Source organism: Uloborus diversus, unplaced genomic scaffold, assembly GCF_026930045.1.
Source record: "Uloborus diversus isolate 005 unplaced genomic scaffold, Udiv.v.3.1 scaffold_11, whole genome shotgun sequence".
Lineage (NCBI taxonomy): Eukaryota > Metazoa > Arthropoda > Arachnida > Araneae > Uloboridae > Uloborus > Uloborus diversus.
The window spans coordinates 4,103,126-4,362,984 of record NW_026557765.1 but is presented as its reverse complement, the minus strand read 5'-3'; the positions used below and the strand labels follow the sequence as shown (position 1 = coordinate 4,362,984).

The 259,859-nt window shown below is 34.1% G+C and overlaps 1 protein-coding gene across 1 annotated transcript; it reads right to left on the bottom strand.

The window, feature by feature from the left end:
• Window positions 1-28,049: 28,049 nt before the first annotated feature.
• Window positions 28,050-190,823, bottom strand: LOC129232162 (cyclin-dependent kinase 14-like). The gene is made up of 17 exons (XM_054866403.1): window positions 190,790-190,823; window positions 151,944-152,021; window positions 129,511-129,557; window positions 116,825-117,029; window positions 115,812-115,990; window positions 77,779-77,870; window positions 61,749-61,828; window positions 56,049-56,143; window positions 49,987-50,049; window positions 48,716-48,777; window positions 45,381-45,442; window positions 40,442-40,562; window positions 37,941-38,034; window positions 35,123-35,186; window positions 32,571-32,668; window positions 30,251-30,341; window positions 28,050-28,132 (listed from the first exon to the last, which is right to left on the bottom strand). Exons 1-17 carry the CDS (start codon window positions 190,821-190,823, stop codon window positions 28,050-28,052), a joined length of 1,548 nt encoding a protein of 515 aa, XP_054722378.1.
• Between the last annotated feature and the right edge of the window lie 69,036 nt (window positions 190,824-259,859).

Sequence of the window (259,859 nt, the reverse complement as noted above, 5' to 3'; positions counted from 1 at the left end):
TTTTACTTTTGTTTTTTAACTGATAAAATGGAGAGAATTTTTAAAAATCAATTTATATTTTAATTTTATTTAAATTTTATTTTATTAATAAAAATACAAGTATACAAAATGTTTTAAAATCCTATTACACAAAATGGAATGAAAGTTTGAAAAGTGGATGCTGTATGAGTTAATCTTTAGCAAAGGTTTATCTAAAAGGAGCATAGCAATCACTAGGAACTTATAACATCGAAAAATGGCAATGACATTAGATTCTGCTATCATTATTTAGGAGAAAATGTTTTATATAGCATATATATAAACAAAAAGCTTTACAAATTTGTGTAAATTTTCATTTCAAATGGATGGAAGTCATAAATGGTATTATGGTCTAAGTTATGACTTAGATTTACCCACCCTCATTGAGCTTTCTCATAAGTTTTGTATAAATATGTTGATAAAAATATTACAAACTTGATGGTATAGGGTTGCCGAAGCAAAAGTGGTCCAATCGTACACTTGTCGCGATTTGAAGTTTCAATTATTGAGTAACACTGCAGAATTCTATTAATTTTGTAGGAATCTGCAAATTTTCTGTGCATTTAAAAATTAGATGTTGATATGAATTTCCTGAAAATGATGCTAATTTGGCTCACAACTCGACATTTTTGCTGGAAAAACATTATGTGATGCCTTCACAAAATTCTTCAATAAATCTGCCGAGAATTTCGACATTTTTGCAAAATGACATTTTGAAGTTGAAGATACCTGCAGAAAGTCTGCAGAATTGTTCAAATCTTAAAACTTCACATCTTGACGACCCTAAGCCATTGGACAATTTTTGCTAAGACAACCCTATGCCATTGTGTTTGTGATGTATAACTTATTACGAGACTCGATGAGGGTAGGTCTATCTAAGTCGGATCTTAAACCATTTGGTCATCGATTGTCTCTCCATATAATAGCCTGTAACAAAATATTTAGTATTTATACATCATTTCTTTTAAAACTATAATTCTATTTGTCTTTTTATACATATTGAATCGGTTTTCTTTTACCACAAAGCTATGCAATAGAAATTGTTGGAATGTTACTTCTTTGAGACGTGTAACCAAATACAGTCGAACCTCGATAACTCGAAGCTTATAACTGGAATACTCCTTTATCTCGAAGTTTTCATCTGGTCCCAAACTCTTGAGACTGTTGTGGAAACTTCCTATAACTCGAACTACCAATAACTTGAAGGTTTTAGCCAGTCCCTTGGGACTTCGAGTTATTGAGAGTTGACTGTATTTAGTATTTATTCATCATTTTTTTTAAAACTATAATTTTATTTGTCTTTTTATACATATAAATCAGTTTTCTTTTGCCATAAAGCTATGCAATAGAAATTGTTGAAATAATACTTTTTTGAGACTTATAATCAAATACAGTCGAACCTCGATAACTCGAAGTTTATAACTCGAATCTTCCTTTATCTCGAAGTTTTCATCTAATCCCAAACTCTTGAGACTGTTGTGGAAAATTCCTATACTTCAAACTACCAATAACTTGAAGGTTTTAGCCATTCCCTTGGGACTTTGAGTTATCAAGAGTTGACTACATTTAGTTCTTATTCATCATTTCTTTTAAAACTATAATTTTAATTGTCTTTTTATACATATAAAGCAGTTTCCTATTACCACAAAGCTATGCAATAGAAAATGTTAAAATGTTCCTTTTTGATAAGTCTGCAATCTCCTAATGGCGTCTGAAATCAAAATTTCTTGCTTATGCAAACAAATTGAGCAGAATGGTTTTTTTTTATCAGTTTCAAAAGTGCATTTAAAATTCTAGTCTTCTTTAAACATGAAGCTCTCATAATTCATAAGTGGCCAGTAAAACTGCTTTAATAGCAAAAATGAGAAGAAATTGTTTAGGATAAAATTTGTGTATTTGATTCTCTTGATTTAAAAAAGAAAGTTCCGGGGGGTGGGGGAGGGCATTGAACAAAGAAGAGCATTTGTTTTAGAAAGAAATGTATTTTCATATTTATTCATTTAGATCAAAATCTTATTTTAGAAGTTCTTAATTTTTTTTTTTTTTTTTTGATTCTGAAACAGTTTTTATAGTTTATTGGAAGATATTTCAATTGTTTAAGATAAGAATATTATATGCGTTATCCATACGAGTATCGCTTTTAAAATTTTTAATGTTTAAAAAAGATAATTTTTTAAAAACATTGGTCCTGTTCAAATAGGACTACCGGTTAACCTGAGTAGTTTGACCACATGACCGTTACTAACATTAGTTGTTGTTCTCATCAGGGCTGCTCTGTCGAACGTTTTTGTTAAATTGCGGTTACTTGAGCGAATGAATAAGTCCAAACACTCCTGTAGAGCTTCACTTTAAGCTGCTGACTTTAAATTGGCTTAAAAGGCTAATGCTCATTCGTCTTATCAACTGTCCTGGTAATGTGGTTACACTGGAGATAACCGGTCAATCAAATGATGAAATAGCGGGAACAACTTATATGACCCTTTAACCGTGGTTCTATTAAAACGCTTGTTTAGTGGCCGATGAACCTGAGTCCACCACTTGGTTTATTCTTTCATGACCTTGATAACGTGTTTTAAAAAGTCATCTACTTTGAGCCTTTAGTTTTTATAGGGAATATAAAATGTCAAATTTATGAAAGTATAAAACATGCTGTCTATGCAAGTAAAGTTGTTGGTGGGTTTTTGCGTTTGGATGATCAGTTTCTGCTCGATTTGGAACAAAAGGCCAAAGAAGTTTTACTATGCAATTTTAAGATAATTATTCCACAAACTACAGAAATATAAATTGCATGTCAGTATTGTTAGTTGTTGAGGAACAGTATTTTTCATTATGTTAAGTGCTATTGATTATTAAATTTTACTTATTCAAAAGCCCTCTCAATTCCTTTCTTTATTTTTTGAACCTCCTTGTGTTATAATGCTTTACTGAAACAAAATCTTCAGTTTCGCAAAAAATAATTTTTTTCGTTGACAAATTTTTGACCGTGAGAGTCCTGGTTTTTATATTTGTCTAGGGAAAAAATTATTTCAAATAAAATATGTTTAATGAATGTTTTTGTATCTTTTCAATGTATGAATACTCTTATCCCATTACAACAAACCATAAGAGACCCAAATTATGTTTGCTGTAATGAAATTCAAACAATGTAATGAAAATTAAATAAGGACTAAAAATGTATTTTGTTGAAATGAATAATTTGTTGTATTAGTATTTGTTGTAATAGGATTTGACTATATTTTATTGTCAAAAATTAAACTATTGAATTTTTGTGAAACTGATAATTTTATTTAAAAAAAATTACAATATCATTAACATCTTATACTTAATGTTTGTATAAAATAGTTTCAAAAGCAAGCTCCGATTTTCAAGCTTTAAGGGGGTATTCTTGTCTAGAAATTCTTCTCCTTCATATTCTCAGAGTTTAGACCTTTAAGAATAAATTTCCAAGAGGATTTATGGAAATTCAAATTATTTTTGGAGTTACAGTTAATTTTGTTGAAATAAACACTTTTGCTGAAATGAGACTGCAGACTTTAAAAGCGTTTTTCTCAAAACTAGTTTTTTCGGTACGGTTGATAACAAATCTCAAGTTCTAACTCACCGATTTACTTGAAATTTGCTACAGACTTTCTAAGTACGATCAAAATTGTCCCCATGTAGCGGTTTTTGAAATTTGATTTTTATTATATTTAAAAAGTACTCAAAGTTCAAAAAAAGAGCCAAAAAGTGAACTTTTTTTTTTCAAAAAAATGCCATTTTGTGAAAATTTTGTTTTTGACTTAATGTTTTAGATCACCTGGAGGATTGGAATGATGTCAACCAGGAGACCCTCTTTTTTTTAGAGTCCCCACTTTGCCAGCCTCCTCCAACTACAATTTTGATTTTTTTTTTCAACTATTAGGCATTTTTATACTTTTAAAGTATTAATAAAAAACTGCTGAAAATGGATAGTGAAATTAGCTGCCTTTTTTTTTCTATTACTCCTGTAAAATCATCTTAAAATTAAGCTTCTAGGCTAGAATACCCCCTTAACTAAATAAATACCTCAATTCATTTAGATTTTTGCTTTTTAAAATGAAATTATAGTAATTACACGGAAGAGAATAGCAATTTGTCACTTTCCTTATTTTATCCTCATAATTTTAGATTCATAGTTATTTTTTTTTTTTTTTTTTGCAACATATTATTAAGACATTTTTCCCGTTTTTTGATGTTTTAATTTTCCGTTTTTTGATGTTTTAATTTTTCTTTTTTAAAATATTTTTAGTCGCCAAATTAACACGAAAATAAGAAAAACATTTCTATCATTTAATGCACGGAAAATGTTAATGTAAATCATATACAGAAGAAAAAAAAATGTTTGGCCAGAATCTATCCTTCCTTTTTTTTAAACATACTTTACATGAGGTCTAATGTATTTTTAAACTTTTTAAACATCAAATTTGCCTAAAACTAATTTAAAAGCATATGCATAATGTGCAAGCTTTCTTACCAAAAAAAAAGAGAAAAAAAAAAAAAACACCATCTATTAATTAGTTGATTTTCCTTCTTGGACAAATTGCATTCAAAAGCTAGAAAATAAATAAATAATGGTGTCCTTAGAGCAATCGAAAAAAAATTCTTGTACTCATTACATGAATATACGGTTTCAACTGCTTAACAAAATTAATACAGCTAAACAAAATTATACAAATTTGCAGATATACTAAAACTGAATCATAGCTATCTGAAGTGAGAGCCTCATATGGTGTGCAAAATAAAGAAAAGGTTAAATATTGCTCTTTCAAACAAACCAATAATGTTTTAAATCATTCTATTGCTAAATATTTTTATGTTTACATTTTTTGTTGCAAATTTAACGTGTTGCATATTGAAAACAATTAGCTTTGTTCAGAATGTCATTGTTTTAAGTAATGATAAAATATTTTACATATTATCTCTATTTAGTACATTTATATTTTATGTCATGTACATATTAAAAATTATTATGAATACTTCTATAGTTGAAAACTTTATCTGTGATTTTAAAATATTTTACTTTTATGATTTATAAATGAAGAAGATGCTATTATAAATTTGTACTTGTGTACTTTCAAATGAAGTTACTATAAAATTAAATTTATTTTTAATTTTTTGTAAATATTTATTTCTTGTAAAAAGAAGATCAATAAGAGAACCATATCATATTTAATGTAATTTACTTTTTAATATATTAGGAATACAGTAACATTTTATTAATATTATTTAAGCTCTCGAATTGGAAAATAGTTTGAATTTTTTGTCCGCAGAAGGAGTTATAAATGAAGTTTTTCCTTTCTTAAAAAAATAAATAAATAAATGAATAAAAAAAAATAAATGAATTTAAAAAAAAAGGAATAATAAATAAATAGAAATGAAATAAACAGACAAATAGTTTATCAAGTCTTAATGTACTGATATCATCTTAAAACTAATGCTGACTTTACAAAATTTTAATTCATATGCACTCATGATTGCTTATCGGCGATAACTGATTCCAAGATAAAGCTAAAAGACCTAGAATAATGAAGATGTCAATGTTGAAACATAGCAGTAGAAATGACCAAAAAAAGTTTGTTTAGATCAGTGTAATACCAGCATAAGGAAGACATTGTTATACAATGTAATTGTTTTGATTGAACTTCCGTTGGTTCAACCAGGATAGAGCAATGGCAGAACATCAAATTGGCGAGCCTTAGAAATCTAGATTTTATGAAAACATTATGAAGATTATTATCAAAAGAGTTAGTATCAAATTATAATATAAAGTGTGTCAAAATATCATTATCTATTTGCCCCCCCCCCCCCACCAAAAAAAAACCCCTTTTAAAGTCACATTCCAAAAATTTAGAAGGACATTTTGCTAAAAGACCTAAAGTGCTGTTTTTACTTTTTTACAATTCCAAATGTTGATTAATATATTTCCACACAAATTGTTTAAAAATTGAAACATCAGAGATTGTTGACTGCACAACTCACATTGACTGAGTTGAAAACTTTTAACATTTTAGAAGATTCTTGAATTTTTAACGAATTGAACTTGGTGCGATTATAGGTCTTTTTTAATCAAATATTTCAAATATCAAGCAACTGTTCTTAAAAGGTTCTTAGTTTTGTCTCTTCAGAAATATTTCTCATTGTTTTAAGTGGGAAAAGCATAATTCCTGAAGTGTATTTTGCTGCAGTTCTACTGTATTCTTGCTATTATTATTTTTTTTTTCTTCAAAGTTACATATTAGTATAGGCAGCAGGCAGCTTGATAATTGCCTTTTTCAAATTTTTATTTTAAAGTGAAAATTCTGGCAACTTTTTTTTTTTTTTGAAAAAAGAATGATATCATTGAATTGTAAAAGAAATGATCTCATTTTTTTTAGTTCTCTTTTTTGGGGTTCCTGAATTTTTATCGACAATAAAATTGTAAATACATTTCACGTTTTCTAGAAAGTGCCTAATGGCTTAATGCAATTTTTACATGCATTAAAATTAGTAGTGTAACAGAATGAAATGCCTGCCCCTTTTTCCTTTGTTCAAATATTAAATGTTTTAGTGTATATTTTTCAAAGTTTAAATTATTCCCATCAAATTATTGATTTTATCTTTACAAAATATTTTTATTACTGCGGTTTGAAACTGTTACACTACTCATATAAGTTGATTATCAAATTCACATTTCCAAGGGACTGTAAAATTTTATGTGTTTTTGTTTTTTTCTTGTTTTTTTTTGTATATGTTGAAGAGAACTGTTTGTACTTAAGAAACTTTGTATTTGTTGTTAGATCTACAGCTATATTCTCTGTGAGGAATGTATTTTCCTTGCTTATCGAATGTGGTTCATTCAGGATTTTGCAGCCTAATGTTTTGACTGATGTAGATGAAACTTTTAGATCATCAATGAATTGAAGGTTTGGTTTAGCAGTTGTCCATTGAGTTTGATCTTACTGCTCATTGGATGAAGCACTAGTCTCCACTTTGGCCATAGTGCTTGTGATTGGATTATACTCTTTGGTGTTGAGCATTCACTTATTTGTTTCATTCGGAAGCACAAAACCCGTAATTTATTAACTTAATTTTTTTTTTTCTTCTTTGAAGCTATTTGTATAATTTTTCATTTCTCTGGATAACACGTTTGTGCATAGCCTGGATTCCAGTTAGGGAGAGGCAAGCATAGGCGCAACAAGATAGTGGTTTTTAGTTGCACCCCCCCCCCTTAGTACCGACCTCGGAAATTCCTTGAAATTATAGCCCTCCTTTTCTCCCTAAAAAACATTTTATGCTATTTCTGGTCAAATGAGGGCAGAAAAAGCAGAAATGTAGCTCTCCCTTAGAAATATTTCAAAATTGAAGTCCTAATGTTGCAATTTAAATCATTTTTGGCAACATTTGCAAAGAGCGTGGAAGTCTGAGGCTCTCTTCTAGGGAGGGGCAGTTGCCCCACTCCCTGCCCCCTCTGGCTACTCCCATGCATGTGTGTAATGTAGGATTAAGGGCAAAACTGTGGAAATCTTGGTAGTAATAACTTCATTTGTAGATTTGTAGCCATTTTTTTTTAAACTCCAAGTACTAAACCACATAGGGGAAAAGGGGCGCATGTGAACATTTTTTTTTTATTTCTCAAAAAATATGATCAATTTCTCCGAGCAAAAGTATTTCCGTAATTTAGTCGTTTTTTCTTTGCCCTGGAATTTTTTCAGATTTTTTGAAAAAGTATTTCTTTACTTCACGGAATTTAAAAAATGTATCTTCAATTGTTCACATGTGCCCTTATAGGGGGGTATACATAGAACATAATTGAAAAATGCAGGACAAGCATTATATTTCAACAAAAAGACAATTTTATCAAAAACACATAATGTATACATCAATTACAGTGAATGTTTTGTAACTTATACCTTGTCAGCTTAAATTTTGTAATTTTTTTTTATAGAAATTTTGTCATCTATTGTAGGTTATATTTACTGTGCAAGTTTGCTTATTTGGTTTCCACTGAAAAAAAAGGCGCAAAAAAAACTTCTAATTCCTACAATTTCCCTGTTAGTATTGAATTCAAAACACTTCAAATATCTCAAAAACTCATTTCTGTAAATACTGCCATTTACACGTGTATGGCAGTATATATATATATATATATATATATATATATATATATATTTGATAGCAATATAAGGAGTGAACAAGAAAGAAAAAAAAATTTTTAAAGAACGAAAAAATGAAAAATCCCAAAATATCCTGGGGCCTCATGAGAGGGTGTTCCCTAAGAGCCATAGTAAAGTTCATTTTGGTTGATTTGTCCAGATTTTAAATACGGTATATTATAGTGTTTCTTATAATATATATATATATATATATATATATATATATATATATATATATATATATATATATATATATATATATATATATATAATTTATTATAAGCAATAAGGTCAGAGTTGATATTACTGTTCCCTTTAATGAAAATTAAGATTAATTCACAGAAAACTATTAAACTTAACCTTATAAATCATTTGTGCTCTGAAAAACCTTGCGACATGCCTGCTGAAACATTAGCATCAAAACCCTGTACGAACCGCATCCCACGCTGAAAAAAACATTTCTTGCTATATGTAATAAATTTTATCCAAATTATGAACTCGGAAACGATTCATTGTGATAGTTTTCTGTTTGCAGAAAAGTCCTGAATTCCTATTGCTCCAGCTTTATTTGGAAACAAACATTTTACAGTCTCTTGTCCACACATATTGTATATCTATATATATAAATAAATCTATATATATAGAAAATAAATGTATATTTTACTCTGTGGTAAAGCACATTCTGACTGTGATGTAGTTGAACTGAGGTGAAATTGGAGATTAAGTCACCTGCGTTAAATCATTTGTGGTGCCAGTGAAATAATACGTCTTTCAGTTCGAGCGACAGGTGGTGATGTCACCCTGCGCTTCTAATATGGTTCCATTGAAATAATAATTCAAAAAACTATTGAAAAAAGATAAAAACAAAGGCATCACTTGTATGTATATGTATATGTTTGTGATAAAGCTCAAAAAAAATGTAAGAAAATTCGATTTGTATGTCATTTCAAATTAATTGTAGCATCTCAGGGTTAGAAGTCATTTACCTGAAGAGGCTGTACAGAATAAATGTATCTTTGACATGCATTTTTCTACAAAATGGTTGTAAATATTTTATTAAACGTCCTGAGCTGTCAGCAAAAGAATGCTGTGTCTCAAGTGGTCATTATTTCATTTTCTCTGATTCGTATATGAGAGTGTATTAGAATGGTAGTTATCCAAATACACAGACATAATGTTATTACATAGCCACTCATACCTACACATTTATATATTAAGTATACAGTACACACTAGGGTTGTGTGATGTAGGAATTTCTATATCATGATGTTTTTTTATTAATTTTTCAAAAGTAAACTTAAATAAATACAAGGCATAAAAATTATTTATCATGACAAATACGAGTTCACAGATTTCAGCACCAAAAAAGAAATTCATTGTATTACTAGAAAGGGGAAGAACTTACGCGTTAAAATTGTTCTTTCTGAAAATTATATAAATTTCATATTTACATAAAACATTTATAAAGTTCTTCTTTTTTCCGGGGGGGGGGGGGGTCGGTGATACTACTAGTTACAGACCCGTGAGACATCTGTGCTAGGAACTCCACTTCTTGTAACATCAAAACACATGTTGAATTTTTTGTTGCTATTTTACTCTTCAAACTTTGCTTTTTTTTCAGGCAAGTGACTATATGATAAATTTATTAGTTCATCAACATATCTTTCGTCTATAACTAAGAATACATGTGCAATTCTTACATGTTTTGGGAGAAATGAACGTCTAACTCATCGTACCTTCATTGTTAAACCAGATTGGATTCACACACATCAAATTAACATTTACATGAAAAAATTAGAGATTAAAACTGCAGCAACCCTGGTCCGAAGTGTGTACATCGGAGCAGTATCGATTCATCGGTTTAGAGAAAAATTCTGAACTAGTTTAACGATGTAGGATGCACTCCGGTTTTTGGCATCGCCCAGCTCTAGTACACACATATTTAGACACATGGAAGCGAGTCAGCCAATTTCAGAAATCAGGAAATACACGGGCAACTCATCTGCCAGTATTTTACACAAACCATTTAAAGCTACTTTTAACCCTCTCATTTCTCAAAAACTATTAGGTCTACTTGCTAGAAATTTTGTTTGTCTAATAGAGCTCAGTAGAACACCTAGAATCCATAACTTCTTAAATATACATCTTACAGTAATGGAATTTTTTGGATCTGAAAAGCCATTTTTTACACTGACTGACTCAGTCATCAGAATGTTTATACACTTCCAAATGACTTATATACTTGATACAGTGAAACCTCCGAATAGCGGACAGTCAAGGGACTAGAAGTTTTGTCCGTTATTGGGAGGTGTCCGCTATTAGGAGGAACTATTTAATTTACCTTTTTCAAAATGGGCTGTTGTTCACTTTGTAGAGCACAATCGAAACAATTGCGAAAGGTTTACTACATTTTACATCAAGTATAATTAATCTGTTTTTTTTCTTAATAAAGGTATACTGACAGCACACACTTGTCTTAAAAAGCATTTAATCAATTAAAGTAATGAGTTAAAACAGTTTGACGTCTCTTTTTTGCATTACCAACGGCGGCTATTCGACGGAGCAACCCCACTCCCCCCCCCCCCCACACACACTTTTTATGGTTAATTTATTTATTTTATCTCGAGTATCACTATTGCATGATTGACAGTTGGCAATATGACCTTGAATATGAGCAAATCTTTTTCATGTCTAAAAATTAAACAACCCAACGAAACCACGACGCCATAAAGCCGACTACTACCGGCGCCGGTCTGCTCAATTGCATCTCCTGAGAGCCCCAGTTAGAAAAAGCGCCCAGTTTTCTCTTTTTTATCTTAACTTTTGAATAGTTATTGTGCATAAAATTCATTAAAATCTTAAGAAAAACGTACGTTAATTGTTAGACTGACATCAGTTTTCACTTATCTGCTTCAATACTCTCAAAACTAGCCGTTACAAAATGGACTTTTATTTTCTTTTTCATTTTTTGCTGCCCGCAAAATGCCTTTTAGTTTTTTTTTCCTGACCCCAACTTTTAAGCCCCAATCGCTGCCTCTGCCCATTACCACCCTTTTAATTCCAAGAAACAGTGATAAGGAAATGACGGGGGGGGGGGGGGGGGGGAATATCAGTTGTGGAGGATGAAAAGCTTTGTAAGGCAAGCAGTTACTAAGATATTCTGTGAAAAGAAAAAAAAACGGATGTGCTACGATCGCAAGGGAAATTTTTTGTGAAATAACTGTCCGTTATTCGGAGTGTCCGTTATTCAGAGTGAATTACATGGAATGGCCTATATTGAGGGACTGGGACTTGCAAAAATGTCCGTTAATTAGAGGTGTCCGTTATTCGGGAGTGTCCGTTAAGGGAGGTTTCACTGTATTTGTCATAAAGATAGCTTTTCATGAAAATAGTTCTCCAAACAAACCTAAACAAAACTGCTTGTTCCCATATTACAACGATTTAAGAAATTAGCCAAGGAGTTAACATTCAATTTCTTGGAACTTCTGCTGCGGAACTTACTAATCTACAAGTTCATGCCAGCTCATTTCAAGCATAGTCATGTTTACTTACTACTTACTAGACTATCACCAGTCGAGAACCCCATATTTAACTAAATAGAATCTGAACAATATTATTCCTTATGTTAAATTTTATTAAAAAGTTTAGAAAAATATGATCCCATTGAGATCCCAACCTGATAGTTTGCGTAAATAAAGACATACAATGCAAAAAAAATTTTGAGACTTGAAAAATCATTATGTTTTTTGAGAAATTTAAATTTAATTTTTAAGAAATGAAAATTTTTATAAAATTAGTCATGTTGCATATCATATTAAACAGCTACTAATGTACTTAAAAATGTTTTTACCAAAATTTTCTATTTCTTCTTTTCTCGAGTTTAATGCCCATAACATATATTGATGAGGGCTGCGTACGTAGCGCTTTGCCTCCATTACATACATTCGTAAAATTTTATGAAAAATATCGAGATTAGGAAACATTTAGTTATATTTATGTATATTTTTTTTTCTTTGAAGTGATATAAAACTCTATATAAGTTCACTTTGATTCAAGTAATGTAAAAACTCAAAAATGAAGGAATGGAAAATATCCAAAGTAGGAGACTCTCTTCTGTCGTGGATATAAGGAGCTCCCAAACAACATCAGATCAAATGCAGGATGCCCCTCTCCCAAGATTTGGGATTAAATCTTTCTATTTATATTTGGTGATTTCATACAGTTATCGTCCATTTTATGTTCAAGGATCCATGAAAAAACGAGAGGTTTTCTAAAAATCAAAGTCTCATAAATAAAAAAACGAAAGAGATAAAAATCTAAAAATTTGAACTTTTGATAACCTTGAAGGGTACAATCGATGAGCCAAATTTCGAAGAAATACAAAAATGTAATGAAAAAAACTTTGGATCACTTGACCCTATGTTTATCTCCATCTTGCTGATTTTGTTTGTCTTTCCTTGACAAAACTCACTAAAAGTGTGCAACACCCCACCTCTCGCTGTTTTCACTATTTACAAAGTTTATTTTCAAATAATAATTTAATTAAATAGTTTCACTATTTACAAAGTTTATTTTCAAATAATAATTTAATTAAATAGTTTCACTATTTACAAGTTTTCTGAAAGAAGGCATAAAGAGAGTGAGAGAAAAGAAGACTGCGTTGATGGCGCTGCATATTAGTGGGAAATGGTTAGTCATTGGCGCTTGATTCATTAAGGCGGCGTGTTTAACTCAATAATCCGGCAGATTTTTCATGTTAAAGCTGAATTTTGCTCTTTTTGAGGACTTGATTCATTAATGCGACTGATTCAATTACCCTACGCTCGATGTATAGTGATACTTAAAAAAAAAAAAAAAAAGAAAAAGAAATGAATCATTGGCAGAAACATCATGCGAAATGCAAACACTGCCCAAAAATTGTTTGAAAAAAGGCATGAATGACGAAATTAAATAATAACGTTTTAGAACACCTTTATGTGATTTTTAAAATTATACATAAGATAAAGGTTTACAGCGCCTTTATCGCATGCATAACAGCTATAAAAATAATGATAATAATTTCGCAATGTAATATTGCGAAATGTGTTAACAATTCAACAACCTTAAATCTGCAACATTCTAAAAGCCACTAATTGCTTGGTCCGAGGCTGAGAGTTGAGCGTTTATAGCGTATATGAACTCTGTAAAAGTTGTTTCTTTGCAAGCGTAGTGTCAGTGATGGGAAAACAGCCCTGTCATCGCTAGCGTTTCGTTCGGTGTGAGTGAAAGTGAAACATTTAACTTTGGAGGAAACTATTTGATTTTCCTCCAAATAGAGCAGATATTTGTATTTAGACTTTTGCCAGGATATAATGCTCTCGTCGTTTCGTATGAAAAGTTAATTGATTCGTTGTATTGTTCCGCATAATAGAGAAATAAATAAATCATTGACTTTTTTTTTCTAACAAGTTTTCGCAACCAAGGACTACAGCTAGGTTTTTAAAGATCATTTTGTATCTTTTTTAAACGTTTCTTTTTTGTAATTTCTGTGCTCTATTGTTAGTTATTCCATGTTGATAAAAGTTATAATTTTGTGCATACACTTCAGTCTTATCTTTTCAGAATTTTTTTTAATTCATGATAAATATTAGACAAAAGGAGCTCTAATAAATCGTTACATTTTAAGTGTTATACCTTAAGACATGAAGCAATTATCAAGAGATAAATGACCTATGCTATAAGAAATATGCGCGACCACTGTATTAAACGAAAAAATAAATAAAATAAACCTTTTTATTTTTAAAATGACGAAGTGAAAGTTTTCGTCAGTCATTCATTAAAAAACCTTTGGTTATGAGAGATTCTTAAATCAAATGTGAAAGAACTATAATTATAACTGCCGTAGTGTTTAAAGTTAAATATCATTCTAAAAATATATAGAGTTAAAATAACAGGTACAATGATAATCTAATCCAAAGTAAACTCTCAAATTTTTAAAATCATATAATAAATTAATAATATTTTTATAACGAAAAGGGCAGACGATAAATATTTAATACTAAAAACACAATTTCTGAAAAACGTAACTCCAATGCGAATAAAAAGTCACGGCAAAGTGAAATCAATAAATAATCTTGATTGCGTAAAAGAAAAAAAATCTTGGTAATGTTTGCAAAGTTCGAATGGAAATCAGGCGTTATAAAGAAGAATCGGGCCTTTCTTTATAACGCTTGATCATATGACTTGATTAGATAAATGCGTTTACAAAACACGCATGATGCATAAGCAATGAAGATGAGTTTTTTACGTATGATGAGAATCATTTTAACCAGCGAAAGACGTTATGCATGAAATCTAATATGCAAGAACATAAAGTTTTTGTCCAAAGAGAAATTCAGAGATGTTATGCAGGGGTGTCCCCCTCCCAAGAGCAAGAGCGCACCCCCTAAATATCGCGAAGACCCCCCCTCAACAGTGAAAATTATCCCTTAAAACACCCCCCCTAAAATGTTCAATGGCGCAGATTGCGCCATGACCCCCTCCCCCCCTAGGCTGGCACCCCTGTGTTATGAAAGAGAATTGCTTGAAAAAATATGCAACCAGTACTCATGACTGCCATTATAGGTAGAAAATAAGGGATACTTTTCCGTTATGTACATGTCACTTGGCTTAGCGTACTTGAACAGGGTAACTTGAATTATAACCACCCTTTATCACATATTATGCAGCAAAAAATGATAGTTGAGCTCTATTCCATTTTGTTTAAGTATTTGAACTACTTGAGTACATCAGAGGACTGCGAATACCTTGCTTCTGAAATTTAATTATAAAGAGAAGGAAATAACATTTATGGCACCTGTGGAAATCGAACCCAAGACTTTCATTTCTGCACTCAGGCAGCTGTCAGAGCAAACGCTTTACGCCGCTTGACCAGGAATCCCCATCGTTGCGAACCAAAAATTACAATTCATTACCGAACATTTAATGCTTCCATATTTTGATAATCGTTGGAGAATTTAATCGTAAAATCGTTCATGATTTCTAACTATTAGAATGCTTCCAAGTTTGAAGTTGAACACCTGTCAGGTTGTTAAACGATTAATTCTGTGGAAATATCGTTAACCAGTCTCGTATTTAATCATGTTTTAACTTCACAATTCTATCCCGCTGTTGTTTTCTAATATTTCCTATTCCTATTCCGAGTCACAACTGACTACAACTGTATTTATGTCGAGGACTGCATACTAAGTGCCTTGCCTCCATTATTTTATATACCGATAGATGGCAGCACCATCACCGGATCGAACAGTTAATGAGAATTTAGAACTAGTCCAGGAGCTAATAGCTACCTGGTGCTAGCACCCCCAGAGGTATCGTTTCACTTGGAGGACATTGAGACCACGAGCATATTTAACGTCGCCCAGTCCCCTTTAATGACGACGGTGGGTCTTCGACCAGCGAGGATCGAACCCGAGACCCTCCGGCCCCGAGTCCAATGCCTTACCGATCAGGCTACCACGGCCCCTTGTTTTCTAATATCCAACTCTCTTTTACAGCAACGAGTCGATGCCACTAATTAGTTCACCAATAACAACACGCGCATTGTTTACGACGTGGCGCGCGCAGCTCAACTCGGGGGCAAAATTGCAACAATTACAACCAGAATAATCCCGAAAACTACTTCCGTCTGTTGCCACGCGAATTAAAATTAATTTCCCGTCTTCTGAAAATGTTTTGGATTAGTGCAGATTTCGCAGCAACTCAGCGATAATTTGATTTGTCGAAACATTTCCGTCAGCGAGCTCAACAAAGGGAGGGAAAACTTAATGACAACTTTGTTTGGCTGCGGCAGCTGTTGACCACAAATTTAATCAACATGCGTTTCATCTGTTTTATTTGTGAGAGGTAAGTTGTGTTTGTTGAAATTCCATTCTGTTGGTTCAGTTGCTTGATAAAAAGGTGGTGTTTAAGTCTTTGAAGTTTTGCATAAAATTATTTGTGATGCTTTTATTGATGATATTTTGTTAATGTTTCTAACAAGGTTTTGTGAGATCTATAATCGTGATGCACTATGATTTTGGCATGGGCAACGTCGTTGTTTTTAATGATCCGTTTATATATATTTTTTTAACCCGTACATTGACCTTGTTTATTTGAACGACTTTGTTCATATAGAAACTTTGCAGGTGATTTCTCTGCGAGAGTCACTCACGTACATTGAAAACAGGGGTGTTTGTGGTCCGAAATTTTCGAAAATTTTGGGTTGCCGTTTCCGAAAATTTTGGGCAAACATCACAATCTAAAACAAAAAAATTGTTGAAAAAAAAATAAAAATAAAAATAAATAAAGTATATAAATAAAAAACCTTTTAAAATGTTCTTTTTTTCTTCAATGATTTTGCATGTATATTTTTAGAGTTTTTACGAAAGGGGGGGGTGAGGAGTTTCGTCATAGTTTCCGAAAATTTCACATTGTTTTCAGAAACTTTACTTAAGTCCACTATCACCCCCCTAATTGAAAATCTTTCACTGGATCAGTAATGTCCTTTCAAGCAAAAGCGATTAAAATTACTTAAAAGTAAGAAAATATGTCAATAAAAATTGAGATACAAAAAAATATTTCATTTAAATTTATGAAATATCAATACAATGTTTCGAATTCTAAACCATTCGCCGTTAAAAACAACGACCGTTCATTTTTTAGATCGTGCTGCAACGTTCATGGTAAGGACTCTGTCTTTTAGAGTCGTTCATTCATGAACAATGCACCTTTTTCATGATCAATATGACTGAGATGCGGTCTGATTAATTTCGAAAAGTGATTGTACTGTTATTTTCTGAAGAGAGCAATTTGCTATAAAATCAAGTAGTAGTAAATGAGACTGATGATATTATGATATTTCTTAGTTTACGACAATTTGATTAATAGCTGTTACTATTGGTTTAGTAGATTTGATACACATGATTTTATTTAGTGACCAAACAATAACCCAATCCTAGTACTTATTTTATCTCTCGAAAAATCTCACTTTACTACTTTGGGGTAATTACCCCTAACTAATTATCCCTAGGTTGGGAACCGCTGTTCTAAATAGTAGATTCCCACTGCTTTCATCAAATGATAATTTAGTGCAATGTTTTTTATTCAACTCTTAAGTTAAAATTAATAACTTTGCTCAACACTTTAGCTTTTTATCCAACCTTTAGCTTATTGAACACACATCCATTCATTATAATTATCACAAATGTTTATCATACAGTAGATATGATGTTACATTTTATCATTGTGATTTTACTTTCCACAAAGTTTTAGTTCAATGCTACTACTTTCATGTAAATAACAAGTTGAAGTTCATAAGCGAGGTATTTAAATTTGATTCGTGTAACTAAGAACGCTGATGTAAAATATTCACTGCAACCAATGATGATATGATAAAGATGTAACATTGAGTGGTATTCATAAGATAATTATTAGAATAAAAAGAACACTGATAAACAACCCTATTTTTCGTTGCATTAATGTTAAGGATTTTTCATTTTATTGTGTCAAAATATATTAATTTTGCTTGTCTGTTTAAGTAAATTAATCAATTTTTCAGCATCAGTTTTCTTCGTTATGCTAGGGAGCTTCCTTTACTGATGTCTTGCCCCAGTCCCCTCTGGTCGAGAACTGCTGCTTTTCTCAGTAATACTACTGTAGGATTTAAAATGAAATTTTTTTGAGCAATCACGATTGCTTATTGTTCTCACTTGACTATTTTTGACGTTCCTTTGATTTTTCCCACCGCCACCCTCCGCACCATCACCGTCGACGGGCTCCTCACGATGCTGCACCTCTAGCGAAAGCCGTCTCCAGGTTGCATCCATGTCCTACACACACACGCATACATTACACACACATACACCTACACACACATACACCTACACACGCATACAAACACATACACACATGCATACATACAGACACCCACACATACACACACAAAAACATACACACATACACACAACTACCCACACATTCATGCCTGCACACAGACACAAACACACATGCCTACACACATACACATAACCCGTACACACAAACACACACGCCTACATACTACAGATGCATGTCAATTTTTTTGTGTCAGTAATAGTTTTCAATGGATATTATTTGCCAAATATAAGTTAGAGGACGTAGGGCCCGTATAAAAAATTAAATTATATATTTTTTGACTCATTTTTATTTTCGGTTAAAACTTTTAATATCGTAACTCCGCATCTGATTTTGAACATTTTTTGGAATTGGAAGTGCGCATCTAAGACTAACGGTTGCGAAAATAAAGATCTTGCAGGTTAAAACGGAATACCCTGTATATTTTCACTGTTTGAAGAAAGTATTATGCATCAATACAGCTGAGTTTTTGAGGAAGGACAATTGCAATTTTCTTGACTTATTTGTCCCTCCTTTTAGCCTTTTTGAGCAATCACGATTGACTCATACCTGCAGACAGACACAAACACATATGCCTACATACATACACACACGAACGCCTACACACACACGCGCGTACACACACAGCACTGCATACACAACACACACACACATGCATACACACACACGCACCCACACACTTGTGCCTACACAAACATACACGCGCATTCACACACACACACACGCACATTCATATACATTCTCGTGATTGCGAAAAACATAATTTGAATTCAAGATGTCAAAATTCAAATTTATTATTATTATTTTTTTTTGTGCTGAGTGAAAAACAATTAACTATGACGTAAAACTACAGGCAGAGACTTGAAACATCTTCCTTGAACAAAGTCGATATTCTAAACCAGTGGTGCCCAGCTTTGTTTTTACCCGCATACCACACCTCATATTACGATGAATCTCGCGGGCTAGAAAAAATACAAAATTTGATTACATAATTTAAGTTTTTTCTAGGTAGCATGGAAAAACAAGATAAATTAAAGACAGTTTCAAACCGAAAATTGTTGTCATCATTACAACATGCTTACTTTATTGGTACGAACTGTGCATTTGTTTTTTAGAACTCAATTATTTACGAATACTACGTGGCTTCAAATTTGCAACAATCATTCGTAACACCGAATGATGATAATCAGTAGTTTTGGAACGTTTCAGAATTTTTTTTTTCGTAACATTGAACACGACGATGTCAGCTTCGTGGGCCACATATATTCGTGGATCGTACGTTGGGCACCACTGTTCTGAACCGTCGAGTTAGAAGAGTTAATGGCAAAATGACTTTCCTGATCAAATGTTCATCTTATTTGATATCTAGTACAGTCCGTAACGTGACCTTTTTTTGCCATAACTTTTTAATTTACCATTTGATTTGCAAATTATTTTAATTTGAGCTGGTGTGTTGGTAGGAAAAGATCAAAATAAAATAATATGCTAATCAAACAGTAAACTAAAAAGTTATGGCAAAAAAGGTCACGTTACGGACTCTACATAAATGTCAAAAATACCTTTGAATGCCCCTAATGCAACAATAGGAAAGATAAATCGTAATAGATTGTCGTCTGCGTATTTCTCGTGATTTTAATTGTATGGAAATGATCGGAAATATTATCTCAATGATTTAAAATTTTTTGTCATCTTATGTTTGTTAACAAATAAAATATTTGTAATTAATTCAAGCAAGGCTTTTAAAATAACTTTCAATTTTCGCTCTTTGCTTTGCTTTTGTAATAATTCAGACATTGGGATGGTCGTCAAGTTTTTGCATGTGTAATTTTGTTTTTGTTGGGAATATTGCTTCCTCGTTAAGCATGGGGAGGGATCAGAATTATAAGAAAGATATAGAAGAAAGTTTCGTGATGGCCACAACATACTATTTTTTTTGGGAAATCTAAAGGTAATCAGTAAACAGAGAATTTAAATACTTTTCTAATTTAGTAGTACCAGTTGCAACAATTTTGTCTTATTACATTAGAAACCTATCAAAGCATATTTGTTGCAAAATAAAAAAAAAACCATAATTTCTTTTATTTCTTAAATTTTTTAAGCTTGTTTACGAGGTTTAAAGATATCTGATTTCAATACCTTTTAAAATTTTTTTATTTGATTGCCCGATTAATATCAATAGTTTTAAATTGATGGTACTTATCAATATTAATAAATAATCAAAATGTATATCCATAAAACTACGATCTATTAACACAAAGTTGTTCCCAAACTTTTCCCTTTCGCAGCACTCTTTGAAGAATTAACATTTTCTTACGGCATTCTAGCCTATCTCTGTTACACCATATACAAGTATATTGATACCGGTAACCCTCGCCTCTACCTGCGGCTGCTAAAATTGCCGCTCCACCCACTTTGAGAACCCCTGTGTAATATATTAATAATTAGTTTCTATCGAAAATTTCAACCTCAAGCAGTTGATATTTTCAAAAATATTGAAACGATATTTTAAAAAAGAACAACAGTCTGATCTGTTTATTGATGTTTATTGCAAACAAATGAAAATTTTGTTCAAAACAAAAAATTCAAATCGTTTCAAAAGTGCAAAGTCCATACAGTGATTGATATACATATTGCATAATAATCGTTATTTCGTACAATTTTTCGTTTTAATTTTATATAAAATCTACAAATTCCAAAGTTCTTTTTCGAATGTTTACGAAATCGTTTACCCGAAGAGCTTGGTGGAAAAATACTGTTTGCGGCGTAGGAGTGGAATATTTTCGAATGTGACTCTTACTTCAAATCTTTCGTCTTTTCTTTTTAACTTTTGCTGAGTCTTTTGAGAAGGCTACAGAATGGTAGACCATAGATATTTTCTGAAATAAATATTTGTTTAGACAAAAATGGATTTTTGAAATATATTTTTAGAATTTTTGAGACTAACCTATATTTATACAAATATAGATTTTTAGAGACAATTAATGGTTTCAAGACATAATAAAGCAACTGCACGCAAATTACTGATTGCCCCGTTATGATATCCAGAGACTGCAGTTTCGCCAATGGTATGGACTCATCAGTCTGGAGTAGCCAATAACCGAGCTGGTCTGTCTTAGCACTAGTCTAAGGACAGTAACTTACTGCTTCTAATAAAGCAAGTTTTTCAAGCGATCGATGAAATTTCGTCTGACACCAGGGGTGGATACAGAAAAACCTTTCGGAGGGGTCTGGGATATTGAATAGCACTCCCCCCCCCCGCCACATACGATGTATCATAACAAAGTTTTCATTATTTTATTTTAAAACGTTTTTTAATTTTTAAAATTTTTTTTAGGATCTCTTCAGGCTAATGATCTATTTCTAAGGACATAAATATTGTGCACTAATATACTTTGAAAGTGAACGTAAAACAGCTTTAACGTTTCAAACCAATTAAATACTAAACCAAATCTGTCACCGAAATTGCTATAAAATGAGCGGTTTTGATTATTAACAATCATAATGATTATAACACGAGGGCAAGGTGATTCAATAAACCCATATACCTATATCTCATTTGAGTTTTTATAAATCATTTTATAGTATTTTAAATACAAAATATTATTTAATTAAGAAAATCAGGGCTATCAAACATATAAGTTTTATTGAAAAATTAAGGACAATTTCTGTGTGAATTTCAAAGCAGTTGCTGATTTGTTTTTGAAGCCATGACACGGTTGAGATAACATATTGAGATTACATGGTTTTCCCAAGAAACTACGATATGATTTCTTTCATTTTGCATTTTATAAAATGCTATGGGGAAGTTAATTAAAAAATAGTGATTAAAATAGTTAAATAAATTCCTCCTTTTTTTGGGGGGGGGGGGGCACGGGCCCCTGGGCCCTCCTTAAATCGGCTACTGTCTGACACTGATGCCTGTCCGCACTTGTTGAATCTTTACATTTGCTTTGAGAAACTGAGAAATTCAGACGTTTGTGGTTGGTTGTTATGCTCATCAGCACAATATGGGTTATGACCTTGAGTCAACAATGAAAAGTTAAGCTTTTGTAAACGAATGCAGTTCTGATACTTGCACATTCTATGGTAGTAGACCATTTCTTACGGGAGGAAAATATATCACTCTAGATGCCTTACATGTACAATGATTCGAATTCTGACTGCATTGACTTTTTCACCCAGTAATTCGTACTGTATATTGCTGTACATTAATCAGTAATTCCGAACAGGTGGTTAGTGGAACCTTAAAGTTAATGGGTGTGTGTCGAGAGAACTTTGATATGTGTTGACAAAATGTTCCTCGACTTTACCTAATCGTTGCACAAGCGACAATCTCACCGCTTTTCATTTAAAATGAGGTGAAAATGGAGAGACGCTTCTAAGATTTTGTAATTTGATTAATCTAAAGTTTAATTTAGATTACTTTAATTCATCATTAAATTAATCTTAAGAAGTCCCAAGCTTTCGTTATTAATTGAAATTATTAGAAGGCCTTATCTTTTATTTTTCATTCTATGAAACTCATTTTTTCAAATCAATCTCCATTCAAGGAAAGTGGATGTCTGATGGAAGGAAGGGGGGGGGGGATGGCCCCTGTTAGTATCCATTTTTTTTCATGAGGTCTGCCGGTGAATTATATTAAGAATTTCTGTTCTACATTACTTAATTTCCGGCGTATCGTACTAAAATAGCTTTCAACGTGCGTGATTTTTTTTAATATCAAAAGGATTATTTAAGAAGCTCATATACAAACTCTTTACTTTTGAAAATATAAAAATATTCCTAAAATGTGTGATATTTTTTGAATATCTAATTTAGGCGACAGTTATTCACCTCGTAATGGATATGTGCGGCTTTCGAACAGGCGAGGCGTAGGGCTGGACTCGTAAACAAAGGAATCGCTTCAATAGATAAGAAATTTTACAGCTCGTTCAATATTGGCATCATTAACAACGTTGAGTATATCAACCAATCACAAACGCTTGAATTGTCTTGCTGTTCTTAGCATTGCCAAGGATTGAAAAAGTATTTTGTGGCGTCAATTTCTCCACCAAGTTCCACGGGTGACAGATTTCTAGAACCTATTGAAGACATGTTTTGTTCGTCAAGCACATGCTGATGAAATAAATAAGACATGAATCGGACCCAAAGTCTGATGAAAAAATAAAGCTTTAGACGCGGCTCGTTTCAGAGTCCAATACCGCGATGTTTTCTATAAGACAGTCCTGTGTCTTAGAAAATGGAATGCTTTCTGATATGATGAGCTTTCCTTTCGCTCCATCTGAAGAACCGCTGCGTGGTACTTCCCGATCTCTGTGGAAGAACAGCTGCTTGGTCCTTCACGATCTCTAAGGAAGAAGCGCTGCTTGGTCCTTCACGATCTCCAGGGAAGAACCGCTGTTTGATCCTTCACAATAAAGAACCACTCCGTGTCCTTCACGATCGCTGTGGAAGAACCGCTGCTTGGTCCTTCACGATCTGTATAGAAGAACCGCCGCCTGGTCCTTCACAATGAAGAACCACTCAGTGTCCTTCACGATCGCTGTGGAAGAACTGCTGATTGGTCCTTCACGATCTCTATGGAAGAACCGCTGCTTGGTCCTTCACGATCTCTATGGAAGAACCGCTGATTGGTCCTTCACGATCTCTATGGAAGAACCGCTGATTGGTTCTTCACGATCTCTATGGAAGAACCGCTGATTGGTTCTTCACGATCTCTATGGAAGAACCGCTGACTGATCCTTCACGATCTCTGTAGAAGAACCGCTGCTTAGCCCTTCACGATCTCTATGAAAGAACCGTTGCTTGGTCCTTCCCAATGAAGAACCACTCCGTGTCCTTCATGATCGCTGTGGAAGAACCGCTGCGTGGTCCTTCACAATGATGGCATCCGGAAAACATGAAGAGGGGCAACTGAAATGAGATCGATAGTTGATGTTATTGGTATTATGGCAATCTATTTTATAATTATACGAAGTTCAGTCATTTTCTAACATCGCACAAAGGGGTATTTGAGCCAAAAAGTTGGCCAAAAGTCGAAAAGTCAACTTTACTGATTGGTGTCGGCTTTAAGTCTCAAAATAGGTGGATAAATATGCCATTATTAGGAAGTGTTCTTTTTTCATTGAAACTATCCATAAAAATTTGCCAGCAATCGGAACTTAGCACTTTGATGATTCAGTTGTCTTTGTTTACGACATTCGAGATTTTCAATAAGCCTTCAACGTCTTATTTTTCGCGTTAAAATTATATTAGTAGAAAAATTTATGATGAATCGGCTTGGGGAAGGTTTGTATTCTATTATTTATCAATTTTTACTTTTTAAGACGGTTAGTACGGTTTTTTAATGCAATTCTTGAAGACTCATAAAAATATCATCCATTTTTTTGAAAATTTTTATGTAAATGAATGTTTTTAAGCACTTTGTACTGATTTGTACTACTTCTAAGCTATACCCTATGTTACTTTAGAATGTCTACTTTGATAATCTGCAGCAAAAGTTTGCCCGAATTTGCCCGAAAAAAAATAAAGCTATAAATAAAGTACATTATTATTTTCATAATTTTGAGCTTTTTCGATTACTTTTAGGTTCTATGGCTTCAATCATGAGTACAACTCAAAAGCAGCTACACAATATATTGCAAGATAATACATAAAGGCTTTTTGATACTAAGTCCAATCAAATAGAAATGAAACTAGCTGAAATTATGTATTTCTCTTATAAGAAAATATCGAAATTGAAAAATATTACCCTGTTTTATTTCTGGGTCTGACTTTGAAGTCAGTCAGCAGCATCAAATTGTCTTTCTATAGTCTAATTTATAATATAGTTCTGACTGCTGGTAAATTTTTATGGTTAGTTTCAATGAAAAATTAACGCTTTCACATACTGCCATGTTTATTTACCAGTTTTGATATTCAAGATCGACAATAACCAGTCAAGTTGACAATTTCGATTTTTGGCCAGCTTTTTGTCTCAAATACCCGTCTTTGCATCGTCTGCAGATATTTTACTAGACTCTCTTAGTGGTTCTACTGATTTAGATATCGCAAAATGATGAATATATTTGGAGATGTGATGCAGAGGAAAAAACAAAAGAATCTGAGTTGCAAAAGAACACTTTTGGGTAAAAACGAAGGCAAAGCTTCAGTTACATGAAAGTTTAGAATGAAACTGCATTGGTTAAGAAGCACGTAATCGAGCATTAAACATTTCTTGCCGCATAATAGATTGATACTTCTCCTGTCATTTTCACTAGTTATCTTCAAGTTTTCGTTTTAGTCACTTAAACCGTTCTTCATTTAGGTGCTTCATATCTAATTCTGTTCTCGATAACGTAAATGTACCCGAAATTATTAACTATGGGTTTCTGCACAGATATATATTTTTTTAATACGATGCAAGCAAATATTTACTTTATCTTGTAAACAGCAATGTCTACAGAAAAAAAAAATCGATTGTATTTCCGATAAATGATAGTTGGATTTTTGTACTTTTCCGTATTAGCTAGCATATGTGAAAAGTATATTTTCCAAATACTTGAGTGATGGAAAGGTAAGGAATGTATTAGTGTGTCATTTTTTTTAGTATAACGAAATTAGAAAACTTTTCATGGTTCATAAATTGAATTTTGACAACTTCTTTATCTTCTTTACTAATAATAAAGCAGAAAGTCTCTCTGTCCGGAGGATGTCTAGATGTCTGTAGGATATCTGTAGGATGTCTGTGACGCGCATAGCGCCTAAACCGTTCGGCCGATTTTCATGAAATTTGGCACAAAGTTAGTATGTAGCATGGGGGTGTGCACCTCGAAGCGATTTTTCGAAAATTCGATGTGGTTCTTTTTCTATTCCAATTTTAAGAACAAAACTATCATAAGATGGACGAGTAGCCAATTGGCGAGATACGAAATTATCATAACGTGGAACCGTAACATGGGTACAAGCCAATTGGTGAGAAGATTCACCATACATTAATTATTTGTAAATATACAGGCGAACCAAAAGACCTTTTAATTTTTCTATTATGGGCAAAGCCGCGCGGGTACCACTAGTATTTCATAAAAGCAATCGCCGCATGCGAGGACATAGGATTAATCAGTCCTGAATGATCTGCATTTTTATATAGATATTATTGAACTAGTTTATATATATATATATATATAGATATTCTCACTAAAGGGGAATAAAAGTATAAATATCTTGTGAAAGTTTCGCATTCTTCAGCTGCGAAATAAATTATGAGACATTTGCATTTAAAGTTATTGATTAAATTCTAATCCTTCCTTGAAGAGAAATTGTTCAACTTTCCAGTCATAATTTTGCATATTTCTCTATTTTTCGTCAAATTACTTTTGTGATTTTTTAAAAAAAAAATAAAGTTTATTAAATGATAAGTTGAAGAATAGTTTGATTGTACAACGAGCACAAACATCGTAGGAAAATATTGTTATTATTAAAATTAACTTCAGATTTATTTTTCAATATCAAGGTTTAAAAAAAAAAATAATAAAATAAATAATAGTCAAATTATAATTGTTAGGTTTATTCAAATTATGTAAACATCATAAATATCCATATTAACAAGTTATTTTCACTAAAGCAGTTTAAGAAAATTTATTTAGTTCCCTCAATATCAAGAAAATATTCATTATACCGTTAGAAGGTTATGCCATAATTACTATGTAAGATACTTTTATTATTTTTTGAAACTTTTAAAATAACTTTCAGTCAAATGTACGTTTTTGAAATACAGCACTTCTAATTATATTTCTGTAAGAAGTTACAATGGGGTTGTTTCCGAAATTTTAGAAATATTTTTTTTCTGAAAGAGCATGCTTAAAAACATAGGATTTAACCATTTTTTCAAAGAATTCGACAGTTTTGTATTTTCTAAAAATTATTTTAAACGATGCTATTTCATTGTTTACACTTCTGCACAAGACATCACAAGTGATGAAATGCCATTCACTGATGCCATTAGCGCAAAGCACAATATTTAATTCGCTTCTTCACTCACATGCATTGGCAACATTATGGTTGATAGTAAGCGTAGAGCGCAATATTTACTTCCCTACTGAATTATCATAAGCTGAAAACGCGGTAGACAGCAAGCGTTTAGCATTCAGCACTTCAGTGGAGATGTGGCAAAGTACATCACTTGTGACGTCATAAAGACCACCCCTTATTTTCAAAATCGGACATTTAAAAAAAATTAATTAAAAATTAAGCGTTAGGAAAATAAAAGTTTTCCTCGCTCCATTTTTTTTTTTTTGCTTATTCTATCCATTTCAATGACTAAAAATAGTACTTTTGATTGAAAGAAATAACCCCAGTCTTCTATTTAAGTAATTTTTCAAAGTTAATACAAACTCAAAGCCCCCGTAATACTAAATGCCTGTCGCATTCATAGACTAATAAACAAGACTGTTATTATTTGTCTGTGGTTGCATTTACCTCAAAAAGTCAACTTCCATCAATGCCTGACTTCCAGGACGAAGTACAGCGCTGCCTAGTGGCAATCCAACTATGGCGTTGCTATGGCCTTGGATTCAAACATTTACCCCCTGATTATCCACTACGGTGATAATTCTTAAACTGCACTACCCAGTAACCATCCAACGAAGGCGTTACTATGGTGATATATCCAAACAATTTAAATCACATTGTTAATTTCTAAGTTCAAATTTAGAAATTAACCAATTGGTAATTTCTCCGCTATTAGTTCCTAATACCTTCGATAGATGGCAGAAGTCTCCGTACCAACAGCGACTGGTCCTCGTTCTCTCGTTTTGGGTTCATTTTTGCTCTATGTTAAAAGCGAGAAAGCGATAGGCATTTAGTATTACGGGGGCGTCGTATTAAATAACAGTTTTAAATACAAGCGAGACAATGAATAAATTTGATGATAGAAACAGATATAAATGACATTCAAGATTTCAATTAGAGACTTTACTCACAAGAACTTGCTCATTGCTTGATTTTAATCACAGTCTGAATATTATTGATTTCGGGATGTAATTTGCATCCGGATACTGTATAAATAGATACTTCTGTAAATGCAAAGAAAGAATATTAGCATTTTAAATCGTGTGATGTTGTTAAAACAAACAGCTAAAAACGAAACAAACTGTAATTATTTCTTATATACTGTTATATACTGTCTAAAATATGAAGAATTTTTTCCAGTCTGTCCAGTAGCAGCTTTAGACTCTTACTCCTAGATCTACCGAGAAAGGCAGAAATTACTCTTCACCTTATATGTTAGCATGCAACGCTGAGTTTCATTCCTCACAACTCTCCCCATATTTTAGCGGAGACTTCTTTTATGAGTAGGGGAGACTGTTGTACCTTGACCATGGTGTACCTTGCGCCATGCACTCTAATCAGCTAGCGCTTTTATCAAGTGAGGAATCACGGTACTATGTCAGCCATGACAGTCTCTCCACCTGCCAGAGTGAGTTGTAGATGGAAACTCCAGCTTTTATGTGGACAGTGATTGTTTTGTGATTTGTGCAAACAAAAGTAAATAATTTCAGTGTTACTTAAATGAAATTGGACTTTTAAAGACTAGTGTTACCCAACTGATTGACGATTATATCTCTCGGTAAGTGTATTCAACATTTAGTCTTTACTTTTTACGTAGCTGTTAGGCTAGGGTAGCCACTTTTGTGTAAACATGCACCCTCGTGTACCTTGAAACCAAGCTCCATCTTGTACCTTGAACCACTGGATCAAGGTACAATAGGTACAATAGGTTGTAGTGATTTTTTTTTTTTTTAGGTAGGATTTCATCATGCCTCGAAGTAAAACTGGAATCAACAGGGATCCAGTAGGTGTTGAGGCATTGCAAAAAAATGCTATTGAAGCAGTAAGAAGTAATGATCCTGACAAAAAAAAAAAAAAAAAAGACTGTTAGAGAGGTCGAAAAAGTATTCAAAGTGAGCAGGTCAACCATTACTAGGCATTTAAGAAAGTTGAATGAAAGTGGGTTTAATAAACTTGAATACATCGTAAGTTATGCAGTTAAGCAAGTACAAGAGGTCTGTCTCAAGGTACACGAGCATCATGTACCATGGGCCAAATTACGTAAAATTTGTGAAAAATATACAAAAATAAAAAAATATTTTTTTATAATCCGAAATATTTTTTTTACTTATGCAAAAAGGCTTGAAGTTAAGTTTTAATAACTAAAAACCATAAAAATCACACATTCTTTTTTTGAAAACCAAAAGGTTTTAGAAGTGGTCCAAGGTTCAACAGTTTCCCCTAAATTATATTCTTGATTATGTTTTCGCCGTAGAGGACATTTTTAAAGAAGTAGTGCCTTTATACCCCGACGGAAATACCTTCCGTGACAAATTTTGTACTTGAACCGGAATTGAACTGAGTAAAAAATTTGAGATTCGTATAGCATTCGCAGATCCAGATACTAATGATCCGTATCCACGGATCCACATTTTTAAGGATTTGGCCCATCACTGGTACTAATGAAATTTTTTTTTTTGTGTTTGAAATGTTTTTCATGCTTTTGATTTCCCGAAATGCAATGTAGTGCCTTGGGGATCATATAAAAAGTTAGTTTTCGTATTTCTTCACCTTTTCATCGCCTGAAACTTTTAATGTCTTAACTCTGCATCCCATTCCGACCATTTTACAATTTTTGCAATTGGAAGTATATATGCGAACTAACGGTTTCGAAAATAGAGATCTGTAGATGAAATGCAACGTAATATAATGTTTAAGAAATAGTTTTGCTTTACTTTATAACTTACATAAACATTGTTTGATATGACGTGCAGTATGCTATTATAGAAAGGTACTTTTTAGGGACTTAATATTCAACTGAATTAACTTCAAAACTAAGAAACTCTGCTTTCTTGAAGTGGAAAATGAGGCGGGCTTGAGTCAAAGGCATGAAATTACGATGTTGCAAACTGTTCAAATAAAAAATGTATCGAAGTTGCGAAAAAAAAAAAAAAAAAAACCCTGTTTATTAAAGATTCATATTGACTTTGATTCGTATTTTCCAATTTCTGCGCACAAAATCACGGTTATGATTTTTCCGTTAACGTTCTGTATGAACAAATAAAGTTATGCACTGGAAAAAAAAATCACAGGATGAAGTTTTAAAACTAAAATGGCAGTTCGGAGAAAAATAGTATTCTTACGTTCTGGCAGGTCATAAATTTTGGGCGGTAGTTCCTTGAAGTAAGCGTGTCGAATAGCCTCGCTCGCTGATATCCTTAACCGGGGTTGTAACTGAAACAAACAGGAAATGCAGTCAATTAAAGAAAAAACTGCGATTAAAACCTATATAAAGAACGACTTTGAAAGAAATTTAAATGTAAAGACTTTACATTACAGTAAAGTTCTTTACAGTAACTCTACAGTAAAGTTCTTAATGCTGGTAACAAGAGTTATCCTATTTCAAAACAATGTTTTTAAATTTAACGAATAGGTTAGGCATGAATTTAAGGTAAAAGTCCTTCTTTTGATACATTTAAATATTCTTATACTCGCATTTACTTAATACCACTCATTAGCAGTACCCGCACGGCGATGCCCGTGCTAATAAGTCAAAGGAAATCCGTCAAGCAAAAAAACTCCGCCCCCCCCCCCCCGCCTGATGTGGTATGATCATTTTTCTTCAACTAAAATACGTACACATCTTTTCAAAAGACCTATTACAGTTTCTTTGGAATTTAAAACTATTCGCGAAAACCCAAAAACATTAACAGTAGCTTTAAAACACAAAATAATCCTTCAACTACATAGTTTATTGCTTAACGCGCCAAGCAACCACGCTACCGTAACCCATTCCTTTAGCGAGTGAAGCTGTTTTTTTTATCCCTGTAATTTAAAGTGTTTCGCCAAGTAAATAATGCTATGATAAAAACATCATAAAGAACAACCACAATTGAATAATAAGACAAATCAAATTATTTACTTAGATAAGTAACTATCTTCAATTATAAGAACAAAAACAAACGTTAAAGAAATAAAAACAAAACCCAATAGAAAAATCCTATAAAATCAAGTTATGTACCTGAACATGGAAAAAAAAAATCGCGTTCAAAAATCTGTTCGCTGATCACAACAGCGTAGCATGGGCATGGTTCCTCGCAGCTATTGACACTATCGGCCAGCGCCTTCTCGAAGAGCTAACTTACCCCGCCATTTATTAGGAATTCTTAGAACTAAACTTACCCCGCCATCTATTATAAATTAATAGAACGAAACAATTAATTAAATATTTAATTTGCAATAACAAATATTTCGATCTATCTGATTTAAGAAAAAATAGCCTGTAGCCTTCTTCAATAAATGTAGTATTCAACACAAAAAGATTTTTTCAATTTGAACCAGTAGTTCCTGAGATTAGCGCGTTCAAATAAACTCTTCAGCTTTATATATATTAGTAGTTAATTATTAAGAAAAATAAGACAATGATACGTATATATATATATATTGAAAAATCAGTTTTAGCATCGTTTAGGATTTTCTCTGAAAAGTTCCCTCGAGATTTGCCGCATGGCTGACTCGAACCTACGCCTATTCGATCGTGAAGCCCACATCTTCAGGTTGAGCCACCGTGGCTACGCATATTCAGCGTTCCAAGCATTTTATATTATGAAATAAAATTTCCCGTTTTCGTAGCATTTTTTATTGCTGTTCCACTCCTATTAGTCATAGGGTGATGTTATATGACTATATCCTTCTATATATATATATATATATATATATATATATATATATATATATATATATATAGCCTACATCCTTCCTCAATGAATGGACTATTCAACACAAAGAATTTTTCAATTCGAACCAGTAGTTTCTGAGATTAGCGCGTTCAAACAAGCAAACTCTACTGCTTTATATTATTAGTATAGATTGACTACAATAGTGGCATATCAGAAAAGGAGAAAAAAAGTTGAAGCAAGTTAAGTTTCTACGTTATGGCAATTTTAGCCGATTCAGTCTGAAATTCTTGAACAGACGAAAAACATTTATGATTTGTTTCACTGGATGGTTTTTGTAGCATTCAGAGGGTTTTGTAGTCAATTTCAGAGTTTTCGCTATAGTTCGGGCAAACCTAACCTGGCAGCATTGTGAAAGCTGCGCGGATTCTACTCACAGTATTACGACACTGCCAGGTTATGGTTGTCACAACTATAGGCTGTTCTTTTGCCTAGTTCAATATAAAACACCTTGTAAATAATTTAAAATATTTCATATCAAAATACAATTACCACAAGTCGCACAGCGCCCTCACCAAATACGGCAGGTAAATATGCCGAACCCTGTAATTACGCTTATCGTCGTTCAAAGCAATATCACTTTAAGTTTTTTTTTTTCAATATTGTAAAAATATTAATCTTCAGAGGGTTTTTTAAATTCATTGAAACAGTGTCATTATTAGATCACAGAGTAGTAAAATTTTTGAAAAAGATGCCTTATTTCAAACCTTGAAGATGACCATCCTACCTGTAGAAAACTTTGAGCTAATTTTTCTCCTAGAGTTATTTCTGTTAGCCTTGGAAAAGCTGCGGACAAAACCTGTGGCTTGTGATGACCGAATTTTTCTGAAAATAGAAAGACTATTTTTAAAATTCAATCGAGAAGAGAGAGAAAGAGACCCCCACCGCTCAAGTATTAGGCCTAGGTGAAAAAAACCCAGATATTTAAAAATATTTTAAAAAGCAATTCACTCTACGCAGTAAAAATTGAAAATACAGCGAATGGCATCAAACTTGATAGCATTATCAGGTTTTGAACCAGAAAAATGAATTTTCTAAACGTTGATCCAATTTTAATCACTGCATCATAAGATATTAAACATTTATTATTCTACATTGCAATACAGCACGAGACGACAGGACAGGACGACAACTTCAAAGTCAATATTCAAGAATAGCTTCCGAACAGTCACTTCTGAATTATTGGATAATTGCGTAATCCATTTGTACGTGTTTTGTACGTGTTGTGGATGTGACCGTAAGGTCATGCCCGCATACAAATCATTAATTTTTAATTACCAGAACACTATTATATATATATATATATATATATATATATATATATATATATATATATATATATATATATATATATATATATATATATATACATATATATATATATATATATATATATATATATAATATATATATACATATATATATATATACTTCAGATTATAATACAGTCGAACGCGCTTGTAATGAGCGCAAAGGGGTCGCAATGTTTGCTCGTTGCAACCGAGTACTCGTAAAAAACGAGCTCGTGAAAAAAGTCATAAAAATTCATCATAATTGTTTTTTTTTTCTTTTCAAGCTTTATGCAGTTCCAAAGCACAGTTTGTTAATTTACTCTGAACTGTCTAAATGTCTCTTTCCTGTGCCATTGTTTTTGAGGAATACACGTATACACACATATGTAAGTTTTAAATGCTTCTTTATACTCCACAAATTAAAAAAAAAAAAGTGCTATCATCGCTTGTTCTTTGAGTTTATGATTTATCGCTAACTTTCTGTTGACTTTGGAATGCTGAAGAATATTCACCAAAAATGGATAAGCTGAGAAGGAAGCCAATAGAAATTCTAAGAATCACAAAAATATTGCTCGCTTTAAGCGGGGTTCACTCGTTAAAAGCGAGTTATGCGTCCATATATTTGACATTTTACTAATCAAGTATTTCTGATTTTCTCGCTAAATCCGGGGTCTCGTTAAATCAGATCTCGTTATGAAAGAGTTTGACTGGGCATAATGGCTCCTCATATTATAATATATCAAAATGAAAAATTCAAATTTAAAACTCTGCGAATAAAGTGCAATATAATGTCTCCTTTTAAAAACGAAAGGCAAAAAAATTAAAAACAAAATGAAAATGAGTTTATCAAAATCTTAGTGCTTTGTACCCCGGAAGAGAGATCATAAGTTGAGTAAGTTGATGCTTAAATCTTTATTTTGAAAAAGAAGAGGAAAAAAATACGCAATGCTCTTTTCATCCCAGGTACAGTTTTCAACCACTTAAAGGTTAAAGGAATAGATGAATCTTCTTTTTAACTCATCGAGGACCATAAAGTCCAAAGTAAAATAAAAACGAATTCAAAAAAAAAAAAAAAAAAAAAACTTTGAATTTTGTCATCTTGAATTCAACTTATGTTTTTCGCAATCACGAGTGTGTGTGTGTATGGTGGTGTGTGTGTTTGTGTGTGGGGGGGTTATGTGTGTTTATGTGTAAGGGAGTATGTGTGTAGGCATGTGTGTTTGTGTCTGTGTGCAGGCATGAGTGTGTGGGTAGTTATGTGTATGTGAGTGTGTAGGTGTGTGTGTGTTAGTGTATGTGTGTAGGTGTATGTGTGTGTATGTAGGTGTGTGTGTTTGTGTGTGTGGGGGTTATGTGTGTTTATGTGTAAGGGGGCATGTGTGTAGGCATGCGTGTTTGTGTCTGTGTGCAGGCATGAGTGTGTGGGTAGTTATGTGTATGTGAGTGTGTAGGTGTGTGTGTGTTAGTGTATGTGTGTAGGTGTATGCATGTGTGTGTATGTGTTTGTGTGTGTGTGTAGGTGTATATATGTATATGTGTGTGTCTGTGTAGGTGCGTGTATGTATGCGTGTAAGTGGTAGGATATTGACGTAACCTCGAGACGGTTTTCGCTAGAGGAGCAGCATCGTGAGGAGCCGGTCGACGGTGATGCTGCAGAGGGTGGCGGGGGGAAAATAAAATCATAGCACATCAAAACAGTCAAATGAAAGCAATAAGCAATCATGATTGCTCAAAAAAAGGCGCACATAATCTCTCGTTATGGTCTTTAAAGGGCTAGCAAATCTCAATCTACAATAGAATTTTATGCACTAACACATAAAAAATGGACTTGTAAAGCACTATCATTCCGTAATATTAAAGAAATGTTGCGGAGATTTTCGAGTCTTTTAATTTATCTCTGATAAATTACACAAGAAAATTTCTCAACTTACTTCATTATTACAATTAATCAAATACACTCAAACAAAATGGATAAAAGTATGCTTACGAGGTTTGTAGTTAGGAAATTCTGTGACACCGTCCCACGTCTCTTCTGTAGGCGTTCCCAGTACCTAAATACATAAATTAACAAGTTAATTAATCAATCATAAAAAAATTCAAGCATTCGAGGAGGAACACGAGGGCAGGGAGTCCTATAGTGCGGCTCTGGTAACTTGATGCCTAACTTTATAGTGCATTCAGCAAAAGGAGATAGTGGAAGTAAACAAAGCAACGTGACGCGTGGCGATACCGTGGTCTGCTTGGCCGTGATATTTTGATAACATCGCCAATCAAATAAGTGAAATGTTCACGAACGGAATCAACAATCCAAGGATTTATTCATGAAAGTGGCAAATATTAGCGCCAAATAGTTTCTCTCCTTGTTTACTTCCGTTATCACTTTTTCCTGAATGCACTATAGACGAGTTCTATTATGTTTAGGTTGAAAGAAGAATGGTTTTCCAGAATGGCAAAGTAATTTTATGGCAAGTCAAACAAGCTTTTCCCACCGATATTTAAACAAAAGCAATTGTTTAAGCCTCAGCAGATTGATAATAAACTTATCAGAACCAAAACATAATGTGTACACGCTTTAATTTTCTGAAAATTTCTGTTGAGAGGTATGTATTAAAATTAGATGAATGGTAAATATTTTTAAAGTTCATTTCTTAGTGAAACAGACTTAGGACATACGCGTGCTAACCAAATCGACGGATTTGGCTAGCGCCATGTCCCGAGCGTGGCGCAACGCTGGAGATCGGCGATTTCCCTCCTAGGAAACTAGGCCTTAAATCGTTTCATTTTTAAGTGTCATTCGCGCGCTGTTCACTCCTCAGTGCATAGTAAACGAGCTGATGTGTGCATCACATGACTTCCTTTTACGCCAATTTATTGATACTAGTAGTGCCTTGGAGTAAGCAAAGAAACTCTTTAAAAAATTTTACCCCAAGTTTGTTGTGAACAGAGGCAAAAAAAAAAGTTTTATACAGATTATTTTTCCCAGTATTGGACATTTTAATGTGAGTCAATGGTTAACTCTCTAAATATCGCCAATAGTGGACAAAATAAAAACCGAATAATTAAAAAAAAAAGAAAAATCCACCAAATTTGTCGCCAATTTGGCGAAAAAACTTGGCGACTAAAAGCTTGACGATATAACGCCAAGTGTTTGCCTAATTATAACACCACTTGAGTTTGCATTGAAATTAGCAATGATTTTCCCCAAAAATTTGTAAAGGACCACCTTTACAAATGAATGCAACCAAAAGGGGAGATGCACAGTTAGACCCCACTAGGAGTCTACGTACCAAATTTCAATTTTCTAGGACAGACCGTTGTTGAGTTATGCGAGATACATACGCACATATACCTACGTACATACAGACGTCACGAGAAAACTCGTTGCAATTAACTCGGGTATCGTCAAAATGGATATTTCGGGTGTCTATACGTTTTTAGGCATATATCCACGTGTTGTCGGGTTGAAAAAAAAAAAAAAACTCAATATTCATTCGGAGGTGAGCAAAATGGAAACTAAGGCCTATTATTGGGTGAAATTTTTTTCGCGAATACAATGTTTCCTTTTCTTCGTAAAAGAAAGTAAAAATACTGTGTGTACTGTCTGTCGCAAATTTTTTTTCGTGAAAAATAAATGGTCATGTTAAAATAAGTCACCGATAAGTTCGCAACATGCTTATGCGTTACTGGAGATCAACTGGTATTACTTGGGAAACTAACGGATTCCGATTAAAAATCATTTAAAAATACTTTTAAAATTAACAGAAAAGTCTGATGAAAGGCAACGGGTTAAATCTGGCGAAAGATCTCACATCAAGAATTTAATCACTATGTTTTACACTGGATTTACAACGCTGCCATAGGGTGCTCTAAACAAGGTATCGTATACAAATGTGGTGACAGAAAAATCAGAATGGTTTGTTTGGCAACCTTCGCAGTTTAGTTCTCCACACTTTCCTGCGAACATTAATCCTCCATCCGCAGAAATTCTAACTACAGTGGAACCTCGATAACTCGACACCCTACTGAGGCTCCATAAGTTTAATTCTTTTTCTATATTACTTAGTTACTAATGCTTGACATTCGCATTATGAAAATTAATTCTAGTAAATGAATTTTCACCTCTTTTCGTTTCCTTTTTTGAAAAGAACATAATAAAATTACTAATGTTATTTGAATACTTTGTGAGAAATAAATCCACAATTTTTGAAAAGAGATAAAAGCTTCTTGTCAGTCAGGTCTGTTAAAGATAAAAAAACCTTGCTCCCACTTGTTTGAAAAACATGTCATGGTGCCTTTTTTCTCTAGAAGACACTCCTGGATACATTTATCCCACCCATTTATTGCCTTTTAGAATTGCACTAACAGCACAGAGTGTGGTTGCCTACTCCCCTGGATAAAAGATGGAATTCTCTAAAAGAGCTTTCCAGAAAAGTATTGATTGATCAAGAAACCGCAGGGTAAAATTCTGAGGAGAAGTCAATATGAAAGAATGTTGCTATAGCAAAAATTGGACTAGAATAGCCAATGGATGTCGACTTAAAGGGATTCTTTAAAATTTTTGTCAAGTTATAGAGGTTTTCATCCATTGAAATTACCATTGGGCCAACCATAAGAAAAATTAATGACGAGTTATCGGGGTAGTCGAGTTATCCGTGTGTCGAGTTACCGAAATTTTACTGTACTTTTGAAATGGTATGCTTCTTGTCTCTAGCCTTAATGAGGAAAAAACTATCGGTATTTAACTCGAAATTGGGATTTTTGAGCCAATTCTAAGACTGCGTATTGGATATAGACTTATTACTTACTCTCCATATTTTATCCAGCTGGTCCATCGTGTCTTTCATGCCTTGGAAAGCTGCTTTTCCGATTACCATCTCGACAAAGATACAACCAACACCCCTACGATTAAAGAAAGAAAAGCAATGTATCAGTCCACATGTCCAGTACTGCCATTCAATTAAAACTTTTTATGCAACTACTGTCTGACCACGGATTGTATGGAAAGGCAAACATCCGGTTTACAGGCGGAAATGGACGCATCTATTAGTTTTCAGGGATGACAGCTTTTGCAGATGTATGTTAGTCTCTAAATTAAGCAGAGCCTCAGTCAAATAAACAGAACACGCCCATCGAATTTTTACTTTTCCCCCTCATTCAGATTGACTCGTCTTAACTGGAAAGTTTGCCAATTCTATACAATCCGTGGTTGGACTGTATGTCCAACGCCCCCTTTATATTAAATGCCTGTCGCTTTCTCGCTTTTAACATAGAGCAAAAGCGATCTCAAATCGATGGAACGAGTAAATTTTGGTACAATTGCTATTGCCATCTGTCGACGGTATTAGAAATTAATTACGGGGAACACAATTGGTTAATTTCTGAATTTAAATTTGAAATGAACCAATTATCAATTTGATTTGAGTTGTTGGAAGCATCGCCATAGCAACGCCTTTGGTCGGATTGCCGCCTCGTTGCGTTGTCAGTTGTACCGGAAGTCAGAGACTTTGGCGGAAGTACACTTTTTGAGGCAATTGCGATAGGCATTTAATTTTAAGAGGGCGTTGCTATGTCTCGCTCTTTGGAAAATTGTTATTAAGGTGTTATGTAAGAATTTCATTTAATTAAAAATACTTAGAAAATGATGTCGTGTTAAACAATCAACAACGTCTTGGTAGAATTATTATTATTATTATTATTTTTTTTTTTTGGTGGCTAAATTTCATGGGTGGTTAAAATAGTTTGATTCAGTAAAAAAAAATTTTTTTTTTGACGCCTGTGTGTGAGAAAGGGTGGATGTTTTTGCAGAGAAAATCTTGTAAAAATTCTTTCACGATGCTCTTGATGCAGTGAAACTCCGATGAATTTTTGCAGCAGTCATTCAAGCATGAGCGTAATACTATGTTCTACTAATTGCCAACCAGCATTCTATGAATAAGGAATAGTGGTGTCAAACTATCGATTCCAATATCGAACTTATCGCTATTTATTATTGCTATCAATTGTATAATACTTACGACAGTTAACGACTTTTCGAACCTTATACATCATTGTAGATCTTTCCAGAAATTTCTTGTACTTTTTTATGCAAGATTATAAATAGGTTGTGCTTTTCATGGAGAGTTGTTGTCAGTTGACTGTGAATCAGTGAAGGGCTCTGTTCTCTAGCTCTGTTGAAAAGCTGTTAGTGCTGTGATTTTTGCCGTTGTATTTTGATCGTATTGAGAAGTAAATACGTGATTAACTTTGTGTTTACGCTGTTGAATGATATTTGAAAGTTGGTAAAGGAACTGTACTTGTAAATGTTTTTAAATACATTTGCTGCTTTTATAAGATGAAGCAGGGGTGGATCCAGAAATTTTTGTAAGGGGGGTCAAGTTTCAATGAATATCGTTATTATTCCTACGTAAAAAAGTAGCAGTTAAGCAGGGTTGCCCATCATTCCATGCAGGAGAGCGTACCGCCTCATATGCTACGGAGTACTCCCCCCCTCCCCAAGTCAAAACCCATTCAAATTACCTCCCCTCCCCTTTCCTTGAATTTTCAATGCCGCAGCCTGAGCCATGGATCATATTCCTTCAAATTTTCATCTAAAGTCACATTTCTTTCGGCAGATATGCTGGTCATGTTACCGTAAGCTTAGGTTATATGAGATTACATCTATAAATAGTAGGAAAAAGCACATATGACACGCACAACGTATGGTTTGAGGGGGAGGAGAATTGGGAAAAAAGTTAAGCTCAATAGAGAAATTTGTGCTTTTGAAAATGAACAAAGAAATCAAAATAGCAACACCTCAGTCAACAAATTCAGTCAATTCTTTGAATTATGACGCGCTCTTTTTAAGAACTACCTTACAGAACCGAGCAAAAAAAAAAAAAAAAAAATGTTGACATTGATTCCATGTACTATTTTTTCGGATGTGAAGAATAGAAGTTTAATAATAATCATAATGAAATTCTTCTCACAGGGGGGTCAGCTGACTCTTTGACCCTCTCCTGAATCCCGCCCTTGAGATGAAGTCACATTTTCTCAAGATTACCTGAAGTTGATCTGAACTCATAGCAATATTATACAGCTGAATTTAAAGTTTTTCCTTTCTAATATTACCGTCCAGTGACCCTATTTAGGGAGTGGGGTTCAGTTGGGGATTTCTCCCGAAAAGCAGAAACCACAAGAAAGACCTTTTTTGTCCTAAAAAAACCATGTCTCGCCCCGAAATTTAACCACAGCCCCAAAACAAATTTAATCCTTCCTTTGCCACTGGTCGGCAAGGTTTAGGTATTATGACGAGGAAAGAGAACTTTACCACATGTCGAGTGACGTGGAGTAATTGGTGGATCCCAGCAGCACGTCAGGAGGTCTGTACCATAACGTCACCACTTCGTGTGAGAACGTATGACTGGGGACGGATTTGGCCCTCGCCAGACCTGTAAAGGGAACATTATGTAAGTTACAGCGTAAAAACCGTTTCATTTCCGAAACATTCTAGTTCTGATTCAAATAAGAACCTTAGAGCAGGAATTGGTTAAGGCCCCTATACATACGAGCCGGCGCATCAGCTTAAGATCAGCCTTTTTGGATCGGAGCGCGTGTTTGAGTGGTTGTCTTTTCTGGCGGGTTATCACGTTTATTGATTGTTCACTGTGAGCAATTATCATAGCAGCACGTAAATTGTTTATTGAATAAAATATTATTTTCGGCAAATTTGGCGAAATCCGAAATTTTGCTGTGGTAACCCTAGCAGTGCAACAATGAAAAATCCGATCCAAAATGGCTAAACTTAAGCTGATGCGTCGGCCTATCTATATAGCGGCTCTAGAATTGGTTAATGGAGGGAGCTTAGTAAAAGCTGACTCAAAGACCCCCAAGTCACGTGACTCAACAACGACGAATGGTCGGCACGTTTTGCGTGAAACAAGCAAAGGAAACCTGATTTCTTCCCATGCTTTGCTTCAAAATCTATCATGTGACTTGGGGTGTTGGCTTCACGATTAACTGTCTTCACTCCCTCCAGTTTATTTCTTCTCAATGACAAGAACCCCATTCTCAGAATTCAGTGATTAAAATAAAACCAGATTCATAAAAGAGTTTTGTTTTGTGAAGAAAATCGGGCTAATTTTGGAGCAGACATCCGATTAAGGTAGCACAGGGTGTTTCACAAGCTTAAAAAGGATTATGTTTGTTTTGTCATGAAGCCACTCTGTCCGGCTGTCGCTTTTTAATAGAATGAGAATAGAAATTGTAGCTTTTTTTGGCGAGAAATGTTTTGTGTGTAACTGAGTTTAATATAATCGAGCCAATAACCACGTTTGAGTTACAATGAATTATGGAGCCTTTTCGCAGGTGTCATATCTATTTATTGAAATCTGTTACAGTAAATAAATCGTGACAGAAAATAAATGAAGAGTTTGAGGAAAATTTTAAGCTTGTTCAAAATTTGCTCTTATTAATAACTGCTTCGAGATTGAAGCACTCTTATGCACTGTCTTGTCATTCATTAAAGTTTGACACATTTAAAGATATACTGATGCTCAAATAATGTAATTTTGAAGTTGAATCTCAAAACTATGGTTTGAGTTCTTTCTATAAAATACTAGATCGAGGAAGAAATCAAGTTTCATTCCCTCATTTGGATTCAATGAATCATGTATCGGATAAAATTCCGGTCGAATTATCATCCCTTTTAAATCGTTAAAGTTCGTCGCTTCTCAAGTCGTCGATCATCAAGACCTTATTTTGAGTTGCATCTAAAAAAATATCAGACCAAGAAAAGAAAACGGTTTTAGGCCATTGTGATGTGAATTTAATTAAACTTGCAGCATTAAAAAGTGCGTTCAAGCTAGTATTACTTCAAAATTGTCGCAATAATATTTCCTCTTACTAATAAATTAAATATTTTATAAGGACATTAAAAGAAGAGAAATAAAAACCTGTTTTGCAATTGGATACAAAGTACAGTCACTCAAACACCATGCAATGGTATTTTTGTTCGGCTATTATTTTGAGTGACTGTAACACGGCATGTCTTTCAGTGGCGGATTTACTAGGGGGGGGGGGGCGGTGGGGGCGACCACCCCCTCCGTGACCTTAATTTCCTAAAACCAATGATATAAAGTTGGAGGAATTACTAACAATTGCTACTAATTTCAACCAAGTACATTCCAGAAATTTACTTTAAATTAAGTTTAGACAGTTAGTGTAGTCAAGGATGGACAGCGTTACCCACTTTTTAATTTGAACCTAAGCTTGCCCCTCCCCCCTTTTTTGAACTGTAATAATTTTTGTATTTTTATATTTGTCTTACAACCTTTTTCTTTCATGGACTACACTATACTGGTATGATAATACATTACTATGACTTAGAACAGTGGTTTCCAACCCTGGGGGTGATAACCCCAAAGGGAAGATTTGACACTTTAAGGGGTGATAAGTTCGTGAGGGGCGATAAGTATTTAAAATACAGGATAAAGGGGGTAACAATTGACTCCCTGCTCCCCTACATGACGGGTTTGGGGGGAGGAATGGTTTGTACGGTTTTCAACCGCCATCCCCTTGAATAGACTATAAATCCGCCCCTGATGTCTTTGCTTTAATAACTATCATAAAAATGATAAATTCAATGATTTTTTTTGCTTCGATAATTTTTTTAATTCTTTTTCTCTTGAAAAATCATAGTTAGACATAGTACAACAGTAGCTGGCTATCAAACTCCGAATTCCTAAGAAATATCCTCAACAATGACTAGATTCATATATTGGCAAAACGTTTAGTAAAGTAGACATAGGTCAAGCATTCACGTATATACTCTTATAAATATCGAGTCTTTAATAACAGTAATTCGTCATTAAAATGATGAATTATACTAGTTTGGGTACAGGAAGGAAAAACGGGATCCGCACTGAAAAGAAAAATATTTCCGTGCCCATCATAGCATTATGTAGACTGATAATAAATTGCCTACCCTCCCCTCCGAATACTCAATAATAAATTCCCTCATACGCAAGATCGTTTCTTTGTTTCGTATGAAAAGGATACCTTGGATATTCCGTAGTGCAATACATCAATCCACGTAGAAGATTGAATTCCTTTTTCATCATTTTACGTACATTTCATCCTAATGACCATGAGGATGAAAAAAGTATCTTTACCACAAAGCACTACGGACAACCATGAATTTTTCAGTGATGGATTTGAGATGATATTATTGAATGATGCATATTTTGTCTTTCTTTTTGTTGTACTGTTGTTATTTGATTGCATTTAGGTGAAGTAATGTCATCTTAGTCAGAAAAAGCTGATGATTGTAAAGAGTGTTGTGTTTCAGCAAGTTTGCTTAGTATCTGAATTGATAAGTGGATGAGATTGTAAAACTGTAAAGCTTTCAAAAAGCGATGGCCCACTTTTGCTACAAAGCAACTATGGATGTCTGGGAATTTTGCAGGCATGGCTTTGGATTGATATCATCGAACGAAGCATATATTGTCCTTCTTTTTGTTTTAATGTTATTTGATTGCATTTAGGGTCATTGTTGAAGTAATGCCTTCATAGTCAGAACAAGTTGATGATTGTAAAGAGTTTCGTGTTTCAGCAAATTTGCTAAGTATCTGAGTAAATAAGTAGATGACATTGCGAAATTCTAAAGTTTTCAGAAAGAGATAGCGCATATTTGCTACAAAAGCAAGCTGCGGATATCTGAATTTTGAAGGCATGGTTATGGATTGATATCATTGAATGATGTATAATTTATTCACAATAAATTCAAATATACAATGACAATAACTGATGAGTTATTGTCATTTGATTGCATTTGTTGAAGTAATCCAATCAGAGTCCCAGCAACGCGAGAGCTGCAAATAATTTGCTAAATATCTGAGACGAAAAGTAAATGCAACAGTAACAGAACAGAATTTCAAGAAGATTTTGATGAAATACACCTTTTCTCTTATGAGAGTTCTTAACGCTTTGAGCTCTTTTTAATTTATTTGACATTATTTATCAAACATTTGCATACATTTTCCTTGCAAATATTCAGCAAGTAGGAAAAAGATCAAAGTAATTTATAATTACGCATGTATTTATTATTGATTGCACTTAATTCCAATTTCACCCTGCTTTTTAGGGCATTTTTAAATTTAGGTTAAAGTGGCTTTTGATGCTGTATCATATTTGGTAGTAGTAATTTTAGCAACGACAAAACAATCCTCGGGGCTGAGATTAGAGGAAAGATGAATTCATATCTTGCAGAAATTATATTAGGCAGCTGGAAGTAAAGGGATGTAAGTAACAAAATAAAAGTTTTGCGTAAAACGCTTGCAATGTTCAAACTCCAAATAGGCTTTCATTGAAAAGTTTCTAAAATCATGCTGTATAGTAGCACCTGCCTGTGATAGTATTCCTATCATATTTTGCCAAAAAATAGATGATAGTTTCTACTGCTATTTCTGTTACTTATCTCTAATTTTTCATTTTCAACACGTGCATCTCTTTTTTTTGCCGGGCTCTTCATATTTTTACAGAAAAAGAAATAGATAACGAGCTTATGTGTGCATCACATGACTTCCTTTTACTCCAATTTAATGTCATTTTCCCAGTATTGGCAATTTTAATGTGATTCGATTGTTTACTCTCTAAATATCACCAACAATGGCCGAATCGAAACCAGATTTTAAAAAAAAAAAAAATCGCCAAATTTGTCGCCATGTTGGCGACAAAACTTAGCGACCAATAGACTGGCGATATATCGCCAAGTGTCCGCCAAATTATAACACCACTTGAGTTTACATCGAAATTAACAATGATTTCCCCCAAAAAGGGGCAAAAGACACCCTTAGGAACATCCGAATGCAACCAAAAGGGAAGGTGCACAACTAGACCTCACTAGGAGTCCACGTACCAAATTTAAACTTTCTAGGACGTACCGTTTTTGAGTTATGCGAGATACATACACACATACGCACATACATACGTACATACAGACGTCACGAGAAAACTCGTTGTAATTAACTCGGGGATCGTCAAAATGGATATTACGGGTGTCTGTACGTTCCTAGGCATATATCCACGTGTGGTCGAGTCGAAAAAAAAAAACCCAACATTCATTCGAGGGTGAGCAAAATAGAAATTAAGGCCGAGTTTTGAGTGAAAATTTTTTCGCGAATACAATACTTCCTTTTTTGTAAAAGGAAGTAAAAAAACCCAAAAATCGCTTCACAGTTTAAGAAAATTCAAAGCATCAGAAAATTTACCAAAATCTGCGAGTTTAAGTTCTCCTGTTTCACTAATCAGTAGGTTCTGTGGTTTCAAGTCCCTGAAAAGTAAGACAATTGTTTAAGAATGCTTCAAAATAAAGGCTCATGAAATTAAAACAGAATGATTTAAGGGGAATAAAATTCTTCGAATAAAGAAAGAAAGACAAAAATGCAGCGTTGGATGTTGCTTTTGTAAATTTACTTTTGCTGTGTTTTACTTTTAATTTTGATATTTAATGTCATCTGCAATGTATAAAATTCTTCGCATTATTTTATTTATTTATCGTCTGCGCTTTCTATTGTTTTTTTGTAACGGCAACAGCAAAAGAAATTATACAGAACGGTGTAGTTATTATGATAGAAGGTGATGAAATTGCAATGTTTTTTTTTTTTCTCGCCTTATGTTGGCGAAAAACGTAATTTATACTGTTTACATGACTATGCAATTGAAAGTCTTCTTTTATAAAAAGTAAGAATTTGATTTATTTATTGAAGTGTAGAAATACATTTATTTCAAAAATACGTTGGATATTATCTCCGGCTTTGTTGATATTGTAACAAAACTTTGCAATTAGAAGGAAATAGATAACGTAAGAAATTAGTTAGTTGACTTTGGGACCTTGTAAAACTTATTCAATTAGAAAACTTTATGATGAGTTGTATTTTTTACTATAGATATTACTAGTTCATATGTGATCTGTAATTTATTTCATAAATGATTAGTTACAAAGTTTCAAACAAAATTATTAGTATTACCTCAATGTAGTACTATTTAGTGAGCTTAAATCTATTGATACTAGTGCTAATACATAATCATTTTATCAGAAGTAGAACTAAATTATCAGTACTATTCGAGTGTTGGTAACATGAATTTTAATGCGTTACAAGTGCCAGTATGTAATTATTTTATCGGCAGCAAATAAAATTGATAAAAATAAAAGCATTTAAATCATGGTTTTTATTAATATTATAGCTGTTATTATTATTTTGTTATTATTATTATTATTAGTGTTAAAACTATTTCTATTATTATTTGTAAAATGAAGTCAGTGGAAAGAATCATTTTGTAAGTTATTGGAATGGTTTTTTTAAAGGAAGGAATCACTGATAATATAAACAAAATACTTGGCATTATTATGTCTAAAATTTTTCAACGGAGGGTAAACGGTTTTTTTTTCTCCTTTTCAGTACTGTTTTATTTTTGGTTTGAGTTTCTTAACCAAGGAAGCAGGGGCGGATCCAGACACAATTCTCGGAGGGGGCCATTTGGAAAAATACGATGCTTTTGAAAAATTTTGAATTTTACAAATATCAATTTATCACACCTTTAACTAGAACATTTTTTAAGGAATTTTCTCTATACTGCGCAAGTTTAACATAAAGGGCCTTCCCAATAATTTTCCTCTTTTCTTAACAATCTTGTGCATATATCGTCGCCTCAAAGTTGTGTATTCCTATAATCAGTACTGTGTTCTGAGGTGACAATATATTACTTCTAATCTAAAGGGAAGCCGATAAGAACCAACCGTAAGTATATTTACTCCGAAGTAAAGGGGGCCCGGGGGTTTATCCCCCGGAAAATTTTCAAATTTGTAGTCTTAAAAACACATTTTAGACGATCTTCGGTAATGTTAGGAGCGAAGAGGTTCGGTGGCGCTCCCCTGTCTATTTTTAGAAATAGTAGCTCTAAGAATGCAGTTTTAGACGGTCTTTGATGATGTTAGAGAGGGAGGAGAGATGAGGGCCCATCTAAGGAAATGTTTCTAATTTTTAATCTTAGAAATGTATTTTAACTGTCTTTCGAAATATGTAGGTCTCGGGTAAGACTCCCCCCCCGCCCATTTTTCGAAATTGAAACCTTAAGAACGCATCATTATCTCCAATAATGTTAAGAAGAGGGAGGTTCGGGGATTCTCCGGTGGATTTTTTTTTTTGTCATTGTAAAGTCAAAAACGCAGTTTAATACGATCTTTTCGTGATGATACGTGGAGGAGAAATTCGAGGGTCCACACACCAAGAAATTTTTCTAATTTGCAGTCTTAAAAAATGCATTCTAATTACCTTTGGTAATTGTAGGGGAGAAGAAGTTTGGAGTGCTCCCCCAGAAATTGTAGCTCTAAAAAGGCTGTTTTAGACTTTTTTTGGTGATGTTAAGGAGAAGAGATATCAAAGACCATCGAAAGAAGTTTTACTAATTTATAGACTTAAAAACGCATTATAGACTATCTTTGGTAAGGTTAGGGGTTGAAGAGATTCTGAGGTTTGCTCCCAAAATTTTTTCAAAATTGAACTCTTTAAATTGCAAATGTAGGCAATCCCTGATTCATGAGTAACTTTTAGAGGACCAGCAATTTTTCGAAATTGAAGCTCCAAAATCGTAATTCTTAAAGACTTTTATTGATGTTAGGGAGAGATGAGTTCTCCCCCGGAAACATTTTAAAAATCCAACGCTTCCTAGCTAAAAAAACATCTGCAGAAAATCTTTTTTAAAAATTCTGCAGAAAATTTAAGCATATTTAGCACATATTTCCCCTTTAAACTTTTACAAGTTATTTTTTAAAACGCGGTTTAAAGACGATCTTTGGTAATATTAATAAGAGGAAGAGGAGTGGGGTTTGGAGGGTCCCATTTTAAAATAACAAAGTGTTATATAATAATGATATAACACTGCATAAAGCCAGGTTATAAATCTTACTTTAACTTCATGCACAATCATTAAATGTATAACTTTTTATCGGACACTTACTAACACATATCCCTTTTCTTTCCTCCATGGGGGCAGTAAGCACATTTAACAAGACAAGCTTATTATGCTAAATGAAGCTAAATATTTGGTATACACTTGATATTCTTTAAATTTTCGTGGAGTGCCCATGCCCTCCCTCTCTGGCATTGTTTCCATTCTTGTTAGACTTTACATGAGTTACAATGAAGGATTTTTTTTCATATTTAGTTCTAAAAAAGGTTTTTAACTATTTTTGAAACTTTTTAAGGGTGGCCACGATCCCCCTCTCATTGTTTTTCTTATTGTTAGACTTTGTATGTATTATATGGGAATTTTTTTTTTTTCATTTTTGCTAAAAAAGGGGGATTTTAACTATTCTTGAAATTTCCTCGGAGGGGGCCCTGGCCCCCATGGCCCCTCCCTGGATCCGCCCATGCAACGAAGTATGGATCAAAATGAATATTACAGTCTACGAGTGCCAAGTTTATTATTTTTCTCCAACTTCAAACTATGAGTAATTTTGTTATGGGTTTAGTCTATCATGAGTATTAGTTTGTTCAGATATAAATTTCAGGCATAAGATGCTTAGGAAAATATTATTTATTACCTGTGGAGAACTCTTCTTTGATGACAGAAGGCAAGACCCCTTAGTAATTGGAATAAGAAAAGCTGAAACAAATGCCATAAATTTAAATTCTGAAACAAAATTTCTATCAACAGATTATGTTTTAAGCAACCAGGTGAGGTCATGAAGCCACTGAAGAAACGCGAGATGTTCTTCTCTTCGCGCAATGCGTTTTACATTATGTGTAACGAGAATCGGCGTGTCAAGGACAAATAACTTCCCTGCCCTCCGCCCTTTCCCCATTCTGGTTGTCATGGTTACGGTACTATGAACGGGACATGGTTACTGTACCATATACGGCACTCCCGCACGTTACTTCTGCAGATTTTATATGTTACAGAAGCAACGTGGGGAAAACGTTTGTAGTGCCATAATTATGATAACCAGAAGGAGAAAAGGGTGGAGAGTGGGACAGTTGGTTGGCCTTGACATGCCAATTCTCGTTACATAGACTGTAAATAGCCGTCCGTTGTGAAACATCAGGAGAGAAGCAGTTCAAAAGAGTCACATGTATAGTTGGGACAGACATAAACTAGCAGCGCCGCAATGCTGTGATTAGGATCTTCGCAATGTTGCCAGGTTAGGTTTGCGCCAACTATGGAGAGTTACAGATGCGATTTTACGTTGTAATAGTTCCTTTTACTTTTCTGCACTTCCTATTTGTCACAAAAGGAGTTTCTATTAAACCAAATGTGGCCATCCGGCGGGAAGCATTATGAGAAATAACATCAAATATCATGGTTAAAATGTTACCTTGGTACAACTTGGTTTTAAACCCCCCCCCCCCCGATTATTTTGTGCTTAAGCACCCAACTTACATTTTCCATAACAGTTGCATGTAAAATGATCTGAACTTTTTAATGGTTTATTTTATGAAGTTTGTTTTACGGGGGGGGGGGGGATTTCTATTTAAAACTTCACTTTCACATGACCTTTTGTTCTACTTCTATATCTCCATAAATGAATCTCTATTTAGATATTTAAAATGCAAATACTTTTAAAAAAAGAGTTAAAAATGTAACGGTAGATACAGGTTTTAATCAGTAGTATTAAATTATAGTGACAAGGCTTTTGAATATGATTACCGATGCGATACTTATAAGGCTTCTCGTCATTAGTTAAATTGTTAGATGGTTTTGTATTCCAATATTTGTAAATATACAAAAATTTAATCAGGTAGAATTCAGAAAAAACATCAGTGCAATATCCCTATTTTGTTTTAGGTCACAAATTTACATTACAAGAAGTCTTACTTTAATATTTTTGGGATGAAGGCCTCCTGGGTGTCTTTCCAGATATTGACTGAGATCTGTATGCTAAAGAAAGAGAGACAAAATCAAAGATTAGTTTCAGAATGAAAAAATTTTGTCTGACATTTTGCATAAATTATTTGATTTTACGTTTTAAGGCAGTCTAGCCCAAGGTTTTGTAATCAGAGGACTAGGGCTCGACCGATGGTACTTTTTGGCCGATGGGCCGATGCCGATTGTTGGCCGATGGTTCAAAGACGACCGGTGGCCGATTATTTTCTGTTTCAGCATTTGAAAATCACCTATGAACCTTTGAAACTCACCTATACAAATTTGCAGCTTCCAAGACCTAAATCCTGAGGAACTAGATCTAGGATCGATAAAACAAGGGCTCCCAAATTAACAGTGAAACCAATTGTCGTGTTTAGCAGGGTTCCCGCATTGGAGGCCATTTTGGGGCCCGCTTTTTTTTTCTTTTTTGAGGTATCCTTGATCCTCATGATTTGTGTCTTGCAAGCTGCAAATCTGCAACGGTTAGTTTCAAAGGCATGTTCTCACTAAAACGTCCTCCCAATCGTAGATGGTTGGATGGGGAACACCAGATCACTGGCCATGGAATGAATCTATGATGTTTAACCTTTTCAGCAATTTTACGCAACTTTTTCCACCTGTTTCCTGCCAAAGCCAGCATCTACTCAGCTTAAATAATAGCGAATCTTTCTTACCTACTGTGATGTGCTTACGCAGAAAAATTTCGGGCCTTTATACTATGACGTAGGTCTGGCACTCATGGGCTCTTAGACTATAACTCTAAGATTTGAAAAATTGAAGTTGTTGAATGTCGCCGATTACGACATTTTTAGTTTTCAAAAGCGAAGAAAAAAAGCCCCAAAAATAAAAAATGCTCCAAGTGACGTACTTTCAACGGAAAAGTACCAGTTGTCTTTATTATCTTTTGATGAATATTTTTTCAATGCAAAGTTATCATGTGCTGCATCTGTTTTAAGCCTACTTTCCCAGTAAAAGTCAGAAAAAGAAGAAAAAAGCATGAAAGAAGGCTTAATGCATCTTAAAAATATCGTGAAAAAACAAAAAAAAAGTCAAAAATAAATAAAATAATTAAATAAATATTGAAAAATTAAAAATTGGAAAGTAGGGTATTGAGATGGGGAAAAATGTCTGTCGGTCTGTCTGTCTGTCTGTCTGTCCCCCCTAATAACTTTTGAATGAATAGTCCGATTCGAACAAACTTTTTTTTGTTCGAAAGATCTCGGCGAGGACACCTCATTCCCATATTTCACTTTTTGATTTGAACTATTTTTTGTTCAATTTTGAACAGTTCAAAAAAACTTAACATTAGCGCCTACGGGGAAATTCAAAGCAATTCCGAACTGTGAGGCGAATTTGCTTCAAACAAACTTTGTAGGAAAAAGCTTTTGATAAAAAACTTGTATATAAGATATCTTTTTGATTTGAACAATTTTCCGTTCAATTTTGAACAGTTCAAATCCCTTAACATTAGCGCCTACGGGGAAACTGAAAGTCAATGTAGATTCCGTACTTGAAGGCGGATTTACTTCAAACAAACTTTGTTGGAAATAGCTCTTGACGACCTACTCCCGACTCCGACTCCGAGAATTTAGGGGGACCTGACACCGACTCTGACTCCTGTTCCCGACAATTAATCGGACTCCGACTCCCCGACTTCGACTCTGACTTCGTAGCTTTGGCAAACATTTATACACGGAGGACAAATGACTGACCGATTCTTGGATATTCGACTCCGACTCTTTTATCCCAAAATGAGATTGACTCCGACTCCGACTCGCTGCTGTGGTTTTAACTGTGAAATAATTATTGTTGATATGATTTGTTTTTATTTTCACGCTAAAGTTTTAATTTAGGTATTTGGTTTTCGGTGAATAAACTCGAAAAATATGCGCAGACGATTTTTTTTTTTTTTGACAATGAAAATTATTTCTTTAAGTTGACATTTTATTGTTTTTTTTTATTTTGGTAAGTGCATTAATTCGTTTAAAAAATTATTTTCGGCAACAGGGGAAAAAGAAACGATTTTTTTTTATATGATGTATTTATTTTAATGAACTTATTATTATTTTTTCGTTTTAAAAGCTGTTAAAAAATTTTTTTAATGGAAAGAAGTGTATTAGCTGCTTTGTTTAAAAGGTGCTGCTATTTTATTTGTTCGTTTTTTGAAGAAAAGTAAGGAATATTTTATTCCTAGAAATCAGCTTAAAATATTAAAAAAAATATGTTTGAAAAAATTTGCGATTTTAGCTATTTTTGAGAATATTGATCAGGTACTAGAAAGTAGTATGGGTATACGGGAAAGTAGGCTCGTCTAGTTCTAGACGGAACTTCTTGTTCAGAAACCAATTTGCATTAATTCCAAATTTGAAGTATTAATTCTTGATACCGAATGAAGGTTAATCTGTTGTTTTGGAAAACTCCGTGTTTTTCTCGTAACATCTAACATAAACATTGAGGCACGTGGGTCAGTTTTGTGGGCTTCTTGTGCCCCGTGGGCTAAATAAAAAATTGAAAACTAAAGTATGAAAATTTATTTCTTGCTGAAAACTGTTTTTTTACAGTTCGTAAAGTAAAGTATGGATGTAGCGTCAGAACTACGAGTTATCTTGTCTACGAGTGTGTGCGTTGTTTTAAGTAAATGATGTTTGTTACATTTTTGTTAGAACAAATTAACAATATTTTTAAACAGATGGCTCATCAATAATTGGATTATCTATCAAATTAAATGTTCGATTTTGAGAATTTGATGGCTAGTCCAATCATTTCTCAAGCAGTAGGGTTAGTCAGGCAGCAACGGGCATGGAAACCTGACTAATTTTACTGTTTGTCCAAACTACTTTAAAATTATTGCATTTTATCATTCAGTTCTTCCATAAATATAGCTTAAACAATTTAACTCATACGTCTAATTAAAGTAAAGCTGTATTTTCTTTGAATGATGCAACTTCACAATTTCGATAATTTACTAATCTACTATCTGGAAGAATTGCATAATCAAGTCAATAGCAGTTGAAAAAAAAAGCAGTTAATTCTTAGATGCACAAAAAAGAAGAAGAAAAAAATGAATTATATATATATATATATATATATATATATATATATATATATATATATATATAAACTAAGCTCTTTTTCGCTCTGTGACGGGTACTTTTTAGATTATATCTTGCATACAGGTATATTTGATTTATAATGCTACTGACGTGCTTTGAAATTGTAATTTGATGGTTAAAAATATACGCTGATGTAGCCACATATTCTGAAAATTGAAAACCCCTTACGACGCCTCAAAAAATGTAACGAACCCTCTTAACAACATTTAGTAATAAAAACTGCATTGTGCGACTTCATCTTTCAGATAGTTTTAACTGTCGACATTTATGTAGCTAAAGTGATTGCTTCTAACAAAAACCATTTTTTTTCAAACATCACTAATGAAAAATCTCCCGGCAAACACGGGAAACTTCAACGATCATGTCACGTGACTACCCTGGTGTGGCCACCTGATCTATCCCGACTTATTTCTGCACGTTCTAGAAAATATTGTGCTTCTCTCGGGACCCGGAGAGAACTTCAGATCGATTTTTTCAGTCATTTTCTTCTCCTTCCTTCGTCCTCGCATGGGACGAATCAACAGTGGCTGCTCTTTGTCATTTTCTGCAGCAGTTTCACTTGTCGGAGTTTTGGGCTCAAATATTTTCCAAAATACTTAAAATGCACCAAATGTTGTCAAAAAACGAGAACAGTGAAACCCTAATTTTAAGTTTCTGAAAGGACTGGGTTAAAAAACGTAAAATACGAGAAACACTTAGAAAGCAAAAATTAAACAGGTAGTAACGATGACTCTTTCAAAAGTTACAGTATCTATATTTTACGAAAAGAACATTCTTAAACATACCATTTTGATCATTTTAACAAATTTAGTTTCGAATTCGAGCGTTTAGGTTGAAAATAACCCTTTATAGTGGATTGTTGTTTAGTCATTGAGTTCAAAATGTAGTATCTTCCAGGATTGGAACATTTTGCAAGTTCTTTTCATGGTCTTTATGAGAAAGAAAAGTCTTTCACTATTTGTAACAATACAATATTGAAAGAAGGGACAGGCTGTGCGTTCGGTTCTTCTTGTTCGTTTTCATTGGTAGACGAAAAGGTCATGAGGACGTCTACGGATGGAGCAGTAACATTTCTGTTTTCATAGATTAACTTCCAACAATATGGATTAACTTTAAAAAAGCACAAATGAAACATATTCGCAATTCCAGAGCTCGAATACGCTACCTTGCGGTGATTAACAATACTAAAGAAAAGGTAAAACATTCCATTCTACGTGTTTTCTTTGGAATAAAATACAGGCTTCAGACAGTTTGTGGTGTAATGTAATTTCAGAAGAATAGAAAAGAAAGCTTCCTACAAACACGATGAAAAATTTCTGCCATTCACTAAGCGTCAAAGCAAGTTATAAGCTACGGCATTTGTTTGTTTTACCTTTTTCATCCGCCATTAGACAATCGCTGCAGCGCTCCCTATAGTTTATTGGAGTTGCGAATTGCTTAGTATAGAACCCTTTTTATTTCTTCCCAGAAAAAAAGTAAAATGCAAAATGTGGGAAATTCAAATAGCAAACTTACAATCCGGGTTAAATTAACGTAATTAGAATACAGAGAAAATGGGACGTCATGAAAAAAAAAGTGAAATGCGGAAAAAAGGTGGCTTCGAGAAACGTAAAATCGGGTTTCACATCTTTAAAGGGATTGTGGTTTTCCTGAAATAGCGCGCGCGCACACACCCACACATTTTGTTGTAGTGCGGCTCTGGTTACTTGAACGATAAGCTTGACAATATTTACCTCTTTTAGGGGAGTTCAGAGAAAATTTGACGCGGATTTGATACTACCTTTGCGGAACTTCTGCAAAAGTTGCCCAACTAAGCTCCAATTGCCCTTCCCGAAAAAGAGGTAGACATCATCAAGGCTCGAGCCACTATGAATAACCCAAACCTGATAAATGTTGACATTTGCCAGTGCATTTTAACAATCACAGTGCCAACATATTGGCGAATGACCGAATGTTAAGTTATACAGGGTGTCCCAGAATGCCGTGTACTAACTTGGAGGGAAAGTAGAAAATATGGTGGCAAGCAAGAGTTATATGGTAACATATGACCATTTTAGTTTTTAAGACAGGTCGTTAAACGATTGTGTCAATTAACACAATCGTTAAAATTTGCGACCTGTAGCTATAATACACGCGTCGCAACGTCAACGCAACAATCGGTGAAAGCTTGTGAATATAGCTCGTCATTGCGACGGCTGCTACTTTGAGACGCATGTAATATTGCTTCAGGCCGCAAATTTTCTCATTCTGGGATACATTTTAATTAGTAAATGTTGATATTCGCTTAGTTCGGTCCTTCAGTGTAACATATACACTATTCAGCCAAAAATATTCGGACCCAACATGTAGTGTTATAGTATACGGAAGTACAAAGTATTTTATTAAAATCGCAGTACTATTTAGTGTGAGCCAGTTTATGTTAACGCGTTTTCGTGTCAAACCAAGTCTGCCTGTGATAGTTGACTACTTAAAACCCGCTGAGACTTAGACCTTCAGCGTAACATATACACTATTCAGTCAAAAATATTCGGACCCAACATGTAGTGTTATAGTATAGGGAAGTACATAGTATTTTGTTAAAATCGCAGTACTATTTAGTGTAAGCCAGTTTATGTTAACGCGTTTTCGTGTCAAACCAAGTCTGCCTGTGATAGTTGACTACTTAAAACCCGCTGAGACTTAGACGATTCCATTTTTTAAAATAGGTGTGAAGAAAGTAGGTTTGCATTGCTATAACAATGAATGGTGCTGTGCCAATATATGTAAGAATTTTTTCATTTTCAACCCAAACTTAAATGAGCTCGTCTAAAATCAAGCATTTAGTTACCAGAGCCACACTATTCTTCACTCGAGCATATTACCGTTAGATGAACTTAGATTAGCTGTCAAGGTGATACTTACAACATATTCAAAGACGAATGTGAGTGTTTCTCTTGTGTGGATGATGTCATGAAGGGTGACGATATTCGCGTGTTTCAGGCCACGCAGCAGGGAAGCTGTACGTAAAGGAGAAAAAACAATGACGATAAAGATGAACAGATTGATATGATGCAGTAAACAAATAGCAGATTGAATGTAATAGCAATAAAAATGCTGACGTATCTCTTTATTTATAACAACGTTGAAGTAGCATCAAAAAGTAAGTTACCGTTTTAAGGAAAGTATTGTATTTTAGGCTAATATTGGTTATGGAGCTATGTAGAGTCAACGCCTCCTTAATACTAAATGCCTATCACATTTACTTCTAAAAGTGGTCCTCCGCCGGTACACTAACAACGCTACCTAGCGGCAATACATGGATGACGTTGCTATGACGATGAATCCAAACAATTAAAATCAAATTGTTAATTGGTCAACTTCAAAATTTAAATTTAGACGTTAACCAATTGTGTTCTCCCCTATTAATTTCCAATACTTTCGACCTTCGATAAACGGCAGTAGCGAAAGTACCGAAATTGTGCTTACTGGGATCATTTTGCTCTATGCTAAAAGCGAGAAAGCGATAGGCATTAAGTATTTAGGAGGCGTTGGTTGAGTACTCTGCTCTGTAAATGAGCACTTATGGACGGTTGAGACCCCAAGAAGAAAAAGAGTTCAAAAGCCAAAATTAAAAATTTGGACATAACTAGCATAAATGGTCTGAGAAATACTCTTCTGTTAAAATGGCAATAGATTGTAATGGTAAGTCTGGTAGGAGCTGCTATACAGCATGATTTAAAAAAATTTTATGTGAAAGTTTGCCCGAATTTTGAACTTAGCATGCGTTTTACTCAAAACTTTAAAAATTCTCTCACATCCCTTTGTTCCTCATTGCCTCAGTTTAAATTTCAGACTTTCATAACAACATTAAAAACTACATTTGGCTCATGACATAAAAGGCATTTTTATTGGTAAAGGCAATCACAAAAAAAAAAAAAAAAACCGAGCTGATGTGTGCATCACATGACTTCCTTTTACTCCAATTTAATGTCATTTTCCCATTATTGGCAATTTTAATGTGATTCAATAGTTTACTCTCTAAATATAACCAACAGTGGCCAGATCGAAACCAGATTTAAAAAAAAAAAAATCGCCAAATTTGTCGCCATGTTGGTGACAAAACTTGGTGACCAAAAGACTGGTGATATATCGCCAAGTGTCCGCCAAATTATAACACCACTTGAGTTTACATCGAAATTAATAATGATTTCCATCCAAAAAGGGGCAAAAGACCCCCTTAGGAACATCCGAATGCAACCAAAAGAGGAGGTGCACAACTAGACCCTACTAGGAGTCTACGTACCACATTTCAACTTTCTAGGGCATACCGTTCTTGAGTTATGCGACATACATACGCACATACGTACATACAGACGCCACGAGAAAAGTCGTTGTAATTAACTCGGGAATCGTCAAAATGGGTATTTCGCGTGTCTGTCCGTTTTTAGGCACTTATCCCCGTGTGGTCGAGTCGGAAAAAAAAAACCCCAACATTCATTCGGGGGTAAGCAAAATGGAAATTAAGGCCGATTTTTGAGTGAAATTTTTTTTTTTTTTGCGAATACTATACTTCCTTTTTTGTAAAAGGAAGTAAAAAAGGAACATCAATATTTTTGGAGATTAATGAAAAGTGCAGCAGCATCCCTGTAAAATACATGTCTAGCAAGTGGATAAAAGCAAAATGTTCTTGTTGATTTCTTACTGAAATTTTATCACAAGAGTTTACTGCTGCAAGTTCCGATTAAAAAACAAAATTTAAGACCTAATTAAGAAAAATAGGGACTGAGGAAGTGAGGAACAAAGTGAGGTAAGTGAACGTTTTAAAATTTTGAGTAAAACGCGTGCTAAAGTTCAAATTCTGGGTCGGCTTTCATTGAAAAGTTTTCCTAAATCAAGCTGTATAGTATCACCTACCAGAGTTACCATTACCACCTCTTGTCACAAAACCAGAAGAGGATTTCTCCTACCATTTCTACTAGTTATGCGCAAATTTTTAATGTTGACTCTAACACCTCCTTTCTAGGTGCTCCAACTGTTCTTTCACTGAATTTGTGTTTATTCACTCGTCGGATTAACCTATAACTAGATTAAGTAGGGGAATGTGAGGCAAAGCGAAATAGTTAAGATAACTTACTTTTTTTCGAATGAACAAAATGGAATTTTTTTTCTGAAAATTACGGCATATAAAGAAATAACAATGTATTTTACAATGTAACTTGCATTCAAACATTTTTATTTATTTTTGGCAGTAATTTTACCGCTATAAAAATGTAGGAATTTTTCACTTTTTTTTTTCATGGGGCAATGTGAAAAATGAAATATTATTATAAGGAAATATTTTCTATTGGATTATTAAAGATATTTTTGATCAGATAAATGAATAAACAAACAAATTATAAATCAATAAACTAATAAATAAATAAGTTTATCTATGAGAAAAGATAAATGTGTGAGTAAAATAGTGAATGAATAAGAAAATAAGGAAATTAATAAATGAGTATGTAAGTGATTTGATAAAAGATTGAATTAGTAAATGAAATGAACTATTTCACTTTGCCCCACATTCCCCAACAGTTTTCACAAATATTAAACATTAAGTCTACTTAATCCTGTTATATACATCCGAATTTTCCTGACTTGAGCACTATTTATCGATTTCACCGTCTTTCATGCAAAATTACATTTTCTTAAATATACTTTAGATGACCCAGAGTCTCATATGCAGACAACAGGCCAATCGAGTCTATTACATGTCGATTTTGGAATTGTACATGTAATTCGTGAACATATTATTCTGTTCTTGTCGATAAATTTTGGAGACTTATTCATACCATACGAAGAGACCTCATTCGGAGCCATCGTAAATTTTGAAAATGATCGTCGAATGTAATTTAATGTATGGGAAAGACAAATGGTATCATTTCTTTCAAATCATTTCTTTTTTAAGATGAAATTGAGTTACATATGAGTAGAGTTGGCTGTAGTGGTCTACCTGTAATAGATACTGGGAAGCTAAATGGTACTTTCGATTCGTGTTTCTCCTTTAAATTCGAGTTTCATGAAGTGAAATGAAGTACATTAGCCATGATATCAATCAACTTTAGGGGACATATGTGCCCCATAGGTTTAAAATTATTATCGAAAACGAATAATTTATAAATTATTATTGTTTTTTACATTACATTAAATCAGAGATTTTCAAACTTTTGCGCTCTGAACCCCCCGCTTTGAAGACTGGTGTGAGGTCTCGCCCACTTCCACCAGTACCACTAATATAGGTGGTTAGTACCAGCAGTACAATCAGATAATCGGAATTTGAAACTGGACCTGGTTAGGATAGTTGAAGCTGATAATTAAAGAAAATTAAAGTTCATGTACGAAGTTTAGTATAACTGCGCATAATTTTACTTTGAACATATTATTAAAGCTCGTGAAATCAAAGAATCCTAAGACTAAAATGCAAATAGGTGATATAAGATCTAGCTGAGGTTGGCATGTAATACCAGTCACTTTCTCAACATCAATAGGAGGGCTGCCGTCGTTTTCCTTAACACGATTTTCAATATTAAGTTGTAGTTTTGAGACAGCACACCTCAGGCTACTTGCAATGCCATGCAAGAGGTTGTGAATTTATGTATGCTAATGTTGAAAATCTAGATTCACAGAAATATGTAGATGAAAGCTGCACTTAAAACCAAAAAAAAGTGATAAAATTTAAAAACCGCAACCACAATACTGGGCAAATTATACTTAGTTTTACTTTATAATTTTATTTTTTAAGCATTCAAGCCTCCCCTGAAATTCTACTGCACCCCCTAAAGAGGGCTGAAACCCCTCCCCCTGATTGAGAACAGCTGCATTAAGGCCTCCCCTTTACACGATGCAACTTACTTGAATCAACTTTTTAACGGGCTGTTATTTTGATGAAATAACCAGGTAGAAAAGTGAAGGAATCACCCGGCATCTTTCACACACCAGTCAACTCTTCAGGCACGCCTGGTACAGGCGCCGCTATCATTCTCATCCCAACGATTTGAATCCACTTTTTAGAAGATTCAACACATTGGGACATTGCTAAGTTTTGCTCCACACACGATTAAACTATTTGAGTCAACCTGGTTCAGTTTTAACAGTGTTGTAGAGCAGCTGCTCGAATAACTTCGGCTTATTAGAAGGAAAGTTGATTCAACTAGGCTGCCTCGGGTGAAGATAACGAAAAACGCTAGTTCGCAAGCAACTTTTTAGAAAAGTTGATTCAACTAACTGCCTCTTGTGCAGTAGGTCTACAGCATCAGGACCTTAACATCAGCAAAAAGAAAACTTATTGTCTAAAGTGTATAATATAATTTACTTTTGTACAAACCGCAAAAAAGGCATGTTTATCCGCCCCAAAATCTCGGTTCTCAGAAAATGCTCCTTAGCATATTTTTCTCTAAGATCTTCCTAATTAATTCTGGAACCATGATCTCCCATTAAAGAATGGCTACGGCCAAGGGCGCCCATATGCAAAATTTTAAGGGGGGGGGGCTCAGATATTTCCCCCATGTTTTAGCAGGATATTTCCCCCATAGAAACCGATTTCAGTACTGATTAGTTATTAAACTTTGACATTTTTAATAACTTATTCATTAATTACTGGAGAAGAAATATTTTTACATTTTTGCAAATTACTAAAAGAAAGGAAGTTCTAATTTCAAAGGGGGGGGGGCTTGAACCCCCACTTGCCCCCCATATGAGCGCCCTTGGCTACGGCTGATTGTAAATTTATCGTTTTCTGTGTTTTGCTCTTAATTTTGATACTTACTATCGTCTGAAATGCATAAAATTCTTATTAACATCTGTTTTTATTCATCGTTTACGTTTTCCATTCTTTTTTTTTTTTTTGTAATGACAACAGCAAAGAAATGATACGGAACAGTTTAGTCATTATGATGGAGTTGTGAATGTGAGTTTTTGTAGCCCTATGTTGGCGGAGAACATACTTTATACAGTTTACATAATTATGCCATTAAAAATCTTCTTTTATAGAAAGTAAGAATTTGATTTGTGTATTTAATGAAGTGCAGAAATACAGTAAAACTTGTGAAGTTGACCACCCTTGTAAGTTGACCACCTGTCTAAGTTGACCACTTTTTTCAGGCACGGAAATAGCCCTTATCATATAAATCAACCTCTGTAAGTTGACCACCTGTTTAAATTGACCACTAAAGTAGTGCTCCGCTAGTGGTCAACTTACACAGGTTTCACTGTATATTTATTTTTTGAATTTCCCGAAGTGAAAAGGAAGAAACAAAAAATTCGCATTTAAATTCGTGTTTTAGGAAAACCAAATTCATATGCTAGATGACGTATTGGGGTAATGCGGTTGAATTAGGTATCACGTCATTATCTGAAGATTTTTGTGTGCAAAACGTTAGTGGCTACTGCAGGTGGAAAAAAGTGGCATGATTGATTAAAACAGAAATCGTATGATATCATTTTTCTTTCTGGCGCAGCAGCTAAACCGTCATCCGGAGATTCTAAATGACCTGTCGACGCAATCCCTTCACTTCGGGAAACTTTCTATAGGTGCACCCCTCCCCCAGAGGAGATAGGGGTGGAAAAGAGAAATCCATCGATTACCTTCTCGGATGGCAGTGAAGGGAGCGCCCTCTTCTGGCTGAAGTCGGATTTCCTTCAGAGCTACCACTTTATTATTCAACCTGAAAAGAAGAAATAAATGTCAACCGGTTGCAGTGATTGAGTGGACGATTGGATTGGTTAGATTGGCTGAAAGACAGCTGTAGATGTGGAGATGAAAAAAGGTGGAGAAAGAAAAAAAAATGGGAAGAGGGAAGGGACATTTCCAAAGTCTTTACATAAATCGTTCTACATTCTGAAGTAGAAAAAACTTCTTTTTGAAAAATTCTAGATTTGTTTGAGAAAATGAATACATTATGAATAATAGGAAAAATGTGGAATAATAATCAATTCTATAAATCAGTATAGATTCATTTTAAGTACGTTTACGGACCTGTAACGAAATTTTGTCTATAAACTCTATAGATCAAGTTTACACGACATTCTTCTTATATACAAATAACTTATTTTAGAAATTGTCAACTACAACTACGTAAGCACAAATGTTTTGCCCTACAATTCGATTCAAGTCAAACCCGCTTAATGAAATGGCCAATTGGGAAAGAAAAAGTATTTTAATAAGCATGATATTCCATTATCCGGGATAAAAATGACAAATTATCGCGGTATCATACATCGAAAGTTTATTACATTAAACGGGATATTCTTTCACGTGATATCCTAATAAGCGAGCTCGATTGTATTTTGTTCCATGAATGCTTGAACAAAAATCCATCGTCATAAAAGAATATCTTCGAAGAAAAAAAAGGTTTTGTCTTATCTCTGTGCTGTTACTTCTTACCACCCTCATTTGCATCTTTCATACGAGTCCCTTTATATCTAGCGATCTCTTTTTTTTTACGGGGGGGGGGAGCTTCGTCTGACTATTTACATCGTTCTCAACTCTTCTATAGTTTACCACAGCCGAATTTTATCCATAGCTACCAACGGTATTTGTAATCAAGTTCAATCGTATAAAAAAAATTGCAGTTTTGTATTTACAAGTTTATTTCTTCACTAGTGGTACCCGCACGGCTTTTCCCGTAGTAGAAAAATGAAAAGGCCATTTGGTTCGCCTGTATATTTACAAATAATGGATGATGAATTTCTCGCCAATTTGCTGTGTTAATTTGCTCTCCCATGTTACGCTTCCACGTTATGATAATTTTGGTAATTTACTCGTCCACGGTATGATAATTTGCTCTGTAAAATGTTCTTAAAAGTGGAATAGAAAAAGAACAAAATGGAATTTTCAAAAAATCTCTTCGAGGTGCTCACCCCTATGCTACGAACGAATTCTGTGCCAAATTTCATGAAAATCGGCCGAACGGACTAGATGCTATGGGCGTAACATACATACATAGATCCAGACATCCGGAGACACAGACTTTCAGCTTTATTATTAGTAAAGATTGTAGAATATATCTCAATGTAGTATTTACTACATTTAGACCCTGTTTGCTGGTTTACTTTACATAACTTCGTTTAGAGTTTTCTAATCTTCAAAAACCAAGACACGTAACTGATACAAAAGTGTAAAGTAAATCCTAACTTAATATCATATAAGCACCGACTTCGTGTATTTTTATCGTAAGAGCACGATATTAGGATCACAACAAACAGCAAAAAGATACCCCCTTTTTGATGCAAAAGATGTGGCGTTAGTTTTGGATGTAAAGACGTTCGACAAAAGCTTTTGCCGGTTTTTTTTACCCCTAAACCTCTTTTGATGCGTCCCTGATTACCACTTTATCACCTTACATTGAACATAATTAACACAACTCGTAAAGAGTTTTAGTTTCATACTTTTTGATATTATATTTTAGAGGCATTTTGCATTATTATTGTACTGCTCATGAAACAAATTGTACCTTTGAAATGTTTCGTTGTAGAGTATTAAAAGCACTGCAATGTCACGCAATCGGTTTTTCCACCTGCTACTGAATAGAACTTCGAAAACATTTTTATTTGTAACGATCTTAATGAACGACTTTTGTTTCTGCCTTCAGGTCTAAAAACTAAAAGGTATTTGAATCAAGTGGTTTTCAGATCAATCGATTTATGCTTGAATCGAAAACATTAATTTTGCATTTCTCATTTCCACTGACGATGTTTCTATGAAATGTCATAACAAACTTAACTGTTACATGCTAGAACTCGGGATTTTCATTCAAGAAATGCATGTTTTTTTTAATTGGTTTTTGATGATAGTGACATTCTAGAAGTCAGTTGACAGGAAGAACGCGATTGTTAACCTTAAACTAGTTCTTTATGGAAACTATTAAGGTGAGTCATAGTCAATTCCAATTTTTTTAGCAATGTTTTGTTAACTTTAGAAACTCGACTTTTGAAGTACCAGCTGGGTTTAATTTGCGTGGAAGCTCAGGACAGCTCTGCTCAAAAGCGTGTCTGTAATTATGTGTTATAAACTTTTACAGATTTGACGGAATTAAGGTTATTTGTGGATGGAAAGAAGTTCGTAAGACTGTAAGGCTCCCGCACTTTTTTTGTTGGAAACTAATCCCTGAGCTACCAAGCCATCATGTTCTAATGTCTTAGGTCAATTTTCACTCAGTTTTTCGATACCTCGACGATAATATTTTATTATGATTATTATGATGATAATAGTAACTATAATAATAATGATTAAGATAAATGCTATAAATAACCATCTTGTTACAGGGATGTAGCCTTCACCTCTAGCACAGCATTTGTTTCGCTTAGCTTCGGCTTCATTATGGCCTAGCTTGAACTCACAAAGCAAAAGTTCTCTAACTTAGTTTTGCTGCTTATTTTTCATAAGGCCACTACACATTCACTGTATCAGAACTCAATGACATTCTGCGATAAGCAACCCTAATTACCGGTTTTTTTATTGGTCATCTTCCGCACTTCGTGCACAAGTGTGCGCGTTAATAGTACGTAGCGAAAATTCACATTTTTGGAGCAATGAAAAAGTTTTGTCTCCCTCTAGTAATTTCATTTACGTCGTTATCGGCGCAAAATGTAGATCCAAAGTAAAATAAAGTAATTTTGATTTAATTTTATCGCTATTTCTGATTTATCGACTTTTTTTTTGACTTGCAGTGGACACTAAAAGCCATTTCATGCTGTGTCATGAAAAACTAAACGTGCAAATATTCATCAAAAAGTATTCGCATTTATAATTTCAGAACAAGTTTTTGCAGAATGTTGGTTATGATAGTTCAGTCAACTAAGAGTGCTGAAAAGTTGTTTTGCAGAGTCATAATCAAAAGATAATCAATAAAGAATTTTCAAGAAAAATGTGAAAAATAGAAACAAAATCGTCACCGAAAAAGTTACAGCATATATTCAGTATTTTCTTTTCACTATAACTCTAAACTTATCTGAAAGATCATATATCTCAGAATTGAATGGGATGTTAAACCCGAAAATTCTCTCATATTTCAAACTTATTAATGCGGCAAACAGTTCCGGTTTCCATTCTACAAAGGAATAAAAAAGAAACAATTTTTTTGCAACACCTCCAGATAACATTGGTGCATTTCTCACTGAGCACAACTACCTGTCGCTTTCGTTTTCGTCCTTGACATTCGTTAAAGTTGCAAACTTTTCTTCGCCATGATTTATCACACGTAGTAAACTGGGAGTAAATAAATATGAATTTCCCAGACCTAGCTGTCAAGGGAGCGTTCCATTTCGGCAAACGACTGGATCGTCTGCATTCATTATCCGGACGAAAAGTCGGATCGTTACGTACACCCGCTACGCAAAATGTAGATGGTTGACTTCCCTGCAGAGTTCTTCATCCGCCATTTTGAACCACAGGAAAGTTTGAATTCGAAGTGGTCGAGGTATCTATTTCGAAACAACAACATGTGCCATTCTCTAACTGTTTTGCAAAAAGTTTCACCTCAAATAAATTTAACAGAGAAAAAACTTTAGCGTTAAAATATGTTTTTATATTTTTAGACCACTTCTCTATGCTTGGTTCGCACTAAAAAGTATGAAATAAAATCTTATATAATTAAAAACTGAGCGTATGTATCTATGTTTGTACCTATGTATCTATGTAGTCATCTATGTATCTATGTCCGAGTTACTTCTCCCGAACGACAGTGAACTGACCATCAAACCAGGTATCGATGGATTCGTAATCTTCCCGTCTTCATGTCTGGCTATTTAACATAATCCTCCGATAATAATTAGCGGAGATATCAATTAAAAACTATTAATTACGACACTTAGATTTCGACACAAAGTCCCTATTTTTCGAAGGCTTTCCTCCATTCAAATTATTATTCAGTGCTTCAACTCAACTTTCCGTAACAACGCTTTTATTAAAATCTGTTGCGGTGAAGAAAATCATTGAGAAGAACGATCTGTTGCCATTGTGTTTTCTGGTATTTGAACAAATAAAATTCTGTATTTTGTTTTGGGGCCTGTAATCGGGGGATTTCAAATGTTTCCTTTTTGGTTTTTTTCCACAATCTACCACAAAATTTTACTGATTTTTTTTTGTTCAAGCCTAGTTGTTGAACACGCGTCACTTGACATAACTTTTATTTTAGAGGTAGACCGTGCAAAGCCGAGCGACGTAGCTAGTAAGTATATGATTTCTTGATTACAATACTCGTAAATTGTAGTTAATCTTAATATCTTTTTTTTCGGTTAGTTCTAAGGCAGCCAATAAAATTTAAATTAAAAATTGAGAGAGAAAAAAAAAACGGTATAGCAAAAGCTGCTCACACAAAACTGTAGACCGCATATTTCTTCCATCAAAATTTGAATTTAAAGTTTATTGGCTACTTAAAAATTAACCTAAATAAAATTAACATATAATAATATTACGACTACTTGCCAATTTTTGAGTATTGTTTTCAAGAAATCATGTACTTATTTTATTGCATACTTTATTGCGAGTCAAGCTTATAAAAATAGTTTTTAGAATATTTTTTTAAAAATATTTTATCATCAAACATAATATTTCCTTTTACTAATATAAGACAATAAAGAAATAATTTTTTTTTTTAAGAATCTGGATATTCAGATGTAGTGAAAACGGAAAAAAAATCTACTTTAAAATGAGTCTTTAGCTGTCATTAGAAAAACTTTTAAGCGATATATTTGCAATTTAAATCTTATCTCTGTCGTTTTTGAACCTCAGGGCTTTGTATATTTAATGACGAAAATGGTAAAAAGTGATATTTTTTAAATTATGATTAGCTGATTATGCGCAAAAGAAAAGGCTGCCTGAGGCATGAAAAGATCGTTTTTACTTAATTAATTAAGAATACCGTAATTAGTCATGGCATAATAAATAAATTTTTCACACATTTTTTTCCATCTTACGACGTTCGCTTTTGTTACACCTTAGCTTAATTAGTTTAAAGGTTTCTCAGAAATTATTAAAAAGTGCAAATTTTCTACAAAGCTAGCAATTTATTTTTAAATTTCTGGAGAATTTGATATGAAGTGTCTGTGTAAAAAACAACCTAGAAATAACCTTAGAAAATCATGGAAACTTTTTTTTCCTGTTAATAATGCGTCATGTTTATTTTAGGTATTTATATTTTATATTATGTTCACTTCGGTATTTTGACGATAACATTCTTCTTCTAATTATTGTTAATATTATCAGCACTATTATTATTTTTGTTTGTGTTATTATTATCAATATATATATATATATATATATATATATATCATTTTTGTTATTTTTATTGTATTAATATTTATTATTATTATATATTTTTTTCACTATTGTTATTTATTACTATGTTATTAGTTTTATCTTTTTTTAAATCCTTATATTGCTATTTTATTACAATACTATAATTATCACTTTTTTGAAATGCATTCATCATCGCATTCACTCAAACCATTTCAATTTTCTCTTCAGCCAGTTGCATAGCTTTTCTGCTATTATGGTGTCCGTGTAAGAAAGCAAGTTTTACAGAGATTGCTACTGATCTCTTCCGGTAGAATTATTTCACGAGTTAAGCTAACGAAATAATTTGGAGGCAAAAACGTTGATGAGAAAATGACCAGAGAAAGCTGAACATCGCTAAATATTTCTCTCTCTAAGTTAGGCCTGACACTAATTTGGGTCAAATTTGAGAATAAAAAATTAGATATTATTCGTCAAGAAAACATTGCTATGCGAAATAACAGGCAAATGCACGCATGAATATTTTTCATTATCATTATTTTTAAAGTAACAATTGATAAAACTGCTATAAATTTATTAACCACTAGTGGTACTCGCACGGCTTTGCCCGTAATAGAAAAGTTAAAAGGTCTTTTGGTTCGTCTGTATATTTACAAATACTGTATGGTGAATTTTCTCGCCAATTGGCTTGTACCTATGTTGCGGTTCCACGTTATGATAATTTCGTACCTCGCCAATTGGCTTGTGCCCATGTTACGGTTCCACGTTATGATAATTTCGTAGTTTATTCGTCCATCTTATGATAACTTTGTTCTTAAAATTGGAATAGAAAAAGAACCACATCGAATTTTTCGAAAAATCGCTTCGAGGTGCACACCCCCATGCTACAAACTAACTTTGTGCCAAATTTCATAAAAATCGGCAGAACGGTCTAGGCGCTATGCGCGTCACAGAGATCCTGACAGACAGAGATCCGGACAGAGCGACTTTCAGCTTTATTATTAGTAATAAAGAAAGTAGAATCTTCAAACACTGTATCAAAAATATTTCGTTTTGAATTTTTTTATGAACTAGACAGTTTGATTTAGCGTGCGTAGTTCGTGGTATTTCAATCGTTATATTTTCTCCAACTAATCGCATCTGATTTACACACAAAAAATATTATTAGTAATAATCGGAAATTAAAAATATCGGGCTTGGTCCCGTCGTAGTTGCTCCGTATTATAAAGTTTTGTCATGTAATCAAACCGAAACTATTCATAACAATTTACATTTATAACTTTTTAATAGAAATTGTTGTCTTTTGAGAAGTTTAAAAAATATGACACGAGAAAAGTGAAATATTTGCTTTTATGTGCAAACTACGTATTTATATACCCATATAATAAGAAATATGTTAGTATTCACAATTCCTGAAGATAATAACTCTTTCTAACTAAATTTTTCTCAGCAAAAATATTTGCAAAAGCTGATCAATATTATTCGATTATCCGGGGAATTTATTCTGTTAGGCGAGGAACTTAAAAAATGCGTTTGGGGAAATATCCGGTTCCAGGAGGTTTTATTCGTATAAGCGGGGTATTCGTTTATCCGTTACCCGATTAAGCGGGGCTGACAGTACGTCAGATTCACAATATTAAGTGTCAAAATAGAAAACAAATTTCCTTGTTGTTTTATATTTTCTTCTCTATAAATGGGGTTTGACTATTGTTTTTGTTTGCTACTATTTATTCGCTTTTTATTCTGCCATATATAAATTATTAACTAAATTTAATTAATGAGTTAGTGTTTGATAGAACTGTATTAGCATCAAAGTTTAAAAAAATGTATTTGAACTTGAGTGGAGTAAAAAAAAGTTTTTTAACGATGAAAAATTTGAACAGGATGTATAAATATAAATATAAATATATATATATATATATATATATATATATATATATATATATATATATATATATATATATATATATATATATATATATATATACACAAAGAGAGAGAGAGAGAGAGAGAGAACTAATTGCTGGAATTGAACCATAGTATCAGAGCTGTTTTTAGGTAAATCTTAATTAGTTTGTGTTTTTGTTGGCTTCTTGTTCTTTGAAATCTCGCATAGGGTACAAAGTCTTGATATTTGAAAAAGAAAAAAAAATCTGTGAAAGCTTTTAATATTTTGTTTTGCTTTTGTGTTTCGTTACTTACTTTTTGCGTTTTTTAGGGCAATTCCACCGTTTCTTGCGGGACAATCCGACTCGATAATTTCACCAACATTTTGTAATAGATTTTAACATTTTGATCAAATTGGAATAAGCACATTTTTTAATCTTTACATTTGGTACAAAAGATACTCCTGACCCAGTATTAGTTTTATTAAATAAAATTGTTACTTTATATTTAATTTATTTGCCTGCTTCACGTGCGGGACATCCAAAGTCAACCTCTTGTAGTTTCCTGAATGCATTACTTAATATTTTTCCTCCATTAATATAATAATAAGGATACAAATTGTAGATTTTGAAAAGGTTCCAGTGTAAATTAAACATATCTCATTTGTTGAGAAATAAGAATTTAAACAGTTGAAAAAAAATATGTATGGCCATTCCACGGAAAACGGTCGTTTTGTCCAGTACGTGACGGTTCCCATATTTCATAAAAAAGAAGTACTTTTAAAAGGTAGTGACGAACTTTTTTGCTTAAGAAGTCACACATACGTTTGTGATTTCTTATACATCAAAACTTCGTTCATTACCCTTTTAAATAATTGTTTTGAATGAAATGTCTGAAGTGTCACGTGCAGGTCAAAAGGACCGTTTTCCGTGGTATGGCACTTTAATGTTTTGCATGCTTATTGTGTTTATTTTGCTTCTGCAAGGGTGCCCATATGGAAGGGGGCAGGGGGGCCCAAAAATTCTTGAAATCAGAATTTTCTTGCTTTTGGTATTTTTTTCTTTGCAAAAAAGTAAAACATTTCTTCTCCAGCAATTAATGATTAAGTAATTAAAATTGTCAAATTTTAATAACTCTAATCTGCACTGAAATCGGTTTCTATAGGGAAAAGATCCCGTTAAACCACGGGGAAAATATCTGAGCTCAAGGCCCCCCCCCCCTTAAAATTTTGCATATGGACGCTCTTGTGCTTCTGTAAGCTTCGCGTTAAGCTGTATGATGCATAAGCAGATTTTAAGCCTCTAAACAAAACAAAACGTTCTTCCTTCAGATGGAAATCTATTTTCGTGGTCACAAATGGCGTGCTGGCAGTCTGCGTAAGCGTGTGTTTCACAATCGTTTGCAAGGGAAACGCTGCGATGAACATTCGCTCACGTTTCGCGCCTTTACGACTCCTCTTTTGAGTTCTAACGACACCACGACCAAGCTGTTCCCGCCATCTCCTCACTCGTAAATAGATGGCAGATGCCGTAAAGGGAAAATGCCATGATGGACGCGGAGATGCTTGCCCTGTCCACCAGGGAATTGGGGTGACCTCTGCACATCGTTCCGCCGCAATGGTCTCAAAAGATGAGTTTTTCTCCTCTCTTATTAGGAGAAATGTGTGTTCTACACAATATATCAAAAAAAGTATATATATATATATATATATATATATATATATATATCATATCGTCGCTAAAAAGTCGAATGGGCGTATCCCCACTTTTAAGAATTTTGCAGAAAACCGATTTAAAGATTTCCAGTTTACTGTATCGCTTGAGAACCGCCACCAGTGTGAGGGACTGTAACTTTTTCGCTATTTATTGTAGAGATACGCCCATTCATCTTTTTAAGTAACGATATATATATATATATATATATATATATATATATATATATATATATATATATATATATATATATATATATATGTATATATATTATACACACACACACACACATGGTGGTACTCCGGTTACTCGACACTCTGATGACACGGCTGTCGACATATATTCTTCCAATTGTTTGCCCAATGCCCATTTCAATGGATGAAAACCTTTCTAACTTGACATAAATTTACAAGAACTCCTGTAAGTTGACTTTCATTTGCTGTTCTAGTTCAATTTTTGCTACCAATGTTCTTTGACTAGTGCTGATAATTTTAAGTTGTGGTTTCTTGATCTCTTAATCAATTCGTTTCTGGAAATGACTCTTTTGGAGAATTCTGCTTATACCCAAATGAGTCAGCCATCCTATTCTGTGCTATTGGTGCACTGTTAGTGATAGGAATGAATTAGAGAATGGTGCAGAGGGGCGTGCCCGAAAAAAGAAAGCACCATAACTCATGTTTTCCAGAAACATTTGAGCTAGACCTTAACTCTTAATGAACGGCTGACAAGTAACTCCCATCTCTTTTCAAAAAATATGGAATATTCCTAGTATGGTACTCAAATTGGTATTGTTTATTTTTTATTAAGACATTTTGGACACAACTGCTTTTTTACATGACGTGGAAAAGACTTACTTGAATGAGGATTTAAATTTTCTTTTCTCTTTCTGGAAAATAAATAGCTTCATGGATTCTGCATCATGTATGCTTTCCAAATTCGTACACTTCAGAATCTGACAGAGAATCAGGGAGCGTATTATTCCCCCCCCCCCCGGCCTCTAGCCAAAGGGGAGAGCGGAATTTCCCTTAAATTCAAAGTTCGCAGCTGTGATGGAAAACTGCCAGACATTTCACAGGAAGTGAATGTGGCTTATAATCCCTTCAAATAAAGATTTCGAGGGGTCGGCTCAAGTTGAAGGATTGAATTTCTAAAAAGGTTAAAACGAACGGCCATCTGGATTCTCCATGATTCAGAATCTTTTAGTATTTCAGTAGTTTGTGAAACTTTTGTATAATATTTTACATTGTGAGATTATTAAGAGATTTTTTATTAAATTTTCGGTTTTTCGAAAAATTTATTTGAACTCTAAAATTTATGCTGCGATATGGGATACCAAAGAAGCTGGACATTTTGACCTTAAAATACGGGGGTCATTTCCTTGGCCGTATACGTGTTACTGTTTTCATTATGTAGTTTACTAACTTCGCTTTATTTGTTGATAATATCTAAAGTATTTTAAATGTTTTATTTATGCTAAATTATTGAAAGTTAATATTTTCTTTGAATAAAAATTTTCTCAAAAATGTAGCATGGACAAAATTTTGTGACTGACATTTATTTGAAGTAACGTATTTTTTTTAAATGTAAATTTAAGTTTGCTTAGAATTTTTAAGTTTTGCTAAGAAAATTTGTCTAGGGCCATACAATACCTCCCAGCGCTGAGCCGCTGACCCAAAATGAGTGCCTACAAAGGAAAAGCACTGATACGAGTTGTTCTTGGCAAGCATTTTAGAACGTTTTTTTTTTCATGATTCCATGACGGACAACAACACCTTCCACCAGTTCATTTTCACATAAAAACGGAATATTGAATTTCATTACATTTAATATTTCTTAACTGTGTAAAGTTCTTGTGTAGTTTTATCTATGAACTCCTTTGAATAAAATGATTCTCTATAGGTGGTAAATACATGGAGGTTGAGAGGGATTAATGGTAGGAAATATGTGCATTCATTAGATATGTTTCTCAATAGAGATACTACACTGTTAAAAATTCAGAGAGATTTTCTGGTAATTGTTCCTGTAAAATGGCGGACTTAACGCATTGCTGATTTTTACGGTAATTTATACCGGAAAAATAAGCGATCCCAGCTCCAATTGGTTGCTGTGGCCTACCGAGGAAACTGTAAAATTTTACAGTAACATTTGATTTTATGGTAATAGTTACTGGCAACATGGATGCCAGTAACAATTACCGTAAATTTTCCGGAAATTTTTTAACAGTGTTCCGTACTTTCGAAAAAATTGGTCAAGTTTTCCGCTGGTGTTGAATATTTTTTTTTACCACGGGAAAAAATCCTATTAGTTGAAAACTCATCGTGTTTCTGCGATTAAAATTTAATAAAATTCAGAAGGACTTACTACAAAGATTCGCATGGTAAAAATGTGATGGTCCGTGATTCGCCTTCAGGTTCTTTAAAAGAAGGTAGTTAAAATATAAATGCCGTAAAAATGAGTAGTATTTTCTTAACTCCTGTAACAACTCATAATCTTTTAAGTAAATGTTTTAGGTTCTCAGCTGATGCATAAAATGTTTTTTCCATGCTATTAAAAACTCCCCCTATAGCATTTAACTTGATTGTGGTTCAGAAAGCTTTGAAGCGATTTTATATTGAGAAAACGTGAACATAATTTCTCCCGGACTTATTACTTGGGAGAAATATTTTATATTAGGAGAATTTTTTTTATAAAATTATGCTCCTTTCAAATAAAGTTTTCGACTTTACTTAGCAGAAGCAATTCATGCTAAAGAATTTGAATCTTTAAAAGCAGAACTTGTGGTTATGGGGTTTCCATCTCCGACCTTTTGATTTCTCAGAATAAATAATTAAAAATGTTTCAGGAAACTTTGCAATGATGTTTTATATCATTACATTTAGTTTTTGCAACCTGTTTCTAGATTTTCTAGGTTGTCAGAAGTAATACTTTTATTGTTGGAAAATATCGGACACCTCTTCTTAAATTTCCTTCTTCCTCTGTGCAAAATTGATTCAAATTCTGTTAGATCTTATTTGGCGCTAGCTGCTTTAACGCACGTAAAGCAACGTACTAGTCCAGAAAGATTACATTACAGTTTTTGGAAGCACAATAGATTTTAATCACTGTTTCCAATATCTGCGAGAATCATATATGATTCCTTGTGGTTAAAGGAGAGTAATGCTGTTACATTTTGCAACATACTAACCAAACTTGCCATCCTATTTCCTGACGATACTTGCGTTCTTTATTGACATTGTATTATTGCAAGTTGTGCTTTCTCATCCCGTTATACATTTGATTTTTTTTAGATCAATTTAGCGATTCACTGTAAGTCAGAAAAAATCGATTTGTGTTCCTTAAATTTTTCTAGTGCACACAACCTTTTAACCTAATGCGATATCTAACCAAATGCAAAAAATTAAGTTTGGTCTTTAAAGTATTTAAAAGTTCTTTAGGTTATATGTATTAAGTTTTTCACTCTTTACACTTCTTAAGTTAATTTTTTTCATTGACTCTTCTATTTATTTAACTAAACAAATGAAAAAAATAGAGACTATGTTTAAAATATGATATTGTTTTGTATTTTTTCATTTACTTTTTTTGGAATTGGTAAAAACAGTTCTAAGTCTAAAATATTTAGTTTCTTACATTTTTTAAAATAATTTTTGTGTCAGTATATTGTTTTTATTTTTCATTTCTTAGTTTCTAAACATTTTAAGAGACGCAAGATTTTAATGCTTATTTTTACAAATTCTTATGAGCGTTTAGGAGTTTTTAACCTTCCTAGAACATAATACTACCGTGAGCAGGTAAATGGCAGTATTCGCAGAAATGAGTTTTCGAGATACTCGAAAAAACGCGTTTTAAGTTCAATACTAGCAATAGCGAAAAGTTGAAATTAGATGTTTTTTTCAAGCTTTTATTCATCGGAAATCAAAGAAGCTAGCTTGTACAATAAAGCTAACGTACAATAGATGAAAAAATGCAAAAAATATTGAAAAAATGAAAAATATTTCAGTTTCTGCCCTTTACCTGCCCACGGCAGAGAGAACACTTTTTGAAAATTTTTTTTCCTACTAAATAATGCAGAAAAATTTTACGACAAAAAATGCATTGATAAACTTGCTAAAGCACAAGTTTTTTTAAACATAATTGGGTATATTTAATTCTTCTGTTCATTAAAAAACCGCAGACAAATTACTTGAAACTTTCGCTGTTAGATTGTATTTCACTCTTTACTGAAATCGAAACAAATCTACTTTGCTGAAATGAAAAGTTCTTAATAAATGATGTATTCAAATGCAGACGGACGCAATGTGCTTCTTTTTACATTTTCCCATGGCTACTCCATCTTTCATTCCGAATCTTCTATGCGACCCCTCGGATGAAAAATAATATGGCTACTGACCAACAAGGCGTAAGCAAAGATCTCCGCCAGAAGAATTGATTATGCATGCAGCGTTTCCTGAGTCGGCCAGTTCCTTTCTTTATTTTTTCTTTTCATTTCGGTCATTGCTGGACCGGATGAACCCCGAGCACACTCCCCATACCTTACGTGAAAGGGGAAAGAAAAAATTCGCACTTTTCCCCGTGTCTCTCCTTAGAAAAAAACTTTCGAGTGTTTCTTGATTTTCCGTCAAATTGTGGAGCTGTGTGTGGGATGTCTTTGATTCTTCTCGGCTTTTGTCCGGAGATGTTTTGTCGGAAATTGATTTTTTCCCCCTTTGGAGGCGACTCTCGTTTTGAGAAAAGTGTCACGTTTGGTGTCACGTGTGGACGAAGAAGCCGGACTGTGGTTTTCGAAATAGCCACCGACCATCCTTAGTGCGATTGAGAATGAAAAATCGTGACCTACTGAACGAATTTCTGTAGAGTAAAACCTTGCTGCAGCCACGCCAGCGGGGTTGGAGTCGAACTGATTTTGGGGTAAATGAGTCAGGAATGGAAAGCTTTAAAATTTCAAAAGTTGGAGACGGAGTCGGTAGATTTCCCTTCGAGTCCTTACTTCTGCTAGAATTGCAGAGTAAAAGTCAGAGTCGTAGAGTCGGAGTCGTGGAGTTGAGTCGGAGTCAGAAAGTTGGAGTTTGACTGATTTTGGGGAAAATGAGTTGGGAGTCTGAACTTTAAAATTCCAAAAGTGGAGAAGGAGTCGGTCAATTTCCCTTCGAATCCTTAACTCGGACAGGAGTGCGGAGTCAAAGTTGGAGTCGGACTGATATTGGGTTAAAGTGGTCGGAAATCGAAAGCTTTAAAATTTCAAATGTTGGAGACGGAGTCTGTTAATTTCAATTCGAGTCCTTAACTCTGCCAGGATTGCGGAGTCGGAGTCATGGAGTTCTAGTCGAGCTGATTTTGAGGTAAATGATTCGGGAATTGAAAGCTTTAAAATTCCAAAAGTTGGAGATGGAGTCAGTCAATTTCCTTTCGAGTCCTTAACTCTGCCAGGTCAAAGTCGAAGGTTCCAAAATTTCAGGAGTCGGAGTCTGTCAATTTCCTTCCGACTCCACAGCTCCGGCTGCAGCATTATCAATACAACGATTAAGGATAAACTCTCAATAACGATACTACTTTTAGGTCCTAATGATTTTGTTAAACGATATTCATTGCACTTTCGTATCTCAGTAAAACGAAGCTTTTCTTAAGAACAATTGTTATTTCCTAACCCTTTCAATAATAACTCAGTTTCAAGTATAGTTCGGAGGTGGTGGGGGGTGCGGGACGAAGAAAAACGGAATGCTTTTCAGAGAAGTTAATCATCATCACGTGATTTTTCTGCCTTTGTATCTACTTCAGTTTACATTTTCAGATTTTGTATTCACGTTCATACTAAATGAGACAGAAAAGAACATTGATGAATAGCAATGCAGTAGCGCCCGTTTGAAGAGGTTTATAGTAAATTTATGGCTATAGCGTAATAACTCCAATTCCCCTTTACGTTTCAATATGTACAGTCGAACCCACTTATAACGAGAGCGAAGGGACCACGATATTCGCTCGTTATAAACGAGTTCTCGTATAAACCGGGTTCATGAAAAAATCATAATCATTTTTATATTTATGTACAGTACCAAAAAAGTTGGTTAATTGCTTTGAAATTTCTTATGGTCTTTTTTTTTGTTGCTTTCGAGGAACGTGTAACCCAAGTAACATCGTCATTTTCGTCCGTATCGCTTCAAAATAGTTTGAAGTTTTTCCGCATTTTAGAAGCCATTGAATATGTCGAGGGCTGCTGTTCTCAGGATTTATGTCTTATTTATAACTTTCGGCGGAATTCAAAATGTTTATGATTTTTTTCCAAAAATAGGATAATATTTTCTGAGGTGAAAAATCAGCAGAAATTTTATGAAATGCAAAAATATTACTCGCTCGGGTTTGCTCGTTAAAAGCGTGTTATGTTCCCAAAAACTTAACATTGTACCACCCAAATCTATTTGATTTCCTTGTTGAATCAGAGTTCTCGTTAAATCAGGGCTCGTTATAAGCGAGTTTGACTGTATTATTTTTTTTATAGAAATTACTGCTATAGTGAATTTTTTTTTTTGGTCTTTTCCACTTCTCTATAAGGGAGCACCACTGCATTTTAAAAGTTAAATCATACTACATAAAGACTCATTATAAAAATAAAATAAAATAAAAAATAAATGAATAAGCAAAAAAAAAAAACTTTTTTTTTGCAGTAAAAAATGGTGATGGATACCTTAACTTCTTGAGTGCTTGTACTCATTTTTTATTTCGTTTTGCACTTAAGGGAGCAACCTAAAGTTACATATATGCAAGAAATATAAACAAATATGAAGCTTACTCGCTGAATCCTTTGTACACTGTGGCGTAGGATCCTTCACCAAGCTGTTCCAACTTTATATACGACTCGGATCGGCCGAAACCAAGGGAAGGCTGAAACGAAAGATGTTAAATTATTCTTAACAACTATTAATAACAAGTATAATAACAATAATTAATAGCAGATATAAATTTAAATGAACCCGGAGGTTTCAACAATTCTTTCTTCAATTTCAAAATATTCGCGCACAGTACATTGTTAAAAACATATTAAAGTAACAAAATTATACTTAATTCATAATTTTGACCCGAGATTTTGTTTAATAGTAGTGTCAATGCTGTTTAAGGCATTTACTTATTCTTTTAGTGCAATTAACAATAACATGAATGGTAGTTGAAATTCTCTCTTAAATGCAGTTTTGTTTTAAATGCTGTTCCTTTTTCATTAGCAAAAAAAAAAAAAAAAAAAAAAGCACAATGTATCCATCTGTCTGTATTCACTAAAATGTCAAAAGCTAGAGCTCAACTTTTTTCAGCTTTAAAAAACGTTCTTGCAAACTGAGTTGCGAAATAAATAAATTAATTAAAATGAAAGTAAAAGCTTTAAAAAAAGATCAATAATAGATCAGAAAGAAAAGTACTGTTAAACCAGCATAGGCTTAAAATAAAGAATAACGAAAGTGTCTATTGAAAAAAAAAAGAATCTAAACATTTCTCTCAATAAAATTTTGATTCGGTTAGGCATTGCTTGTAAAATTGCAGTTTGGCATTAACGTGTCAATTCTAATGCGTTTCAGAACGCCTCGTAACTGGAACACTGTCGTGGGCAGGTAAAGAGCAGTAACTGCAAAATTTTTTTCTTTTCATTTTTTTTGCATTTTTGTCATCTATTGCACGTATATAGCTTTTTGTAAAAGCTTGCTTATTTGGTTTCCGCTGAAAAAAAAAGCGCGAAAAAAACGCATAATTCCAACATTTCCCAATTGTTAGTATTGAATCCACCACGCATTTCTTCAAACATCGCGAAAACTCATTTCTGCAGATACCGCTGTTTACCTGCCCACGGCAGAACAGATATCAAGCTTTCCGACGAATTTCCTTCTATAGAGTAAGCTGGAGTATCACGCCCCGCCAGATAAAACGCTCCAGTAACTGTGTTTCACGATTTCAGAAGCAAAGTGCGACTGTGTCGACTTTTGAAAGAGTATTTGTGTATGAAAATTTTTACTCATACACTATAGCAGTGGTGCTCAACCTTTTCTTACGTGAGGGCCGCCACACAGGTTAAAATGCATCTCGCGGGCAAGAGCACATTTTTTTTAATAAATATTTTGCTTTGTTCTAAGATGGTAAAATGTGGAAAAGGAAAGAAAATTTACAAACCAATAGTTGTTATCATTACTAGAGACTCTTGTTTTATCCTTGACTCTTGTTTTATCAAATACATGTTTTCAGAAACCAATTTCTGAATATTTTTTTTCCTTTTAATGGGAGCTGCGTTTTTAGGCTATTTACCCGATCTAGTGCGATCCCTGATACGGCATCCAGTCTTTCATGTGCCACCATTAAGGCGCGGATGTCAATGGCACGGATAATTTGGACGCAAAGTTTCCACGAGATGGCGGCACCTGGGCTCTCTTTGATCCGAAATTTGCACACGAAATTTCAATTTTGCCGAGGGAATTCTAAGCCAAACGAATACCCAAGGGATCTTTTACATGGCGCATTATCATAGGACATGAGCGCTGATGATTTTCTGCATCTCGAAAATCCACCGACTGGCCACCCCAGGTCAGAACCTGGGTCCACAGGCATAGAAGGTCTAACGATCACCCCACGAGTCGGGCAATTTCTGAATATTAGACTCCAAATTTGTAGCATTGTCACTATTCGAGCTTTTCGATTAGCAGCATTTAAACAAAACAACGAACCACACGTTTCAGCTTCGCGGGCCGTAGGTTGGGCACCACTGTACTACAGTCACTTACAGATTTAATGAAAAATGAAGATAAAAGTGACTTTTTTTAACACAGTTTAAAACTTTTTGCATTCCCCCCCCCCTCCCCCACATTTTCATTTTACTGCAGTAAAATTGATTTTAATTTTTCATTTCGATTCTGTTATTCTGACCTGCATTAACTCAGTTAATTTTAAATACTTTTTGGCTTATTATAACAAATTTGATGTTACTTCAAGTGGGGCCTTTAACCTGATGGAGTGATGCGAATTGTCTGACTGTCCAAGTAATATGATCCAAAGCAGCAATGGTTTTTTTTTTTTTGCAATAAAAAATGTAGTTCGTATTTTGTAGGTCATGCTTGATTTTCCACATCTTTTGGACCATCATAAAGAGAGGCAGGATATATTATCTTTTGGTTTTCGTTAACAAAAAAAAAAGTTTCTTCTTTGGTGAGGCGTGATAACCCGACTTAAGAACTAAAACTGTTTTTTATTTCAGAACTTGGTGAAATAAGTCTGCCGCAGCTAATCAGTGTAATAGGTTGACGACTGTGCAACAACAGTTAAATAGTACTTCGAGAAAAAGTTTAGAACTGGGTGCACAGGACTGAAATGAGGTCATTCTAACTTATCCACGTTCCAAAATGACCCAAGACTCCGGAAATCTCTCTCTCTCTCTCTCTCTCACTCACAAATGTGCTCTCACGCGTATGATTTATTTTATTCGGTAACTTGATCACGTGATATCTGTTTTATAAGAGCGGCAAGATTCTGCTGAAACAAGACGTTGAATGTTTTACGATTAGCATCACAGATGTTATGTGATTTCAGATTATTTTTTTCCATTCATAACTTATTTATGATGTTATGTATCTTTGAGTTTTTTAAAGATATTTTTCTTGCCTTGAAAATCCTTTTAGTTTATTTAACACTAGTGGTACCCGCACGGCTTTGCTCGTAGTAGAAAATTAAACGGTCATTTGGTTCGCCTGTATATTTACAAATAATGGATGATGAATTTCTCGCCAATTTTCTATGGCTACTTGCTCGCCCATGTTGCGGTTCCACGTTATGATAATTTGGTAATTTACTCTTCCACGGTATGATAATTTTCTGGGTAAAATGTTCTTAAAATTAGAATAGAAAAGGACAAAATTGAATTTTTGAAAAATCGCTTCGAGGTGCACACCCCATGCTACAAACTAATTTTGTGTCAAATTTCATGAAAATCGACCGAACGGTTTAGGCGCTGTGCGCGTCACAGAGATCCAGACATTCAGACAGAGATCCCGATATCCAGACAGAGAGACTTTGAGCTTTATCATTATTAAAGAAATTCCATTAGTACACGAGTTTTCTGTACTGCTCAACAACACAACAAAAATCACGCCAAAATGTTTAGCTGTCATGGGTTGACCAGAACCACAAAAAAAAAAAAAAGTTTAAGCAAAAATAAAAAGCTTTCTTAAAAATCTTTGAGAAAATAACAGAACGATTTAATTTTTAATAATTTTTGCTTCTGTACAGCAATTGAATGTGCTTGAGGTTCTAAAAACCAATCTTTGGAATATTAGGTTATCTTTGTAAACGCACAAAGATAACCTAATATTCCAATCAATTTTCATTAATTTTGATCAGTGCAATCTCACGAAAGTACATTCTATTGCCCAAATGTTTTAAAACTGGTTATATAACATAATTTTTTTGAACTCTCTAAAACTGTTGGTTGATTTAAAAAAAAAACAAACTATGTTCTATTTAGCGTAAGAAGTTCAATTTAATCAAAGTTTTAACTAATGATTAAATGTTCGTTGAAAAACTCAGCGAAACAATAAATAACTAATACTATTTTACGATTTTGAAATAATACATATTGAGTAAAGTGGATAGACAATACAAAAGATTACTTAGTCATATCCTTCAAATCTATTAAGGAAAATCGAATACAGACTAAGATCAGTAACAAATACTAAACAGCTTACCGGCGGAAAATATAAGATAATAATAAGTACTCCATAACTTTTGAAACCTTCCATTAAGTATCTCGTGACAGGAAAGTTAGCGAACACCGACACGCAAGAAATATGTTTTAAAGTTTTGTTTCTTTCTTTGGTTGAATTGTCTCATTTATTCTGGGATTTCTCTATAAAAACCTCCTCGACTTACATAGTTGTTTTCGCAAGAAACTTTCATTTTGACAAAAATAGAATGGATGAGCTTAATGGTTTGTTTCGTCTATTAATTTTGTTCGGAGTTCTTTTGTTACTTAGTCTTAATTGCACTTTATAATCAAAACCCAAGAACTCCTTATGCATCCCATCCGTTTGCTTGCACTGAAAAATTTCCCAACATTGAAATCCCAATTTACTGGTCAGGGAAATTACGTCAATATTTTTCAAGAGGAACATTAATTCATTAATGTTTTCTTCAGAATATTTTGTTCTGGTGAGATAAAAAATAATGCAATTATTCTAGTGAAGCCTTACCAGTGATTCCCAAAGTAGGACCACTTAAAACGTCAATTAATTTCAATTTGAGAATTTTTCTCGAAAAAAAAACAAACTGCTTTTGTATCGTATAAATGCAACCAAACCATTAATACTGCCACGTCCTTCAAGATAAGAATCCAAAAGATTTTTCATCTATCCACATCTTTTGGATCTATCTGTGTTTGCATCCCATATTCAGGATGTTGATAAATAACAATACATTGTGTCAGTATCAATTATTTTGTTTCAAAACAAAGTGATTCTTACAAGGTGGCAAAGAAATATTCAGAAAGATACTCATAACCGAAAGTTAACTTTTTGAGCTATGCCTTTCCTTCTTAAGAGGGCATTGCGGGGACTACAGACTGAGTTTTATTTCTCTGCCTTCGTTTTCCGAAGCAACTTCCATAGCATTGGATAGCTTCACCCCTTGAGGAACACTAGCTCAAAGAGAAACTACTGCTGCAACGTCTCTCATTGTCTAGAGAAATCTAATTTAGCGAGATTATAACTGTCGAGTCTGACGGTTCTATGACTCCCAATAAAGCAATATTACTTGGTACAGGCGACGGACATGATGTCCAGTGCACAGCATTGTCACAAAACTACCACTTTAATTGCAAACGACAGCGTCTAAGCCCACTATACCGAATTTCTACCGAAATAAAATATCGGCGATAACCACAAAACCCGCTGCAGAAAACGGGTCCTGTCACTTCGCATTGTACCAGCAATAACGCAGAGAGGCTTTCCAATTTTCGCACTGCTTAGACCTAAAGGCTCTGTAGGAGGAAGTCCGACATATCCGACATTTTGGTTCTAAGAGGTCTTTGTCTTGTTTGAAGCAGGGTTGCGGACTCGGAGGGACAATAAACGACTCCGGCTCCAGCTCTCGGAATTTTAGAGCTGTCGAATCCGACTCTTCGATTCCAAAGACAATCCAACTCTGACTCTTAGTCGGTAGACCTGGCAAACTGGCAGACAAAATGACCTAATTTCGACTCTGACTCTTGGAATTTAAACCCTTCGACAACCGACTACGACTTTTCCGACTCATTTATCACAAAACCAGTCAGACTCAGACTCCACAGCCCGGGTTTGAAGTATTTGAGAATCTGTCGTAAGGTCAAAAATTATCACCTATAAGTAGTTTGAACAAAAGACATTTGGAGAAAGTACACTTTCAATTGCAAAATGAGTTCATCGGAGAAAAAAATCTGTTGAAATGAATACATTTTTATTTTTATCTTTCGTTCAAATCTGAATTGATGCAATCTTCTCTTATGGACAAACACAGAGGTAGTGTTTCACCCTAATAGTCCATTTTACCTTTGCGGGGACCATGTTACAACGAATTTTTAAGTTGTTCTTTACTGAAGATCGCTCTATGGAGCTTCTTTGATAGAAAGGAATTGGAAAGCTAGAAGTCGAATGAGACACTGAATATGTCAAGTTCGCTACCATTGGAAAAAAGTAGTCAAGCCTTTACAAAGCAACATCTTGTAGGCTAAAATAGTTGAACCTTGATCACGCATTATTTTATGTCTAAAATGGATAAACACTGATCAAAGAAGATCTTGTAGACTAAACGTTGAAAATTGATCAAGCAGTATCTTGTACTTGTAGACTAGACCAGTTGGACATAAATCAAGAAACATCTACTAGACTAAAGCAGTTGAACATTTATAAAGGAGCAAACAAATCTGAAGCGCAGATCTTTTTTCAAGGATTTCTGGGCAAGCCAAAGAGTGGCTCCACGTGGTTCTCGAGTCCAAAATGTCGGATGTTGTCTGCTCGTTTTCCTGCTTAGACCCCGAGGTCGGTCTCTCTGCCACAGAAATGTTTTTGTCTTCCAGCGCGCAGAAACGACGGAACGAATTCATCCGGAAAACGGGGTGAGATAATCTCTTGAGACATACGAGCCTCCTCCCTCCCCTCTTTCTCTTTGTTCTCGCGGAAGATTTTCCTTGCTTTTGTGTTTCTACCCCTTATGCAACTTCCTTTGGCGCCTGAATGGGGGGAAAATTGCTCCATCTCTTGACATTAGGTGTAAACTTGATTTCCATTCTGATTAAGGTACGGGTAGGGTGTAAGGAGAAGAAATACCATGTGGAATATATGGCATGAGAGATTAAAGGAAAGGGTATGGCGATGAAACTTGTTTGAGTGCATGTTCACTCATAATTCGTGGAGAAAGACTTGTTAAAGTGTTCAAGTGAATGTCTCTAGCTAAAATTGCGATAATAATTAAATGCGAAAACAGTTACAATTAAAATTTTTATCTTAATGATCACCATTATCGTTTCATTCTGAAATTTCGTGTTCAAGCAATTATTATAACAAGTCAAATTCATATAAATGGCAGCGAATGGAGTTTTAAATCTTAATTCACAAACATGTTTTTGACATTTTCGAAAAATTAATTTTCGGCTAAAATATTCTCCAAATTAGTCATTGTTTCGTATAAATGTTTTTAGCAGTAATAACGTTAAAAATATAAAGATTCTTCAGTAAGACACATACAGATTACTTATAAATAATATATAAAGCTTGTCAATTTCGAATGGGATGGAGAAACAAAATAAACTAGGGGTTAAAAGATTTGATGTTTCTGAATTGTGTTGAAGTTGACGAGTTTTCCTGAAGTTTTATAACTACTGTTAAGTTATAAGTAAAAAACAAATATTGAAACAATTTTTTAACGACAACAGTCAACCTGAAATTCGTAATTCCGTTTCCTTTTTCTTCTCCTGACTGATGAATTTAATTGAAGATATAAACCTAAACGTTTAACTTTTTTTTTCTTTTTGATATGTTAATTATTTTATGTCGATGGTCTCAAAGCTTCTCGAAAATACACCTCCTTAGCAAATACCTTCTTTGTTTATATAATTATTTTTATTCTCATCTGTATTCACCAATCTTGTGAAAGCCTCAACGGATACCCAATTCTAAATCGTTTTATCTGCATTGGAGTACGTCCAATATAAATCAGCTTCAAAAAAGTAAAGTTTAGAGCCGCTTGAATCTAAGATTGTGTACACAAAGGTATTTTATTTATTTTGTTTTCTTTTGTAGCAACAGACCTAAAATTTTCCCCTAAGTACGAAGTACCTTGTTACAATTGTACTTATAGTCTAGTCTATTCATTTATTTGCACATCTAAGAGTTAACAATTTTTAACTTGGTTTGCAAGCTGATCAAAAAAGCAAATTTCATGAAAAAGAAAAAAGATGTCGGGACACACATATTTTATGCTTGTTGAGTCGCGCGATGATTACAATGTATTTAACAATGACTTTCCATATCCTTTGCACTATCGCTCCGAATTAGTTGTCTTCGAAAAATATATCCGCATTTGACGAGGATGGTGCTACTTAAAAGAGATTCGACGAATAAATTGACACTGCGGGAAAATACAATCTACAAAACGTTTTCATCTCTTTTTGAAGGGGTTTTAAATTTCAATAACGTTTAAAAATAAATTTTTGAAGTAGATACTTCTTATCTACATTTTTCATTGGAACATCTCAGTTTTTGAGCAGCATCAGAAAAATAAACTACAGTAGACCCTCGTTTTACGCGGGTTTATTCTACGCGGTATCGATTATACACGGTTTACGATTTGACACCTTTATTTTATTTTACTTGGATGAGTTTCGGTTTTACGTGGATGCGGCAATGCAACGTAGCTATAATTTTTGATATTAGATCCGTTTACTGGATAAATTCCACCGCAATACCAAAATCTAGCTGAAAATATCTGCTTAATTGTATTTTCAGGAATTTTCATTACTGTTCGTTGATGCATTTGTAAAGTGTCGTATGCATGTGTGTTTTTCACAATATGAAATCCATTAATGGAAGATGTTAACCAGGAGCAATATTTAACCCAAAACTTGTTCTATGAATTTCTTTCGATTTTGGATTTCCTCAAAATTATTTTATCCTCATAAGTAACTTTTATATTGCCGACCGCCTTATCTGGTGGTCAGAGAAGTCTTACTGCTGATGGGGAGGTTCTGGGTTCGAATCCCCAGTCGGGCATGGATGTGCTTTCTATCTCATGTCCTTCTCTTTTCTTGTGTTGCTATGCTATGAATGGTTGCCTACCCTATAAACGGGTCCTTATGGCATGTACTGTGGAAGTCGGACTTCGCACCAAATTACGATGCAGTTGGAAAAGTGAAGCAGAACACCCCAAATTGCCAGCCTAGCTGGTACAAGACAAGACAAAAACCTTTTATATTGCATTCAAATAGAGCGAAGTAAATCACTCCATCCCTCCCAAGTTAATCGCAACATTTGAACTTCGTACTGAATAATAAAACAGATGAGTTGATTATTTTACTTCAACATTTCCCAAAGATTTCAGAGTGCTATGCAGTAAATCAACAACATTTACTTACCAAGCATCTCCTCCTTAAATCAGTTCTAAACTAGTTTCAAAAATCCAAGCTTCACACAGTCCCACTTTCTAAGGGCTCTTCCAGCAGTAATTGCACTAAACTATCCCCTTGCTAACGAACCGCGAATGCGTGAGAAATCACACTGATCTGTTTGGTGTACTGGTGGTCGAGTCCATTGAAAATTGGGCGGGGCTTAAGCGTGAACTCTGGGACCATTCCACGGAAAACGGTAATTTTGTCCCGCACTTGACGCTTCATATATTTCATAAAAAATAATAATTTAATAGGATGATGAACAAAATTTTGTTGCTTAAGAACTCACAAACGCATGTGTGACTTCTTAAGCAAAAACTTTCTTCAAAGATTATTTCTTTTTTATGAAATATAGGAACCGTCACGTGTGGGACAAAATGACCATTTTCAATGGAATGAGCATATGCATATTTTTTTTTCAATGGTTTAAATAATTATTTCTAAACTAATGAGATATGTTTCCTTTACGTTGGAACCATAGTTTTCAAAATCTACATTTCGTCATTGCTGTATTAATAGAGCAAACATATTAGCTTATTCATTAGCAAGTTACCAGAGGTTGACTTTGGATGTCCCGCACGTGACGCATGTAAATAAATTTTATTTTAAATAACAAAATTGATTAATAAAAATATAATTCTGTCAGGAGTATCTTTGTATCAAATGTAAAGATTAAAAAAATTGCTTACCCCTGTTTCATTAAAACATTAAGAGATACCAAAGAAATGCTAATGAAATTGAAGCGTATTTTTGTCCCGCACGTGACGGTGGAATGGCCCTCTGGATTTTTGAAACTACTTTGGTACTGATTCAAGGAGGGGATTCTTGGTACATAAATGTTATTGAATAATAGCATAACACATTGAAAACTGGAAAAAATGTTCAAATAAAATCATAAAATCATCAAAATAAATATTTAGTCCAATATTATTTAAATGCAATTACTAATGTTTGACGGAGTTAATATTAGAAACAGCAAGATCAATGAAGGCTAAATACGAGTTTTAAAATATTTTGCCATTCATCATGAATTGTTCCCAAAAAAAATATCCGCAGTACATGTTTGAACGAGTATAATTAAGGACACAGACCCCCACTACTATCAAGAAAACAATTCCATATCTTTATCGGTACCCTAATGATGACATTTCTCAGAATAATTCCGGGGATATGCAGAAATGAAACGTTTATGACGTCAGAAGTCGTTCTAAAAGGTGGGCGGGAGATAAGTAACCCCCACCGATTGCGGTTATTTTACCTTTAAATAAGGGGTTGCGCTCAGGCCTCGCCCAAAATGCACCAATTACAGACTTCCTTGATTAAAAGGCAACCTTGGAAAAGCCCCTATCGTTTGGAAACCAGGGCACTAATGGGTTTTAAAACTACGGCTGCCCCTGAAGACTCATGAAAATTTTATTGCTGATGTTTATGGGTATTGACCAGGGAGAGAGGTTACTTTGGGGAAGCCTTTCTCTCTTACTGCTCAGTTTAATCAAATCATACCGGTGGTTGAAAAGGCTTTTAGTGTGATGTGGAATGACAACGTTATTTTTTGTTTTTTAACTAAAAAACTAAACAAAAAATATCATTTTTTTTTCAATTACTGGCTTGCTAAACTCATTTGATCCTTCACTATTTATAACTTGGGCCTACAGAAACACCACGCACACATACAGATTAAACACACACTCACACACAAATATATATATGCAGTGCATCTAAAGTGCTTCAATAAACTTTGAGGGTGCTAATACTCACCAAGACGAACAAAAAATGCAATGAAACATGGGGTCGTAAATGACACTTAAAATGGTTAAAATCGAGACAAAGCGTCTGGAGATGAACAAACTGAGACAAGAAAAGAAACACCCCGAAAAATATTTATTGATCAGTATAGGTGTAACACAGCTAGTGATGTCCAAATAATACAAATGCTTTACAACAATTGTTCAAAGTGTCGATCACGGACATGCTTACACGGTTTAACCCCCGTTTCGCCGACAATTAAAATTTCATCCCCTTTCTTAATGCAAAAGGTAAGATTGAAACTGAAAAACAACGGAAAAGGATCTTCGTCTATGGAATCTTCGAGCATGTCGAGTATATATATATATATATATATATATATATATATATATATATATATATATATATATATATATATATATATATATATATATATGCATACTTTTCTTCAAAAACTTTTTCCTACAAAGTTTGTTTGAAGCAAATTCGCCTCTAAGTTCGGGATCGCCCTGAATTTACCCGTAGGCGCTACGTTAAGTTTTTTGAACTGTTCAAAATTGAACAAAAATTTGTTCAAATCAAAAAGTGAAATATGGGAATGAAGTGTCCTCGCCGAGATCTTTCGAGCAAAAAAAAAAAAAAAAATGTTGTTCGAATTGCTCTGTTCACTCAAAATTTATTGGGGGGGGGGGGGGGAGGTGGCAGACAGGCAGACCGAACGACAGACATTTTTCCCCATCTAAATACCCTACTTTCCAATTTTTCATTTTTCGAAATTTATTTTATTTATTTTTGACTCTTTTTTGTTTTTCGCGATATTTTTTACGATGCTTTAAGCCTTCTTTCTCTGATTTTTACTGGGAAAGAAGGCTAAAAAAGGACCAAACCATAGTAATTGAAAATTAGTTTCCAATATAGATGCACTGATAAATTCTTGATTAGATAGGAGTTCACTATTTTTGACTTATAAGCAAAGAGAATTTTTTGTGACTAGAAGGGGGATAAATGAAAGAATTTTCTTTCTTTTACCGAATGATTCTTAAAACTTAATTACTGTTGCAAACGAAAAAGAAATAACAACCGCTCTTCAGGAAAAAAGTCGTCTTACAGAGTTTCAAAATTGCAAAGAATATCGTTTGATAGAAAAGCAATTTGTGTATTTGAGAAAATTTCATGTTAATCTCAAAATATTTGCATTATACAAGGATTTATAACTGTGTTTTTTTTTTTTTGCTGCAGGGATGTTTTACTGCATAACCACTTTATATACGCAAACGCTTTTAAAACGCATAGCGCTGGGGTTCCCAAACGTTTCCCATTCGCGGCATCCTTTGAAGGACTATCATTTTCTCATGGCACCTTAGCCTATCTTTGTCGCAATATCTACATTGATACCGTGGACATTTCGCGCACCCTCGCCTTTACCTGCGGCAACCACTTTACGAACACCTGGTACAGCGAAAAAGGATGGGCTGTTTTTCCTGCATCGACACTACGCTTGCGGGAATACTACTTCTACAGAACTAATTTATTTTTATAATAGCTGGATGGTCTCGGTAGTATTTTGAGTGATTTTCCTTTGTGTTTGGTACTGTGGGTTTGAGCAATTTCATGAATAGTTTAGCTTGATCATTCGTTTTTAAAGGGTTTTAACCCTTAAATGCATGATGTTTTAAAAGTACTTTAAAAGGCATAATTTAATTTAGGTAATGTTTATTATTAAGCAACCGTTTGGCAACGTATAGGCTTCAACTAAAGAAAACAACAAATAATTTACCATCAAATGTTTCAAAACATTGATAGCAATTGCGAAAATTCCATACTTCTTAAGCATTAGTGAAATGGAAATAAAAGAAGTAGACATTTTCAGACGCACTAAAGTAAAAAAAAAAAAGCATATCTTTGCGATTGTCGAAATAATAAATCCATTTTTATTTTTCATGAGATGATTGATGCATTTAAAAGTAAAAACTGCCTTAATAGCATCTTAAGTGAGTATATTATTGGTTATTGGAAACTATACAGTTTCAATTTGTTCTTACAGTTTTAAAAGACTAATTTGGGTATGTTGTCAAATGGCAAAGTTTGGGTTTTGATATTTAATAATGCTTCTGCGCAACTCTATTTGCGCATAAAAGCAAACACACAGAACGTAAGATATCAGTCAGTCTAATTAGACATGCTGCCCGGTGAATATTAGTTGGATAGAACAGCTGTCATCATTTTAATAATTTCAATTCATGCAAAAATCAAAATTAATACTTAAAAGAATCCGCATAATTTTAAGAAAAATGCTTTTTAAACGCAAACCCCGTTCAAAATTTTCTTGGTAGAGTTTTTGTATAAGCAGTGGTCGCTTTGCGTTTGGAAACGCGACGTAAAGTTTTTGGACGGAGTTGTATTGTGTAATGCTTTTTTTTTTTTTTAGTGGTATTATCACCATGTCGATGTATTTTACGAAATAGTCTAGTCCTTGAGCAATAGAAAGGAATGGTTGCTGTGTTTTTCTGTGTCCATATTTTGCCATTTGCTCATCTCAGTACACTGGAAGCAATTTAATGGTATGTTGTACCAAAGCAAAAAGGTTAAACTATGCAAGTGAACAACTGCATATAATACATTAAAGTTGAACACCGACCTTTATAAGTGGGAAGGTAAGCGGCAGTATCTTCAAAAGTGAGTTTTCGAGATATTTGAAGAGATGCGTTTGGGCTTCATACTAACAATAGGAAAATGTTGGAATTAGATACTTTGTACGCGGAAACCAAATAATCAAGCTCGTAGAATAAAGCTAACATAAAATAGATATCAAAAACGATAAAAAATAAAAAAATAAAATAAATTTGTTGTTACTGCTCTTTAAATGCCCACTGCAGTATAATCAGAGATAGTTTGAATAGTGTAAAGCTAAACACAGTCATTTACGGCGAGAGATAGGAGAAATATACTAAAACTAAACGCTGCTATTTATACCCAGAGATAAGAAGTATTAAGCACCATTCTTTATACAAGGAGAACAGATAGCAAAATTAAACAGTATTCTTTATAGTGAGAGAAATTCTAAAAATAGTAAAGTTAATCTTCATCCTTAGTAGCCGACAGTTGTGCGCAATTTTTCTGGTACAATACTCCCATTGTTAAAAGTATCTATTGGAAATAAATGAAATTAAGGGAATGTGGGGCAAAATAAAATGGTTAAGATGACTGAGTTTTTTTCAAAATGAACAAATCGGAAATTTGCTTAGAAAATTACATTACACAAAGAAAGAACATTGTATTTTATAATAAAACTTGCGTTGAAACCATTGAGAAGGAATACTAATGGAGGGAGCGACAGCAAATGTCTCAATCAGATAAGCTTCAAAAACATTTCTCCCAGGTCAGGTGACTAGTTTGGCTGGGAAGTTGTCGCGTTTTGGCACGCAATCGCTCTTTTGGCACTAAATATTTTTCAGACGACGGCACTAATTATGAAGTCGGGGCTACAAATCAGAGCTGCAGAGTTGTAGCGAAAATGACAGACTCTGGCTCCAACTCCTTTATCTAAAACATAGTCCGACTCCGATTTCAACTCGGAGTTTAAAAACCGTCGGACTTGGACTCTTAGCATCAAAATCAGTCCGGATCCGAGTCCGACTCCGCAGCCCTGCTACAAATTAGAGTTGCGGAGTCGGAAGTAAAATGACCGACTCCGAGAATTTTTGAGCATTCGACTCCGACTTTTTTTCTTCAAAATCAGTTCGACTCTGACTCCGCAGCCCTGCTACAAATTAGGGTTGCACAGTCAGATGAAAAATGACCGACTCTAACTTCGAAAATTTTAGATCCTTTGACTCCAACTCCTTTACCCGGAAACGCAGTCCGCTTCCGACTCTTGCAGTTTATAAGGACTTAGACTCCTGATGCCGACTCTTTTACGCCAAAATCAGTCCAACTTCAACTCCGCAAGCCTGCTAAAAACTAGGTTTGTGAAGTCGGAAGAAAAATGACCGACTCTAAAACAGGGAATTTTAGAGCCTTCGAGTCCGACCAATTTTGGGTAAATGACTCATTTACCCCAAAATTAGTCGGACTCCGATTTCGTCTCAGAGTTTCAAAACCTACGACCTCCGAAGAAACTGGCCGACTCCGACCCAGGGAATTTTAGAGCCTTCGACTCCGACTCCTTTATCCCTAAAGCAGTCCGAGTCGGATTTTGACTTGGAATTTCAAAAACTTTGAACTTTGACTCCAGCTCTTGAACTTCAAAATCAGTTCGGCTCCGACTCCCCAGCACTGCAACAAATTTGGGTTGCGGAGTCGGAAGAAAAAGAACTGACTCGAACTCACAGGGAATTTTAGAGCCTTTGACTCCTACTCCGACTTTTTTTTACCCCAAAAGCAGTCAGACTCCGATTTTGACTCGGAGTTTCAAAACCTTCGAACTGCAACAATTTAGGGTTGCAAAGTCGGGAGAAAAAAGCAGACTCCGACTCCGGGAATTTTAGAGCCTAAGACTGATTCCGAACTCGCAAGACTAGCAATCAGTAATTATACACCAAGCTTACAAAAGTAGCAGATAACATACAGTACAAATCTTTTAATAAGGATTGATTTCGGATGAATTAGATTTTGAATTGTTTCAGCACATAATGTAAATATTTGATTTGTTGATATTATTATTTTGAATTTCAACTCTTAAACATTGATTGTTTACCAGAAGGTTTTTAAAATGAAGGTCTTTCTTCCTGTTTCAACTATCTACGTAAATAACTATTCGACAGTTATTAACATTACTAATTTATGTATAATTTTTGCACACATTTCTGGTAGATCGAGACAATTCGTGAAAATTAAAAGCATCCCTTTTTTTTTGGTAAAGTCTGCCCATCTCTGTTCAATTCAAATGAATATGTATTCTGAAAAAATATCGTCTGCTTTCGAAAAACAATATTATTAAAACAGAAGATTAAAGCCAGGCCAAGTAAGAGGAAAACAAAGTAGAATAATTCAACCGCCCTATTTTTTAATTTATCGTCTGCGTAAATTTATTTTTATGATATTTTGGAAACAATTAAGAGTTGTTATTTTTTCTGAGAATATTAGATCGACCAAGTGTGTTGTGAGTAAGCGAAAGTTTTCAGCCTGAATTATTGTGATAAGTTTTTATGTTGTGCATCGGTGTAGTTAAATTGAGTGCGTGTGTGTGTGTGCTTTTTGAAAAATAGTATTGAAACTTTCTCTATGATTGTTATTAGAAGATTAACAGAGTTTTGAGCAATATTGAAAGATCAGTTCTAAAAGGTATCGTTACTGATTATTGTTACTAGCAAAGGCAACGCTGCTAACCTTTTGCCAGTTTTAAATAAATAACGGATACTAGTCCTGTCATTCAAACTCCCCCTCCCCACTTCTTCCCGGATTTTAAAATATGATGTAACTGCATTTTTCATGTATTTTGATTTTTATTCCTTGTAATGACGGTCATGTACAAATATATGTTTAAAGAGTTCGCTCATTGACTGAAAATTTATGGATTCTTGTGTCTTGTAATCAATGTTTTGAAATTATATTTCATACGCAGGCACACTAGCATTTAAATTAAGGCATAAAAGTAACAAATATTTATTTTCAAACCTAAAACTTGTTCTAAACGCTTCTGCTGTTCACAGGAGCTTGGCGAGAAGCTAAAATGTTATTTGCACTCATGATATACAATGTTTTATTACATTTATAGGTAAAATCAGTACAAAAATTTAAAAATTATAGGCAACTGTGGGAAATGTACTCGTTGAATGCACATATATGTTATTTTTTTCTTTATTTAGAAGTAAAAAATATTTGTACATACCTAAGAAAAGTTACTGGATTTCCTGGTATGGCTTTTTCTTCACAGTTTATAAAGTTACAATACTGCACTATTGCTATAAATCTAATTTTTCCCTTCTACAGTTAAATGTTTTTATCATTCATGGCTTCAGCTAATGAAAACTTCTTCAGCGGTTACGGTCAACTAGAAATTGCTCCCCAGGTCACATGGTATGGTTGCCGTTTCGCGATAGTAGGGTTGCACTCTCTCCATCTATTCCTTCTCAATGGTTGAAACAGTATTTTTTTATTTTTGGCAATAAATTTGAGTCTTAAAAAATAGTGGAAATTTTTCACTTTTTTTTTTCATGGGGCAAAGTGGAATATAAAATATTTTTCTAATGAAATATTTTCTATTCGATTTTAAAACATATTTTTGATCAAAAGAATCAGTAAATAAAAGTTTGATTGAATAAATGAAAAGATAATGAAACAATAAACGAATAATTAAATGAATAAATCAATTAATATGTGAAGAAAAACAATTGAGCGAGTAAAAGAATGAATGAATATGAAAATGGGTGATCAATGAATAAATAAGTGAATAACTAAATGAACTAATGTAAAAGAATTAATTAATAAATGAAACGTAAGTGATTTATATTAAATGATTGAGTGGAGTAAATGAAACAAACTATTTCACTTTGCTCCGCATGTACTTGCTAATTGTACATTTTACTTAAAATACAAACAAGCTTAACATAAACTAAACTAATACTGCAATGAATATTAGGAGATTTCAATCAATATTTAAATGTTAGTAACAATAACTTAATCATTTTATAGTAACAAAAATAGTTTTTGACTTACAACAAAATATTAAATATGAGTACCATTTTTTAAAAAATTGTCTATATAGTACCAAATGCTTCAATCTTCGGCGTATTTTTTTCCTGACTCGAATAGACTACATATGGTACTATATAGTTAAAATAATACCAGATAGGTGGAGCTAAAAGCAGAATAAATATTTCACCATTTCACTTTGCCCCATGTCCCCCTACATGTATTATTTTTTCTTCCAGTGTTTTATGTGTAAATATTAGCGCAAATTTGTTTATGCGTTTAGTCTATTTTTTCTCTATAAAATTAGTTCATTCATTTTTTTACGCCAACTGCACTAACAATATGAAACCTCATCCCATTAAAAACCATCTTCAAGGTATAAACTTAATCTTTTCCTTTCTTCTCTTTTATTATCTAATTTCTGTGTTCTTATTTACCACTAACGAATTTGCTTCCTTCTCGTAAAACTCTTCAGAAGAAGGCCCAAGTTTCAGTAAGAACATTAAAATTTATCTCTTTGCTCGTCGGTTCAAACCTTTGGCGGAAATGAACCCCAGTTGGACCTTCGCCAGTTCTTAAAATGGACATCTTCCCAAACAAAGAAACTCACTTTCGGCCTTTTACCCTCCTTGTGCAGTATCAACAGTTAAAGATAGTTTCCACACGCTGTCCCCAGAGATACATTATGGCGCCATTTTATAAAACCGTATCTTTTATTCTCGTAGCGTCATTTGAAAAGGTAAAGTTTTAAAATGGTTTTTATGCCTTTCTGAGGAAATTTCTCGAAAGGAATGTGTTTCGTTTGGAGAAATGATGCAATATATGCTTCCGGCCATGAATTTATGCATTTGAAGAGAGTAAGCATGTTCTTGGAGAGAGAAAAAAAATAGGAACTCTCCAGAGTTTCTAAAAATGTGGTTCTGATGGATGTCTAATGATTTAATTCCGGTGTTTTGTTACTTGTTATCCCACAATTGATAACCCTTCAATTTAATTGCGTTACTTATTAGTCAGCACTTGAAAACCATTTGAGGCAGTGAGAAGCAAAGGGATGTAAGTGGACGTTTTCAAGTTTTGAGTAAAACGCATTTAAAGATAAGGTTCTAGGTGGCTTTCATTGATTCTTTTTTCTAAATCACGCTGTGTAGCAGCAACTACCAGGGCTGCTAGTACCATCTCTTGCCCCAAGACAAAGGAGAGGTTTACCTACTATTTGTACTGGCTATCTCCAAATTTTTGATTTGCCACTTACATCCCTTTGCTTCTCACTGCCTCATTTAAATTAATTACGGCATGTTGTTAGTTATTATTCCACAAATGAAAATATTTTGATTTAATTGCAGAACTCTAGTACTTATTTTTACTCTGCTGTTGAAAATATTTCGATTTAACTGCGGCATTTTGATACTTATTATTCCGCTATCAAAAAATATTTTGATTTAATTGCGGCATTTTGTTTCTTATTATTCTGCTGTTGAAAATATTTCGATTTGACTGCAGCATTTTGTTACTTATTCCGCTATTGAAATATTTTGATTTAATTGCGGCACTTGGTTTATTATTCCGCTATTGCAAATATTTTGATTTGATCATTTTGTTACTCCTTTATTTAAAACATTTTAATAATGCACTCAAAGATTTTACTATAAAAATAACTTTTGGTTAAAAAATATCCTTAGACATGTTTTATTGCAAAAGAAAGGCTATTTTCTTATTTCATTTAAGGATTGCATACAAAAAAAAAATATTAATGGAATAGAAAACTTTCCTGAATAATTAAAAAAATTACAGGTTTTCAGCACTTCTAAAATTGAGAATATGATAAATCTCACATTGATTTAATTCCAAAATTTTGCCACTCATAATTCTACAATTGAATTTTTTGCAAATTCAGAGGTATCTTGGATGATACTTGAGATTGTATAAAAAAAAATTATGTGGTTACTAGTAGAATTGTTCAAAAGCTATCGTATTTTAATGGTTAGTGGAACCGTAGCACATGGTTGCGCTTTATTTTGTTGTTGAAAATTGTTAGAGCATGGCACTGAATGAAAGATTCTTAATACTGCGCCGCTAATTTTAGAATATCCCTCTATAAGCTAAATGCATGGCTAAACCAGGGCAAATTGAATTTCACTTTATTTCAGAAGCTAAACAAATAAAGCATGGCCCAAATGGCAGGCAATTTTCTTGGTTCATGTAATGATATTTTACTCCACAAAATGAATGACAAATATTTGCTTGCATTTTCCTTTAATGGCTCATTTTCACAAGATAACTAACTATATCAGTTGCTGATGTTTTCGTTTACTTATTTGGATTGCAAATTGATGTTGATGATTTAGCATTCAGCAAGAAAGGAAGAGGTAAAAGCGTGTAGTTGCTCAATTCGGAAAAACCTCCCTACTAGAGCAATAAACCTTGTGCATCCATTACTGGAAATTCAGGTGAGAAAAACCCTCTGACAGCTGCGAAATTCCCGAAACATTCCGAAACCGTTGTAGAAATAGATCTTCGGCAAAGCTCGGGGATTTTCGGATCCCTGTTTATCGCCCCCGCGGACATTTACGAGGCTCGTAAAAACGTCGCTCGGATTTCGGCAGCCGTGATTTAATTGGGGGGCGATAAAACGATCCTAATGGCCGATCGTATTTCATAAAATCTCCATTACAACCGCCTGCTGTTGGTTCCCGCTGTTTGTTGTGATGCTGTGGTCGTGTTGCCTCCCCTGTAGAAAGGGAGGTATGTAAAGGTAGGGTCGGCAAATTGTGTCTCCATGTGAAACGATAATCGTCATTGTATCGTCTTCCACGGGGGACCCCTCCTCCTATGACTTAGTGGATTGTAGGATATTAAGGAGGAGCAATGTCTTCTGCTTAATATCTTGAAAAATGTGGTGTGCGCTTTGCAATATTTTCCCCTAAGGGCAGGTCCGACTCCTGGTATAGGCGACCTGTGCCACCGTCTAAGGCGGCAGATTTCAGGGGCGGAAAATTTCATGATGGCAAAATATAAGGAGGCAAAAGAAGAAAAAATAAATTTGTTCTTTAGTTTTTTTCCTTTGCAGTTCAAATTGCAACAACACGTAAGCGTGTGCTCCATGATTAAAAAAATATATACGTTATTAAAACGAGAGGACGGCACTTGTCTACATCGCCTAGGGTGGCAAAACTACTGGAGCCGGCCCTACAGAAGATTTTAACAAAAGCTTTTCCAATCTTAAATTCATCCACTCCCAATTTTCAATACATGCCATTTATCCAATTAGACCGTGTAAGAGTTATATGAGGCAGTGCAGTGAGAAGCAAAGGGATGTAAGTGGTAAAATTACAAATTTGGAGATAACCAGTACAAATGGGAGGTGGACCCCTTCTCTGGGTTGGGGCAAGATATAGTACTAGTAGCCCTGGTAGGTGCTGCTGTACAGCATGATTTCAAAAAAAAAAAAAAGAAAGTCTACCTATAGAACGTTATCTTTATAGTTGTTTTACTCAAAACTTGAAAATATCCACTTACATCTCTTTGCTTCTCACTGCCTCATATGCGGTATGCATCGTTACCTCAATTATGTTTCTTTATTTAAGTATTTTTCTTGCAGAAATTTATTGAAACTTTCTGAATTTTAAATACATCTCTTTTGTTTATTGTGTAGCTTTAATTCAACGAGATAGTGCAAAAAATAAATATTCTTTTCATAATGATTTCATTTAGTTCGTCTACATTTAAATTATCAAAACGTCTAGTTCTGCTAACCAAAAGGCTTACTAATTGAAATCCATATGTACAGAGAGCATCGGAAATATCATACATGTTTTGGACTGTAATAAATTCCAATACTAGGAAGTAAAAAAAAAATCTTTCCTGTTCTCCAAGATACAACAATTTACTGCTCGCGAAATGCTTAAGTACCTAGCACCTAACGATGTGTTTATTTTTGCATAATTCAGGAAAACTTGCTCATTTACGTGTATTATTTCTGGTTATTTACTGTGTATAGCTGCGTCTGTTTTATTTAAATGCAATTCTGCTTATATTGCTATCCCTTAACATATTCCTTTTCCTTCTTTTTTTTTTTATCGATTCAGGAATAAACGCTTCTTATTGCAGTTAAAACTTTTAAAGTCGTAAATAGGGAAATTAGACTTTTCGAACCTACTAAAGTACTATTAAATAGAAGGTAGTTGACATTTAGGGGATATCTATACTGCCGTGCTAAGCGCAAAAGTCGTATCTGCATTTGAGTTCAAAATGAGAAATTGCCGTTAAAAGTTGTGAGCCTCTATGCGTTTGATACATATGTATGCTACTTTTTCAGAATTTTTTTAAAACTATTTCCTATTCACAAATGACTATAAAACATTGTATTTAGGTAAAATATGTGACAAAGAATCACTTGGTGACCGTAATTCAATTTTCACGAAAATGCAGAACGACTTTTGTGCTTAAAACGGCACTATAATTATCTTTTTTTATATTTTGCTATTGAGAGAAAAGATACTGGAAAATCAATAAAAATGAGAAAAAAAAAGTGATTACTCGCACCCCGTTAGAGCAAATCACAAGTGTACCGAAAAGAGCTCCTGTACAGTGTGCAGGAAAAATGGGGAAGAGATTAAAACATTTGAAATTCTTAAGGGCGGTTGAATCTTATTCATAAAACGCTTCTTCTTATTCATAAAAGGTTCTTAAGCTTAGGTAGCACACTTATTTTCATAAACGTTATAAAATGGTTGCTAACGTTTTCAAAACCTTTTTTAAACGTTTATAAAACGTTTAAACTTTGCGTATGCTATCTGGGCGTCAGATTTCCTTTTTCCGCCAAGCTTGCAAGTTAAAAAAAACTGATCAGTAGCTCAATGTCAGTAAATGTTTACTGTAAAAAATCCGTTGTCACTCGCAGTTAGTAGGAAATGAATCATAATATATATTGTCTATTAGAATCCTACTATTGAATTTAATCCACTCAGTCAGCACGACTTTTTATTAATAATAATAACAATAATAATAATAATAATAAAAGATTACGTACATGGCAGTGGAGCTGAAGAGTTAAAATACTAAAAAACTCTCTTGAATAAATTTATTTACTTCATCAGTATTTATTGTGTGTGGGGGGGGGGGAGAAATATGTAAATTGTTGAAAACTAACTTGAATAATTAAAAGAAAAAAAAAAACAATAATTTCCCCCTTTATTTCAGAAACAGAATAAGTAAACCATAAAAAAATCCTTTTGAAATATACATCCGAAGTAAACCTCAAAATAAACGTCCACAGAGAGGGGATGGACCGAGGAAAAGTCGTTTATCAAGTCCCCAAATTCGCACTCCGTTTTTATTGCTGCGGGGGGTGCGCGGCAATGTGGCCATTCGTTGATGGCCATTCCGTGTTTTCTGTCAAGAAGTCTTTTTTCAAGCGTCTTTCTTGAATTGTTTTGCCGTGGTTTTTGTGGTTAGTCTCATAGATCCCAATATGTCACGTATCAACCTGTCACTTAAACTCGGAGCTGCCCGGTTGACCGCGCCGCTTCACACCCTGCTTCACACCCTGGAGAAGCGGTAGGTCTTCTGTCCGTGAAGAAGAGGGGTTTTTAAACTTGTGACTTCGACAGATCTGGTATTTGAATTGAAAGGATCATAAATATAGATCTTTTTAAAAAAGCTCCAGAATTGATTTCTATACCTTGTGATGTTTAGCTGTGTGGCGAGAAAGAGGAATTGAAATGATTTTAAGAAAATGCTTTTAGATTGTGCCTTCAGCTTTCATTACATAGGGAAGGGGATGTCGTGTTTTCCCAACTCGATTACAAAATTTCTCAAATGACAGCTCTTGTTGCTAGGTTTCTTATGGCTTTTTGCCTTCTACGCTTAGCTACGCCAATAAGGATCAATTGAAGGTCTATATGAGAAATGAACAACCGGTGGTCCGGCGGACCGGCACCAGTTCACGAAAAAAAAATTGACCGGTCTTCAGAGATTTTTTGCTTGTCCATATGGGAAAGTTTTCCTTGTCAAAAGGAAGAAGAAAAGGAAAAAAATAGAAGGAAAAAGAAAAACCGTAATAACAATAATAATAGTATCTTTTATGACATTTTTACGCTAATTTTGTAATCAATTTTCTCTAAGCTTCTTTAACAATATTTATTACTAATGTACAATTATTACAATAATTTCTCATCTTAACGTTTAAACATTTTTTATGACACCTCTTTAATGCAAGTAAAGTTTGATTATGTATTTCTGCATTCATTAATTATTATTATAAAAAAAATATTTAAAAAAAAAAAAACGCGTAGATGACCGCATTTTTTTTTCCCACAAGTTTTTAACGAACACAAAGTCTTTTTTGATTCAAGGAAGGACTCACAAGAAAGGAAAAAAACTCTCTGGTCCGGAATTCTTTTCACTAGCTTTTGCCGGTCCGCGGGTCAAAAAAATGTAGAGAAACTGATCTCTAGACAATTCTTCAAGACCCTGTTGGACAGTTAAGTATGGATATGGTATCCTATTATCAGCATAATAAATGAATATCAGCATAATCATCATCCTAGTAAAAGCACGTTGCTCCTAGATGGCAATCTACGAGAGTTAAATTACTACAGGTTCATTTCATACCTGTTTTCGTCTACCAGATATGTGATAATTATTCATCGTAACAATCGAGATCCTTTATGATCAAAGTAAAAAGAAAGAAAGAAATTGAAAACAAAGAAAAAGAAGAAAGAAAACGATAGAAGGAAAAGAAAACACTGTTATTACGAAATTTCAAGCATCGTAACCTACTAATTAAGTTTGATGCTTTCAATTTAAATCGTAAAGAAAGAAATCATTACTTGATCATTAAATATATCTGGAAAATTTAAACCATTGAATAGTTAACTTGAAGTTAAAGTCTATTTACGATTAAAAATGAGTAAAAAATTAAATTCTTTGCAAGCATACAGAATATTCTGGTGTAACTTTACGCAGAAATAAGTGAGACGTTACGCTATAGTTGCGTTTCTATGGTGTAACCTTCCATAAGCGATGTGTAACTGTGCACTAGACATAACAGTTTAGTTACTCCAGAGCAGTGCAGGCAGCTCAACTACTACCGAATTTATGGAAAAAGTTTACACAAAATTTTTTACTGTGTTTACAGGTTAGATTTTCCCCAACTGTAGCTTATGATGCAACTTTCATTAAAAGTTATTTCCATGGTTCATATTTTATGTTCAAATTTTACCAACACTGGCACCGATGAAAGTGTAGCTTAAAAAACGAGTTGAGATTGAGGCTGGTTATTGATAAAAGAATTTGTATGTATGTATACGTTGGGGTGAGTTATGTCTTGATTCACTTTCCAAAATGTATTCCAACACTTTAAACGAAATACAGCACTTCTCCAGGACGCATAAGCGAAATAGTATAAGTCATGTAACACAAGTAGTGACGGCTTTTACATTTTTCTCCTCTTACGCCAAGGAGAAACAAAACCCCCAACACTTTGTGACTTACCATCAAAGAAAGGCGCCAACACTCGAAACCTCTTCATAATCAATAAATAAATAATAAAAAGCTCCAGAAGAGCAGCTATGTGCGAAGGGGTGGCGGAAAAAGAAACTTGCACCTAAAGAAGCCCTTGGAGTTTTCGAAAGAAGTTCGAAGATTCTTTCGGAACGACTCAAGGTGTTTGGTAACTTGGACATCTGATCCTAAAAGCAAGAGTTTATGGATTTTACATTTACGTGGAATGCGGTTATCGGGTTTCCCACAGTCAAGTTTGTTTTGATGGAATTTTAAACAACTGCTTAAGGAACACATTCTCAGAGGGAAGGAATCGGGAGTATCCATGTCCTCGCTTTGTTCGGTGTTCGTTCTACTCGTGTCTTGAATGGAAATTCGCGGAATATGTTTCGAGAAAGAAAGCACGTCGTTGGTTAATTTTCTTCCGATGGACTCAAATTCGATCGAGGCAAATGTTTTGCATTTCAAATTTTTTCCTAGCTTAATCTCGAGGTTTCATTCTTGATACATTGTAAAATACTTTAGGATTTAAAGTTATCCTTTTCATCTTTTGTTTACACATTCATCCGAGTTTTAGTAATTAAATACGATTGTCAGCAACACTACTTTTAAACAACTGCGTTAGGAACACATTCTCCGAGGAAGGATTCGAAGTATCCATGTCCTCGCTTTGTTTGATGTTTATTGTCCTCATGTCTGGAATGGAAATTTGCGGAATATGTTTCTAGAAAGAAAACACATTCGTGCTTAATTTTATTTGGATGGACTCGAATTTGAATTAGGGCTAAGTTTTGCATTTACACTTTTCTGCTTGCTTAATCACGAAGTTTTATTCTTGATTCGTTGTAAAACACTTTAGGATTCAAAGGTATCCTTTTCAATTTTTGTTTACACATTCATCCGAGTTTTAGTAATTAAGTACGATTGTCAGCAACATTACTTTTAAGCAACTGCGTTAGAAACACATTCTGCGAGGAAGGATTCGAAGTATCCGTGTCCTGGCTTTGTTTGGTGGTTACTGTCCTCATGTCTGGAACGGAAATATGGGGAATATGTTTCTAGAAAGAAAGCACGTTCGTGGTTAATTTTATTCGGATGGACTCAAATTCGAATTAGGGAAATGTTTTGCATTTCAGATTTTTTGCTAGCTCAATACCGAGCTTTTATTCTTGATACATTGTAAAACACTTGAGATTTAAAGATATCATTTTCAACTGTTTATATATTCATCCGAATTTTAGAAATTAAATATGATCATCAGCAGCATTAATTTTAAAGCAAATGCTTAGGGAACACATTCTCCGAGGAAGGATTCGAAGTATCCATGTCCTGGCTTTGTTTGGTGTTTATTGTCCTCATGTCTGGAAGGGAAATTCGCGGAATATGTTTCTAGAAAAAAAGCCCGTCGCTGGTTAATTTTCTACGGATAGACTCAAACGAATTAGGGAAATGTTTTGCTAGCTTAATACCGAGGTTTTATTCTTGATACGTTGTAAAACACTTTAGGACTTAATGGTATCCTTTTCAATTTTTGTTTGCACATTCATCCGAGTTTTAGTAATTAAATATGATCGTCAGCAGCATCACTTTTGAGCAACTGCTTAGGGTGACACATTCTCCGCCATGTCCTGGCTTTGTTTGGTGTTTACTGTCCTCATGTCTTGAATGGACTATATTTCTAGAAAAAAAAGACCTCGGTGGTTAATTTTCTTCGGTTGGACTTAAATAACGAATTAGGGAAATGATTTTCATTCCAATTTTTATGCTTGCTTAATCCAGAGATTTTATTTTTTATATATTTGAAAGCACTTAAGAATTTAAGGACATCCTTTTCAATTTTTGGTTACATCCGAAACTCAGCAATTTAATATAATCAGCAACATTACTTTTGAAGCAATTGCTTTGGGAAAATTTTTTTCTGAGATAGAGGACTTGGAAGTATCCATGTCCTGACTTGATTCGGTGTTTCTTGTCCTCGGGATTTGAATGCAATATTTTATGCGAAAGAAAGCACGTCGTTGGCTAATTTTCTTCAGATTGACTTAAATTTGAATTAAGAAAAGCTTTTTCATTCCTAATTTCTTGCTATCTTAATCTTGAGATTTTATTCTTGATTCATTGTAGAAAATTTAAGGTTAAAAGATATCCTTTTCAACTTTTGTTTACACAGTCATACAAATTTTAGTTATGTACCGCTATTTTCAGTAATACTACTTCCATGTACAAACTTTTTCAAAATCTTGCTTAACTTTAACAATGCTCTGTTAGACTGTATGCCAGATATATTTTATGAAGTGAGTGACACAATGAAATGCAAAACAATTCGAATAATCTTGTATTTCATATCAATAACTAAAATAAAAATAAAATAATGAAGCCCCCCCCTCTTCCCTACCCACTCACATGGGAAAATGTCAAAGATTTTTATAAAGAGGGAAAAGTCATAAAAATGGGTAAGTTTAAAAGATAGTATTTTATTCCTCCAGTTATTTATTTTTGAATTATTTGCTTTAAAAAAACATGAGTAGGAGTTTGAATTCTGATTGATTCAGACCACCACAAAATTAGAAGTCATGTTTGATAATATTAAAAATAACTCTTAACTTTCTTAATTTCGAAAATCTTAAATGACTTGAATTTAAAATGAACACTTCAGAAAGCATTTGCAATGTAAATACTTTTAAAAGTACAACTTAGATGATCATTTATTCTTAACTAGAAAAGCGCCCGTCAAGATATGACACGTGAAAACTATTTCTGCATTTGAACGAAACAATTGCCAGTTTGGTGATATTTTGATAGGTGAAGTTTTAACCCTAAGTCCAGTGAATTAACCCTAAACTCCAGTAGATAGCATTCATTTTTGACCAAATTTTTCGTTTCTTCATTCTCCTAAAATGTGTCTTACCAGTAAAGCAGTAAAGTTACCGGATCCAGTTCAGCCTTGTCAAAATAAAGAACTTCCCTGCATGTCAAACATTACAAAATATTATCAAATTATCATGCCGTGGCACGAGTTTCATTGTTGATGATGTCAGAGTTACTTGATCATTGGCTGTTATATATGTGAAGAAAAGTTGGTTATTATTAATAAGGAAAAGAGAAAAACATATATCCAGATAAATAGTTATGCTGATTGGTAGCTAAATGGGAGAGATCTTTGTTGTGAATCAAACATCACAAAATATTCTCCAAACATGTTGAACATGATGCGTAATTCTCGCGCTAAATAGCGCACAAATTTTGTTACTATAGTAATAGAACTCAATTCATATCATTCTCATAGTCTGATGTGTCTTGATTCTTATACGAAAAAGAACAAGGCAAAAAAAAAAAAAAAAAAAAAAAAAAAAAAAACCGTCAAGTATTTTTCTATTCGAAGGGAACTTCCGTTCTACTGCACACGTTTCTTAATCTAAACAAAAGAGGATCCATCTCTAAGTACGTTTAGATAAAAAGAGGATTACTGTTTTCCCAATACGATTACCGAATCGCTCATAAATCTGGGTGCTGCTGTTAATGGTTCGAATTAAAGCAATTGCTGAGAAGAAACTTTCCAAGAAGAAGACGATTGTTTCTTTTTTTATCTTAGTGGTTCTCTAAGGATACAGTATCGCCCCCTTGTGAGTAATCGAAAAATCATGAGTCAAGGCTTTTGGGATATAGAGTTTAAGTATTTGGTAGAAGGATGGGGTATATTTCTTATGGGAGAAAAAAACCTGAATCAAGTTGCTTTTTAAACTTAGTTTTGTAGCCAAATTAAAAGACTTGAGCAATTGAAATCAAGTACTAGGTTGCAAAAATTTGAGTATTTCTCTTTTAATCTTAATATTACGCCAGCATTTACTATTAAATGCAGTGTTCTTTTTATAGAGGAAAGAGAAATGGGATTGGGTACGTTTGGCATTATCCTTTTGAAAGCAGACTTCCAATATTTTCCATTTTTGTCTTATTTTTGTAGGAGTTCGTGATTTTTTGCCTTCTTCTGTCTGAAGCAAAGGTATGTGAAAAGACTAAAATTAACAGATTTGCAATATTCACAAGATTTTGGTAATAGGATGCGAGTTTAAGAAGTTGCGTTTTGTTTGTTAGTTTCAACTGTTCACGTTTTTATAGCTAAAAGTTGACTTTCGTATTATAAAAGAAAGTAAAATTTCTTTATTAATCATCTTTCACTTAACAAGCTTCAAAAATATTTAAATTGTTTTTAACAACTTAAAAATATTTTAGATTACATTTTTATGTGATTCGGTGCAGTTTCGTAGAAAAGACCCATTGAGCCATATGGTCTCAGATAAAAACGAAGGGATCCTACTAAAAGGATGACAGCCAGTATTTCCTCATAAAAGAGGAAATAAACAAGTCTTACTTTACAGATTAAATGTGAAGTAGTGCTTTTAGGACATTCCACAGTTATGTGCGACAATTAAGATTACAATAAATAGGGGAATGCGTCATCATCTAAAGAGGTAACACTTCATTATTGTTACCCAAAATGTGGAATAAGTACCCAAAAGGTGTGTGTCTTAGGCTCTTAGGCTCATCCGACTGGAGTTCCGCGATTGTTATTCTTGAAATAGAAATTAAATTTTGCTTCATATAGTACTCTGGAAGTCCGACCGATGGAAATGTATTTTCCGTTAAAGAAGCAAACACCAATTCAGTTTTGTTTTTTCATCACAAAAACTTTCCTTTTGGCGCAGTTTCTATGGGTTGACGCCAGAAGAACGTCATACTCTGTCATTTATTTATTTATCGAAATAAGACTTAATTGCGTTATTATGAAAAAATAGGAGGAAACTAATGTCATTGACTATTTGCGACACATGAGGGGACAACTTCACCATAATCAACAATATAGTTGTCTTTTGTGTATCCCCTTGAGATCTGTGCTTCAAAGGCGAGAGAAATACAAAACCCTGCGAAATTCCTCGCGTTCGTGTCCGGTTTCTATCAATTTCCAGACCTTTGTTTTGGTCCAGGGCGGAGACTGGACACTGGGATTACACAAAAGGAAGAGTACAAAAGGATGGTCTTTGTGGCATTTAAGGACTCGGATAAGCGGGAAAACCTTACAATGCGTTACCAAGGGAACTAACTAGGTAGAAGACAATGGGCTTCAGATTCTGTTTCCATTCTTCTAAAGATAGTAGCTTCATCTTTAGCTTGTTGAAGGTGTCACACGGCTTTATAAAAAGCATAACTGTATTTCATCTCGAATTGCTCTTTTTTTACAAGACTCGATAGAAGACAAGTCTTTTAATCTAACAACTGTATCCCAATAAAGATTCATTGTAAAGAAAGCACGAATCCAGTCCTTCTAGATGTGTTTGCAAAGTGCACAGGTTTCAGTCAGAGTTGCTTCATATTAATTCTTCAGCTAACCACATATCTCAAAGAAAAAAAAAAGTGTTAGCAAGCTGTTTTCGAAATAATTATTTAACATTTTTCTCATAATGATTATTATTTCATGAAAGCTCAAATTTAACTTTAAAGTGGAAGGCAGTCCACTGGGACTATCCATCCCTATTTTGAGGCCGTGTACCAAATTTTTTGAGGCATTTAATACATAATGACGTAAGAATCCTTTAATATATCAAATTTTCTGAGGAAAAAGTCAGTTTCTGAGGTGCTGCCCATCTAAATGCCCCCCACCCACAATTTTTTTGGGCTTTGACCCCCACGTTTTTGGTGCACTAGCCGCTTATGATCCAAGTATCCCCGGATGTTCGAGCTAATAACTAATGTGGTTTAGTTTTTAACAATATAATTTTTACACATTCTTTTCAAATCAACTTACATTGTTAATACCCTCCCATGTGAACTTCAAACCTTCGCTTTGCGACCAGCCTGTCTACATAAACGTGATACATTCCTAGCCGGAGGGAATTGGCGGAATCTTTTGTTCCTCCCAGTATCCGGCAGTCCTGCCAGGGCATTCGTCTTCCCGGATCGTGGCTGTCAGCGGCAAATCAGGATGAAGGAGCCAATAAAACCGATCCTGCGAGACGGCAGGAAATCGAATCCATCTGCGATGGACTTTCATTTTCTTTAAAAGGATTAAGCCGCGTAGATTTCCTCCCGTGGGTGATCGTAAATTTTGCTCCTCTTCCTCCCCCCCCCTCCTTTCTATTTTTCCTTTATAGAACTTGGTTTTGAGATGAATGTGTCTTCATCTTTTCGTGGTGAGACGGAAGTTATGAAAGCTCTCTGAGTGCAGCAATTGAAAGTTCTTTCCTTCTTTTTATTTGGTTCAAAAACGTGTATTTTTATCTAAGAAGTTGAAGAACTTTTATGAAGAATGAATTGGTCTCGATGGTTTTTGTTTGGAGTCTGAATGACGATCATAAACACGAAAAATCCTCTTATCCACACTCTAAGATAAATTTAATCAAGAAATGAAGGGGCAACTATTTAATTTCAGAGAAAATTTCTTAGAAGAAACGTACATGCATTGTGAGAACACCAAAAATTTTTTACTACACACTAATTTTCTTTCGTCTTTCTAATCCCTTATTTAAGCTGGAAGATGTTCATGATTTGATAAACTCTGAAAAATGTCCACTGCAAGCAGTAGACTACATAGAACGTCTCTATTGTCCATTCCCAGAGAGTCTTGGATACATTGTGGGTTACATCTACCTGTTTTGCTATTTAGGACGGTTGGGGAAACATTTTAAGCGCCACCATTTAAGGTAATAGATCTAAAGTGACCACAAAAATATCTACAGTTGGTACTGTGTTCTTGTCAGTTGCAAGGAAGGTTAAGAGCATATCCTGAATCGTTGCTCTGATACCATTAATGCTTTGGTGGCGCGAAACGCTTTTCTTTGCCTTCTGTTTTTTTCTTTTGAAAATTGTTCCAGGTATGTCACCGAATTTGATGTAGACATAGAGCTTCCTTTAGCAGAGTGTCTGCTATATCATTAACGTATGTTTCTACGTGGAATAGTACCCACTCTAAGTGAAATTCTCAAACGTGGGAAAGACTTTTGAGCATATTCCGAATTCAGCACTGGCTTCAACTTACTTGTTTCATAGAAAACAACTCAACTTGTACTCACTAATTTCAATATTTAAAAAGAATTTTTAAAATGAGGAATTAAAGAGGAAAATCCGTCTGTACATAACATCCAACAGTAGGCGTTTCGTTTGTCATTCCAATTGTTCTACCTGATGATTCTATAGACCTACTTGCAGGGAAATTTATCTAAATTTAATCTTATTGCAAAAGGGAGAAATCGCTTCATGTTCCCAAATCCGGGATAATCTAGTTGGTGGTGTACTGAAATGGTAATCCAAAGGTCCCCGGTTTGATTCCAAGTATTAGGAAAAAGTCCCCTACCCTTTCCTTTCTCATTTCAACCCATAAATGCCGCATGTTTCCATTTGACAACGTACCCAATTTAGTCCGAAAAATACAAAAGAACAAAATTGAGGATCTTAGGAGCTTTAGTGTTGATGGAGAAAAAAAAAAAAGTTTTTCTCTCCACATTTTGCTGGTACTTTTTTATAAAAGTTTTGGGCACTTTAGAATGACTACTGTTTCATTCTTGTGAGAGGAATTGAAATTTACTGCTTGCACACTAACGTATCTTCACAATATTTATCAATGTTTCTGGACACATGATTTGTAGTTTTTTTTCAATCGATACCCAGGGCTATTCTTACTAAGACACCGTACTAAAACAAACATATGATTTTTTAGCTTTTCCCTCACGATTTAAGCAAGAGATAAAAGCTAAAGTTTTGACAAAGTTTTAAAAAAAATGAAGAATTTAATAGTTTAAAAGAAATTTTAATGTTCAAAACAAGCTACTGGATAATTCCACAGTGTTCCATGTAACATACGGGACATTTCACAATCAAATTTGAAAATACAATCAATTCAAAACATTTGAATTTTTGTCACTGTGCGAATACAAATAACTAAGTGGTCTACTATTTTAAAATCTTATTTATATTTTCGAAGAGAAATGCGAAGATTTCGAAACCTGACTGTAAAATGCAGTGTACGTAACAAATGACCCTACAACGATTTAAATACACACTTGTACACTTACAAATCACTCATACATATAAAGACACACAAATGTCACAGAGGGTTGTTCATTCCCCAGATTGGAAGAGACAGTTATAGACTACAGTGAAATTAGCTAGAGGCATTGAGAAAAAATTATTTCATAAGCTGTTTTTTCCCCAATAAGAAAAAGAAATATACTTTTCACGTCCATCAGTCAAATAATGTTTATCGATATAAAGATCGAAAGCTTTAACTTTGTCCGCGTTTTAATTTTGCAGTGTCTGTCCATAATCCATTTAGTCGATTTATTAATACTCGACTTAGCGCATAGGTTCGCGTGTACGCAGGGTATGAGTTAAGAGAATGGTATCTGAGAAAGATAAAAGCGGGCGTGTCTCGCAGACAGGTGGCCCTGCCACTGCAGCGAATCAATTTTGCGTCGCGCCGCTCTGTCTCCAGTTCTCTGCTTGACCATGATGACCGAAGAGTAAGCTTTTGTGCCTTGGCACTTGGCAGTATTAATTCGCAGCACTTTGAATGACGCTAAAAATGAAACGTTAGGGATCTGCATGTTTCAGAAAAATGGAAGTTGTTATCTTGAAGTTAACAATCTTTCACAACCGAAAATTACACCAATAAGTTCAAAAGAACGAGTATCACCTTAAAATGGTACAATCGCTACCCCATACTCAATTTAGTCTTCGTAAATAATGTAAGAACAAAATTAAAACTTTGTAGATGCCAATAAGGAAGAAAATACTCTCTGAAGTAGCAGGAGTGCCCAGAGGGGTCGGGAATTATGGCGCAAGTTGGGTGCCATTTAAAGTTGGGGGAGGGGGATTTTTCAAATTTATTTTTTTAAAGTTATTTATTGATTTATTTTTTATTTAAATGATTATATTTTTATTTTTTAAAATTCTGTTTATATTTTATTTCATTTATTTATTTAGCTTGTGTGGTGGTGTTTGTCATTGGCGAAGCACAGAACGTTTGCAATAAAGCAATAATAAGAATAATTGAATATTAATAAATAAACAAATGAAAAATATTTAAAAAAAATAAATGAAATAAAAAAAGAGCTAAAAAAGAGAAAGAGGGCTTATAATTTCTTTTGGAGTGGGGGGTGTTGCGCCATTGAACTTTTTTTTTGGGGGGGGGGGGGGCTCCCCTATGAAGCAGGGTCACCGAGAGCCACGGTGGGCCTCTTATCTGTTTGGCTGTCGGGTCACCTCCACCAATAAAACTTATAAAATTTATAATGCAACGATTGCGAACCGCCCCACCCCTCTCAAGCCCCTAGTTTCCAACAAGGCTGACATGCTATTAAATCAACTTAAACTAGTAAATGCACCAATCTGATGAAAAATAAAATAGATTTCTTTTTTTCGGAATTTGCAAATGGAGGACTTTTTTTTTAGTTGAATGCGCTTAAAAATGCCTACTTATTTTAATTCTATGACGAATAAATTTTACAACAACTTAAATAGTAAGATATTTTAACAATTTTTATCAATGCTTTGGGACGTTTGTTGCAAAATTATTATTATTATTATTATTTTGTCGGTTAAAGCTCAATGTTGCCAAGAGTTTGTTTAACTATAAATCATCCCTAAATTAAACTACGATTTTTTAAAGTACTTTCTCATGATTTGAACGAAGTTTCAAGCAAAAGAACATATTTTAAAGTGTCCTTAAAAAAATCACGCATTTAAGGGTTAAAGTTTCGCGGAATAAATATAATCATCGACTTTTAGATGGTTACAAAAACTCAAAATTTTGACTAAAAGACGAGAAAGGTGCTAAGGAAACTATTTTTATCCACCAATTAAAATCACGACGATTTATACAATTTGGTTAAAACTTATGCAGCAATATTTTCATTTTTCCTACAAAAGCGTAGTAAAGAATATTTTTCATACTGTAAAACTTGTGGCACGTCATTAATGTAAATGCTTTCAAATCATCGATGTATTTATTAAAACATCTACACTTTTATCATCGATGTTTTTCCGAACAACGATGTTTTGCGTTCGGTGTTTTTTCGATGTCAATGCTTTTTAACTGAAAAAAAAAATATCTGGGAAAAATATGAATATGTTTACAATCACGACGAAAGCTTCACTCCGACTCCAGGAATTTTAGAGCCTTCGACTCCACCTCCGACTCCTTTACCCCATAATCAGTACAACTCCGACTCCACAAGCACTGGCAGAGTTATGGACTTAGAGGGAAATCGACAGACTCCGCCTTGAACTCTAGAAAATTTAAACCCCCGACTCCTTTGTCCCAAAATCAGTTCGACTCCGACTCCTCTGCTCTGCCTTTCACATTGGAAACAGTTTTTTATTAAGATAAATAAATACCTTTATGCTGAAAAGTAAAGTAAGAAATAACAGCGTCAGAAAGCACAGATTCCAGATTACTGCAGATACGTGTTTTGGCATTATAAGGAACGCCTTTTTCAATGCAAAAAAATGAGTTTATGGATAAAAAGACATCCGACAAAATCTTTTGTCCCGAAACACGTGTGTGCAGTAATCTGCAATTTGTGCTTTCTGACGTTGTTGTTTCTTACTTTACTTTTCTATTGTTAGATATAGAAGTTGACTTCCGTCGCAGAATAGTTAACTATTCTTTTTCCCAGCATAACGTTGACTAGAATATTAAGTGTTACAAAGTTTTCGCAAAATATAAGCATCAGTTTTTTTAATTATAGTTTTCCTCTAAGACAGCGATTCCCCAACTTTGGTCCGGCTGGCCGGCTACGGGTCGCAGTAAAAATGCACCGGTTTTCACAGATATTTGCTCGTCCACGATTTAAAAGAAATCTCATTCAAAAAAAAAAAAAAAAAAAAAAAAAAAAAAAAAAAAAAAAAAAAAAAAAAAAAAAAAAAATAAATAAATAAAATAAATAAATAAATAAAAACAAACGACTAATATCCTAAAGAACGTTTTTTGTTTGAACTTTGGGATTAATTTTCAAAATTGTCTATGATTTTCCTCAAATACTTACTTATGGGAAGTTATTACAATAATTAGCTATTTACAATCTTTACATTTAAATGTTTTGTGACAGATCTTTAATATCAGGTGAAATTTTATTTATTATTTAATTAATTAATTTATTTACTTATTTACCTGTTTTGGAGAAAACGAAAAAAAAAAAAAAAAAACTTCAGCAGCTCGCTAACATTTTTAACAATGGTTCACGATCAAAGTTTATTTCTTTTTTTTTTTGCAAAAACCACATACGAAAAAAAAACAGCTTTAAGTCACACAACTGTTACATGGTAATTCTGTTCGGAATTTATAAATATGCTGAATTAGGTAGAGATTACTTTGTCCTTTGTTCTCAAGGCAAGGGATGTGGTACCCGCTTAGAAAAGACTGTAAGTTTTTCCATAATTGAACAAACTAATCTTTCTCTTTCTTATTCTTCGTAGAATTACTCCCCAGAAAAACGAATTTGGAGCTTTCTACTCTCATAGCATCCTTCCATCCTTTGATAGAAGGATAAAATTCACTTTATTTTCAATCAAAAAAATACTTACAAAAATTAAAGGGGCGGAGAAAATAGCTTTATTAAAAACTAAAAGTTGTTCTGAATATTTTAACTTCTTAATATCAAGAACGCCGTCCAGAAAATTAAAAGCATGAGTAATTTATCAATTTTGATTTCTAATTTTTTAAGAATTTTTCGCTCGAAATAATTAAAAAAGAGGTCTCTTTTTTAATTTTTTCGAGCACTTTTATATAAATACACATCTTAGCACTTTTTAATTTTTTCTCGTCTTTTCTCGATTAGACGATCTGAAAAATATCCGAACGTTTCGTGGAAATTTTCTTTCTTAGACCAATTAATTTCTTCAAAATGATGGTGGGATTTTTAATCAAAACTTAATGCAGTAACATCAATAAATTTTTACGAAATTGCTGTTTTTTTTTTTTTTTAAATCTTAGGTCAAGGGTTTTCAAAGCTGCAAAAATAATTTTCCTGATATTGTCAGTCATTAATCTATCTCCGTTTAATGACGAAGTTTGGATAGATTTTTTTACTCTTAAAACAAGGGAATTCTCACCATACATGAGCTCTCACCTGTTGGTGCCGGACAGATCCCGGATGTCATTAATTTTCGTTTCCCGGACACATGCACAGAGTGGGTGTGAAGATCGATGATATAAGGTGTGATTAGAAAAACGACATATGTGGGGGAAGGAGTTTTTTCGTGTTTGGCTGTTGTCTTGGATTGTTTTTTCTTTTGCGTCTACCGACTCTAGGCCTATGGGGGGTTGTGAGGTATTCGTGTTCATTTATTATCGTTCTTCTGTTTTATCGTCTTCTGTAGTTGAGAAGAAGCTTAAATTATGATCGGGGGTGTAGTTTGAGTTCTCGTGATATGAAAGAAACCATATTTGAAGAAACGTTCCATTTTTATAAACGTTCATCGAGACAGTAAATATAGTCTTTTATATAAATACAGGAGTTATCTTGGGTTATTTCTTCCCCACTTGCCTTCTGTTGTTTATATTCTAATATAAATTTGCGTACTCTTTGTAAAATCTTATGATTAGAGAGTTACAGTATGGCTCGCGTAACATGAGGTCTGACCTTATGAATAGTTACTTCTTTTTGAGGAGTTCACTGGAAAAGGTATTATTAGGAATGCAGGTTTGTGGTGGAACACCTTAGCAATGCTACTGTAAAGGTAACCCAACTAAAATCCACACCCATGATACTTTCTTTTTATGTGAACTCTCCGAAACGAAGTATCCACTCTTAAGATTAGTTTTCATTTTATTGCAGCTGTATAATATCTTATTTGGAGGTAGTATAAGAATAAATAAGAGTTAAAATGCCAATCGCTGCGTTTCTGCCCCCCCCCCCCCAAGTTTATGTACTGTGGAGTTATTGAAAACAAATACTGCATGATCCCGAACAAGATAAACCTGTGACAGACATTCATAATAATATCTTCAAGTTATTTTTTATTTTTAAAAATTAATGTTTTATTTACTCTTTTCTTTTGAAAGTCAAATTTGAGTTCAGGGAAACACGTTTAACACAAAACTGTGAGGGATCAAAACTATTTTTCCTGTTAAAAGATGTCGTGTATAAAATTGCACACGATACTGTCCGGACCGCTATATCACTTCGTGTGAACCGGTTTTCATGTTAAGCGTTTTCGTGTTAAACGCACACCACTGTAATTCTTAAACAAGTGGTTCTTCCGAAACAAGGGAATGGAGGACAAACACTCACCTCATATGTCGAACTCTTTGTGTACTTGTTCGTCTCGCCTCCGACATTGAAGAACTCGGATTTGGGTCTGGGTGGAAGTCGTGGGCGGATGTCCAAGTCACTTGTCCGGGATAATTCCCGGCTCAGGTTCGATTCTCCAGCCGACCACTGTCGCTTGACCGGAGACCTGAGGCCACCCACTGGAAAAAATAAACGGCCACTTGAGCAACAAATAACTTCGGGAGGTGTTACTAACTTACAGGATGTTTACAACGAAATGCTTCATTTTTCAGTTCATTTTCTATACAAAGTTAAGTGAAGTAAATTTTTTTAAATAAAAATTAGTTATATGTCAAGTTAAGTTCTCAAAAACTGACGACAACAAATCAAGATACAGTCAAATCTCGATAACTCGAAGCATATAACTCGAATATTCCTTCATTTCGAAGCTTTCATCGGGTCTCAAAATCATGAGACTGTTGTGGGAACTTCCCATAACTTGAACTACCAATAAATAATTCGAACGTTTTAGCCGGTCCCTTTGGACTTCTAGTTATCGAGAGTTAACTCTTCGAGGTCTACCACACATGATACAACTTAGTTGAATCAGCTTTCGAAAACATTTCCAGTCAACCAATTAACTGGTGTTTTTCGTTGTCTTCACTCGAGTTAAGTGATTTAAATAAACTTTTCCTCTAATAAGCGGAATTTATTCGAATATGTGCTCCACAACGCTGCTAAAACTGAACGGAGTTGACTCAACTAGTTGATTCGTGTGTAAAGCTAACGTTGGTAATGTCTCGATTAGTTAAATTGGACTAAAAAGTTGATTCAACTCATAGGGAAGAAAATGGTAGTGGCACATGTGCCTGGCGTGCATTATGATTAGACTGGAAAATTCCTATTTTCCACCAGGTTACACATCCTGATAACCGCCTTTTTTAAAGTTGATTTAAATAAGTTGACTCATGTGCATTTAGTCCTCAAGCAAATGAGTTTAAGACGAAGCAAAGAAAGAGGATTGTGAAACGTACCAGACTTTCCGAACTTTTTGAGGTATTTGTCTAGGTGACTATGGCTGGAGCTGGTTCGTGGTAGGGGTCGGATAAAGGATGCAGAAGGTGGCAGCACGTTTCCGTTTGGTTCCAGAAGAGACCGAATGTTGTCGACAGGTTCCACGTGGTGAAGAACGTCGGAATGGCTCGTGGTCACTCCATTCATAATAATCGTCTCCAGGTTCTGTAACGAAAAAATCTAAGCTGGATTAATTGGAACAATTTGGATTTCAATTTCGCGATTCAATTTCAGTTAATGACGTTCAGTTTGTTTCCTGATTTATTTTATAATCCATAGTTAGTTTAGAAGTACAGAGAACATTTAATTATATCTTACAGATTAATTTACCTCCATTTCAAAGCAATATAAAGCAATTTGAAACCTCGCTCAGAGTGTGTGTTTCAGTGACAGTAATACGGGTCATCAGAAATTTTTTTTTTTTGCATATTCTTGCATATACAAATTATATTCTTGCAAGCATGTCGAAATCATTCCCATCCCCAGTGCGTAACAATTATCGAACTATAAAAATATCAACCCTTGAAAAAATAAGCTGTGTTCAATGGTCTGTAATAATCAATTTTGCGGGGTAATTATAAAAACCATTTGATATTAGGTGAATGCAAAATAGTCAACCATTACATAATGTAAAAAAAAAAGGATGTGTGTGTGTGTTGTGTTTATGAAAGGTTTCCGTTTTGGTTTCTCACCTTGTGCATACCCTAGAGCTGGCGTCTGTTTTTCATGTAGCACCTTTATTGTCGGATAGCAATTGCCGTGAGAATTTTTATGCGCAGTTTTCCCTCCAGGTGGAGGCACCCTCTTCAATGCAAAATTTGCGCTAGGAATTTAATTTTGCCAAATGTATTTAAAGTCAAGCGAAAACCCAAGGTACCTTTTACATACCGCATAGTTATGCGACATTAACGATGACGATATTATGCATCTTAAAATATACCATCTAGTACGGGGTTTGAATATTACTTGTTTAATACACATGTGTACTTAATATGCATTATAGAACATTTATTTATTGCTTTAGTTAATGCCTATGAAATAGTTTAATCCAAAATACTGCACAAAAATATTAAATTGCCCGCATGTCAATTTCTGGGTGAGGACCACATTTCAATTTGATAGACTTATTGCTATAAATTTGATTAAGGCAGGTAAACTTGAGTTCAAAATTCAGGCCATAAATTCAAGTCTGGGTTTATAATAACTGAACTTTGCCATTTAAATAAAACATCATAATGCAGTATAAGTCGTACAAAACATGCACAGAAAAACTAGTTTCAGCGTTCATATCTTCGAATAATCTTCGTTGGTAGCTCTTTCCAAGATTCTTCCTCAGTCAAGATTCCAGGCACTTCTTACTGGGATGAATCTTTTAGGGGTTTGTTAGCGGAATATAAATTGCAGTTACGCCTCTGTGGGGTATGTTTTGTTCCTACATTCTCTCAGAGGACCATGCATAATGTATTGTCCATTGCTGCTTTTTTCTGGTAGACTGATAGAGATGCTGTAATATTAAGTGGGTCCATATATTTCTCATTCGCACACTGTCCAAATGCAATCTGATTTAAATATCCAAACCAAAATTAATAAAAGTATAAAACAGTGAGATTCGATGCAGAAGACGAGAAAGGAAAAGGTAAGGGTGAGACCTTTGCCAAAAAGACATCAGTAAACTGATAAATATTGTCACATATGCTCTTTTGTGTTGCCTTAATATTTATCCATAACATAGACTAGTCCCTACACATGATGCGGACTAGATTTCTGCATTGAAGACAGTAGAAGAAAAAGAGAATAAGCAAGATAATTACTGCTGTTTTCCATTTTTATTTTAAATCTCTTGTAATATTTATGAGTTCGACATGAAATGTTTTGCTAGGTTACTCATCAAATAGCTTTTATTGGTAACACAAGGCCAGGGACTTCATTGACGCGGTTTAGAAATAAATTTCTCTAGAACGAGATTCGAATGCCATTTTCTTTAAACTTCATATGTGGCTACTACAATCTTACGGTTGAATAATTATTGATAGTACATTTAGTGGAATCCAAATGCTATGTTTTGATTCTTAGAATGACAGCATATAGTCTTTACTAATAATAAAGCTCAAAGTCTCTCTGTCTGTAGGATGTCTGGATCTCTGTGACGCGCATAGCGCCTAGACCGTTCGGCCAATTTTCATGAAATTTGGCACAAAGTTAGCATGTAGCATGGGGGTGTGCACCTCGAAGCGATTTTTTGAAAATTCGATGTGGTTCTTTTTCTATTCCAATTTTAAGAACATTTTCCGGAGCAAAATTATCATAAGATGGAACAGTAAATTACGAAATTATCATAGCGTGGAATGTGAGAGCGAATGAACACAGCCAATTGGCAAGAAATTCGTCATCCATTATTTGTAAATATACAGGCGAATGGAATGACCTTTTAATTTTCAACTACGGGCAAAGCCGTGCGGGTACCACTAGTGGAAAATAAAATGCTTTCTTTTAAGTTAAACGTGAACATGAATAACTTGCCAGATTCATGCACAATGAATTGTTTTTGTTTTTTTACTTTAATTTAGCGGGATAGAAACTGAAAAAGAAATCAATGCGTCATCTGCTATCTTTTGCTAACTAAAAATATAGTCTCTTATATAATTGTTTTCATGGATGTGTATTAGAGCCTTTCAAAAGAGTTCGTAAAATGTTGTTTGGAGGGGGATATCATTTACCTTCGTGTTTATATAATCAATGTATAACAACATATAAATGCTAACGTCAAGTCCTTAACTAAACTCATCTGGTAAATTCTTCTGATTTCCTCATGTGTGTCATTTACATAGAAGTTGAAACAAGAGGACTATGGCCACTTTTCATATTTCTGTATTCATGTGTAGAATTGTATACTTCTTTTTTCAAAAGCTTTTGAATTGTATAAAAAATGAGTTATGGGATACTTATCGAGTCGAAAAGTGTCTCAAATTTGTTTGTATTTTAGTGCGAATTTCTGTAATTTATGCATAAAATACACAAGCATACAGACACTTTGAAATTGAGTTTACTACAAAGTAGGAGGGTTGATTTCGCTCTTGAGAGACATAAAAATTTCTCTTTCAAAATTGTAGTTTCTGTCATATTTCCTGAAGTAATTGTTATTATTTCCGAGGAAAATTTTAGGACAGAGAAATAAACATTATCTGTTTTAATCCCTGAATGAAATTGAGAATTTTTTCTCCGCAAATTTTCATCCTAACATTGTACTGTTATCGTTACTGATTTTTTGTTTGAAAAACTTTAAAAATTCTCTTAATAGTGCATGCTACTGAAAGATGTACCGGAATACTAATACGCAATGCCATCCCAAAAGGATATAAAGAAGTGTTTTGATTTGACTGGAAAACAAGTAAGGAATTCTGCTCTTGACATTTGGACGGTAACTTGTTAATTTTGTTATCAAAACTTTGTTATCTAAAGCTAAAACATTTGATAATTTATTTTTGAAAATTCTCTTAGTCTGGTAAAAATTAAGATTAAAGAGTGCATTTTGAAGGAAAGTAAAAAAAAAAGCTGTGACTTTCGTTTTTTTTTTCTTCAAATCTAGTAATTCTGTTGCAAGTCATATTATTTCAACACAAAACGAAAGACGGTTCGTCTTCTTGCAGATACTTAATTATTTGTATGTTCTGCATTCAGCAAAGTTGTGCTGCTGTTATTTTTTAGAAACAGTCCCGTACCGTGGGTTGAATCAGAAACAACATAAATAAAGCAAATTGTCCAGAAAATACAGAAAGTATAAATAAATATTTAAGGCTACATTAAAGCCTCTTCATTAGTGCAAAGAAGTGTAGTTCAGATAATGTCCCTCGCATTTATTACGGAGCCCCTTTGCCATACCGTGACACCGGCTTTTTCTATTTTTGTCATCAGAGAGATGAAAATTAATATTAAAAACAATATATCAAGTTTTTTTTCCCATCCCGGGTACTTATCAATCCGGGTTAATTCGTTTGTTGTGGGAATATGGGTGGTTGTAGTGGTTTGATCAGAAGGGCATTGGACTCGTTACCAAAGGGTCCCGGGTTTGATGCCAGCCGAATCAAAGATCCTCCGTGCTCATTAATGGGGACAGGGGCACGTTAAGTGTGACGTGGTCACAAAGTCCACCAAGTTCCCATTCTGAATCAATGACTCTGGGGGTGCTGCACCAAGGATTGCTCGGTTTCTGGCCTGGATATAAAAAAGAGCTGTCTTCAGAACCCCATCTAACCAGTAAAATCACTCATAGTGGTAGATACGGTGGACTCTGGAGTGTGAAGTCTGGGTATACGGGTAACTAGTAAGGCAGTACCAACTACCATCCTTCAAGGGGAGGGAGGTTCACTTTATGTGTGCTGAGCTCTCTTCACACTGACGAAGGGGTTATCTATTGCCCTGAAATTGCTATTTGAAATATTTTCTTGACAATTTATGATTGGTTTGACTTCTTTGATCCCGTTACTCATATTTTAGCACAAAATATTTTTAATCGCTTTTCATTTAGTTCTTTAATTTCCTCGCAACAGAAAATTTTCTAAGTCAAATCACTTGTGCAACAAAATAATGCCAACATGAAGAAAAAGATTCACCTACTCTGCTTAATATGATTTGCTATATTAAAAAGGTCTCTCCAAAACACACAGCTTATATAGCATTCACAAAGAGATGCCGTTTGATCTCCTTAAGTTTACAAATCAGGTGCCGAGTTCCTCTCTCCCTTCGGTTCTTTTTTTTTTTTTTTCAATTGCAACCTTTCCTCTTCAATCAAACAACTTGAGGGAAGGCTGAAATTTGCCCTAAAGATGAAACCACTTCATCGACCTTAAGTGCACGTTTCCATTAGCATATCAAATCGAACATTTCCAGAACCGGAAGACCTCCTTGAGACTCGGAGGCCATCTCCATATTTATAAACACGTGTTCCGGGGATTAGGTGTGTGTGTCCCCGGACGGAGGAGTTGTGGGGAGGCAGGAGGGATGACGAGGGGGTCATTCATCACGACTGATCCCTACCGTCGCACCCCCCTCTTGCAGAAGAGGAGGGAATTAATTCCCTGCTGCCGTTCTGGCACGGGTTTTCACATTCCACCGACAACGGGATCAGGCAAACAGGATTCGAACCCTCTTCTTGGTGATGAAGAGATGCCACAGGAGGGTGGATTCAGGGGATGGTTGAGCTTTTTTTTTTCGGAGGAGATCTGAATGAGTTCGATAAAGCAAGACTGAGTTGGAAAAAAGGACAGATACGTATTATTTGATTTTGTTTCGGATATATAGTTAAAATGATAATAACAAACAAGAGGTACAGATGATATTCCATCTTTTGTGTCGTAAAAACTTTCTTGGGTTTAAAAAGATAAGGAAATATTTAACTATGCCTCTGTTTATGAGATGCATTGAACGTTTTATTTTTTCTAATTTCCTCCAATGCTTTTTATCCCAAATGGAATAAGCGATTGGAAGGTACTAATCTGACGTGCATCCTTTGAACAGAGCAACAGAGCATTATGAGATGATATTATATCATTTGGTTGAATATTTCGACAGATACTTGAAGTTTTGTTTTTATGATTGTGAAAATAACAGAAAAACATGATATTAAAAATTATTTGTTGCTTTTAAACTAAGCTAAAAGCGTTTTAAACTACGCTCGATCCTTATTATTTCAAAAATATAGCCAATAAATAGCACTAAAATCAGTACAATACTATAGTAAGGAGTTTTTTTCAATTCGTTCAGAAAATTGTTACGTTTAAAAAATTAATTCTAGTGAAATTCATTTCAGTGCGATTTTACAGTATGTAGCATTATTTAGCTATGATAAATATTATTATTAAACTTAGTAAAAGAGAAACGGGAAATTTTTAAGACGTTAAGAGTTTCTAATTGTCATCGTGTTTTATGTATCTAGAAATCTTCTACAATTATTTGGAACTTCAGCTTGTTTTATGATATGCTTGTTTTCAAGAATAAGCTTTTAAATTATAACACGTTTCAAACCGTTCATGTAATTAAATGACTAAGAAGCTCAAAATTAGGCTGATCGAGATCAGTGGAGCGCGACCTTGCCGTTCTTGAAACACTGCCCTAGAAACATTATAGATCGAAACGGTAATATTTTATTTCGAAAGAGTTCGCCAATGCTTAATGCAACACTCTGCTGGATAATTTGTAATACATACCAGCTTTCTACTTTCCAATTATAAAAATGGTTGCCAGCAATGAATACGGCTAATTATACTATCCAGTAATTCCGAAGTTACTGTTAGGAATTTACCAATCAATGAACTACTTTTACTAATTTGCACCACGTTTCTGGCTTGGTTCAATTTAAGTCTAAGTGGCAAAATAGTTTTTTTATCAGGGAATTTTAAAAATTTTCATAAAAGTAAGGAAATTGCAGATCAAAGTCATCCTGAATGACTGCATAACTAAAAGTTACGTATGTGTGTCTTTTACTGTTTGAAAGCCGAACTAGGGAGGGGGGGGGGGTTAAATTGCTCGCCCCTTCAACATGATTCCAGCAGAAAAAAACTCTGGAAACATTTGAATGATGAACAAATAAAATGACAATATAAGTCAGTTAATATATTGTTCATGGTTTGAAAATAACGTTTTTTCTTGAAAGTACAGGGTGAGGCACATCTAACTCCCGTATTTGGAGAGCTGCTGTGTGAGTTGTGGTGAGGGTACTGTGGTGGAAGTGGTGCTGATGGATAGTAAAGTATGTGTAGTTTTCGATTGTGGCAATGGCGTAGTAAGCATCGTCGTGTATTACGGAGGACTTATGTTCTTAATGGTGGCTCAGTGATTACTTTTCAGCAATATTTCACATTTGGTTACAGCATAGCCAGCATGGTTATGCACCAGAAAGAAAAATAAAACATGTTTAAATATTTAACTTTAGAGTCACAGGTACTGCACTGAAAAATAAAACGCCTGGTTGACCTTAGACCATTATAATGCTGAACAAAATCTCGCATGTGAAAGCATCTATCCAGGAATCTTCAAAGCGTTTAGCACAAAAGCTTGCAGCTGTCCAAAAAATTTATGATGCGAATCAATAAAAATCCTGTATATGATCTTTACGATGTGAATAGATTTTTTTTAGCCGGACATGATCATGTCTGCCATGTTGGAACTGAATGTGAAATGCTTTCTGAGTAGGGCTCAAATAACTACCAATAAGAATATAAACCTGATACCGTGACAATGCTTACTGCACCATGCCATTGCTGCTGCTACAAAGTAGCACGTGAACTCGTGTACTGTTATCAATCGATATCACTTTCACCACCCTACCCCCATCGCAACTCACAAAGCAACGTCTTTCAATACGGATGGTTGATATGGCGCACCCTGTATTTAAGAAGAAAAAAGAATCTTCCAAATTTAAACTTTGTTCTCTTTAGGGAAAAAATCCCGAGTGGATCAATGTGTTTTGCGTAAAATTTATTATTCATAGTATACTGCACTAGTTGCTGAACGTGTGACTGTTCTTGTAAAGGCACTTAGAGCAAAAGCAGCTCAATATTATGGGTTCTCTTTGTTCCCAAAGAAACAATATCAACTTCGGATTTCCCCTTTCTGTCGTTCTGTTATCCATCATCTCTGAAAGACACTGATCATCCTTTGCCCAAATGGTTCTTTACGTCATGTACACTGACGGCGGAGAGCGATCTCTCATTGTCTACGTTCCGTTCCACACCGAATCACGACATTTATCACGCTCGTGGGACGATCCGAAATAGTTCTGAATGGGTTACAGTCACATCTTGTATGCATGAAAGTCTTCTTTTTATTTTTATTAGAAGATCACGTGTGTCGTAGTGGCATTGGATTTGGTCTTGCGGGAATCGTCAGCTTTCAAGTAAAAGTTGCAGGATTTTGATTTCGGGACTTTATTAATTCAAACTTTTTATTCATCTAAAAATTGTTAACATTTTAACATGTACCTATAACACCTTATAGTTTTTCTGATGTATTTTAAGCTATAATACAAAATAACACAAAATAGGAAATTGGAAATTCTCATTGACTGCAATAGATCGTCAAGCGTGCTTTATATTCTTAACTAGAAAATCGCCCGTCAAGATATGACGGGTGAAAATTGCTTCTACATTTGAACGAAGCAATTGCCCGTTTGGTGATATTTGATAGTATAAATTTTAACTCCAGAGGATTAACCATAAACTCCAGTAAATAGCGTTCATTGTCGACCACTTTTTGGTTTCTTCTTTCCCCGGAAAAGACAGTCTTACTGGTAAAACAGTTAAGTGACCGGATCCAGTTCAGCTTGTGACAATAATGACTTTCTCTGCATTTTAAACATTACCAAAACATATTATCGAATTATCATGCCGTAGCGCGAGTTTCATTGTTGATGACGTCAGGAGCGTTACTCGATCATTGGCTATTATATATATGAGGATGAGGATGCCTTTTGCTTAACAGTCAATCTTTTCTCTGATTCTTCAGATTTTCTATTAGCACATACATGCAATTTCCCCTTGTACTGTTGTGTACCAAGTAGCACAAAATTTTAAGGAACATCTTTGACGAAAAAATCAAAATATAAATTAATGAACCAAAAATGTCTAAAAAAATAAGTGCGGTACAGAACTTTACAGAATGTGCAGATGAAATGTCATTAGTAATCTTCTTAAGGTTAACAGCATTGAAGTTTTCAGGGAATGCTGACCACGGTATAGATTTTCAATGACAGACAAAGATGACGCACAAAATATAAAAGATCCAAACTATTCAAATAGTAAAGAAATAAACTTTTAACCTGTCAGTAGCAGAAATTCGAGAATCTGACCAGCAGGTGGCAGAAGGCAGAATAGAGCAAATCTCTGAAAACCTTGGCCCACAATAGGCTGTCCTGTCACCGACGGGTATAAGCTGGATTATAAACGAAAAAGAGCCCTTGTCTGACTCGAAATATAACCCAAAAATTGTCAATTGAGAATGTTTTAAAAATGTATGTTTCCGTAACTGGTCATCGTTTCATAATACTGTTTTCCACTGATGAGTTGCAGGCCATTTTTAGCGTCAAAAAAGAAATTTTTTTATTAACAAATATTTCTTCAGTTATTTCAACTTTCTCATATGTCTCATATGATTTTTTGCTGCCCTTATTTTTATGAATGGAAGAAGATAATTTAGAATCAATGCATTCAACATTAATTTAAAATTTAGGTACGTTCAATATTAATTTCAAATGTTCATATTGTAATAGTTTTTCTTCGATAAAGAATTTTAAGTACTATTTGTTAGTTTTATGGACTAGAAAAATGATACAGTTCCAACTGAAAAAAAAAAAAAAAAATAGTGCTTCTGATGAAATAGGTTTTTAGTTTGAATTCCATGTTTTTATAATACAGTAACTTTGATTTCCAGCAATAAGTTTTAGTTTGACATGTTCATTCCAAAATCGACGCACTTATTCGAGGCAACATGGAACTCGTCACCCTTATTGTTGTTTCATTTCCCCCTGGTCCAGGGCACCTAGACCAGGTCCATAATGACATGTCGCAAAGACCAGTCCATGAACCAGTTGAACCACGAACTAGCAATGATCTCGTCACCCTTACTTTAAATAGCATCGAAATAGCTAAAATATTTTCGTCTCTCTTCATACAAGAATTGAGTTTTTAAAACTAAGTTCATGGTTTTTTGGTTAAAATTTAATTAATACCCTTATCCTCTTGAGTAATCAGGAGGAGCCAAATGCGAGAGGTCCTACCCTTGTTTCGTTCAGTTCGATTTATGTCATTCCCAGTGAATTAGTGCGTTTGTTTATTTGGTAACAAAAACGGCAACAGCCGTTCACTTAACATATCGGTTAAAGAAATTTCAGTCGGTGAACTAACGCGCCGATTCAAGCGTATAGAAGTTAATCCCACTGAGTGAAGCGAAACTGAGGCACATGATTTTAAACTACTTTTCAACTCCCCTCCCCCCCCAAAAAAAGTGTAGAATGTAAGGGGAAAATAATGTTCACGAGGAGTTACGGCACTGGGATTGTTAATTTATTTTTTGTGTCAGATTATTGTACTTGATCAGGCTTAACAGATGTTCATTCTAATGTGGGAAAATAAGCATGATTGGAAATGTTTTAAATTTGTTCTAGACTGTGATAAGTAACGGATAATTTGGGGAAATTCTTATTTTGTTGAGATTGTTCAACAAAATTTTGTGTTTTTCAAGATTTGAAAAACATTCCTTTTCTCCGTTTTTATTTAAACACATGTTTAGAAATTTGAAACTTATTTTGAACATAAATATTTTTGTCACCGAGTCTTGAACAGCATGTAGTTCAGTACAAAAACTAGTATCGTGGGAGTTATCCAACTATTCTGCAGCTAGTTGATTGTTCATTTGGAAAGTTTCCCTTAAGCATCCATGTATGATGCAAGGTATAAGCAATAAGGCAACTGCTTCCCTTTGCGGGAAATGTTATTCAATATTATTGGGATAATGAATAAAAACTTCATAATTTCCAAACTTTGGAGCACATTTTTCCAGGGAAAGCAGAAATCACAAATAAATTGCCCGCTCCTCAGTAAAAGTATGTAGTCGCGTCTGCCAGTACAGTACTTTGCTGTTCCCGTTGACCAATACCATGAAGAGGAGAGAGAACTTCCCAATCTTCAGCAGAGAAACTCCCGGTCTAATTTTCTTACGAATGTGGGGAAACATTTTTTATAATAAGACATGCTGCGTAATAGGAAAAGATCGCATCTTTTTTTTTATCATCCCGTCTTGGTGCAGATGAGGAATCTTAAAGGATTCATGGTAAGAAGCTCAGAAGAGTAAAACATGTGCTTAAATGATAAAAGAGCGCTTGTTTGCCCAATACTAGCTGGATCAGAAAATTACCGCCAAGTCTCTTTCTTCTTTACTACTATACTGCCGTGAAAAGATAAGTGGCAGTATCTGCGGAAATGAATTTTTGAGCTATTTGTAGAAACCCATTTTGGATTCCATACTAACAGTAGTGAAACGTTGGAGGTTGACGTTCTTTTCGTGTTTCATTTTCAGCGGAGGTCAAGTAAGCAAGCCTGTGCAAAAAAAGTTAAAGTACAATAGACGACAGAAAAAAAAAAGAAATTAATTTGAATTCTGAAATTTTGAATTCATGTTATGTGTTTCGCAATCACGAGTTGCGACAGGACCCTACTCATTGGAGTTATTGTTTCTAGAAACGGCTCCTGTACCCTGCAACTCCTCCTAGGCGGTTACGTGTGTTTTGTTATGTGTGTGCGTAGACCTGTGTGTACCCTCGTAGGCGTGTGTGTATGTGTGTGAAGGCGTCTGTGGGTGTGCGATCGTGCATGTGGTGTAGGACATGGACGCCACCGACACGGAGAAGCGGGTTCCGGGCAGTGCTCAGGACCAGAGCAGCCGCGCCTGCAGAGGACGGTGGACGGTGGTGCTGCAGAAGCCCCTGGTCCAAGCTGAAAAAGGCACGGACATCAAAGACGGTCAAGTGAGAACAATAAGCAATCGTGATTGCTCAAAAATATGCAGATATAGTCTTTTAGGCAGTATGCCTCAGTGGTTATACCTAAGCTGCAAGGTGAGAAGTGCGTGATCCAAAATGGACGACGTGCTAACTCAGCCTGCCGCGCTGTCATATGATGCGCGTCAAAGTTTAGATAGCCCAAAATCGGCCACTGTAATGCATCTCTGGATATGGAAAAGATCTCCCGAGGGAAGTGTATGAGTGAAATGGAACGGAATCCATCCATCCATTTCGCAAAGTGCCGACCAAACGCAGCAGCATTCATTCTCTAGCGCCAAATGACCCTAAAATCGATTCCAAATGGAAAACAGGAGAATTTTTCATGGTGTCATGGCCCCCACTGCTTCTTCGGAGAAAGAAACCGAACACATGTATGTCATTGCCGGTGGATGGAAGTAACTTGAGATCACCTGGGATTCTAATACACTCGATTTTCAATATTGCGGAATACATGCCATGGCATTTTTCAAAACAGGGGGCGGGAAGGGGGGGGGATGTTTTGATTTAGAAAATCGGAAATGTCTTCTTTGGGAGGTACTTTGTCTTGCTGGTGCACTGAGTAGGAGTCCCTGTCGTGTTCTAAAGAGGAGTTTTCTTCTTGTAATACTTATCAAACATAATGCAGCACTTAGAAAAAAGTCACTGTTCAACTGATTCTGAGGAGAGGGTATTTTGAAACCAAGTAAAAAGCTTTGTTTTTAAATTTATATAAAAATTTCAAACGGAAATGTTTCGTTTCGATCTCAAATTCCACACTCTGATACATCTCGTGCTATATTGTGCGTTTGCGTACTAAAGCACTCAAAGTGTTTTCAAAATGCCTTTAATTAAAAAAAAAAAAATACACATCGACAGAAATTCGTAAGTTGTGTATAGAGTTCAAATAGAAACTAAAAAATGTGTCGCTATATTCTATCAAAATGAATCTTTTGCACTGCATTAAATTTAATGTAAAACATTTCGGGAGAAATCCATCAAATATTTTGTATTACACTTTAAAGTTCTATGTTATTTAAAATCTCGTATATAGCTATTGAAGTTTCACTTCAATAGATAAGGGTTTTCTATAGTAGATTTGGTATGTAAATGTCTTACCTCATTATCCTGGCCGAATTCAGGAATCATTTCTTCTTTGGATATAGCTGAAAACAAAACAGAGTAACGTTAGGGCAATGTTATTACTAGTTGAATTGAGCAGAAAAGTTTAGAACAAACCTCTTAGATTTTTAAAGTTTAAGCTAGATTTGTAGGAGGAATATCTGAAAAGTAGAAGAATATAAATACTGTCAAGAAATATTTCAAAATAGAAAATGATTATAGCTGTTTCAAACACAATGGATCATAAGGTTTCGACGTGTAACTAAAAATTGTATTTTTTGAAATTAGAGCTAAGTCAAATTCAAGCCTACATTTTTGACTGCAGGGAACTGCATTTTTTACTACTCTTTGAGGTAAGCAGAATCAAAACTTAAAGAGTTGACTCGAAATATTGACTTGTTGTTGAAACCTTGAACAAACCAAAAATGATGTGGTCCCGCAAACCTAACATCGTGAGAATTCACTCTGCAAATGATAATGTATCTGACATCGTCTTCAAATCCAATTTCTTTGACTTAATTCGTGACACACCATGACTTGGTTCGGAATCAGAAGGACATGGGTCCAAACTGTGGCCCTAAAATTTCTGCTTTGAGGGACGATGAGGTGAGATAGTTAGTTTGAGGTGAGATGGTTGTCGTGACACCTTTTTAAAATATCATAGAATAAATCGATAAGAGTGTTTTTGGTTTTTTCCCATTTAATGAGCTGAGCATCTATTCGTGGAAGTCCTTCAGGATGGCAGCCTTCCACCAGGAAAAAAACCCTTAACAAAATAAATTTTGACAGGCACAATGTAATCCATATTAGCTCCTGGGTTAAACACAATTTTTTTTCTTTTCATAAAGCAAAAATTTTTCTTTCTTATCCCTGCAATGCAGTTCCTTAAAGCCTGTCAATATTCGTTCCTGAACTGTTTAGAATTAAGAGTGAACAGCTCTTCAAAATGTACTTCAATTTTGATTCATCTGAATTATTTGGAACTTATTTCAACGAGATCGATGTCTTTTAAATCTTCTTCCTTAAAATCCTTAACACTAAATAAATTGTGAACATGAAACTTCTCAAACCATTAAAATGTGTTATACTGGACGTCTGCGTCCATCCAGAAGTAGCATCTCATTTCGAGAAATGCATTGAATATATTGTGAATGTGTTGCCAAAATCCTGTACATAAATACGCAAAGGAAAAAGACATTCGGGTAATTTGGGACTAAAGTTGAGGCACTCTTTCTTTAACCCTACTGGAAATAAGTATAGTTTCGCTATGTCTAATCATACATCAGGATAGCTTTAATTTGAATACGTACAAATACATTCTGCACAACACACACACAAATATATATATATATATATATATATATATATATATATATTATATATATATATTATATATATATATATATATATATATTATATATATATTATATATATATTATATATATATATATATATATATATATATATATATATATATATATATATATATATATATATATATATATATATTATATATGTATTATATATATATATATATATATATATATATTTATGAACACGTATATAAGCAGATAGTAAAGGCGAAGGTAAGAAAGTGGTCTACAGAAAAACGCATTGGAAAAGTTTTTCATGAGGACGAATACAGTGGCTCCCAAAAGTGTTCGTACACCTTGAAATTTTGTAGCGAAACCAAAATAACGCAAAACTGAATTCGAATATGAAAACAAATTTTTTTTTCACACCAATCTTATGCCATTCCGAATAAAACACAATAGTTTTTTTCAAAATATTTCCAGATTTTATTTTTGAAATTTGTCAAAAAACGATGAAACAGAGAAAAAATACGCCACAAAAGTCATCGTACACTGAAATATTTTCGAATTAATTCATGATTAAAATTATCATATGTGGTTTTCTTATTATTTTTGCATTGTAATGACACTGTAAAAACATTTGCCTTTAATTTTTTGTTTATTTATTCCCTAATATTCTGCTTATTATTTTAAAATGGCAGGTATGCGTAGAAAACAACAAACACGATTCGAAATTTGAATTTTTTCCCTCACTGTAGCCATAAATTGGTTTGAAATGTCTCTAAATTAGTTAATTTATACCATTCTATAGTGAAGTGCTTGACAAAATGCTTTAAAGACAAGAATCGGATCAAAAACAAGGTAAGAAAAGGTCAACTGACAAAGTTAACAAAGCGTGATCGGAGGTTTACAGTTAAAAAAAATTACGAAAAATAAACATTTGAGCGCTGAAAAAGTTTCTGCAGAATTGAATAAAACATTTTACGTTTAATTTTCACCTAAAATTGTTCGCCAAGTTCTCTGATTAGCTAGATTAGAGGGGACCTCTTCCCGCAGAAATTTTCTTGTTCGTGCGAAAAACAGTAATCTTACGCTTTCCGTCGTAAAATCAATGATAAATAAGCTTAAAAAGTTTTGGAATAACTTCTTACTTACAGATGAAAATACAATTCAATATTTTGGGTTTAATTGTTGTATAATTGTCAATAGAAAAAAAAAGAGGAATTTAATCCTAAGAACTTAGCTGGATCAGTTAACCAGGACGGTGAAGGTGTTCTTGTGTGAGGGTGCATAACAGCACCAGGACTTGTAAATTTGGAATTTTTTGATGAAATAATGAATCATGCTGTTCATTTAAATATTTCAAAAAACAATTTCAAACTATTAGCCCGAAATTTGGAAATCGGAAACAACTTTGTTTTTTATCAAAATAACAATAAGAAGTACACGTTGGCATTTGGTGCCGCCAAAATTGTCCTTAAACTGAGAAATATCTCCTCAATCGCTAGATTTAAACTTAATGGAACATATTTGGAGATATCTGGTGGCTAGATTATGAAAATACACCATTGAAACGAAAAGCGAACTAGAAACAGTAAGGCTTGAAGTGCGGCTGAACACTTACTCAGAAAATTCACCAAAAAAAGAAAGAAAAAACAATGAAATCTATTCCCAGACGTTTAAAAGCTGCTGTTGATACTGCATGATATTCTACTAAATAAAAATTTTGTAAAAAGTTAGATTATTTACTAATTTTTTGACATTTTTTCAAAGTGTACGAAGACTTTTGAGAGATAAAATTTCCGGCACTTTTTAGTTTTTGATTTTTAAAAAATTTAAGTTTTAATGTTTTATTAAAAATTGTCGTGTAGTTTTGTTAAAAATAGATCATAAATCTTATAATTAAATACCTATTCCGAAATATTAATTCTAACCAATGCATAGGGGCCTATTTCATTGAAAGTCGTAGGTGTACGAACACTTTTGGGAGCCACTGTAGCTAGTTTGGGATCAGTTCCAGCTTGTTTTAAAAAAGAAAAAAAGGACATACAAGCAAAAAGGTTTTCTAAAATGTCGAAGTTCAAATAGGAAAAAAAAAAAAAAAAAAAACCTCGCCTGTCGTATTTGCCACGACTCATATACACTCCTGTTTGTGAAAATTGCAACACTACGAAGGACTTCCGCGAGAGAGCTGAAAATTGCAGGAAATGTAAAGTAGGGCATGATATGCAAATGATTAGAATTGCAGACCGGTAGCGCATGCGTATGCTGAGCAGCGCCCTCTGAACGACGGATCGAGCCGAATATAAATAGACGGCTGTAGTGAGGCGTGTATGATTATCGGTAGTTATATGCTAGAGTAAACGTTAACTGAATCTTTACTATGCCTCTTCGACGAAAGAAAGTGAAATTTGAGCAAAGTTCGGAGTTTGAACGGTGCAGAATCGTCGGCCTTCGTGAAGCTGGATGTCTTGTCGTGCAGTAGCCGCTCGTGTGCAGCGTAACAGCAGCACAATCATGCGTGTTTGGAAGCTGTGGACGGAAGAGGGCGGGACAGTTCGGATATCCAAGTGTGGACCCCGAAATGTGACGTCAGCTCGCGATGACAGACACCTGGTTCGTATGGCGCTGACGGACCGCACAGCTTCTTCAAGACAATTGGCAGCACAGTGGTCAACAGCTACAGGTGTTTCATTGTGTTCTTCATCAATTCGGAGACGTCTGCTGCAGCGTGGGCTGCGCGCAAGGATTCCTTTATATAGGATTCCTTTCACGCAAAACCATCGCCACCTGCGGCTACAATGGGCCAATGTGCATAGGAGCTGGCGTGCTGATTGGCAGCAGGTCTCTTTTCTGACGAATCCCGCTTCAATTTTGGGCACCATGATGGCCGAATTTGTGTCAGGCGCTATGCCGATGAGCGGCACATTGCGGAGTGCATTATCGAACGCCACAGTGGACGAACACCCGGAATTATGGTCTGGGGTGCCATAGCATATCATGGACGATCACAATTGCTACGAATTGTGGGCAATTTGAACAGTACCCGATTCATAAACGAAGTTTTACAGCCCCAAGCAATTCCTTTCCTGCAAGGATTGCCAGGGGCTGTATTCCAGCAGGATAATGCTCGTCCACATGTCGCCAGAACTGTCAAATCCTACCTAGATTCGCAGCAGGTACAGCTTCTTCCTTGCCCTGCATATTCCCCGGATATGTCACTGTTTGAACATGTGTGGGATTTCGTTGGGCGGCGTCTCGCTCGTGATCCTCGTCCTGTTGCTTCGACAGACGAACTTTGGTTGCGCATGCAAACAATATGGAATACTCTTTCGCAGGCAGATATTCAAACTTTGTTTCACTCCATGCCGAGTCGCGTAGCAGCTCTTATTGCGGCGCGTGGTGGCCACACAAAATACTAATTTCTATCTCTTTTTGTTGTTTGTTTGGTTTGAAAATGTAATCATTTATTTGTACCATTACCCCTCAACTGTGCATTAAATTTCACTCATCTATGATGCTTCCTTCATTGTGTTGCAATTTTCACTAACAGGAGTGTAAATACACCTCTAGTGCAGTTAGACACTCTCCTGTGTGTGTATGCGTGGGGGGGGGGAGGGGGGCAAAAGAATCCCAACATCAGTGGCGTCACTACGGGAGCAACCGTCTGGAGGTAACACCCTACGTGGAATTGCAAGTTTTTGAAAAATATGACGCTAAAGTCTATTTTTAAGACTAAAAATTTGACAATTTTTTGGGGGTCACCTTCCAAAATCCCCTTTTTTCGACATCCCATCATGGAGTGAATACTATACTTACGAGAACGTTCATATTGTCAATACTTTGACTGAAAATCGTATGGGTTTCATGCTCACATAGTATTTTAAATTTTTTTTTTTTTTTTTTTTGCTTCTTTCTTTTACGTTTTTGCTTCTTGTGTGTGTGGGGGGGGGGGGGCGGGGATGACGCCACAAATTACCACCCCGGGTATCACCCATGCTAGGTACGTCACTGCCTACATGCATGTATATTAAAATACTGGGATTGGCAATATAGCTTAAAACCATACATTCTGGGGTAGGGGTCTGCTCGCTATTCTTCTAATATACAGGATGGTTACAAAATAACGTGAGGTGTTCAGAACCCTCTAGCAAGTGACGTATTGGTCGAAATATTTCAAAATTTCATGAGCATACACAGTAGACCATGGAATTTCGATTTCTGGGGGGGGGGGGGGGGGGGGGGGGGGGGGGAGGGGAAAGCACCCAAAAAATCCCCACGAGGGGAAATTTTGGCATTGAAAAGATGTATTACTGTGACTATTGAAGGATTAAATGCTAACTGATAAAATATGCATCAATTTTATTGACAAAATATGATTTTTACCAACAAATGAGGTTCAATATGTCCAACATCGAGATTTTCCAGGTACTGCATACAATACACAATATTTTCCACACCTCTGGGGGGGGGGGATTAATATCCCCTACCTGTAACATTTTTCTAGTTTTGAAAGTCGAGATATCCGGAACATGTCGCAGATACACACACAACACTGTTAAGAAATCCTCATGGTCAAAAATCACAAGGTGAAAGATTGGGCGACCACGGTCTCCATACCGTAGGAAATGCATGACTAATAAAGCTGCTATGAAAGAAATGTTGCTGCCATACATTCAAGTACCTAAAGCCCAACATGGGGTGGTGCAACATCTTACATGAATATTATTCAGAAAGAAATCCTTGCTGCCGTGCCGAAATTTCTTCCTGACGACTTTTAGTAAAATTCTTCTCTTGTTACAAATTGAATTTTCTTTTTGGTTTTATTGAATTTCATTTGTAAGCAACAATTATTTGTAACAAAAAACTTGATGTGTGCTGCACTTTTTGGCCTTTAGTTCTTCAGTATTCGCAAGTAATACACTTATGCAGCGCCCAAATTCCCCCTGGTGATGACTTTTGGTACTGTTTTTTATTGTAGAAATCGAAATCCCATGGTCTGCTATGTACGCTCATGAAATTTGGCAATGTTTCGCCCAATACTTCACTTGCTCTGAACACCTCACGTGATTTTATAACCACCCTGTATATCAAAATAATGATACGCATATTTGATATTTTAAACTTTTACCCCTTTGGACCTGTCTCGTAAGACTTCGATGCCACATTTCTTCCTTTGATAGTTCCAACAACATAAATTTACATGTATTCACAGGTTTCTCATTGTCATTTTTATTTATGTATAATTTCACTACCAGATAAGCATTCCTGGTTTTTGGCAATGTGTTTAATTACAAAAAAAAAAAAACCCTTCAATAATCAACGAATTGCACTTGCGGAGTTATGGATGGCTACAATTCTTACCTTCACTTTTTACATTTTTTTACCTATCTATCTCTCCCTCTCTTTATTTCTCTTTGTCTATTTATCGTTCGTTTGGAAGAAGAGTGCCACAATACGAAATTTATAATTTCTTTTTTTATCGCTTAAAGGCCTTCAAATGACAATATCTTCTTTGGAAAATGATAACAGATTTTTTGTTCTAATATTAACCATTGGAGAGCACAGGAAACTTACTGTCCTTAATGCAAACTGCCCGAAGAGTTCAACTTCAAACGCTTCTCCTGTAAAATTTCATTTCTTGGTATTGTAGCACTCTTTTTCCAAATGACCGATATACACATATGTATGTGTGTGTGTGTGTCTAGTGGTGGCTCATGGGAGGGGTTAGAGGGGGCCGGGCCCCCTAACTTTTTTCAGACAATAATTTATACCTTTTTATTTATTTTCCTTTTTTTTTGTGCGTACGCGTTTGAAATAAAAAAGAAGTGGGTTGTACCGTATTTTTCTGCGTATAATCCGAGAATTATCTGTTAAAAAAGCTTAAAACTAATGAGGTGCGGATTATACGCTGCCGCGGATTATCTGTGTGTGTGTTCCCTCCCCCCTCAACACCAACGCATTAAAAATCAATATTTACAGCAGGATTCACCAAGACCATTAACCTGCCTGTATGTTGTTTATTTTACATGGCTTGAATGTTCTTCTTACGTGATTCATACTATGTAAAATAAACAACATGCAGTAAAGGAAGAAGCCTTCATTTGCACGAGATTAGACCGTTTGCTCCTTTCTTGCCTCTTTATCTTCAAGTAATTAGCGTACTATAATGACAAGTTAGAGAAGAAATGATTATTTTTTAGAATATTTTTTTATATTAGTTTTGAATATACCTTAAAAGTTATTACTTCTTTACGTTTTTAATTTAGTTGCTAAAATGTATGTAAAATCAAACTTCATTTTTTTACATGATTATACGTGGATGTTATTATTTATGAAAAAGTTAAGTGGAACAGTCTCTAAACCCTTCTTCATAATATCATCTAGTACTGTGCTTAAGTTTTTAGGACTCCAATTTTGAAAAAAATCCAGAAGAGAGCTCCAGAACCCCTTCCTGAAAAAAATCTTCTAAGCTTGTCTATAATTGCGATTTTGGAACTGCAATTTTGAAAAATTTTAGGGAGGAGGAGGAATTGATTTTGTTTTATTTTTCAAAAAACGAAAAAAAAGAAGAAAAAAAAAACGGTTGAGGAGAGCTTTATCCCTTATCCTAAGGTCAACAAATATGACGTGTAACCGCGTTTTAAGGCTTCAATTTCTACAAATTTCCGCGCAGTCCCCTGTACCGTTCTTTCCCCAAATATCACCAAAGACCGTCTAAAATTGCGTTTTTCGAACAACAAGTTTCAAAATTGAGAGATTTGATAATCAAATCAAATCAATCAAAATTATGAGATTTTTTTTCCCTATACTATGCCATTTCCCCCCTTTTCCGCTTAAAAATCATTTTCTAGTTGCGCCACTATTGTGTGTTGTGTTGTATGTACGTGTGTGCATATATCGTTACAAGATTATTTTTTTAATTCAAAAAATATCTTCCCGTTGTTACACAGAAACTATTACTTGTTTTAAATTACTGCTCACGTAGTTTTAAAGAAAATATGACAAGCTATCGACAATTTGAAAAAAATAAAAATAAGTTCGATATTTTTTTTTCTTTGTCTGCATAAAAATTCTGAATTTGACCCAAGGGCGCCGGCAGATTCATATGCAGAAGGGTACACCCGCGAGTTAAATCACTAAGAATTTTTTTCAACTAGCTTTTTAATTTATTTATTTTTAGTTTTTTTAAATTTAGTTTATCTCTTTTAATTTTATATATATTTAAAGCGAATTCTGAGATGTATTTTAAGAAAGTTTAAATATTAAAATAATATTTTAAAAATATATACCTTTTTTTTCAAAAACCGGGGGGGGGGGGAGTTTACCCATGATCTGGCCTTCTCACTACTTCAAGGCACGAACCGCCACTGTGTGTGTGTATATATATGTGTGTGTGTATCTATGAATGTGTGTTTTCTATTTTGATCTCCAGGTAGATTTGTCTGTGGCTTGATCGATTCCATCGAAGCGTAACCGCAGTTGCCATATATTTTTTGGGAATTAATTGCATCGTAGGAGAAGGAATGATGCATCGATGAGTCACGACTCCAGCTCTGTCCAGGTAAACGTCTCCGTCGTCGCCAACCTGGCGTCTTTTAGGTAGATTAATGTTTCCAGGATGGAAACGGCAATCAGGGACTAGCCAGCCGGCAAGGCGCCTCTATAAATAGCAGTTACGTCATCCGCGCATTGATTTCTTCAAGATTTTACGTGCGCTATCCGTTTTTGCTCCTCCAAACTTTTTAATAATTTAATCTGGATAGTCTATCGGGCTTCCTCTTTCCTTTTTTTTTTTTTAAAGAGATTCGTGCAGAGTAGTGTTTTTATTGTTCTTTTTATTTTATGAGACTCTTTTTAGTTATATTTATTAATACCGTTTTATTTCTCAGATGTTACTTATTTATTTATTCAGCTCGATTTATTTATTCATTAAACTTTCTTTTTCAATTTTATTTATTAGTTTAGCTTTTTTTTATGCTTAGTATTTTGAACCAACTTTAATCATTATATAAACAATAAGATTTGACATGCATAGTAGCCAAGGGATAAAAATTAGAACGATTTAATATTAATAAGCAGAAGGATGGATTAAAGAAACGAATATAAGTGGGCATGAAGGGGGAGAAAAAGCAGAAGCCTTTTTGCAAGCAATATATCATGCATAATATATTTATGCATTATTCACGCTGAAGGGCCGTACCTTACTGCTGAAAATTAGCTTTTTCGTTCGCATAAGCATATCTCTGATCTCCCTCAGTAATTACCAGGGGACCCAACGAATAATGTAATAATCAAAAATAATAATCTTTATCTTTACTAATAATAAAGCTGAAAGTCTCTCTGTCTGGATGTCCGGAGGATGTCTGGATGTCAGGATCTCTGTGACGCGCATTAGCGCCTAGACCGTTCGGCCGATTTTCATGAAATTTGGCACAAAATTGATTTGTAGCATGGGGGTGTGCACCTCGAAGCGATTTTTCGAAAATTCGATGTGGTTCTTTTTCTGCTCCAATTTTAAGAACAAAACTATCATAAGATGGACGAGTAAATTACGAAATTATCGTAACGTTGAACCGTAACATGGGCACAAGCCAATTGGCGAGATACGAAATTATCATAACGTGGAACTGTAACGTGGGTACAAGCCAATTGGCGAGAAAATTCACCATACATTATTTGTAAATATACAGGAGAACCAAAAGACCTTTTAATTTTTCTATTACAGGCAAAGCCTTGCGGGTGCCACTAGTACTTTATAATAAGATAGGTAGCAATTGATAGAACATATTGAGGCATTCTGGAACGCAACAATGTTCTGTCCTCATTCCCTGGTTATTAAAATATGAGTACTAGTTAAAGTCTGCCGAAATTTTAAGAAAGGAATCAAGTTCAGAGACTTGGTGGAAAATGGAAGATATCCCACGATTTCCCCGTCTGCATATGGTCGGAGATGCATCTGCAAAACGTGTGAAAGATATTTTCCATACTCACCGAAGAATTTCGGCAGACTTTTAGATCTCGTATTTTGAGAACGAGGATACGAAGGTAAATAATTCATCTTTCTATAAACATGTTTTACTTCGTTCTTTCATTTGCTATTTATTTAGATATTTTTTATTTTTACACTATGGTGACCTGGTAAGGCATAACAAAAAAAGGGTGATTTTGGAATTTCCATATAGATATGTAGCGTAATTCATTATGCGCCATGTAAAAGATCCACCGAGTTATCGTTTGGCTTGAAGTGCTTTTGGCAAAATTAAATTCCTAGTGCAGTTTTGCGTTGAATAGAACCAAGGTGCCTCCATCTACAGGGAAAACTGGGCGTCAAAATTCTCGCGGTAAAAATCTCGTGGTAGATTCCCTTAAATGGCATCGAGCCGTATTTCGTGTATTTTTTCCCGAAGCATTTTACAGTTTTAAAAGTAACTGTACTTTGTACCTAAAGTTAAGCCAGAAAATTCAAATGCTGCTCACTCATCGATAAGAGATACAGTTATCCAACCGAGATTTGCGTTCTATTGATATACTCACGATCACGAATCAGGGACTTGTATCTTCCCAGGCGACCCTTGCAGGGGTCAGTGGCCAATTGTCCATGCAATTGGTCAATCGATGCGCTTCCAGTTGCCTTGGTCACAGCGAAATAACGCAAGGTGCAGTTTTTTTTCCTACATCGCTTGAGCTTACTCCTCGTACCGGCTGCTGAATAGCTCTTATTATTAAAGGGAATGAGAGGGCTGGAGCCCTGTTCTCTGGATTCCAGTTCCTCTCTTATTCTAAATGATTCTGCTGGGGATAACCACGGGGTCAGGCGGGAGCATTATCAGTGGTTGGAGAAGATCTCTTTTGCTCCGGGATGAGAGGTAATGACGGTGTATGCCGGATGGATGGTCTAGGTTTCGGTTAGAGTTAATGGAATTTTAGGATTGCTAGATAGAAAAATATATCAAGTGAACGGGTGGAATAAGTGCATATTCGATTCGAAAAAATATTTGTTACGATCAAGTTGTACTCTTCCGTTGTAGTGGTAAGGCTAATGCGTACCTCTGTGAATATATGGGGTAGACCTGTTAGGGCCTTAATGAATTTCTGTCCTTCTTTATGCTAACAGATAACAATGCCAAAAAAAATTTTACGTTTTAAATTTTGTTCAAGAGCACCAAGCAAAAGACAATTAAAAAAAAAAAAATTGCCGGAAAATTACGAAATGTTTTTCAATGTTCTTCGTTGGAACAATTTATTATTATTTTTAGTTTTTATTTAGTGTTTTATAATAGTTATTCAGTTTAATTTAGTAAACCATTTTAGTTGTTAATGGAAATGCAAACAATAGTAACTTGCAGTAATTATTATTGTTGGAACAAATTCTCCCTACCAGCTAACCAAAGGTAGCGGTTTCATTTATAATGACAAATTCATTCCTTATAGAACTTTTGGAGAAATTTAATCGTAGTGTTTTATTTTCTTTGATAATTATCTCATTCATTTTAACACTGGGCTTCATGTTGTCTGGGTGCTAACCTCCAATTTTACTATTTAATCTTTGTTCCTCTCCTTACTTCCTTTCATGACTACATACAAAGGCTCACTTTTTTGCATTAAAAAAGGGTTGCTCGTAGCCCCGAAACACGTGTCAGCAATCAATTATTTATTTGTGCTGCAGTAACGTTGTGTTTACTACAGTTACAGCGTCTTTATTTCACTTCACTTTTGAGCGCGGTAAAAGTAGTTTTATCAATTAAATACACTACAGCCAGTTAAGACAGTCCACATTTTGTAACCATAATTGCATGTAAGTTAAATTCGCAGTTGCTGTGTTGTCAGCATTACTCTCTTAAAACAAATACTCTTCAAAGAACTGCAAAAGCTCTTTCACTGTTAAAATCCTAGTGCTGAGACCGCACTACTTCCGTTTGTGTTTATTAAATAATATATGCTTTTTAATAACTCAAAAGGAATGGGTGCGTGCACCCCAGGGCCAGTTCTACGATTTTTCCGAGCCCAGGAGACAACTTGAAACTGCCACCCTTACCCATTTACCTTCTAGCTTTTACACAGAAGTTCAGCTAAGAAAAATAATAGTTTAAAAAACTAAAAAACACACTCTTTAGTAGCAAAATGAACTAAAAAGTTAAAAATAATCTTTCGATGACAAGTATATAAAGTAATTGACCAAACACTTAATTTTACTGTAATAGAAAAAAAGCGTGAGGGCCTGCCTATTTACATTTTTACATGGATAACAAGTGGAAGAAATTTAATACAACTGATAAGAAGCCCCCCCCCCCACGCTTTTTTTTATTACAGTAAAATTAACTGTTCGGTCAATTACTTTATATACTTGTCATCCAAAGATTATTTTTAACTTTTTAGTTCATTTTGCTACTAAAGCGTGTTTTTTTAGTTTTTTAAACTATTATTTTATTTTTTACTTTTTAGTTCATTTTGCTACAAAAGCGTGTTTTTTTTAGCTTTTCAAACTATTATTTTATTTATTTCTTTTTCGCATCCTTGTGTGAGTTCCCATTCGTCGTCTGCTAAACGTAAGCATTTCGGTCTGAGGTTGCATTCCAAATTTTAAATGAATCCAATCACAACAAGTGAGCGAAAATTGAGTTGCAAGATTATAAATTTAATTTCGGTGCAGACGGGATTATAACGCACGCCCAATGATTCCTGGAGGTGGACGTCAGCGAAGACCCGCGCCTTAGACCGCTCGGCTACGAACGCTCATAAAGTGGTGGAGTGTACTAACAGTAATAAGGCACTAGCTCTTAGTCCAAGGGAGAGTTACTCACAAACATACAAGTAAAGCTAATAAAAGCATGTGAAAAACAGGCTAAGTTTGCCGTCCCCCACAAGTTGCCATCCGAGCCAAGAGCCTCGACCTACTCCCCTTTAGATCCGGCAATGGTGTACTCATGTACGCATATTAGAAGTACTGTTTCTTAAATCAATATTTTAAAATTGATTGTTCATTTTTTTTAACGAATTCTAAGACTCATCCCAGCTTTTATAAAGTATGGTTACTGTAAATACTGGCACTTTCGAATTTAGAGCAATTTGATGCTTAAACTGGCAGATAATTGCAACAATAAAAACCACATAGAACGTGTCCAAACAAAGACAATACAAAAGTAACTAAAGATGAACAGAGAAATATTTTAGATTACTTATACTTAATCAGTTATTTGCGAACTGAAGCAGGAAATTCATAGCAGAGCTATCGATTACGGTTAACATTGGTTCAATAGGGGATTTCGCCAAATCTCTACATAGTATAAAATGAAGTCTCCAAAAAGCGTCTGTGTGTTTGAACTCGCAAAACTCGAGAACTACCAGGCCGATCTCGCTGAAATTTTCACAGTTTGTTCCTTTAAGTCCTGAGAAGGTTTGCAGACCAGTTCGAAAAAAATTCAATGAATAGTTCTTTTTTCATTCCAATCTAGGCCCAATTTTTACAAAAATTCCCGAATATGGGGGTGAAAAATTACTCGCAAATAGTAACATTATATATCGTTGGAAAGGGAAGAATTTTCCGCGTTAAGCAATTTGTTCCAATGCTCTAACTTAATTGCGGCGAGAGTTTTTTACGTTTTTAGCACGAATTTTTTTAGGCTTAGCTGAAATTTAGGCACTACTTTCTTCATTAAATAAATCAATAAAAAGTGAAGGAATTGTCCCACAGCTTTCTTTTTGACGCCATTGGAAAAAGCGACCTTTTTTACTAAAGATCTAACTCGACCTATGGTCGCAAAAATAAGCTTTTATCTCGAAAGGAAAAAAAGTTACAAGCCTTTTTAAATCAAGTTTAAGAAATCTCGATTTCATTCAAATTGTGAACCATTTTCTTTCGCATTTTAATTCCTTAAGCTTATTTTATTTTGTTTCCATGGCTACGCATTTTAAATCCATCTTTCTCGATTTGATTTCTTAAAAGTATTTTAATAGCTGTCGTCATTGTTTGGAAGGGAAATCATGATGTTTTTCTTATTCATATTTTACGCCTGGTTGTTGAATATACGTCACTTGACACAATTTTTATTTTCAAGGTGGACCGGGCAAAGCCGGGCGACGCAGCTAGTACTACATAAGAGGCAATAGATTCAGTGTCTTTTTAGCGTAAATAATTGGCATCGAAAGACTAAGTGATGCGTCGCAAGTGGTAGCCAACATCTTCTTCTATTCCGACATAACTTTTGTTTGCATTGATATTATTGACTTGCCACAAAATAACCGAGAAAAAAGATTTTGGAATATCCAATTGCAAAAAAAAAAAAAAAAAAAACAGGTGCTATATTTTAAACTGTAATTACAGTAAAAAAAAATTTCCTGAGTGTAATACTTCCTTTGCTTCGTGCAAGGAAGCTAGAACAAATCAATGAAATATTCAAATTAAAAATGAGACAAGAAAGAAAAATCTTTCTTAGTGGGTTCGTTTTGCTACAAATTGTCAAACTTTTTATTATTGAACTACAGTAAACTCCCGATAATCCGCGGAATCGGGTGGCCTGGTAACCGCGGATAAGCGAAAATCGCGGATAATCCGAATAATAGTTAAAAAACGATACTGCTGTATACAATGGCTAAAAAATATGAATAACACTCACACATACATTTAAATTTTTGCTATAAACATTTCTACATTCCATCTACTAACATTGAATGCCAAAAATATACATATGTAAAAGCTAAAAACCAACAATAACACAATCACAAGTTTAAAAAACATTTAATGACCGTTAAAAAAATAATGAAAAGACCCGCGGATAATCCGAGCCGCGGATAAACCGACCTCCAATAACCGGGAGTTTACTGTATTTCCGATTCGTTGCGCTATACGTTAAAAGAGAGAGAAAGAGAGAAAGATAAATCTATTTTAGTGTTTTTTGTATGACAAATTAACGACTTTTTTACTATTGCAAAAAAAAAGGATTTCCGATTCCTTGCGTGATGAAAAAAATATATAGTAATTTTCACAGAAAAATACATCAATTAAAACTTTCATGATAAATAGGAAAATATTTTCACGTGAACCGTTCTGCTTATTTATGGTCTCAAACAAAAGAAAATCTGTCAATTTCGAAACTAATTATTTCTATTATCTAAATACTCGGCCAAACTAACTCCTCAAAACCTAATGAACAATCGAAAAGGAAGAAAAAAGTCTTAAAACAAAAGACTTTTTCCAGCATAAAAAATGCAATTAAAACCCGAATGTCAATCACAAAACCTTTATAATGTAATTACTAAAAAAAGAATTTTTCGTTTTTTTTCTGATATGAATTACGTTCATTAAAAGAGAAAGACAAAGAAAATCCTCTTATAATTTGCCTACGGGATGAAGGTTTATTTATTTTTTATGGTTTGTGCTCTCGTTTTTAATTAAGACATTTTTTTCGTCATTTAGATATTTTCACATTGAAGGTATTTCGCTGTAATCTACAAATATGTGCGTTTTTTTTTTTTTTTTTGTTGAAGATAATAGGATCACAGAGTGTTGAAAAAAATATCAATGAGGAAAATCTAGGGCTGCGAAGTCGGAGGGAAAATTACTGACTCCAGCTATGACTTCTGGAATTTTAGAGCCTTAGACTCCGACTGCTTTACCCAAAAATCAGGACGATTTCGACTCTGATCTTTTTACTTCAAAATCAGAACGACTTCGACTCCGGTATTTTAACTCCAAAATCAGAACGACTCCCACTCCGGGAAGTTTAGAGCCTTCGACTCCGATTCCTTTACCCCAAAATTAGTCCGACTCTACAAGCACTGGTAGAGTTGCAGACATTGAGAGAAAACTATCGACTATGACACCGACTCTAGAAATGTTAAATCTTCTAATCCCGACTCCAACTCCTTCACTCCAAATCTGTCCGACTCCGGGAGTATTAGAGCTTTCGACTCCGGCTCTTTTGCCTCAAAATTAGTCCGTCTTCGACTCCAACTCAGACTCCGCAAGCACTCGTACAGTTGCAGACCTTGAGGGAAAATGATGAACTCCAACTCTCTTGGAATTTTAAATCTTCCACTTCCAACTCCTTTACCCCAAAATTAACCCGACTCCGAGAATCCCTTACCCCAAAATTAGTTAGACTCCGACCCCGCAATCACTGGTACAGTTGCAGATCTTGAGAGAATATGACTGGCTATGACTCCGAGTTTTAGAATTTTGAATTTTTGACTCCTGACTGATTCCTTAATCAGTGGGACTCCGACTCTGATTCCTTTGTCCTAAAATCAGTCAGACTCCGACTCCGTTCCCTGAGAAAATCAATCATATATGGACTCTGGCTGAGACAGAATCGACAAAGACTAAATAATATTCTTATTCAGGAAGTTTTCTTGTTCACAAAGAATCATTTTTGTCTATCCCTTTTTCGAAAGCTTTCTAATATTTCCGGTTACTAGTTTTTCAGCTTGCAGTTTATTTATCATTTATGGTTGTTCATAGTTAACAAACACCGACGCATAAAACTTTTCGCTGCTTTTCTGCATGCTCTTTTAAGTTTGAAAAAAATTTATCTATGAAAATTATTTAATAAGAAACATTAGATTTGCAATCTTCTTTACTAATAATGAAGCTGAAAGTTTTTCTGTCCGGATCTCTCTCTCTCTCTCTGTGTGTCAAGATCTCTGTGACGCGCATAAGCACCTAGACCGTTCTGCCGATTTTGATGAAATTTGGCTCAAAGTTAGTTTGTAGCATGGGGGTGCGCACCTCGAAGCGATTTTTCGAAAATTCGATGTGGTTATTTTTCTATTCCAATTTTAAGAACAAAATTCTCATAAGATGGATGAGTAAATTACGAAATTATCATAACGTGGAACTGTAACATGGGCACAAGCCAATTGGCGAGAAAATTCACCATTTTACCGAGCAAATCACCATAACGTGGACGAGCAAATTACCATAACATGGGCAAGCAAATGAACATAGCAAATTGCCGAGAAATTCATTATCCATTATTTGTAAATATACGGGCGAACCAAAAGACCTTTTTAATTTTCTATGATGGGCAAAGCCGTGCGGATACCACTTGTTATGTAATAAAAAAATTTACTTCTACTGATGTACGCTCTAAAAGATTTTGGCTCATATAGAACTACATAAGAATTTATTGTGTTTTGGGTTTAAAATTTTCCAATTAAACAAACATTAGTAGTTGGAATTTATTTAAATACAAGTGGTACCCGCACGGCTTTGCCCACAGTTGAAAATAAAAGGTCATTCGGTTCACCTGTATATTTTCAAATAATGGATGACGAATTTATCGCCAATTGATTATGTTCATTCACTCTCCCTTTACATGCCATGATAATTTTGGAATTCACTCGTCCATCTTATGATAATTTTGCTCCGGAAAATGTTCTTAAAACAATGTACAAATGCAAATTGTTTGATTATTTTTCTCCGATTTGTAGCAAAAAAGTTTTTAAAATTATGTCTTACATTCGAAGTTTGATGAAGTATTAAGAAGTTATGGCGTACCCACCAAAAACACTCAAGAGAAAGAATGTTTGCAATACAAAAAGCAGGGAACAGTTTTGCCAACTCATTTTATAAAATAAAAAGGAGAAAAGTAATTTTATAAACTTACCATCATTGCACCATTAGGCATTCCAGTTTCTCTTGAAGTCAAGTATATTATAAACGCTGTTCATCCGTGTTAGAACCTTTTCTTATGCCGCGCAATCAGATCAGCATTCTAGTTTTTTTTTTCATTGTAAATTTTTCCAGTAAAATAGGATTCTATGGTAAAAATACTGGCTACAACAAAGAGCAGCACCTTTTTCTGTATTTGTTTTTAAAAATCCGTGTGGTAAAAAGTTAACACACATTGCTCAAAGTTACCTCGACTGTACTTATTATTTCAGTTTCTGTCCAGTTTTGGGACTCCTAATTGCCCAGTCAACGCAAATGCATCGACCATGTTTCGTTCCCCATCCAATGCATATGAACAAATTTCGTTCTTTAAAAGTTTTGAATTCACGTGTGAATGCTCCCCCCCCCCTTTTTAATACTTGTTTCAAAATGAAGCAATAATTAGACAATGCAAACCTAGCTATTAAGAAGATTGATGAGGTTTTTACATGGTAGCCAATCAGCAGGCTCCAAACTTTTGTACTGTCTCTAGCAAAGTAAAGGTTGTTCATATGCGTCCAGGATACTGTACCAGAGTGGATTATCTGCGTGAGAAAGTGTCAAGGTTTGGATACTCATCTATGAAATCAAGAATAAATCTATTTACATGGTAGCCAGTCAGCAAGCTCCAAATTTTTAAATGGTATCTAGCAAAGTAAAGGTTGTTTATATGCGTTCTAGGTACTGTACTGCCGTGGGCCTGAAAAGGGCAATAACTGAATTTTTATTTTTTTATTTTTTTTGCCTTTTTGTCATCTATTGCACATTAGCTTTATTGTACAAGCTTGCTTAATTGGTTTCCGCTGAAAAAAAAAGGCGCGAAAAAAATGTGTAATTCCAACACTTCAATACACAGTGTCAGTATTGAATCCAAAACGCGTAACTTCAAATATCTCGAAAACTCAATTATCCAGATACTGCCGTATACCTGCCCACGGAAGTATACCAGAGTGGATTATCTGCGTGAAAAATTATCAAGGAGCTTGGATACTCATCTATGAAATCAGGCATAAATCTATTCTCTGCGTCCCGGAAATGAATCCAAATCGAAGACGGGACCAGTGGCAGAACAAATGAGGGGAGAGGACGTCCTTAACTGTCCGGAAACGGACCCGATTAATAGCGCAGTGCGTAATCTCGGACACGGAATTCGCCTTTGTTCTGCGGCACCAATATTTCTCGGGCCTGTCTTCCCGCCTTCCTCTTCTTCCCCAATTTCTGAGGATTACTTTCCGATGGAGTTTTCTTGTAAGCGGAATGAGTTAGTTTCATTGTGCAGCGTATTAAGAGAACACACATTGCGGCCTACCTCAGCCTTAGCATGAGTGTTAAGAGGTGACTTGTTAACTAAGTAATATTGCGCACATATAAGTGCAAATTTTAATTTTTTGGTTTTATGCTGGTATTGCAGTGATAACATGTTTTAAATGAACTACAGTACAGCCTCGTTTATGTGGACTAACTGGGACAAAAGACAATCCGGATAAATCGGAGTAATTTGGGTTTTGAGCAAAACAAAATCTTAAATATGCAGACATACCTTTTATTGCAGTAAAAGCCAGTAATTTATATTTGAACTAGTAGTACCCACACAGCTTTGCCCGTAAGAGAAATTAAGAGGTCTTTTGGTTCGCCTGTATATTTACAAATAATGTATGGTGAATTTTCTCGCCAATTGGCTTGTACCCATGTTACAGTTCCACGTTATGATAATTTCGTATCTCGCCAATTGGCTTGTGCCCATGTTACGGTTCCACGTTATGATAATTTCGTAATTTACTAGTCCATCTTATGATAATTTTGTTCTTAAAATTGGAATAGAAAAAGAACCACGTCGAATTTTCGAAAAATTGCTTCGAGGTGCCCACCCCCACGCTACAAACTAACTTTTTGCCAAATTTCATGAAAATCGGCCGAACGGTCTAGCGCGTCACAGAGATCCAGACATGGAGACTTTCTTTATTAGTAAGTTATTATTAGTAAATAAAAGTATTATTAGTAAAGAAAAGGAACCAACTTCATTTCAAAAATTCAAAATGTTATCCCTACAATACCGGTATAAAATCAAAATTTGAAAATTTCTATCAATGGCGGTATTGAGCTGGTAGTACAATTGATAGATTTTGAGCTAAATTGTCATTTTCGTAGCAATAAATTATGTGAGTTACATTTGCATCACTGTATATTTTTTAGTATGTTTGATTGCAAAAGAAATTGGAGGTTGTTCAATGCTGAATTCTGTTGGCAATGTTATAATAACAGTTACCTACTTTTTATTTTAGTTTTGCAACAAAAAGTAGAAAGAATAAGATAACTGTGCTAACGTACTGCTTGACGTGCCCAAATAACGTAAGCTCAGAAGTCAAAGTAAACCCATTTTGTTTTGCCAAAACTCGGCGTTAAATAGACAGTTAGAAAATGCATTCTCCATTGGAGAAAAATGTCTTAGATTATTGTTTTCTATTTTCGTCCGGATTTGGTAGTCATTCTCAATTTTCTGCCGGAAGACATGAAATTCTGATTATACTCTTAATCAAATTTATTTAATTTGGGATTCAAAGAAAAGGGAACGCAAGTAGCACAAAGCTGGGGCATACGGTACGCTCTACAGGGAAGAAAAAGGAGGAAAATAATCAATGAGAAGGGAAATGCTTTTGTAGAAGCATAGAGAAAAAGAGAAAACCAAAAAGCAACGAAAAGAAAAGAGAAGCAACAGGTAGAGAATATAGAGCAAAACATGAGTGCGGAAGAGCAGTTAGTACACAATGTAAAGAAGCCTTAGTGACACTTTGGCTGAAAAAAAAATCCTGACTTTTGTAAGTATGGTTGTTCACTGGTTAAACATGCTTATTTACTGGTTTTCTGCACCACTTTTGGTTTAAAAAACCAAACAACCTGAAGCGAAATAAAAAAAAAAATGTTCAAGATTTTTTTTGTGATTACATATTCTAACAGTAGCAATGCTTTTACTATAATGGGCCTGTTTTAATAATATTATGAATTTCCGCAAATGAAATTAAGCTTAAGAGTTTATTTACTACTAAGTCTATACCCCAGGAAAAACTGATCTCCCGAGTCAGAAATAACGCTGATTAATACGAACGGTAAAGGTAAAATGTTACCAGTTCCACAAATCTTACTTCTTAACACCAAGCGCTTTAAAAAAACCCCGGCAAAATATATGCGAAATCTCAATCTTATTTATCGGTCGTAACCGAATCTACTCCTCCTTAAAATGAGACTCTATAGCCAAAAATAATGTCATCAGAACGAAATATGAAGGTAAAATGGAACATTCAGCGTAGTGTATCGGAGCCGGGAGAGGTTCGCCAGAGTCCCTCCCAATTCCCTGCTCGCTATCATTGTCGTCTGTTTATTATTTCACAGATGGACGATTATGGCCCTCACCTCTGTGATAGTGTAAATCTCTTCCGTTGATGTTCCTCGCAGAAGGGGTAAACGGCACTCATGAATCTACTCAAAATGGAAGTGGAGATGCCGTCACGCATATTTCTTTCGCACATTATGTTACGTGTTTGGTTTGCTTTTGGTGAAGGAAGGCCTGTTCGTTTTGGAATCAATTTCGTCTGATTTATTGATTGGCGAAGTTTCTGGAAAATACAAAATATCTCTTTTGACCTTTGCATTTTGTATTCAGACTTTCATTTGTGTCAGTCAGTTCGTCTGAATGTATCTATCCAGCGTGGAAAAACTTTTAGGTTATTTAAATGGCAATACTACTGTTGTCCAAGCAATTTGGTACATTATACCCTGTTAATTTATGCGGAAGTGCTCTGTTATGTTCTGATTCTAGCGTATGTTTGTAATATAAACTTTGATTTCGTTTATGTTTTTGCTTTAAAACTGTTACGCGTTTAATGTTGGTTTCACGCATCTGTTCTCACCGCGTGGCAGAAGTTTTGGAAAAAGTTTTGTGACACTCAGAGTCCGATTAATCCCAGGCGAATGTAAACCACATCTTAGAAACTGGTCCTTAGACCTTATCAGGCTAAATTTTTCCTAAAACGATTAAAATCTATTAAAATAACTTAGCAGGCATACAAACATCTTTCCGGGCTCCTAAGATTTTACAATTTTTTTTTGAGATTCTGCACACACACACACACACACATATTGTAATATATATACACTATATATGTATATGCATGCATATATATGCTCAAATATTGCGGAGCTACTATTGCCACTTTGGTTCTATATTCCCTCTTTTAAAGCCGCAAATTTGATATTTTGTAAAGGGGGTATTTTTAATAGATACTCCATCCTTGATCAAACACCACACAATTGATCTATCGGCAAAAGATGTCAGTTTTCATCTCCACTTACAAAATTTGTATACGGAACTGAAGAGGAAAGAAATTTTCTCTTCTCTTTTATACGTATGGTAAACTGCTGAATTACCAACTTTGTGAACTACGGATAAAAAATATTCAAGCACTACTTACAAAGTCGACCAAATCCACAGCTGAGATGCTTCCTTAGTTTCTGGATTCTGGAAGATTTCTTCTCTTTTATCGTCACTTCTAAAAGCAGAAATAAGGCAATAAATTAGAAACATACGATCAACTTCCATAGATGAAACAAACTAAGAATCTAAATATAGTAGTTTTATTTATAATCATTTCTCGCAATTCTTTCTCCTCCCCTCTCTCTCTCTTTCTTTTCATTAGAAAATTAGTATCGAAATATTACCTACAATCTTGTTGTACATTCGGTCATTAAAGCTGATGATTTTTTTCAACTAATGGTTTTCTGCCTTGAATAATCAGAAGCCAATGGGTGCTCGTTTGTTTCACAAGCTGTAAATTATATTGACATAAAATTTTGAGGATAGTTGACGAATTTTTATGCAATATATTATACCGTTTTATGTTCCATGACATAAATTTTTACTATAATTTCTTTTAACAGCATATACATTAAACGCGTTATATCATTTTATACTTCCAATCACTGGAAATGATCAGAAATTAGGGTTCACGAATTGTCACCTGATGCTTCTGTAAAAGAAAATTGAATTTAAATGATAGGAAGAAAAGTTAGTTGTTTTTCAAATCATTTGCGACCTATTACGATATTTGACATTTTTAACTGGTTGAAATGTTTCAAGTTAAAAAAAGCAAGACTTCACACTTCATGAAAAGAATAGATCCTACTCCCCCTGCTTTGGGAATTGAAAATTCTCGCATTAAAGCTTCTAACGAGCAATCAGTATGATTGCTAGAGAACCTGAAGAAGCTGTTGTCAACATTTGTCGTCAGTAAAACTCTTGTCAACAGATTTTTGGATCTCACATACTCCAAAAAAGTGAGAGCTAGAATAGATACTTTGTCGTTGATTACACTGTAGAGTATACAGCATCATTTAACAGTAATTTTTTTTTTTTTTTTTTTTTGTACATTTTGAATGAAAATAGCGATTCTGAATTAATTTTTTTACCGCACATGATTTTACCAAAAATTCGCACTTTACGGGTTTCTTTTTTATTAACTTTGAGGCTTAAAGCTTCAACGACTTCCAAACATTGATCTCCAAAAAAATAAATAAATAAATAAATAAATAAATAAATAAAACTTTATTCCTGACACCAAAAACGTATAACAAGAACCACTTGTGAATTAGCGATATGCTTTTCTTCCGCCATTGCGCATTGAACTCGGTTCGACGGAAATGTTAGTTAATGCTCTGGACCAAGAATACGCTGCTTTCTTGCATCACAAGAACAAATTCCAAAACTTAAGGAAAGCAAAATTAAAAAAGGGAATGTTTATTGCCACACAAGTTAAATCAACCTCCGAACTTTCCCTGATAAAGAGTTTGGAAATTCACTGTCAGAAGCAGAAAAAGAAGCCTGACTGGCGCATTGAAAACAGTGTGCACTGGGCCTTCGACAAAAACCATACTTAATGGACTATTTTCGTTTTGATATATGCATCAAGTACGTTTTGTTGGCAACAAATCCCATAGTTTCATCTAAAAATTTTTAAAAAGTTCAAATTAGTTGTAAAATGTTATTTTTTCCGAAGTTTTTCATTATTTCTTCTTTAATCATTTCCATCCTCACAAACACTTTGTCATCAAAACAATGATACCTTTGACCGACCAAATAGATCAAGTGTTCTGTGCCAAGAGGTCACGGTTTCAAGTTTTCCATTTATAGCTTGTACGGCTGAGGCCGAATGCATTAGCTGTACAAGCTATGGAAGGAAAGCGAGCAACAGAAAGAGCAAAATGATTTCAAAAATGGAGTCTCGTCTGGCTGCTCAGCTGGAACGGTGATTTCGTTTGATCTGGTCGCTGGACTGACGTCGTTGCGAAGTTTGTAACTGTCGACAGGAAAATATTTGCAAATGACGTTCATTACCTAGTTGTTCTTCTCTGGCTGTTTGTTGTTTGCAAAACGGCTGAATGTGGTTTCATTTCAACATGAAAAAAATGCTTAAAGACAAACTTTGTAGTGTAGATAAAAATGTGAGTAAACCTTGGGGTGATTTAGAAATATGCAAGTCCGCGGAAAGCGCAAATCGAGCAAAAGTCATACACGGCTTAGTTCATTTCTACTAATAAAGAGTAATATATATTTTATGATGCGTTGAAGAAACTCTTAATCAAAAGCCATTTCTTTAAAATAATTTTCATTATTGTCCTATTCCTACTTCATCAATTAACCTAGTTGTATTCCTAGTCATCAATTGAGGCAGTGGGAGGCAAAGGGATTTGACAATTTTAAGTTTTGAGTAAAGCGCGTGCAGTGTTCAAACCCTTGGTACGCTTTCACTGATTTTGTTTCAAAATCATTCTGTATAGCAGTACCACCTCTTGCCAGTTTTTGCCTTAAAACGGACCAGAGAATCTTCTACCATTTATGTTGGTTGTGTCCAAATTGTGAACTTAGTCGCAAACACTCCTTTGCTTCTGACTGTTACAACTCTTTCACGGTTTGTTGTTTTTTTCTTCATTAAGTTGGAATCCTGCGCATCAGCAGTAATTCTACTTTTTGGTAGTTCATTTTCATTCAGAAAATGTCGGTACAGTGAACTCCGGTTAACTAAATCGGTGGTGAATTAAATCATCCTCTTTAATGAATAAAATCTTCAAAAATAGAACAAAATTCAGCTTTATTGAATGTGATCACGGTTAATGTTATAATTCGCTTAATGATATTAGAATCACGAAGTCCCGGAACACTTGTATGTTAACACACGTCACACGTTAAAAAAAGTCGGATATTGTAATCGGCGTCTTCGTTTATTGTTACCATTTTTCATAAACTTTCAATTCCCCCCCCTCCCCATTTTTGTTCCTCAATTAACAGAAATACATAGGCAAACCCTGACGAGACTAACTTTCTGTGTAGCGTTTTGTGGTTTTCAATAGCAGTTCAAAATTTTTCAAGGAATGAAGCTACAGAAAGTTTGCCCCCAGTGACCGTAGACTCCCCCTAAGAAAACTTTCTTTTGCACCTAAAAAAATTCAGTCCCTGGACATGTTGCAGACATTGATGTAGGACCTCCATTGTTTGCCAGTACTTTGTAAACTATTAAAGAATTGTGTCGAGATTGACAACAAAGCGCCCAGTGACCACAGACTCCCCTTATGAAAACTTTCTTTTGCACCTAAAAAAATTCAGTCGCTGGACATGTTGCAGGCATTGATGTAGGACCTCCATTGTTGCCATTACTTCGTAAACTATTGAAGAATTGAGTCGAGATTGAAAACAAAGAGAAGTTAAATTAAATTTTAAACACCAAGCAAAAACATTCTGGAAAAGATAGAAATGCTGAATGCTTTGAAACTGGTTTACGAATGTCAGGGGAAAACGGTCCTATTTTACTTCTCCTATTACTATGTGATTAAAAATTGCATAATTTAGCTTTAACATTTTATAATTCAGATATTTCCATTCTGTTAATTTAATAATTTGTAATATAAAACTGCGTTCAGTTGAGTCATTGTGATTTTAATTTGAGGTTGCCAAAGTAAATGCTCCTTAACTGGAAAAAAAAAATCATTATTTTGTTTCTCCTGGATTCTTTTCGGTTATTGTTATTATTCGGTTATTGTTATCAAACTATATTTGTCCCAAAGTGATCACATTAAGCGACGCCTACTGTACATGTATTGATCTCCACCTACTTTTTATTGCATATGATTTTCAGCATCTTAACTAAAATCACTAATCGTTATGATTTTCAACATCTTAAATAAAATTATGAATCATTATAATTTTCAGCATCTTAAATAAAGTTGCTTATCCTTAAAATATATTAACATCTTACCCTTTCAGACAACGATCATTTCCTCTGTAGTTAAAACTTCTATGAAAGAACTTTTCCCATCAAAATCCCCAAGTCAAACAGGTGTGCTCAATAAATATCCTCCACAGCTTCGACAGAAAATGTACGACGTCCGTTTAAGTAAAGATCACTGCGGAGTAAGCATAAAATTTTTAATTTGCATCCTCACCGACAGAAAGATATGAATTAGTAAACCCTCTTACCATGCGCCAGCTTTATTTGAGGAAGGGGGGAAATTCCATTACACGGTGACCGATGTGTGTGCTCGGAATTCGATCGTCACGCTCAAACGATCATGGCGATTTGAGTGGATTCTAAATTGATTCTAAAAGGCAGATATTTGCATTTATTTAAGATGGAGTTCAGTGGAATGGAGGCTAATGAGAAAAGCTAAGGCATGTGTCTTGGTAAAGTCGTAAATCATGTTCGTTATTTTTGATGATGTCAGTTTGTTTTTCGTTGTGATTTAGGTAAATGTTATTTGAAGGCATTGAAGATTTAAACGTATTTTTACTGTATTTCTTTAAGAAATATACTAGCTGCGTTGCCCGGCTTTGCACGGTCTACCTCGAAAGTAAATTATGTCAAGTGACGCGTATTCAACAACCGGGCTTGAACAAAAACAAAAAAAGGAAAAAAAAATCAGTAAAATTTTGCGGCAGATTGCGGAAAAATAACAAAGAATCAAACATTTTAAATCCCCTGATTACAAGAAAAGCTTCAAAACAAAAGCCAGAATTTAATTTGTTCATATTCGAGAAAAAAAATGGCAACAGATCTTTCGTCTCAATGATTTTCTTTACTCTACAAATTTTAATAAAAGCATTATTACGGAAAGTTGAGATGAAGCACTGAATAGTAATTTCAATGGAGGAAAGCCTTCGAGAAATGGGGATTTTATGTCGAAATCTAAGTTTCATAGTTAATAGTTTTTAATTGCTATCTCTGCTAATTATTATCGGAGGATTATGTTAAATAGCCAAACATATAGACGGGAAAATTACGAATCTATCGATACCTGGTTCGATGATCAGTTCACCTGCGTTCGGGAGAAGTAACTCGGAGTTAGATAGGTACATCCACTCAGTTTTTAATTATGTAAGACTAGTGATACCCGCACGGCTTTGCCCGTAATAGAAAAATCAAAAGGTCTTTTGGTTCGCCTGTATATTTACAAATAATGTATGGTGAATTTTCTCGCCAGTTGGCTTGTACCCATGTTACGGTTCCACGTTATGATAATTTCGTATCTCGCCAATTGGCTTGTGCCCATGTTACGGTTCCACGTTATGATAATTTCGTAGTTTACTCGTCCATCTTATGATATTTTTTTCTTAAAATTGGAATAGAAAAAGAACCACTTCGAATTTTCGAAAAATCGCTTCGAGTTGCACACCCCCATGCTACATACTAACTTTGTGCCAAATTTCATGAAAATCGGCCGAACGGTTTAGGCGCTTTGCGGGTCACAGACATCCTACAGACATCCAGACATCCAGACATCCTCCGGACAGAGAGACTTTCAGCTTTATTATTAGTAACTAGTGGTACCCGCACGGCTTCGCCCGTAATAGCAAATTAAAAGGTCTTTTGGTTCGCCTGTATATTTACAAATGATGTGTAGTGAATTTTCTCGCCAATTGGCTTGTGCCCACGTTACGGTTCCACGTTATGATCATTTCGTATCTCGGCAATTGGCTTGTGCCCATGTTACGGTTCCATGTAATGATAATTTCGTAATTTATTCGTCCATCTTATGATTTTTTTTCCTTAAAATTGGAATAGAAAAAGAACAAAATCGAATTTTCGAAAAATCGCTTCGAGGCGCACACCCCCATGCTACATACTAACTTTGTGCCAAATTTCATGAAAATCGGCCGAACGGTTTAGGCGCTATGCGCGTCACAGACATCCTACAGATATCCTACAGACATCCTACAGACATCTAGACATCCAGACATCCTCCGGACAGAGAGACTTTCAGCTTTATTATTAGTAAAGAAGATTAGAAGTAAACATGCAAACCAGCAAAACTAATACTTTTCTCATTAGTTTCAGTCCTGTCATTAGATTTCTTCGATAAATCTCGAATAATTTCCTTTATTTGAGATGATGTTGGTTTGTTCTGGATGTGGTTTAGTTCAATGCTATTTGAAAACATTGCAGTTTTTAAATGAAATTTTAGTGCATTTCTTCTTTACTAATAATAAAGCTGAAAGTCTGTCCGGAGGATATCTGGATCTCTGTGACGAGCATAGCGCCTAGACCGTTCGGCCGATTTTCATGAAATTTGGCACAAAGTTAGTTTGTAGCATGGGGGTGTGCACCTCGAAGCGATTTTTTGAAAATTCGATGTGGTTCTTTTTCTATTCCAATTTTAAGAACAAAATTATCATAAGATGGACGAGTAATTTACGAAATTATCATAACGTGGTACCGTAACATGGGCACAAGCCAATTCGCGAGATACGAAATTATCATAACGTGGAACCGTAACATGGGCACAAGCCAATTCGCGAGATACGAAATTATCATAACGTGGAACCGTAACATGGGTACAAGCCAATTTGCGAGAAAATTCACCACACATTATTTGTAAATATACAGGCGAACCAAAAGACCTTTTAATTTTTTCTATTACGGGCAAAGCCGTGCGGGAACCACTAGTTAAGAAATATATTCGTAAGAAAGATGCTAAGTAGCAAAATTAATGCTTTTCTCATTAGTTTCAGTCATACCATTAGAGGGATACCGAATAGTACCATATGAGTACCAACATTCGGTATCCATTCACGCCCTACAATATGGTACCTGGATGGGAACAATCGTTTCTAAAACAAAAAAAAATCCAAAAGAGGAGGCTCAGTTGAACATTTTTCCGGGTAATAAAATCTCAATTCGATCGACATTCTTCATCAATGTGAATGATAAATTCAGTTTAAATGTGTCTTTTACAGTATCATTGAGGTCGGAGAGGAGTTAGATCAAGAGCTAAATATATAAAAAAAAAAAAAAAAAATTCCGAATTTTCCAAGGATGCAATTTATTTTGGTCTTATCTTTGCAGGACGTTATTAACGAAGTTATAATTTAAAAACTCAATGAACATTGTTTTGAAAATTTGGTGAAAAACCATAGTTGCACTTTCAGAGTTTTGACACCAATCGAAAGACTGATATTCTTTTGCGCAAGATATAATTTTAGATCTTCTAAGTTGATTAGCATAGGAGTTATAATATTTTCTAGCACAAAGTGCAATTTCTTATGCTGATTGACTGTCATTTCATTGTTGTGGACAACCGAAACGGTTCAATGATCTAAATTTTATGTGCTTTCAATTTTCCTATTTGTTTTTATTACATATTCTGAAGCTTTTTCGGCAAGAAAAGATTTTCAATTTTTCTTATTGATGCGTTTTTCGTCACTAGATATTTATTCCCCACTGCAAACAGTCGATCGATTGCCCTATTTTATTTTGAACTTGTGGCACCCGCACGGCTTTGATCGTGGTAGAAAATGAAAAGGCCATTTGGTTCTCATGTATATTTACAAATAACGGATAATGAATTTCTCGCCAATTGGCTATGTTCATTTGCTCGCCCATGTTACGGTTCCACGTTATGATAATTTGTTAATTTACTCTTTCCACGTTGTGATAATATGCTCGGTAAAATTTTCTTACAATTGGAATAAAAAAAGAACTAAGTCGAATTTTTGAAAAATCGCTTCGAGATGCACACCCCTATGCTACAAACTAACTTTGTGCGACATTTCTCGAAAATCGGCCCGAACGGTCTAGGTGCTTGTGCATCACAGAGATCCAGATATCTAGACAGACAGAGAGACTTCCAGCTTTATTATTAGTAAAGATTTTAATGAATAATTTGCTATGGGGGGCTTGTTATAAGTGGGATTTATTTATGAATTATAAATTTCTCTAGGACTGTAAATCTCACCAACGTGGTATTCACAATACGTAATTCTGAAAAGAGGTGCTCAGGGGTGCCCATCCCCACTAAGAGCACGGGTGCATCCCCCCCTAAATATCGCAAAGACCTCCCTAAAAGCAAGGGCACCACCAAAAAGGAAAAAAATACCCCTCAAAACAACACTTCCCATTTCAATGGCGCAGCCTGCGCCATGATACCGCTTAGGTGTGCACCCCTGGAGGTGCTTGAACCGCTTGTTTTCCTCAAAATAAAATAATCTCCCAAATTTTTCTATTTCACCAACACTCCTCGCAGTTTTGGATTTTGTAAATATTTGGTATAATTGCCTTTATTTTATCATCCTTCAAAGCTAAATTCTCAACTCAATCGAATCCGCTCCCGCCTCTTCCGAAGCCAACATTTAAATGAGAATAAGACGAAGGAACAGGAGGAAAGGGGGAGGGGGGGTCATGCATTCAACTATCGGAATGAGGCCACAGCTATCGGAAATCGTTAGCGTCGAAGTCAGTCCGTCCGCGCAACCCTTTCTTCGGGATGGATGAACGAACCCTCCTTCCCCTATTCTTTTTCTCTCCCAGCAGATCCAGAATGCTGATTTCGGGAGAAGTGACGAAGTATCTCCTTTGTCGAAGATGGATTTTTCTTAATTGAGAAGATGCAAGAAAATGAAGGTCGTTTTGCTTGGTCAGCGTCTCCGGTTGCTGTTTTCGCAAGATATTAGAGCGAGGACAAGGTCAGCAGACCGTATGATACTCTATTACCCCGTTACGGTTCTGGTTTCATTTTGAGTTTTTTTTTTTTTTAATAGAATCGTAATTCCTTTTATTCTAACTGTTTTTGCCGTTTGACTTTTGTATTGACTTCCTTGCTAAATACGGTCGGGATACGCATTTAACAAGCCCTGATTTAAGGAAATCTGAAATAATTGGTTGGTACAATGTTAAGTCTATGGGAGCATGATTTAACATTGTACCATTGTGATCAAAGCGGGAAATATTTTTGGGTTTCATAAAATTTCTGTTGACTTCCAGCTTAGCTTTTCTTTTTTTTTTGGTAAACTTTCTTTAACATTCCAAAGTCGACCAAAGTTAGTGATAAATAGTAAACCCTGAGAACAAGCCATGACAGCACTTTTTTACTTCCTTTTACAAAAAAGGAAGTATTGTATTCGCGAAAAAAATTTCACTCAAAAATCGACCTTAATTTCCATTTTACTCACCCCCGAATGAATGCTGAGTTTTTTTTTTCGACCCGACCACACGTGGATATATGCCTAGGAACGTACAGACACCCGAAATATCCATAATGATGATTCCCGAGTTAATTACAACGAATTTTCTCGTGACATCCGTATGTACGTATGTATGTGCGTATGTGTGAATGTATCTCGCATAACTCAAAAACGGTATGTCCTAGAAAGTTTAAATTTGGTACGTGGACTCCTAGTGGGGTCTAGTTGTGCACCTTCTCTTTTGGTTGCATTCGGATGTTCCTAAGGGGGTCTGTTGCCCCTTTTTAGGGGGAAATCGTTGTTAATTTCGATGTAAACTCAAGTGGTGATATAATTTGTCGGACACTTGGCGATATATCTCCAGTCTTTTGGTCGCCAAATTTTGTCGCCAACTTGGCGATTTTTTTTATTTTTAAATCTGATTTCAATTTGGCCACTATTGGTGATATTTAGAGAGTAAACTATTGAATCACATTAAAATTGCCAGTAACGGGGAAGTGACATTAAATTGGAGTAAAAGGAAGTCATGTGATGCACACATCAGCTCGTTTTATGTGGTTTTGGGTGTATGTATTTGGGGGTTTATGTATTTTTGGTCCTCAAGAAACACGACATAAGAAAGAGCTATTCAGACAGTTCAAAGCAAAGTAACCAATTTCTTTGGTACTGTATTAAAAAGATGGAGGAAAAAAAAACAACTGTGATGAATTTTTATGATTTCATTTACGAACTCTTTTTTTACAAGATACCGAGATTGGCAACATGTTTACTGAATAGAGTAAAAGTAAACGAGTTCAAAAATGGTAAGGGTAAAGGTTTTGTCGTTATCACTGTTGTTGTAAAACCAATATTTGTATTATCAATTGTACATTCAAAAATAATGAATATCTGAATTGATTTGAGTTTTTTTTAATGCCAAAAGATGGGCTGTCTTAAAAAGCTTCTAACAGAAACCGAAACCATTGCTTTCTATTCTCAAAATCAGGTTTGTACAGCTGTTATTAAGTTTCTACGATTCCTTTTTAAAATATTGGAAAGCTAAAACAAAAGGCACCGAAACTTTGACTCTAACTTTATTTCTCAAAGAACATCGCTAAAAGAGAGATCATGTGAGGCTTCTAAAATTCAAAAAAATCATTTGATTACTCAAGTCTGTTGCGCCGCCCGCACCCCCCCCCCCCCCACGACCCCTTTTCTTCCACATCACCCCTTTTTTCCCACACAGCAAAAAGAGAAAAGCCTTTTTTATTGTTCGAAAATGGGAGGGGTTCCTTCGCTAATATTGGAATGGCGCCTGGAACCCTTGTCGACGCTATGTGCTAAATATTATTCCTATGCGAACAACGGCTCGTTTCGCATGGGCACTTTTGACTACGCTGAATACAAAGTCATTTATGACCGCCATTTTGGTGATTGGGTTCAGTTTTGTATGTATGTCGAGGTCTTATTGAATTTATACGAAAAGAATGAGGTTATCATAGGAACCGCAATGTATATATATATATATATATATATACGAGACAATATTTTCACGTATTTAATGATCAGCAAACAATAGTAAAAAAGCATCGTTTTAATATCTGCGCCTTTTTTGTTTCAGAATAATTAAAATATGGTTGCAAAAAAATTTTCTCTCGCTATTATTCACGAAATTAGTTAGTACTCCACTTCCAATTTCTAAACGGGCAGTTGTCTAGATTTTTTGAGAAAAAGACAGTAGTAAGTTTCTATTTTCATAACAAAACTTTTCTCATTATTTCAAAATGATTCTTGATCAATTACATGAAACAACGCAACCCTGCCACCACAATAAATACATATGATTAAATTAAATAAATAATACAATTAATTAGCATTGCTGAATAAAATGCTTCCAATTTAAAGAACAGAGGATTTATTTGACTTTTCAGGAAAGGGAAAGTAGGGGCGGAAAATTTAAAGGCAGCCCACGGGCGCCACGGAGCTAAATTCGAATCTTTTATAGCTAGAAATTTAATTAAGTATAGTTACTAGAAGCACGTAACTGGTACGCATAAATGTAATTAGAGATTTTGGTAAAACAAATTTTGAGGCACTAAATATGCTATAAACTTACACGATGGTTTTTAATCAAATTTTTCTTAAACTTAAATTTTATTTCGTTTTGGTAATACTTTTATCTACAAAAATAATAATAGGAATAGAAATAATAACATTAATGAAATTGAATATTCTCGGCAAATATAATTCAGTGCTGAATAATAATAATAATAATAGTAAAAAAAAACAGTAATACTGATAATTATGATAACAGCAGCAGTAACAATAATATTAATAGTAAATAGTGATAATAATAACAATTAAAATTTAAAAAAAAAGTAATAATAAATAATAATAGCAGTAATAATGGTAATAATAATAACAATAATAGTAATAGTAATAATAGTAATAATAATAATAATAATAATAGTAATAACAGTAATATTTACTGTCATTATTATTATTATTATTACTATTACTTAGATTACTATTACTTAGAAGAAGAGTTATTTCTTCTAACAAAGAAATAACTCAAATAATGATGCTAAACAATAAATAAATAAATACGTCTTTGAGAGGAGAAAAACATTTAAGCATTAAGTAATTATTTTAGAAATCAGAAGTTATAATTTATTTTTATTTCAAAATTTAAAATTAACGAAAACTTTTCTTTAAGAAAAAATTTGTCTTTCTTCCGTGGTGAAAAGAAGTGGTAATTTAGCTGTATTACCAGAATTTTCTCAAATAATATTTTAAAATGTTTTTTTAGCACATTTTAAAGGAATTTTAATCATAATAAAACGTGTAAAAGCGACGTTTTGCTACTTAAAAATAGTCTCGCATTTTTACAATGTCAAAAATTTCAATCATTTCATGCAAAAATTTTTGACAGTACAAATATATTCCTTAAATCTGATTGTAAATGTTTTCTTCTGAATCCAGCCGATCGTCTTCAGCCATTCCGCAAATTGGCCAGCTAAATCTCAAAATCAACAAAAGATCGGAAATTAATCGATCAATTAACCAATAGTTTTACCATTTCTCGGTTTGGTCAGACTCTTCCCATTTTCACCAATTTCAGGCTTTAGCCGTAACATAACTGTGATGGATTGGATGATGAATTAGGTTTCTTTGTCTTTATGTGCCTCTTGACTAAAAGCGATGACTTCTTTCATTACGTTCCTCAACTTTGGTGACTTTCTGTAGTTTTTTCGTGTACTGCGTAATTTTTTAGTTTTTATGACCCCCCCAAAAAAAAATAGGTTTGGTAAAACCATGAATCTTTAACAAAAAACGGCTCAGTAAATAATTTATTAATGGGCAATGCATGGTTAAAGATTTGAAACTCCGAAAATTAGGTGACTTCCACACTTTATTAACCACTAGGTTAAAATATGGCCAGCGGGCAGTCGCGAATGATTCTTTGCAATAAATATAAGGTGTAATTATATAAGTAGGGAAATGTACGGCAAAGTAAAATAGTTAACTCACAATTTTCAAAATGAACAGGTTGGAAATTGTTTTTAAACTCATCGTGCATGAAGAAAGAATAATGTGTTTTTTTTTTCTTTTTTTTTTAACAGTAAAGTAGCATTGAAACCTTACTTTTTATTTCTGGCAGTAAATTCATACTTTCGGGAAAAAGTTTATTTTTTTCTATGGGGAAAAGTGTAAAAATAAAAGATTTCTGTAATGAAGCGTTTTCTATTCCAACATTAAAAATATTTTTGATCAAATGAATGAGTAAATAAAACTCAAAAAAACGAGCAATGGATTCATAATTTAACAATTAGCGAATACATAGATTAATTTATTAATATATGAGAAGATCCAAATGAGTGAATAAAATAGCGATTGAATAGGAAAAGAAGCTGAATGAATGAACAAATAAGTAAATAATAAATGAAAAAACATAAAGTAACTAATTAATAAATTAATACGCAAGTCATTTAAACAAACGATTGAGTAAGTTAACTAAATAAACTATTTCCTTTTGCCCAGGATATACTTGACTAATTGTACAAAACAGTCACCAATGAGTTTGGACACGGGGCCAAAGGGGAGGGATAATTTCTTAGGTTTCGGTACCCATGGTCAATTACTGAGCGATCGACCACAGCACTTTCGCTCTGATGGATTTAACGAGTACATGCTCGAAATTTACTTGGTTAATTGTTACGCCCCACAGTGGTTCAAGGGCGGAACAAAATAGCCATTTTTAAGTTTTAAGATAAAAAATATTTCATGGCCGGCAATTACTTAGCCCTTGAGTTGTAGTAACTTGCTCCATAAGAGTTTTTTGAAAAAAAAAAAAATCGTTTTTACAAAAATAGGCCGAGATTGTTGAACAATTATGTTTTTACTTTTTTCGGGCGTACGCCTTATACTTCAGTTTTAATTCATTCGTTCAATAAGGAAGACTAAAATTTAATAAAAGTCATTTCTGATTGGTTTTTGACACTTATAGGATGCATATTACATTGTAGTTAAAAATTAAAAACTTCATCAAAATTGAAAACTACCTGAAATAAAAAAACATCATTTTCTTAAAAATATAATGAAAAGTATTGTGGAATATACTTTTATCGGCGGCTTCCGGTGAGCTAAAATTTACATGTATCAATAGTTTAATCCTTCCTGTAAATAAACAACAACATTTTAGCTGCGACCACCTGCGACTGCAGTCGTGGCAGATGTTTATGTTTGATCTTCGCTATCTAACGAATTCCAATATAGTAAGTTAGAAAAATAACTCGTAACGGTATGACAGGGGTAAATTGCTTTTTTATCATAGGAATTGGTCATCAAATTTGACATGCTTCAGACTAACGTATGGTCACACTTTCACTACTTTGCAGGAGAGCCTAAAAACGTTTGTTTACAGTTTTCGAAAGTTGGGGGCTTTTGAAACATTCATCAATAAATATAGAGGATTTTTTAAAAACAGATTTACGTTGTTATGGCTTAATGCGGAGCATTATTCTACATGCAATGCTGTAGTAACCTGAAAACAACAATTTTCGGACCCGTTTGGTTTTAAAAAAGATACATATGAGAAAGAAATTTTTAAAACTCATACAGAATTATATATAAAAAGTTAAATAAACCATTCTGTTCATAAAACAATGAAATTAGAAAATCATTAAACGTTTGAAATTTCTGATTTCCTTTTCGAAATCATAAAAACTAGTATAAAGCTGTTCTCAGTTTGTCAAAATTGCCAGAAAATATTGTTCGAGGGTATCAATTGCAATAAATAAACCTTGCGTGTGGCGTACGGCTGATTTAATTTATATTTTTCACTAAAAATAGAAATGAATTTGAACTACAGAGAAAACCCCGATTTCACGTTTCTCAAAGGCCTGAATCAAACATAAATTACTTAAAATATGGGAAAACGTCAATGCAAATCCAAAAACATTAAATATGGGAAAACGTAAAATACGGGAAATGTATAAAAAGCAAAAATCAGATAAAGAAACAAAAATAGTAATAAAGGTTGCTACGATGACGCTTATAAAATGTAAAAATGCGATATTTTACAAAAAGAACATTAATGTACACACCAGATTAGATCATTCTAACACATTAAGTAACGAATTCGGGAGTTTGGGTTGAAAATAGTCAGTAATAATGAGTCATTGAATTCAAAGTAAATACAGCATCTTCCAGGATTGGAACACTTTGCAAAGATTTTTCCTGGTCTTTATGATAAAGAAAATAGTCTTACACTATTATTAAACTCTTAAATGCAGTATTGAAAGAAGAGACGAGTTGTGTTTCCTCTTCTTCTTGTTCATCTTCATTGGCGGCCGACAAGTCCATAAGGTCAGCTACGGATGGAGCAGAAGCGTTTCTGTTTTCATGGATTAACTTTCAACCGAGTGAATTATGTTTAAAAATGCACAGAGGGAAACACTTTTCTTAATTTTAAAACATTTTTTTCTCTTTTTTTTTAACAGCCAAGGGAAAACGTAAAATGCGGGAAATTAATGAATAACAAACTTTCCATCCGGGTTAAATTAATATTATTAGTGTACGGAAAAACTGGGACCTGATGATAAAAAAACGTAAAATGTGGGGGAAAACGTAGATTCGAGGGACGTAAAATCGGGGTTCCGCAGTGAATACGATCAGCAAGCATGAAGATAAATATTACCATGCAACAATTTTAACAATTTTCCAAAGCATTTTTTGAGAATATTCAAAGTTATTGAATTTTTTCCGCTTTTTTGTCGTTTTGAACCTATTGTGCGCCCTTGGACATTGCACCTCCGATATCGAGTCTGATATCTTCCTAACGACTTGCCCTCCCCAATGTCTTCTGAATTATTATTACTATTTTAGCAACTAGAAAGTAAGCCGTCAAGGTATGACGGGTGAAAATTGCTTCTGCTCTTCTACATTTGAACGAAGCAATGGCCTGTTTAGTGATATTTTGATACTTGAAATTTAAACCCTAACTCCGGTGGATTATTCCTCAACTCCAGTGGATAGCGTTAATTTTCAACCACTTTTTTGATTCTTTATTCTCCTAAAATGACTGTCTTACCAATAAAACAGTTAAGTTACCGGATCGAGTTCAGCCTTGTCGCAATAAAGCCTTTCCTTTCATGTTAAACATTTCCAAAATATATTATCAAACTATCTTGGCATGGTGCGAGTTTCATTGTTAAAACTCGCGGGTTATTCGATCATTGGCTATTATTTATATGAGGATATTATTTCTCGATGAGCAAAATTTGCATGAAAAAATCAAAATATTTTGAGTAAGTACCTTATTTTCACAGAAGGGGGAAAGAAATAATTAAAATTAATTAATTATTCTCGTTGCAAACAATAGTGAAAAATAATAGCTTACTCTTTTCCAACGTGTTGTTGCACATTAAAACGATGATGTCAAATAGGCACATTGAGTAAAAAATGGCGGTCGATTGGGTCACATTTATAATATCCATACTCCTGGCTTTCTCCGACTCAGGCAGTGGTGGTTGTCATGGCAACGGTTTCCACATCCTCCCCCTCTCCTCCTGCCGTACCGGCGATAAAGTACATGATCGGTCGGTTGCATCCTCACAAAAAGAATTCACTGGATATGCAATTGCCGCTTTTGAGGAGCGTGTCTTTAAGCGATGCTCTGGGATCAACGCTTGTGAAATGGTCCATTCCCTGATCGGTCTTTGTGGTTGTGCTTTAGGCATGGAAGTTTCGGAATCTCGAATCGAAAGAAAGGGGAACACAAGGCGCTGAAAATCGTTATTTTAATCGAATAAATTTTCAGCGAATAGCTAAGTTCACAACAGTCGGTAGTATTATGTAATATGGCTTTAAGTTATTAACATCAGGACAGGGGTGTCCACCCCCCTCCCAAGTCCAATGGAGCAAATCCCCCCCCCCCTTAAAAAAAAGAAAAAATCCTCAACTCTCTTTTCCTTTTTTTAATTTTGCTATTTTTTTGCTCGCTTTTTCATTTTACTTATTTTCTTAAACATTTTTCATTTATTTGTTTATTTTTAATTATTATTATTTTATTAGAAAAGTTCTATGCTACGCTAATGACATACGCACACACACATACTAAATAAATAAATGAAATAAAATATAAAGAGAATAAAATAAAATAAATAAGTTACATTAAAAATAAAGCAATAACTAAACTTAAATAAATAATTTAGAAAAAAATAAAAAATCCCCCCCCCCCCCAAATTTTGATGCCGCAACTTGCGCCATAATCCCTCTCCCCGTGTGGGCACCCCCTGCATCAGGAAGCAAAGTGATCCAAAAAATCCTTTGAAGTGAGGATGAGTCATACTGATTTCGAAGTAAAGGAGTCGGAGTTTTAAAGTTTCAAGATTCGGAGCCGGTCATTTTCCCTCAAAGTTCGCAACTTTTCCAGTGCTGTCGTTTCTTATAAAAGATTTTAACCAATGCACTTCACCATTAATGACCATACTTTATGATGAAGAAGCAGAAAACTTGGACTTTGTTATATCAACGCCAAGAGTAGCGGTTACCGTGAAATATTGTTGAACGTTCTCTACAAGAGTTAAAGAGTTTTTATTGCTCTAGAGTTCTCTTAAGTTGAGAAGATAAAGCCAAAAGTAACTTCGATGGAGGTTGGCAATGTGGTCAGAAATATTTAGTAACATTGCATTGATTTCAAAATAATTTCGGTAGTTAGTTTTGTTCATTTAATTTGTTTTCTATCGAGGGATTCTACTTTGCTAGAAAGAATATAGCTTCCAGAATTCGCTGAATTTTTTCATCATAACACGGCATCCAAAAAAAAAAAAAGTTCATTTTTTTTTGACTCTTGATCAAGTAATATACAGATTCGCCACACAAAAATTCAATTTTGAAAAAAAAAAAAAAAAAAACCCAAGAAAACAAAAACAACACCCTAGGATTTAAGAGTTCTTGGAACTTGAACATTGTCGATACATGTGTGTGTGGGGGGGGGGGGGAGCATAAACGCACCTAAACGCCAGTTCGACAAATAAAATCTGTGTACCAAAACGTGTCGGAATAGGAATTACTGCAGAGTACAAGAGTTATTTACTGAGATTGGTCTGCTTTTCCGCGTGCCCGGACTAAGAATAAAGTCTCTTAACAGTGCTTTGTTGCAGTTAATCAGTTTTCCGCCTTTTAAATAAGAGAATAAAAGCCAATAACGGCGTTTAGAAAAAAACGCATGGAAGCCATTTCGTTTGAATAACGTGACCAGAATGTCGTTGTAGAAAGAGAGCAGGTGCACGTGATCGATGGAAAATTTTACTGCGGTTCTGTTTGGGAAAAAAACTCAAATGGTTTGTAATGGAATATTGAACTCTGAATTTTGATTGTGTCTTTGTTGAGTTTCTGCAAGTCGGGTAAAAAATGCATTTAAATTAAGAAAAATGTTTTGTCATGTAGCCTACTTGCATTGTTACGCAAGCTTTGTTCTATATTTCCCATGTCATGCTGTTAACTCTACTATAAAGGCAAAACCCCGATGCAACAATGCTCTAGGGCTTAATATAATTATCATTAGATATATCGAGAGATGAAATGTTTTTAATTTGACTACTTATGACTGATTTAATCCATACGATGGCATGACTAATAGTTTTATTAAAATCAAACCAAAAGAGATGGAATCTGCTTTCCAATAAGAGACCCTTGATAAACCTCGATACAGCAATATGTAAGCGACCCAATACAATTATGACTATGGAGGGACATATCGTTGGGTCGAGAGATGATATATTCCAAATTAAAAAGGTATTTTATAGCTGGTTTGTGACACAAATAGCAGGGGGGCGGGGAGGGGGAGGTTTGGTTAAATTCAAAACAGGTTGAAACTGCGTTCAGTGAAGATAACATTGATACCTTTATTGGATAGAAGAAGTTCAGCAACATAGAAGTCATCAAAGAGGCGAGAGGGCACTCGCTCACATGGCGACAGGACAAAAATAAGATTATTTATTTTCTTTTACAGAATATTTGCTACTGAATTTTCATTGCAAAGGGTTATGAAACTCTTGAGAAAAACATCATTTTACGAAAGGTCAAATCGGGAAAGGTGTTTTCTTTAGTTGGAGAACGGTTTACATTATATTATATATAAATTCGTGGGTACCACAAAATAGTATGATTACGGATGAATTTCTCGTTTTATCCGATATTATTCCAGCAAAATTTTACTGTATTTATTCCAAATGAATGCATAAATAGAAAAAACTAAGAAGTAGTCGAAATATACCTCTTAATGTTTTAGTCCTTTAGTCAAGTTGTACTTTACAGTTGATTCCTTTGTCGTCATACTTCAAAGTGTTTTGGTAAAATTTCTCAAAGTATTTCAATATGTTCCATTATTAACTAAAAGCCAATAGATATTTTTCATACTAATATTTTTTTTTATTCTAAAAAGACAATGAGTGATACCAGTTATTGAAACAGCGTTGCCTTAAAAAATGCAGCTTTAAAGGACAACTTTCGCAAAGGATGCATCATTTTGTAATCAGCAATAAAGTCATCATAGAACATCACTACAGTTTTCAAAAAACTATATGAAGATTTTGATAAGCTTCAGATCTTGAAAAATTAAAATGCTCAGATATTTTAAAAACCTAATGCCCTAATTTCATTTAACTTATAACCTTAAAAACCATCCTATTTCAAAAAAGAAAAATACCAGGAACTTGATAATTTATAATTAACAACAGCTAATAAATATCCGCCTCAGAAATGGGCGTGGTTACACTTTAATATGTCATCTTGGTGACCTTTCTTTCAATAAATAATAAGTTGCAGTCTACGAATAAAAAATATGATTTTTTTTATTTCCTTGTTCGAAGCATCAAATGAAGTATTGCATTCACGAAAAACTTTCATTTTGATCACCACTGAATAAGTTTTGACTAGTTTCTTTTTAATATACATATGTGGGCAACCGAATTATCTTTTTTTTTTCTTTTTGAGACGTTACTTTTTATTACGTTTTGAAACGTTTTCTGCGTTAAATGGATATTTTTTTACTATTCCGAACATTACGCATCTTGTAATTATCACACGTTTGTTACAACCAAAACTTTTACCTCCTTCAATTTTCAAAATGTTTCTATCTGCTCCAGCTCAAATCCATTTCCTCTTTGCCACTGTAATTTAAAACAAATTAGGAGTACCCGGGGATTTATACGGCGAACCCTCCAACACCTGAAATGCTCAAAAGATGGCAAGTCACAAACGGAACAAATTTCCTCGGAGATAACGAAGATAATGGAGAAAACAGGGAAAGAGTGATATCAGGCAAGGATTTTCTCTCTCCGAGGTCGACAATGCGAGCACTTTTGCCAGAATTTTCTCTCTGAGTACCGTCTCCCGATTTTCAAATGCTCTTTAACGGTTTTCGAATTCTTGTTTAACGACTACACTTTGAGATAAGTTGTTTTTCTTGGGGGAAGGAGCTGAATAAAAAAATATGTTCGAAGCAGTTTGGAACAGTTCTTTTTTTACAAAGTAAACTCCCGTTCCCGGTCTTTCACCGGCTCGTTAAGTTCCGGAAGTTGGTTGAGGATGACTTCCTGTGTGGTCGGTGCTGGAGATACCGTATTTATGAGATAGCTCCTAGTGGTTTTTGACAAAATGGCCACGGTTGCCATCTTTGTAGTGCAACATATTTACTGGGGTTGTTTCCTTCAGTCAAAAGCAGTACTTTTAGTCACTGAAATTGATAGAATGAGCAAAAAAAGTAACATGGACCCAGAAAATACTTTCATTTTCCCAACAGTTATTTTTTAATTATTTTTTTTTAAATGTCCGATTTTTCAAACAAGGCGTGGTCTGTCACAAATGATGTAATTTGGCGCATCTTTCTACCACGTTTCCACGTTATGATAACCAAGCAGCGAATTAAATATTGCGCTCTACTCTTGCTATCAATCATATCGTTGCCAATACGCGTGAGTAAAAATGCGAATTAAATATTTTTCTCTGTGAATGGCAACACAGAATGGCATTTCATCATTTGTGATGTCATCGGCAAGAAATGTAAACAATGAAAGCGCGCCGATTTAAGTATTTTTTTAAAAAATATTAAACTTAAACAAATTATTTAAAAAATGGTTAGATCCTATGTTTTTAAGCATGTTCTTTCAGAAAAGAATACTTTAAAAATTTTTGAAACGACCCCAGTGTGTCTAATTTTAAAATGCTACGTTTTCAGCGTTTCATTTGCACTTTCTTAACATTTTGTTCTTTTTAAACGCATCAGCATACATATTGAGAATTTTAATTTTATTTATGCTTAATTTATGCAGGGTGATTCTAATTTTTTTTTTATTTTAGAAACTTAAAGGGGTGACAATACCCATTCGGGAAACCAATAATTATTCAGAACATTGCACCGAATTCGCCTCTGAAAGGCAGAAAAGAGGAATAGCAGAAATCTAACTTGAACTCGCCAGTGTTGGGAAACAAGATGAAGAGTACCAAAAGTTGCACAGCCAGAGTTATTGTTCAGTCAAAAACTCAGCAATGACTTAAAAGGACGAGCATGCGCGTCGTTGCACAGGTGGCACCGGTAAAGAAACGACTGGCCTCATACACTTACTCCACCGTAGCATTCAGGAAAAGCTCGGACGCTGTTATCAAGACAAAACTTGAAGCGAAGAGGTTATGCCGTTTCTAAAGTACAACGTTTGCTTCGATTGGCTTTCTCCTGCACCACCTAAGAAGGGCCGTGGTGGCCTGATCGATAAGGCATCGGAATTGTGACCGGAGGGTCCGATCCTAGCTAGTCGAAGATCCACCGTCTTCATTAATGGTGACTGCGGGACATAAAATGTGCTCGTGGTCGAAAAGTCCTCCAAGTGAAACGATACCTCTGAAGGTGCTGAACCAGGGAATACTCGGTTTCTAGTCTGGATCAAAAGATCAGAGCTGTCTTCAGGGTCCCATCCAACTGGTTAAACCACAAACAATGGTAGATACGGGGTCCTTGGAGTGAAAAGTGAAAAAAAGTGCACCAACTAAGAGCAAAATGCAGCTTCTTCTCAGTGAAAATTTGCTTGCGTAAAATTTTTGATAGGCTTGGAGATATGCTACGTAAGCAGAAACAAAATGATGGCAGAGGCGATTACTTGTATTGCTTCATCCCTTAGAATCCGTTTCCTCTTCCTCTTTTCTGCCTTTCAGAACGGAGTGTAATTCTATGTTCCTTTGTAATTATTGGTCATATGCATGGGTACTATTATCCCTTTTAATTTGCAAAAACAATTCCCCCCCCCCCGTATATTAAATACAAATTAACCAGCCCAATATTTCATTCTAATCTATTATGCTTTTTATCGCTGTACTTTTTTTTTTAACTTTCTTTTGCGTTACGTGTGTGACCAAAGAAAAAAGCGACCTGCATATTTTAGGGTGTTAAAAGCTTATCAAAAGTCTTTATTAAAAATAATTTGTGACATAATTATAGTAAAGCATATACGTTCAAGATATTTGATTGTTTTCCAAAAAAAAAAAAAAAACGATGATTAAGTAAAAAAAATGGCTTTTACATTTGTTTCACTAACAATGCTTCTTCTTTTTTTTTTGATTTCGTCAAAACGTTATCAAATTTGGCTAAAATCTGATGTTAAAATATTTTAAACGCAAAACTGATACTGGAAATTAAAAGAGCTGACATCCCCCCCCCCCAAAAAAAAAGGTCTGTTTCTATTTTATGCTTAAAAAAATGTTTGTGTTAGGACCACTTTTCAAGGAATCGCCCATTAAGTAATTTTGTTTTTCAGTAGGTACTTAGAACGTCCTGATTATTTATTTTTCCAAAAGTATTTTTATCGAATTCGATATCAGTTTTCACATTGCAGTAAGCCCCAAACATCCTCAAGTGTATGCGTCACATTTTATCTCCTTATTTACGTAAGTCTGTGATTTATTTAATTTTAAAACATCAAATAGTTTTTAAATGCCGATACTCTATGAACAAACGATATCACAAAAAAAAAAAAAAAAAAAAGCAAGGTTTCAAAAGATACAATGTTCAAATAATATTTTTAAAAACTGATAAATAATCATCTTACGCTATTTCTTAAATTATGTCGCAGCTTTACTATAAAATCTAGAAAGCATACTTCATCCAAATAAGTAAGTAAATAAATAAAGAAAAAGACTTAAACTACAAAACGCGAAGTGTGAACAAATATGAAACAGACGCAGACTTGCAATTCGGGCCGCTTAAGAAGCTTTTGCCATTTTCTCCCACGAGTTTAGAGGTGATGAAAGAATTAGTATAAGAACATATTTTCAGACTAAAATAGAAACTTCTAGGGAGAATAATAATGGTTTGCAAAAATGTCTGCTTACAAATTTGAAATTAAAAACACGGTCAAACCGTAATCGCAAAAAAAAAAAAAAAAAAATGGTTTTGGCAAAATTAAATATCTTGTTTCCAAGCAAAAGTTTTATCTGAAACTTCAACAAGCCTTTTTTTTCCTGTAAGATGGCATTGAATTTTTGTGTATAGTGATTGCAGGCAATGTCGCTGAAGTCTTTTTTCAAGGTGAAAAATACTACATTACATTTTCAGCGGTTGAAAAATCAGTTAGGAAGAATGAAGTATACCAAAACCCGTGCTGATCGTAATAATAATAATCAATTTCGTAAAAAAAAATTAACTTTCAAAGGAATAAATGGAAGAGCGCAAAGAAAGTTGCGTGCACTCTTTTGATTTTTAATTAGAATGTTTGACAAAAAACAAAAATTCAAATGTAATATTTTTTAAGTTCAAAATGAATCTAGTTTTTAGGGTGATGAAATTTATTTAAAAAGTGAAAACACGCTCAACTGAATTTTTGTGGCGTATTCTCGGTTTTCAATGCGTAAATCACACTTATCGACGCCTTTAAAAATATCAGATTTCAGATTTTTAACTCTTAATTATTTTATACGTTTTCATCAATTATTTTTAAAAACCAAAAACTTTTAGATCAAAATAAAAAACTTTTAGTTATTTTAAAAACGGTTTCAATTTCTTTTCCTCAATTTATTCAGTGACTTATTTCGGTGAGTCTAACTAATGAGATTATTTAATAATATTATAACTCCGTCGGGCGCAATATGTTGTAGAACACGATCAGGCGCATTGAGCCTGGGAAGCACACTTTGATCTACTGATCTTTTCTACGCATGTTCACATTTTCTTACGAAAAAATTGTCAACTACAAACACCAAAGAAGAGAAATAAAACAGTTTTTCATGATTTTCGAATGTAACAAGTTTATTTGAGAAAATGAATATACATTTTCCATGAGCTATTGAGGGGGCGTGGCTAACAAAAGAATTCGAGGTGTGCCTAAAAGATCAGTTGCGCCCGACGGAGTGTTAAAACAGGATATTGTAAAATAAATACACATAAGCATACTACACCACATGTACCTTCACACATGTTTCTTCAGTCAAAAGTACTACTTTTAGTCACTGAAATTGATAGAATAAGCAAAATAAAGATAACATGGATCCAGAAAATACACGTTCGGATAAATCTGCAACGGTCTACCTCTGACTTCACAAGAATGGGTGGAGCTACGTAACCTTCTGACGTCACATCGTTTCTTTTGCTAGTTGATTTTCGCGTTTGATAATTTTTTCTTTTCGCTTTTCGATCTTATTTTTTTATTTATTTATTTCACTTTTTTCTTTATTTCCTTTTTGTTGTTGTTATAAAACAGAAAGGAAGTTAATTTTTTAAAGCAATAACGGTTTTACTTCATATTTAATTAAAATATTATTTGTTTTTAAGATATAAATTTGGCGTGATAAAAGGGATGATTATTTTATTCTAAAAATGGGAGGGGGGGGAGGAGGTATCAAGATTAGTTTTTCAAGTTATTTACCAAATATGTTTTATTTTAGCTATTTAAGGGAAACATTTTGTGGGGAAAATAGGTTTTAATTTTCTGTAAAATAAAACGGTATACGAAAAAGGAATGGAAAAAAAAGTACGATTTTTTTTGTTAAGAAATAATTTAATTCCTTTGAGCTGAGAAATAACAGGAAATATCTAACGTTTATTAGCACAAATAAATAGAATGTTGAATACACTTATTTCGGGGTTTCCAGGAACCCCTTTTTCAATTCAAAGTTGTAAACTTTTGGATGTAAAGACATCCGGTAAAAATCTGTTTATTGGTACTAAAAAACATTGGCTATTTCTTGTTGATATTATTATTAAAGTTTAAAATAGGGGGTGGCGATTATCAAAATAAGTTTATAAGGTTACTCAACCATTATATTTTAATTTTAGCTATTAAATAAAATTTAATAGCTAAATGGGATAATGTAATAGCTAAGTTTATGAGGAACAGTAGGTTTTAAGAGTCCGTGAAATAAAACGGCTGACAAAAAAAACAATGAAAATGGAAGAGTAGGATGGAAGGGGGGGGGGAGGCAATATTGTTATACAAAATCCAAAATATTTCTAATGAGGAATAAGAGGAAACAGAGGTATGGATTAAAACGAAAAATATACATTTCTGAAGTTTAGTGCATTTGTGCTCAGGCATCCTAAATCCTTTAAATGACTGCTTTTGACAAAGTTTCGGTTTTTTGTATTATTTTATGGAATAAACTAGGATGACTTGAATAAGAATCCCCAGCTCGTTTTGCTACGTCGCAGACCCGGGTTCTATGCCAAGGTTGGGCACGGTCAACTCGGCCTTTCATTTCTTCAGTGGGTCGATAAAACGAGTACCAAGCGTGCTTGGAATCTCAACACTAGGGGCTCCGCGTTCGGCTGACCGGAACATCTGATTTTAGCACCCCAGTGCCAAATGTTAGTTCATAAGTTTTGTTGATTTTTATTTCAAGGATATAAAGCTAGCAATACGTTTATTAAATGAATAAACTTGTAAATATAGGATCGAATTAAAAAAGTTTAAAATTTCGGGGGAGGGGGGAATGAAATGAAATGGAAGTGCAACTTTTTTTCTCTAGCAAATACTTGGTAATAGGTAAATAGCAGACTAAAGTAGCAGAAATAGCAATACCTCCGTTGTCAACACGTTAAATAACACTAGCCTACACTCCAGGGTCCCCCGTCAAGGGCGCCCATATAGGGAGGCAAGTGGGGGCTAAGGATATTGGAACCTCCTTGCTTTTAGTACTTTTTTCTTTGCAAAAATGTAAAAAAATTTCTTCTCTAGCCATCAATGAATAATTTATTAAAAATGTCACACTTCAATATGTCTTATCTGCACTGAAATCGGTTTCTAGTGGGAAAATATCCTGCTAAACCATGAAGAAAATATCTGAGCCCCCCCCCCTTAAAATTATGCATATGGGCGCCCATGTCCCCGTAGCTACCGCTTACACATGGTTTCATTGGTCAGATGGGACCCTGAAAACAGTTAAGTTTCTTGATCCAGACCAGGAGCCGGGCAATCCCTGATCCAGCACCCTCGGAGATATCGATTTGGAATGGAAACTTGGAGGTCTTCGTGATCACGACTGATTAAACGTGACGTGAACCTGTCACCATTAGCGTACACGGAGGATCTCCGACCAGCTGCGTCGAACCCGCGAACCTGCAGTTGCGAATCCAACGCCCTACCGAAGTCGAAAAGGTCGTTAATAAATAATCCGATTTCTAGGTGCATGGACGCTACCATCCAAGGGAAGGAACATGCTAGCGGAGGCCCGAGGACCAGAGGACATGGGCGCCACCAATGAAGAAAATGGACACGCTCATGGAGGCTCGTGCACCAGAGAAGTTTGCATCATAAGCATAGAAAAATGAAATCAAAGGAAATCAACTATTATCGAATAAAAACAATAAACAACAGCGATTGTTCAAAAACATATTCATATAAACTTTTTTATCTTACATTTTTTTTTAAATTCAGCAATTGCGAGTTGCTTATTGTTCTCACTTGACCGTTTTGGGCGTTCGTCCGTCCTTTGATTTTATTTTTGCTACTCCAAGTGGATGTTTGGAGGGACTCCACCTTTGCCACCTCCTCCCCATACTGCTACTCCATCGGGCACCGTCTCCAGGTTGCATCCATATCCTACACACACGCAGATGCCTACACTCACACACACACACGCCTGCACACACACACCTGCACACAACTACATGCCTGCAGATAGACTTATGCGCACACGCCTACATACACAAACACACACACAAACTCGTGATTGCGAAAGACATAGTCAAAATTGAAATTAATTTTTATTTATTTATTGATTTTTTAATTTTTAAAAAGTTATGTGAATAATAATTTATTCATTTAATTTATCTTAAAGCGACTTCTAAGACGTATTTCTATTTAATTATTCAGTTCAAAAGTTACATTTTTCTGATCACAATATTTCTGCAGTTTTGTGTTTGCCCTTTGCTTAAAATGCAGTTATTTTTACTTTCTTTCTTATTTAATATTAATAATCATTAAAAAAATACTTAAAAATATTTTAAAAGTATTAAAAAAATTTTTTTTTTTAATTATTGCAACTTTATTTTTTAAAGTCGACGGGGCGGGGGGGGGGGCACTTTCTTGCCAATTCAGGTAAACATAAGCGATGAAATAATACTAATCGTGATGTATTTTGCAGTTCTGTAAGATATTTTGTAATTTTTCAATATGTTTAACCATACCATATTAGTTTTTATAAGTCAAAGATGAAGAATGCCCCTAAAAATAATATAAACACCTAAATATAAAAGAAAACCTAGTGATTTTTCTTTAAATTTCTTATAAATAACTAGTAAAAAAGTTAATATACAAAAAAAAAAAATGTCTTTTGAAAATTGTTTTTTGATTTTTTTTTTCAAAAGCCGTGAGTATAAGAAATCCTCCTTGCACCCCTCCCCCCTCCTTGCCAGCACCCATGTGCACATCTCTTATTTCCTGTGGAGATAATAGTTTTCACATCATTGTCGTATCATTAAAATCACAAAAGTATAAGAAAAAGAAGGAAAAGAATGAGTAAAAAAAATAGCGAGAATAAAACAACGTAAATCCGCTTATTTCAGATCGGCTGAAGAAAACATAGCTCCACCCATTCCGATGACATCAGAAGTCAACGTAGCTGTGACGTCAGTGGTAGACCGTTGCAGATTTATCCGAACGTGAAAATACTTTCATTTTCCCAACAGTTATTTTTTAATTAATTTTTTTTTACTGCCCGATTTTTCAAACATGGCGTGGTCTTGATGACCTCACAAATGATGCTCTTTGGCGCATCTTTCTACTGCGTTTCCACGTTATGATAATCAAGAAGTGAATTAAATATTGCGCTCCACGCTTGCTATCAACCATATCGTTGCCAATACACGTGAATAAAGATGCGAATTAAATATTTTGCTCTATGAATGGCATTTCATCATTTGTGATGTCATCGGCAGAAGCTTAAACAATGAAAGCGCACCGGTTAAAGTAATTTTTTTAAAAAAAAACTTAAACAAATTATTTAAAAAATGGTCAAATCCTATGTTTTTAATATAGACATAGTTTTCCCTTCCAGATAAAAATACTCTTAAAATTTTGGAAACGACCCCATTGAAAAAAGATAAAGTTTTAGTGCAGAAAAATGAGAAACTAATAAAAAGATATATAAACAATAAAAATGTAAAATTAAAACGTAAATAAATGAATAGATATTTAAAGCTGATTGCTTAAATAAATAAATAAAGTACCTGGACGACCGAGCCTCGCTCGGCTTTAAAAGAATTATTTTTTGTCAAATTGTGTTTTTTTAAGGTTCAATACTTTTCCAAATATACTTGAAAAGCTTCACGTTAACGAAATACTATGCACTCGACCTTCTTATAACACTAAAGTACCAAAAAAAGAAGATTCTGAATGTAATTAAATCAACATTTTGCTTTAAACTATCTGTTACGTTTGTTTCCACTATACAATTTTCTTGTCAGTAATTAAAATATTTTGACCCTAGTTTTGCTATGGTGAAATCGGTTTTTAACCGAATACTTCCTTTCATACTATGATGCGTTTCACGATTTTATCCCAATCGAGATTTTCTTTTTGAATAAGTACTTTTAGTTTTTACGCCAGAAAATGCTACATACAGCATGATATCCATCAAAACTGATGATCCACAAACCATTCCAACAAATGATAACAACTGTCTTAACAAAACATAAACAATTTCAAGACATACACTTCTTCGAAATAAAATTTAGATGCGTGATTTAAAAAACATGTTAAACTATTTGAAGTGTAAAAAGAAAATAAATAAATAAAATAAAATAAAATAGGATGGTCAAACAATAGTTTCACTTAAATAAAAAGAAAAAAAGCCTTACATCGACTTACATAATGCTTTTGAATTTGTTTTCAGCCAAGTGTGTTTGAAATTAGCCAAACTGGCCAATATCAGCCAAGCCTGGCAACCCTAAGCAAGTATAAAATTTTAAAGCGAGAAGAGACAAATTTTCATTGTTATGGTTGCAAATCGTCTGCCTGATGCGTCAACTCACAGCTTACTTCAAGGCTTAACTCAATTTGACTTTATATTAAAAAACTGTTTTTTGTAAAAAATCGCGTTTTTACAGAAAAAACACTGATGTAGATGAACTTAGAATGCAAAACTACAATTAAATCCAAAATTTCATCCAAATCGTTAGAGCCGTATCCGAGATAAGAAATATATACATACCCACAAGAATTGCTCGTTTAAATATATAAGATAATAATAGTAATAATAATAATAATGGCAATTAATAAATGAAAAATAAGGAGGGAGAGAGGGGACAGAGGGAAAAAATATTGGGTGAATTTCTTCATTCCAAAACTCTACTCTCAATTTTAATTTTATTGATTTATTTTTAATCATGTTTTGGGGGAATTAATTTGTTATCTATGCATTTGTATTATATACTAAACATCATTTTTGAAATAATTTTCTTTCCACTTTTTTTTTATGGGGAAAAGGAAAAAAAAATTTTAAATTGTTATTTTTTTAGTATAATATTCCGTCTACACACACACACACACACACAATTTATTATATGCATATTTCCTATTGCTTATAAAATGCATTAATACTTATTAATATGCATGACATAAGTTGTGTGATATTCTCAAAATAAATTCGGAAAATTTAACATATTTTGCTCTAATTATTCTTTAAAACGGTCGATTGTTCTATTTTTAGTCTTAAAAAAACAAATTTTAAAGTTTAGTGTCTCTAATATGAAAAGAAAACAGAATATGGGTTTGAAAGTATAATAAAGTTAAGGAGTTTGTTTTGGAATTATGTTGTTCTTTCCGTCGTTTACTTTCACGAACAATTTCAAGAGATATTATTATTATAAATCATAAGACTATCGCTATTTCAAAACAGAAAGAAAAAAATCTTTATATTTTATGCTTTGCCGTTTTCAGCTGGAATATTTCCAAGTCATCAGAACAAACGGTTGGCTAATTTAATCAGATAGTATGAATTGCGGTTTATTTGCTTTGGCTAGAATTTTATTGTTCACAACAGCATCACGAAGGAAATCATACATCAGTAAATGATTAATTGAATACGCACTTTTCTTTTTGATTGATTTATGAAGTTACATAACACCGTTTTTGATGGATTAGATTTTTTATTTACTTTACAGAGTTGAATGAAACACACGTGTTGAATTTTGTTAAAGTTAAATTTCATGTACGTAAAAGGTAAATAAATAAATAAACAAAATAAAATAAAAATCGTCGGAAGCTTCGTAGCTCAATGGCATTAAAACTTAATTGCATTAAAACGTCACAATACTCTTTAAAAATATACAGAAAATTATTAAAAGCTGCATAGTTCAAATAATATAATAAAACGAATGAGAATAGATAAAAAAAAATAATCATTGCTATAAAGTTAGGAAGAACCCATATGAGCTACAAAAAAAAGAGTTAAAAGAGTTTTTTTAACTCTTTTTTTAATTGATTTTATTGGTTTTATTTGTACATGTATACATGTTGTCTCACTTTTACTCATTTCATTGTGCAAAGTTTTGAACTGCTTCTAATACACATAACTAAATATTTTGGTTACTTGTTCGCAAAATAGATTCCTCGCTCATAGTTGCCTCTAATTTTGATGCCACATTTTCTTAAAATGTTTCTTCTATTTAGTTTTAAACCTCTAGTATAATTGATATTTGCGCTCTTCTCAATTAATATTCAAACCAAACAACTCATTTTTAATAGCCTATTTGTTTTGATATTTATCAAATGAAACACCGGAGAAAAAGCATTTTTCAGAAATCAATAGAAAGAAACGTTTTGTCCCTTTCAAACACAGAATAAAGAAATATTTATTCTATATATATTTAATATTTAATCAAAAATATAACTTTGTTTAATCGACTCGCACTAAAAAAAAAGCTTATTTTGAATTACCTAGACAAATAAGAAGATAAGAAAAAAAAATTAATTTGAATTTTGACCTCTTGAATTCAAATTATGTTTTTCGCAATCACGAGTGTGTGTGTGTGTGTGTGTGTGTGTGTATGTAGGCGTGTGTGTTTATGTGTGTTTGTGTGTAGGGTGTATGTGTGTGTAGGCATGTGTGTTTCTGTCTGTGTGCAGGTATGAGTGTGTGGGTAGTTGTATGTGTAGGTATCTGTATGTATGTGTAGGTATCTGTATGTATGTGTACGTGTCTGTATGTATGCGTGTGTGTATGTGTTTGTGTGTGTAGGTGTATGTATGTGTGTGTTGTGTGTATATGTTTGTATACGTGCGTGTATGCATGCGTGTAAGTGTAGCATATGGATGCAACCTGGAGACGTTTTTCGCTAGACTAGCAGCATCGTGCGGCGGCCGTTCGACGGTGGTGCTGCAGAGGGTGCTGGTGGGAAAATAAAATCATAGGAACGCCAAAAACAGTCAAATGAAAGCAATAAGCAATCGTGATTGCTCAATAACGAAAACTTAATTTTAAATATATGTAAATATAAGCTATAAGAGTAAGATATGACGCAACAACGAAAATTTAGTTTTGTGAATAATATTTCTCCGAAGCAGTCATAATCATTTTGGTGTGATTTTAGTTTTTCTGCCAGCTTGCATCGGTGAGATTACTCAAAATTAATCAGCTTTGACTTCGCTAAAAGAATACACATTGGAAGGTGCTCCTTCATCTTTTTGTCTTCTCTTAATTAAAGCGGAGTCTGATTGTGCATCCAGTCGTCTTCACTCAAATTAATATATGCGAGATTCCGTCCTTATTTTTGCTCTGTGCTAAGCGTAGGTGTCACCTTCAATATCGCGTTCCTGCATTCGGAGTCTTTTCTCACGTAATTATATGCAAATCAGCTCGGAGGGTTTCCGCTACTGAGTCATATACGACGCTTGCCGAGTCTTGGCGACGAGGCAGTAAGCGCAAACCGAAACAAAAACTCTTTCAGGAGGTCTGATTCAATGCAATTGGAAATCGCTTTTAGAAGCGCGTTTTCTGTATGCTTAGACATATTGAGCTACACTTTAAGGATCTGTTATTAAGGAACTGCTCACGTGCGCCCCGAAGGGAGGTCACCCACTGTCACCTAACAAAAATTCTCTTATTCACAAATGTGGCCAATGATTCGGCAAATTTGGAGACAATATTGCAACTTTGGTATTCTTTTTCCATTTTTTAGTTTTTGAATTTTTTAATAATGCCTAAGTTTCCTTCTCATTTGAAATTTTGTATGTATGATGGTTGATCCAAACGTAAGGTTCATATTAATTTTACAAATATAGAGCACTGTCTATTCTCATTGAAATTTACATCGTTATAAAGAAAACGTTTCAATCGCCATCTTTTTCTGTGCATTATTGTCGAGGGTGCTCTAACTTCTGTATCGAGTGTCACAGAATTCCTCCGCCAACCCGTTGATAAAGCGTTTCACCCCTTTTATGACATCGTCGTCGCTTCGGAAGTGTTGCCAATCGAAGTGTTCCTTAAATTTGGGAAACAAGTGGTAATCACTAGACTCGAGCTCCGAACTGCAATCAAATACGGAGTGATTTGTTGACTGTCATGTCCCACTCTGGCGGTGGACACGATACAGACTGTGACACTCGGTACAGAAGTTAGCGCACCGTCGACAATAATGCACAGAAAAGATGGCAATTGTGTATAAAAATAGCGAAACGTTTTTTCTTTCCAACGATGTAAATTTCAATGAGAATAGACGGTGCTGTATATTTGTAAAATTGATTGGAACCTTACTTTTGGATCGACCCTCGTATCATTTGTGAATTTTATCATCCGGCAGTAATTTAAGCAAATAAGTCAACAACTTATTGGAGGAAACTAGAAAGTAAGCCCATCTGTGCACACTGGGGACAAAGAATAATATAATATAATATAACCGTTTGGGGACTGTTTAGTGCTCTCAATGTTCTACTTGAAAGATTGATAGAAACATAATTGTAAACTTTCTTTCAACAAAAATCTACTTCTTTAAAAAAATAGCTATAGAACTATAGTTGTGTTTTACAATCTCTACTTAATGATGCAACTTTCATCACAACCGTATTTTATAAAGATATTTGCAGTTTTATTTTGATTATTATTATTATTTATAATTATTTTTTTTTCTTCGTTCAGCAGAAAACATCGACATCGAAAAAAAAAAAAAAAAAACAACCATCGAATGTATAATGCAATAATGCACTGATATTTCGAAAACTTCAACCCTAATACATGGATGGTAAAAACATCTAAGTTCCTAAAACATCGACATCGATGCCCTACCATACACTTAAAGATCGGCAATCTAGAAATGTCTACATCTTGGTACATTGTAATATGATCCGACACATCAGAATATCTAAATTTCTATATCGGTCACATTTATTCATATATTTATCAAAAATATTTATTCACAAAAAAATAATAAATAAGTAAATAAATTTAAAAAACAAGGATTTTTTTTTTTTGATAAACATTTTTAATACAATTGTCTATCTATTTACTACAAAGTTCCGATGCATCACGATGCAGACTGACAGTTTTTATGCTCATATGAGGCAGTGAGAAGCAAAGGGATGCAAGTGGCAAATTTAAAAAATTGGAGATAACCAGTACACATGTTAGGTGAACCTCTCCTCTGTCTTGGGGCAAGAGATGGTACTAGTAGCCCTGGTAGTGGCTGCTATACAGCATGATTTAGAAGAAAAGTTCAACGAAAGCCTACCTAGGATGTTATATTTAACCGCATTTTACTCAAAACTTGAAAATGTGCACTTACATCCCTTTGCTTCTCACTTCCTCGTATGCAATCCAAACAATTTATCGAAAAATACAAGGATTTTTTTTAATACTCGTATATACATAAAGATGGGCAAAGTAAAAATAACTACATCGTGACACACGCTGACCACCGATTATATGGATTTGGCAAGCGTCCAGTTAAGATGAGTCTATCTGAACAAGGAGGAAAAGTAAATATTTGGTGCGCGTGCTCCGCTCATTTGAATGTGACTCTACCTCATTTACAGGATAACATAGATCTGTAAAAGCTGGCATCCCTGAAAACTAATAGATGTGCCCATTTCCGCATGTAAACCGGAAGTTTGCCTTTCTATCTATTCGGTGGTCAGACTGTATATTGCAATTTTCTGACGCATCATGGTTCAAGAAAAGAATTATGACTTAAGGAAAGTTCGATTAAATTAAACTATTTCTTTTAAAGACGCGTAAAGTGCTTTCTTCATTATCCTTTTTTTAAAAAAGTATTTTCGTCAGTTAACGTAGTAACAATTTTTCACAAACGTGCGCAGATAATTTTATCCGAAAAACTCTTGTTTAAATTTAAATTGAGTATAGTTGTTTTTTTTTCCTGAAATTGCGTCGTAATGCAAACATCCAATTAAAACTTCAGACAAATGCTATAAATACTAAAATATTAGGTTTGAAGTTTAAGTTGTGATTTATTTTCCTAAAACAGATAAAGAATAAAATGTTCTCATCAAAATAAATAAATAAATAAATACATTAATCACTTAATTAATTAATGAACTAATAAACAAATTAATAAATAAATAGATATTTAAAACACGTGAAAGCAAAGGTATTTGTTACAGAGTAAAGAGATCAACAGTTTCCTTATGCAGCAACTTAGATAAAATACAGTTCAATTGAAAGATGTTCAAAGCATTAAAAAATAATTTGAAAACGGGAATTTTAATTGCAAACCATTACTTTAAAATAGATAGTACTCAATACGAAATTCAATGACAACAGATATAAAAATTAAATTTAAATTACGAAATAGATTTTGGATCTGTCTTCAATTGCAAAAAAAAAAAAAAAAAAAAACCCTGAAGCTATTAAAACTTCACTGCATTTTAAGGGCATTGTTGAATCATTGTCAAGGGCACATTCTTCTGATAAATATTTCTAGAATATGTGTTTTGCAATTTTTACACTACCTATGTGAAAGGGGAATAATTTAAGCGAAATTTAACTTTTTTGTGTCAAAGATGATGTATGATATGTAAATAGCTACAAAATCGTAAATACACAGAAAATAAGACCCTTAATGCATTACTAAATTATATGCAAATAATATAATAATGGAGTTTGGCGTTTATGGAGGTATAATGTAAGTGAGTGTTTTATTTTTTGCGATTTTTATGAAAGAGTTTTTTGAAATAAGTTCCCGAAAAGTTCTTTTGTAATTTTAAAAATGCATAGAAGAGTACGCTTTAAGACTCTCCTCCTTTGAAAAAGTTAATGTTAAATTTATTTCTTTAAAGGTTCCAATCATTTTGAAAATTTACTACATTTATTACTCAGTTTTGGTGATTAGTATTATGAGTTCAATATACTTCATATAAACAAAAAGAAATTCTACATTAAAATGCTCTGGCAATCATTTTTGATTAACTTGCTTCCGATTTTATGTTGTTTTAAAAACTGTAACTCAATTCGAAAGGTAGGAATTATGGTATTGAAAATGAAACATAATATCAATAAGTTCTAGTTCATTATTGTGTCCTAAGTTATGTTTTAAATTATTTTATTTATTGCATAGCAACACTATAATAATTTTACTCTGTAAAATCAATCATGATATGTCATCGAAAGTTGATTTTTTTTTTTTGCAGAACGAAGTCACATTCATTATCATTTGCGCGGAGGATGGACATGTTCTTTCAATGTAAGTAATTTCGTTAAACGTTATACAACTAGATATCGTAGAAGGGTTTTTCAAATTGTTCATAAGCATGAATGTTGTCAATAAGAATAATAGAAATAAATAAACAAACTTGATAGGCAAATAAACAATGTTCTCTTAAGAAATTTTAAACCTGTTTATGGTGCATGCGTAAAATATAAACTAAAAATCATGAAATGAATTTTGACTTTAACTCCTTGTAACAATAAATGTTACAACTTTCTATTTCATATAATTTGATCACAAATGCTCATTTAATTTCTGATATTGCTTAATTCATCATATTGCACATATATGAAGTAATTGAATTAAAAAAAAAAAAAACTGGTGCTAGCCAAAAATGTATGATGATGTAATTTTCTTTTTTAAATATCCCTTGAGAAAGTTTTTCCTGAATGTTTTTTTTTTTTGAAGTTCTTTACAATGCTAAGTTTTACCCAAAACTTCCTTCGGATACTTTTGAAACCTATATTAACTACGTAACGTGTATCAAGGTGCACTAATTAAATTGACTATCTAAAATAAAAGAAAGATCTCCTAATTTGACACATACTAAAATGCAATGGAATAGAAAACACAAATTTTGATTTTTAAGACCCGAAACAAAAGTGCAATTAATAGAAAAGAAAAGAAAACCACAGTCAATGTATGAATTGTACGAAAATGATAAAGCTAACTTAAAAAGTCAGAGAAATCTTCGTTAAATAGATAGAAACTTATCTATGAAAAATAAATGATGCCTTTGCAGTCCCGCCCGCGTAACTCTAAAAGAGCGTTGTACAGAAGCACACATATGGATTAACTGTTCGTGATGTGTATTTTTAAAGTCATTTTTTGGTGTACAGAAATGATATTATGGAATTCAATTCAATGATATGTACAATATTTCATACAAAATTTTTTACCGTGAAAGGTCAAAGTTGGAGAATAACGATCTTTTCAAGTAATTCATTGTAAATATTAGGTTTTTGGTCGATGTATTTGATATGTGAACCTTCATATTCACCGTTTAATGTCGACATTTACCAGATTAAGACTTTTACGATAACACGACACACATATATGTGATAATGGTTTGTATTTTAAAATCAAAAAGGATGGCTGCAAACAATTGAAGATTGTACAATTCTTTTTGAAAACATTTATAGAAAATTAAATTAAAAAAAAAAAGCAATCTCTATTTTCTTAAGAAAAGATATAACAAACACTTTTTAAGATGCAAATAGTTATAATAAAAAATGTCGTTTAAAAAAAACCACGTTAAAATTGTATATATATATATATATATACGTGTCCGAAAAGTCAACGTTTATGAAAGTCTGAAATTTGCTGAATGTCGCCATTAACCGAGAAATATCAACATTCAAATGCCAAAAACATCGGCGAGCGATCGAATATTTTCGGTGAGTCACCGGCGAACTCGACATTCTCTAACTTCGGTTCTCCCGGTAGCATATATATCACTAAAACTATTATTTGCAATCCATTTTCGAATGATTTTTATCACTTGAACTTCAAAATATTTCTTGAAATCAAAATCCTAATATCTGTTAATCAAAGAATCCTTCGCAATACAAAAAATGAAAACTGATGGAATAAGGTAATATACAAAACCAAGGCAAGTATTACTTTGAAATGCATTTCATAATTGGTTTCAAATCCCTCAGTTTTATATGAGAGTATATTTGTAAATGAGTTAAATTAGTGCTCAGTTTCTTATTCCATAATTTTCAAGGTAAAAAAAAAAAGAGCGAAAGAAAAGCTTGAAAAGAAGGGAAGGGGGGGGGGCGTTTTTGAATGTCGACACGCATAACTTACTTTAAATTATTATATTGGGAATATATGAGTTTACTTATAAAGAAAACTTTTATTCAATGATGCGTTTGGTCTTAAGTAAACAGCATTAGGAAATTCATTTACACCTAAGCTTTTATTTTTTACAAAAAATATTCGAAAACAGTTCGTTAATAAATGATTGATTGATAAAAATAACTTGAAACAATGTATATATTATTTTACAAAATATACTCTCTGTTTAAAATCTAGACTTATAATTAAAAAGAAATAAGTAAATTATCCGTAAAAAATCCGAATAAAATAATCGATTATTTTGGAAATCGCTTTAGAGACCATTGAATCTTAAGCTTTTAATAAAACTTCTGAATGTATAAAAGCAAAATTACTATAAAACTCTATAACTTTTGGAGAATCATAATATATATTGAAAAAAAAAAAAAAGTTCAAAAATTGTTTATACTTGTAGGACAAGATTTATAAATTGCTTTGCATTTCACTGAATGTTACACAAACTGGTTAGCGCTTTTGATAGTTCATTAATCTATTCTATTATAAATATTCACGTTTTCTGTTACAAGCAATCACACTGTGATGTTGTGTACTTATATCATAATTTTTATATTTAAACTGAAGTATGACAAAGTATAAACAATTTTCAAAAAATTTTGATCAGTACAAGTTATAATTTTGAACAACATATAGATTTTGTGCAGGAATTTCACTTTTATTCAGGTATATATTTTATTTAATAACTAACAAACACAATGGTTAGTAAAACAATTTTCAAAATAATAAGATTTTAACAGATTTTAGATACTTCCCTTCTAGTACAAATTAGTATTTTACGCAGGGAGCATATTTTAGTTATTTACATTACTGTCAGATGTTTTTTACCAATCAATAAATTATTAAATAATTATGTTTGATTTTTTATTCGTCGCTTTTCAATCAGAAGTTTAAAAGAAAAATTTGCCCTTTCTTTTGTATTAAAACGCCTTCGCTCTTGTATTGATTTTAAACGGATCGCCGCCTGTTAGCTTAACGAAGTTGCACTTGACTCTTCAAATCAAAACAGCAGCAAGGTTGTAGAATGACCTTTCCACACAGGAAGAGGTCAAGTGCGACCGGAACTCGACGATTGTTCGGTCCACCCCATCCCCGTATTCCATCCCAGCCGATGACAGAAACATCGTAGTGATGCGGAGAGAGGAGAGAGAAAGAGAGAGAAATTTCGGAAAACCACGCGATATCGCGCACTGTGGGTTTTGGAGGCATGCATAAGGATCGGCTGTGGGGGGTGCTTGGAAGCCCCTGAACATTCGAAATCGGAATGCACTCACCTTCTTTCGCGTATCTGTTGGCGTCCACAGCCATCGTTGTTTTTGTGCTGGACTCTCTCTACATCGTTTGCTCTTGAAACGCCGACGACGGGCGAAGGGGGTGGAGATGCGAGCGCCTCCTGGCGGAGCTTGCGCCGTGGAGCCGGCTCACTTCATCACTGGCTGGTGGACTGAAAGAGCAGCGGACAGGCGGTTAAATGAATGGAAGCCGCTTTTTGATGGAATTAGGCTTCTAGTTCTACGGATGCAAATAGGAATGATTGTTAGCTCATAGAAGTCGACTGAATGCAGGAAAGGGAAGGAGAAAGCTAGGGAACACGCCCCTGCGTTCCATTTTCAGGGGCGTGCACTCTTTTGAGGAAATTGTACTAGTTCTTCTAAATTTGTGGCCTTTAACTTAATGAAAACAAAAATGATAATCTAAGATCAAAAGTACTTTTTAAAATTCTTGTTAGCTAATGCCTTTATTCAGTTCAGTTAAATTATTTAATATTTTAATTAATTTTTTCTCGTTTCTTTGAAAATATTTCTTTTTAATTGAATTACTTTTCTTGCTTTTTTATGAACATTATTTAACTTTTTAATTATTTACCTCACGTGTTTCAGAAAATTAATAAACTTTACAGTTACTTTTCTCTAATTTTTCTTAAAACTGTTTAACCTTTCCATTACTTTTTCTTACATTTTTCTTTAAAAGTTATACAAATTTTAATAATTCTTTTGCATTTTCCTGATAATTATTAATTTTTTTAAATCTATGCTAAAACTTGCAGTAAAAACTATATCTTACATAAGTAACAAATAAAAAAAATAAACAAACCGTGATAGTTTTCGTTTGTTTGAAAAATTGATGTATAGGGGACAAAGATTTTCTAACATAAAATATACCTTTCTCTCAATTGGTTTAGACTCCAAAAAAAAAAAAAAAAAATAAATAAATAAAAATAAAATAAAATAAAACTCGCCCTTTTAAGAGTCAAAACAATTTTTTGAAAAGAAAATGTCTCTTTTTTTCGTAGGCGGAAAAATTAATAGCTATTCCAAATTCAATCTTGCAATCGTTTTAAGAGCTAGAATTGAGTAAATTCCTACTACTGTTTTCTTCTAATAGAATGGTTCAGTTAGAATACACATTTTTTCCCATGCATCAGAGCAAAAGAAATATTAATGTTTGAAAAGATTAAAGCAAAAGAAAAAAAAAGCAACTTAAATCGTCACAAGTTCAAGAAAATAAAAGTGTAATTAACTTGTAAAATGACACAAGAGCAGCTTATTATTTTTAATGAACTTTAGAACTATGGATGCTGAGCACATGATGCGGTTCGAGTTATCTTTGCAAATGGAAAACTTTTATCTGTTAATAAAAGCAAAACGGAAATGTTATGACAGTGACTCCACTGTCAAGAAAGTGCACACATGAAATACGTTATTAAAAGTCGATTTGAAAACTTTTTTTCGAATAAGAAATTGAAGTATATTAAAATGTTCTTTTTGGTAGGTATGTGGTGGTGGAAAACAACTAATATTGAAAAGTTGAAAAGCACGAGGAATTAGTCTAAAACATGTAAATTAATTGCGAAAACCAGTAATTAATGGTTGATGAACTACTTCATAGTCAATGAGCAAGAGCAGCGGTTCTAGATATGTAAGCTTCAAAAGATGTCGGTTAATGGCAAGTCAGCAACAAAACTAACTCTAATAAGATAAATTAAAGACTACCACAGTAAATTCTGTGTAGTCTTGCTTGCTGTGTAATTTTGTTAGTTTTGGAGTTTATTCCATTATTTGTCATTAAAAATTACATCACTGTTTTGCGCTTTACTTATAAGTTGTTTTCTTCTTCAACCAAAACTTTTCAAACTTAATAAATGATTTAAATTCTACAAGAAATTTCCTGCGTTTTCCTACTAAGGTATAAATACATCAGTAAAATAAGTTCTTAGTTTCTTTTTTATTCAGTAATTTGGCTATGAGTTAGATAGATGTTGTTTAGCTTTGTTGCCAAACTCATGCCTACGTGATACTCTTAGATTTGATGTGGTTACCATCAATGAATCATATAACAGTTTTCAATTTTTTTTTAGAACATAGTTACATTTCCAATTTTACATGAACTTTAGGAATAATTACTCACTACATTTCTCTTTAAAGAAAAATGTTCACTTTCATGATAAAGTTATTTAATAAAGAATAAAAGCTGAAAATAAATATTTTAGCATGTGGTCCATTCATAGCGACCAGATACTATGGATGGATCACCGAGTTTTTATTGATGGATCACATTGTCAAATAAGAAAATCAATGACGAAAATATAAATATCTGTCACGGGAGATCAACAAACACTACAAATAATGATAAGTTATACCACATAGGGTAAACCTTTTTAAAAATTATTTTCTAATAAAGAAGGAACATAAAAAAACCCAAGCACTCACACAACACGTTCATCACTTGATCGTGTCTCAATCAATGATTTTCCCTTCTTAGTTAAATGAAACATTTTGGGGCATCTTTTGAATTGTTTGGAATCCTGTTTCATCCATGTTGTGTTGTTCGACAAGTACAATCTTTTGTTTCACCCTGATTGTACTTCTCGACAAGGCTCTCTAAAATTTCAAAGAACTTTTTCCTTACTGAAACCAGAGGCTCGAGCTATTGCAGTATTCTCTGGAAGTCTGTGACTTAATTATAGATGCTGTAGTATAAAATTCTAGTACTACTATTTCTCAGCAGACTTCTTGTCTTCATTAAATTTGTGGGGCTTATAATTTCTCTTAGCCACTTAAAATTCAAATTTTTGGAAGCAATTCTAAAAAACTTCTCCCCCAGTCTCAAAACATCTACGGTAAAACTATTTTTAACTTACATTTGTCTCTTTAAAGCTGCCTTCGGGACTCCCTACTGTTGAGAGACTTCGTTAAGGCTTATGTCACCATTCATGTAGACTGCTATACTGCCGTGCGCAGATAAGCGGCAGTATCTGAAGAAATGAGTTTTCGAGATATTTGAAGAAACGCGTTTTGGATTCAATATCTGTCTTGTGCGCTCCAAACTCGAGTACTGCAGTCTTATTTGAAATCCCTATTACAATAATAAATCTACAACTCTTGAGCAGGTTCAATCCAAATTTGTTTATTACTTATATTATAGAACTAATAATCAAAATTTTTTAAAGTTATTCTTACTCTCATTTATGTAATATTTATAATGGTACCACTCTTAAATCACGCCTTGAACTTTTGTGTCTTATTTTTTTTCTATAATGTTCAACATAATTTAATTGACTGCTCAGATATCGTCAATTCGATACAACTTGCTGTCCCAAGTAGGACTCTTAGGAGTCGTTCTTCTTTTAAAAATATTTTTACCAGACGGAACTATGTTGATAATTTTTGTCTTTTTAAATTTTACAAACTTTTTAACATTCATTGTCATGATTTAGATATTTTTAACTTGTCATTTTACAATTTTAAGTCTTTATGTTTTAATATTTTAAATGTATAGTTTGTTTTAATTGATTTTTTTATATTTTTGCCACTGTAACTGGATTCTTTCTTTAGTGTGCAATGCTTTTAATAAATAAAAATAAATAAATATTAACGATAGGAAAATGTTAGAATTAGAGTCTTCTTCGTGCTTTTTTTCAGCGGAAAGCAAATAAGCAAGCATGTACAATAGGGTGGGCCAAAAAAAGACTTTTATTTTTTATTTCGATAATGGTTAGGGCGGAAAAGCCGCCATTGGTTGAGCAAAGTGCACATAAAAAGTTTGAATTTTTTTGCAATTTTTTGATCTGCTGCAATTGGTTGAAGTTTCAAAAAAAAAATAGTTTTTTTCATGTTTTTAGCCGCAATTAGTAAAAATAGTATGTTTCTATTTTTGATGATGAGTTGCGCGGAAGGGTGCCATAGGTGGCAATAAACTCCTATAAATGTGTTGAGGTGTGTGGCATACTTCTTTCCTTTGCCACAAATGAGTAGAAGTTTTAGCAATTTTCAGTTTTTTGAACGTTTTCAATAAATTTTCTGAAATAGTAAAAATTTTGTTTTCACCATATTTCTCTGCCATAATTATATAGCTTTATCACATGTGGTGCATTTTTAGGTGCGTGGTGTGTCATAAATAAACTATTTTATTGCGTATAAGATTTGAAATTTAAAATGTGCTATTCGAAAACTTTGTGCCGCTGCGTTCAAAACTAAGATTAAACAGCGCAGAATTCAACTAAGAACAAAAGATAGTGTGGATGTACAGAAAATTTCTGCTTGTACTTTCAACAGAGTGTTTTTATCTACACTGCTTTAGGAAATAAAAGCTTTTTTCGAGTTGAATTTCTGCATTTTAGCGCTTTTACTTGTTACAGTATTGCTACAATGAAAGCATCTTTTCCTTCGTGGGCATTTGCAAATTCCTTGATATGTTAGTAATATTTTTATTTACCTCACACAGCTGGAGTAGGACTTCAGATTCTAAAATTGTTTCGGATACTATGTTTATTCCAGTTTCTTGTGACGAAAGACAATTAGTGATTCGAGGTTGGCAGATATTGCAGGGTTCGTACGCTCCTTACAAACTCCTTATAAACTCCTGCTTTTTAAGAAAATAAAATAAGGGCCCTTAAATCTCCTGACTTTTGCTATTATCTCCTTACAAACTCCTCATTTTTTTATTCTACATGGCCTTAAAGATGTTTTTCTATCGCCAATCTGATAGGAGTGATTACGTTGTACCTAATTTTACCAAAATTCCGCTATTTATTCGTCTGCTAATACCGGAAATCCGATTTTTTCGTTAGACAAATTTCTTCCCCACATCCGAATTTTTTTTTCAAATTTATGTCGATTATGTAGATAGCTATTTGTAAAATAACATCTTGTAGATTTTTTAAAGTACCATTTTCAAGTTTTTTTTTTTTTTGCTTCTATAAATTCTTTTATTTACCTCCCTCCCCCCTTGTATTTGAATTTGATTCCGAGACTGCTGACATCAAAGAAAATGCAGTAAATGCATATTTTACTATAAATTTATGTAGTATGTTTGTGCGTTCAATGTTTCGTATGAAAACAAAAATAAATAATATTAGAGTTGTACATATTTTTTCTGAAATAAGTTTTAAAAAATACATCTTTAAACAGGAAACTAGTCCTTAAAAAATAAAATGAACTCCTGCGAAACTCCTTAAAAACTCCTTACTTTTGATTTTCAAAGTTGAGTATGAACCCTGTATTGGATGAGAACCAAACCGAGGAGCATACCGTAGCATTCAGTTAAATTGAATTTTAATTTTTGTACCTTAAACTTTAAACACTCGAATTTCTCGATCCTTGTTTCTTCTTTTAATTGCTATCTATTTATTCAATTAATATTCATCACAATGTTTTTATACCTTGGATTTCGTTTCCATTGCTGTGGTAGCATTGTTGGAATTTTTAGGATGGCTATGTTATTCACTTCTTTAAATCCCTTTTGCGTACCCTGGTCATTTCTTTCGGCGAATCATATGGGCAAATCAATTCATATTACGAACAGTGCGAGACATCGTGAGGCATCTTTGGGTATCGAGGTACTTAAATGCAAGCAAAGAGTTCTGTAGGCAGCTGTGAGCCACCTAGACTACACAATAGGCCCTGGTTGGCTGTGTTGAAACTCTGGAGAGCACAGTCCAGTTGAAACAGTTGCACAACTATCAATTACGTGTTTTTGGTCTCTGCTCAAATTTTCAGTATTTTCCATTTCTTTATTACTTTTCTCTATGTAGAATTACATGACAGAGGTAACCTAGAATGATAGCATAAGTAGATTTTGGCATGCCATCAGCTTGGGTTTGATTGGGCCAGAAAGTTCTTAGGTTCAGTCCTTTCTCTATCTTATTTATCAGTTGTAAGACCGGTAGTTCGTTCTTATGAAAAATGTACACCAAATGTTGCAGTTCTTTATTTCTTTCCTTCTTTTTTTTAACACCTGCAATGACACCGTTGTTTTTTGTTTTTCTTTTCATGTTCTTACGGGAATGCCGTTTCACGCGACTGTTTTTAGTTAAGAGAAAGTAACTTTGTTCTCATTTTAAAAGATTTACCAGTGATTAAGAACGAATTCTGCGTTACTCCCGTTGGTTTTGAACGCAAATCAAACAGAGAGCTGTGCCGCTTTTTCTAATAGCATATTTTAAATTAAAAAAATTATACTCAATAATTAGTTAATTGGAAACACAACATGCATCTAAAAATGCATCACATGTAATAAAACTATGTAATTATGGCACAAAAATATGGCGAAAACAAAATTTTTACTATTTCAGAAAATTTATTGCAAACGTTAAAGAACTGAAAATTGCCCAAACTTCTACTTATTTGTGGCAAAGGAACGAAGTATACCACACACTTCAAAATTTTTATGGGAGTTTAATGCCGCCAGTGGCACCTTTTCCTCGCAACTCATCATCGAAAATAGAAACATACTAGTTTTACTAATTTTGGCTAAACATGAAAAAACTGCGTTTTTTCAAAACTTCAACCCAATTGCGACAGATCAAGAAATTGTGCAAAAAAAGTCAAATATTTTATGTGCACTTTGCTCCACCAATGGCACCTTTTCCGCACTACCCATCGTCGGAAAAAAAGTTGTTTTTCGGCCCACCCTAATGCGCAATAAAGCTAATGTACAATAGATGGCAAAAATGCAAAGAAATGAAAAATGAAAAAGTTGTAGTTACTGCTCTTTACCTGCCCACGGCAGTATAGCACTTTCCATGCTACCAGCTGTTGACTGGTCATATTTCACTCCTTTTGGCATTCTCTGGTATAGCAAACGTATTCAAAACTTTTTAAAGTCAATGTTCCTGTATAATGACTCAGTGGTGTCCAGAGCATATTATAACAAAATGAAAATACTCACCATTGGTAGGTTAATAGTAGAAATCTTACCTGGACGTTTAACAATTTGATATAGTAATTATTTCTCTTTGACGATTCTGCATTAGACTGTTTTCAGACACAGGGTCGCAGAGAGCCGAGGCGGGCCCTTTGTCAGGTTTTGTCACCGCCCCCCCCCCCATTAAAAAGAAGAAACGTAGAGAAAAAAGGGGGGAAGAAAAGAAAAGGGGGGTAGAAAAGAAGAAGAAAAAAGAAAATCAAAACTGCTTACTTGAAAATAATAAACTTTATTATAAGTGCCACAACAGTAAATACCAAAATAGTAAACTTTACTTTATCTGTGCGTTTCCGCTTATTCGGAGTCTTTTCCTCCTTTTTCTTTCTTTTTTTCCTTCTTTCTTTTTTCTTTTCTGTTTTTTTTCTTTCTTTTTCTTCCTTTCTGTTTTTTCTTTCTTTTTCTTCCTTTTTTGCATCAGTGTTGCCGGGCCCTCCCAGAGGCCCGGGCCCCTAGTTTCCGACTAGGCTGACATGTCCTCTCGTCGGGCCTGTTGAGACAAAGGAAGGCACGAAACTAATTCCGTGCCTGGTGGGAGAAATATCTTCACGGTCCATTCATAGAACCGGTTTATCCAGGGCAACCTTTCCCTAACTGTGTTTGGAAGAAGCCTGAAGGCCTTTTTACGGTGCTCTTTGATAATTGCTTGATTGCTGAGTATTAAAGCAATTTTAATTTATTATTTGTGCATAAATTTCTATAATCTTTATTAATAATAAAGCTGAAAGTCTCTCCGTCCGGATCTCTCTCTGTCCGGATCTCTGTCTGTCTGTCGGGATCACTGTGACGCGCATAGCGCCTAGACCGTTCTGCCGATTTTCATGAAATTTGGCACAAAGTTAGTTTGTAGCATGGGAGTAGCACCTGGAAGCAATTTTTCTAAAATTCGATGTCGTTCTTTTTCTATTCCAATTTTAAGAACAAAATTCTCATAAGATGGACGAGTAAATTACGAAATTTCATAACGTGGAACCGTAACATGGTCACAAGCCAATTGGAGAGAAATACATTATTTGTAAATATACAGCTTTTAATTTTCTATTACGGGCAAAGCCGTGCGGGTACCACTAGTTATTTTATAAGAGCTGAGTCTTCTTAAATGTGTATCTTTGAGTGATACACATACAGGGTGCTTATTAAGTCCTTCTCTGATAAAGAAAATTTATTAAAAAAAGAATGACTTCAGATTTAACCATTAGTATTATTTATGCAGTGTAAGTTACCGTCGTTATGCCAGGGCTAAGGCAGAACTACATGCAATACACCAACAGCCCGCTTAACACATCCAGAGACTGCAGTTTCGTCCTTGTTATGAACTAATTAGTCTGGAATAGTGAATAACCGAGCAGGAGACAAGAGTCCACAGCCGTGGTGCTGTTCAACTCTTAAGTTTTGGGGAAGTTTGGGTATCGAGCAGTAAGTTAGCGCCCTTAAGCCAGGATTAAGGACTTATGAGTCCGTAACAGGGACGAAACTGCAGTCTCTGGATGTGATAACTGCGCTGTCGGTACGATGCAAGTAGTTCTGCCCTAGCCCTGGCTATTTAAATTGATCCTTATCTGAAAAAAGTTCTTTTTTTCCCCCACCGTAGTTGACACACTTTTACGTGCGTACATATTTCATAGTTCTCAGGAAATTTAGACGATTTTCAACTTCTCACCCGAGGTACTAGAAGAGCTAGAACTCACCACAGGAGGGGTGACGGTTTGGTCATAGAAGTAGTATTTGGATATAAACTGTCATATTAGAATCGACAGTGCGTGTTACGTTATTCGTACGATTTTCGTGAGTGATCGATCAATATTCGTATATTATACGTTTATAAATAATCCGCCAACTTTGTTTGATTCCATTTATAAAAAACTTTCAAAAAAATCCCAAACTAATGTTCTTAACCAAACCTTCATCAGAAAGAATTTGGTTGTTTTGCCATTCTTTCCATCTGTAAGTTATCAGGTTGCTAAGATTCTAAAACGTTTCCAATTCCAGGTGGTGTTCTCTCCTATTAATAAACTTTCATTCTCTTCTCTTAAAGATCCTATTCACCCTCTTAATTGTTGTGTAATTTAAATAATTAATTGTAGTTGTAAACTTGCCTATATTGGACGAACTCGGCGTGCTTTAAAAATTCGCTTGAAAGAGCATCAACATTATGTGAAAAAACAACAATTAAATAAGTCTAGTATTGCTCAACATTGTTGGGATTCGAATCACTCTTTTGATTTTAATTCTTATCATATTATCAAAAAATGCCCCAATTCATCAGATCTTGACTTTTGGGAATATTTTCATATTTTGAGGAACAGTTCTAACTTAGTTAATGATCTTAAAGCAGTTCCATATTTTTCCAACATTTGGCTCCCATAACTTTAATACTGTCCTTCCCCCCCCCCTTTTTCCCATTCATTTTTATCTATCTTCCTTTGTTTATTTTTACTTTTTTTTTGTCTTGGTTGACATCCCCCCCCCCCTTTCTTCTATTTATCTTTATTTTTCCTTTTTTCTGAATAGTTTTGTTTCTGTTTATTTTATTTCGTGATGTTTTTTTTTTTCCATTCAGCTTTTCATTTCTTGCGGTTCACGGTTACTGACATTTTCTTTTTGTTTAAGTTTCGGCTTAATATTTGTCCAATTGAATTCTTTCTTTCTGGGTTTACCGTACCTATGAGAAAGCTCTTGGCCTTTGCTTGCATTCCTATTGGTTCCTGATCGGTTTATAATTTTCTCATTGGTGTTTGGCTAATCCGCTATTTTTATCTTTTAAGCTGCAAGCTTATCTGCTCTTGGCTTTTGTCGGATGTCTTTTCATCCATAAGTTCATTACTTTTTGCATTGAAAAAGGCGTTCTCTGTAACGCCGAAACACGTGTCTGCTGTAATTGGCAAATTTGTGATTTTTTTAACGTTGTTTTTCTTACTTTAAGAGTATCGGTGTTGAAATCCCACATACGTGGGATTATTTGTAACAAAGTGCAAAAATGAAATGCAACTTGGGTACTGGGGGAGGGGGAAAATTGCATGTTGCTAATATCTTTTTTACAAACTACAGTAAAACTCCTCTAATGCGGACACTATTGGGACAAATTTTTTTGTCCGCAATAGAGGGGTGTCCGCAGGACAGGGGTTTAATAATGTTATTTGCCTTGGAATCGGGGAATTAAAATTTGTCCGCATAAGATGGATGTCCGCATTTGAGGGGTGTCCGTTAGGAGATGTTTTACTGTATAAATGTAAGAACAGCATTTCCTCTCTTCAGTGGGTAGACAAAATGAGTACCAAGGGTACTTGGGAACTAAGCCCTGGGGGATCAGCTTTCGGCTGACCACCTAATCGGAATATCTGCCCTGCACCCCAGATGCCTCGGACACGAAAACTGAGACGGGTAAGCTTTGGGCTCCTTGGGCTATTGTGTCACTGAGGTTTTTAGTATGAGTTAAAAATTAAAGTTCTGGGAGTTAATCCTTAAAACTCCATTCGAGGTACCCCTTGGAGTTTTTTTTTTTATAGAAGTCATTTTCAGTTTTAATGTTATAGCTGCCCACTACATGCGTTTAGATAATATTATACCATGGTAGGATTAAAAAAAAAGTATATATAAATCTTAAAGTCTGTTTGAAATAAATTCTCTTCATTTGTCTAAAATTTTATAAACACCCTTTTTATCTTCTTGAACTGGGAAATCGAAAGTGTGTGGTACTTGCGCCAAATATTTTTTAGTCTCTGAAGCCATCCAAAGAGTAGTATCATATGAAGATTACTGCAGATAATATCGCAAGTTCTGACTTGAGATCAAATATTTTATTCAAAAATCTTAGATATTTTATTCAAACACTAAATATGATGCTAATACAGTACTCAAATTGGAGCGTTTCAAACACTATACTACAATGCATAAAGTGATCGTCACACAATAAATATTTTTGCAGTATTCAACTGTATCACTGTAATATGTGTATTAAACAAGCAATTTGAAAAAGAAACGTGAACTGTGTATAGTTAATGGAATTCAAATCTTTAATGAGTAAGACAAATCAGTGCCCATTATTTGTCAACTTGAACGAAACGCTTATAAATAGTGCTTACGAAAAAAGAAAAAAAATAAGATGTGAAAATTAATTATTGTTTGAAAATGAAAAGAAAAAAATAGACAAGAAAAAGAGCTAGTTTATTTGAACTTAAAAAACCTTTTGAATTCAACCAAAATTTCCCATAACTCTAGTTCTAATTAACGTAGCAAAATCCGTACATTCGATTACTACCAATATTTTAAATATACAGTTATGGTTCAACTAACAAATTTGAATAGGATAACTTGCAACGCTTGTAATACATATATCCAGTAATTTGAGTCATGTAGGGGAGACCAGGGTTAGTTGTTACAATTTTTTTAAATATTTTTTTACACTAAACTATTTTAATTATTTACTCCTGAAACTTTATAATGCATCTAGATTGTTTAACATTCATAACATATTAAAAAAAATATTAGAAGCCACTACTCCAAAATATTTCAAGTTTTTTGAATAGATGTAGATTGTAACAACTTAACCCACCACGGGGCATGTTGTTACAGTATATGGGGTTAGTTGTTACATGAGATATATTTTAGTAATGAAATGAATTTAAACACATTTTCTGGTTTATTCTGTTAAATTTTACAAATTCTTAACCACGTTAAAAATCAAAAACTTTTTGACTTTGCAGATTTACTTCATTAATGACTTATTCTAATAAACTATCATCATCATTATCATTGTCCGCGAGAATTACAATTTTTACAAGCATATAATTTATCAAACTTAGCACATCGGTCATGTGCCCATTTGTCACAATTACGACACTGAAACCGATTAGTTGGTTTTTTGGATTCTGAGTACGGTTTAGAGCACTCTATGCAGAACCAGTCTTCATCATCTTCATCCGAAGGATGCACTGTTTAGACGAAACTTTTTGCATTTTTCTTGCCTTTGTGTCTGTTGATTTCTTCTCTGTTTAGACACAGTTTCCTTTTCACAGATTTTTATTTCCCAGCTTCGGATTGCAAATCATTTTTTACTGGTGTATCTGTTAAAGTGGCGATGACCTATGGTTTCCGCTTACGAACCGTCTTCACTTCTGCACTGCCTGCAGCGTTGGAGAAAGCCCTTTATTCGAATAATACATTATTTATTATTATTATCATTGTTTTAATTATTATTATTATTTATTCAACCATACATATTAACAATATATTAAATCATAGAATGAAAGAAATCGAATTATTATTATTATTACTATCGTCATCCAACTACAGTACTTTATATGAATTAAATCATGCAATGAAACAGATCAGAAATACTACTTACCACCATTAGCATTTTTCATCTTACTTCAGAATCTCTCTAGTGTCATGAAAATCATCGGCTGCCTTTCGTAATGAACTACCAGCAATTACTTCTTTAGCCACATCCAAGTATGTTTCTTTAGGTGTTTTGCCCCTGTCCGTCTTGTTTTTATAGTCACCCGCCATATCACATTTAAAAAGAAAACATAATCCACTATAATATTAAAATCTGTTCGCGTCCATCTGTCTGTCTGTCTGAAGATCGATCTTCTCGAGAACCGCTGCGAATCGAGAGTCAAACGAGCTACCGAACAATTCAAAATTTTCCAAAGAAAAAACAATAGGACCAATCTCGTAATTGTGCGACTTTAATTAGCGGAGATATTAATTTAAACGTTAATTAACATAACGTTATTCAGGAATTTTTATTTCTTTCCTGTTGCCATTTTGCATATGGGTGAGCAAGTAAAATTCTAATAATTGTTTTAAAAGAGATTTTTTTTGGCTGTTGTCCAAATCTTAAAACGACGTTTCCATCTAGAATTTCATTTTAAATTAGTTTAAAATTGGTTGCTCTATTCGGACATAGCCTTTATTTTATCGTCTGACCTTTTTTTATTTTTTACATTCAACGTTCTTAACTCTTTTCAGCATATGAAAGTTGTTCCTTTAGCTATGTTTATTGATTGCAGTGTAAGTTTATCATTCACCAGCCTCATATTTTGAAACATTTAGAATGTGCGACTAATTATGTTTATTTTGTAGGACTTTTTGCCGTCACATGAGTGAGCTTTCGAATTGTAATAACTCTCTTTTTCTTTCCTGTTTCTATTTTTGAAATACAGTTTGTATCGTTAAAAGAACATATTAAATTAAGATTGTTTGGATTTCTTTAAGTGAAACGGAGTTGAACAAAAAAGAGGATTTTTTAAGGATTTTAACTAAAGCTTAATTGGAATCTGATGACTTGGTATTAAATTAATGCTTATTGGTATTTATTTAGTCTTTGTGCTTTAGTTTCACGTAATCAACCAAAAAGTGTGTGTCATTTTATGCAAAAAGCTGATTGTAGTTGTACATAAATATTTCAGATAGAGTCTATCAGATGCAATTCATTTTAATGTCAGCACAGATTATACAGTTGATAATGCATATATTTTCATCTTTTGTGCTAATAAAAAATACTCATAACTTGTATCATTGATAACTATGATTAACGTTAAAGAGATTTTTGCCAAAAATATGCTCTACTGGTGTTTCGCAAACCTTGCATTACGCGTATTTATTTACTCCTTAGCGCTTTAGAAACTGATGTCAGAGTAATAAAAAAACATCAATTAGACATCTCTTTCATACTTCAAGTAGCCCGTGCAACGCCGGGCACGCAGCTAGTATTAAATTAAAACTTGCATGGGGCAAGTTGTTACTTGTAGCAACTACCCCAAGCAAAATTGTAACAACTTGCCCCACACGACATCACTTTAGTTCTTGACACATATTACTGGTATTATATCTTTGTAGAAAATTTTTAAATATGTTAGCACTTACCTAAAAATGTAGACTTTCACGTTGTATAGAAATAAATTCGTTATCTGCAACGGCTTTGTCACAAATAGAAAAATAACAGCGAAAAGAAAAATTACTTCCAGACTCAAAAAACCGTTTTCCTTGAACACTCTCCATGCAACTGACTGCAGGCACTCCAGTGATTGTCAGGGAATGCAGATGGGCGAGTGCTATCATCTACTGCAAGGAAAGTCGCTTTCTCCTTTCGGTTATTTTTAAATCCGATAGTAACAACTTAGCCCGTGTAACATCTAACCCCGGTCTCCCCTACAGATGAAACAGGGCTAAGTGAGCTAATGGGAAAACAATACATTTTTTTGATACGTAACTCTCATCCGTTCTTAAAGAGATAACATACAATTATACAGTTATTAAATTGATCCTCTGACTTGCTATCTATTGAACGCAAAGCAAATAAAGATAACGATAACCACAGAAAAATAAATTCACTAAACAATTTTACCCTATCTGTCGGAATCATGTAATCTTTGACCAAAAATGTTTTTGTTTGGTAGGCAGTGTGCTATGGTATAGAGTATCCTACAGAAAATGTTTTCTAGTTTTAGGCGAAAAATTAAAAGAGTTATGATGCGTCAAATATTCCGTACATGTCTTTCTCAAATAAGTATTTCACATAAAAAACTATGAAACATAAAAAAAATCATTGTAAAGTGATCTCCAAACAAAAATAAAACATATCATAAGAGTCTGAAATGGTCAATAAAATGTTATATGTTTTTGAAAAAATTAGAAATAAGCAACTCGCTTTTGCGAAGAGAATCCATGGTTGGAAAAATGAGTGAATCCCTATTTCTCAATCTCTATTTATTAGTGTTGTCAATCCCAAAACGAAAAAATCTTCCACAGATAATTAAGCAGAATGTACAGAGTTAACTACAAAAGAAATCGAGTAATTCAATCAATTATTAATTGATTAACAGCTGTTTAATAGGGTGGTTCGATAAAATGTTTTTTTTTTTTTTTTTTTTTTTAAATTTCGGATTCGTGTAACATCTCAAAAGTTGTAGTTTGATGTCCTCAATTAGGGAAAAATACTATAGGGGCTATATACTGATAATTTATGGTTGTTGCACTATAAAAATTGAATTTTTTTAATTTTTAAAAAATTCAATTTTTAACATGATTTTCAAACTTTCAGCCTCTTTCGCGATCTGAAGAGGTCAACTCAGAATTTCTTTTCTTCTTTTTCCCCAATTGATTGCATCAAACTCTAACTTTTGAGAGGTAACGCGGTTCCGAAATAAAAAAAAATCTATTTTTTCGAACCATCCAACTGTTTAAAGCTCATGTCCGGTATACCGAACGCCAGGTCTGAAGGGGTTAATTGCTTCCCTCCCAAAACATATGCACACACACACTTTCTTTAACAGTTATTCCAAGTAACTCGTTTGCAAAAAAAAAAAAAAAAAATCTGAATTTCTTAGTGAATCAGAGAAAACCCAAAGAACTTATCTCATTTTTTCTCTCAAAACCTTACAGATTAAGCTGAAAGCTAATCATTACATAACGCTCATAAAATTGAATTTCCCCAGAAAAAAATACCGCGAGTCGATACTTTTCAAAGGTTCTGCATAAAATCAAGTCGCTCAGAATATGCAGATTCCTTGACTTTTTTTTTAAAATCATTGCTCTAGGATTGATTTAAGCCTTGGATATGTTACAAAGGGCCATTCAAATTCCCCGCTGAGAGAATTAGATGAGAAAAAGAGACATAAAAACGTTTTGAGGGTAGGTATATTAAATTATCTCATTAAAACGTACAGATAACGGCAATGCGAAGCGAAAAATTAAGGAAAAATCATTATTCCGTTTGCCTCGTTTACAGCTATATTATTTTTGTTGATGTTTTTAAGAGTAAAAGTAATTACATTTTTGTAATATCGAAATTGCAAGAGCATTAAAAATGAGTGAAAAGAGGAAATACATTTATTTTTTAATTAGAAAGATTTGTTTATGGATGTGAATTTTGAAAAATGTAGTTTTTGATATTAAGATTACAAAGTCGTTCGAACAGTAAAATTAAAATTAAAGAACAAGTTTTATGACTTATATAAATAGAAATTTAAGATAATGGAAAAGAAATTTAACGTTCGAAAAAAGTATTTATCAGCTCATTTCTTTATTTTAGAATTCAGGTTTTGATTTTATCAATAAAAACCAACTGAATGCTTGTTTATTTTTTTTTTGGTTACTTTTCGTAGAAGTCAAAATAAATAAATAAATAAATAAATAAATAAATAAGTAAATAAATAAGGAATAAAGAAAAGGCTTAAGGTCCCGTAAAATATTGCTTTAAGTCACTTAAATTAGTAACGAAAAGTGACACCACAAGCAAAACCGTTTTTTTTTTTTTTTTTTTTTGAAAAAAGCTTATTTCAGTTAGTTACTGAAAAATATGACTTCATATAATTTCAACCGAGTTGAACGTAATCTTACATTTATGGATCCATAGTTTTTGACTATGCTGAAAAAGCGAACTAGAAAAATAATCCGTTCTCTTCACTGTTGATACAATTCCTCAATCTAGGGTCATTCCATGCCAACTCACAAACCTAAAAAGTGAGTACTCACAGATTATAACAATATTTTGCTTGTTCATACCCATATACTAAGTGGTATAAAAAACCAAATTTAGACCCTCTATCTGTTGTAGTTATTTACATAAAAGGGGTCGAAATTTTAATGTTTGGCTCCCACCGGCTCATATTTGCCTGACCATAAGTCTAGAAAAAATAAAGTTACAAACTTGAACTTTATATATTTTGAAAGTTTACATTAAGAGCTTTAAAATGATATATTACATGATACAAAAATACAATTTTTCATTTTGAAGGTCATTTGAATTCACCTTTGACCTTGAGTATTTCAAAAAGTTATAATTTTAAAAATCTGGAAAAAATATATATATTTTGTATACACGATTATTTTCTTTATTTGTGCCAAGTTTCATGTTGGGACAACACTGGGATCATGCATAATTTAACAATTTTTCATTTTGAAGGTCATTTGAATTGACCTTAGACCTTGAATATTTCCAAAAGTTATAATTTTAAAAATCTGAAAATAATATATTTTGTATACACTATTATTTTCTTCATTTGGGCCAAGTTTCATGTTGGAACAACACTGGGATCATGCATAATTTAACAATTTTTCATTTTGAAGGTCATTTGAATTTATCTTAGACCTTGAATATTTCCAAAAGTTATAATTTAAAAATCTGAAAATAATATATTTTGTATACACTGCTATTTTCTTTATTTGTGCAAAGTTTCATGCTGGGACAGCAATGGGATCATGCGTACTTTTAAACTTTAAGGTTACTCCGAGTGGCCAAAAATCAATTGCCATGAATTGAAAGTCAAATATGTGCGTCCAGATGTGTCATAATCATGTTGATAATACAACATTAGAAAAATGAGAAATTCATTCAATGTGATGTACAATGAGTAGATTACACAAAATAATTATTCAAGTTATCCATGCAGTCAAACTTGATTTAACTGTTATATACGTCTTCTTGACAATGTTTTGCTAGGTTGCTTTCTGCTTCTGCAATTTTATATCTCTTTCCAGTTTCTGCACTTGAGTAAAAACTGGTCTCAAGTCTTTACGCACGCAATGTTATGGCAGATGAAAAGGATTACAACCAGGAGCGCCCCAATGGAAGGCCACGGGAGGTCAATATGAGCATCCAAAAATGCCCTTATTCAACAAATTTTGTCTGATGATGCAGCAAAATTATCATCATTCGGCAAAATTTGGAATTCTTTTTGGCAAAATTATGATCAGTCAGCAAAATTTTAAGTTCCATTCAGCAAATTAAGAATTTTTGACCTCCTAAAAATTAAAAGTTTGGGTCGCCTTTGCTTACAACAAGCTAAAACTGCAATGCAATCGCATGTTTTGGTAAAGAAAGTTCTAAAAGCACTTTATTACTTTAGCATTCTATTAGGACTTTATAAACACGAGACGGTTAGTTGAATCAACTTTTCAAAACAGTTGCTTGTTAACTCCTTGACTGGAGTATTCCATTGTCTTCACACGAGGCAACTTGGTAGATTCAACTTTTCTTCTAAAAATACCCCACAACGCTGTTAAAACTGAACCGAGTTGACTCAACAACTTTACTTGTGTGTAGAGCGAACGCTCGGCAATGTCCCGAAAAGTTGAATCAACTAAAAAGTTAATTCTACTCATCGGGATGAGAACCTTGTTGTTGTTGTCTTGTGCTAGCAATGCTGGCAAATTTGAGGTGCGCATACTTTTTTCAGGGTTGCGGAGTCGGAAGGAAAATGGCCGACTCCGACCCCGACCCCGACTTCGACTCCTGGATTTTGAAACGCCCGACTCCGACTCCAACTCCGACTCCGACTCCGGATGTTTTTGATTTTTTTAATTGTATTTTTTCAACTCCCTCTCTCCCTTCAGGGGAAGGGGGAAAACCTCTAAACAGAGATTGAAATATTGATTCCTTTTCATGAAAATTTCGCATTTTGTTTTTTATTGTAAACACAAGACGCATACAACGTTAGAAATTCAATTTAAAAATCAAATTTTCCAACAGTTACGAGTTAAGAAGTGAGATGACTTAAAAATCCCTTTTAAAAAATTTGAAAAGGATTATCTGCAATTTGCCCCCCTTTAATGTTTAACAAATAGATATTGATCAAATCGTGTGCTTTCAATTTTTGAAAGCTGTAACTTGAGAGAAAAAAAGCCTTTTTTTTTTTTTCTAAATCCAAGTTCTTGAGAGGGGGTGGTTTTCCCTGGGTGACACCCATCAGGTAGATGACACCCAAAGTTAATTTCAGAGTTTATAAATACTTTAATTCTGAAAATTTTCGCGAATATATTTTAAATTATATTTCATCAATCAAATTTCAACGAAAATAGGGCACATATACATCAGGAGCTAATTTTACACAAAATGCGGCCGGTATACAAATTTGTACGAATAGCTTTTACTATACCTATATTTCTTCTTCGCTAAATTTTTAATTTAAATTTTATTGTCTGCTTTACAATTAACCTTAATATTAAGATTTTAAGATTAGCTGCAATTATTGAGTGTTGCACTCAAGAAATCATTTACACTTATTTTGTTCCATACTTTTTAGTGAGAACCAAGCTTATAGAAATAGTCTTAATAAAGAAAAAAAACATTAGATTATTTTTCATCGGATCTTTTGGATTCGTGCTTTCGCGCCAGAACGTTTTTGAATTTGTCGATCACCCTTAAACGTTTCAACCTTAGCTACGGGCCTCGACTTATTAATTTGTTACGTTTCTTTCGCTATTTTATAACTGAGATCGAACAAAACACTATATTTCTGTTTTTATTTGAAAGTGATTACTTGAAAATGTTAGGCAACAAAACCGTTTGCTGACAGTCGCTATTAGTTAAGTTAAAAAGCAAGCAAACTAGAGGACGGCTACAGTAAGTTCGGTAAGCATTCAGGCTAGCTGATTGCCATAATGGCACTTATTTTCTCATTAGTGTCTTTTTATATATGTAATTGAACCAATTGGTAGTCAGTTTTTAAAAAATGCAAGGAGAGGCAATGAAAAGGAAAGAAAAATAGAAACCCGGAGTCGGAGTCGGCAAGTTTTCTAACAACTCCGACTCCGACTCCTTTACCCCAAAATCAGTCCGACTCCGACACTCCGACTCCGACTCCACAGCCTTGACTTTTTCAACTGTACCGTAATTTGGTGTGAAGTCCGACTTCCACAATACACACATGCCATAGGGACCGTTAATAGGGTAGGCAACCATTCACAGCATAACAACACATTCACACAAAGGAAGGACAAGGACAGGAGAGAGAAAGTACATCCATGCCCGAGTCGGGATTCGAACCCAGGATCACCCCATCGCAGGCAGGGAAAATAGCATCTGTAAGTCAATCTGCAGACGATATTTAAAAAAGAGCAAATATAATTTCAAAATTGTTATACATTTCTAACTTATCGTCCACCAAACGTTGCTATATCATTATTTTTCAATTTATCGTCAAACATCCGTTGCATAAAACATTAAATTATAGCCGATTCCCCAATCGCCCCAACATGAAACTTGGTACAAATAAAGAAGACAATAGTGTGGATAATATATATATTTTTCTGATTTTTAAAATTATAACTTTCGAAAATAATCAAGGTCAAAGGTGATTTTGAATGAACTTCAAAATTTAAGATTGCATTTTTGGATCATGTAATATATCATCTTAAAGCTCGTTTTAAGAACTTTAAAATGGAATCAAGTTTTTTCATGTAGTGCAATTAGAACAAAAGTTATGTGTGTTCAAAAGCGACTCCGTCTACCAAAATTCGATTTTTTGTAATGACCCTCAATCACAGAATATTTTTATTAAAAATCGAAAATTTTGGGTTTTTACATTTATTACCAAAAACTATCTATATAAAATTTTAGGAAAATCGGAAGGGATCAGCTTGAAAATCTTAAATTTTTGATTGATTTGGTATGGAATGACCCTCACTGAAGTAGAATCAGTTGGGGCAAAGGGAAATATAACTTCAATCTCTTGACTTTAGATAATTCCCTATCTTTTTGATGAATTGAGATATCAAAGTTGGCGCATTGTGTCCTAGAGAGTAATTGGTCATGAAAAGTTCCCTTTTATGACTTTTTTTAAGCAAAGTAAGTCACGTTTTTTATAACCTGACATGTTATCTTTTATCCCAAAGGCTATGTAGTAAACGGAAACATAACATCAATCTCTTGACTTTAGATCCTTCCTTTTCTTTTTGATGAATAGAGACATAAAAAGTGGCGCATTGTTTCCTAAAAAGTAATATGGTGTGAAAAAATCCCCTTTATGACTTTTTTTTAAATCAAATTAAATCATGTTTCTGAAAACCCTGCCGTGTTTTCTTTCATCCTAAAGACTATGGGGTAAATGGATGCATAATTTCAATCTCTTGACTTTAGATACTTCCCTTTCTTTTGATGCATTTAGGTATCAAAGTTGGCGCATTGTGTCCTAGACAGTAATTCGGTATGAGAAATTCCCTTTTAGAGGTGCGACATCGATAGCAAAACATCGATGCTTCAAAACATCGATGTTAGAAATTAAAACATCGATGGTATTGATACATCGACCAAAAAACATCGATGTTTCCAAACATCGATGTTTTAAAACATCGATCTTTTTATCAATGTATAACATACATTTTTGAATATACTACACTAATTTAAGCAATACAAAAGAATACGTACCCGACGAATATATTGAAAATACTGAATCTCAAATCATGAATATAATCTAATAAGAAGAATTTCGCAGCATCTTGGTATTATAATAGGACAGAAACTGATAATAAGACAAGCACTGATTAATGCAACTAGTTATAATAATAAGGAAATATTTTCAAACTAAAAGTACATTTACATCAAAAAAGAATCTAAGAAAAAATGTATCATAGCACTTACCGTCAGTTGAATGAGAGAAAAAGTTGTGCTAATTATTTTGAAAATACAAAATTCATTCTAACAATTATTTTTAAGAGCAAGAAATATGTGTTGCACTGTTAGTTAATAATTCAACACAAATTGCAAGCAATAGAGGGACGACTTGTTGGGGGAAGTCGATAAGTAACCACGAATATTGGCGTTGACAGTTTGGAGAAAAAGAAGTTTGTTTACTTTGTTCCCCGGAAGCGCATTTCTCTTTTCGCAGACTATCCCACCAGTCAAAGAAACATCTCTTTCCGATGGAACAGATATCACTATCAAATACTTTAAAGGCAAATTTTACCAGCTCTGAATTTTTAAAGTTATAATTTTCACCGTAGTACCGTATAGGATTTTCCTTTAGTTAAAAAACTGGGGCCTTGAAATAGACTGCAAGTTCTGGCACCAGACTACCAGTGTCAGGTTCTTCCGATAGTTTTGACCTCTTCCTCGCTCTCTAGTTAATCTTCTACTATCTTGTAGTGATCTTCCCAAAAATCATCATCTACACAGAAAAATTGACCTCAGAAAATGGGTGCAAAAAAATATTTTTTTTGGCAATTCCATAAGTTAACTTAATTACCTAGCGAGAAAATTGGAACAAATTTAATGATAATTTTCAATTAAAATGCAAAAACATCAACATCGAAACCAAAACATCGATGGTCCAAAAACATCGAAAGTAAAACATCGATTTTAAAAACATCGATGTTTTAACAAAAACATCGATGTTTCTAAAACATCGACATCGATGTCGCACCCTACTTTTGATGACTTTTTTAAGTAAATTTTATCATGTTTCCTTTTTACCCTGACGTGCTTTCTTTTACCCCAGTTGCTATGGGGTAAATGGAAATACCACATTTCTTTCCTTACTGGGGGATCGCACTACATCCGCATTAAGGTTCTGCCTCTAACGCAGACCCATTAGAAAGAATAAAAAACTTTTAACACCTTGCGCACTTCTACTGTTTTTTACATTTGCCCAATAAAAGTCCGACACTAGCACTGAAGCAGACATACATATTCTGCAATGGTAAGCTATTGATAGGTGCGATATTCATATTAATTGAACGCAACTTTCGGCTATTTGATAAATTTATCCATTTAAAAATACCGCGAATATTTTTATGAACATATTTGACAAAAAAAGCGCGATGTAATATATTTTTACAAGTGACTGTTTTAAACACACTGTTAAAAATTCAGGAAGATTTTCAGGTAATTGTTACTGTAAAATGACGGACTAACGCATAGCTGATTTTTACGGTAATTTATACCGGAGAAATAAGCGATCCCAGCGCCAATTGGTTGCTGCGGCCTACCGAGGATACCGTAAAATTTTACAGTAACATTTGATTCTTACGGTAATAGTTACTGGCAACATGGATGCCAGTAACAATTACCGTAAATTTTTCGGAAAATTTTTAACAGTGCATTTTAATACACTTCTTCGTAATGAGCAATCAACGTTTCCACAGTAGCTGTTAGCAAATATACTCGCAAAACATACATTAAATTAATCCTTAGAGAAGCTTCTAATCATTCAGCGTCAATGAGTTATTTACCTTTTTTAGGGATATTCTTCATTCCGCCATCGGATTTCCATTTGAATGTATTAGCCGAAGGAATCTGGACGTTAAATAACGCCACAAGGCTCGTTAGGCAAATGGGTTCATTATTCAAACATTAGCCCTGGCGTTTTGTCCATTTATCAAGCCTGGGTATCGTGGATAGCCTGATTTACTGCTGTTAGGGTTTTATCCGTTGCGTCTCACAAATTGCGCGCCGTAAAGCAGATAATCGATACTTCATGATCGATTGTATCGAAATTCTTCTCTATGAGAGCGAGTTCTGTTAGGGTTAGGTTATGGCGTTTTGTTTTAAAATAAAAGCATTGCCCGGCGTTGCGCGGTCTGCCTCGAAAGTATAAGTAATGTCAAGTGACGCATGTTCAAAAAAACAGGTTTGAAAAAAAAAAAAAAAAGAGAAAAAGAAATAGTCTGAAAATTTCAACGTGTAGGGGAGAAAAACGAAGTGATGTGTGCATCACACGACTTCCTTTTACTCCAATTTAAAGATAATAGTCCCTCGGAGTGAGCAAAGAAACACTTTAAATATTTTCACCCCAAGTTTGTTGCGAACCGAAGCAAAGAAAACGTTTCATACAGATAAATTTTTCCAATATTAGCAGTTTTAATGTGATTCAATGGTTAAATCTCTAAATATGGCCAAATTGAAACCAGATTAAAAAAAAAAACGCCAAGTTGGCGACCAAAAGCTTGGCGATATATTGCTAAGTGTTTGCCAAATTATAGCACCTCTTGAGTTTATATTAAAATTAACAATGATTTTACCCCAAAAAGCTGTAAAAGAACCCTTTTGGAACATCCGAATGCAACCAAAAGAGAAGCTGAACAAATAGACCCCACTTAGAGTCTATGTACCAAATTTCAACTTTCTAGGACATACCGTTCTTGAGTTATGCGAGATACATACGCACATACGCGCATACATACGTACATACGGACGACACGAGAACACTCGTTGTAATTAACTCGGGGATCGTCAAAATGGATTCTTCAGGTGTCTATACGTTCTTAGGCATGTATCCACGTGTGGTCGGGTTGAAAAAAAAAATCAATCTTCATTCGGGGGCGAGCAAAATGGAAATTAAGGCCGATTTTTGAGTGAAATTTTTTTCGCGAATACAGTACTTCCTTTTTTGTAAAAGGAAGTAAAAAAAAAAACAATTTCGTGACTCAAAATTTTTGACCTCTTTGATTTTTTTTAAATGCTAAATATTCAGTCATTGCGTTAACATTCCGTTTCACGGATTTTCTGGCGAAGACCCCCTAATGAGGGGGGAGACTCTCTCTCCATCTGGGGAAAAGCTTATAATTAAAAAAAAAATTTGAAATTCTTTTAATTAAAAAAAAATTAGAATTTATATCATTAATTTTGTTTTTGGCAGCCATGAAAAAGCGTGTCCCACCTACACGAACATAAGAATAGAGCAAGTGCAATAAAAACTTTTAAAAATAACGTTACCAATAGCATATAAACAGCATTTACTCAACTAGGGACCTTATATTAGGTTTGCGACCTCTAATTGACCAGTCTGCGCAAATGCCATGTATTTTCCCCTGTCCAACGCATGTGAACAAATTTAACATATGTTCTGAATTTACGCTTTAATGCCCCCTCCCCCTTTCGATTAATGTCTCTAAATTCTTGTTTCGAAATAAAGCAATAGTTGGAGCATGCAAAACAAGCTATGAAGGAGATGGATGATATTTTTGGTGGTAGTCAATCAGCAGTCTGCACATTTTTACAATGTCCATATCAGTGGCTCACAATCTTTTTGGGCCCATCGTCCTCCTTTAGAGATTGTCTGACACCAATCGCCCCCCCCCCCCTTATTCATAAGTTGGCGTTAGCGATCATCGGTATTATTGAAAATATACACTCAGGAACATTGAAAATAGCGCTTAGGATCTAAGTCACCTCTTTGGGCGTTCGCCTCCAAGTTAGGAAAACCTGGTCTATATCAAGGTAAAGGTTGTTAATATGCCTACTGGTAGGTGGAATTTATTGCAAAGTTTTTGCTGGTACACGGAAGAAAAAAAGGTTTAGAGACATTTGTGTAAACAAAACTGTTATAGAAAATGACTGAACATATTACTATCCAAAGCAAATATCTCTACATAGTATAAAGTGAAGTCTCCAAAGAGCGTCTGTGTGTTTGAACTCGCAAAACTCGACAACTACCCTGCCGATTTCGCTGAAATTTTCAGAGTTTGTTCCTTTAAGTCCTGAAAAGGTTTGCACACCAGTTCGAAAAATAGATGAAAATCGATGAATAGTTCTTTTTTTATTCCAATTTGAGCCCAATTTTCACAGGAACTCCTGAATATGGGGGTGAAAAATTACTTGCATATGTTAATATTATATATCGTTGGAAAGAGTAGAATTTCCCGAATTCTACGCAATTTGTTTCAATGCTCTATCCTACTTACGGAGGTAATTATTTGCTTTTTTAGCTGGAATTTGTTTAGGCTTAGCTGAAACTACTTTGTTCATCAAAAAAGTCAATAAAAAGTGAAGAAACTGTCCCACAGTTTTCTTTTTGACTGCATTGGAAAGAGCGACATATTTTACTCCAGATCTATCCCGACCGATGGTCGAAAAACTAAGCTTCTATCTCGAAAGGTAAAAAAGTTAGAAGCCTTTTTAAATCAAGTTTGAAAAACTCATCGCCATTCAAGATGTTAACCATTTTATTTTCGTGCTTCCACGGTTACTCTTTTTAAATCCATTGCTTCTTTCCATCTTTCTCACTTCCAATTCTTAAACTTATTTTATTTCGCGTTTCCATGGTTACGCTTTTTGGATTCATCTTTCTTATTTTAATTTCTTAAAAGGATTTTAATATCTGTCGTCATTGTTTGAACGGGAAATTTTACATGGTGGTTTTTTTTCTTTTATTTAAGCCTGATTGTTGAATAAATGACACTTGACACAATTTTTATTTTCAAGGAAGATCGAGCAAAATCGGGCAACGCAGTTAGTATAGATATAAACTGAAGAAGCAGGTTCCGAAAAGGACTCTTTCCACGTAAGTCGCTGTCAGGTTTTCCAGACAACAACTGCTGTACATCTTCCCTTATTTGCAGATGCTGACAAATAAATAATTGACCACAATAATGCGACACTAAGCGCATCTCTATCTAAACGGTCGCTGTCTGGGAGAAGATCTCTCCCTAACGTTGCAACTTTTCCTCCAAGAAGGCTTCCCGTTACAAGTCATTAGGGCAGCTTCGGAAGAGACGGGCGCAACGTGACCGCGAAACGGGGTAATTAAAAATGATAACCCTATTAAGTTAATCGCAGAGATCTTCCGAAGAATATTTGACGCAGAAGGACGATATTTGATCATTAGGGAAGAAATTACCTCTTCTTCCCCCGATCCCTTTTTTGTAAATTAAATCCTCCAGGGTGGGATATGGTAAATAGTGGTGTGAGTTTAGGTCGATGCTGGAGACGCAAAATGGGTCTTTGGGATGGAACTGGCGTCTGAACGTGACTCGAAGTTTAATTAAAAATGTATGGAAATAATGAAACTTTCAGTTATATGCTTGAACTTTTCGGCCGTTACGTGTTTTCTGGAACATCTGGTGGAAAATTTTAAGAGTATAAAGAGTGAAATAGTGAAATTTTGATAAACAGTATAATCCTGTTCTAACCCTTGGTTAATGTTAAGATAGTTTACAAATTGAAACAGTGAAGTTTTGATCATTAGTGTAATCCTGTTCAATCCTTTAGTTTCTGCTAAGATAGTTTACCAAGTGAAATAGGGAAGTTTTGGTCAACAGTATAATCCTGGCATGATGTTTAGATACTGTTAAGGTAGTACACTACGTGAAATACTGAAGTTTTGATTATACAGTATAATCCTGTTCTAACTTTTCGCTACTGTTAAGATAATTTACCAAGTGAAATAGGGAAGTTTTGATCAACAGTATTATCCTGGTTTGATATTTATATACTGTTAAGATAGTGTACTAAGTGAAATAGTGAAGTTTTGATCCACATTATAATCTTGTTCTTCTTAGTGTACTCTATTACTTCTTGATGTTCAACCCACTTTTTTTATACTCACCCGGCATACATATTTATATTCAATATTTACGTCTTTAACATATTATAAATGATAGTAGTGGAGATTAATATCTAGCAAAAAAAAAAAAAAAATTAGCATGAAAAGGCAATTTTTCCTTGAACATAAGCATTAGTCGTATGTAACGAAAAATATTTATATTCAAAATTTATGTGTTTAACATAAAATAAATGATAGTATTAAGGATGAATATCTAACAAACATTTTAACATGAAATGGCAACTTAGCCTTGATTGTGCATATAATGAAAATTGTTTAGATTCAATATTTATGTCTTTAACATATTTCAGTGAAAAACTACAATAAAAATTCTCTTCTACAATAACGCAGAATTTCACGCCTGAGAAACAACATTTGTTTGATAAATGATTCAAAAAAAAAAAAAAAAACCTAAATAGAAGATTTTGCATTAAAGCTTTGTGAATTCTTTTCTTTAAAAAAGAAGCTGGAGTCATCTTAAGAAAATATTCATTTTAGAATGCCTCGAATTTCATATCTCTTAATGAAGTTGCGATAAAATAGCCACTTCGAAGTAATGTCTCGTCTTCGTCTTTGCCTTCGCAATATCCCCACATGACGACTCTCACACGCAAAAAAACTAAATAATTACGTCGAAATAGTCGTCTTATCTCTCCTTAAGACATTTGCCACCCCGGCATTCCTATTCTTGAAGAAGTTTTCTTTTCTTACATCCCACCACTTCCCGCCCACAATAAAACAAACAGGTTGGTGGAGAGAAAATGGTGTAGTTCAAGGATTATCGTGTTGCATGGGGAAATTCTCGAGCTGTTCCTGACATTCTCATTCTGCTTAAGAAAGAAGACACTGAAATTTGAGAGTACAATCATAAGTACATGGTTTTTGATTGCAAATCTGTTATTATTCACGTAATTATTTCCTAACAATTGGAGATGTGATTAAAAAAATGTATAGTTATGTGAAAGAAAACAATTATTTTTCGTATTCTTAGTGAGCAATGACTCGTAATTAACGATTTTTTAAGAATATTTATTCGTTACACAGGTGCGCACTGATGGGAGGTCACGAGAGGTCATCGTGCCTTCCCAAAAATATCCATATTCGGCAAATTTTGACGATTTGACAAATTTGGAAACATAATTGCAGTATTAAATTTTCTGAATGTCGAATGTCTCTTTTCATTTGATTTACGTATGTTTGCATAACCACGTTTTTTTATTCGGCAAAATTTGGAATTACATTCGGAAAATTGAATGTTTCCCCTTCCTCAAAAATTTAAGCTTGGGATATTACATAAACACGAATAATTTTTACCTTTGTCAATGATTGGTTCGTTACAGAAAAATTAATATGCATAATTGTAGCATTTTTCTTTTCAATTTCTTCTTAGCGAACCCCTGATGAAATAAAAGCATTTTATTGAGAGGACAGTTTTTCAAAGATGAACTGATTTATAATCAGTACATTTGAAAAAAAAAAAAAAATTAGCTAAAAAACGTTCCTTGTTCTTCTTTTGCTTGCATAAGTCACGTGTCTTCAATACCTAAACTAACCAATGACTTACATAAAATGTCCGTTACTGATATTAGTGATATTTCATCACTAAATTAACTACTGCAATGAAACAGTGTTTTTTACTTTTGGCAGTATATTTACGCCTTCAAAAAAAAAAAAAAAAAAAATCACTTGTTTCCAAGAGACAAAGTGAAAATAAAATATTTTTCTAACGTAATGCTTTCTATTCATTTTCAAAAAATATTTTTGATGAAATGAGTCAGCAAACAAAAGTTTGAGTGAATAAATGAAAAGATACTGAAACATTAAACTAATAATTAAAAAAAAAATAATGTATGAAGAAAAATAAATGACCGAGTAAAAGAATGAATGAAGAATAAGAAAATAAGTGAATGAATGAATAAATAAGTGAATTACCAAATGGAGAAATGTGAATGAATTAATTTACAAACGAAAATGAAAGTGATTCAGTAGTAAATGGTTGAGTGAGTAAACGAAATACACTATTTCACTTTGCCCCGAATGTACTTGACTGAGAAAAATATCTAAAATAAAGATAAACTTAATATTAACTAAATTAATACCGCACCGAATAATTAGGAGGCCTCAATTAATGTTTAAAACGTTAATAACAAGAACTTTATCATTTTATAGCAGCAAAAATAATTTTTGATTTACAACAAAACATTACAATATGAGAATCAGTTTTGTAAAATTGTCTGTACTATAAAATGTGTTTTAACCTTCGACGATATTTTTCCCTGACGATAATAGACTGCATGTTGTACTACATAGTTAAAATATTACTAGATAGGTTTCGCTAAAAGCAGAGTAAAAGTTTCACCATTTCACTTTGCCCCCATTTCCCTACTTATGAGGAGCACCATCTTTATCTTTTGCCAATAAACAGGATCATCTTTTCCCTTTCATTTGACCAGTTATTTTTAAATGTTCCATTATTCTTCTAGGTGCCTATATAAAAGAGCTCACTTATTACATTTTTATGTGCAGTAGAACTCCAACTAGTCGAATCAATTTTGGGGTTCTGATAGCTGGAGTTTTAATGTTTTTGATTTTAAAATAAAGTTAATTTTATGTGGTTGGTAGAAATGAACATAAATTGCAAAAAAAAAAAGAGAGAATGTTAAGCACAAAATGTATATCATGAATCGCTTTTTGCAGAATGCTAATTCGTAAAATAAAATCGAGTAACGTAAGCTTTCGTCATTGACGGATTTGCTACTCATTAAACTTTCGACTAATCAGAATTGAAGAATGTAATTATAAATATGGTGTGAATATTTAACATGAAACAATTATTAATTAAAAATAAACATTTTTGGATAAAGTATTTTGATGTCCAAGCAAGAAAGCTAACGCAGTGATGGTTATTTTGCGGAATGCTTTTCTATTATGCAAAAAATGAATTAGAAGTAAATACAGTGAAATCCCGATTTTATATTTCTCAAGAAACTGGGTTGCAAAAATGTAAAATGCGGGAAAGACAAAGAAAGAAAAAATCAAATAGAAAAACTTAAGGTTAGTAAAGATGACTCTTTTAAATGGTATAATATATATGTACTACGAAAAGAGAATATAACTGTGTTTGTTGTTGTTTCCTATCCGCCTGGTGTAGAAAAACCTACACCAGGTTCAAAAGATCCCGACGCGCTAGATCCTCGTAAATAAGATCCTGCTCATCGCGCAGCTGCCTACATGAGTAGCTAAAACAAGCAAGAAGATGAGCAGGACTTGCAGAAAAGGAACAGGAACAAGGAGAAAAAATCTTCTCCCTGTTTAAAAGCCTTAAACACTTTAAATGTCCACTACGGAATCGAGCCATGGCCGATTGAAGAGGACGAGGACCATTGCAAGAAATCGACAGACCAGGGCTCTTGGCTGCATACCAGTGGTGGGGTGGCGGAATACGCCATTTCTAGAGAACTTGCTGTCTGGTTAAGGAGTGGATTTCCGATGGAGTAAGCTCACAATAGTGATCGTTCTGAAGATCGCAATCCTTTCTGACGAGCACATCAGCAATCTCGTTTCCAAAAACTCCAATGTGTGAAGGAATCCACTGGAGGCAAATTTGCTTCTTCCCGCCCAGCTCGTAGAGAAGTTTCATGATTTTTTGGCTTTGGATGTCAGATTTCCATTTGACTTAGGGTGAGTTTCAGCTTCACTTTAGTGAGGGTTCGCAAGGACAGAAGACTGACTTAACCTCTGAAGAAACCTGCAGCCTAAAGTTGAGTATACGGGAACGGCCTTCACACTTTGGGTGACCCTGCCAGGAGAATGCTCTCCCGGCGTACATTGCTCAATCCGACTGCAGGAAAGGAAAAAGCCCAGCCGCTCTTGACTTGGAGAACAGGCGCTGGGTGGTTTGGAATCAGAGTTTTCCTTCTCCTAGGTATTAGAGATGAGTTCGGGCTCATTTTTGAGAGCCCGGGCCCGCCTTAGCCCTCGTGATATTGTCTCGGACCAAAATCCGAGCCCACCCGAGCCCGAAGGAAACTTTCTTGTATAAAAAACCGAGCCTTCTGTAGTCTGACATGATCTCTCTGTTAATGAAAAATGTTACGTCAAATGTTCGTCATTAATAGAATTTTCTAAAGTTTCTTAAAATGCTCCACTTCAAATGCATTACTGTATGACATATTGCAATAGTAATAGCAAAAAAATAAATAAATAAAATAAAATATATGTAAATAAGCGTTAATTTATTTTCTGTTTTTTTGTGGGGGTGGGGGGTAAATTTGACATTGATTGAACTGATTTAAATGTTCCTTTCATTTTCTCACAGTAGAAAAATGTTTATTTGCTTTGAATCTGTTTGGAGATTGACGATTGAATATCTATGCTTGAGTTCGAGCCCGCCCTAGCCCGGAACCTATTTTCGGTTCTAGAGCCCGAGTCCGCTTCGAGCCCGGGCTGAGCCCCCCAGTCTCATCTCTACTAGGTATCTCTCTTAGTCTGGCTCCTACCCAACGAAGACCTGTCCGGCTTGAGAGACCCTGCCGGTATCTGAGCTACTGCCGGCATAGCTCTCTGGGTCGTTGGAGCACGCAAGCCCTCCCACCACGACAAGGTTAACACACCAGTTGGGGGGTACATAACTGTACATGCCATTTTAGAACATTTTAAAACATTTATCTGAAAGTCGAGGGCCTTAAGGTTGAAAATAGTTCGTAACAGTAGATTGTTTCTTAGTCCAGGATTGAAATAACTTGCAGTTTTTTTTCCTAGTCTTGATGAGAAACAAAATAGTCTTTTAGTATTTGAAGCTCTTTATTGCAATATTGTTAGAAGCGACGAATGTGCTTCCAGTTTTTCTTGGGAAATTCATAAATAACAAACTTTCTATCCGGGATAAATTAAAGTTATTAGTATGCGGAAAAACTGGGACCTGATGAAAAGAACGTGAAATGTGGGAAAACGTAGATTCGGGGGACGTTAAATCGGGGTTTCACTGTGATACTTTTCGTGAAGAAAATTAAAAGATAATAATACACCGATAAAACGCATAAATTTGCAACAATCTGAAAATCGTGCTTCAGGGCTACGAGAAACCTCTTTTTTAGTGTAAAAGAAGTAAGTTTTTTAGATGAACAGACATTGAGGAAAATACTTTTGCAAAATATCTTTTCCTCTATAATCTCTCAACTTTGGCATGGAGAAAAAAGTTCTTCTTCCTAACCCCGAAGCAAGCATCTACAGTTTGTTGCTAATTTGTGCGTTTTAACGCGTTATTACTTAATCTTTAACAATTGAATAATTGGAGCAGTTTTCCTAGATTACTGCGTTACTTATTCAAATCTCGTAAGGTAGAAATGAAGAAAATATGGAAACGATAATTTATTCAATTAGGAAATGAAAGTTCGTTTACATTGCAAATATGTAGTGTAAAGAAAATTTAATAGCATTTCTTTCAGTTAAAAAATGGTTATTAAAAGTACTAAAATAATGGCACTAGATATTATTCTTTGCATAATATTTATCTGCTGAATACAAATGAGCAATTTAAACCTTTATTATTGACTGATTAGCAATTATTAAACATATGAAAAATTAAAATGTAGGGTAAAATTTTAATTATGGTTATTCAATCCAATAAACTTTTAAATATTGCTGCGCAAAAATCGTTAAACATGAAAATATACTTGATAACAAATATTTAACAAAATGGAAGCGCATTAACGACATCTTTTTGCTGAATACTTATTCATTAGCAACAAATAATGTCAGCCTTTTTTATTTTTACAGTAGCGTATCAAATAATAGAAATAAAATTTTTTTGCAAAAAAAAAAAAAAAAAAACAGGGTTTGTTATTTATTCTTTTCTTTATCCAAAAAGTCAAGCACACCAGTTTTTAAGACAGCTTACACAGCGAATTTTTTCTTTTTCATTTCTGGTTGCCCGTAGTTTTTTCAGCTGATCTGAAAAATGTCTGTATCTCCGACTTAAAATAATCAGCATTACTGCAAACAATAAATTATCTCTCAATCACTTGCTTTAGTAATTGCATTTTTTTCCTCCGCATTACAAGCAGGTTTACCTTACATGAAACCATAGAACAAATTTTTGTAGCCTCATATCAAGAAAAACTCAAACCTTTACATTTCTTGCGTAGATTTTAAATCCCTTCATTTCCCAATTTTATCAAAATAATGCATTTCTACAACTAAAAGTGAATGCTTAATTGCAAATGAATCACTAAAACAAATTAAATGAATCTCTTTTATAATACTATTATCAAGTATAAATTACGGTTCGTATCAACCTATCTTTGATTGGTTTCGTTTACTTTTCTAACGAGCAATAGTCTGAGAGATATATTGTTTTAGGATCTAATATTATTTTTCTTATGAAAGTGAAAGAGGAAGAGAAAAGTGGAAGTTTGCAGTCAAAGAAGTATATTTTTGAAAAGTTTCCAAGAGTCTCAAAATTTTCCCGTGTTCCCTGCTTCTCTGTAATGAAACTCCCACTGCAAAGTAAACTGCTTTACATGCAAGTCGAATCAAGAGTGGCTGTTTTGCACGCTGAAACGAGTACAGCATCGCAGAAATCTTTGTTAAGGGGGTCCGGGACACATTTTGAAAAACATTTTTAATAAATACTTTAGAGTTTTGAAATTTTTTGCACTGATTTACCTTCTATTTAATAAGCAAAATCATAACATAAATATTTAAAAAAAAATTTATTATTTAAATTTAATTTTTCTTTTTTTTTTAATGGGGTTGTTTTAAATTGCTATAACTCAAAATATTCTCGGTCAATTTTTAATTTTTTTTCAAAAAATTATGCACAAATATCAAAGCTTTAATTTTTATTATACGATTTTAAAAATATTGATTCAATAAAAAATATAAAATGCTTGAAGAAAAATTTCGAAAAATTCGAAGATACTTTTTTTTTAAAAACCATATTTTTTGCAGTAAACATTTTTTTCAAATTCGCCGAATAAAAACTAAAGTAAACTGCTTGAAAAAGATATGCTCCAAATTTCATTACTTTATCTTTATCGGTTCCGGACTTATAAGAGTTTGAATGCAAGAAATCGGGAAAAATTGCATCATAGAAAAAAACGCGTTTAAAGTTTTAAAGTTAAACACACATTAGTTAAGTGCATGCCACAAAGATAATTATATCTTTCGTTCTAATTAAGATAGAAACAAGATTCAAACGCCTTTTTAAGCAGAAGAAAACGGAGTAAGTTTTCAAATGATAAAAAAAAATTGTAAAATTTGACGATTTTTGTGTCCCGGACCCCCTTAAGTAGCGTATAACTCGTTAATGGTTACAACCGGTGCATATAAATATTACCTGTATCATTAGAAATAGCATTTTGAATTTATATTGAAGAGAAAGAGGAGTCAATGTATTCATCTCTGACTATATCAAAGATAAATATTGCTTTAAAAAAATTCTACAAGTCTCAAAATGCTCCCTTGTTTGTTGCTTCTCTGCAGCTAAACTTCTAATGCAAAGTAAACTGCTTTACGTGCAAGTAGAATCAAGCGTGGCTCTTTTGCGCATTGGCGAGTCTGACATCGCACAGTACGCCAGACCCCAGAGAACAGGATTTATGGTGTAAATGGAAACACTTAAATCGCTCATCAAAACTAGCTGGGAGGGTGAAATTCAAAAATAAATGCTTTTAGTAACCTTCTACATGGCAAGGAAAACTAGATGAAACCAATTTCATCGTATTTGTTTACCTGCTGACGAGGAAAATGTAAGGTCACTAAACTTTTAAATCACAACTCTTTTCACTGTCTCATCTTCAATGACGACGCTTATACAACTGCTTGAAAAAATGCGGAACTCTTAGAATATATTCCATATGCTGTCTTGTCTTCATTTACCCCAGTTAAGTTTCAAAAACTAACACTAGTTTGGTAATAGAAATAGTTTCCATTTACCCCACGTGTCCTTTTATCCCACTATTGTTGTTTGTTTCCATTTTCCCAATGCATCCTTTTATCTCACTAATATGGTTTGCTTCCATTTACCCCATGTCTCATTTTATACTTCTAGTAGTTTATTTCCATTCACCCCATGTCTCATTTTATACTACTAATAGTTTATTTCCATTCACCCCATGTCGTCTTTTATCCCGCTATTATCGTTTGTTTAAATTTACCCCATCTCCTTTTATTCCACTAATGTTTGTTTCCAATTCCCCATGTCTCCCTTTTTCTCACTAATATTGTTTGTTTCCATTTACCCCATGTCCCTTTTAACCTAATTTAACTCTAATTACTTTCAATGCCATACTTTGAACCCTTTTGTATGTCGCATCCACTAGGAAGATAAATTGAGTTGTATTGTTGCGTAATCTATAAACCAACATAGGCAATGAGTTTATTGGCAAAACATATTAAACTAGGTTTAAAATGTAGTTTCACTTCATCAGACCGCGCTACTCTTAACACTTTTTCTCCAAAGAAAAATTGCCGTATTCCATTTAATCAGCGAAGATTCGCCATTGGAGTTGGAAAATTGAAATGGAAATCCGGGTATCGCTCGCAGACGTATTTTATCTACCAGTGGAGAAGAAAAAAGCTTTTTAATAAAGTGTTCCTTCCGAGTTCTTGTTCTTCGAGGAAAAAAAATAAAGAATTCTTAATAACCTGGAGGGAAATGGAGGGAAAAAAACAAAGTGAGATAAGGGATAAGACATTCGAAACATCCGTGTATTCAGCGATAAGATTTCAAAAAGAAAAATCAAGAGAAATGACGGTGTTTACAGAAGAAGGGCTGATCGTTTTTTTCAGCGGAAAGCGAGCAAGCTTAAAATAATTGCGTGAATGAAAAGATCAACAAGTTCGCTAATGTTGTTTTTTGCCGCTATTCTTTTTTTGTGGGAGAAGTGGGAATGCTTTGCTGATATTAAAACTTTGTTTGAGCTTTTCAAAGTGTTTCTCTTCTGCTTTTCTGTTTCTCTAATTTTATCCATTTTTAACTAAACTGGATAAAGTACAATCATTTAGAAAAAATTTGATGCATAGTTTCTCTATTTTCAGCTTCTCTACTTATGTTAAAATAGCTTTATAGTATTTGTTGGTGTGAAACGAAAGTAAAACACCTGATGTACTGTGCACTTTTTATAGTAAAGAGATTTTCTGTGAAATATGATGCTTGTCCTGGATGTTTAAATCGTGCGTCAAATGTGCCACCGGCTTGTTTATATGTGCCTCCTTAATAAGTGCACGTGTGAACAATTGGAGATATTTTTTAAAAACTCTATAAAGTAAAGAAATATTTTTTAAAAAATCTGAAAAAATTCCAGAGCACAAAGAAAAGAGTATTCAATCGTAAAGACACTTTTGCTTTGAGAAATTGATAATATTTTTTGAGAAATTGAGAAATGAAAAAAAAAGAAAATTCCCTGTAGTTTTAGATTTGTTTTTCCAAAACTATCAACACATTTTATTAGCCATTCCATGACGGACAACACTGATCTATTATAAATCCTACTTGTTTAAACTATCAAAAATTAGGTGTGACCTTACTACGTTAAAGGTTGGCAGCATTGCTCCCTCCAACTCTCTGGAGTAATTTAATTGATATTACTGGTGAAAAGTAACTTTGGCTAATTAACAAAACTAAGCGTTGCTTCGGGAATGTTACACCATAATAATGTTACTATGTTGCTATGTATCACTAATTTATGTGTAATGTTACACCAGAGTTCTCGGTAAGCTTACAAAAAAATTGCTTGAAAGATTACACATTGAGAAAAATGAGTTTTCATCTGACTTTATTGAAAGGTTACTAATTTTTTGTGTAAGTTAACTTCAAGTTAACTATTCTATGATTTAAATAATCAAAAGCTATCAAATGATCAGGCAGTAACTTTTTTTCCAAGTTTTAAATTGAAAGTATAAAAATAAATTGGAAGGTTACAATTCATGAAATTACTAACTAGATACTTATGATTTCTTTCATATCCTATAAATTAACAAGTTAAGCCATAATGATATAAATTTTTCTATAACAGGTTGGTCTTGGAAGTTTTTTTTAAACGCAACTGCATTCATAGTTTTTTAGCAATCAGGACACAAAAGTTGCAACCGCGGGAAATTTCTTTTAAAAAAATGGAAAAACATTTTAAAGTCATAACTCTAAAGTACATGCAGCCATTACGTTTGACTTATTAAAAAACATCGATTGTTTAATAGGCGTATAAGGAAGTCGTGCGGTGTCTACATTTTTTTAAACATTTAATTTAATGCAAATCGGGTATAATACGCAATAAATGAAGCAATATGGAAGCCTTGCCTTCACAAAAAACATTCTTTTTCTCAAACTCCATGCTAAACCTTTCTTTCCGCCGAATCCGGGAGCTTAAGGTTCGCCTAGACGCACCCTAATAACGGGTGCGCCTGGGGACGTCGTTAGCCTTCTTTCTAAGCGATCAACCCTGCTTACTTTCCCTACAGCTTAGGGAAAATACAGATCCAAATAGGGATATTTTCTGGCCATTGAGCACGGAGCAATTATCTACAAAAATGAGAAAAAGTATGACCTGAACTAAATAAATAAATTCCGGAAAAATATGTGTGTTAGGAGAAATGACTGAAAAATCGCATTATTACGGCAAGGTGATTTTTTTTAATTCAAGTAAGGAAAACTTCGATAAAATATCTTCTCGTTTCATTTAATTTCGGAGCGTAAAACATTATTAACGTACCATACTTTTTAAAGACTATGAGTTCATTTTTCCGCCCATGAGATTTTAGGCTTAATGACACTTTAAAGAATAATTGCATGTTTAGGAAGGATGGTCGATGAAATTATAATGCTTTTAGGATTAAATTGTAAGAGTGGCTTTCGTCTCTCACGCTTTAGAGGTTCAATTATGTGTGCCATTAACTTGAACACTTTAGAGCTGTAATACATTCGAAAATGCTTCTTTTATGAAACATGGGATATTTCTTTTCTAGAATGAGAATTTCTATGGTTTCGGGAAATCTTTATTCAAGAGAAATTTGATTTTTGATTTGAAGTTCTTTTTCGGAGAAAACTCAGCAAATTTAGTTGCAGTTAGAATTTGGGGAGGTGGAGATGTTTTGTTTAAAACATTAGATGGCATTATTTTCTCTGAAAATTATTTCATCTATTGTTGCACCAAGAAAATGATGCTACTAATTTTCTATCTACAACGATTTGACTTAAGTTTGTTATAGTTTAATACACTGGTCCCTAATTTACGGTCCGTGGACTGTATGTGTCCCTGGAAAATGATCCATGTGTCCCGTTTTTATGTTCGACGTTAGAAATTGAAAATTATATTCTGAAAACTTCCAAAACAACCGTTAAATTGCAACAGTAGTTTTCGTCTCTTATGCTTTAAAGGTTCAATTATGTGTGCCATTAACTTGAGCACTTTAGCGCTGTAATAGGGGAGGGTGGCCCAAAGCGGGTAGGTCTTCGAAGAACGTTCGAAAATTGTAGTTTTTGGATTTTAATCGCAACAATTTCGGTTTTGTTTCCTAGCAGAGTTCTTAAACTTCAAAATAAAAAGTGATTTTTGTATTATTTCAAACCCACTATTTATTTATTATCAAACTTAACAAACATGTGAAAAACCCGCTTTGCCCTACCATTGAGCTCAAAGCGGGTAAGCTTAACTAATTGTGGTTTGGTATATTTTCCAATCAAATATGAAGTTATAAATGATTAAAATAGTTGACTAGCTACCTGCCATTATATAAAAAAATATAAAACAGTTGTACTTATCCAATTCAAAATCAGTACATTTGTTTATAAAACATAAAGAAATAACTGAGTTAATTAGTAGATTAATTAATTGCCATCCTAAAAAATAACTTTTTAAAGTTATACTTATCCTATTGAAAGAGAAAATCTAAGCTAGCACACGAGTCAAGAAATTTTAAATAAATATATGATTAAATCCTATATCCACTTTGCCCGACCCGCTTTGACCAAAGGTGTGTTTTTTATTTAAATAATTATAACCTTAAATTAATAATTAAAAAAAACGAAATGACCATCGTAGTTTATAGGTGGATAGTGTCAGAATAAGTTAATAATATTGACAGTAAAAAAAAAAGAAGAAGCTGGTCTTCGACTAATCACAAGTTACAAAACTTCATTTTTTTTAAATGTATCATTTTTTTATTTTAAGCCTGGTTGCGCCATGCCGCTTCACTGCTGCTTCGCTGGGACTGATAATAACTCAGTGGTGTTCGGGTAAACACGACATACCTATTCATCACCGCTAACACACCATGGGGGGACATACGAAGGCCTACTCGCTTTGGGACACCCTCCCCTATATTCTAAAAAGCTTCTTTTATGAAACATGGGATGTTTCTTTTCTAGAATAAGAATTTCTATGTTTTTTTATCTCTGGAAAAGGGGATGTTTTACTTTAATAATTTTTGTCCTAGTGAAAACTCTATAAATTACTATTGAAATTAGATTTTGGGGAGGAGGAAGCTGTTTGGATTGAAGTAGATCAGAAGGCATACCTACTCTAAAAAAAATTCGGGTCCTGTTGCACCTTAAAAAACCAAATATAAAATGGTGCTGCTAATTTTCTAACTACAACGAATTTTATAATGCAGCAGTTCGGAGCACTGGCACCCAATCTATGTCCCGCGAGTCATATCACCTCCTTGCAAGATGATCCATGCGTCCGACTTTTGTGTTTAATGTTAAGAATCGAAGTAATCATTTCGCATGAAACAAGGGATTTTCATTTAGTTTCGGAAATGAGATTATCTACTGTTTCGGGAATTCGTTTTAGGGTTGAATATGATTTTTAACTTAAATATGTTCTTTTACAGTGAAAATTCAGTAAATAATTGTTGCGATTAGCTTTCGGGAAGAAAAAGAGATGCTTGATTTAGCGCAGATCAGATGGCATATATCTACACTAAACAATTTCGTGGCATGTTGATTAAAAAAATGCTGTAACTATTTGGCTGATTACAAAGAATGAGACTGAATCTTACTATAGTTTAGTGCAATATATACAAGTTCAATACCAAATTATAATAAAATTTAGCATCATTCCTTATATACAGAAAATTATCACCATTGGTTTTGGTGCATTATAATACCTTGCTATTTGCAATTTTGTTGTAATTCGAATGCGGAATCACCACATTCTACCTCTTACGCAACTAGGCAGTGACGTATGTCTCTGATAACAGGACGAATGACCTGAAAAGAGTACATTTCTAGTTGGGGAGAAAAAGGAGACGTTTCTTTTTGCGGATTTTACTTTATTGCTTAAACTTTAAACACTTTGGAACTTAAACATAAGACTTGAATCAATACCTTTCTGTAACAAAGTAACCATAAGAATACTTTTTGTAATATTGGTACTATGATGCGTTGTTGTTTTATGGGTTACAGTAATCACAATTTTTTTAAATTTAAATCATATCTAAGTTAAGATTTTTTTACATCAGAGGACTTAAAAATTAATTCATTTAGACTATTGTTTTTCATTTTCTTTCATTTAAAATAAACATGCTCTGTTTTTTTCCTTTTAATATTAGTCTTTAGTAGTACATTTAATTTTACAACGACACCCGTTTTTTAAATGAATAAAACTCTTGAAAAGTGAACTGAAATTTTTGCACACTTATCGCTTTTAGAAAATGGGAGTACACCACTTGATTGCAAAAACTCCAGCTTGTCAGAAAAGAATTTAGCTTTTTTTTCATACTCTGACAAAATGTGTGTGCGAGCATTTTTAACTAAAAGGGCAAAGGAATCTTTCCTCTACTAGGCCAAACCTATCAGAGTTCTATTAAGCGTGCATATTTCCTTGTAGTTCCATAGATTATTTCTTCCCTGCATTTATTCAGTATTCTTATTAATGGCAATATAGAGAAGAGCAGTATCTGCATCTGCTTTCCACCGTTTTTAGGGTATGAGGGGGGGGGGGAGGTGAGCAAAGAGCCATCCTCTTAAAGTATAGAAACGGGTTTCTGCTGTACTTCACTCGGTTGCCTTTTTTTGTCAGTCCAACAGATACACTTTGTCGCGAAATATAATTGGTGGGGATGCACCGGAGCACTCCAGACCTCAAATCGGATTACGAGGCCCGGATGGAAAATAATGGCGTTGTCTTGCCGTTGCCTTGACGACGCGACAAGCTTCGGAACTCCTTGAAACGGAACGCGGTTTCGAATCCCTTGAAAGTTTCAAGTAGGCTCTTTAAGAGCGTACCTGAAGCAGTGTCTGTGAAAGTTATGAGAAATATTAGCAGTATTATGTACAAAACAGGAAAAAACAAAATTTATCGAAGATTATCAAAAATACTTAGTGAGTAAGATGCAAAAACTACATAATTAAAGCATAAACTGTCCAAAAAATGCTGCAAATAAAGCAAAAGTTGTCGAGAAAATGTTGCAAAAAAGAAAAAAAAAAAAAAAAAAAAAAGGTAAGTGCTGCAATAAAATCACAAATTGTGATGATATTGCTGCAAATAAAGCATAAACTGTCAAAAAAGCGCTGCAAATAAAGCACAAATTGCCAAGAAAATCCTGCAAATCGAGTATAAATTGTCTTCAAATAAACAAAATTCGTCAAGAATATGCTGCAAAAAAGTGTAAACTCATTAAAATATTGCAAAAAATAAAAAAATGTTCGGAAGATGCTGTAAATACATAAAATTGACAGGAAAATGTTGAAAATAAGGCACAAAGTTTCAAGAAAATGCTGCAAACAAAGCACAAACTGTCAAAAGGATGCTGCATATAAAGTAAGTTGACAGGAAAAGTGCAAAATTTATCAAGAAAATGCTGCATAAAGCTCCAATTTTTAGGAAAATGTTGTATTTCCCCCCTGCAGTTTGTATTTTTATTATCCGTGTTTCATTTCACCCGTACAAAAGATGTTTCTAATAAATTACTTTTGTAAACAGAAAGTATATTCAATTTTTTTTCCTTTCGTTTTGAACTGTCAGTATTTAGTATTGCCGTTGGTTTTTATGAGTGCCGAAAGTTTTCGCAGCATCAAACTGATTTCAATATGTTTTCGTTTAATTAAAAAAAAGAAAAAAAGAATATGGTTATTTTTCAATTAAAAACTTAAAAAATTAAAACACCAGTTTAAGGCAATTAGAAAAGATTCTAATAAACCAGTAAATGATGACAACATGAAATAACCAAACAAATAAAATCGAAGAAATTTTAAATAAAAAATGCTATCGTCACTTTGCTGTGAAGGAAGAAAAACAATAACAATAAACTAACTTTCCATAAACGTTATGATATTAGAGACGTCATTTAGTTTCAAGCAATAAAAAAACATATCACTAATTATATAAAGTAATAAAATTTGTATTACTTTTCAACTTTCAATTAAAAAAAGATATTGAACGAAATGAACAAAATTTCGAAATCTTATGGATACTTTTTTTTTTCTCTTATAAAGCAAATATGTGTAGCTTAAATTTATGCAAGAACTTTAAATTAATTAAAACTGATTAGGAGACAAGTTAAACTCCAGCAAAAGTAGGAGTTTCAGATTTTCATGCACGAAATACTAGACGATCATGCATCTTAAAAATTAATGGACTAATTCTGTTCAATAAATTGAATTCAGACAACTTTTTTAATTAAAATTAAATGAATTGATGATTTCAAAGGATTTTCGCGAAACAAAGCGCATTCAATTCTTGATTTATACAACTGAACTTTCCTCATTGCTCTATTATTATTAACTATTGAATTTCACAGAGAAAGTGCTTTTAACATTTCATTTCAATGAATAAAAATCAAATAATTAAAAAATTGAAATTAAATGAATGAATGTACTCGAACGGGGTTGAGCAAGACTAAATGCATGTTTTGAAACCAAACCTATCCTTTCCTCTTTCAATTATTGACATTTAAAGTTGGAGTGAATGTTTAAATTAATGTGAAAACTAATTAAAAAAATGTTATTCAATGAATAAATCAAATAACTGGATGAATTATTACTTTTTAAATATTCTATTTCTAACCATGTTGAGCAAAACATAACTTATGAAAATATTTGTTCAGTTAAACAAAAATAATCAAACTCATGAGTAATGTAACGATTCAATGGAACTTCACCCATTCCTTTTTCTAGTATTGACGTTGATAGAATAAATATTTTAGAAAGTCTCTTAAATTCAATTAGCTGGATGAAAGAATTAAACTAACGGATAAATTTTAACAATGTTGCGCCAAAAAAAAAAAAAAAAAGCATGCATAGTTGAATATTCATCATCATATAACTAAATTCTCCCGATCGTCACCCAATTGAAGTTTAAAAGTTCTATTCAATAAATAAAACTAAGTAAATAGATGAAATGAAATGAATGGACAAATTCTAACGATGTTAAGCTAAACCGAATTCAATCTTGGTTCCTATAAGCAACTTTTCCCATTTCCTCTTTTATTTATTGACTCCTGACGTTGAACCAAAAAAAAATAAATAAATAAATAAATGAATAAATAAATAAATTAATTAATTAAATAAATTAATTAAATAAATAAATAAAATACACACATTCAGTAACTGAATATCCATCACCATATCAATTAATTTCTCCTGTTCCTCGTTCTATTGAAGTTGACTGAGTTTTTAAGTTCTATTCAGTAAATAAAAATAAAATTACTTGATGAAATGAAATGAATGGAAAACTTCTAACGATGTTATGCTTAACGAAATTCATCCAGTTCTTTATTCCCATTAGCATAATTTTTCGTTTCCTCTTTTATTTCTTGACCACTGACATTGATAGAATTAATTTTTTAGAAATTCTTTCTCTTTATCTTTACTAATAATAAAGCTGAAAGTTTGGATGTCTCGATGTCTGGATGTCTGTGACACGCATAGCGCCTAGACCGTTCGGCCGATTTTCATGAAATTTGGCACAGAATTAATTTGTAGCAAGGTAGTGTGTACCTCGAAGCGATTTTTCGAAAATTCGATTTTGTTCTTCTTTTATTCCAATTTTAAGAACATTTTACCGAGAAAATTATCATAACGTGGACAAACAAAATACCATAACGTGGACTAGAAAATAACCATAACGTGGACGAGCAAACTATACCATATGCGACCATGGACCAGCAAATGAACATAGCAAATTGGCGAGAAATTCATCATCCATTATTTGTAAATATACAGGCGAACCAAATGACCTTTTAGTTTTCTACTACGGGCAAAGCCGTGCGGTTACCGAGAGGAATGAATTAAACTCAAACAGCTGGATGCATTGATTAAACTAATGGATAAATTTTAACGATGTTGAACCTAGAAAAAAGTGCAGCCATCATTGAACGTCCTGATCTCATATAACGAAATTTCCTCCGTTCCTGGTTTTATTGAAGTTGATTGAGCAATTTATATTTAAAGTTCTATTCAATAAATAAAAACCAAATAACTGAAATGAGATGCATGGACAAATTGTAACGATGGTGAGCCAAATGAAATCCATCTAGCTCTTGAATTCTACAACCGAATTTTCCCCTTCTTTTAATTATTGACCATTGAAGTTGGTGGAGTAGATTTTTAAAATTCTGTTCAGCAAATAAAAGTTAAATAATTAAATGAATCTAGACTAAATGAATCGATACATTGATGGTTTTGAGCAAAAAAAAAAAAAAAAAAGGCATGCCAAATTCAAGGTTTCTACAGTCAAAATTTTCCCATCTCTCTTTCAGCTACTGACTCTAAAAAATGATGCTGAAAATATTTAAAAAAAAATTTTCAATAAATAAACTTACAATAATTAGGTAAATTTAAATTAAGAAGTAATAAGATGACTTCTAACGATCTCTAGCAAAACAAAATTCATGTTATTATTTGCTGCAACCAAATTTCACTCAATAAACTTTCAATTATTGACTAGTGAATCTGATGGAGTAGTTAATTTTAAAATTCTGTTCAATGAGTAAAAATTAAGTAGCTGGATGAATTAAAATTAAGTGGATGGATAAATTGAAACAATGTTGGAAAAAGTAAAAATAGTTGAATTCTCGATTAATGCAATCAAATGTTACCCATTCGTCATTTAATTATTGAATGTTGAAGTTGACGGAGTAAATATTAAATGTAATATTCAAAGAATAATTATTCAAATAAATGATAAATTGAAATGAAATGAATTGATAAACTCGAATGGAGTAGAGCCAATCAAAATCCACTTCCTTTTTACTTCCTTTTGCAAAAAAGGAAGTAATGTATTCGCGAAAAACTTGTCACTCAAAAATTGGCCTTAATTTCCATTTTGCTCACCCCCGAATGAATGTTGATTTTTTTTTGATCTGACCACCTATGGATATATGCCTAGGAACGTACAGTCGTCCGAAATATCCATTTTAACGATCCTCGGGTTAATTACAACGAGTTTTCTCGTTACATCCGTATGTACGTATCTATATGTGTATGTGTGTATGTACTTATATGCGTATGCATAACTCAAAAACGGTATGTCCTAGAATGTTGAAATTTGGTACGTAGAGTCCTAGTGGGGTCTAGTTGCGCACCTCCCTTTTTGGTTGCATTCGGATGTTCCTTAGGGGGTCTTTTACACCTTTTTTGGGGAAAATCATTGTTAATTTCAATGCTAACTCAAGTGGTGTTATAATTTAGCAAACACTTCGTGAAATATCGCCAAGCTTTTTGCCGACAAGTTTTGTCGCCAACTTGGCGAAAAATTTGACATTTTTTTTCATTTAAATTTTCAAATCTGGTTTTAATTCGGTCAATGTTGGTGATATTTAAAGAGTTAACCACTGAATCACATTAAAATTGCCAATAATGGGGAAATAAATCTGTGTAAAACGTTCTTTGCTTCGGTTCGCAAGAAACTAGGGGTGAAAATATTTATTAGTGTTTCCTTGCTTACTCCAAGGCGCGATTATCATTTTATTGGCGTAAAAGGAAGTCATGTGACGCACACATCCATAGACTAATAATAAGAGTAGGCCGAGCTTTCTCATTCTTGCTGATAAAGAAAATTGGTTCATAAATGTATCATGTGACTAGTGGAAGGGCTTGGCGAAGACTTTGGCAGCATGGTTGCTAGATGGCAGCATTATCTATAGTTTGGCACTTGACATGTATTTTAAGACAATGTGTTTTCATTAAAAAAAACTTCCAGGTGCAGAGATTGAACTGTTTTTCTTTTAGTTATGCATTATTTTGACACTAGTAATAGTTTTTGATCAGTTTTCGGTAACTTTTATTTAATTTGGAGCTGTCGGCGTTGGCGTGAACGAAATGGCGTAAACGTTTTGCGTTAACGCAAAAATGTACTAATCGGTATCTTAAATTGAAACAGTAGGTAAAAATCTTACCGTTTGCTGATTCTTCTTGGTCGCTTGCATCTTTTATTGCTTAGAGAGTTATTGAAATTGACTAAAGAAAATGCACAATGCTATCTAAACGAAAAACTCACTATATTAACAAAATATTTACAACTTAGAATAACAAATTTACAAATCGGACTCCATAAAAGATCATTCTTCCGTGTTCCATCAATTCTATTTATTTTATTTCGCGTTGGCGTTGATCGTCTGCTAAGATTAACGCCCGCTGTTGCTAGGATATCCACCAGTCACATGGTTTGGTTTATGAGCAGCAAAAGGGTTGCCATAGCTCGGTCTACTCGTATTATTAGTCTATGCACACATCAGCTCGTTTATTCCTATAATCAAGTTTTCCCCATTTCACTTTCAATTATTGTCTCTTTAAATTGAAGGAGTTATGTATCTTTAAGTGCGTTTAATGAAAAAGCATCAAACAACTCGACAATTGAAGTAAAATGATTAGCTGAGTTGTAACAATTTTAAGCAAAACAAATTGCTCACCAATTCCTCATTTCTATTGTCAAATTTCACCAGTCCCCTTTCAATCATTGACAATTGAAGTTGGCGGTACTTTTTTTCTTCATTTCTAATGGTGCTGCGATTTATACACTAAATTTTGCAGACGTAGTGCAATCCCCCGATACGTTCATTCCTTCATGTAACCTCACTTTTTATGAAGACCCAATACCAGGAGGTCCATTACCAGATTTTGACGCCCAGTTTGTTCCCTAGATCTCCTGGGCACTGTTCGGTGCAAAACTGAAGTAGGAGTTTAATTTTGCAAAGAGCACTGCAAGCCAAACGAGTATTCGAGGGGTATTTAATACGCCGCATAATCATATGACATGGACAATGTCAATTTTCTGCATCTTGAAAATCCACCGACTGAAGTCAAGTTCGAACCTCTGCATTTGGGCGTAAGAGACCAGCGCCTAACCAGTACGCCACTCTTTTAGCAAGTTGATGTATTAAAGATACTTAAAACAAAATGCATCTAGTTCTTGATAATTCCATTCCACTTCGTTAAAGTTTATGGAACAAACATTTTTAAATATTGTGTAAAATTGATTAAAATGCAAACGACAAGAAAAACGGAAATAAAACAAGTAATTCCAACAATATTGATCGAAACAAAATTCGTATCTGATTCTTTAACCGGAAAACCAAATTTTTCCCATTCTTACTTTCCAAAGTTGATAGAATAAAAATATATTTTTAATTCTATTCCATGAATAAAATTCAAATAACTAAGTAAGTTGAAATTATATTCCATACTAGGGTAACTAGACTAATAAGGGGACTTTCAGATTTAGAGTATGATGCCAGACTTAAAAGGCTTAATATGTATAGCCTGGAGCAAAGGAGAGTCAGAGGGGACATGATTGAGTTGTTTAAATTTATCAAAATGAAAGATGTTAAAGGGTTAAATTTTTGCACGGAAAGCTGGATCAGGGATCATTGTTTTAAGCTATTCAAATCTCGGGCTAACCTGGAAATTAGGAAAAATTTCTGCTTTATTAGGGTAGCTGGCACTCGGAACAGCTCACCGGAAGAGGCAGTAATGAGCAAGGGGATAGATATCTTTAAGAGGAAGATTGATCTTCTCATTGGGGACTAATAAACTGACAAGGAAGAGCCTAGCTCGACCCAAAGCCTGTTACTGGTCGTCACATTTGTATTTGTATGTTTGATATAATTACATCCAATCATATTGAATTCCAACAATACTGAGAAAAACAAAATTTATGTCATTTTTCATAAATAAAATTGAACTTCAACCATTCCATCTGTCAAATGTGACTGCATTATAAAAAACAACATAAACATTTCAAAACAACTCTTAAAATATCCTAAAAGAACACCTTTTCCAACAAACTTTGTCGTCTTTTATCTGTGGAGAAAATGTCGTCAAAGTCGACGCTCCTCTTATCGCCTCTTAAGATACCGTAGAAAACATGCTTAAAACTTTCATGGAAAAGAAAACTCAAGCGTAGAAAAATCGGGAGCTAAGAAAAAAAGTAGCTTAAAAACTGGATTTCTTGTCGGATGGTCGTCCATCTTTATTACTTAAAAAATGGCGTGTTCTGGAACTATCTGTCATCGTTTTTGCCTTCGGTGCTCTTTGCGTGGTATCACAGTTGATGTAGGCTTCAATGATGTAATTCACGAAAGCGTTTTCGGGTTTACAGACATCATTTGAATATCACGCAAGTACGAATGGTATCTTCTTGTTCAAACTTAATAACTTTGCAAATGTGTAATGTTTTCTTATGTAACTTGAAATATACAATTCTCGGTTCTTCTTTTTCTTTAGGATCATGGTTTCCGATGGAGAACACACGCCTCAAGTTAGAAACATTTAATTTTTAAAGATTAATTAAGGACCTCGGTGCAAGAATCAGGTAAGTTCAAATTTTTAATTTAAAAAAAAAACTCCTTTTGAATGTGGATAATATAGACAAGGCCCGACTAATTAAAAATGAGGCCCGAGGCCCACAATAATTTGGAGGCCCCCTGAAGGCTATTATTTTAAAAATGTGTGTATTTTGTGTGTAGTTGTAATGCTATGCATAATTCTTTAAGTAATTCGGGCCCCTTAGGAATAGAGGGTCCCAGGCCCAGGCTTAGTAGGCCTGTGCGGTAATCAGGCCCTTTGGTGCAACAACGAGACACAAATGTAAGATCAAACATCTGCTTTCTAGTAAACTATATGGATAAAGTTTGTATTGGTACTTGATATTATTTGTTGATCTTACCAAAAATGTGCGAGTCTGTAATGAAAAGGTTCTTGCATTCAAGGCCCTAAATTTTTAGTTTCTGTGTATAGTTTAAGAAATCACGTCTTATTGTTTCCCATATACTGTGGTTGAAGCGCAAATGTTAAAGATATTCCATTAATTTTCCATTTGTTTAAAAATTAGAAGAATGAATTCTGTACACATGATTGTTTGAAAGTGGAAAGGCACGAACCAAAATCCCTTACCTTTTTGATGGCAAACTGTTGCCTTCCACTGGGCATTTATTAAGAACATCACAGTGTTCGGTTCTGAGATTTTATGTATTGCTTAGTTGGTAGGTGCTTAAAACTTGCATTTAGGCGAAAGGAGGTGCAATAAATTAAAACTAACGAATAATTGGAGAGATTGAGGATGGTCGAAGCGTGACAAGTGTGACTGTGTAGTTCGGGATTTATCATAGCATAAGCTTCACGCAGGGTTCGCTCCTTCAAAACTCCTCCAATACACCTTCATTTATGAAATTTTTTTGAAGTGCCCTTCAAACTCCTTCATTTTGGTTTTAACTCCTTCAAAACTCCTTCTTTTTTAGTTCAAGACTACATAATCTTCCTCTATAACAGAAACTTAAAATACTTCGATTGACAACTAAGTCACATAGGCGATTTTAATGTAGTAATTTCGCGCATTTATTTATTTATTATTATTATTATATATTTTTTTTTTGATTTACAAATTGATCATAGTTAATTCATGAAAGTTGAAGGTGAGAATTTTATTAGAAGACTAAGACATTTCATAAGTGAAGTAAAACATGCTTAAATGGTGCTTGGCTATCTTTTCCAGTTTTATGATAATTGTTTTTTCCTCCACCACACTCTCAGCAGCAAAAGTCAAGTTGTCTAATTATTATTTAAATATTTAAAACTACATAAGTAAATGTACTACATTAAGTGATTGCGTTAAAAAAACAATTGTTTAATTAATTGCAGTTATGATATTGTAAAAAGGGTCATCCACAAGTGATGTCATGCTTTTGAGGAGGAGAGGGGCTCATGAAATTGTGACAAAGGGAAGAGAGAGGGTGACAAAAGTGACATCACACAGTTATTGTAACAATATGTTTGTAAAGAATATGACGTGACAAGAGGAGAAGTTTGTGGTGAAGTGTGACACTTTGTGATAAAGGGTGCAGGTGGTCAAATATATTGAAAAAAAGTGTGACATCATTTAATGACACTCCATTAGTACTCCTTCAAAATCTCATTTTACTCCTTCAAAACTCCTTCATTTTATTTCTGAAATTGAGTACGAACCCTGTTCACGACTTAGGAAAACATTTCACATATCAAGAAAAGCTGTTCGACGGTTTAGTAGTGGTCTCCCACAAGAAACCATGGCAGCGGACGGCTAATACACAGTCCAGTCACATTAATCTGACCACCACGTACTTTCCACGTCAGAGTTAAATAACCAATCACAGAAGGCAGGTGGCAGCACAGTGCAGTTGAGCGTATATAAAGGGTGCGTGAGGGCTTCGGAAAACATTTCAATCGTTGGCGTAATGCAGAAACGAAGCGATTTATCCGACGTCCAAAAGGGCATGATCATTGGCTTTCGGGCCAAGAGTGGAAGCATTTCCGAAACGGCTGAGTTTGTGAACTGTTCGCGTGCCGCCGTGGTAAAAGTGTACCGTGCATGGCAAAATGGGACTGTCCAAAATCAGCGACGTGGCAAATGTGGTGCACCACGGGCAATAGATGACAGAGGCGAACGACGGTTGCGGAGATGCGTTCGGGCAGATAGACGGGCTACCGTTGAGCAACTGACCACCAAAATGAACCAAGGGGCTACCAAAAGTGTCTCCCAAACTACTATTCAGCGAACATTGCTGCGTCTGGGCCTCCGAAGCAGACGCCTGGTTCGTGCACCTATGCTGACTGCTGTTCATCGACGACGAAGGCTAGAATTTGCACGCCAGTACAGCAGCTGGACGTCCACTGAGTGGCGACAGGTAGCGTTTTCAGATGAATCGCGTTTTATGCTCCATCGGACAGATGGACGTTTGCGTATAAGGCGTGAAACCTCTGAAAGGAACCACCCTGCAACCATTGCCGGAACGGTCCAAGCTGGAGGCGGGAGCATTATGGTCTGGGGAATGTTTTCCTGGCACTCTCTGGGTTCACTGATCATTGTGGAAGGCACGATCGATCAATACAAGTACGCATCTGTCCTTGCGGACCATGACCATCCCTACATGCGCATTGTTTTTCCTCAGGATGATGGCATCTTCCAGCAGGACAATGCGAGGTGCCATACAGCTGCCAGTGTACGTGCGTGGTTCGAAGAGCGCCAGGATGAGTTTACCGTCCTCCCCTGGCCAGCAAACTCACCTGACTTAAACCCAATCGAGCATCTGTGGCACCATCTCGATCGAGTTGTTCGCGCCATGGATCCTCAACTGCGTAATCTAGCGCAGCTGGCCACAGCATTTGAGTCGGCATGGCTCAACATCCCAGAGAACACCTTCAGGGACCTAAGTGACTCTCTTCCTGCACGTCTCGCAGCAGTCCGCTCTGCGAAAGGTGGTTATTCTGGCTTTTGACAGATGGTCACATTAATGTGGCTGGACTGTGTATATTGCCCTACAGGCAAGAAGGAACAGGCGGCAGACAGCGGGAGAAATATCAAAACACTCGCAACTATAAGAATAATGATATCGTCTATTACTGTGACCAGGAGGCATCAGTGGTGCTCTGCTGTCCCAAGGACCTGTATGGTGTGTACCTTTAACACCTGCTCGTCGGAGAAGACATTTTATGTGGTGCCGGGAACTTCAAAATTGGACATCGAGTATTAGACCCATGGGGCCTAATGCTCTATACGGGTGTTGGCAGATTTATTATGGGTAGCCATTCTCAAGCGCGAGCATTTGGAGAGGCCAGGCAACACACAAGAATGCCTCCAACATCTTCAAAAGAGGCCGGTTAAAAGATTGTGCAGTCCTCGCTTGAGGAGGCATCATGATTGGTAATCTTACAGAGCTTTCAATCTTCGAAGAAGGTAAAATCACTGGAATCCACTTTTATAACGAGGTTTCCCTTCCTTACTTTAACCCTTTTTGAGGTTCTACGGATTTTCATGGACGATAAAATTCTACCATATTCCTCGGTTACTGTCGAAGAGCTGTTGGAAAGGAGAAACTGTCCATTGTTTTACTTTTGATTTCTCGTTTGGAATTTGTTGCTCTCGTTAGTCATGTTGTTAGTCTTGGGGACTTTATGGTATTACTTGCTTTAATTAGAGAAGCTTTTGTGCAACGTTATATTGAGAAAACAGTCTCGCCTTTAGTTTTTGCACACCAAACCAAAATGTATTTAGTAGGTTGAGAAAATTTGGCTTTCGCTCTTTTGTAAATATTATTACTTTCTATACTTTAGAACAATAACACCTGATGTCAAAAACATCAGTTTTGTGAAACATTGTCGTAATGTGACTTAATTATTTTCTGACACCATCTAACTTTCACGGCTAAACCCAGAAAAAATTTTGAACGCTTCAAGAAAATGCTGTATCATGCTACATTAGGAATATACATGTAATTTTCAATTAGTTCTAGTTATCCTTGAAATACAAGTGAAATTAGCTGTTTTAGCTCCAAATAAAAATATGCATATCTTTATCTTTAGGACATTGGTAAATGTGGAAACCATAACAATACTATGCAGTTGCCCCACATTAGTTGGTGTTTTATTGAAAAGTTTATTGCATACTTCTTAATACAGATTTCTGTTATTAATCACATTTTTCTGTTTAAAACTTCCCAAATGCACCAACTTCTATTTCATTAGCAGAAATCCTAATACGTTTAAAAAACAGAAAAATAAAAAACTCCTAAACATACATCCATAACAGTGTTTTTATATTTCAGAATTAGCCTCCCATAAAATGCGGAACTATTTTTATAGTTTCGTCCTCTCTCCTTATCTTCTAATTTGCTGTCACTGCATAAAAGTCAAACTCTGCGTTATCGCTAATTCCACCCACAACTTGTTACAGGTTTTAGAATCGATGGACCTCATCAACCAGAAAATATCTCCAAAAGCTCATAAAATTGGTCGCCAGAAAGAAGAAAAAAATAAGGAAAACTTCACTCGAAGAACCCCAGATCTTACTTCGAGACTTTTCCATCATTGTCATGTCAAAAGTAGCGTGTTCCAAAGTCATCCGTCATCAGTTTCCCGCGGAAAGCACCCTAGAGCTTCCTACGGTTTATCGCCGCCTGGAGAATACTTAACAGAGATAAGTCCCACGAGGTAGTATCATCTTCATTTGCATATCACGCAACAGCACATGCTAGATGGGAAACATTGGATAATATCGAAATACGAAAGTTGTTTGCACCTCGAATACTCCTAAGATTGCAACTCTGCGTATCTTTGCTAAACAAGCAGTCATCTAGATGAATAAAACAGACAATATAGATGTATATAGGTGTGTATGTTCCCTATACAAATCCAGTTCACGTTAGATCACGACCAAATTTGGCAGGGTGGTACTTGAGCACCGAGGAACAAAGTATGGGGGGGGAGGGGTCTAATGCAAAATGGTACTGAACCCTTTGAATTTCAATTTTAGAATCCGAGAAAGGCGTTAAATAGCTCTTTCTGCCCGAAATAATTGTCCGGCTGTCCTGATTTTAGTCTCATTCGAAGCCCACAAAAATTACATTTGAAATGGATTTATTTCCTTTGATTATCAAAGAAATCAAGGCTGTAAAATCGGCAGGAGAAAAGTTATAAGTATTTTTAAAAGCAGAAACAACAGCATTAAATCAGAAATTTATCGTCGTCCGCTAGCTCAGTTTTAGTTAGTGTGAATAAAATGAACGAGAAGAAAGATCAGTGTTGCCATTTTTTCCTCGACTGTGAACAAATAAAATTCTTGTTTTTGTTTTGAGGCTTTTCTGTAATCGGGAGATTTAAAAATTTTCCTTTTTGGTTATTTTTCCGCTATCTGTCGGGAAATTGTGCAGTATATTTTTGTTCAAGCCTGATTGTTGAACACGGTCACTTGACATAACTTTTATTTTCGAGGTAGACCGTGCAAACTCGGGCGACTCAGATGGTGAAGAAATGAAACGACTCAAAAATTTAACTCAAGAACATGCAGAATATCGGATTAAATACATGTAAATGAAATTATCTCTCTCAAAGAATTGAAACAAAAAATGCAGGTCATGCGTACGAAGATTCAACCATCTACTGTTAGCCGTTTAATAGCTACGCGAATTTGTACGTACTTATTTACGCATTTACTTAGACACAATTCGTAGTAATTAACTCGAAGATGATCAAAAGGTCCTGTTTAGGTACTTATGGACTAGTCGGGAAAAAAAATGAACATTTGATCGGAGGCGAATAAAATGAAACTTTAGTCTGAAGACTGAGTGATTTTTTTACTTCCTTTTACGAAGTTAAGGAAGTATTGTATTCGGGAAAAAATTTTCATCCGAAAATCGGCCTTAATTTCCATTTTGCTCGCCCCCAAATGAATATTGTTTTTTTTTTCAACCCAACCACACGCAGATATTTGCATAAGAACGTATAAACACCCGTTCATTTTGACGATCCCCGAATTAATTTCAACGAGTTTTCTCGTGACGTCTGAATGTACGTATGTATGTGCGTATGTGTGTATGGATCTCGCATAACTCAAAAACGGTGTGTTCTAGAAAGTTGAAATTTGGTACGTAGGCGCCTGGTGGGGTCTAGTTATGCACCTCCTCTTTTGGTTGCATTCGGATGTTGCAAAGGGGGTCCTTTTGGTTACACCTTTTTGGGGGGAAATCATTGTTAATTTCAATGCAAACTCAAGTGTTGTTATAATTTGGCAAACACTTGGCGATATATCGCTAAGATTTTGGTGGCCAAGTTTTGTCGGCAACTTGGCGACAAATTTGGCGATTTTCTTTTTATTTCTTTTAAATCTGGTTTCATTTTGGCTACTATTGGCGATATTTAGAAAGTTAACCATTGAATCACATTCAAATGCCCAAGATTGGGAAATTTAATCTGAATAAAATGTTTTTTTGTTCCAGTTCGCAACAAACTTGGGGTAAAAATATTTTAAGTTTCTTTGCTTACTCCAAGGCACAATTATTATTAAATTGTGGTAAAAGGAAGTCATGTGATGCACACATCGGCTCGATATTTCTATTAATGACAATTTTGTACCTCAAAACCAAACTAACGTAAATCACATTATAGCTACTTAGCGGGAGAGCGAAAAAACTTTCGTCTGGTGCTCACAAAAGATGGAACTCGCGCTCTTTTAGGCTGGTAAATTATTATGAAAAAATTTCTAGAATAGAATTACGTTGTAATGAAATCCATGCGGAATAAGATTCTGCATACAAAGCAGTAATAACCTGAAAATTGCCATTTTCGGACTTACGTTAGTCTCGCTCTGAAGTTCAAAATTATTCCTTTAGTTCATACAAGGCAGTCAAAATGTTTAGCTGTACTTATGTGTATATTTCCTTTTCCTTTCAAGTAAGAAGCTTTTTATTAATCACTTGGGAAAAAAAGTTCAAAAACTTTTTTCTCTTGAATTTGCAATGATTTTCCAACAGTAGATTAGCTTAGGTATTAGTTTATGTTTCGTATAATAATTAATGAATATAAATTTGAAAATCATTAGGCTCCATTTTGTAGCTTTTATGGATTCATTACATCCACTTAAGAACGTTGTTCAAAAATAATGTGTTTTACCTGAAAAAATATCCATTTTCCTCAATACAGTACAGCTTCATAAATGATTACTGTACAGATAACAGTTGCTGTGAAAGTACTGAACGTTATGAACTAAAGTAACACCTCCTCCGAACTTGAAAGATAGTGTTTACAACAGACTGTAACAACAGCAATCAATTACTAAATCCTTTTTGTTATGTAACACGAGATAAAACTGGGGATAGGGTTACGTGACGAGAGAATGAACAGACTCCAGTGAATGAAAAGCTCGTAATTTGTTTTTATCAATAAGGTTTTAAAAGTTTCTTCCTCAGATGAATTCGCAGCTGTAACTTCTTTCTATACAATTCTGCTAGTGCATGAAAAGGCAGTTACGAAATTTAGTTTACGAGGTTGATTTACCAACGTTTTCATACCTTGCGTTTTGTAAAATAGATTTTACTCTTGAATGCATCGCGTTACTACTCGTATTTGGCAACATACGCAACTTAATCTCCTAAAATACTATGATAACAAATTGAAACTATGCGGTAACCAATAACCAAGAAAATTCTCACTGATAATGCTATAAAATCAATTTTAAACTTGTAAATAACAACAATCTGACAGAAAACAAAAATAGATTTCTTTTTCCGTCATTCACAAATGTTGGACTTTTAAAAAACATTTTACAGTGCGTTTGAAAATACTTATTTCTGATTCCATGACGAATAAAGTTTTACTACTACTTAAATAATAATTAATTTTTATAATTTTTATCAATGTTTTGGAACATTTGACGGTAAATTATTTGTTGCTATTTCAGTCAAAGTTCAATGTTGCCAAGTGGGTGTCGCCAAGCCATAAATCATAAATACAATAAACTCTGGTTTTTAAAGTATTTTTCTCATGATTTGAACAGAAGTTGCACAAAAGTATATTTTAAAGTGTTTTTTTTTCTTTAAAAAACATCCATTTAAGAATTACGGGACCACATGCATGCAGGAGGTACAAGTTTCTATTTTATTACTTTAAAGAAAGAAAGAAAGAAAGCAAGAAAGGAAGGAAGGAAGAAACTGAAAAGTACAAAACACCAGGCAGTGAATTGGCTGAAAGCTTGGAAGGTGGTTTCCATTTTCGCCGCGTTGGAAATTGCGTGTTCGAAACCATTAACAAAGGCATATGTTTCAGCCAGACGATCTTTCTCATTTAAACTGTCAAACTTAAGTGCTTATTTGATTCAAGTCCTTTCTGGGTTTCCTGAATGTCATTGACATTATGCCTGAAAGAAGAAGTTTATTATAGAACCGTTATATACAGGTCGACGCATCAGCTTAAGTTTAGCCATTTTGGGTCGGATTTTTCATTGTTGCGGAGCTAGGGTTACGAGAGCAAACTAGTCGAAAATAATATTTTATTTAATAAACAAATCATGCGTGCCTCTAATAACTGCTTGCAGTGAAAAATCACCAAGCACAATAACTTTCCAAAAAGGACAACCACTGAAACACGCAGTATGATCCAAAATGACTGACTTTAAACTGATGCGTCTAGTCTTATATATAGGGACCTTAGTTTATTCCAAAGTCTCTTCTACTTTGATTGGGTTTTTAAAAAAGTATTATATAAGTGCATCAAATTTAAACTAACTATTTTAAGTTTAATCTAAAATATAAATTTAGTACCATTTGTTAAAGGTACTAAAACTAAAGTTATTTTATTAGGTATAATTAGTCACAATTCTAGAGCATGGATAAGCCACTTTGCTGTGATGTAAGAAACTAACTCAAAATTTAATATATTTCAATTTTGCGCGGATAAGACAGATATCTCATTGGACAGGTCCTGTACTACGTAAGTGGATCGATTTGGGTTTTACCTGTTTCAGCCGACATTAGGCAGAGACAAGGACGGATCCAGAAAGTATTCAAGGAGGGGGCGAATGATTTCAGATACTACCCTTCCTTAAAGACTATCTCAAATTAGGGTTTTTTTTTTTTTTTACTTTTTCTAAAAAATTCCAGGGAGCTGTACTGAACCCTGTCCTATCTGTCCTCAATGGTGTCCAATAATTGTGTTTTCTTTTTGGACTTCAATTGAAAAAACTTTCCAAGGGAGCGCCAAAAAAAAAAAAAAAACATCTAAGATCGTCAAAAATTGAGTTTTTGGAACTTTGAAAAGTTCATAAACTAAGTTCCGATCCCTATCACTGTAGTGTTAAGAGATGTGCTACAATTGCGTTTTTTAAGACTGCAATTTTTCAAAACTTCAAAGGCAGATCCCTCTTATTCGTAATATTATTGAAGATCGTCTTACAGTTTGGAACTTCAGTATCGAAAATATGCTGAGGGAGTTCCTACATCTTGGCTCAAGGAGGGGGCAATCGCCCCAATCGCCCCTCCCTTGTATCCATCCTTGGGCAGAGACTGATATGCTCCCTATAGTTTATTGGTAGTTAAATTGTCTCTTTACTTAAACTGGCAAACTTAAGTGAAACTGGAAAACTTAACTTATTTGATTGAAGGCATTCCAGAGTCTCCTGAATGTCATTGACATTGGGCCCAAAAGAAGTCTTTATTCTAAAAATATCTATTCGCCTTTTCAGCATTAATTGGATTGTGGTCTTTTTAAAGTAATATTTTTAATTGCAAATTACAAAGGGTAACCCAAAGTTACTCAAACTTTGGGTTAAATAGAAAATCCAGTTTTTTTTTTCAACTGTACTTTTTTACGTTGAAACAAAGCACTTAGAATAGAGTTATGTATGAAATAGCACATCGGGTAAGGGGGACGGGTGGGGGGGGGGGGGGAGGCGAACTTAAATTTTTCAGTGGGCGGAAATTCTCAATTTGCCGCATGGAACTCCAAATTTTGCAGAATGAGACACCAAGTTTCGTCAAATGATGATGATTTTGCCGAGTGAGACATCAAATTTCACCGAATGGTAATAGTTTTGCCGAATAGAAATCCAAATTCTGCCGAATCGTCAGACAAAATTTGCTGAATAAGGAAATTTTTGGAAGGACAGACTGACCTCCTGTGACCTCCCATCGGGGAGCACCTGAGGATCATTTTGTATAAATGTTTTGGGATTTCGTTGAAACAGGAATCTCCTACTTTCATGTAAAGGCGGACTTGAGCTTTTTGACATTGATGCCAAATAAATTCATCGTAAAAAATTAAATGCTGTTAAATTGCAGGATCTAGAAACCAAAGGGGTCGTTTCCGAAACTTAAAAGTATTTTTTTTCTTAAAGGGCATGCTTAATAACATACGATCTGACCATTTTTCAGATAATTTGACCAAGTTTGGTATTTAATAATGTTTTAATCGGTGCGCTTTTATTGTTTACGCTTCTGCGTGTGACATCACAAATGATGAACTGCCATTCACTGTTGCCATAAATGCAGAGCGCAATATTTAATTTGCTTCTTTACTCACATGTATTGGCAACGATATGGTTGATGGCAAGCGTAAAGCGCATCACATTAATCAAGAAGTAAATATTTAATTTACTTCTTGATTATCATAACGTGAAAACGCGGTAGGCAGCAAGCCTAAACATTCAGCTCCCCAGTGGAATGCGCGCCAAAGCTCATCATTTGTGACATCATAAAGACCACTCCTTGTTTGAAAAATCGGACATTTTAAAAAATTAATTAAAATGTAACTGAAGGGAAAATAAAAGTATTTTCTGGGTCCATGTTTTTTTTTTTTTTTTTGTTTTTTTTGATCATTCTATCAACTTTAGTGACTAAAAGTAGTACTTTTAGCTGAAGGAAACAACCCCATTCTGATCGCGAAAACGAGAGAACACGCGGTGAGGAAATGCCTCATATAATAATTAGATTGGTTAACTATTAAAACGTCCTTTTCTTTCGCAAAATGCTGAATTTTTACTAACCCTAAACTGCTAATGCCCTAAAAAGTTTTCTTTTTTTCCGTTGCCAGCTCTAAATCAAATATTTTTTACTTAGTTCGAACCTTGCTGAAATTTTGGGACACACTTTGCTTTTAAGCGTCAGAATGTATTACAGATTCTGAGAATAAAAACGTTCAGGCGTATGTCTTCCAACGGATATAAAATTAGCTATTATGAAGCTATTTCTTGTTCATCACAAAAAGTACTCACTGCGATAGTAGCACAAACTGGGGGGATTCCATTACGCTCAAAAATAATTAATTAAATGTTTTTAACTAAATGTTATACATAATTAGTAGGATTTTCAATATATAACTGCCCCGGAGAGTATTCTGTTAGTTTCCGACTCGTTGTGGTTGTACTCAAATTAAAAATTCAAAATGTTAGTAAAATAATGCAAAATTGCAAAGATGTCTTTATTTCACTCATTACAAATAAGCATTTTGAAATTTTCTGACACTATTGGACTAGGAAATTAATACTGAGCATTTCGTTATAAAAAAAGAATAATAATACTGTTTTTAGTAAGAAACGAGCGACTTGGATGTTTATTTTCTCGTTTTATATTCATCTTGAATAATCCTTGATTTACAATTGAATGAATACTAATTGAATTAAAACAGTTTATCATTCGTCAGAAATTACCAATGAAAAATTTTCTGTTTTAATTTTTTTTTTTTTTTTGAATTCATGATATTTTCCTTCTTTAAGAAAATGCGGTTTCTCTTTCAATTAAAATTAAAGTGCTCATTGTTTCTTAGATTCAAATAGTTTTGATGAGGCTTTATTAACACAAAATGAATGAATCTTTATTCATTAGGAATGCTTTACTAACGTAAATGTTTTATTGGTTAGAAACTAATGTAAAATCATTAGTAGTTTTCACTGCACAAGTAGTTGAAACTTATCTCTTTTTAAAAAAAGAAAGTAACGTCCAAAAAATTGTGAAAGGATGTTTGTGGCGGGTCTGCGTCCAAGATAACCCATAACACGTACAGCCTTGAAAATTTGTACAAAATTGCTTCGAGCGGCAAAGGTTTGCACCCGGGGTTTTTTATTTGAAATTTCTTTCTTTCTTTTTTTTTTGGAATTAATTTTTAAGCTAAAATTTCCCGCAACTTGCCCATAAAATGTACGAAAGACTCCCCGCACTCCTTAGCATTCTATGTCGTTCGAAAGAAATTTTTTTCTGCATCAAATAAATCATGTTCATATTTTCTCAATTAAGTATAACGGCAAATATATAGGTTTCTATTTTAACGATAAGCCCTGGGCTCACAACTTAATAATTCAAACCCGGAGATAACGCACGAAATTATAGCTTAGTTTACATTTTTAATTTTGGAATAAAGAACAAGCATTTGAATGAAAAACGCATAAATACAAAAGACCGTCATACTAACCTTGATCGCAGGTTCACTGCGAGGAAAAACAGTAGACGACGTAACCACTTAATAGTGTTTTACAGGGTGCTCCACGAGGAGGTAGGTCCACGTTTCACCCCAAATTTGCAATCAATAGCAATTCGGCTATCACTTTTGCTTTCAAACTCTCATTCAAAATTTTAACCTAAGTGTTTTACATTCTTTGCATATATAAATTTACTTCATAAGAGGGTCAAAAGCTCAATAAAAATCACATTTTAATATGATTATTTACAAACAGGGGTTTAAAATATCTCAATAGAGTTGTTCCTTGTGGACACAATGGCCATTCCACATTGAAATCATACCTAAAAAGTCAAGTTAGGGATTGGAATCTTGTTTAAAATTTAATTAGTGTAACTTCGTACATAAGTCAACAAATGAATGTTTTTTAGTTTAAAATGATTTTTATTGATTGAAGTCCTTAATTTGAAGAACTCAATCAAAAATAGTCACGTTTATCATTTTTTTTAAAATTAAAAGTGCATATAATAATTATTCATTCATTATAAAAACAAGTTAAACTCAGCTGTATTCGTTAAAACCGAAATTTTTAATTAATAATTTATTCAGTAAAAAGAAAAAACGGAATAAATTCAGAAGTTTTGCTCTTGATTTATACAAATATAGCAGTCTTAGAAATTGTGCAGATTAGGGATAAACTGTGTTATTTTTTCCCTTTTTTTTGTGTCGATTAGACAAGAGTATATAAATATAAACGGCTTTCTGTCTGCAGAGTAGATGGTATTTTATTCATATAATAAATAACTGATTTTTTTTTGTTTCGGTTTTCATGTTTTTGAAAAATTGACTTTTAGTTGTCAGCAAGTCAGAAAGTTACTGGCATTCAGTCGTAAGCGGCGATCATATATTGTGAAGCAGCCAAAAAATATTATGTAGCAGTAGTACGAATTTTGGCGAGTGATAACGAGCTAGGGTATTGACTTGTGACTCAAGAAACAAGACTAGTATTGTACAGTGAGAAAGCATTTTTGCTTTAAAAAATATGTTTTCGCTATGTGCAGCTAGATTAATGCGCAGATGCAAAATGATTAGTCCTGCTGTAAAAGTATTTGAAAAGTATTTCCAGAATAAGAATTTCAATATATTTTTATTTTGTTTTATTTTAAGCTTGGAAGACCCATTCCTTTTTCGGCATTTGCCCGTGTCGTTACTGGTAAAGTAATGGTATTTTGTGAAAAAATGCCTAGTCGGTGTACAGATCATCGTAATTTTAACAATTAACGACAATAACAGACAATTAATAACCGAGAGATGGCACCATGATTCATCTGCAACTCCGCATTTCGGATATGAGGTTGAATGGAAGGAAATTTACCAGTCTGCTATACCCGAGATAAACTGCTTACCAAATAAGTACAAGACTTTCTTGTCCACTGATTTAACGAGCACATACCCCAAATGTACTAACCCAGCCGTATGGGAGTGAGGTTTTGGGTGACCAAACTCGTCCCTATGCCGGTTCCAAGTCTGGGTAAAGGGCTGTTCACTAATCGGCCGTCCGTCACGTCCGCGCCGAGTTTTCCCACCCGAAACAGGTTTTCTTTGCTTGTTGCCATGACAGCAAGCCGTCTTGGACGTGACAGGTTTCGATCAGAAGAACCTTGATATCTGACAGCTGTCAAAAGTAGGACAGCATTTCATTGGTTTCCACCAAGCAGCGCGCTCTTCTCTCTGATGGGTGATTTCAATCACGTGATTGATGTGCGGCGACCGTATGTGAATGCTACTCTGTTTTAGTCGGTGGTTCGTCACGTCAAAAAACAGGATGGACGGGACCGCCGGCTGATAAGTGAACTGCCATTAAACGGGGAGGGTTTTGCGATGGTGTAGCATCCACGCATATAAAACAACCACTCTTTACTGACGTTTGAGCAGATCTATATCTATTCAGCGGCTATCTGCCAGTGAATAAGAAATGGGTGGTGCCACAGGACTCGGGTAGGTACCTGAGCCAACGGTACCTAGAGTTGTAAGTGTATTGAGCTGTTTCTGAAGGGCCCCTGGCTTAACGGTCAGTTTCCTGATATGCCCTAGATGGTGGTGCAGGGTGGGGGTTTGTGTACCCCTAATGTACTCTCGAATCCTTTTTTGTGTCCTCGGACCTGGAATCCAGTACCTGCGCCGATCCCTAGTCAGGAGCTCCCAAGCATAAATGTTTGGAAGCGAGAAATTCTAAATTTACGGAATGAAACTCCGAATTTTAGCAAATGAGGTTTAAAAAATAATGAAAAATTACTGCATACATACACACATACATAGTTGCATATTACTCAAAAAGATATGACGCATCATTAAGAAGTGATGAAAAATAATTGCTGTATTGCAATGCTGCTACCGCATTTTCTGAATCGTCAGTCGAAATTTGCTAAGTAAGACAATTTTGCTAAATAACACAATGACCTCCCATGACCTACCATCGAGGCGCTCTTGTCCCTACTTCGTTGTCTCAATCACAGCACTCCCCTCGCTATCAAATTCGATTCTTGACATGTTTTAGTTGCATTTAAATGCATATACAGCACCATCTTAGGAACTTGACTAGCCACAATGCACACGTTCTCTAGCCCTCTTTAAAACACACTTATTTTTAAAAATAAAATTATTTATAGTAGCATGGATGCATTGCAGGGACCCTGTTTTTACATTGGTAAGCTTGCACGTGATGAGCACTCATGTATATGTGTGATTGTTGCATCAGAAAATAAAGTATCGATGTAAATCGGGGTTTCTAACAGTTTTTATGTTTAAGTGACTAAGCTCTGCCAAATTGAATGTTTTAACTATTTTTACTTTACTCTCAAACTTGTCGTAAAAATAAACTTTTTTCAAAAAAATATTGTGATACTTGCATATGCGTAGTACTTAGTTGGTTTCTCTCATTCATAGATTATGTTCTCAAAGTTCAACAGTCCAAACTGGTTTTTCAGGCAATTTTTGTTACGCACTTGGATTGTGTCCAGCAACTCGATGTCAGATCTATGATTAATGTTTCAGTAAACGTAGGAGTGTTAAAAGCAGATGAAAAAGATTCCAAATTTGCAAAATACACTATAGCTTTTATTCTTTTGTGAGAAGCAAGTGCATAGTGGTAGTGGATGTCCTCTCGCGGGCTTTTACTTATATTAATTTCACCTCTACTTCATTCTTTAAAATCCTGTTTTTGCTCATAATATATATGCTTTGTTATATATTTTTTTTCTTCTGAAATCAAAGAACTTGGCTAACTTGAAGTTTGACTGTTATTTTAAATTTGGCTAGGACATTAACAATTAACCTGCGCCGAATCATTATTAGCCATACATATTTACCAAAATGTCATTATTTTAAGGATAAGTACTCCAATGTTTCATGACTATTTTTTTCTGCACAAGAAGTTCATCTCTTGAAACTTGTCTAGTTATTAGAGATATTTCAATATTATTTATTGCAAAACTGTTACCTTTTCTGGTTAAGATCTTTATACCATTTTGTTAACATTATTCTCATTAGATCAATTAAAGCTCGTTCTTCACCCTGTAAAAAATTGTGTAAGTTACCAGGATTAATGGGTGTAACGTTACACCAATTCTGAATTAAGTTATATCATTTTTTTTAAAAACTCAAATTCTTGGAGGAACCTTGCACAATGGTTTGTGTTAACTACCACCTGCAGGTAATAGAATTCAAAGCGCATGCATAAGGATCAGCATTGGCACAGAGCTGGTAAATTCTTTTTTTGCGAAACGGAGACTTGCCTTCAGTGCAATAAAAAACTCTTGCTTTGCCAGCTTTCTGTGAGACTTACGGAGTGGGTTCTATGCTACTCAGGTGTCCTGGGTGTTATTTCCTCTCTTAGTGTCATAAAAATGTCTTGTTTTTACATTAAAATAAATTTCGAATCGGTGTAAAGTTGACTGGTGTATATTGGATGCAAAAAGGTATGAACTTGACAAATAATTGAATACACGAATGATGGAAAGCAAAAGCTGTAAAAAGGCAAAAACAAGAGATTTCCAACATGATTTTTTTTGAGCAATCATGATTGCTTATTGTTCTCATTTGACTGTTTTGAAGTCCTATCATTTTATTTTCCCACCAGCACCCTCTGCCAGCACCACCGTCGCGACGACCGGCCTCACGATGCTGCTCCTCTTATGAAAACCGTCTCCAAGTTGCGTCCATATCCTACACACACACGCCTACACACACATACACACACTCATGCCTGCGCACAGACACAAACACACACTCCTACACTCACTCACACACACACTCATGCCTCTACACAGACACAAACACATATGCCTACATACACACACACACACACACACACGAACGCCTACACACACACGCACGTACACACACAGCACTGCATACACAACACGCACACACTTGCATACATACACACACACACACGCACCCACACACATGCGCCTTCACAAACACACACGCGCATTCATACACACACACGCTCGTGATTGCGAAAAACATAATTTGAATTCAAGATGCCAAAAATTCAAATTAATACAATTTTTTTAAAACATACTGTTATAACGAAATTTCAAGTATGGCAAACTACTAATTAATTTTTACACTTTCACTTGAAAACGTATAGAAAGAAGCTTTTACTTGATCATGTAATACTTTTAGATAATTTAAACTTTCGAATAGTTAACTTGAAGTGTAAGACAACTTACCCTTCAAAATGAGTACTCGTTCCAGAAAGTTGCATGAAAGCTTTATTTTTGCCAATGTATAACATTTCAAGCAATTTCTCTATAGGCATTTAGAAAATTATGGTGGAACCTTACGCAGAAATTCGTGAAACGTTACCCAATTGTTACATTACCTTGGTGTAATCTTCTACAAGTGACGCGTAACTTTGCACCAGTTATATCAGTTAAGGTACTCCAGAGCAGTGGAGACAGCTGTACTCCACCGATTTTATGGGGTAAGGTTTCACAAAATTGTTTGCACTGCTAGCTATTCCTATTCAGAGTCACAACTGACTACAACTGTATTTATGTCGAGGACTGCATACTAAGTGCCTTGCCTCCATTATTTTATCTACCGATAGATGGCAGCACCATCACCGGATCGAACAGTTAATGAGAATTTAGAATTAGCTCAGGAGCTAATAGCTACCTAGTACTAGCACCCCCAGAGGTATCGTTTCACTTGGAGGACATTGAGACCACGAGCATATTTAACGTCGCCCAGTCCCCTTTAATGACGACGGTCGGTCTTCGACCATCGCGGTTCGAACCCAGGACCCTCCGGCCCCGAATCCGACACTCTACCGATCGGGCTACCACGACCCGCACTGCTAGCTGATCACACAATATGAAAGCTGTTGAGGTGATGCCACAAAAATTATAATATTAACAAAGTGTTTGTCTCATGTAGTATTCTGCCGTTTGCAGGTGAAAGGTAGTAGCTGTAATTTTTTCATTTTTCATTGTTTTGCATTTTTGTCATTTATTGTACGTCATCTTTATTGTACAAGCTCGCTTATTTGGTTTCCGCTGAAAAAAAAAGCGCGAAAAAAAAACGTCTAAGTGGATTACTCCATCATTCAAATTGATCCACCAGGTCATGACTTCTGGATTGCTTCGGAGTATCATTTATTCCTCAACAAAAGGCTTTCTTTATCATTGTCACAATGGGTTTGTTTCCTTCAGTCAAAAATACTACTTTAAGTCACTGAAATTGATAAAATAAGCAAAAAAAAAATAACATTGGACCCAGAAAATTCTTTCATTTTCCCAACAGTTATTTTTTAATTAATTTTTTAAAAACGTCCGATTTTTCAAGCAAAGAGTGGTCCTGATGACGTCACAAATGATAAACTTTGGTACATCTTTCTATCGCGTTTCCACGTTATAATAATCAAGAAACGAATTGAATATTGCGCTTTACGCTTGCTATCAACCATATCGTTGCCAATACACGTTAGTAAGGATGCGAATTAAATATTTTGCTCCGCGAATGGCAACACTGAATGGCGTTTCATCATTTGTGATGTCATCGGCAGGAGCGTAAACAATGAAAGCGCACCGATTTAAGTATTTTTTCTTAAATATTAAACTAAAACAAACTATTTTAAAAATGGTCAGATCCTGTGTTTTTAAACATGTTCTTTCGGAAAAAAAACACTTTTAAAATTTTGGAAACGACCCCATTGGTACTTATTTACCATCAAAATTTCTACGCACGGCACTTGTTCATTACAATATTCGACGAACCGTGTTGCCCACACTCCCTTACTTATTGGCAATAGCTCGCTCCATCTTTCAAAATAAATTTCCCCGAAGGACCCGGATTTGTCTTTTGTTCTATTATGCCATTTGGAAAGGATAAATGTTCACCGTTAATGTGATGGCAAAAGAAAATATTGATAATCATGTTTTCTTGATATCGCAACTAGTGCAAATTCACCACCAACATTTCGGCTCACGTCATCAGCTCTACATGATTGAATTAACCCATCATAGTTTCGCCAGTCGCTTGCTGATTGGCAATAACGATTAATACATCAATCAAAAATACCATCACCATGAGAACCATGATCCGAAACCTTCCCCCAAAAACAAAAAAAATAAAAATCTGACACTTGACAAAACGCGCGGATCACATACTTTTCTTTTTCAACATTCATTGCAAATGCAAATCGATTCTATTAGCAGATTTCACTTTTGACCTTTCAACACGCCGACAAACATTTCAAAATCACCTCAAAAGTATTAAAGAATTTCAAAGAATAGAAAAAAAAATAGAACCCGACTTCAAAATTGCTCTAAAAAGAGAAAAATAATTTTACTCTTTAAACACCATCGATAATACTTTTAAACATAATTTTTGAAGGTTGGCGCAAAAACAAAAAGTAAAATCCAGTGTAACCATGCTTCGTTCATATTTTTTTCAGAAAATCACCCAAAGTTAGAAACGAAACATTTATATCGTTACTCAAAGATGCTGTTAATCAATGCATAATGTATGTGGTAGTAAAGGGAACTAGGCCTGGTAAAATTTATAGTTGTAGTTGAATTACGGCGGTGAATGATCTGTTCTATCGTTTTTGCGCCAACTTCAAAAATTATGTTTAAAAAGTATTATCGATGGTGTTTAAAGAGTAAAATTATTTTTCTCTTTTTAGAGCAATTTTGAAGTCGGTTCTATTTTTTTCCAAAATTTTTTTTTTCATCCTTTTTAGTGTAAATGTATATATTTCTGTAAAAGTAAGAAGTTACACATCATGAAAACTTTACCCCTTTTTTTTTTTCCTAAAAATGCTACATACTAAAAAAAAAAAAAAAAAAAAACTATAAGCACATCTTAAACTTTAAGCGATTGACACTAAAAATGTATTTTTACCACTTGAGAAAATGCCGGAATTTTCCAGAATCGGAAAGATACAGAAATCAATAGAACATTCGAGAAACAGTAGAAACGAAATCTTAGTTTCATTCACTTTGTCCTAGTCGGGATTTGAACCCGGGCTGCTCGCGTTGAAGGCGAGAATTCTACCACTGAGCCACCGTTATCCACGGAAGGTAAGCGCGAACTTCGTTACAGTATTTAATCATTTAATAGGGAAATTGCATGAAATTTATGGTTTTTTGCCCATAACTTTTTTTCTAAAGGACAAATATGGTCAAACAAAGTAATGGGACCTAAGTTGAGCCATCCCCTATCCATTAAAGAAAGAATCATCAAAATCGGTCCACTAGGTGAGACGCTGTGAGTGGACAAACAAAAAAAAAAACATACATACGGTATGAACTGATAACCGCCTCCTTTTTGAAGTCGGTTAAAAAAGCAACTCAATTCCTTCTATTTCGAGCCGCCTCCAAGAAAAGAGCAAAAAAAGCTTCCGGATTGTTCTTTTCTTCATTCGAAAAAAAAATCCTAGCAATTTACCTGGCG

Bases quoted from the DNA above. Each gene is read 5' to 3' on its own strand.
- LOC129232162 (XM_054866403.1), bottom strand. From the start codon at position 190,823: ATGGCTGTGGACGCCAACAGATACGCGAAAGAAG. The intron at 56,144-61,748 runs GTAATCGATGGA...CTTTACGTACAG, and splicing joins CTTCACTGCCATCCGAGAAG to CTTCCCTGCTGCGTGGCCTG. The intron at 28,133-30,250 runs GTAAGAATACTA...TTGCATTTACAG, and splicing joins AATTTATGACCTGCCAGAAC to AAGTATCTATTTATACAGTA.